At 38.3% G+C, this 288,358-nt stretch overlaps 5 protein-coding genes across 12 annotated transcripts in view; all 5 read right to left on the minus strand.

The window, feature by feature from the left end:
- Positions 1-13,118: 13,118 nt before the first annotated feature.
- On the minus strand, positions 13,119-37,724 carry STK17B (serine/threonine kinase 17b). 7 transcript variants are annotated; one of them, XM_017837405.1, is made up of 8 exons: positions 37,293-37,724; positions 26,010-26,168; positions 22,062-22,274; positions 17,991-18,135; positions 17,641-17,767; positions 16,691-16,739; positions 15,232-15,411; positions 13,119-14,752 (listed from the first exon to the last, which is right to left on the minus strand). In XM_017837405.1, the coding sequence occupies exons 2-8, from the start codon at positions 26,129-26,131 to the stop codon at positions 14,470-14,472; spliced, it is 1,119 nt and encodes a 372-aa protein (XP_017692894.1). In that variant the 5' UTR covers positions 26,132-26,168; positions 37,293-37,724; the 3' UTR covers positions 13,119-14,469. The 7 variants fall into 7 exon arrangements, with proteins under 7 accessions (XP_017692894.1, XP_017692857.1, XP_017692871.1 ...); XM_017837368.1 differs by lacking the exon at positions 37,293-37,724 and adding an exon at positions 28,272-28,374; XM_017837382.1 differs by lacking the exon at positions 37,293-37,724 and adding an exon at positions 28,272-28,322 and having other exon boundaries at positions 26,010-26,165.
- Positions 37,725-37,851: 127 nt separating this feature from the next.
- Positions 37,852-201,795, minus strand: HECW2 (HECT, C2 and WW domain containing E3 ubiquitin protein ligase 2). The gene is made up of 29 exons (XM_017837422.1): positions 201,762-201,795; positions 150,915-151,255; positions 122,663-122,770; positions 110,914-111,008; positions 106,907-106,982; positions 104,934-105,103; positions 102,584-102,726; positions 99,220-99,320; positions 96,599-97,936; positions 95,201-95,296; positions 91,252-91,402; positions 90,772-90,875; positions 87,462-87,586; positions 85,858-86,043; positions 81,204-81,338; positions 78,272-78,374; positions 77,173-77,269; positions 73,119-73,202; positions 71,111-71,220; positions 67,322-67,442; positions 58,150-58,263; positions 54,398-54,550; positions 52,277-52,375; positions 50,403-50,532; positions 49,664-49,810; positions 48,919-49,033; positions 48,076-48,161; positions 46,657-46,769; positions 37,852-41,140 (listed from the first exon to the last, which is right to left on the minus strand). Exons 2-29 carry the CDS (start codon positions 151,204-151,206, stop codon positions 41,029-41,031), a joined length of 4,704 nt encoding a protein of 1,567 aa, XP_017692911.1. The 5' UTR covers positions 151,207-151,255; positions 201,762-201,795; the 3' UTR covers positions 37,852-41,028.
- A 31,974-nt stretch (positions 201,796-233,769) lies between these two features.
- GTF3C3 (general transcription factor IIIC subunit 3) lies at positions 233,770-254,297 on the minus strand. Of its 2 annotated transcripts, XM_017839017.1 has the most exons (19): positions 254,120-254,295; positions 252,986-253,088; positions 250,442-250,632; positions 249,888-250,011; positions 249,186-249,377; positions 248,742-248,907; positions 247,684-247,831; positions 245,871-245,943; positions 244,691-244,777; positions 243,539-243,642; positions 242,758-242,929; positions 242,102-242,304; positions 241,397-241,498; positions 240,387-240,522; positions 239,540-239,777; positions 238,990-239,180; positions 238,201-238,325; positions 235,411-235,563; positions 233,770-234,515 (listed from the first exon to the last, which is right to left on the minus strand). In XM_017839017.1, the coding sequence occupies exons 1-19, from the start codon at positions 254,216-254,218 to the stop codon at positions 234,393-234,395; spliced, it is 2,730 nt and encodes a 909-aa protein (XP_017694506.1). In that variant the 5' UTR covers positions 254,219-254,295; the 3' UTR covers positions 233,770-234,392. The 2 variants fall into 2 exon arrangements, 1 of the variants encoding a protein (XP_017694506.1); XR_001878635.1 differs by lacking the exons at positions 233,770-234,515; positions 235,411-235,563; positions 238,201-238,325; positions 240,387-240,522 and having other exon boundaries at positions 238,996-239,180; positions 254,120-254,297.
- Positions 254,298-254,782: 485 nt separating this feature from the next.
- On the minus strand, positions 254,783-266,693 carry CUNH2orf66 (chromosome unknown C2orf66 homolog). The gene is made up of 5 exons (XM_017836640.1): positions 266,658-266,693; positions 258,181-259,664; positions 257,515-257,653; positions 256,400-256,600; positions 254,783-255,094 (listed from the first exon to the last, which is right to left on the minus strand). The coding sequence occupies exons 3-4, from the start codon at positions 257,635-257,637 to the stop codon at positions 256,418-256,420; spliced, it is 306 nt and encodes a 101-aa protein (XP_017692129.1). The 5' UTR covers positions 257,638-257,653; positions 258,181-259,664; positions 266,658-266,693; the 3' UTR covers positions 254,783-255,094; positions 256,400-256,417.
- Positions 260,323-288,358, minus strand: part of PGAP1 (post-GPI attachment to proteins 1) — a 36,836-nt gene continuing 8,800 nt past the window's right edge. The window contains 24 exon segments of the mRNA XM_017836628.1: positions 260,323-268,289; positions 269,140-269,244; positions 269,595-269,818; positions 270,532-270,582; positions 271,588-271,720; positions 273,107-273,304; positions 273,534-273,624; positions 274,280-274,320; positions 274,322-274,362; positions 275,429-275,467; positions 275,827-275,935; positions 276,599-276,665; positions 277,370-277,421; positions 277,503-277,576; positions 277,857-277,932; positions 278,872-278,949; positions 279,172-279,223; positions 280,766-280,815; positions 282,506-282,589; positions 282,677-282,732; positions 284,489-284,594; positions 286,018-286,084; positions 286,260-286,312; positions 287,804-287,964. Coding sequence (XP_017692117.1) covers positions 268,151-268,289; positions 269,140-269,244; positions 269,595-269,818; positions 270,532-270,582; positions 271,588-271,720; positions 273,107-273,304; positions 273,534-273,624; positions 274,280-274,320; positions 274,322-274,362; positions 275,429-275,467; positions 275,827-275,935; positions 276,599-276,665; positions 277,370-277,421; positions 277,503-277,576; positions 277,857-277,932; positions 278,872-278,949; positions 279,172-279,223; positions 280,766-280,815; positions 282,506-282,589; positions 282,677-282,732; positions 284,489-284,594; positions 286,018-286,084; positions 286,260-286,312; positions 287,804-287,964 — 2,147 coding nt within the window. The 3' untranslated portion in view covers positions 260,323-268,150.

Genomic DNA, 288,358 nt, shown 5'->3' on the forward strand with positions numbered 1-288,358 from the left:
CTCACTTTGCATATATACTTCCAGCCTACTGAAAAAAGCCAGAACTGTGTGCTTATCTAATTGATCTTCATGGGGGTGCACCTCCCTAATACAATAATCATAGTGTTCCTTTGCACATGAAATACATTCACCTTCTGTCGCTTGCCTCTTGCATCATACCAACCCACAACAAACTGCATATACTTTTCATCTATACACAGACAACTCAGCTGTCAGCATACAAACATGGTTCCTAATTGGTTTTATAAAACAGTTTTTAATGCACAAACAACCATTTAACTATATGTTGTCAAGAAAAAGGCGTTTTTGTTGCCTTTCCTAGTATATTTATCCTCAGCAAATAGAATGATTGCAACTGGGAAAGCAAATCAGAGCTGTGTTGCCAGTTTTATAAATGGGATTCTTCCTGCTTGTTTTTACTTTCATATGAGAAAAAGCCAGGAAAAAAATAATTTATGCTTCAACATAGATCTCCTATTTACATTTTTGCTAAGGCAGGATGAGAAAAAAGGAATGGCATCATTCTCAGTCATTCAAAACATCAGTATAACTTATTTTGTCAGTCACTCTGCCAGTGACAATTAGGGAGAAATATGTATCAAGAAAAGTGTATAAATCAAGAGTACAGAAATAGTTTGAGTACCCAATTAAAAGATCATCAACAATCCAGTTTCTAAATATAATTGTTAATATATTGCAGATTGGAGCCTGGGATTTTTTTTCCTTGAATCTTTTTTTCTTGCATTTTTTTCCCTGCTTTCTTCCCCAGAAAGAGAAAAAAGCTTCTGAACCTGAGATTTTTTTTAAAAGTTATGGGAAGTGGAAATTAAAGCACTGAGTACTTTAATTCTCATTAACATGCATTGCTTAAATTTAAAATGAAGAAATAATGTGTAATTATTAAAATTTGCAATGAAAAGCTAAGCAAATAAAGCAATTTTATAATGCAGTGGCATATAAATGCAAAAAGTAAGCACAGGCAGACTCAAGTTAGCTTTATGCTTTAAGAAACACCGTTCACATAGTCTGGGGAAGAGCATCCTTTTAAGCCATGAAACTCAAACATTGCATTTGTGGAAAGAGAGTGCCACCTTCTGGAAAATGCTGCCTACTTGTTTAGCCAAAATCAAAGTAAGATTGTTCAAGTTTTATTTTGGCATTTACACTTTCCTGGACAAAAGACAACTCTTTTTTCTGCCGGTGACAAGCCGTATCATATTCAAGAAAATAATTTGTATTTGATTAGCACAGAATATCTGAATTAGGTCATTTTATCAAAACAGATAATTCAGTAAACAATATTCAGAAAAATTCAGCAAAATTCTGAATTTCCTGCCCTTTTCAATTTTTACTGAATTTCTTCTCCAAAATGAATACTATTGATTTCACATTTCTGTGGAATAAATTCCCGATTTTCTTCTAAATCAGAAGAAGGAAGAACAAAGGGGAGGGATGGGAAGCATAAAGCAGAAGGAGTAAAAGAGAGGGAAGGATTTCTCCTTGGAGAGAAAGGCGAGGAACAAGAATAAAAAATAAATTTAAAAAAAAAAAAAAGGGAAGGGAAAGAGAAAGAAGGGGAGAGCAGGAGAGACAAGAAGAAAAGAAGAAAAGAAGAAAAGAAGAAGAAAAGAGGAAAAGAAGAAAAGAAGAAGAAAAGAAGAAGAAAAGAAGAAAAGAAGAAAAAAGAAAAGAAGAAAAGAAGAAAAGAAGAAAAGAAGAAAAGAAGAAAAGAAGAAAAGAAAAAAGAAGAAAAGAAGAAAAGAAGAAAAGAAGAAAAGAAGAAAAGAAGAAAAGATGATGATGATAATGAGAATGATGAAGATGAGGATGATGAAGACGATGATGATGACGATGAAGATGATGGTGATGATGAAGATGATGGTGATGAAGATGATGGAGATGAAGATGATGAAGATGATGAAGATGATGATGAAGATGATGAAGACGATGAAGACGAAGAAGACGAAGAAGACGAAGAAGACGAAGAAGACGAAGAAGACGAAGAAGACGATGAAGAAGACGAAGAAGATGAAGAAGACGAAGAAGAAGAAGATGAAGAAGATGAAGAAGACGAAGAAGATGAAGAAGACGAAGAAGAAGAAGATGAAGAAGAAGAAGAAGATGATGATGATGATGAAGATGAAGAAGAAGAAGAAGAAGAAGATGATGATGATGATGAAGAAGAAGATGATGATGATGATGAAGAAGAAGATGATGAAGAAGAAGGTATTTTAATCCCGGTGCCAGCGTCGATCTTTCCCAATGATGAGATGTTAATCCCATTTCCAGCGTCGATCTTTCCCAATGATGAGATGTTAATCCCATTTCCAGCGCTGATCCCGATGATGCAATGTTAATCCTGGTCCCAGTGTCGAGCTGGCACTCCTCTCTGGCCGATGGGATGTCCACTTGGCCTCCTCCTCAAGTCCAGCTATGAGTCCTGGAGAGATCCTGGGACCTGCTCCCTCCTGGGAGCGTCTGAGATGGGCTGAGCTCTGTGCTCCTTATATACCCCTGGGGCAGGGCGGGGGCTCCAATGTCACAAAGGTGTCTGGGCACCACCGTGTCCTGCATCACAAAGAGCCCTGGAAGGTGCCTGTGTCACAAAGGGCCACACCTGGCCCCCTCATGGATTTTGCAGGCCGGGATGGGCAGCGCAGGAGGAATTGGGAGTGGGCTCCATGGCCCAGGGGAGGCTGGGGACAAGGGCTGTCCCTCAGGGCTCTTCCTGAGCCCTGGGGCTCCTCAGGCTCTTTGTCAGCGACACACAGTGGCACCGAGTGCACCCTCAGCACAGTGGCAGGGGACAGGGGCATGATCCCCTGTCCCTGACACTGCTGGAATAACAAGAAGCATCATAAAATCTACTGGAAAAAACAATATATGGAATCAATGTCATTATCATTTAGGTTTTCTGGTTTGGTTTGGGTTTTTTGTTTGTTTTTTGTATTCTTCAAAAGAACTGAGTTGCTTCCTGTATTTTTGGAAGTCAGCAGCAAAACTGTCTCCCTCACTTGGGAGCAGCAGCGTTGGTAGTTTGGTTTGTGGCTGATGACAAAGACCTTGTCACCTACCATATCTGTGGTACCACCTCTAAGTGTTAACGCCAAAAGATGGTCCCATACAAAGTGAACTCACAGATACATTAAAAGTAGGTGTGAAAAGCAAGCAAAAAATTATTTACCATCAAGAACAGTATAAAAACACCTACTTCAAACTTCATTTTAAAATATATGCCGAAATAAAATAAATTTTTCAATCCATCAGATCATATACTATATGCTGTTCAAAATTTAGAGCTTGGAAGTTTTTAAAATATTGTCATTACAAACCTTAAGACCATCCTGATACTGATCTGTTTTTTCTTTAATTAGCTTTCTGTGCTCTTCAAATGTATCTGGCATTCATGCATACCACTGGAAAACATCACTGTCTGCTGGTGAAAAATTGACACTTTCTATCAGGAAAGCATCCACTAATTTCTGCTTCAATGCAAGCATGTCCCATGTTTCCACTTTCCATACAGCCTTGGGGAATAGAAATTAAAAAGGAAGATCTTTTTTATATAATTGAATGCAAAAATGATGCCTGAAGTAACTAATACCTTAACTTAAATGCTTTTTTTTTCCCCAAGAAAAACTAAATAAAATTAGAAATAATTACCTGAAAAGGTATTTATTTGGAATGGTGTGGCATTAGTCATTTTTACAGCATATAACTTGTTAAGAAAACTGCCTTACTGATTATTTTATTGAATAAAACTCAGAAGACTAAGTGAAGCTGTATGCTTAAAGATTGGGACAAATAGAAGCCAACGCAGACAGTCTTTCCCAGGTTTTTGAAAAAAGCGTGGTGCTACCAAGAAAAAAATTACTAAAATAACTACAAGAGAATCAAAGAATGGTTTGGGTTGAAAGATCATCCAGTTCCAACTCATGCCACAGGCAGGGACACCTTCCACTAGACCAGTTTGCTCAGGGCCCCATCCAACCTGGCCTTGAACACTTCCAGGGACTGGGGCTTCCACAGCTTCTCTGGTCAACCTGTTCCAGTGTCTCACTGCCCTCACAGTCAAGAATTTCTGGTCTTTTAATAGCACTTTCTATGCTTCAGAATATATTCATTGCAATGGATCTAGAGAATATTTGGCTATTTAAAGAACACCCCAAATAAAGACTGATCCATCTTTTCAGCAATGAGACAGGAGAGTGATTAGAAGCAGTTTAATGCTGGTATAATATTACATGCTACCCATCATTAAATGCAATTTTCTTATTCTCCAATACAAAATTATACCATAATATGTATGCATTTTAAAAGCACCATATTCTCAAAGAGCACTTATTTCAACTTGTAAACATTTTACTTTTTATTTGGAAAAATTCCTGCAATTATACCTGATATTAAACTTCACTGTAGCCAAAGTTCAAATCATTCAGACTCAAATTCAGCCAACCAGCTGTATTCCAAACATTTAATGTCAGGCACATACATCAGAACTTTACCGAACAGCAAGTGACTAAAGGCATGTTACATTTCAAGTGTGAATTAAGTGTTTTGCTGAACTGGAGCTTGAATATATCACAGAAAAAATAGGGGTTTGATTACAGAAGTGGTATTTGTAAGTAAGGAGATAGGATTCTACAGTACCGAAACTGCAAACTCTACATCTGCTAAATTCTAAATGATCATTCAACAAAAGTTGTAAAGGCAAAATTACTTCATACAACTTGCCAATGAGTGCTTTTTAAAGTTTTTCTTAATTAAATGTGTATTCAAGTTCTCTACATCTCGGGTTTCAACTCTTTGATTAGCTTAGGGTATTGGGAATGGATATTGAGTCTTCCCCATCTAATTCAACCGCCTGAATTTAATTCAGCAGAAACAAGAGATATTCACTGTTTGACTACACTATCTGTTCAGAAGCCTGAAGAACATGCAATTTAATTCTATTGGCATGTTGCCCACACTACAAAAATCACTTGTTATCTGCTTACACTACCTAGATGGGGACAGAAATACACCCATGAACTTGTTCCAAGCCATTATATACAAACATACTGTTTTCTGAATATCAGTTTAAAAATTTCCAGGTAATACCTACATTACTAGCCAAATACTGACACTACTCACAGGCTCAGCCAGGGTTCCAGCCACTATGCCACACTGCTTGCTGGCATACTCCCCTACAGCAGTGGTCTCCAAATTTTCTTACTTCTCAATAGGTAGTTTTTGAGCACACACCACCAAGATATGTACATTTATCTACAGATTGTACACACATACTACTGTACTAACATATTGTGCACATAATAAAGCATCCACAAAAACTCGACATTAAAAACAGAATAAATTAAGATTAAACTAACAATATTTAAAATAATTTTATTAATTTTATACAAACATCTTTGTTTTCACGAATAGTATTATTATTAATACTATTTTCAGTGAGAACAATGTGATTGAATATGCTTCATTAGTCTTCGTTCAATACTTTGAGATTCAGAGATTCAAAGGTCTTTAAGTTCAGTCTATTTCAATACTTTTTTTAATGGCTGTCATAGCTAAAAAAACCTCTCAAAGACAGAGATTCAAATGGAAGAATTGCATGATTGTCTGCACTTAAAAAATCGTGATTCCAACCACCAATTATGAAAAGATTTTTGTTTAAATTCAAATAGTAAATTTTCAGCTTCCCTGATGTCACTAGATTGTTCTTGCAAACTAATGGGAAGGTGTTGTATTTTTAAAATCACAGCAATTTTTTAAAAGAGATTGCACAGGGCCTTGGGATTTGAAGTTCTCTAAAGCCAAAAACTGGGCAAACTTCTCTCCTGCTTAATTATCTCACTGTGAAGACCATCATCCTTACGCCTGGTCAGAATTTCCCTCCCTGCTGAGAGAGCTGCCCCTCCTGCTGCTGCTGCTGCTGCACAGCACCAAGAGGAATCTGGCACCACTTTCTCTCTAGTTCAGGCATTGGAACACAGTAACTACCTCCCTCCACCACCTTCTCTTCCCCAACACACACAGTTCCCTCAGACTGTCTTCACACACCAAAAGCTCCAGCCCCATGAACATCCCAGTGGTGATTTGATGGACTCTGGCTTGTCAGCAGCTTTACAGCTGACAGGTAAAGTCACCTTAGAGGGCTCTGAACTTCGAGTATAGACACGCTCTTTGTTCTCCATGTCTTGCGTAATGGGACCAAAATATAAAGCTTAATGTTTCTCTGGTCCAGGTTCTAAAACAGATGGTGAATGCCATCTACTACCCTCTGAAGGGAATAGATGGGGAAAAAGATCTTTTCTATAGGAGAAAATGGGTTTGAATTCCTGAAAGAGTATTATCTATTTCTCTTGGTGACCAGGTCCACAGTCAGCTCTTAGATTACTCGTTAGGAAGAAATAACAGAAACCTGGGTATTTTTACTAATAGGGCTACAAAACTGACTTAAGACTATACTTTGTCTTCATATACAATGTACATAGATTTGTTTAGATTTTCATTTGTTGAAAAACAGAATTCAGCATCACAACTTATACCTCTGAGTTGCCAGTACTCATAAATTCAGTGTTGACTGAAGATGGTGCCAATATTTTAAAATAATACAGTGCAAACTTACTTCTGGCAATAAGATGTGCTAAAAAAGAGAGTCCTGGACAGTGAGGACTATCTCAGTTATGAGAAGACAACTCACACCTTCTCATATGCACCTCAAGCTGAATCACACATATGAAGAAAAACTGGTGAACTTTTGATTCACTGAAGAAAATTACTGAATGACTTCACTTGAAATCTCTCACACATTCCATTAGAAGAAAGCAAATCTGAATGAGGACATCAAAAGCAGAAGAGACTAAAGGAGCAGGATTGATTTATTAACAGGAGAACGACATGATTTAAGAAGGCAGACTCTTCCTTAACCAACTACAACCCAACCAGGCCACTAGAGAAATAATACAAATTAGTACCACTCAGTGCCCAGTGATTTAAAACCATATTCATAGCTTAAAGCTTCAGTTAACACTTGTTTTCAGCATTTCTCCTGTTATGAGGAGAAACTGTGGGAGCTGGGCCTGTTTAGTCTACGCAAGAGAAGACTGAGAGGTATTCTCATTAATGCATTTAAATATCTCAAAGGTGGGTGCCAAGAAGATGGCACCACACTCTTTTCAGCAGTGCCCAGCAACAGGACAATGAGCAATGGCCATAAACCAAAACACAAGAAGTTTCACCTAAACATGAGGAAGAACTTCTTTACACTGAGGGTGGCAGAGCAATGGAACAGGCTGTTTAGTGAGGGCACGGAGTCTCCCTCTCTGGAGACATTCAAAACCCACCTGGACACGTTCCTGAGTCACCTGTTCCAGGTGACCCTGCCTTGGCAGGGCAGTTGGACTAAATAATCTTTAAAGGTCACTTCCAACCCTAACTATTCTGTGATTTAAGCTTCCTCCAATTTTGGGAATAAACTGGATTATTTAAACATAAAGCATGAAGATATTTTAATTAACAAAGACCCCAAACAAAGTGGGAAAGGGCTTGTGACTGTCATGGTTTAACCCCAGCCAGCAACTAAGTATCACACAGCTATTCACTCACTCTCCCCTTCCCTCATGTGAGATGGGGAGGAGAATCAGAGAAGGGGAAAAAAAAAAAACCCCCCAAAAAAACTCATGGATTGAGATAAGAACAATTTAACAATTAAAACAACATAAAATATTATAATACCACTAAAATACAATAATAATAAAAATTGTAATGAAAGGAGAAAAGAAAAAAAAGAAACCAAAGGAAAAAAAACAAGGGAAACAAGTGACACCCAATCCAATTGTTCACCACCTGCTGCCCGATGCCCATCCCATCCCGGAGAAGTGGTCAGACCCTCCCAGCCAGCTCCCTCACAGTTTAAATAATAATTTAAATGGTATGGAATTCATACCAGGTGTATGAGTTCAGGTCAGCTGTGCTCCCTCCCAGCTTCTTGAGCACCTTCTCACAGGCAGAGCATGGGGAACAGAAATGTCTTTTACTTAGAGAAAGCACTACCTAGCAACAAGCAAAACATCAGTGTGTTATCAATGTTATTGTCATACAGAGTCCATTATGCCAGCTACTGAGAAGAAAACAAACTCTATTCCAGCCGAAACCAGGACAATGACGTAACATTTTGTAGTTTGTACCAAGTTAAACAATTTTTGTGGTTTCTAAAGGGGTGCCTGTAAGAGAGTGCTATTGTCTCTGAAAACAGAACAGGAACAGCAGCCCAAACCAAAAACGTCTGCTTAAATTTGCACCGCTAAATTTATTAAAGGAGATTGGGGCAGCTCCAAGGAGGACTGTGTTGCTTCTAAAAACCTGATTTGTGGAGTTCACGGCACAGACACCGCAGCTTGATCTTTCAGGAGGGTGTCAGTCGCAGCCCTCCTGCACCTCAGCGGGACAGGGCCCCGCAGCCTCCCTCTGCCCACACCACTGCCCCGCCAGGCCCCGCTTATGCAGCGCCAGCAATTGGTTCCCTGGGATAAAACCCATCCTTCAGTCAGAAGCTGAATTCAGGTGCTTGTCTTTAGCAAAGCAGTGGGACAGGTGCCCTATCAAAACATGGCGAAGAACTCAGCTGTGCTTCCAAAATCATTCTTAGTGAGCTAAAATGCTGGGCTGGGCTGTCTAAACTCCAACAGCAACCAAAGATGTTTCGGTTGCCACGTCACAGCATCAGCCCATCTTGTGCACAACGCCCTGGGATTTAAACAACCTGCCCCCCACCCCCCTAAGTCACAGAATACAAGAAAATATAAGTAAAAATCTCCTTTAAGTTCCACTGGTAGTCAATGCATGTTCCCTTAATCATGAATCAAATGGTTTGACCAATCTAAATAACTGGCATGGTTTGCATGACTTCTAACACTCTGTTGTGACCAGTTTGGGATTTCAATGGCATCTGAAAGAGCTGTTGCCATGTTGGCTAGTTCGTGAATTTTGAGAGGTTTTATTATGTTTTCACAGCAATACCTAAAACGTAGCACTACATGTTACAGAGTTACCCTGTTGGAAAATCCCTATAAATGAGCTCCATTTCAGGCCTGTAATCAATCTTGTGAACTGCACACAGAACATTTAAAGTGTTTAGATAGCAAGTTTTAAACATAAAAGCCCCTCCGTTAAAATACCACAAGCAAAGAACCAGTAGGGTATTTCTGCTTTGTCCAGCTGCAGAAGGCTCAACATCACTCGGAATTCCCAGTGCATTTTCTAAATTCAAGCCAGTACCAGAGTCTGGTTTTGATTTTGAAATGAGAAATACCCTCATACTCAACATATCATAGGGAGATTCAAACAAGCTCTACACTGTACTGGCTGTAACAGTCCAGTTGGAGACCATGCAAACAGAACTCCTCACTATTTCAACTATTAGAAACTATACCTACAGAAAGCAGGGGCACATTCAGCATGCATTGCCATCCACTGCCGGGCACTGTGATTCCTTTTGCTAGAATGTGACATTTTGGATTAGGAAACTGGAAATAGCACACCTGCCTGTACTCTTCAGAGGAGGAAAGACACAGATTGCTAATATTAGGAACATTATAAAAAAAATCCTTGTAAATACGGTATTTTTCATTATCAGAAAACAACTTTCTTCTTACAGAGAACTAATAACATCTATGTTGCTGTTTATTCATTACACTGGGCTAGCAGATAAGATTTTTTATGTCATAATCCATGTACCTGCTTTTAACTATTAAAAAATTTCCTTATACTCTCATACGCTGGAATGACTTGGCAATTCAGCTTTGTAATGTTACTAATAATTTGGTAGACGATCTACTCACTGACTCATTCTGTCTTGCTCACTTCTCCAATGCTGAGTGGGCCAAGCAGTATTTTCAATTCTGTCAGCTGCCAGGTTCTTAATGCACAGGATGAGTGGTTTCTGAAACAAACACACAGTAATTGTACCCTTGTATCTTGCCCCAGTTTTACAAAATATTTTTTCAAGCTGAACTTCCCTTACTTGGCAAGAGTAGAAGCACAGCTGTCCTGGTAAGAAGATGGTCAGTTATTAACATGGAATCATAGAATGGTTTGGGCTGCAAGGGACCTTAAAGATCATATATTTCCCAACCCCCTGCCATAGGTAGGGACATCTTCCACTAGAGCAGGTTGTTCAAAGCCCCATCCAACCCAGCCTTGGACACTTCCAGGCATTCACAACTCCCCTTGAACCTGTTCTAGTGCCTCACCACCCTTATTGTCAAGAATTTCTTCCTAACATCTAATATAAGCCTACTCTCTTCCAGTTTAAAGCCATTATAATGCATTTTTCTAACAAGTCTTCTTCCTTAGAAGGCCTTTTGAAAAGACAGAAATTTCACATTGTTTCAAATCACCATTAAACAGAATAGTTTGTTTTCTTGAGGTGCTAAAAAAATTAAAGAAAAAATAGGCAGCTTTCCTGATAAGAACCTACAGTACAGGAAACACAAATATTCAGATAATTTCTGAATTTAATGCTGCAACACCAAACCAAGCACATGAATACACTGTTTCTTTCACTAAAAAGAAAGCCCATTTGTGCATTTCAAACAATGAGAAAGCTTTGTCAATTAAATGTGCCTTTGGAGGAAACGCATTAACCAGGCAACAAGGGGTTACCACCTTTGAGTGCAATTCCCTTTCTAAAGGCAACTTGTTGGTTTTGTTTGGTTGTTTGTTTTTGTTTCAGCCCTCTACTTGACAATGAAACAAATGTACCATTACTGCCCTAGGAGGTTAATATGTGTAACAAACATTCCATTTAAGTTTCCTCACATGGTCATTCAGCAAGGCTATTAGAATTTAACATAAAAGGTATCACCTCAATAAATACTGCAAGATATAACTAGACCATTACATACAGGAACATCAACTTTTTATGTATAAAACCCAGACACATATAAAACAATTCCAAGAAGTTAGCTGCCAAGTTCATGAGTCATCAGTTAGTCAGCATGGATTCAGCAAGGGGAAGTCACAATGAGCAACCTGATAAACTTCTGCAGTGAAACGACTGGTCAGTAACTGAGGGGAGAGCAGCAGACATTGCCCACCTAGACCTCAGCAAGGCCTCTGACACTGTCCCCCAGATCCTCACAGGCAGTCCTGTTTAACATCCTGGTTAATGATGATGGGCAGAGCACACCCCCAGCAAGGCTGCAGGGGACACAAAACCAGGAGGAGCGGCTGATGTACCTGAGGGTCATGATGCCAACCAGAGGGACCTCTGCAGGCAGGAGAAATGGGCTGACAGGAACCTCATGGAGTTCAGCGCAGCCCAAAGCTCTCCACCTGTGCAGGACCAATCCCATACACTGACACATGCTGGAGCCATCCAGCTGGAAAACACCTTTGGGAAAAGGACCTGGTGGACACTGAGTGTAACGGGAGTCAGCGCTGTTGCACAAAGCAGGCAAGGGCATGGGCTGCACGGGGAAAAATGTCACCAGCAGGCTCTTGTCAGTGATGCCCAGGGCCAGGACAAGAGGGAATGGGCACAAACTAAAACACAGGAGGCTCCGTTTGAACACAAGAACATATTTTTACTGTGAGAATGACTGAGCACTGAACTGGTTTGCCCAGAGATGGAGTCTCGGAGAGCAAAAGCCATCTGGACATCGTTCTGGCCAACGAGGCCTAGATGGCACGGCTTGAGCAGGTTGGGGTTGGGCAACATGACTTCCAGAGGCCTCTTCCAACCTCAACCATTCTCTGATTCTGTGAAGGAATGAAAACACAGAAGTTTTGAAAAAAAAGGCAAAGTTTATTTGTTTATTTTTTTTTTTTATATAAAAAGGTCATGAACTGCATAGAAGTATGACTTCAGTCATCTGAAAATGTTACTCATCACTCATTAACACTTGGAAATTCCCAGTAATATGGCAGGAAGCAAGACAGTCTAACAGTTGCCTGCAATATATGTATTTACATTCAATTGAAGTTACGAATGCACAATAGTATTTTTAAATAATCAAATGCACTTATCCAAAGTAAATCTGATTCAAGGTATATTTTAAGTTTATATAAAGTACAAATAAAGTCTTCAAAACTTAAAATTCCTTGGAAAAGACCAATTTTCATTTATTTAAAGATAAGTTAGCTCTAAAGTTGTAAGAAATGTAAACATCAGATACTGTGATAAAAATCTTTAGTAATAACAACTATGTCATAAAGTGCTGGCATATGCTTTCAGATTTTTCAGATGAAAATAGTTTTAATTTCAATTCAGTAATATTTTTGCAGAATTTGAAAGTGTAACTTTTATAAACATTCTTTTTTACCTTTACAGATTTTTGACATTGTCTTCTTTACCTTAAGTGAACTTTAACTTCTGTGTAAATATGTAATAGTTTGTAGTTTTAATTTACCCAGTTCAAGAAAACTGGAATCCATGCTGGTGGAAAAAAAACCCCAAAAAGTTAAATAAGACTCCAACTGAGAAAAGCCAAGGACTTTGAAAACTAAGAGTATAAAGTACCTGAATGCAATCCAACAACCACCTCCTGCAAAGGAATTTTATAATCCTATACACTCTCAGTACCACTGAAAAAAGTTACATGAGAACTAATACATGGAGGAGGAGACTGAATGTGGTTCATTTAAACCTCGGCATCGGAGCTTTGTACGTGCTCAATATACTGTTACTTTATTTCACATGAAATTAAGTCTTGGAAAACTTTTACTTCTTCTGGCAAACAGAATCTGAAAGACAGTCTCACCTGCCTCACACTTCAGTCTGCTTTTCACTTGTTGACGTGAGTGTCACCCAAATCAAGAAAACAGTCCCAAATTCCACCATATACTATGGTGATACCTTATATTGAATCTATTTGCAAAAAACCTGTTCTTTCCTTGTGTGAAGGAAGATAAAATACAACCTTCTACCAACCATTATGTTCACCTCTCAATCATATATTTTTCCAAGACACCAATCTGCCTAACTATTGACAAATGCACAGGCACACTTGAAAAATATTATCAGATTGTGGTATTTTATTATACAAAACAAATCCAAATCAAAAACAATTAAACTTAAGCTCTCAGGAGTGGAAAATCCCAAAAATATTTTAAAGTGACACTTACTTTCAAAATATCTGTAAGAGTTTTAATACATTCCCTGCACAAAAAGACTTCCAGCCTCTGTTACTATTAGGCATTTATTTTGTCAGTATTAGTTTCAGGCTGTTTAAGACACCACTGGCAATTGCTCTAAGTCAAGACTCGCTACATAGGCATTTCCTAAGAGCCTAGAAACAGGAATTGGAAGGGACATAACTTAAAAAAATACCACTGAGCAAACCAAATTAAAAGCCTTAAAACAATTATCAGGTAGTTTGTCTTTAAATACTAACACACTGCAGTCCATTTCTCAGAGCAGGCATGAAGCTGAGTCATTAGGGGTAACAATAATTGACAAAGATGCACTGCACTTTTACATTACAAGGACATAAAGAAAAGTTGTTAATTCCAGCTTCACTGGCAAAAATGGCTATTTTCAGTTTATTCAGCTACTACTTTTAACTATAAAGAGGCTTTCTGTTTTTGGATTCCTTTGTGTGGTTTTGGTTGTTCTTTTGGAGGGGGGTATTTTGTGGTGTTTTGTGGTGTTCTGGTTGTTTTTTTTTAAGATAAGGAAAAGGTCAATACAGGTAGATGATAATATTTCAGAGGTTTTATAACAGGCAAACTAATAAGTTCATCAAATATTCACATCAGCATAGGAACCTCATCTTCTTCAAACAATTTACTGGTAAGAAGCCAAGGTCCACTAGCACAAGGACTGACAGTCTACCCGTTTTCTATTCAAGAGCTGCAGAGATCCAACACAGCAAAACCACAGAGTGTGCATTACAACCCCTAAGAGGACCAGGTCTATAAGGCAGAAACACTTCCATAACTACGAGTTGTCCCAGAGAGAAAACAGTTTTCCAAACAACCCCAACAGATTTATCAGTCCCAAAACATAACAACTTTAGCCTCTACTTAAAGTGATGAGAAGGGTCACAAGTAAGTTCAGTAAGACAGCTAGATTCAGTTTCCCTGCTCAGACCAATTTCTTATTAAGGCAAGTCATAAGAGCATGCATTTATTCAACCACGGTTTGGCAAAGGTTGAGTTTAAACAAACTCATTTTCAGGTTTCAGTTAGTTCACTCTAGCATCATTTTTTGACTAGAAATCGAAAAGTGCAAAAATATTTATTTATATCTTCTTAAAAAAAAAATAATTCATTTTATTGGCGCAACAACTCCAATTTCTCAGGAGTTAAATCCACTGCCAGCAATGGATAGAAAAGGAGGCATCAGCATAAAAGAATCAAAGTGCATTTCCAGAACGCCAATGCTACATGAATTGGCAAGCCATAATCTTATTTTCACCACTGGAATAGATTATGCTGAATTCATTTTATAAAAGTCTGCATTACACATTAACATAAGAAGTCTGTCGTGAAGTCTTGGGGATACTGCAATGAATCATCGAAACGGAAACGTTTGGAGACTGTGCTGCTGTCCTCTGGAATGTTTTCTTTGTCTTCCTTGTCGCTACAGGTACCATTACAACTGGATTTCACATTCCGCTCTTCTGAGCATTTTGTTGCGTGTCCTGACATCTGAGAAGAGCAACAGGTTTCTTCAGGGCCGCACAAGAGCGCGAACTCCCCTTGCTGCAACCACAAATGAGAAAGGCAGTCTGCTGCTGTGGGTCTTTCCCTTTGAAAAAGAAAAGGGAAAAGTTGCTTTAGTAAATTTCAGAAATACTAAAAACTTAATTAAAATAACTCTGACACACGTTAAGAAATCTTCAGCAAAACTGACACTAAAGCATCAGTATCACTGTTTTTCAGCACTACCTCAGCTGCTACAAAACACATAGTTAAGGTTAAGCAGTGGCAACACACATCTAAATGCAGCTGACAGTTTCCCCCAGAGCTGGTAAGCTTTTCATCAGAACAAGGAACATAGTTCCCTTGGAATGTTTTCAACATGGTATATATAAATGTGCACATGCTTATGCTTTTGAAGTCCTGTGTTTTATACTGCCCATTGTAAATAGGGTGATAATAAATGCTAGTGAATATTCAGCCATTAGGATTGCAAGGAATCATGGTATTAGGTATATAAATTAACATTCACTTTCTCTAGGTGCTCCACAAATTTAAGACTGTTGCCTGGAGGAGTTTGTTACTTACTCTGGATTTTTTATGAGAAGTTTCTGAATGAAGTCTTTGGCAGGCTGTGAAACTGATGCAAATGTTTCTTCTGAATAATCCACATTAACTTGAGATATATTAAGGTAAGTTTCTTGAATATCAGCTCCCACAAATGGAGATTCTTGTGTCAGCAGCATGTATGAAATGACACCAATGTTCCTGAGATAAGAACACAATGTACAATCCTACATGAACATCTGAACAATATATCCTGCATATTTACTGTGCTGCAGATCAAACTTCCTGATGTATCCCACACTTAGAGAATTAAAAGCATCATGTGACATCTCAGTTTTATGTGATTCAAGCAGGTATGCACAAACACACACAAGGAAAGCATCTCAAGTGGAGGCATTTTTGAAAATTTCTTACTTTCAATACACCCTTTTCTTTCCACTCAGATTGTTAGGAAAGCAAATGCATCACTTTTACACAGCCCTCTCTTGGACATACAATTCTGGATGAATTATCAAAGACTGAGATTTAGTCAACCTTTCTGCACATTCCACATCCGAGCTGGGCTACAATATCCTCTCGCTCAGATGTTTTTCCCTAAGAACATGACACATCATGCAATCTATTATAAATCTTAGATGGTTTCCTGATGCATAATAAAAATGTTTTTGTGATCAGACAGATCAGGTCTTAGTACCCATTACACTGTGGAAACTGCAGCTGCTGCTGTGTTTGTCATTCTGAGTAGAGCACCAACAATTTGTTTTTATGTCTTCCCACAAAAGCACGCAAATATTAAGTGGTTAAAAAAACATTCATGAACAGATTTAGTTACTATTATGAGTTGAGGATTTCAAAGGAGCAATTAGATCACAGCAACTTTTAAAACTGAATTTTAATTATTAAGATGCTCAAGAAGAGCATATGAATATTTTATGTTTCTAAGGAAACATTTCAAAGCCAGTCTTTAAACTAACAGAGTTCATAAAATTAGTAAGCCACAAATAAAGCTGTGGATCACTTTAAGATATTTGTCTCATTTTTTATGACTCATTCTGCAAGTATTTCTCTAAAGATAAAAAATAGAAACTTAAATACTTTTTATCATTTGTATAATAAATTTATTTAACAAAAGTGGGGAGGAAAGAGTGTCCAAGAGAAGCTCATACCTGAAGCTTGTCATCCCAGAGTAACTAATACCTAAAGTATGCTATCCAGCCACTGTTATTGTTCCCTTAGAACAAATACCTATACTCCAGGCTCAGAAGCCACTGGCATTCCCTTCTAAGTGTGCAACAGACCCATTTACAGTAATTCCTTGTAAGCCTTGAGTTATATCCTCCTATCCCTCCCTCTTTTAGTCAGTCCAGCAGCAGGGTATTCTTGGAAGCCAGAAAAAAACTGCATCAGTGTCCAGATCTGGCCCCTAAGTTGTTAAGTGGCCCCCCCACCTCAATAAAATGAATTAAGATATACAACCTACCACATGTCTGTAGCTGTGGTAATAGGATCGTAGTTTAGGATTTCTGGAGCTAAACAGATGGAGAGAAGAAAAATGCTTTAATAAATATATTACTCAAACAGCCTTGTATCATACACTACATTTCTGGCATTTTTTTGCTAACCATTATTATGAGACTAAACACGCAGTTTCAATAGTTAAGTTTATTATTTTCAAGCAACAAGAGCGCGAAAAAGTTATTTCTGTTTGACTAGACACACAGATGTTTAATTGAGTCACACTTAAACAGCACTACATGGCCTAAAGTCTATTCCTAGCCAAATCTCAAGATGTTTTCTAATCAGAAGTATCCACATAAAACATTCTTCTAAGAGGTTTTGAAGTATATAGCTTTTTTAGGGGAATGCATAAAGCCTTCAGCATGTTAACACTGCAAAAGCAGATGACCAAGCCAATTTTAGGATCAGTGGCCATTAGCCTATGCTAGATAGCAAGTTATTCACTGTAGTTTGAAGTGCTCTTAAAATTGAGTGTTGGCAAATCATGAAGGAAACCTGTGCCTCACAGAGGACCAAGTGTTAATGGCAATCTTCCCCTTTCCAAGGAATATTTTAATCTCATTAAACCATCACACTAAACAACATTCCCAACTCAAAGAACACTTCTTTGTGCATGCTAATGCTGTATTTCAATTCTAATCAAAAGAATTTAACAGCCAAAACTTTTTGTTAACAGCTGGCATCACAGCAAGTACTGCAGCATGAATTGAGAGCTGCACTTACTGACATAATTTGGGAATTTGTGGTGCAAATATTCATTGACCACTCTAAAAAAAGAACAGCTCAAAACACATTGCTTTGTCCTATAATGTTGTTTCTCCAGTAATGACTGGTAAGTTCATAAGCATATTACATGAACTGTTTGTTTTCTCCAAAGCACAAATCAGACATTGTGAAGCAGCTCTTCCATACCCAGATACTCTGTTGTTCCCATGATGTGCCGCAGTTCACTGGAATTCTCAAGCTTCCGGGAAATACCAAAATCTACAATTTTTACATCACCAAGAGGGTTGACACTGCTCAGCAAAATATTCTGAGGCTAGAATAGAAAAGATTTAAATCTCAATTAATCAAATGCAATCTGCAAAAAAGCCCAATGTACAAAATGACACTGCAGGTTCTATTATGCAATGCTTATTGCTAAATTTTATTTAAAAATATTTAATCTCTAACACACTCCTTTTTCTCTTCATCTTTGTTATGTATTTAACAAATTACTTTAATGTAATAATAAATTAAAGTACTAAAATAAAAAGTTTTACCTTTAAATCAAGATGAACAATATTGTTTTCATGCAAGCAGCAAAGTCCTTCAAGTATTTGTCTTATAAGTCTTACAATATCCCTTTCACCAATTCTGTAATCCAGATCTGGGACACACAAGTCAAACATTTCTCCTCCAGCAGCACTGAAACACATTCAAGAACACTTATGTATTAAGTTTAAATTTTGAATCTTAAGTGAGGAAAAATGCTATATATTGCAATATATATTTATCTAATGTATATTTATAATCTCAGAGAGACTGGAAATATTATTATTACTTTTTTTATATATATATATATTTATTTATTTATAAATATTTATTTATATATTTATATATATTTATGCCAAAACACATAATATAAGCACATAGAAAAGGAAAAAAAAAAAAAATCTGATGATGCTTTTTCTTTCCTAAAGAAAGTAGTGAGCAAAAGCAGTTGAGACACCAAAACAGAACTTTGGTTGAAAATGTCATAATACTCCGGTACCCTCAAGCATTCTTTCCTACAAGCAGGTGTGAAGATGCCTTCAAGAAAATGAGTTCTGTCATCATTCCTTAACCAAAGAAGCCTCTCTTTTCAAGTCAAATATAAATTTCTTCCATTAGACCAGTTCATAAATAATTCAAAGCAAGAAAGCCCAGCAGTATTCCTATTCTCAGATTTCAGGAGCAAAAATCATTATTTTTTACATGATGTGGCTGTGGTGTAAATGTAATAACAACAACTTATTAACAGCTAGACTGCTAAGGAATAATTCTGGAGTGAGGAAACTGCATACTTGCCTCCTGCCATTCTGATGGAAGACTCAGAAAGGTACCAGGAAGAAAATCTAGCATGCTACTGCTGATTAAATATACAGTTGCCTAGTCAGTTATTGAACAGTCCCTTCCAGAACTCTAGTAGACACAGAATATTGAGAAATACAGGGACTCAGTTCTGTCACTTTTAGTGTAAAAATGGCAGATTTCAAAAATAAGATTGACAAGGTTCATGTTTTACAGAGCATCTCAAGCTCATCTTCCTCAAAAAAGGCTTCCAGAAAACCCTATTAGTACAGTGTAAAGCAGCATGGAAATAACCATGTTGCACGTGGTTTATTAGTTACACTTCTACCCTTGGCCACAGCTTCAGCTGTTTCCTTTCAGGCTGGGTTTGAAATCATTACTCAGCCTACTCAAACTGCCTGAAGTTTCTCTCCCTTAAGAATAAAGAGCTACCTCAAAACTACAGATCAGTAAGCCTAATCTTCAATGCTAACAAAATGACAGAATCTATAAAAAAGTTAGATGATGGACAACACAAATAAGCACAGTCATAAACCCGCTCTGTGAGGTGTCCATAATGTCTCCTCTAGCTGGCTTTATGACAAAATGTAGATGAGGGAAGAGATGTGGATGTCATTTACTCCAACTTTAACAAGGTTTTGACACTGTCTCCCACAGTATTATTGTATCCAAGTTGCATTATGGTCTGGATGGGTGGACACTCAGATGGGTAAAGAGCTCAAAGCTCTGCAGGAAAGATTTGAGAGTCCTCAGAGACAGCGAGAGTTGAAGTGCAGGAAAGGTCAGCAGCACCTTGGGCTGTAATAGCAGGAGCACAGCCAGCAGATTGAGGGAAGTGACACTACCCAGCACACCAGACCACTGCTGGAATGCAGCATCCTGGTTTGGGCTTCCCAGTTCAAGGAAGACATGAACAAGCAAGTTCAGCACCAACACAGAAAGTGAGTAAAAGAGCATCAGATGACCTGTGGTGTATATAGATAAATAACCTAATGGAATCCCACACAATGACACACTGAACTAGCAGGGATAGCTCAGAAAATTTTGACTGAAAATCATTAAGAAATAATAGGACCAATGTGCAGAGCAGTCAAAACAAAAAACAACATACCTGGCTATCATCAGGGGGGCTACTGAGAACAAGCAACACAATGCTCAGTATAAAACCTTAGCATGTAGTTCTGCTTCTGTATCTTCATTTATGTAGGATTAATGAAGATACAAAGAACGGCAAGTAAGAGGACAGACAGTTGCTTTACAACAACAACAACAACAAAAAAAAAACAACCAAAGAGACACTGACTCTTCAGTTTGGATAGAAGACTGTGGAGAAGTGTACAAGTGATGCTTACAAAAACACTAAAGCTGGTTTAGAGACAAACAAAAACTGTTATTCACCAGATACTGCAATATAAGAACTAGGAGGCATCTGATGAAACTAGTTGATTAGTTTGAAAAAGATAAAAGAAAATATTTCTTCACACAGAAGATAATGAGCACCTGGAATTTATTACCACCAAAGTAGACAGTATCACCAGGTTCAAAAAAAGGACAAAACGCATTCACAGACTCGGACAGGTCCATAAACTAAAAGGAATAAGCAGAAAGGTATTCTCAGTACAATACCTCTGTTTGCTGCAACAGTGCAAAGAGAGTGAAGAGCAAAAAGTGGGCAGTTATATGCTCCTTACCTCTTCCTGAAGAGCACCTTCCTACAGCCACTGCTGGAAATGGCAGGTGAGACAGAGCTCTGATCTCACTCTGCAGAGCCTTTCTTAGTTCTTCAGTGCACAAACTAGATAGACCTGGAAATTATTACAGCTGCACAACGAGCTAGTAGAGCTGCCAGGTTTCTCTCTGAGTAACTGGATTCTTCCTTTGGCCCTCACATTAGAAGAGTAGCAACCTCCATGGTGGGGCTTTTGAAGAAGTATTCATATCTTTAGTGATTCCCTCTACAAAGATGGCCTTACTAAGAACTAGCATCCACTTCACCTTTATTTAGAAAATGTGCACTAACACAAACTGACTCTTACTCCTACATCTTCCAAACCCCAACAACACACAACAAGATCAAGGAACACGTGCAGGGGGAAAAAGTACAGCTGAAGACAAAATGCTTATAAACTATTTTATAAACTCATTTCTTGCAATTCTTTTCAAGTACTGCTTCAGAGTTCTGATAAAGAGAAATGAACACGAAAAGCTGTTTATTCTGCTACAGGGGAATATAATTTAAGTGTGTAATCCCCACAAAAGCAGGAACACTTTACTGCAAGACTTCAGAACACTACAAGGAAGTTACACCATGAACACCAATGTAGCATAAGGAAGATGTTTCATTACAGAGCTTTAATAAGCAAGAGAGAGCTAGCTTAGCTGAAACAGAAGCAGGAAAATCAGTATGGCTTTTATGTGAACTTGCACTTTCAGAAGTTCAAAACTTGCCATCTGGACTTTGTCTTGACTTCTACATTATTTATTATTTTAACCTTCACAGAACAACAAATAATATGTTAGGGATCATCTAGTTCCAGGAAAAAAAGCTTTTAAAGATAGAATCTAGCTACATTCTTTGGAAAATTTGAAGGGATTTATCATGGTGTATGCAGACCACCATTAACAGCACTTCAAATACTTTGTACATGAAAATTAAAGCCTAGAGAGATCCAACTTCCAAATCTGCCTTTTTGTTTCCCACATTCCAAACAAAAATGTACAGCAAATATGAGAGATAATTCAAATTCAATTCCCAAATTAGACTTTTTTTTTTTTTTCAGATCTAATGAAAAGCTTCAGGGACATCTGAAACAAATATGGGAATTTTTTACAAAACAGCTCCAAAAGCCAAACAGTTTCAAAACAACAAAACTACTAAATTTAGAAGCTCAGAACCCACAAAGCAACTACAAGTCTCCAGTCACCAAAAAGCATCAAGTGCTAACTGAAGTTCACAGAGCATAGATGGGCTCAGCTTCTTTGAAGTCTGTGTACTTGGTATCAGTACTGGGCTATTCTATTTTTTTTTTATAATTTAAGATGCATCAAAGCACTTTGGACTTTCGATGGGATTCAAGAACGTTATCTCCAGTCAGCTTGCCCGAAACACTCTTAAAGCAAAAAATATAAAGATGCTTAGAAAGTATATCCTAATGAAATATTAGCATAATATATTCAGTGTACCGTTGTAATTCTGGGCATTCAGGCAGCTCATGCAAGAAATTAGTATACTGAAAGATTTTTAACTACAAATGTGGAACATCTGATGAAGGCATACTTACTATTCCAACACCAAGATGATTTCATTTGCTGTTTCATAGACTTCATGAAGATTAACTATGCGAGGATTAGATTTCATTAATTCAAGTACGGCAATTTCATGATGAATTTCTGCTTTGCAGTCTTGACCTCTTCTTCTCTTCTTTAAAAATTTAGCTGCATACTCTTGGCCTGTGGATTTAGCTATACATTTTCTAACCACAGCAGATCTTCCTCTACAAAATAAAAGGGAAAACATTAAGACCCAAGAGATAAAAAGCACAGAAATTGCCACTAGAAATAAAAGGGCATGGCAAATAACTAGAAACAAACAAAAAAATGTACTGGGGAATGCCATGCTTGGCCTTTTCTTACATATTCCCTGAACATTCACTTGCAGCCACTGTAGAAGAAAGGATACTAAGCCAGATGAAGCTTTGGTCAGACCCAGTAAAATTCCCTTTATAAAGACCAGGTAAACACTAAATCAGATATGGGGTTACAGGAACATTCTCACTGTAGGGTCACAAAATAACTCATCTAGAAAGGACTTCTGGAGGTCTCTCAAAACCTCCTGCTTAAAGCAGGACCAGCCATGACATCTTACCAGGCTGCTCAGGGCTTTGTTCAGGTTGGCAATACTAAAAAACCCTCAACCTCATCATAACACCTACAGGACACCATAATGAACAAAGCAAACCCCCTGTGAAATGCAATCAACGAACACAGAAAATAAAGCATATTTATATGTACAGGGGGGCAGGGAGGTTTTCAGTGCAGAAAATTTTAGAAGTCATAAAGAGAATTTCCCTCCACAAATCATGTGGTACTGCTACAAAAATCTCAGGTATCTGCAAAACGTTTAAAAACATCTTAGCAGAAAAACACCCAATACTTAGCATTCTCTTCCTCAATTACAGTTAGACAAAGTGTGCTGCTTTATTTCCTAGCCAACTGTTTAGGTATGGAAAAAAAAATGTATTCTGGTAAAGAAATGTTTTTTTAAAAAAAACCACATACTGTCATTAAAACACCAAGCTGATCTTTTTAAAAAAAAATTAGGGGGAAAAAGTTGCAGTTTTTTAAGCCAAGTTATAAACTCCTGAAAAAAACAAAATTTTATAACCACTACTATTGCATTCCCAGAAATGCCTAGTTGCATTCTTGCAAAGTGTTTTCAAATGATACAAGAAACATTATTTATAAAAAAAGAAACAAACCTGAAAGGCTAAAATAAATTGTCTAAAGTTCTAAAAACAGTATAAAGCTATGCACAAAGATCTACACTTATGTAAAAAAAAAAAAAAAAAGCCTTTCCACCCATATTTTTGTTACCACACCATACTAAGAACAAACTTAATGGAACAGCTCGGCATGAGTTATTCGAGCTGTGGTTTTTTTAACTAAATTAGCTACTTTAATAGAAAATACTACGTTGCCCTGCTTTGCCTTTTTTCTGGTGTAAAAGCCCCAGTCCCTAAAAGGAATATTTCCTTAAAAAAAAAAAAAGGCATGTCTGAGCCTTTTTTGAAAAAAAATCTAGACTTCAGTATTTAATCAAAAAAGGTATGAGCATCTCACGAAAAAAAGTAAGATTTTCATACACAAATAACCAGATATTAAGTAGTCTGCACAAACCCGCATTATTAAACACGTAAAGTTTACCTCTAATCATACTACTATAAATTACTTAGAAAAAAATTCAACAAAACAGCTGCTGTCATCATTTATTTCTACATAAATTAGTTGTAGGATTTCTTTGGCCTTTTTTTTAAAGCACTAGATTTAGAAAGGCGAGGGTACAAAATTCAAAGGAAAAATTAATTTCAGTGGTGGAAGTTATTTACAGTCTGATACATGCACACTCTTCATTTTAGCAATATTTGTAAGCCTGCAATTGCCAGGTTCTTTCCCAATTGTTAAACCAGCTAATTACTGCAGAACATTTTAAGTTATTGAGATGAATTTCATTACATACCAAAGTTGAAAATACTCCCTGCCCCAGCTTACATTCTTGTTTTAACATCACATCACCCTGCCAACCACAAAAGTTTCTCTAAAATTACCAAAGGGGAACTGGTTGAGTTTCATGAGAACAGTAAGATCTTCCCTGATAGTTTTGGCCCATATTCCCCCTGGTTGCTGCGGGTTTAACAGCTTTGAAGGGTCAGTGGCATCTCCAGATTGATGATGTAAGAATTTCCACTTGTTTATACTCTATTTGCAGTGTGCCAATTAAGACAAAGTTAAGACAGAATAGTTCTTTTAGAGCAGTGGAAATTGCCCAAGAAATGCAAAGAAGTCAGGTCGGAAGTGCTGCACCGAAGCAAGCAGAGTAGTTCCCACTCCCTGCTGCCTGCAAAGCAGCTGCATAACCATCACTCCTCACAGCCCAGTTTTACAAGAAAAACTGATTTCAAGATGTTTTCATATCTCAAGTTATAAACCACAGAAATCTAACAGCTTCAGAAGAAGCCAAGCCATGCACACACCAGGGACAAAGCTACTAAACCCACTAAAGAGAACCCAACCTGCCAGCTTCGTGAGTCAGTGTCTTAAATACCAAAGGACCTAGCAGATAAGGGTGTGGGAGGAAGAAATGGGACTTGGGAAGCTTAAGCAGAGAACAAAAGAACTATTTACTACATAATCTGAAGAGGAAGAAGAAAATTGCAAGTGAAAAAAAAAAGCATATTGAATCTTTTAGACAGGCTACAAAGAAAGATGGATTTTACATCACTTACGAAGCATTTATACACTGAACACATTAAAAAAATACACACACAGGCTAGGAAAAATCAAAAGTATGTTTGGAAAACATAGTACTCTGCTTCTGTTTTCTCTGCATTTTGGCACTTGTTTTGTTATGCCTGGTTTTGCATGTAACAAAGTGTTAAAGAATCCAGTGTTCTGGAATCCACAGAAAAATCCATAGTTTTGTTTGGTTTAGATGTCATCTCACAAGTAACTACAACAAAATCCAACCTTTTAACAATACTGGAGTTCTAGAGGATGGTGCATATCAACTGCTTCTGCAGAGCCCAGATTTCAAAAGCAGAGTTGACAATAGTTAAGAAAAGAGGAAAGTTATGGGCTGCAATGTGCACTTCTGCAAAAGTCTACCAGATAAAGCACATGCTAGAAAAACAGAAAAAACCCAAGAGAACAATGAAGGCCAAAGAGCTTACAAAAACACATACAGAAGAACATCTCTGCTGACAAAACAAGCTGCAGGTGCAAAGGGTTGCTGTGTAGCCCAGCAAGGCACAACTGTGAGACTGACCCTTGTCACTTCTGTTCCAAGGAGCTTGGACACACAACCATGGCATTATGTTTGCATGGCTTTACACCCAATTCACCGAATATTTTCAAGGTGTGAACTAACACAGCGATTTCGAAAAACACATTCACTCGTATGTCTGAAACAGGATCACAAAGACCAAGAGCTTGGGGTTTTTTGTTATTTCCTATTGTACTGTTGCAAACATGAGTAAGGGAAGAAGGCTGCAAAACTACTCTGAAACAGTAGGTTGCTCGAAATTGCTTGAGGGTGGGGAGAGAAAAGGTTTTATGGACTTCAGAAAATTCATCCAAACAACTGGATCAACCAACTCAAAATCCCCATTCCTTGTCTATGTCATTCTACGTCATCTCCTCTTCAGTCCATGTACCTGAAATCTGATGTGTGACTAGACAGGGAAAACGCAAGAAAAGGAAGATAATCCCAAATCTACATGCCTATGAAAACATCTCTCTGATGTGGAAAAGGCTGGCAACTTATGTCTCAGTGTACCTTTTTTCCTGGTCCCCAGAGAACCCATTGGATGCTGCAAAGAAGAGGACTGGGAAGGATACTTCGTTCTCCATCTACTACTATAAAAGTTTGCCAGAAAAATTCTATCACTGTACAAAGAATTCTCCTGCAGCAGAAATTCCTCCTGCTAAAATAAAACACATAGGAACAATCTTACCTTCCTAGCTGTTTTGATTCAAGCGTATAAAAATTGTGGAAATTCTCTGTCTTGATTGCTGTGTGCAGAGGTGTGTCTAACAAGCCAGAAAGGCTTTTATTCTCCAACTTTCTTCTTGACATTGTCAAGAACAGGTCTCTCCCTTCTACCAGTCACCTGCTAAAGCAAAACAATTAAGAGTTTTAGAAATTCCATAACTGCAGCACAGGCAAGTATACAAATATTAGAGTTTAGGTCTATAAAACCAGAATATCTGTAACTTCGTTCCATAGTTACCTGAAAACAACACTTTTATTCACTGTAAAAATAAAACCCAAAAGGAATACTAATCAAGACATGCTATTTCAATAATTAAACATTTGAGATAAGTTGGGTTTTTTCCCCCCTGGAGCATATCTTTAAGACATTAGGGATAGGCTTCAATTCTAATAAAAATGCTAATAACTACTTAACTATTAATGATATGTACCTTCCTTTTAATCTTTCTGAAAATGAGCTTTAACACTTCTTTGGATTCTGGGTAAATTTCAGTACCTTTATACTTTTAACTGGTATTCTTCTGGGAATTAACCAAAACTCCTTCCTGTTTGTTGACTGCAACATAGCAGGAATGGGTAACAACAGAACAAAAGTGTTTTTTCCAGTGGGAAGATTCATGTTTCTTATTAGACTCATTCATAGCTCATCTAAGTTTTATTTTTAAGGCTAGGTCAATTGTCAGAAAGCAGCATGAATAGACAATGTTCTCTTTGCAAGTTCAGATCATTGAGAATCAAATGATGTAGTAATTCTGATTCAATTATCTTAATAAACCAGCAGAACAGCACATTATGAAGATACACCCACCCACATTAAGTCTACTACTGTTAAAAATAAAACCAAAGCCCATAAAAATACTAGATTTTGGCATTCACATTTATAGGCCTGAAGCATCTCTTCAGGCAAAATGCAAAAGCAAGGCAGAAAAAGGTTACTGAAGGATAACAGAAGTTGTAACTGATGGCTTTTTTTAAGTTAAAGAGCAGGTTTGCCTTTATTAGCAATGAAAAAAACCCAACAAACACAAGGCAAATTACAGTTTAGGGACAGTTAGCAAACTCACAAAAATACACTTTCACTTTTCAAATTACAGAAGTGCACTATGAGAAACTTCTGGGGGAGCACTTGAACTAGTTATGATTCAAATATAATCCAGTACCCATCCAGCACTGTTCACGTTCCCATTCTTGGAACATGGATGTTCACATTGGCACAATTTTGTGTTCGAATCATAATACAGGCTTTAGCAGGAAAAAGACCCAAACTACACAGTTTAAAAATATCTTCAAAGTATCATTTGATAAGCATCAATTAGCTTCTTTATAAATTATCAAGAGGCAACAACAGAAAAACACAAGTGTCTGAATCACTTTTTAACAAACATGCATTCCTTTTTCCCCAATTATATGACAGTTTATCACTTAAGAGGCCGATTCTGATGTCTGAAATTATACGTGACTCTCCCTAGTGCTGTACTCACTAGATAACTTTAACTGTTCAAGTGTATCTCCTTACTGCAGTACTTCAACACAAAAATATTTGTATTAGATAACTGACTGAATTGATTAAGAGCTTACCATTATGAGTTTATTACCATTATCAGCTATATTATGTAAACCTTAATTTTATATCCTCATTCTTACAGAGCAACTATTAAGGAGAACTTTTGCCTTCTGTTGCTCTGACTTTATTTCTCCGGTAAGACACCACATCTCTCCTTTTTTTAGCTCGGTGTCACAAAGAATAGAGAAAAACCTACATTCATAGCAGGCGGAAACCCACATGAGATCCAATTAACTATGGAAAAAAAAGAAGGCACAAATTCTAAAACATTAACTATTTCCAAAATTAAAGGTGATACCTGTATTATTACACATTGCACCAATGTGTAACAGACATCAGAAATCTGCAAGACTCTCATTAAAAAGAAAACTTCCCACTAAACTACGGAAGTTCAACCAGGCAAAAAAATCACCTCGTTTAACTATTCGCGAAGAAGTCAAGTCCCCGCTGCGGGCCGGGGAAGGCGTTTGGCAGCGAAGGACCACGGGCGGCCACCAAGGCGGGACCGGGCCGGTGCGCGCGGTACAGCCCCGACTGCCTTCACAGGCAGCCCCGCGGGGCGGGGAGGCGCGCACCGGCGGGACTCGGCACCGGGCTGGGGAGGCAGCGCCCAGCACCCATCGCCCAGCGGAGCAGCCCCCCGGTCAGACACACACTCACCGCTCCTCGCTCGCCGCTCCCGGCCGGCCCCGCTCCCGCCGCCCTCCCGCTCCTTCGCTCGCTCTCGGCGTTTGAAACGCGCAGCCCGCGGGGCGCGGCTGCCCCGGCCGCGCGCGCGCGCCCGGCCCCGCCCACCCCGCCCGCCGAGCGGCCAATCCGCGCCCGGCCGCGCGCGCCCGGCGGCCCCGCGATTGGCGGGAGCGGCCCCCGGGGACGGGGAGCGCCCCCTGCCGGCTGCCCCCGCCCCGCGCAGGCAGCGCGGCAGGTGCCGCGTGCCCGGCCCGCGGGCCCGTGAGGGCCGGGGCACCGCCCGGCTGCGCGGCGGGGCAGCGGCGGGGCAGCCGCTTTGTGCCCCCGCAGATCCCGGAGCCGCGGGACGTGGGGCCGCGTCTGCAGCGTTTCCGCTCCGCTGGGGTCCGGGGATGTGACAGAGCCCCGGCCGCGGTGGCACAGCCGTGTGCGCTCCCCGTGTGCGCTCCCCGGCCTGGCCGCTCGCGGTTGGGCTCATGACGCAGCCGGCGAGGTTTCGGGCGACCGCAGCGCTGTCTGAGCCCGGCTAAAAAACACCCTGGGAAACCACTGCTCACTGACTCTGCAGGGAGCAGAGCGCTTTTCAGTGCTTTTAGACAAGTACACGTCTCGCACGGAGCCTGCTTGACAATTTCATGCATAGAAGTGGGAACTGCGCCTTCAGAGCCTCGTGTTTCAAGGAGCCCAGAAGAAAAAAAAAAAAAAAGTTAAAAGACTTTAACTTGTAGTTTCAAAGACCCTTTCTGAGGATTCAAAATAGCCCAGAGCATGGTTTAGAAATAAGTTGAAGTTAGAAAGAGTTCTAAAATAGCTGCAATTTGTTTGTCAAATTGATTTTCTCTGAAGCAATCCAACCAGCTGCTCTAGAAATTTGCAAACATCCGTTTTATAATAGATTTGTCACGAAGGCAGTAATAGTAATGTAGCATAAGAGTTTAAGTTCTGTATTTAATTTCAGCAGTGCACCATTAGAAGTACTGGGTTAATTTTGTTTATGTCATGGCACTGCCAGTGAAATGGGTAATTGCTGTGTTAATGGTGAGTAAAGTACGTAAGTCACGTTGTCACAGCTTGCATTAAGATGAAAGTAGTATAAATGAAGATAAGATATGCACTTTGAGAAAGCAGAAAGTATTCTTGAAGAGTTCGGAATATGTTATACCATGTAGCTGACACAAATATACCTACTAAGAATAAGAGCTGCCTTCCAAGTGTAACTCCTGCTTCCATCTAGATTTTTTAGCACTTTGAGCTGTGGGTATTTTTGATAAAATCAGTCTAAAGTCTTTACTGTCTCCCACATAGTTCCACCACATGACTCGAAGTCTGCAGTTTGAGATCGTACCTTTTCTTCATTATAACACGATCTCAAATACATCTGTCAAATAAAAATACAACATGTGGACAAGATTGGTTTTGTTGAGGAGTGCTCTTTGTGCAGTATGAAAAGCAAGCAGCATTCCGAACATACCAAATGATCCACAGAGTAAAATTAAATGATGACCACAATTAAGATGTTTTAGGTTATTATAGCAGGTGGTGCCAAGACGTAAATGACAGTGCTTATGTTTGTCTCCTTAGCTGCTTGTGTGCCTTTACTGATTCTTTTCAAGATTTGCTCTGCTCTTCCTCGAAGTTTTGAAAACCAAGTAAATACTAAAAATGCTTTGTGATATGCATGTTATTGTAGTCTTGGTTATCTGTTTATGTAATGCCATAGAAACATGAATGGCACTTAGAGAAGGGTATAATTGACAGGACTCCACCCTGAGGACTTTGGAATTTTACTTAGATACACCACAACTGAGAATGACAAACAAGGGGTGGAGAAGGGGGAATGGTAGGCTGAAGGTCACAATAGTACAGGATCATGAACTATTATTATTCCTAATGTATACACCTGGTCTTTGGGATAATTAAAAAATAGTAATTAAAGGTGTTAGCTTCATAATTCCCATTCTTAGTTACTTCTTCTCTTGTTTACCTTGATTACCTACCCATTACAAAGCTGGCTTTTTAGAGTCTTTAGAGGCTTTCACGAGAATAACAATTTCTTCTTGATCAGTTATCCATCTGGCAAAGCTGTGATGTACAGCTCTCCCAGATCAGAGCCACAGGTGTTTTAGGGAGCTAGCCTTATGGAAAAAGCTCAGCTCCCTCAAAGAGTGCTGATTTCAACTCAAATCTGTCACAAGGTTGATGTAGTTTGGACTGAATAGATGGCAACCTACCCTTCCCAGCAGATAACTGTGTCATGGGGGTGTGGGGCAAGCACACAACTTTAACAGCCACATAGCTGGAAGCTGGGAATGTCTGATCAGCCTTCTCCAACTCGTTTGTGGTAACTTCTTTTGACAAGACAACACCCTGAACTGTAGCACCAAAAAAAGGCCTCAAAATACATGAGGCCAAAGACTAACTCCAGCAAGCTTTTAATCTTCTTTGCAGCACAGCCCTTCCACAGCGTGGTGTGTGCTTAAGTAACACAACACACAACAGCTTACCTGAGCATCTCCAGCATCCTGCAGTTAAAACTCATGGGGAAAAGATACACATCTTCTACATGTTGCCTCTACTACTGCAGCCTTCAAGAAGCTTGAGCAAATCTGCCTGAAAAGCGGGTGATGGTTATTCTGCAAAGTAGTCAGAGCCATTTGCTTGAGGAAAGAACATGGAGTTGGCAGGCCAAAACAGCACACAGAGTGTGGCAGGCCAGCTGAAATATGTGCTGACTCGGTGCATCTCAGATCATAGCATAAAGCAGCCTGTCTTAGGGGGGGCACTCCTGTGCTTACCAAACATTTCTCTCACTCCGTGGGGATAAAATAAGCAACACCACCCTATAGATCTTACCCATGCCTCAGATATCTGCCAGAGCACTGTTAGGTGAAGCAACCTCTCTGATACCAAACACTAACCTAAAACAGGAAATAAAGCACAGAATGGTTTTTTTACCACAGGACTCTCAGAATCAGCACAACACATCCTGCCATATTTGCAATAGCCAGTTCTGGACATGATCTAATCATTGAATACAGATACTACCCTTACCCAAAAAGAATTATCATGTTCTTATTTAATACAGGTCATTTTAAAAAAAAACAAACTGACTTTTCTTTTTTTTTTTTACCTGTGCCACAATCTCTGCACCACCTTCTCACAAAAGGCAAACCTCAATCCGGTGGGAAAAGTCTCTAGATTTCAGCATGAGCTCCATACCAACTCCAGTGTTTATTCCGAGGGGAAAGTGAGCAATTGTGCAATACATGGTGTCATTTATCGGTGACCTGGATGAAAATATGAGTCTAACATCGAGAATGACAACAGAGACCAGATTCTGAAAGGGCTCCAGTCTCAAAGCCTGACCTCTTCCCACAGCAGCTCTCCTTCAGTGATTTAAGTTAGCTTGCATCACAGCTCTGGTAGCAGCAAAAGAATGCAAAATTACCTTCTAGAAAAAGATTAAAATAATAGAAATATCAACTATCAAATTCTATAAAGAGTTTACATAACACAAAATAGAAGTGACAGCTTGCCATTTCACCATTCTCCTGTGTCTTGGTGGGGAGAACCCTTGCCTAAGGGCTGGTGAAAGACCAGTATCTCTTACTGGAACTATTATTATGCTAGAAAAGTAGAAGGAAATCTTGGGTGAGTGGAGGGGGAGCACTGACTTTCATTCAAGACAGAAAAATGCATTTTTCCCTGAAGATATTTCCCTGTGAAAATACTGTGCTTTCCTGTGTTACAGCCAGTCAAAAGCTCTGTGTTGCTCCAGTCAAAAGCAGAGCCTCTTACACAAAGCCTGGGCCTCTCCAATGTGTTACCTGTGATATCTGGTGCTTGGTTCATTTGTCATAGGTGGTTTTGTTCATATGTAGTTCTTATTCCAATTATGTTGCATATGGCTGCAGAATCCTTACTTTTTCCCCTTCCAAAACGATGATTTGTAATATGCCAGATGCCATAGGCCACCAGATAGGACTTAGAAAAGGTGTGTCACAAAGACTATCTTGTGGTTCTTCTAAACGTTTTGAAATGCTGCAAAGGGCATAGAATGATCTAGAGATAAAGGTACTCATTTAAAAAATGATGTTACAGTATATCCAGAGGCACAATAAAAGAAGTTATTTCCAAAGTGGATTTTGTAAGAAGATTTATTTTAATTAAGTGATTTCATGATGAAACATGGTCTTAAACAAAATAGAGATCAGTATGAAAATAAAATTATACACAGAAAAATCTTTTCCCCAAATGTTTTTGAGTAACAGGAAATACAACACAACAGTCCTGTATTCAAATTATGTAAATCTGTGAGCAGTCAAACATTATAGTACATTCCTTGAAGCCAGGCACAATGAAACACATTGTGTGCCCCTGTAACACACTCAACACATTTTCTAACTGTTCTCTCTGCCTCAAAGAAAAAAAGTGAAATGTAATGCAATGTAAGTGGAGAAAAGGACATAGACCATCTTAATGCTTGAAGCACATATTCCCCATTTAGTGTTACGTGAAAGACATATACCAAATTCAAATGAAACTTAAATTGGCTTGTAGAAAGATAGAAAAACTTGGTATTGTATTTGATATACAGTCTTGTGAACACTTAACTGAAAAGTATGGAAAGGATTAAAAAATACACCGTGTTCTACTTAAAGCTTAGAAATAAATACGCACTCTGTATTCTCAGTGCCTGAAATTCTTTAAAAACAAAGAACTTGTTATAAAATTATATCAAGTAATTGTCAAAAATGAGGGAGATGCACCTATATACCTGTTAGATTCCGGATGCCTGCATCCCCACTACAAAAGCTTGTAAAACTATCTGCGCTTTCAAACATGCAGAATAAACCAAACTGTAGCCTAGTCAGGGCAGGAATATCAGCTGACTTGGGGGTAGCAGTATTCCACACCACATCCCTCATTACCTTCTTGTTCTCTAAAGTTCTCCCTTTCCATACTGTACCAGCCCTTACAAGTACAAATGTTCAGTCACTTATACAAAAAGCAGCCTTTCTGATCAGGATTCACGGATGCCCTCAAGGCTATGTCATTCCAAGATTACAAAGAAAAAGCATCCTCCTAATATGATTTATGTACTTAATATTGTTAGAATTCTTCCTCTCCCTGCAATGCTGATAATAAACAGCAGTCTCCTGAGTGTTGCAGACTCATTGCAGAAAAATGTCCTGCTGTATGGAACTACTGAACCATTATGGTTCAACGTACTAGTTGTCTTCTCATTTAGGACTTCAAGTTTATATCAATTCTTACCATCTCAGTTACCGTGTTGAAGAAGAAAACTCGCAAGGAATTCTTCTTTTGACTCTATACTGATGCATCCAATAGTCTTGTCTTCTAGGTAAAGAGCCAGCTCAGCTTTTAGGTAGAGAACCCCATCCTGAAGTCTTCCTACAGTATTTTTTCTGATAATGTCATTAGAGTGTGAATGGAGTCAAGACTTGCATCAGCTTGGCTAAAGCTAACTAGGTCATTGAGAATATTTTAATTACCTTAAGTAAGCTTTAGAAATGGCATAACAGTCCCTGTCTTTGTGGAAATGCATGGTTCTTACACAACCGTAACACAAACCCCAAGCATCTAAGAAAAAAAATAAATAAAAATCTGCATTTCAACACATCTAAGTATTAGGGATTTGGCCCATCACATTTTAAAGGAATGTCATCATTGGTTGTATTGATTTAACTTCTTACCAGATGTTATTTCTCTTGCCAAATGCAGGTAGTAATAAACAGTCATTATTCGTACTAACAAGAGTAAAGAGGACTTCCAGACACCACCCTTACTTTATTTAAAGCCTTCATTTTCCTGAAAATAACCCAAATTAAAAGTAAAAAAAAAAAAAAAAAAAAAAAAAAACCACAACCCAGACCCAATACAACAAGAAAAAAAATTTACATAGAAGTAAATTTTCTGACTCTGTAGTTTAGATTTTCAAAACCTAATAATTAGGTAAAGCATGTCTTGCAGTTGCAGTAACACTAAAGTACTTCAGGATGAATAGTAATTTTTCCCTAGGTGCATTATCATAGCCTAATTTTCAAACAAAAGGTATCCCCTTGTGTATACCCAGTGATCTTTCACAGCTCACTGTCCTGCTCCCTATTTGCAAAGTGCAGTCCTATTTCTGTCCCTACTCCTCCAGACTTATCTTCACTCTACCACTGTTCCACGGCTGCATCTTGTATGCTTTCTGTGCTGCATGGAACTGCCCTATCTTATCATTACAGCACCTGCAATTACATTCCTTTAGAATTATTTGTGAGGCTTCGGAGATTTATTTGCTTATTCATACAGTAATCTACTTTAAAATTACTCAGTTCCAATGTCTGGCTGCAGCCAGCATGGCAATCAAATATGATGTCTCAGCAAAATCTTCTTTTATTGACCTTATAATGCTAGATGAGTATTTCTAATTATAAAAAATTTAATTCTCACTTAAAATGAAAAATGTTGAATAGTAAGTGGAGCATGTCGTGAGCTGCTAGTATTGCAATTAGCAGGCATCACTGATTGGAACAAGCTTTTGGAACAATCTCATTCAAAGGCTGAATGACAAAGTCTCCAGCTGTGGAAGGCACAGTCCTCACTAAGGTAATAAATCCCTGCTGCTGTGATTTCTGGATCAGCACTCACCTGCCTCACTGCACAAGCTGTGCACCCACCTAGCCAACAGCCTGAAGCAGCCCAGGGGGATCACAAATTCTGGCAGTATAAAATATTACAAGAAAAATCTGCTGCCTCATTAATTTTGCAAAACCAAAATCAAAGGACATTTTACCCTTGGATACATATTCAACTGTTTTCCAAAAATCTTTTATGACTAATTTTCTTAAACTACTTAATCTGGATGTCAGAGTAACATCGACTATAGTCGATAGTCGATCCTATCAACTCTGGACTGAAGGATGCTGCTTTGAAAAATAAACAAACCCACAGTCTTACTCTGATACTACAGCTTCAGTCAGCGTAGGTGGTCAGCAATTGTCTCTGGGTGATTGTAGGATTATAGGCAATCAAAAGGGAGAGGAAGGATGGCCTTTGGAAGGCAGCCCAGAATAAAGGAGACCAGAGTCCTGTGGAGTTCTGTAGGCCTATACATTTAAAAGCTAATTACATTGATGTCAGCACAAAAGTATGTTAAATTAGTTGAACAATATACCTCCTGAGTGCTTAACAAAAGCCCTCTAAGTAGACAAGGCTTATTCTAGAAGGGGCTGAATGAGAAGCCTCTGAAAGTTCTAAGAAAAGAAACAAAACAGAAAAGATGAGTTTCATTATTCAAAAGTTTTTTAATGGGAGAAAGGAGAGCAGCATACCTTAGCTACCTTTTGCACTCACCATAATTTTAGGAAATTTGTTAGAATACCTCTCTAGTTTAAATTTGATTGTAATTATTCTGCAATGTAATCTGAAAGGAAACAAATTCAAAATTTGAATTATTGATTTAGAAGGGGGTTAATCAATGAGTGTACCAATTATTTCATATACTTATTAGGTGGTATTTTTAGATACACTTTTAATACATACAGATACTCAATGGATTGTAACCATTCCACAAGTCTTTGACTGTCATCCTTTCACCTACAGTAAGGAGGAGTCTTTCTAAGAAGTAGTCAGAAAGTCATCGTGTAGTTATACAAAACAGAACTCTCAAATAATGATTTTACCTTAAAATACCTACAGCATAACATGGCTCTGAACGAAGACGATGAAGTAAAGCCCTAAAAGAAGTTTCAACCTGAAAAACATCTTTCTTTCCATAAAATTATTTTTTAAAATACTAGAAGCGTTTAAATAAAAAAACTTCATAGCAATTAACACCCTAAATAGTAGTAGTCTAGTGCCAAAATTAGTCAATCTAAAATTGAACAGAAGCACTCTGAAGCTTATTGCATATTTGAAAGAGATGCAAAATATAAACCATCTTTCATTGTGAAAATTCTGTGTTTAGATGGTCAGCTTTATAATTTTGCACACTGCTAACAAAAATGGGTTATACTGGCTTTACAATAAAGTTCTTTTCCTCTACTATTTACCTAACATATGTTTATCCTCCAGCAAACAAGTAATTTCAAATTCAACCTCCCAAATTCTTTTTTACTGTAAAATATTTAGGCAAAAAATTAGACTAGTCCAAGAGAGGCCTGAAGACCAAACTTCTGCTCAGTTCCTACTACTACTAACAGGAATAAATTGACCCTCCACATAAAAACAGTGGCAGGAAAAACAAAACCACTGTATAATTTAATGCAGATAAGTTTCATTTGCTGAAAAGAAGTAACTTGCTTTATGCTTTGGGAATTGAACTTATACTGGCTATTCAAACACAGCTGCTGCAGATTCCCCTTTTGTGAACAGGAATTCCCTCAGTCCAGAGACAGTGTGCTTCAAGTATCTCCATAAAATTCTGCAGCTACCACTGCAGAAAGTCAGTAAACATCTGCAATTAATACTGCTGAGATTACATTTAAAAACCAGATGATACCTTGTGAATGCTTCAGAAAGAATTTTTTTCCTTTCCCCCCCCCCTTTTTAAAGGATTAAAAATACATAAGCAACCACAAAACTCTTCTCTTTCCTATAATTTTAAACAGAGAAAACTACCATTCTGGTGCTCTGCCAGTTTAACTTATGCCAGAAACTTTGTCTGATGTCCTGCCAGCATGCTGCTGCCTAGATTTTCAGTTTCCCTGAAGATTACATATATTCCCTGTACCCTGTGTGACCCAAGGTTAGCTGTTGCAAAGTGGAGTTCATGTGGTGCCCAGCAGGCCTGTGTGCACACGTGGATTTCACCCCAGATACTCTCTAAGCCATATTAACAATTTTTATGGTAGGTTCAGTACAAGGATAATGAAAATTATGTTTGAAAGCAAAAAAGGCAATTATTTGATGAATACGAAGGTAAAACAGCAGGCAGGGGGTGGGGAACACAGTTTGGGTTGAAAGGCTTTCCCATCTTACCCTGCCAGGTGCTGCTGACGGTGCGACAGAGGTGGCAGATGGCTGTCTCCTGCTCTCCTGCCTGCTGCGGGCGAAAGCACCGCTGTCCTTGTCTGGCTCCCAACCTTGAATGGGTGACTGCTTGTTACAGTAGGTGCCAAACTGAGCAATTTCACTGATTACAAGCTTTTCTGGTGTATTTAGGAGTGTAATGGTTAAACTGACTGCTAGCAGTGCCAGGTGAGCAAAGTGCACCTCTGCTAGGCTGGGATTTTGGGACCTGGAAAGAGGTGGACCTGACCTTGCAGTGCTGGGGACAGAGGTCATGCTGCTGCGAGCCTGGCCGGGAGAGCTGCACTGACCTGTGAGCTGCCTTTTGGCTCCTGATGAGTGGCTCCACCTCCCTGCAGAGCAGGAAACATGGGCACCTCACCTAAATTCTTGCGGGGACCTCCCCCACCAGACTCTGTCTGATGGAGATGCTGAGGGTTAAGTTAGGACGAGCTGTCATCACTCTAGCTAAAGAGTCTACTTCAGGTTGACTGGCTTTTTTTCTACCTAAATGGAAAGCTCCTTTACACCTTCTGGAAAGGCTCTGAGGAGATGCAGAGCTTTCAGATAGGCTTCTCAAGCCTTTTTCTATCTGGACTCTTGTCCCTGCCACAGAGCATGTCATAACGAAAGCATCATGGTCACCTGTTGCAGTCAGCTGCAGGACATGCAAGTTGGCATTCACTTGGGACACATTTAATGGGAATGGCTTCCAACACCAAAGGGAGAATATTTCAAGCAGTTGCCAGGAGATGTGGGTGTTTGACAAAGCTCAGGCTTCCTTTCCAATACTCCCTCCTTGCTAATCTCTTCAGGGCAGCAGCATCGCTTATACCATCACAAAGAGCCAGCTAAGGGCTCGAGGCACCACAGGTAGCTGTATCCAGGCAAATAACACCTCAACTTTCAAACAGCATTTTTCTAGAGTCCCCCAGGTGATGCTGGCAGCAAAGGAGAAAGCAGCAGCTTCTCCTTAGTCTCTCTTGGGTTTAACGCTACCAAGATTCTGGATTTTTTTAAATTTATCTATTTTCTAACTGTCAGCTGCCCCACTGGTGACCCTGTCACATCTTTACATAATACCAGATCATAATGGCTGATTTAAATTATTTTTACATGCATAAACACAGAACAAATGGGTGCAGTAGATATATTTAAATAAAAATTGACAAGATGCATTTATTGTTTTAGTTTTGTACAAAAGCATAACTTAAAAGGCAAACTAGTATAAACTTACTTTGTGCCAAGTATTTAAACTTTTCATTCCAAAGAGTATCTGGTTCAAAACTTGTAGATACAGTTTCCACCTGGGAAATCTCTTTTTTAGACCACAGATAACACAGTATTGTAAAATGAAAATTCTGTAGTCCTTCCAACATTTTGCTTCGAGTGCCAGAGTTTTAGCTACTCAGTGAATGGATCATATGAAACATGAGCCATGCTGGAGTGACCTGATGAAAAGTCAGTTAGCCTACTGCTCATTCATGTTCTGAAAAAAGATGTGCATTAGGATCTGTGACATGCAATCTTAGCAAAGACTGATAAATATATGTGTAGAAAGAGAGTGACATGTTTGGATTTTTCTGTGCTACTTCATACCAGCCAGAAGTAGTGTAAGAAAAGCTATGTTACGTAAGAGAGTCCCAGATGTCATGCAGAAGCTCAATTATTCTTGAAATAAAAGAATGCTTTCACTCTGATTTTGCTTTTCCTTTGCACGCGTAACATATTTTCAGTAATTCTGAAGGGTTTTCTCGGTCTCTGCTGCCACCACCACAGCTGCACCTGCCTTCTGACTTGGAGGGTGGACTGGCAGTCCCTGCTGACGACATCTCCATAGATGTTCACATCCGTTGGAAAGAACCTCCCACAAGAACAAGGCAGGATACCTCCCTGAGATGCCCTTTCAAGAGTCTCCAAAGTGAGAACGTTACTTCGAAAGCTACTTTTCCCACAGAACGGGGCTTGCTGTGCTTCGGTGCTACCAAAAGGGCTAGCACAAAGCCAAGATTCATGTTCTTGTCATCCAGTATCCAAGTGCAACTTCTGGAATTTTAAAATGTGGTGGGGATGCACTGCGTGACAGCAGCTGTACAAGACATGGCGTGCAGCTGCACAAGTGTTCCACAAGACCATCTGGAGGAAAGTACCAAAAATAGATGCGAGCAAGCCTCATGTATTTCAGCGAAATTAAGCATAAAGAAATTGGTGTCCATGCAGTGTTTGATATGCCATAAAAACTGTTTCAAATAACATTTGATAAGAAAACTATTTATCAGTGAAAATGCAAGCTTGGACACTACGAACAGTTTACATCTTGTAGGTGTTCACTGATACAAGACAGTGGCATTATGACCAGTGGCTCACCTTAAAGTAGGTTACTCATGGTTTTCCGAATGAGCTAGTGTTTTATGGTGCTGTACAAATAAAAATTTGTGGGGAGAATATGAAATATCTGTATTAAACTCCACTGCATTAAGTTATCCAATGCATGAAAAATGACCCAGATGCATTTAAAATAAATGCATATTACAATATCACATATAGTATTATAAAATTATTACTTAAGTGCACAGTCCTGATATCTATAGACATGGCACTGTGAAGAAAGCCTGGTTCCTAAGCGTTTTTATAGATACTTGATAGTGATGCAGTTTGCTATCAGTCAGATCATAATGTCCCTTCAACTTTGGTACATTCAGTGCAAAAGATTTTCGGGAGTTTTTTTTACTCTTATAAAAATAAAAGGCATTTTTTCCCCTTGAGAGTGCTTAAAGAATAAACACTAGCAGAATGTCTGTTCAAGCATGGAAAGTGACAGAACAGAAATAGCGTTTTAGTTTGCTTGGTTCCTGTTTACACTCTAAGAAACATAATATAATGAACCTATAAAAATAAACAGAAGTCACTGTGTTAGGGGTTTTTTCCTGATATGATGTGATAAATTGCTAGTTTCTTCTTAAAATAGTTTCCATGCAGTATAAAGCACAAAATCAGTCTTATTAAGTTATTAAGTTCATTGTAACAGCTCATATTTTGTCATACACACCACTGGCAAACGCATTTCCACAAACCTCCTTAATGCAAGCTGTTGTTACGTCCTTTGTTGCTGACTTGCCTTCCAATTCACTTCTGCCCCAGGAACTTGAGCTCTATGGTGCACCCCATGCAGGCACTCGTAGTCTTAGGTAAGCAAGTGCTGGATATGATTTTACAAAATATGGCATAAAGTAATGTACCTTCATGAATTTAAAAAAAAAATAATTCATTTGTATGCTTTTTTTTTTATAATTTACTGGGTAGATAAGGGGCTGAATGATTTCACATTTTGACTTGAATTTTCTATTCAACAACTTTGATGAAATCCGGTGTTTGGGTACATGTCAGTTTTGCAGTAGCCAGATTGATCACAACCTGGCATCACGTTTCTTGTTTGCTCAGAACATAAATTAAAGAAGCGTGGAAAAACCATGGATTGCAAGACTTGGTTCTCCCTGCACATCAGGCACACTCTAGTTTCACTGTAGAGAATTCTGCCACTACCACAACGCTTTTTAATTGCTTCGTAAGCTCTTTCGGGGAACCTCATTATTTGAATTGCACCATGAAACAATTTTCCTCTAGGAAATCCAATACAAAAGTTCATTCATTCCTTGAGAAGACAGATCCACAAAAGTCCAATGAGCTGGGCACTGTGGTTTGTGTATCACTCCAGTCCAAAAGTACTTGTCTCTTCAACTGCTGTCAACAGTTTTTCATATAACATAGAGAATGATGGGTAAGGGGGGAGGTCCAGACGATTGAAACAAGTGTGAGCCCTGAGGGGAAAAAAAGAGAGGAGGTGAAGAAGTACATTATTTAAAAGGTTCAAAAGAGAACACACAGACTGGTATGTGCTTGCACAGAGATGGGCAGATAGTATTTCTTTCAGAAGACTGTGTTCTGTCAAATCATGTTTTCCAAATGAACAGGTAGTGAGGTTTCATCTACTTTCTTCTCATCACAATAAGCCAGTAAGAAGCATTTATGATGGTCTTTAGAAATACACTGACAGCCCAAGAGGCATGGGATAAATTTTATCCATTAAATGTGCATGAGAAAAAAAAAATTATACAGCATTCAATTCAAACAGTCTGGTCTGAAATCTTGGCTTTAAATGTGTCTTCTGAGACGCAACATTTCTTTTCTGTACTGATGACACTTGAATACTGTATTTATAATAATAAACAAGATATTTCCATACATCTCCAGATATATAGGAAACAACCTCACAGTAGTAAAGGACAGACAAATTAGATGCTCTTCCTTCTACAATTTCCTTGGCATTGTACTCTTGGGAAATCACTGCTTGTGCTGATTTTCCCTAGGTACATACCTGGCCTTACAAGCCGATGACTTTTGTAATTACACAAAACTATGCAGGATGACCCTGTGATTTATTTCTCAGTTTTTGAAGTCCATCTGCCTCAGTTTGTTGACACATTTGGAACTGTCTCTCAAAACCTCTTCCAGAGAATGGAAAGGGAGATAACAAAGGTTTCTCTTCGTAATAGAATAATGGATATCATTGCCTGACCTCAGGGCAGGCTAAGGATTGGACTTTCTAAAACACTGTAGTGAATGAGCCTGCTTTAATGAAATAGCTAACTATGAACATGATGCATTCTTGAAGATGAAATGATGCAAATAGAAGCTGGAGGAGGCATCTTTTCTGCTCTGAAGCTTTGTACCAAAGTCTCACTTGAGACTGATTTTAGGTATTTTTATATTTTGGCAGGTCTATATTTACAAATAATTCATTCTTCTGCAATAAAACACATCATAGAGTTATTTATATACAACCCAGCTGAAAACCAAAGTCTTCCTGCAGTGACTTGCCCTTCATCAGTATGATCTGTATTAAGTGTAAATATGTAGCATGTTAATGGAAGGACTGAACAAGCTCCCTCCTCATAGCAAATGTGACTCCTCATTTAACCTAACCAATCCAGAAATCCAAGTGTCTACCACAGACCTGTACAGACTTTATCTGAACCAGAAAGTGCTGCCTTCCATGTGAGCAAATTCACTCAATGCCATTTTAAGTGGCTCTCAGCTCCTGACTATGGGGATGGAACATGAAGTGAAGTGGGTTAATCTCGCTTGTTAAAAAAACCTAAGAGTCCATTACAAACCCTCACTGACGCTGAAACACTCAGTTAAAGCCTTGTAGTGTCATAAAAATATCAGGCTGAAGAAATGTGTACACAGTACACAAAGCCACACTATTATTATAAACACAGTCCAAACACCAAATATACAATTATATATTTGAATTAAGCACCCTCCCCAAATACAGTACTCTTAGAAGTACACTGTTGGCATTCCCCCACCTGGTATTCCAGGAGCCTGGTAAAATTTCTCCACCCAGCCACCTCTCTAAGGCACCTGGGGGAAACCTTGCATTTTACTCCTTCTTTGCCTTTCCGAAAACCTTACAAAATAGTATCTGTCATATAACTTAAATTATTGCATTTCTTCCTGCGTACTTAAAAAGAATTGAAAATATTATCTTTTGAAGAAAGAGGCTGATTTAAGCCCAGCAGCAAATGGAACTTGGTGATCTCTTGAATTCAGTGTAGATTGTGGAAGAGTCTTGGGCAATTAACAGTCTAACCACATGCTTCTGCTGCATGGGGCTGGCAGCCACTCATTAGAACTATGGATCATGCTGTGTGGGTTGTAAAACCACAAATTATAAAAGACATAGTGTATAATTAGCAAGATTTTGTTACTAAATGGTTTAATAATAAGCCAGCATGTTGTTTACATTTATTAAGAGAACTGAGTTTTATCTTAATTTTGAGGGCAATTTTGAAAATGCAGTCACTTACTTCAGAAAACCAAGTAATTAAAAAAGACAAAACCAAGACCTTTGTCTTCTGAGGTGATGCATGCTTTTCTAACCCCAGCAAACAACTTCAGAAGTTTGAGAAGAAAGGTTTGTCTCCCTTCTGGACAGTGTTTTCCCATTCCAGCATTTCAAACCACATGGGCACTAACTGTTCATCTTCCTGGGCTCACATTTTATGACAACATTTCAAACCATCTTGGCTTCTAAAGCCTAGATTCCTGATTAATCTCCCTTTCATTTTGATTACCATAGTAAAATAGAGTGACTTAGAGTTGAAATCAAGTAGTCAGACATAAAAACTATTTTCACGTGAATCATCACATGCATATGTATATATAATGTACAGCAATGAACCTGGAACTAATTTCTCAGCATGTGTGTGAAATGAAAGAGTAACAGTCCCTCCCCTGATTTAGTCTAATCTACAACACAGTATAAAAGAAGGAAGTAGAAGTGGCATTGAGGTAGCAATAGTTACGCTAGACCTGTAATAATGAAACTTTTCAGGCATTTTACATCCTGCCTTGTTAGTGTAAAAGACAGTGATACAAGCTAGGCAACCTGACGTGCCTCACAGAAATCTCACTGTTGTGATTCAGCAGAACTGATTACACAGCAGTCAGAACAGTGGGAATTAGGTAAACATCTAGTGAAAACTTTTATGTTTATATTCACAGCTGCTTTGACCACAATCACGTATCTAAGTAACTATACTAGTTGCCCTTTGGATCTCAAAATCATGGAGAACAGATGGGGATAGGTACACTTATGTGTTTACACCACTGCAGTAGTGTTTTTAGAAACAGAGGAAGAAACAAAGTCCTCTGACTTGTTGAGCTTTTGCCACCCTCACACCAAGCATTATCAAATTTCACAAGCACTCCTGCTAAAAGGGCAATTTGCAGAGTAGAACACTGCTAGGAGCCAGTGATGGTGCCTTAACATAAATGCTTTAGTTATCTGAGAATCAGTAAGAGCCACAGAGTCCTAGGGCAGCATTCTCAGCAGATACAGCAATGTGTTTACACATGCAGGGCTTGTTTGGAAACCTCTTGAAAGTTTGCTGCTCTGGGTCATTGCTAATGCTTTCTTACCTTCAAGCCAGTACTACCCACTGTGTGCACAGTGAGGCTTTGAAGCTGGTGAGACACAGGCTGAAGCTACCCTGCACACAGGAACTAGATAGGTAAAAATCTAAACAGTGCTTAGGGCTTAACCCATTTAAGTATAAACACGTAAGGAGTTTTACTTTTTACAAGATCAAGGTTCCCCATGTGCAAGCAATACCAGGAATTGCTTGCTCATGACGACTGTAGATGTTTGTCATGCACAGTTGGTTTTATTTTAGCAAAATAAGTGTGTTGTTGGTTTATTTTGACATTAACATTTGTGTGTTAAAAACTATCCACGGAGACAAAAATCAAATGTTTCCTAACCAAGGGAATCACAAGTGAAATTTCAAGGACATGCTACAGTCTCTCAAAAGTGAGGAGGTGGCATTTCCCCTACACTTGATGAACACCCTATGGTAGCAAAGATTCTCAACACATTTCTCTGTGTTGCACTACAGGAAGCAGTTTTATTCTGCAGTTTATTACAAGCAGGGCTCTGCATAACCTTTTCAGAGGAAATTCTGAACATCCTGTTCTGGCAGGTCCTGACCTTTTCCATTCTGTGAGCTCTGCTTGTTAGCACCAGGAATTCCAGTATTTGAGAATATATGGAAAAACTCAGGCAATCTCTTTTCTTACTTAAACTCACAAAAACAATCTTGAATTCTGAAGTCAGAAATTACTTAAAAAAAAAATCACAGCTTTTTCTTTTTTAAACAGAATCGAAGCTAGTTCATAGGTCGATCATAATCAAACTATAAACTAGACTTGCTGGGCTACAAGATACTACTAGGCCCCCAGAAGATATTAGAGTATTTGAGTTGTAATAGCAATTTCCAGAATTTGGTTTCTTTAATCCTCAGTCACCTGGCTCTCATTTGTACTGTGAACTGGAAAGATGGCTTCGTTTAAAGGCCACCTGCCGTGCCCGTAGATTTCACTGCATCCATGACTTTCTCCATGTGTTCAGATGGCAGCCCTGAGGCAGGAGCCAACCCAAGAGATGTCTCTGCCTTTGACCTTATGCTGGAGGAAAAAGCTATGGGTTGTTGGTCTGAGAAACTCTGTGTGTCTGAGCTGTGGTTTGAGAAACTCTGTGTGTCTGAGCTGTGAGAAACTCTTGCCAGTGTCTCAGATGAGACTTCGAATCCAGCTTATTCCTGAGGAATCTTGTTTATGAGGAGCTAGTTAAGATTAGGGTTGAGTTTCCTCCATGGATCAGCCTAATGCAAAGCTACCTCCACAGGCTGTACACAGCACATTAAAGCTGAGATCTGACTGAGTTAGCTTTCCGACACTGCACACACTAATCTGTGTATAACCACTCTTAACCCATTCTAGAGGCTACAGAATTATAGAACTGGATGAAAGGAAGTCTTCCAGAAACATATCAGTCTGATCTCAATATAGAAAAGGCAAGAACTCGTCATTTTTGTCAATGAAGAATCCATGCTAGAAGATGTTTTTTGCATCGTTCACAAGCTATTAATCTAGTCCTGGCATTGTTACCATGGACCTTTGAAAACAACCCAACTCTTTACAAAATGGAAAATTTAGAAAAGCAGTTTTAAAATCTTCTCATCCTACTCCTCCAAACCTGCTATTATCCAATTTAAAAGCTGCCTCTTGTCTGCAAGGGCTTGTACAACTCAACTCCTGCTTTCGTATCTTGGATTTTCATACTGTTCCTTTACCCTCTTCACATATTTCAATTGATCCTACTTGTTCTCTTTGAAATCCTCACCTTCTCTTGTCCCTCCTGCTGCCTCTCAAGTCAAATTAGTCCCTCCCCCCTCTTCTGCATTCACAACTCAACTCTTCAGTATTTGTTAACACTCGACATCAGGGCAAGCATAAAAATTACATCACTAAACTATACTATAAAGGCTCTGTCTGATGCAAAAAACATAACAGTAGCTTTCACTCAGACACAGTCACAAGTGCTATTTAATTTTAATTCATATTAATTTTTGCTCTTTAGTGATAAACTGCATGTTCATTAAGTAAGTACCTGCACATTTAGTCAAATCTGACAAAAAATTCAGTAGTTATCATTCTAATATAATTTTCTGTGAGAAAACCACTACAATATGGATGTCAGCCACATTTACACTGCCTTGTCCATCTTAGGAGAACAAAACTGAATTCAAACAAAAATGAATGCATCAGACACTGGATCAGACACAATGGGGAAGGAAATTTTCATGTCAAGGGAAAGTATATTTGCATATTCAGTTAAACCTTGTTAATGTTTCTCAAACAGCTCATCTGCTATCCTGGTCACAGGTACTCTGAGGTATCTCTCACATTGGTACACACACTGCAGTACCTTGGAAGAGCAGTGATCTTCCCCCACTTCTCCACGCAGAACCGTCTTGGACCATTGCTCCCCCGCAGAGAGGCAAATCCTTCATAAGGAATACTGGACGTGCCTGTCACAAACTGCCAGCACAAACAAAACATCACAGATTTTGGCTACACAGATGCTGTGGGTTAGAAACTTATTTAAATCAGCATATCCACTGAAGTCCAAATGCTTATGTAAAAGCATTTGCAAAATAAGGAAATTTTTGAGGGACACAATAAATGCTACTTTAAATGGAGGCTAAGGGAAAACAGACCATTTCCTGATAGGGCTTTAGAAGAGGCAACTTATCAGATTAATTTCCTCCAAAGGTTTCTCTTTGAAAGAGCAATTATGATACATAACTACTGTAGAATAACACACTATTAATATCAAGTTACTTAAACTTAAATCTAAGTGAGATTTTGCTACTGTCTTTATTCTGCATTAAAAGGAATTCATAAAAAAGTAATAATGTCTGATGGCTTCGTGCTATGCCTTTTTGGTTATGTGGATTTTATAAACTGCTATTAAATACTGTAAGAAAATATCTAAATTCTGAGGGTTAGGTAGAATGCCCACTGACATTTGCTGAAATCCTGTCTGTTGAGCAGATTTAGTTATAACCTGCCACGAACAGATCAAACTTAGTTTTTGACAGATCAGAGGCTACTGAATTTTTAATGATCTGAGTATTATAAAAACTTTTCACTAACAGATGTGATAGGAACATATAAGCAGACATTTCTGGCTCTCCATCAAATGAGATGTCCCACACTGCCTTTTATAGACCTTTTTTAAATACTTAAACAGACAAAAGGAGAAAATTCTTTGTAATCAGTGATCATATACAAATTCTGAATAGTTAAAACCAGTGAATTTCATCATAGATCCCCCTTGCAGTGGGGAGTTGTCTGTTTCTTTACAGATAACCTGAATTTAAAGAAAATTAACTCAATAGTAAGCCCACATATATAAATATTCCTCTGTTAAGACATTTTTGTCCTCCAGCAGCAGCATGACTGGATCCTGCAGGCTCACTTAGTGAAAATGGGATTGGATTGATTTTAAAGTTTTCATCATTATTTTCTAATTTGAGGCACTGGAACTTCCATCTAAGTTTTCTTCTTCCTAAGCTGTACACAGTTTTCCTTTTCTGTCTTTACGAGTCTTGATGTACTTTTAATCAAACAATAGTAAAAGATTATTGACATCAGACATCTTAAACATACTTTTAACTTAGAAATCTATAAAAATAGATTATCACATTTAGTCTCTGACTCAGGTTATTCCCAATAGCCAGCATCACCATAATTTCTGGATGACATAAACCTAGATGGGAGTAGTTTAGCATCTAATGTCAATGATGCACACTATTTCTACACAGATCAGCTCATTTCTTACCTGTAAAAGTCTTAGTCGTTGTTCATTATTGAACCTTTCCACAGCAGCCCAGAACCACCGAATTACAATGTGATTGTCATGATAACCTGTTAAGACAACAAGAGCCTTTATATGCTTAGGTGTTACTAAAGTGGTTGAGAGAATAGTTAGTTTTTCCTAGTTCAGCCCTAGTCACAGTAATGCCATATTTTTTATCCAATTGCATCAAAAGGCAGGAGGTATGTGAAGAATACTCATAAAATCCTTAAAAACCCTGAAGGCAGAGAATTAGTTTACTATGACAAAAAGAAGTGAAATGTTTTTTGTAAGCATTTCTTTCACTAGTCAATCACTAACAGGAATGCCAATTCTTCAAATATTCCAATACCATGTCATTTATCTATCTAAAGCTACAAATGATGCCAAAACCATCTCTCTCAAAGTAGTTCCCAAATCTTCCACTGTTCTCAAATTATCTCAACTGCCAGCCTGCAGTCACTAGGATTACTGTTGACTTTGAGCATGTAAAAAAAAAAAGGAATATCCAAGTAAGAATGGTTATCATTTCCATTTCTCTCCCATGTCTGGGTGGTACTGTACTGGTGTGCAGCTGAGCACAGTACTTTCTGTGGAGAAGACTGCTCTGTCACGCTGTCCAGACCAGAGCAGTAAAGGAGGAGCTGCATGGGGATGCAACAAAGCGAACTAAAATGGACAAATTACCTTCTCCTAACACTAGCTTAACCAGAGAAATTCAGAAGGTACTAAAAATATATCCCATGGGATGGTTCTTTACACTTTTGGAAATTGGGGAGTTCTAGGTCCCCCCAACACTCTCACTGAACAAGTCAAAATTAAAGTTACCTCCTCTGTACTCTGTATTATTTCTCCAATCACTCAAGTCAATTTCTGCTGTTCCAGCTATAACCAGTTCCAGTTCTCTGGCATCAAATACAGACACCAGCCTTGCATCAACCACCTGTGAAAGGAAATAAATAAATGAAGGAATGTTGCTATGCATTTTATTTTTGCCTTCCATAAAGTCTGCTACTAAGATATTTACCAGGGATCATTTCTGTCACAAATGAATAGAATTCAGTTTTTGTCTTTTTAAGGGCAAATAAGTGGACTTTTTCTTACAGTGCAGTTCCATTTAGTTGCATTAGAGGATCACGGTGACTGGGAGGAAATTTTATTGGCAAATAATATTGAATTATTTCAGGACAAATTAAGTTCACGACATTCACTTTAATTGTCTGGGTTAAAACAGGTAAGAGGGAAATACCTTGAAATACATTTTGCCAACTGTGTTATACTGAGTAGAGCATGCACACAAAACCCTCAGGGACCCAATGATGAAATGAGTCATTTAAGCAAGAATTGTCTGCTAATCATACCAATAGTGATCAGTAGTATTTTCCAGTGTAAAGAAGACACATAACCACAGTGTTTATGCCAATAACAATTTTTTTTTTAACCCCCTCCTCCCTTCCAGTATCTGTAAGGACACTTCTGATTATATTTGGGACTCTGAATTTTGGAAATGTATGTGAGGAGAAAAATATTTTGGAAGGAGAAAGAAAGTAAATTTCATATGGGAGCTTTTTACCTCATAGAAACCACGAACTAGACTTTCTGTTTGTTGTACAACTCCTCTCTCAATTCTCCATTTCACCATTCTTTCTATGTATTCTTTCTTGTTCTTTTCAGTGACTGGGATGTTGGCACCTCCTGGTTTTAGTTCCCGTTCTGTGATCTTAGGAAAAAAATGACCAAGTGACAACACAGTATTACGAAGACAAAAGAAGGAAGTGTAATATTTTAAAATTTTAAGTTGAAGTAATCCCTCAAAATCACTAACCAAACCTGACTTTAGCAAACTGGAATATGTGAAATAGGGGAACATAGCAAAAAATATTTTTAAAAATAATATTTTAAATCCTATTTGGTCTTAGCAACCTTCATAATTAATCTTAATAATAAGTTGAGAAAGAGAAACAATCTTTACAGTAACTAAAGTAGTGAAGTCTTCTAAATAATATCTTAACAAAGGTGTTGTAATACCTTTGAATGGCAACTTTGCTGCAATTAAGTTCAGGTAAACTACCTCTAGCAAAGCAATCCTAAAGTCTGATATTTCAGATACTCTCCAGAAAATCTCCTTAACCAGAAAAACACGTTTGACAGGTTACAAATAATAATTCCTCTTTAGACTTCAACATCGGTTTCACCAACTGGAATTTTATAAAAACAAGTTCAAAGCAGCATGGAGGGACAATCATTCTTCTATCCAAATAAATGTTTATCTAGCAGCAGAACACACCAAGGAAATCAATAATCTTGCACACCTGTCCAAAAACCTCTTCATTTACAGTAAATGTGAGATCTAGGATATCGTGTATATCATTGTCTTTCATCCACTGCAAACTCTGGTGAAACTCCTCGTCGAGATATTCCAGGTCACTCAGGTCACAGAGTCTAAGATGAAGAAAACACACAAATACAGATGATGGCAGTAGCATGTGTTCAGTAGCTAAACTCAAATAGGACAGTCCTGAAAAACAGACTGTGAATGGGAGCCAACAGAAAAGTCAATAAAGATGACAGTACTTCAAATCTCTGTTTATTTGCCTAGTAACAGCAGTTACTATATGACACAAAATGATTCTGTAAATATACAAAACTCTAGATTTTAATTTGAAGACACACTGCTTCTTAAGCTTACGGTGAGTCTGTCCCAGGTTTTCTATGAAGAATATTTAGGAATTATAAAAATACATAGATTGAAGAGACAAATAATTCAAATAATAAAAGAAATGGTAAGATTTTTTTAACAAGCAACTAGTATCCTTTTAGTTTATGTGGCTATACTGCCATATCTCTCAGCTCTTCGTCATGCAAAGAAGTCTGTTCAGATACCCTGCCTGCCACAGAAATATCTTTTTACCTTTTTCCCTTCCCTGGTCCTTCTTTTACAAATCCAATCTGTAAGCCAACTGCCCCTTGCTGTCTTTAACAGTTACTACTCCAAGCTTTGACCATGTCATCTGTTAGTAATATTTAATACTGTGGTGGCAATTTCTACCATCCTTCTTAACTCTTTAAATCCTGTTTTGTGAAACAGGACACTGGGGCTATTCATTAAGTAAGGAGCTTTTCAGCTGCAGGGTTATCTGCCTGCTTCTCTTCTTGGGTCAGTATGAAGCCAGAAATAAGCCCTGTACTTGTAGTTGGATGCTCAAGTGTAGTTTGAGTTACATCCTGCAGTAACAGCCACTACATCAAAGCTGATGGATTGGGCACCATGTCCCATCTGCACAGGTAGTCTGGATGGCTCATCAGTTCTGAGAAAAGCAACAGTGCAGGGCTTAGGTGGGAAAGTTGCATGAATTAGGCTGTGTACAGAGGTGGTTGCTCCTCATTTTTAATTTTACTGTTTAGAGAAACACCAAGTTAAACAAGTAATTTAATTTGGCAGTCACACAATACTAGTGCAAAGTCCACCTGGGGTAAGTCCTCATTCTTACTAAAATGCTGCTGTTAGCATTTAGCTATTTTTAAAATATATGTGCAACAGATGCATTAGTCCACACCAGTAGAATACGTGGTATTTCATAGAAAAAAATATGCTTCTAGACTTCTCAAAACCACCTTTCAAATGGAGGACAAAAGTGAAGCCACCTTAAGTTCATTAGATCTTAAATTCCAGACATGTTGAGCAAATGCAGCTCTCATTGTTTCAGCCAGAACAGGAGTAGTAGTTCTGAAAAACAAGTCTGAAGTATATCAAAGTACAGTTACTCAAAATGGAGACTGCCAACAATCAGTCCACCTCTGAGAATGGATTGTGTAGTCTAAGTTATGAAGTGATTCATATCCTATCCTGTGAGTCATTACACAAAAGAATAAGAACTTTATTAATACCTGGAATAAGCCCACAGCATTTCATTATATATCTGCAAATCTAAGATTTTGTAGAAGAAAGCTGACAACAGGGCTAAAACAAAACATGAGGTTCTCATAGTGATCAGAAACAACATTCTTGAGGTAGTGGAAACAAGTAAATTTTTCAAAAAAGTCCTGGATTGGAATAAAATTATTAAATTAGAAATAATGGCCCTCCTTCTTTGTCAATAAAACATGATAAATGATCCATACACAGAATGGCACCGCTCATGCGGAAGAAACCAAACAAAAGAGAAGACAATATAATTCTACTCACATTCGGAGGAGGGCTTTATAAAAAGGTCTTGTAAAAAAGGCATCCAGCAAATACTGATGTATCAGAGCAAGACCAAGAATCCGACCACTAAACCTGAACCTGGAAGAGAAAGAGTTATAATCGTTACATTGAAACTCTGTGGTTGGTACACTGCTCTGTCATCAAAACTTACATTATTTCCAAACAACCTTATTAAATCAGACAGCTATGTCTAAATTGTGGCATTTTTGTTTATTTCTTGTGTTTCTTTGACATTCTCGGTAAGGCACATAAAAAAAAAAAACAACCAACAAAAAACACAAGTCTGCAGGGTGTGGAAAATCCCTCAGATAGCTAAATTGCAACTGCTCAAAACTGTCGAATCCATATTAACCTAATCAAACCTCTGCCAGACTAGCCCTTTTATAAATGCATTATCTTCCAAAATGATAACCATGTTACTGGGAGGCCAAAGGTTTTTCTACCCTTCCCCCACCTGACAGTTCTCTCTGCCTGACAGAGTGGCTTCTTGCTCCCTCTTCTGACTGGTGGTTAAGGAATTCGATATATATTTTCACAAACAGTGTCTGAAAACTTTTTGATGTATCACAGTGCTCTCCAGCCTTATGTCAGTGGGATCTAAATCTCCTTCTCTTGCTTCTTGCTTTCTTCCCCTATTATCTTCATTTTGTTGGGTGTGTAAGGAGGAAGCTTGCCAGAGCTGAGATCAGATGGCAGTAACCTTGAAACAGTAGGGTCTTTGCAAATACTCCCATGAGAATCAAGATCCATTGTGAAAACTCCTCCACAACTCCGGAACTAGATTAAAGTCTAGTGTTTGTTTTCAAAGAAAATGTTTCCTGAACTTTCTGTTTATGCACCATTTACAACATTTTTCTTGGAAAAGCTAGGGCTTTATGATACCTGGTTGTACAATGTTTGCAAGATGAGGATGTGACATGCAGAGCCTTCTCCTTCCATGCATAACTGCTTGTCAGAGCTGCATTTTCTGAATTCCCCCTGAGGCTGTACAAGACCAGTGTTGTCACTGGCACAAGCACTCCCAGAAAGAGAGAGGGGTCATGCCTCCTCTACCCCCAAGGTCTCTGTTCCAGCACTGCAGAAGCCGGGAATGAGGACAAAAATTTGGCAGAAGCTGCATAGCACATAAGGGTTTTCTCTCACCTTTCTGCCAGGCTGTTCTGCCTTTCCAAAACAGCATATGCCATTTACTGTTGAAGTATTGGAGTTCAACAGGCAGGCTGCTTCAACTAATTGAACTGGAGGCTGCCAACCACTTAACTTTCTATTAATTTTTAAAATTAGCAATGAGATTCCCCTCTGATATTCATTCTTCATAACTGGCTTTCAATAAATAAGAACTCGGTACATATCCGTCCTACACAGATGAGGAGCTGTCATTTCACTATTACTGTAATCCAACTACTTACACAGCAGAATTCTCTGTTAATAGTCACAGCACAGCTTTACAGATTTATGGTGATGCCATGGCTTAAATCAACTGAGGGTGATTTAAACTGGCTTATAACTGTGAAAATGGGATTATGTCAAAATCCTTGATAACAATTTTAGAAGCATGTGTGTATGTACAGACTTGCTTAAAAGCTGCGTGATCAGCAGCTTCCCCCTGCCCCCAACTGAGATACCACCATAGATTTCCTTCCAATAGATATGTTGGGTTTTTTCCACTGAGGAGACCTCTGTACTCTTTAGGAAGATTCATAAAAACTACATACAGTAACACCTGATTGAAATCTCCCTTAATCTCCTTAGCTGACAAAAAGTCAATGTGTCATTATTTTTAATTTTTCTTTTAATGCCCGAGAGTTTAATATTGCTTTCATGAAATGACTGCTAATGTACAAGAAATGCAGAGTCGTGTTGTGAGACAATCCCTGGGTACATGTTCCAAATCAGAATTTTGCTGACTTTGTGAGAAATAAGATCATTTAAAACCACAAAAGAAACCAAATTCAGTGAAGTCTAAAGAAATGCAATTATTTTGCTGCTGGTTAAAAGGATCAGGTTCTGTGTTACACGTCTGAGCAGATTTGAGCAGCTGTCTACAAGTGGGAATAACAGAAAAGGTACCTGAAAAACAAAAAGACAAATAATTCTTACCACTCATGGTGATTGTCTACAAAAGCAGACATGGGACTTATTTGTACTGTATAGGTATCGTTGGCTGAATATTCAAACAAACCATAATACGGATTGAAGAGCTCTCTGGACACCAGGAAAAAAAACTCTCTTGATGGTCCACTGTAGTCCAACCTTTAAAGAGAAAACTGACATTACTACCAAGAAACATTTTTTTGAATCTACATTTCTTACACTATATTTTGATTAAAATTTCGTAAGATTTTGACCAGAACCCTTATCCTGCAGATTGCTTAATGCCAAAGTATGTGAAACTCTCGAGGGACTATTCTGAAATGGAATGGCTTGGAGGATTGGAATGAAGTGCTCCATGTGGGTTGCTCTCAGAAAAAATTTTGGCTCCAGCTGTAATGGCCTCTTTGCCACAGGAATATAACCAAATAACTGGGGGCAGCCAGGCATGGGGGAGGGAGGAAAAACATGAAAAGAGCCAACATTAGCCCTATCTGCATCTGACAAATTAAGAATGAAAATAAACAACAGTCATATTTTGTCTTTGCAGACTTGCAACAATAGGAAAATTTGGGGGATAATATTTCTGTTTTCCCTAGCAATATAATATGAGATCACTTGAGTGATTTATATTTCTTGGTCTAAATTTTCTTGTCTGTCCTCCAAACTTGAGTGAATTTAAATGTCTTCTGGAGAGTGCACTTCCTTTTTTTTGTTTTCTTTTTTTTTTCCTACTTCAAGATTCCAGTACTAATGAATCTAAATAACCCCTTCTTCCTGAATGATAAACAAACTCACTGCTGACAACGCACGGAGACTGAAATTTGACATTATGGTACATGTCACCAGTGACTTGGAAAACAGAAAACTAGGGATTTTCCAGTGGAGAACAGAGGTTATTATAATCCTAACAAACAGATATAAAGATATATCTTCTATAGATAGAAGATTTCATACTTGACTCTTAAGAAGGCTTTGCTTTAGTTCTAAGACAACCCACAGACAGAAGTATCACAGAGAAGGACAGTTTTCACATAGAACTTCTGCTACTAATGTTTTGGACTTCTACAGATGACAACCATAACTGAGAGTTGTTTTTGAGGATGAAGTCGTCAAGAAAGTAAAGGCCAGGTACCATTATCAAGCTGAGGACAAACCCTCAGCTGAATGAAAAACATTTTCCTTTCAGTTATTTGGAACCACTACACTTCTGTTAAGCTTCAGCAATGAAGTGCTGAAACAGATCCTTACCCTGGCAAGAAGGGTAGATTCCATCCTCAAATTACAGGAAAAAAAAACCCAACCAAAAGTGGTTTGATACCATGGACAACTGTTGAATCTTAATCTTGGCACAAATACCAGGATCAAGTAAAGGGTCATCTGGAAGACCCTTCCAAACTTCTGGGATAGTCAGACTCACTATGAAATCTTAAGATGGAAAGGAAACTGCATGCTTGACTACCAGCCATTTCACACAGCTCCCTTTGTATGCAGAGTTACTGTGAGTCATGTTAAATAAATCAATCAGGAGAGTCCTGCACTGCCAGTCAGATTTATCCTACAATTAAAGGCTTGGCACAAGGGTGAGAAAACTTCATAAAAGAGGTATGCAACCACACAACAGCTGCAACTGTGGGGCATTTGGATATTCAGGAGTAGAGCAATATGTTGTTGGCAACATGACTCATGTCTCCTAGGAAGCACCATAATACTTCAGATTTACCATTCTTAAATGCAAAGCAGCTTCTGCTAAAAGTTCATAGAACTTAGGGAAAACAACTTTAAGGAACCATATTCTTTCTATCAGAATTTTCTTAATGTATCCTCCCATGAAGCATGAGTGTATAAAACCCATTAAACTAACATCACAATTGCATGACTGTAGAAACTGAAGGTTCAAGGAAGATAACAAACATTATGAGACTTATGATAGAAATCACATGAACAGTAGTAACTATGTCTGAGCTGCCCCACTTACTAATTTATACATTAATAAATCAATGATTACTAAAATGTTGCAATTTGTGAGGATTTCGTTACCCATTACTTTACGACTTGCATCTCTTTACCGAGAGGAAAAGAAATGCAAAAGCAACCTCCTACTTAAAATCTTAAAAAAGGAGGAGCAAATAGGAAGCAATTAACTTTCAGTATTCCTCCTCTCCTCCACCCTGACCTGTCTTTCCACACCTACCCAAATGAATAGTTTGATGTGATACATATCCTTGCACCATCTCTGATGAAACAATACTCTTTGCACACATCCTTTCTTCATTCAAAACAGATTTGTAAATAGAGAACTGACATCATTTTAATTTGACTTTGCTCTTAATTAACTGATTCTTTTCCATTAAGACTAGAGTCTTGTGTAAAGCTGGATATAATGGGGACAGGATGTGTCACCCCCATTTTGAGGTCAATCTTCATGTTGCTGAGCGGTGAAATGCAAAAGCCTGACATCTGATGAAAGGAGACAGTCTGTTTGGATCAATCTCTATCTCATGTTTGATTTAAAAAATTTCCCCTTAATTTTTAAATGTGAATTGAGATTGTAGCTATGAAAGTGAAGGCTGGTAGGGGCTGTGTGAAACAGGCCTCGTTCCTGCATCTCCACCCTACTGGGTCAATACAGTGTAATCTCATTCTGCACCAGCCTTGTCATTCCAGTTCTGAGTTTTTCCTCAGACAGCATGGTGACATTATTTATATGAACAAGTCCACACTTGGCTCTCAGCTGTCAACATTCTTTATTTTAAGGCTTCACTGGGTCCTTATTAACACTAAGTGTTTCAGACTGAGCTTTAAACAAACAGGATTTAGGGGTTTTCAAAGACAGATTAATTTTATCTTATCTTGTAAGAGATATTTCTATTACGACTTAGAATTTTAAAGACTCACACATTGCATGGCAATAACACACATTCCAAGAGCTGTGCTGCAGTTTTTTAAATATCAAAGAATAAAATTTTGAATGTATTTACATATTCAGGAAATACATCAATAACAATACTTGTGCCAAAGGCAAGTAGGCTTTAAGATCTGACAAAGGGGGCACAAATCAAGAGACAAAACCAGCAAATGGTACTTTGTTTCAGTTTCACCTGCAAAGAAAAATCTAACCACATCTGGCTTTGCAATGCTCTTCGCTCAACCTGTAACACTTCAGACTTTCATTAGACACAGACTGAGCATTCTCTGAAGTGACTTTGAAACATCAGGAATATTTGTGTTTATCTGACAATTGGCAACAGCCCAGTTGCTTTTATTTGTGATGGTGGAGGCCCTGGCCCGGAGAGGCAGTGATCCACCTCTTGGAGCACGGAGGGCTTTCAGCTCCCAATGCCTCAGAGACAGGAGCTGAATTAAGGATTGAGCCTCAAGCCTCAAACCTGCTGGTGAAGCACTCTCCCTTCAACAAATGGCAGCTGTCTGTTAAGAAGCACTGGAGATACAACAGCACTGACAGAAAACACATAAAACAGGAAAGCTGTTTGTTTTTTTTTCTTTGCTTTCCCAGCAACATTCTGAAACACACACCAGGTATTGTGAAAATTCACATAAACACATGCATTACTTCTGCAAAGGCAGGATATGTTACATTTCAAAATGCTTCAAAAGTCATCTTGAACAGCTGTATATTCTAGGCTTATGTATGTGGCATTTCCTGACTGCAGCCCTTCCTCTTTTCACTCTAGACAAGTTTGGTGAAACAGCATTTGCAAGACACTGAGATCACATTTATACTTCCCTGTTCTACTCACCCTTCTTCCCCAACAAACGTGACATAGAGTTTATTTCTCTGCAGGTCTTTTCTTGAGTAGCCCATGATCTGGTTAAAGGCATCTTCTAACAAGTGATCTCTCCGGATGATTAATCTGAAGAGCAAAATTATTTTGAAATAGCAATTTGTCAACATGAACCACAGTTGGAAATATCTATTTACACTGCAAGCTAGTAACAGGAGAACTTTATAGAGATACACATTTTTGCTGGATAATTTTATCCAGATCTGAAGTTTCTGTCTGTTAGTCTATCTCCTTCAATGCTCTACTTTATATTTCTATAAAATATCTCTTGTACAAAGAAGTGTAGTTTTGTTTTGTCTAACCTGGTTCTGCCTTAAATTAAAGTCTTAAGGGGAAAGGTCCTGAAGCAGGCATTTTCATTAGGACTGAAATACTTTTGTAAAGTTGGGTCCCTAAGTCAGTTTTACTGTAAGCAGCAAGAATCTAATCTTTTATGTAAAAATCAATTTCTTAACAAGGAAAAATATAAAACCATGGAAAGTCACTGTGTGGTAACTCCACAACCACATCCCCCTATATTATCCTGTCTAGAAGAAATGGCAATTATTTGTACAAAACCACACTGAAACACCACGTGTGAAAACACAATGTACCTTCTAAAGGAAAAATCGTGAAAGTGAGGAACTGTCATAAGATCCAAAATAAAGAGGTGAGAGAATCTTCCTTGCTTAAACATTTTATCTTCTGCCAAGAGAATGTGTTTAATTAGTTTCCTGAAACTTAGCTTGCTTTATATTCAAATACTGCTCTGTCAGAGCCAAGCTGGGAGCTGCTGCTGCCTGCAGAAAGGCAGCTGAACCCACCACACAGCCTCCTGCACCCTTGCTGGCCTTGTGCAGAGGTCAATGACTGCACTGTGCCATCCTGCTGAGGACACAGATGTGGAGAGCCCAGGAATTGGCCAGGTATGTGAGCAACAGGAGGACCCAGGCAGCAAGCAAGTTGTGCTGGGGCCCTGGTTTGCCCAGGTCAGTGTGGTATGCCTGGGAAAGGAACCCAGGGAAAACTTCTGTTCAAAAATCAAGCTGTTGTTCTGCTTAAAAATCTACAGTGTGTTGGCAAATAGGTCAGGGGAAAAAAAAAGGACTGGAATAAGAGGTCCAAGAAATGTAACAGATGTTACAGGGAGCAAATGCCATCCTCTTCTACCAGTTATTTGCCCAAGCGTTCATGACAAAACTTTCACAGATAAGGGTTTAAGTGTTTATGATTTCATTATATTATAGGCAGACACTGTCTAACCCCTGCCTCTCAAGACTGTCTAAACAGTACCATTTTACTCCCAGTTCAGCTGTGGAAAACTTTTAACAAGCTTACATAATTGAAGTCTGAGCTTTGCTCAAATTTCTACAAAGTGTGAGAAGGGACTGTCTGGGGGAAAAAAAAAAACCCAAACCAAACAACAAAAACCCCAAAAGCCTACCCCCTTCTTATAATGGTTAAAGAAGAAATGGTTAAAAAAAAGTTCTAGTGCCTCATGGCTACTATGAGAGTATCCAACTATGAGAGTTTGCTAGCTGACACAAGACTTGGTAATACAGAAAATTATGAAAGTATCTTGTGAGGACAATCCTCAACATAACCATATGTAATCACATGATTACCAAATAAAAGGAGGAGGGAAGACCTCACTCCAAGCACTCTGGCATTCAGAGTGCTAAAATAAAAATATCAGCAGTTTTTTAAGGCAATCCTTAGAATTTACTAACATTTAACTGTATGAATCCTCTTTACTAAAGAGGATTTTGGTATCAATACAGGCAAGGGTGTACAAAATAGCCTGTCTAGGTTTTTCAGTGGAAAAATACATGAGAAAATATAACTGTTTGTATCATAGCAGTTGCTATAATGGAAGAATTCAGATGCCTCCTGTTCTGCATGCCTCTGCCCAAAGCTCTTTTTGGCACGGTATTGGTAATATTGTTTGTACAAAAATATAGTTGGAGGAAACACAGAAGTGCTCAGAACTTGCTGTATCCTCTGCTATGAATCACATGCTGGCATTAAGTCTTTTATTACAGGCTTCATATTTCCAGAAGTGCCTGGGTAACCAAAACATCTGCATTCCATCTAATGGGAAGAAGCTCGTAGATGTGCAGGGCAAAGCAAGCTGCCTGAGAAGCAAATCCAGTTTCATGAGATGCTTCAACATACTTCAGTTTCCCTGGACCTTGTCCATATCCTTTAGTCTCCAACTTCCTGTAAAAGTTCCTCAGCTTGGCTTCAAAATCTCTTTTGTACGGAGCTGGAGCTCGGGCATTGGCACGCTGGGTACCTGCATGAAGCAATAAGCAAAGAATGAGCAGTAGTGACATGGACTGATCAATGTCCCATCTGCTACTGAAAAGACTCCTTAATAGCAAAAGGCATAGTATGTGTTTGGTTTAGTCACCTTTATAAAGAGCAAAAGCTGCATATCTTCAAATCTGCTCTGCATCCAAGATTTTTTGGTTGCTCATTTCCAACAGTATCGTCTTTCACAAGTCAATCTTAAAAGAGCAAATCCAGGTCAATGCAAAAGATGGATTAAAAAACCAGCACGATCAACTAGAAAGACTTTACTTTTTGTTTTTCAAGTACACTTTATATCTAACCTTTATAATAGTTCATGCAATAAATGTTGTGCTCTGTTCTGATTTTAATATTATCAAGGAAACAACAACTTGTAAATGAAACATAAACAGACTGGACTCTGCTGTGCCCCTGTTGAGTACATCAAGATGAAGGAAAACATTTAGAAATTCCCTAGTATAAGGTTTTGCCTGGGGAAGTACAAAAAAGAAAAATATTGAAAGAAGGGAAAGACTACCAAATTTAAGTTTGTGAAACTTCTCACGTGTGGCTGCAGAAACATATATGATGGTCATATAAAGGAATTTAATTCTGAAAGACTGTTTTTTGAGGATCAGTTTCTTAAAAGTGGGGATAGCTGAGATCTCTATGCCAAAAAAATGGCATAGCCCAGAACTGCATGTACAAGTCTGGTATATACAAATTAGGTGTTTAGTCTGTTCTATCCTGAATATAACTATCATTAGACCTTCTACTGCCTCCCTGGATAAATTACTTCCACCGATTTGACTGCAAGACAGTGTGCCAAAGAGGCAGTTAAATTTCTTCCCTGTACAGATGTGTAGACATCCTCCACAAAAAAATTCAGAGGACACTTAAAATTTTTCATGCCCTACAGTATACAGAAGTTGCTAACTACTTATCTGCAACCAGTGGTCAGCTAACACACCCATAAAGCACTGAAAGTACAAATGAACAGCTTAGAAGCATTTATAGGTAGAGTTCTGTCTTTTAAATGGTTCAGTCAGTTCCTTATGTGAGTTGACTTTTGGCTCCTGGCATGAAACTAAGCCAAAGCAGAAACTTCTATTGCTACTATGGGTGAAGGCATGAGAGTGTAATGTTTCAGGTTATAAAAGAGAGAGAACATGTATGCGTTCAGCCTGTGGGCAGAGAGCAGCTCGCTCAGCCACAAAGCACACGGGTCTGACGGAAAAGGCAACAGCACATCCTGCGGAAGTGGCTGCTGGAAGAAGCTGTAGGGTCTGTCTCTGTGCAGAGATCAGAGAGAGAACAAGTGAGATCACTATTAACGCTGAATGCCATGTAACAGGTCTTTGAAAGACCTGTCTGACTAGAAAGACACTTAGCCCTTGTTCCAGCCTTCAGAGTGATGTGTGGGAGGAATAGAAAGTATCAGGGAGTCCACAAGGCTCCGACAGGAACAGGAAGGACCCCTCTGTAAAAACAAATCATGGTCATTAATTCACCTATAGTGGTTTTCCTCTTTTACTGATAGCACGAAGGGCTTCTAATGGTACACTCAGCTGAATTCTCCTGAAAACAGAAACTTGAAACTGTAAACAGCCTTTCCCCCTCCTTTGTTTATTTTCCTTTGGGTCAAAGCAGGTACAAAAATGTAGTCACAAAGAAAAAAAAAAGGCAACAATAATATACTTCAATCTAACCCCCTGAAGGAAGGTGTTTTTTGAAGGATACCACAAAAAATTAATCTGATAGCACATTACTTCATGGTTCAGAAATCAGCATCATAATATTCTGTCAGCACATGACAAGTCCTCACTGCAAATCAGATGCATATGCCAAGAAATTCCTGGGCAATTACAGTGATTACTTCCGCCTTGGGAACAAAAGATGTTAATGGAAGAGCTAAAAAACACCGGTGATGTGATAATCATATTTGATTTTCAAAGAGGTTATATTCTAAAGCAGATATAAAGAGTAGCTTCATGACTATTCATCTTTCCCAAAAGTACAAGTGATTGTGACTGATCTGAACAATGGATCCTTAACACGCAACCTCGTGCAGTGCAGCACAGCACAGCCAGTTTAGCTGACGAGAAAAAACAGAGCCTCTATAGAAAACAGGCTATTTACAATTTCTCATAAAAAAGTCATTTGTACGCCAACACAAACGTACATACTTGCAGACTGACAGGGAAATTCAATGGTCTCTCTATATTTTTCTATGAATGAGAATAGAGATTACAAATTTAAGGAGAATGAAACTAAAACCATCACTGTTCATCCTTTACTATCTGCTGCTGCTTTGAGTACATGAGAATAGCACATGTTAAAGACTGAATGTATTTTGAAATTACGTGGTTGGAATGAAGCCCTGCCCAACATGCTTTGGAGCATGTACCAGTAATGAAGAAATCATAACTCTGGAAGCCAAAATTGGTTTTACTCATAAAAGACTGCCAGGTTTGCAGTTGAAAATAAGATGCATACATGCAGATTTCATTATTCCTTTCTTCTCAGTAAAGAGAAACAGTTATATCTAAACCATATATGTACTGAAAATATCAGTACATGTGAATATTATATTTCACTGCTTTGCAGAATGCCGTAGGATCATTAAGGTCTTCGGATATTTTCTTCAAACAGATCTTACAAAGGTCCTACGTCCAGCAGCAGGAAAAGCTGCCACTCAGGACATGTTTATGAATGCATTTCATCTTGTTTCTTGAAAAGGCAAAGCTTTTTATTATTGTGGACTGGGAAATGCCCATAAAAGTCACAGTACTTTTTCTGATAAAAATTTCTTATTGTCTGGAACTATCCAGAGTTGCTTACATCCCAAATGTTCTCTATTTATCTATACTTCTGTTCTCAAATTTGTAGAAATCCCCTTAAGCAACTTTCGATTTTACTTGCCAATTATCGTCTTGAGAAAACTAAGAATAGCAACACCTATAAACTTGAAATTGCTCTTCTTAGCCTTCAAATGGAATTTGTCACATTTGCAATAATTTAATTCTGATCTGCAACTTAGTTAATATCTGAAATATTAATTTTATTCCATTCTCACGTGAATTTTCAGACAGCTGCAATATGCTATCTTTTGAGCTAATGTACTAATAACAGTCTGGCTTCACATAAAATTGTTACTCGTTGCCCCACAGCCCCACTAACACCACCATTTTAATGCAGTTATTAGATCCATGTTTTTAATTCTCCAGGCATCAGGATGCTGGCATGAGCAGTCACTTAGTTGTTTCGCATCAGTCAAAACCAAGTTTGCACGTTTTACAAGTCAGAACAAAATAACCACTGAAGTTGTAATACCCCCAGCAAATCGTCTTGTCAGCCCAAGGCAAAGGTTCAAGTTTGACAGTCAAATGCAATCATACTTGTTGACTTTGCTCAAAAATAAGACTAAATCTTTGTTGTTGCTGGAGCAACAGAACTTGGATCTTCAGAGAGGTGAAAGGCATTGCACAGGAATTTCAATTTGTAAAGGAAATAAAAAGTTATAGTAAAACAAATTTTCTATTGTTTTTGTTCTCCAACTTCTAGGAAAGCAGCAAGAGCATGCTACTGATTTTACTGAGCTGGAACTGGTCTTATTAAGGATGAGAAATGTGTTCACAGAGCCCCTGCAGAAGCCTTGCCTGAGCAACTCACCTGGAGAGTTCTGAGGCGAAGACACCGGCGAGCCTCTTGGGGACTGGCAATAACTAGGATGAAGTAAGGCATGTGGCGGCACATATGACATTATCTCCTCCTCAAACAAGCTGGTAAAAAGGAGCAAATAAGAAACAATATGTTCATTTGAATAAATGGTAGTTTTCACTTTTTAGGAATAAATCCCTAGTTAATAACCTGCTTTCTTTGGTAGTCACTCACCTATTTCCACCATGCACACTTAAGAGTGCTACAGAATATTTTATTGCCATTCCCTCAATCAGATCTTGAATGTACTGGAAAGCAGTAATTGCTACTTTTGTGGGACACTGTTACACATAATGGGGTGTTTGTTTTCAAGGTTAAAATATAGTTAATCAGCCTTTACAATTTGTGGGACCCCCTCTGTTGTTGTTGTTGTTGTTGTTGTGTTCTCATTACAAAGGGGTCAATAACCTTAGTTGCACTATCCTGGAAAAATATCCTCAATACTGCACAAAGAGCAGGAACAGAAACAAACATTCTAAGCCCCCAGGATTAAGAATCACATCTGAACTTGTTAAGCATATTGAATGGTAAACTTGTTAGCATAAGTTATTTCTTCATTTTATCTTAAATCTAACACTGTTGCTGAAACAGGTAGCACATCTAGCCTGCTCAAGTTGAGTTATTTCATACTTCACCTGTTATTGCTACGCAACTTTTCACAAGAAAAAAGATATACAATTTGCAGCCTAATCACTGCATCTGCGTACAGAGAGTCTTGTGTATTTATATTAAAATTTCAGTCTTTTCCCAAATTTGACACAAGCAAATCCAAAAAGGCACAGAATATCTAATATCAGAATGGATCTGGTATCAAGGGGTATATTGAATGTTATGCACAGCACAGATAAGAATAAACTGCTGAGATAATATGTAAAAAATGTTTTAAAAAATTGAGCTATAGAAGGAATTGCAAGCCAACCTTTTACTATCCAACTCAACTAATGAAAAAAATGTTCAAATAAAAGATGTTTCTTACTAAGTCTGTTCACCAAACAAATACCTAGAAATTTTTTTTGCATTAATTTTTTTCTTTTTTTTAATGGGTGTGTTCTAGCAGTTCTTTTTACATTCAAGACCATGTGTAGTTTTCCTCCAAGTTACATAAAAAATAAAAATCTTAAAGGTTTTTTGAGAAACAATAGTTGTGTTTTTAAAAAGCTCAAGCATGTTTTTAAAATGAGATTTTTTTATAGCTGTAATTAAATTGGAGATTTAGCTACCAGGAAGGATTGTCATTACGCAACCTGACCTCAAAATACAACTACTAATAACAATCCTATTTTACTAGATTCAATTTTAAAGGTACCTGTGAATTTCATGATGGAATGGATGAGAATACAACATCAACATATAAGGGTTTAGTTCTAGCAAAAAATCTGCCTGATTTTTTGAGTTAGTAGCTTAAATGAAAAATAGTAAAGAAGCAGCTTCCCATTTTGTGACATCTGTAACAGTATTTCCTTTATTAAAGGGGACAATTCTTGACAGCACAGTGAAGAGGCAAGCAAGATATTAAGTAATAAAAACACCTTTACAAATAGGGATTTCCCAAAACATAGAACTAAACAGATGCATTCTAAAAGTAGTAGAAAGCACATCCTTGAAAAGAGGTCTAAACTGTACCAGCTATCTAAGCAGAGCTGGATGCAACAGGACAATAAAAGGTAGTCTGGGCAAACCCATATAAATCACAAGCACAGTACTCTTGCACTTGCCTTTTCTCAGACAGGATATCACGTTCCATCACTCCTATGAAAAAGTGTGACCTCCAAATACCATCAAGAAACTGAATATGATGTAAATAAAATCTGACCCTTGAGCTGTAGCTCTCCCAGCTGCAACTCCAAGGACTGAAGGGGAAATGACTGGGTCACTACATCAGCACTCACTGCTCACTGAAAGGCTCCTCAGCAGCTGCCACGGCAAATTCCATACATGCATCATAAGCACCAGTGCCTACCTGAGTAACATGACAAGGTCTGCATCGCTGGATAAACGCACCAACCCAGGTGTTCCCTCTGTCCGGATGAACTGGATCTTCTCCCTGCGCGAGCAAAAAAAAAACCTTCCAAAATACCTTTTGCAAATAAGGCATCAGTGTATACCACAGCAACAAGAAAAAGTACAGAGTACATCAGAAACCTCTGGATTATGCTTTTCCCTATTTTTTTTTCCCTGCCACACGATGTCCATGTGAGCAGTAAAATATTACAGCCAAAAAGCTAACTTGTTCTGAGGAACAATTCTCCTGTTGCTCTCATCTCTTCAATGCTCATGCTGTTTCAGGTAGTACAGTCATCCGACCAGGAAAAAAAATAAAAATAAAAAAAAGAGAACTCAATCCTTCATGTTCACACTAGCCATGTCTCTGAACTCCACGTAGGAGGCAGAGCCCTGCAGGAGGACATTTCTATTGTGAAAGTGAACTGTTTAAAGAGGCAAGCCATACATTACAATGCATACTTGTGATTTAATTTAAAAGTGTGGGTTTCGTACCACACTGCATTTAAGATATCTTCCAAAAAAATCCTGTNAGTATCTTGTGAGGACAATCCTCAACATAACCATATGTAATCACATGATTACCAAATAAAAGGAGGAGGGAAGACCTCACTCCAAGCACTCTGGCATTCAGAGTGCTAAAATAAAAATATCAGCAGTTTTTTAAGGCAATCCTTAGAATTTACTAACATTTAACTGTATGAATCCTCTTTACTAAAGAGGATTTTGGTATCAATACAGGCAAGGGTGTACAAAATAGCCTGTCTAGGTTTTTCAGTGGAAAAATACATGAGAAAATATAACTGTTTGTATCATAGCAGTTGCTATAATGGAAGAATTCAGATGCCTCCTGTTCTGCATGCCTCTGCCCAAAGCTCTTTTTGGCACGGTATTGGTAATATTGTTTGTACAAAAATATAGTTGGAGGAAACACAGAAGTGCTCAGAACTTGCTGTATCCTCTGCTATGAATCACATGCTGGCATTAAGTCTTTTATTACAGGCTTCATATTTCCAGAAGTGCCTGGGTAACCAAAACATCTGCATTCCATCTAATGGGAAGAAGCTCGTAGATGTGCAGGGCAAAGCAAGCTGCCTGAGAAGCAAATCCAGTTTCATGAGATGCTTCAACGTACTTCAGTTTCCCTGGACCTTGTCCATATCCTTTAGTCTCCAACTTCCTGTAAAAGTTCCTCAGCTTGGCTTCAAAATCTCTTTTGTACGGAGCTGGAGCTCGGGCATTGGCACGCTGGGTACCTGCATGAAGCAATAAGCAAAGAATGAGCAGTAGTGACATGGACTGATCAATGTCCCATCTGCTACTGAAAAGACTCCTTAATAGCAAAAGGCATAGTATGTGTTTGGTTTAGTCACCTTTATAAAGAGCAAAAGCTGCATATCTTCAAATCTGCTCTGCATCCAAGATTTTTTGGTTGCTCATTTCCAACAGTATCGTCTTTCACAAGTCAATCTTAAAAGAGCAAATCCAGGTCAATGCAAAAGATGGATTAAAAAACCAGCACGATCAACTAGAAAGACTTTACTTTTTGTTTTTCAAGTACACTTTATATCTAACCTTTATAATAGTTCATGCAATAAATGTTGTGCTCTGTTCTGATTTTAATATTATCAAGGAAACAACAACTTGTAAATGAAACATAAACAGACTGGACTCTGCTGTGCCCCTGTTGAGTACATCAAGATGAAGGAAAACATTTAGAAATTCCCTAGTATAAGGTTTTGCCTGGGGAAGTACAAAAAAGAAAAATATTGAAAGAAGGGAAAGACTACCAAATTTAAGTTTGTGAAACTTCTCACGTGTGGCTGCAGAAACATATATGATGGTCATATAAAGGAATTTAATTCTGAAAGACTGTTTTTTGAGGATCAGTTTCTTAAAAGTGGGGATAGCTGAGATCTCTATGCCAAAAAAATGGCATAGCCCAGAACTGCATGTACAAGTCTGGTATATACAAATTAGGTGTTTAGTCTGTTCTATCCTGAATATAACTATCATTAGACCTTCTACTGCCTCCCTGGATAAATTACTTCCACCGATTTGACTGCAAGACAGTGTGCCAAAGAGGCAGTTAAATTTCTTCCCTGTACAGATGTGTAGACATCCTCCACAAAAAAATTCAGAGGACACTTAAAATTTTTCATGCCCTACAGTATACAGAAGTTGCTAACTACTTATCTGCAACCAGTGGTCAGCTAACACACCCATAAAGCACTGAAAGTACAAATGAACAGCTTAGAAGCATTTATAGGTAAAGTTCTGCCTTTTAAATGGTTCAGTCAGTTCCTTATGTGAGTTGACTTTTGGCTCCTGGCATGAAACTAAGCCAAAGCAGAAACTTCTATTGCTACTATGGGTGAAGGCATGAGAGTGTAATGTTTCAGGTTATAAAAGAGAGAGAACATGTATGTGTTCAGCCTGTGGGCAGAGAGCAGCTCGCTCAGCCACAAAGCACACGGGTCTGACGGAAAAGGCAACAGCACATCCTGCGGAAGTGGCTGCTGGAAGAAGCTGTAGGGTCTGTCTCTGTGCAGAGATCAGAGAGAGAACAAGTGAGATCACTATTAACACTGAATGCCATGTAACAGGTCTTTGAAAGACCTGTCTGACTAGAAAGACACTTAGCCCTTGTTCCAGCCTTCAGAGTGATGTGTGGGAGGAATAGAAAGTATCAGGGAGTCCACAAGGCTCCGACAGGAACAGGAAGGACCCCTCTGTAAAAACAAATCATGGTCATTAATTCACCTATAGTGGTTTTCCTCTTTTACTGATAGCACGAAGGGCTTCTAATGGTACACTCAGCTGAATTCTCCTGAAAACAGAAACTTGAAACTGTAAACAGCCTTTCCCCCTCCTTTGTTTATTTTCCTTTGGGTCAAAGCAGGTACAAAAATGTAGTCACAAAGAAAAAAAAAAGGCAACAATAATATACTTCAATCTAACCCCCTGAAGGAAGGTGTTTTTTGAAGGATACCACAAAAAATTAATCTGATAGCACATTACTTCATGGTTCAGAAATCAGCATCATAATATTCTGTCAGCACATGACAAGTCCTCACTGCAAATCAGATGCATATGCCAAGAAATTCCTGGGCAATTACAGTGATTACTTCCGCCTTGGGAACAAAAGATGTTAATGGAAGAGCTAAAAAACACCGGTGATGTGATAATCATATTTGATTTTCAAAGAGGTTATATTCTAAAGCAGATATAAAGAGTAGCTTCATGACTATTCATCTTTCCCAAAAGTACAAGTGATTGTGACTGATCTGAACAATGGATCCTTAACACGCAACCTCGTGCAGTGCAGCACAGCACAGCCAGTTTAGCTGACGAGAAAAAACAGAGCCTCTATAGAAAACAGGCTATTTACAATTTCTCATAAAAAAGTCATTTGTACGCCAACACAAACGTACATACTTGCAGACTGACAGGGAAATTCAATGGTCTCTCTATATTTTTCTATGAATGAGAATAGAGATTACAAATTTAAGGAGAATGAAACTAAAACCATCACTGTTCATCCTTTACTATCTGCTGCTGCTTTGAGTACATGAGAATAGCACATGTTAAAGACTGAATGTATTTTGAAATTACGTGGTTGGAATGAAGCCCTGCCCAACATGCTTTGGAGCATGTACCAGTAATGAAGAAATCATAACTCTGGAAGCCAAAATTGGTTTTACTCATAAAAGACTGCCAGGTTTGCAGTTGAAAATAAGATGCATACATGCAGATTTCATTATTCCTTTCTTCTCAGTAAAGAGAAACAGTTATATCTAAACCATATATGTACTGAAAATATCAGTACATGTGAATATTATATTTCACTGCTTTGCAGAATGCCGTAGGATCATTAAGGTCTTCGGATATTTTCTTCAAACAGATCTTACAAAGGTCCTACGTCCAGCAGCAGGAAAAGCTGCCACTCAGGACATGTTTATGAATGCATTTCATCTTGTTTCTTGAAAAGGCAAAGCTTTTTATTATTGTGGACTGGGAAATGCCCATAAAAGTCACAGTACTTTTTCTGATAAAAATTTCTTATTGTCTGGAACTATCCAGAGTTGCTTACATCCCAAATGTTCTCTATTTATCTATACTTCTGTTCTCAAATTTGTAGAAATCCCCTTAAGCAACTTTCGATTTTACTTGCCAATTATCGTCTTGAGAAAACTAAGAATAGCAACACCTATAAACTTGAAATTGCTCTTCTTAGCCTTCAAATGGAATTTGTCACATTTGCAATAATTTAATTCTGATCTGCAACTTAGTTAATATCTGAAATATTAATTTTATTCCATTCTCACGTGAATTTTCAGACAGCTGCAATATGCTATCTTTTGAGCTAATGTACTAATAACAGTCTGGCTTCACATAAAATTGTTACTCGTTGCCCCACAGCCCCACTAACACCACCATTTTAATGCAGTTATTAGATCCATGTTTTTAATTCTCCAGGCATCAGGATGCTGGCATGAGCAGTCACTTAGTTGTTTCGCATCAGTCAAAACCAAGTTTGCACGTTTTACAAGTCAGAACAAAATAACCACTGAAGTTGTAATACCCCCAGCAAATCGTCTTGTCAGCCCAAGGCAAAGGTTCAAGTTTGACAGTCAAATGCAATCATACTTGTTGACTTTGCTCAAAAATAAGACTAAATCTTTGTTGTTGCTGGAGCAACAGAACTTGGATCTTCAGAGAGGTGAAAGGCATTGCACAGGAATTTCAATTTGTAAAGGAAATAAAAAGTTATAGTAAAACAAATTTTCTATTGTTTTTGTTCTCCAACTTCTAGGAAAGCAGCAAGAGCATGCTACTGATTTTACTGAGCTGGAACTGGTCTTATTAAGGATGAGAAATGTGTTCACAGAGCCCCTGCAGAAGCCTTGCCTGAGCAACTCACCTGGAGAGTTCTGAGGCGAAGACACCGGCGAGCCTCTTGGGGACTGGCAATAACTAGGATGAAGTAAGGCATGTGGCGGCACATATGACATTATCTCCTCCTCAAACAAGCTGGTAAAAAGGAGCAAATAAGAAACAATATGTTCATTTGAATAAATGGTAGTTTTCACTTTTTAGGAATAAATCCCTAGTTAATAACCTGCTTTCTTTGGTAGTCACTCACCTATTTCCACCATGCACACTTAAGAGTGCTACAGAATATTTTATTGCCATTCCCTCAATCAGATCTTGAATGTACTGGAAAGCAGTAATTGCTACTTTTGTGGGACACTGTTACACATAATGGGGTGTTTGTTTTCAAGGTTAAAATATAGTTAATCAGCCTTTACAATTTGTGGGACCCCCTCTGTTGTTGTTGTTGTTGTTGTTGTGTTCTCATTACAAAGGGGTCAATAACCTTAGTTGCACTATCCTGGAAAAATATCCTCAATACTGCACAAAGAGCAGGAACAGAAACAAACATTCTAAGCCCCCAGGATTAAGAATCACATCTGAACTTGTTAAGCATATTGAATGGCAAGCTTGTTAGCATAAGTTATTTCTTCATTTTATCTTAAATCTAACACTGTTGCTGAAACAGGTAGCACATCTAGCCTGCTCAAGTTGAGTTATTTCATACTTCACCTGTTATTGCTACGCAACTTTTCACAAGAAAAAAGATATACAATTTGCAGCCTAATCACTGCATCTGCGTACAGAGAGTCTTGTGTATTTATATTAAAATTTCAGTCTTTTCCCAAATTTGACACAAGCAAATCCAAAAAGGCACAGAATATCTAATATCAGAATGGATCTGGTATCAAGGGGTATATTGAATGTTATGCACAGCACAGATAAGAATAAACTGCTGAGATAATATGTAAAAAATGTTTTAAAAAATTGAGCTATAGAAGGAATTGCAAGCCAACCTTTTACTATCCAACTCAACTAATGAAAAAAATGTTCAAATAAAAGATGTTTCTTACTAAGTCTGTTCACCAAACAAATACCTAGAAATTTTTTTTGCATTAATTTTTTTCTTTTTTTTAATGGGTGTGTTCTAGCAGTTCTTTTTACATTCAAGACCATGTGTAGTTTTCCTCCAAGTTACATAAAAAATAAAAATCTTAAAGGTTTTTTGAGAAACAATAGTTGTGTTTTTAAAAAGCTCAAGCATGTTTTTAAAATGAGATTTTTTTATAGCTGTAATTAAATTGGAGATTTAGCTACCAGGAAGGATTGTCATTACGCAACCTGACCTCAAAATACAACTACTAATAACAATCCTATTTTACTAGATTCAATTTTAAAGGTACCTGTGAATTTCATGATGGAATGGATGAGAATACAACATCAACATATAAGGGTTTAGTTCTAGCAAAAAATCTGCCTGATTTTTTGAGTTAGTAGCTTAAATGAAAAATAGTAAAGAAGCAGCTTCCCATTTTGTGACATCTGTAACAGTATTTCCTTTATTAAAGGGGACAATTCTTGACAGCACAGTGAAGAGGCAAGCAAGATATTAAGTAATAAAAACACCTTTACAAATAGGGATTTCCCAAAACATAGAACTAAACAGATGCATTCTAAAAGTAGTAGAAAGCACATCCTTGAAAAGAGGTCTAAACTGTACCAGCTATCTAAGCAGAGCTGGATGCAACAGGACAATAAAAGGTAGTCTGGGCAAACCCATATAAATCACAAGCACAGTACTCTTGCACTTGCCTTTTCTCAGACAGGATATCACGTTCCATCACTCCTATGAAAAAGTGTGACCTCCAAATACCATCAAGAAACTGAATATGATGTAAATAAAATCTGACCCTTGAGCTGTAGCTCTCCCAGCTGCAACTCCAAGGACTGAAGGGGAAATGACTGGGTCACTACATCAGCACTCACTGCTCACTGAAAGGCTCCTCAGCAGCTGCCACGGTAAATTCCATACATGCATCATAAGCACCAGTGCCTACCTGAGTAACATGACAAGGTCTGCATCGCTGGATAAACGCACCAACCCAGGTGTTCCCTCTGTCCGGATGAACTGGATCTTCTCCCTGCGCGAGCAAAAAAAAAACCTTCCAAAATACCTTTTGCAAATAAGGCATCAGTGTATACCACAGCAACAAGAAAAAGTACAGAGTACATCAGAAACCTCTGGATTATGCTTTTCCCTATTTTTTTTTCCCTGCCACACGATGTCCATGTGAGCAGTAAAATATTACAGCCAAAAAGCTAACTTGTTCTGAGGAACAATTCTCCTGTTGCTCTCATCTCTTCAATGCTCATGCTGTTTCAGGTAGTACAGTCATCCGACCAGGAAAAAAAATAAAAATAAAAAAAAGAGAACTCAATCCTTCATGTTCACACTAGCCATGTCTCTGAATTCCAAGTAGGAGGCAGAGCCCTGCGGGAGGACATTTCTATTGTGAAAGTGAACTTTGTACAAATGCAAGCCATACATTACAATGCATACTTGTGATTTAATTTAAAAGTGTGGGTTTCGTACCACACTGCGTTTAAGATATCTTCCAAAAAAATCCTGTATTTCTTCCCTCTCTCTGCCAAGTACACATCTTTCCTCCTAGACCCAGTGTGCTCACTGTTGTAGAATCCGTGCATCCTAAATTCTGAGTGCAGTAACACGGAGAATTTTAGGATCTGTATTTAATGTAACTCCTTGGTTGATTCCTGTTCTTTTTCTCTGCAGAGATTTTTCCTGCATTCTGAAATACAAGTACATCCCTCTTATTTTCTCTCATCAGTACAAGGCATATGATGGTACAGAAGACATAAATTCTAATTTGGTTTTACTCTTCTGGAGGAAAAGAAAACAAAAAGAAACCCATGTGGTAAAAACCTGTCCCAAATCCAAAGGAGAAAACCCCAAAACAAGAAGAAAAGTAAAGAACTCCCCATAAGAACAGCAGCACTGGCTCAGCTCAGAGGTTTGTCTATCCCACCATCCTATTACTAATGGTGACAAGAAGGTCCAAAACGCTCCATGCAATCAGCGTTGTAATACAGCTGCTGGCAGCTGCACACAGTTCAAGCTGCAATGTGAATTTCTGGAACACATCACTTCATGCACAGCACTTTCAAGAAAAGAATCAAACTGAATTTCTTGCCATCTCTCTCTAAAATCACAGTGCATAAAAATGTTCTTAAACACGCATTCCCTGGTAACTTGCACTACCATTTACAATATATTCAAGGGTGAAAAAGGGACACAGCCAGACTGAGCCCAGATTCCCTGGTCCCTGCTTGCCAGGGTGGCAGTTGTGTCTGGAGGAGGACCATGTAATTCAGTTTCTGTGTGAAAAGAGGTACTGAAAGCCAAGCACCTGCTTAGCCAGCCCTGTGGCTGCAGCCAGCCAAGACTCGAGCTCAGCCTGGAAGCCCCACAGGTCCCCGAGCACAGCGCTGAGCCAAAGCCAACACGCGCTGCCCACCTGCGAGCACGGCCCCAAAGTGCCCAGGGCAGGGATGTCTGGACACTTCCAGAACCTCCTCTAATTTTCATCAGTGCCCAAATGCCAAGGTTTGAGGAAATAAACAGTGGATTAAAAAAAAATATATGTTAGCATTTAGTTGGCAGCAACACCTGGAACCAGAAGGACGTTTTCTGGGTTAACTAATATATGCAGCCCTCCAAAGGAATGCAATCTGTGACTTCCTGGGGTTACCAGTAAGAGTTGAGATTTCAATGATATTTTAATATATGCCTTTTCCCTTCTTTTAACATATAATTTGTGTTTAGTGTATAACAGGTGCCTTTGCCTGAAGCCATTTACATTATTTAACAGCCTCTCAGTTTTACCTGCAGTGGCCTGCAAGATTTGATCCTGTACATGCCTAATAACAGTATGACAAGAATAATGTTCTCACTCCACCATAAAATCTCTGAACAACAATTTTCTACATGCAGTATACTTTTTAATAGACCTCAACTTCTTATCTCTTTATTCTCTTTAGAAATGAGAAATTAGTTTAGACAGAAAACATCAAAGATCTTTTCAAATTATCTCTGTCCTCTTCCACTGGCCAAATACTGATTTTCCTCCTCGCCTATGTAATAATTACAATAACATTAATAATAATATTTTATATAATTATCATTCCACTTCCATTGCACTGAGGTCCTCAAAGGAAGAGATTACTGACAGTTGTACTACTCACTATACTAAAAAAATTTATACAAAGAATTCATAATGTGGGATTTCACTTAGGTCTTAATTCATCAAATGTTACAGCAACGTTCATTTAGTTATTTAGTCTCACAATGTGTCAAACAGACATGGATTTCAATAACTTGCTAAATTGGGGTCTTAAAAGACTAACTAAGATCTTTATAAAAGGGTAAGAAATGTTACTGAAGCATCAGCTGTAGAAAAATATAGTAGAGGTATAATAGAAGAATACTGTACCTTAAGGAAATACACTAACTTCAAAGACTAAGACTAGAATGGAACCAGTCAGCTTAACAGTGGCTTCTCTGACCAATCCCATTTAATGTAAAATAAAACTATTTTCATTAAAATTCTCAATCATTCTGCCGAAGTAAGTCAGTTAAAACATATATCTTCAGTCTCCTCATAAAATAAGGATATATAATCTCAAGTAAATGTGGAAATACAGAAAAGAGTATCTTTTATCTTTTGATCTTCCATTTTTAATCTGAAACCCATTTTTCCATGAGAAGGGCCCATCTTGTGGGAAATTATGAATATGTAATCAGCAAGGTTCTACTAGAAGCAGAATTTGATAATACCAACGAGTCTTGTAAACCATCAGAATTCTAATTTATTAAAAAAACATAACACACATGAAGAAAATTACACAGATTGCTATCCAAGTAAGGGAAATCAAGCACCCTAGGGAAAGGAAAACAAAATAATAAACCCACTAATAATCCAAAATTGTTTGTATTCTATTTCCCAACAGATGAGTTTGCTCACATTTTAGACCAAGCCTGGTGAGACAAACTTGCCTGTAGTGATATGGGTACAACACAGGAACTGTTTTGAAATGCTGACAGCTGTAGATTTTTGATTTCCTTTTCTCTGTATTTTCTAGAGAACATGTATTCTGCTAGTATGTCATTTCAGATTTGTCAGCCAGGATTTCTTTAGAGGGTAAAACAAATCTTTAACAAAGAAGCCACATCACAAAACTTGTTACACAACACTTTAGGAAACTGCTTGTTGAATTTTGAGAACTTGCAGGACACGGAGAAAAAGGGATCAATAAGTAACACTGAAAATGGAAAAAAATGAAAATCAGTGCTGGCTGCCATGCCAGGCATCTGGAACACAGAGCACTGCACTGGCAGCTCTCTGCACAGGACAGATTGTCACCAGCAAACTAGCATTTTTTAGATTCAGGGTCCAAGGAAGAAGAGACACATTAATTTCAGCCCTGGTCACTAATATCCAAGTTGTCAGTGATTCCATTTCCAAGTCTGAGAACTCCAATGGAGTTATAACAACTATACAACAATCAATCAGCCTTCATCAGATATTCCTGGACTATGCAAAAACCTGCAGATGCCCATTTTGAAAATTTTGGATAGACACCAAAAATTTTGACTGATGTAAGATTACCACCAGCATCATTAGGTCAGGACAACCTTTCTATAAATGTGCTTTGAGAAGATAAGGACAAAACCAAATGCCATTCTGCCTCATGCTCCCAGCTGTACACATACCCAAATGAATGGGCACATTTGCCATGCCATCCAGCTGTCTTGGCACATTTTGAAGACATCAGCAAATCTCTTATGCCAGCTGTTCCAAACATTTTCTTGTAGGTACCTTTATTTGATAATAACACATTACCTCTGTTCTCCTAAACCTTATTACACAGTATTACACAGAAATATAGTAAATAACTTCTTCTCACAGCCTTATGATACGTTCAAGTAGTCTACAATCTGTTATGTTCCACTGTTAATCTCAATGAAAGTACCTAATTGTAATTAGCATTTCGTATTGAAATGGGAATAGCTAACTTCACTAATTTTCTTACCTGAGTGAATGATTCCTGGTAAGATCTGGTTGACGCTCTTGTAGAATTTCAAAGATATTGGGCTGCCGCAAAAATGCAACAATCTTGTCATTGTAAGCTGAAAACATCAACAGAAATATCATGCTGAAGCAAGGAGATACCAAAACAAAGGATGTAATCCCTTCTGAGTTCTGAACAATAATGACAGCAGACTTCACTTTCACAGTTTTAAGTTCATCAGTATTGTGTTTATACTTTTTATATAAGGCTACTAATTCTACTGTCATTTAAGAAACACACTTCTTGATTATGAACCAAATCTCATTGGGACATGTCCTTTCCACTGTTAACAGCTAGGACTCTGTTAGCAATTTCTATTATATTTTATCACTCATACTCTTAGCTAAGGTCAAACCAGAATATTTATTGCCAGAGTAAAATTGCAGGGACCTTGATTTTCACTGCACTGAAATCTGTGCTCAGACATTAACAGTCATTAGAAACACCCATATCAAATCCTCACTAACAGCTGAGCCTGCAGAGCATGCACACCATGGCTATGGCAAGGAGAAGGATTTAAATGGGCAGAGATTTTCAAGTAAACATGCCACAGTCCAAAGAGCCAGTTCCAGTCAATCGGATTAATTTATCTTGATTTAGCACAATGTGACAGCTGTTAGATTTAATAAGCTAAATTCTGTACGTGGTGGCACAAAAGTCAGTAATTTTGTGTGTGTGTAACTGAGAACAGAAGTTAAGCTAATGACTAATTCCAAGCTGATTAACACTTTCTGGAATCCTGCCAAAATAGATGCTCAGAAGCTAAAAAATAAAAATAAAAATAAAAAAAATATCACTGGGAATGCATGGAGTCCAATTAGGACCCCAGTTTGACTCACTGGTTTCAACTCATCCTGTCAGCACACAGAGTAAGCTGGGAAGGTAGAATACATCAGTTATATGGTTCTGCACACTTTCAGTCCTGAAGGTTGCAACTGAACAAGGGGGAAATGCTGATTGACAGAAGAATCATAACAAATGAAAACCCCAGCAGTGCACACTGATGTGACACCCTCAGTCACAGAGAACTTCTCTGAGAAGAGGCTGTATGGTGACGTACCCACTGGAACCACATCCTGGTACTGAGCTCTGCTGACTGTGTTAAACGTGCTAGACGGTCTCGGCAAAACTGGTGGTCCCGAATGACGGGAGTCCTCTCCGACCTGCAAATGTGCAAGTAACCACAGTGAGTGTCTCTGTGCCAGCATAAAAGTGAGAATTTATGTGGCTTAAAACCAAGCATGTAAGTAAAGGCTTTGTTTGATCACTACCCCCAGTAACCACAGCAGCAGGAGCAGCTGTGCTGTATGACAGTTATCAGTAAAACATTATTTAGTATACTGGGCCCGTTAGCAGGAAGAATCAAAACTGATGCAAAGTTTATTGCTATTTTTAAATAGTCCAATTCTGAAAAGAGACCAAAAAAATTAAAACTGAGATTCCTTCAGAGGGTCTTTTGTAATTCATGGACAACTTTATTCATACCAAATGCCCTGGAAATCAAATTCTGCTTCTTCATTAGCACCTCTATTACCTCAAATTCTACTCCTCCATTAGTATCTCTCTTACCTCTGTGCATGAATGGAGTTTCCCTAAATTTGAAGTGAAAACAAGTTTGTGGCTGAAGCAGGAGGATAAAGAAGTGAGTTCACATTCAGGCAAGGCAAACAAGTCCAAAACTGGTAAAAACACGGTTCCTAGAATCATTCAGTAAAACTATTCTGATGGTTTTTTGTATTCACATTCTGGGATTGAAAAATGTTGTATATGAACATTTTTTAGGGTAGAGCCACAAAATAAAATTGTTCTTAGTGGCATTTGTGATGTCAGGGCAACTGCTGCAGTTTACTGCATGATGAGGTTTCAGTCACTTCTACAGTGTCAGGATTTGGTAGTTTATCTATCTAAAACATTTGGTCAAGCTCTTTTTCATCCTGCTGGACTTTTATGTTTACTTCTCAGTTTATCTTCCTACATGTAACAGTTAGCATTTGAACTACACTTCCAAGTTTCAAAGATCTCTAAAACATCTAACTGCAAAAGATCAAATAATTATAAAGGTTGCTTTTAAATCCAGTCTCTTAAATCATGAAGAAGCAAATGTCCTGAGATATCTCCCAAAACCTTTGTGCTCTCTGATAATACTTTTTCAGAAAAATGAAAAATTATTTCCTGTTAGGCAATGTGCTGGAAAAGGAATGCCATTATTATTAGCTCTGGCTTCACACTGCAGTTGAGCTTTAGCTAAAAAGGCATTCCTTACACTGGTTCATGTTTGCTTTAGAGCATCTCCCTGTAAAAACTGGGTCAGTGGCTTCAAAACATCAAAGTTCATGACAAGACAAATCCAAAGAAAGCATTTTGATAATTTTTTTCATTAAGTATTCATCTTTTGCAATAATGTACAGTTCCTTTATGCAATAGTTTAAAAACAGAAAAAATATGCAAATATATACTTAAGTTGTAAGCACAGAGGAAAAACTGCTGTTCAGATTCATAAACATACATACAAAAAGAAATCATGGCATCATTAATCCCAGAATGGGAATACTGTATTGAATTGCTGTGTTTGACATTCCTATCCGGAATTATACCTCAATTCAAGTTACACCTGTAACAATGTCAAGGAAACACTTCTATAATTCCACACAGAAACGTGGTTCAAGGTATTTCATGTACCTAGACGGAGTGGGAAATTTTGACAGGTGATCAGCACTATGTATATGCAATATATATGATGATTTCCTGTAGGATAAACTACACTTATTTTGCAGCATTGACAACTTCAGCAGCACAGTTGGCACAAAGATCTGTTTTAAGTGCAGAGCTACTGAATGCTGCTGAAAGGAAGATAATTTCGGTACATATTGAGTAAAGTGAAGAAAAAAAATATTTCTGCTCTGTTACAAATCAATCAATCACAAGAAATACTTGCTTTACCCTACTGAAGATCTAAATAGCTATATGAAGACACTTCTAGCTTCCTTGCCTGCTACATGACATCACCAAATTGGTGAAAAAAGCTATTTAATACCTTTTAAAAAATATACTTGACACTGGGGGGGTGGTGTGGTGACTAAAGCCTGTTCACACAGGATATGACAAGATCTGCAGCCAGTGGTATGGCACTCACTGCAGCTCAGTGGAAGCCTTCTTAGAAAAGTGGCCAAGAAGATTCATGTCTGCTCTGAAACACACGTCTGGCAGAACCTCATCTGCCACAAGACTGAGCTATAAAAAGGATAAATCAGAGCACTTCTCTTGCTATTCTGAATTTTATTATCTTTAACTCCTGGCATGGAATAACCCTCCCCTGAATAGACAACTTACAGTTAACAGTACGGAGGTTAAATAAAGTACAACCGAAGTCCAAGTCATTGTACATATTCAAGGCCACAAGTAAAAAGAAGTGAAAACAAAACTATGGAGACTGCTGTTGAAAATGTTCCACAGTGACATATCAACAAAATAGTGGTTTCCTTTTATTTTTGATCAGAAAGTAGAGATGAAATACATATGCTAGTGCATACAACAGTCTGATAAGCCTGTATGTGGTAAGATGTTTTTATACTTATTTGGAAAGTTGCACAACTAGATGTATAGTCACATATGCATCTTTTCCCCTCTCTTATTTGCAGAGTTATATATCAATATAATTGGCAGACACCATGCTAGACAACAATACACATTTTGTCAGTGAAAGACAGGCTATAGGTACTGGTAATCTGTAATCAGATGCTCTCCTGTGGTTAAATGGGGTTACTGCGAATTAAAAGCAGGAGAAGCTCATGTTTGATATTTTTCCTCTGAATACATACATTTTAAAAGCAACAGTGGCTAGCAGATAAAATAATAGATCCTTATGGATGACTACTGTACACTTACAGAAGAATCATGCTCCTCACAAGATGGAATTGTGACTGGAACATCGTGAAAGAGGATGATCTTAAACAGCCGGTGGTTCCCAAAGAGAAGGCATGAGTGCAACTTACCTCACCAGCACTGTGGCTGCGTTGTCTGGTTAAGTGCTGCCGATGGACTAACGCACTAGTGGGCCTGCTACTCTGCAAGGGGAGCCGGGGGTCGATGAACGTCGTGGTGCGGGAATTGTGGTCAACAAAGAAAGCCTGGAGAAGGTGAAAGGAGAAAGAATTTATAGCCAGTACTTTTTTTTTGTTTTTTTAATTATGCCTGAAGTTAATGCCTGTGCGGGATCTATGTTTCATTCACTGACGTGAGGCTTTGGAACATCTTCCTCGTGTTACTGGGGTTTGCATTTCCCTTCAGCAGAAGGAGGATAACAGTTTTCCACCTCACTTGAAGGGATGAATTGTTTAATGCCTTACTTCATTCATGTCTATAAAGTCCTTTGAAATTCTCATCTGACAAGCATTAGAAGTGGGAAGCTTTATTGTGAGTGTCAAGAAGAGAAGATTTGAATGTTTAATAAAAGTAATCCTGGTGTATTCTCCTTTCATTTCCTTATAAGCATCTAAAAATATGTTATTAAGTGGCAAACCCATTCCCTTTTGTGGCGTATTTACCATATAATTACCAACACAATTGGGTGTATATATGTCAAGTGTATGCTTGCATCCTGTAATGAACCATGATTACAGGCCAACAAGCATTTTTGCCATCTTCCTGATATAATTATTCTAAGTTCATTAACCTTTTTTTTAAAAAAAAAGGAAAACAAAAAAAACCAACAAACCCCCAAAAAACCCTAAAGCGCCACCCGAAACAAAAGAAAAAGACCCCTCAAAACTAAAAAGAAAGTTCAATCAAGGACACAAGGATGATGGCAACAAAAATATTTACATCAGGCAATTGATGAGAACTACCACAGATTGGCCAGTCAACCACTTGCTGAAAACAAGGTCACAGAAACATGCATCCTGTAAAATGAAAACCTCTTACAATTCTGTCCAATTTGAACCCAGAAAGGTTTTTAAGCCCTGAAATTTAAACTTTTTGCAGTGTTAGTGTTGCACTTGGAAACCAGCACTGTTCTATTTCAACACACTTCATGTTTTCAGTCACAATGTGGGAAACGTGGAAGTGGCAAAAAAAGATCTTGGTTTTGAGCAGGACAATTACAGGAAAGTGACATCTGGTTTGAGGACTCAAAGAATCTGGCCCAGCAGAGAGGTGGTCAGGGACTGCGGGAGCCATTTCTGTGCTTGGCTACCAGTGAGGTACCTCAACCACAGTTTCACAAGCAATTTAGTCCTGTGCTGTCAGCAAAAACAAAGACTCTCATCTTTCCCCCTCCTGACCACTTGTTTCATCCCCTGTGTGCCCTTCCTGCCTTGTGCTGGCACAAGTGTTTGTGTGGCCATGCAGTGAACCCAGCTGGGGAGCTGGTCCAGGCTAAAGTTACTCTTTTTGTCCCTCTCCCTGCTGGCTCCTCTAACCTCGGTCAGCTCACCGAGGGGGTGAGAGCAGAGCAGAACCAGCTCTTCTGGCAGCAACACCAGCTTCTAGTATTCATGAAATCTTTGCTTCAGACTGCTTGGTGTAGCCAGATCAGAGAAAATGCAATTCTTCTGACTTCTATGAAGGTAGATAGACAAACCAGTGTGTCATGCTATACAGCAACTAAATGCCATTATGGATTGCAGTGAGAGAAAATGTTCATACTTCCATTTCCCAAGGAAGGAGAAGCATATGTAGGGACACAACAGTTTCAAAACCCTAAAAATGCTCCAGAAGAGAGCAGCAAGCCTCCTACATCCCTAATAGCAATCACCTGTACCTGTAATATGTGCCTAAAAGGAAGGAATCACATCACTTAAGCAGTAAGGAAGAACTCCATTCTGACCATCTGACTCAGTCAGAGACACGTAAGTAAAACCAACAGTTTCACAGTTCAAACACTCTAAAATATATTCAATAAATACAATTTTAATTGCAACATTTGAGCTTGATGCAGGACTTTTTTGCCTTGACAAACAATCAAGGCACCTGCAGTGCCAGTGCACAGATTAGAGATTATGAAACCAGTCTGAAAGCAGAATGAAAACCATCATGAAATTTAAGTTTGGGGCCTGGAAAATGACTGAGACTGCTAGAACATACCCAGTCTTTCTGAAATTTATCTCCTGATTGATAGTTTATTTACCTTCCTAGCAAGTAATTGGTATAGGGTTTGGGGTTTCTTTTTAATATCCTTCTAGCAACTATTTTACCTAGTCTGTCTGTGCACTTTTATAAGTGAAGCACTTTCATCAAAACAAAGGTTGATTTCATTAAGTCAACATCACACTGAAAAATGACTTATAAAAACAATACTGATTCGATATAGGAGGAGGTACCACCTAGAGTTGCACTACACAGTTCTTTGAGTTAATGCAGCACTCTAGTACTGCATGCAGTGTTCCTTTGCATTATATTTAAATAAACAACTCAGTTGAACATGAAGTTAAAGACTATCATGTCTTATTAAATATGAATGGTTGCAGGCCAGTTAGTAGTAGCCTATTTTAAAATAAAGCATAAATTACCACTTTGAAGCTTCAGTGAAGATAACCACTGGAGCTTCAAGGCTTCAGGCTATTCTGGACATTGGCACACAGCTCAAAATACAGTGTGGCTCAGTCTCCTTTCAAAAAAATTCCTCTCATAACTCCTGCCTAGCTATAATCCATAAATCTACAATGCTTGAAGTGACTGACATAAGATAGGTAGTGCCAAAACTATATTTAGCCCATTAAACATGGATAGTTGCCCTAGTTATCCTTACATTAAAGTCTATGAAGCTTGCTAAAAAAAGCTTTTCTTCCTACTGAAGACATCAGTAATCAATTACTACAGATTCTTTAACTGTAGAAAGAAAAAACAGAAACGCCCTCCAATAACTTCTCATGTATTTGTACATCTTACAGAGGTCTAACCAAAAAGTATATACACTTGCATCTATCTTTAAAATACAGATATGTGCTTACACATATTCCAGAAATGCACTGGGATGTGTATTTGAGCAATGCCTGTGTGTGTGCACATGGATGCAGCAAGGCAGAATTTTGAAGTTATCAGACTGAGTGCAGCTCAGGGACCTATTTAGCCTGTACGATGCCTCCTCCTGCCACTTTTTCCAACAGCCTTTTGCCTCCCTGTGGTCAGTGACTGATGAAGGTTCATCTGTAATGCCCGTCAGACACTACATGCTAGTCACACCAGACCTAATTTTAGGGAGAACTGCATGCCAAATGGATGCTATCTCCTGTAGAGGAGTCAAAGAGGAGCAGGCAACTGGGCTTTGCTGTGCAGCTCTGAAGGGATTTCAGAAGTGGGGAGTCCCCAGCTGACCTTGGAAGGCAGCCTGCAAAGAGGACAAGCAACCAGGACCACACTGACATTAGGAGTGAAAAAAACTCTACTACTCTGCACTGCACAATAGCCAGAGCCATCACTGTGCCTTGTGAGCAAGAGCATCAAGCCTCTTACTATGATACACTTGAACAAAAAAAGGAAAACTTCATCTCGGCAGGAACGAGCAGTCAGGGAAAGGAAATGTAACTATATATTATGGTATGGCTAATTGCTACTTGCTTCTCTTTAGGTTAATACTTTAATAAAGGCAAGTCCAGTTTCAGTTTGGTCTCACCAAGCAGTGGTCTCACCATGTATTGACCATCATCTCTCTCGAGTGCTGAATAGGCTTTTCTACTGGCCACAAGTGGTACTCATGACAAAGGCAATTCTACATAATGAAAATGAGCAATGATGAGCCTAATTCAAAGTGAAGAAATCCTAGTGGGAATTTGTTCAGTGCTTCCTCTTTTTGATTAATGTTGTGGTAGTACTGCTGTTACCAAATACCACACCAGAAATCCAAAGGTCTAAATCTCTCCATGGTGCTTATTAAAGTGAAAATTGCTATATTCTTCAGGAGAAAACTGGCCTCTGAAGAAGTGAACAGCACAAGAATGACTTAAATCAGAAAACAGTAAGGCAAAGAACAACTTTACTGTAATTGCTCATTTGCAATTGTGTGTCAAACAAAAAACCAAAATGCTATCCGAAGTTAAAAAAAAAAAAAAAAGAAAACAACCCTCAAGCACTTCTTCTACCCTTCAGTTAAAAATTTGTCTGTAATCTTTCCAAGCATCAAGACCATTAATTATATGGACCCTCAGAGCTAAGAGTACTAAGAGTGATAAACATAAAAACCAAGAAGTTTTATATACCAGTAGTCCTAATTGGGACTTCTCACATGAACTGATAAGCCTTATCACTTGCTCACATGCTAATCACAGTCTATTTTTAACCCTCCTAAAAAAATATAATATTCTACATACTGAGGATGCAGTAGCATAAAGTTACATTAAAATTATATTCTACTACATTCTACTACTGTTCTTTGATTTAGAAATATTTTTTTAGAAATTGAGAATTGATACCTGTTTAAAAAAAAAAGCAGTGAGACTGGCAACTATTTAAGATCCCTAATCCCTACTAACAAAACCTACTACATACCATGTCTTTCCAGTTAACCAATAGAGTTATCCAACATATATAACCAACATAACCAATAGAGTGATCACCCCCAGAGCTATCCCAGACCATCCATTTTATCTCAAGGGCACCCATTTTACCTCAGAAACTGATGGACACAAGACCCACTTGGCATCACACAGTTACCTTGCCCTGATGGTCATGTTTCATTTCCCAACCTCTGGGCAGCTCCAGCTGTTTGTTAGCAAACATGTTGAGGAATCCCACCAAGTCACGGTTATGCTGGTAGCGCTCGAAATGGTGGGTGTCCCGCCGGACTTTGGTGATCATGTGCTTCAAACACGTGTTATTTGTAAACATGCGGTAGGCACTCTGCAAAACAAACAACAATAGGAAATACTTGTAAAAGGTAAAACTTCCCTTACCACAAAAGACAGCCCTTGACAGTAAATTAACCATCTAATCAGCTATGAAACCTTAGCAAATTATCTCCAGCTAAGCCACAACGGTATGAAAAACAGTGGTTCTCTTTCTTAGGTTTTGGGATAAGTGTTTAAAGTTTGTTATTTCACTTGAGACACCCAAAATTACAAAACTGACTCACTTCCATGAAGTGTGAAATACATTGGAGATGGCATTTACCACACTTGTCCCTGGAGCTGTGAAGAATCCTGTAACATTAAAACTGCTTTAAAAGCAATTATTTACTCAGAAGTGTTTTCCAATTTCTGGAATAATGAGTCAAATATAGCCATAGAATACTGCAATAAAGCTGGTAAGGTTTTCAGCAGAACAGAGATACATAAGCTTGTGAAACTTATCACAAATCTACATAAATATTGTCTCCACCTATTGATTTTTCACAATAATACTCCTATCATTGCATGCACATGTATAATTTATGGAATAAAATTAAAATAGGGGAGTATAAGGAAAGCACTAAGGAATAGGGAAAACTTTAAATAAAAGAGGTAAAATAAACAGTTAACACCCTTCTCTCCCAAAACCCCAGCCAATGAGAAACCAAGCCTTTCTGCCGAGATCAGCAGTGGACAGAAGACACAGGCCCTCCTAAATCACACTGTACCCCTGTACCTCTATTCCCTGACCAAAGGTCTCCTCTACTTCTGTCCTACTTCATATATTCAAGAAAAAGCTATGCAAGCTAAGCAGGATCACTCATACACAGACAGGCATACATATAGATCAAAACCAAACTAATACTGACCAGTAATTTAAAAAACACTGAATTATTGACAAGTGTCCTTGCAGATAAGAAGTTATTAATTCCATTACTTCTGTTTACACTCTAAATGCTGTTACACAAAGAAACATTGGGGAACAAATGTATATAAAAAGAAGCAATGAAGAACAGTCAAAAAAAGGAAAAGGAAAATAGACATTAAGATGTTTTTTAGTTCAGTGTGACCTCTAATATATTTTGATATAAACCAAGCAATCTGGGGGAAACACACCATCTCATAAGCAGCAAGTTCATTCTCAGAATTGTGTCTCACCCTCTGCAAAGCACAGTAAGAATCTATTGCTTCAATAAACAAATTACTTTTGTATCATGAGAAAGATGAAGAATTGAGTGAAAAATAAAAACTGCTATAATGCAGAGCTAGGATGGCTCTGATAGCCCAACAGTTGCAAGTGAATTTATTCGACCTCCCCATGTACTAACAATATATTATCATCAAACACTAAGCAATATCTTTATACACAAAGCAACTGTATTTATAAGCATGTATTTATGGAAGCTTTTTAGCTTTAGCTACCATACTCACAGGGTTAGAATGCAGCACTGTAAAGAACTCTGGGCTGATGAGGAATTTCACAGGGGGAGACTGGAGCAATAAAGTAAGTCTGGATCTGGAGGTAGAGTGAGGCAGCACATTCTCTCTTCGAAAATCTAACAGCAAAGTAAATGACAAAGACATCCAGTAATTATTACCAAAGCATCACTGCAAACAACTATATTGATTTGAATCACACAGGCAAGAAAAGCACTAAGTACACAACTACTTCAGATTTACTGAGTATTCTCCCCCTAAGTGTACCTGAATTTCTTCTAACATAGCACTGAAGTTTCTGAAAATATTACAGATTTAGTTTAGCAACTTTTACTTGCTGCTTTTGGTGAACGATCATTTTTTTTAAAAATCACATCCAATTATTTGGGTTATCAAGCATGTACCTGTGTATAAGATGCAAGAAGGTCCCTGAGCCATGCCTGCATTGCTAGACTGTAGCTGTATGCAGGTAACTTATCTTTTAAATGCTAACTAATGGATATAAAAGTCATTGCACACTTAAAAATGTTTCATTCCTTCTTTAAAAAAAAAAAAAAAAGAAAAGAAAACAAACAATAAATCACTGCCATTAACACAGCCCCAATCCTGACACAGTATTTAAGCAGCTTATGTAAGTAAGAAGCAGGTTGCCAAGGAAGTACCTTTCAAGTTTCAACTTCCAGTAAACATTTGTGTCTTCTCCTAGCAACTGCAGAAGTGCACTGATTTTTATAAAGTACCAGGAACTGAAAATATATTATGAGTGGTGTTTGCTACAACATCAAAACTGTTCCCACCAATTACCTTCGAAAATGAACAGGATATTTGGATGCATATTTTCATATGCATTTTTAGGTTCAGACTGGGTCTGCAGTGATTTTACACTAAAATGTGTGCTGCCATCTACATTTCAGAGTTTCTTTCTTTTACACGTTGCAGTATTTGCACACTTTTCCCTCAAATGAACATTAATCATGTAGAATACAGCTATCATAAATAGAAAAGATCATAATCCACAAGCAGAGCAAACAATGAATGAGACTGTAAACTGAAGAAAAAGTAAGAAGAAATTACAAAAGAAGAGGAAAATAACAAAGACAGTGTAAAGTTCTAAATATGGATGGGTAAACATGGAAAAAAGGGAATAGGGAAAATAAAGGTGTTAATTCTAAGCATTAGATGAAGCCAGAAAGTGGAAGGGTAATAGGTTAAACAAATGAAAAAGAAGATTTTTAGAGACACTTCTCCGACAATAGACCTCAAGCTGTCCCACATGAGGCATGTCAGTGGTGAAAGCAGAACAGCACAAAGGCTCCTGAAGCTCTGCCTGAATACTTGGGCTGGGAGTGTCTTCCAGTCCTCACTGTGGTTACATGTCAACTCTGTACTGGTACAAAACTTGGCTGTACACCAGTCAACTCCCACAACCTGGAAGATGCTGTGACACGCTGCAGACAGGTCCTCTGTCGTAGTCTGGGTAATCTAGAAACCAGAATGGGTCGCCAGGTGACCCATTACTGCAGTTTAGGGGCTTGTGAATTTGGTTTATGAAAAGCTTATTCAGCCGAACTTGCTGCTTTGGCCTGAATTTACTGTAAACTGAATTGCTGTAAACTGTTGAGTTTACAGCACAACAAACCATCTGGCTGCACATGCACGTGCACAAAGATAGAAAAGGAAAAAGCTACGACAGAAGTAAAGAATACAAGTAATAAAAGGGAGCACTTGGCTAAATCTCAAGTTCAACAATGACTTGAAACTCAAGGAAGGGTGACACTGGTTGCGTATCAGACTAATTTAGGAGAGAGTATTATAAGAGAATAACCAGAGACAAAGCCAAAGCACATGACATCACGCAACTACACAAGAGACTGGATGGGTAACGAACTTTAAAATGGTATTAGTAGGAAGATGACTATGGAGAGAACTGCTGAGTGAAAGGAAAAACTAGTAATGATGCTTAGAAATCACTAAAAAACATTTTTCTTTCTATCTTTAATCAAAAGGTCTGGCCAGACAATCAGAAGAACACAAAAAAAAAGGGAAGTGAAAGAGAGCTTTCTTTTTAGACTAGAATAGATAAAAAGCAGGTTAAAGACAGTGGTGCAAACTGAGGGTTTTCAATCCCTTCTGCACTCTAACAGTCAGGACTCTACATGAAGCCATCGCCGAGACATTGGTGGCTCTTTTGGAGGTCGGAAGAAGTTCTCAGAAGGAAAGGGATAAATGTTGTAAGGGTACACTTAGTGATGTTTCACCAAAATCTGTCTGGGTCTGGTCCTATTTATTATTTCTACTAATGACTGCATAGGGTGGACAGAACTTGCTCCAATTAGAAGATGCTGCAGTACTTGGACAGCAGGATGGACAAAATTCAAAACTATAGCAGCACATTAGGAAAGGACAAAGACTTGTGTGCAGGTAGGGGGAATCAACTGCACAAACACCAGATGAAAAACAGGCATCTGTGCCAAAGTTCTGCACACAAGAATCTGGACCCAATTTTAGCAGAACAAGGACTGAACACTAGTGGTTAGTGTCAAACTATCAAAAAGAAAAGTAATGATTATGCAGGAATGTACAAGAAGTATTTTATGTAAGATGTGACATTTCCATAGCCTCTTCAGTAAGCAGAATCGTAGCTTTATTTGATTTTCTGAAATACTCCTCAGAAGCTGAGGACCAACTCAAGACAATCCTGAGTAGGTAAACAAAATAATTTGAGACCTAAAAACACAAGTCAGGAAAGACTAGAAATAACGGATTTAAGGATATGTTATAAGGGAAACAATATGAGTAGACTGTCTAAAAAAGTTAAAGAATGTCCATCAACTGGAGAACACGTTACAAGAACACGAGACAGCATTTGCCAGGTATAGCACATGTACAGCTCATTCTATCTATCTACAGCACAGAGATGAAGTCAATGACTGCTTAAAGTCCTTTCTAGTCCTATATTCTACTAATTGAAACTGCATTATCATATTCAGAATATTTTTAAGCCAGACCAAAGAATTTCATACTTTCTCACTGCAAAAATGCTGGGTTTTTAACCAGTCCAGTACTGACAGAAAGATGCTCTGAATCTCACATCCATCTCCTCAGCACATTGAACAGGCTGAGCCATAACCTTCAAAACTAGACAACAATGAAAACAAATGCCTTCATTTTCACCCAGACTTTCAGAGGCAGAAGTTAGGTTCTGCCTTATGTCACTTCCACTAAAAAATGAAAGATGCTTTATGTCATTTATGAGTGTTCCCTTCTTTAGAAAAGGGAAAAAAATATTTAGGGGTTTTTTAACCTGCATTAGAATGGTGAAAGTCAGCTTCCTCTGTAGCTCCATCCACAGCATTTGTATGCTCTTCAGGCCTTTCATTAGTCATTGTTCTTCGGATGCTCTGGTACCTAGGGTTGGAAAACTGGACTTTATATATAGTATATGGTAACTATGACCCAATTTTGGCTCCAAGGGAGCCTGTCCATCTTTTCTGCCACATAGGTCAATGTATAGACCTCTAACTTCTCCATTTCTAATGTCTCCTTTTGAATTTCTGCAAACCATTATCAGATGTGTTTTATTTAGCCACATAGCTTAAGACCACAGGTGGAATACAAAAGTCCTAGAAGCCCACATGCAAACTAAAAGCAACAGCCACATAAAAATAAACACGTAAGACCAGCTGCGGTAGCAGCTGTGCCCTTGTCTCCGTGCTCGGTGTTGCAATGGTGAGTGCGGCTCTGCAAGCACACAAAATTCACGAACCACAAGGGTAGTTCTTACCGGCGATTCAGCTGTTCCATCTGCTGTATGGAATTTGACCTCTGGAGAATCTGTGGGGCTGGGGGGGCTGTGGGTCGCTGCCATGTCGTTGTCCTGTTCACGTGGTCCACGTAAAAAATCCGTCCGTGGCTGTCAATTCGAGCCTCCCAGTCTAAGTAGCAATAAAATACTGTAAGCTATGGAGGGCTTGGAGTTTATTTAGTTCTTTATTTTAGCTCTGTCACTTTTGTAACCAAATCTATTGTTTCAAGTTTCTATTTCTTTTTTACAGGATGACTTCAACACTAAATCTTCTTACTGAATGTTTAAGAGAGATAGCTTTTCCCTATTTTATCCCATAAATTAAATTCCCCACTGTAGGTAAGGTTCTGTGGAATCCATATCTAAAAATTCTTATTCCTGTCTCTATTTTATTTCCCACTAACCAGTAACTGTCCAAGAATAAAGAACAAACAAAAACCAAACAACAAACACCAAAAAAACCAACAAAACATCTGGATACTCAGTAATTCTCCCGGACTGAAGTAACTCAGGATCCAATCTCTGAAGCTTATTCCAGTGCAAAAGGCCTATGGGTAAGTACAAAAACCTTGCAAAGCTTGACACCTGCCATTGTTTTTCCCCCAGGTAACAGTAACAGTAATAAAACAGATGCCAGTCCCCTTCCTGGGTTTAAATTTAAACATGTTAAAGGTAAGCAGACCTGGCAGAAAAGATGGACAATTATAAAACTCCTTCACATACGAAATGCATGTTCCAGAATTGCCAATTATGCAAACACCATAGAAAATTCATACTTCTTATGTAACTGTAATGCTGTCCACTGGTTTTGCAAAAGAAGCTGCAGACAGTGTTAGAAGTCTGCACCATGGTGACATCCTGGGAGAGCAGAGAGGAAGACACGGGGACCTTTCCCCAGCCACAGCAGAAACCAGATGTATCACCACACCCAGGCCCGAGTCTGTAGCCTTTTTGGGTCAGGAGCACTGTCTGCCTAATAACTGCTGATAAAATGAGCAAGAAACCAAGATACTGATCATAACAGGGGGCCATGTAACAATAATAATAAAAAAAAATATATAAAAAAATAAGTATCTATATGGAAATATACATGCCTGATTCTTGGATACCAGCAACTTCAGAAAACATGCAAACCATTTAGCACATCAGTTGAAAAACAGTCTTTGAGAACTCAGAAGGTTTCTAGATGAGACTTTCTATACTGCAAGTCTAGGTGAAAACATCAGTCACTGCAACAACGTTTTAAAAACCACTGACAAGCAACCAATCCTAAATGATTGCCACCCCGTGAGGAAAGAGGGTATAAAAATGTCTTGACAACAGAGAAGAAGTAAATTCTACTACATTATATTTAATACTGACAGCCTTAAAACCTCAGGCTTTGCTACTGCATGTGTGCTATGCCTTTTTTCAACTCTTGGAGGCAGATAAATGGCTGCACTGCCCTGTGGGGGCTGATCTGGCTCACAAGGAGGGAGGAGAGGGAGGTTTTCAGACAAGCTCATTGTGTCTCCTCTGCACAAGAGCTGTGTGATTTCACTGGCCACAGTGCAAATTACTCTGCTATCTTTATGACGCATAATCAAAACAGCATATTGGTGTTCACAGCATTTCCAGTGTGAACAGAGCTATGTATAAAAGGTATTTAACACATTCAAAAGCTATTTAAAAAATAATTTCATTTATATCTCAAAAAAGCAAACAAGCATTTCAACCTTTTCTGAAAAATGTTTTCATTTTTTTAAAAAGAGAAAAATTATTGAAACAGATGCTCCTGTGCAAAAGTCCCATAAAAAAAAAGTAGTATCTGCTGATACTTGAAATTTTTAACCAGAGTTTGTAAACAAAACAAAACATTGAAGTATTCCAGGAAGAACAGAATTGTCCACTGGGGAAAAAAACACACCAAAACAACCAAAAAAAAACCTCAAACAGTTTAAATTTGTGAATTCATTATCCTGCTTAAATGTCAAACCCTAAACCACTGTATAATAAGTTGAGATTTTTGTGGTGTTTATGTCCAATTCTTACACAGTCACCATTTCTGTAACATAGTCTTGCAGAAGAAAAACATTCTTGCCTGCATTCAGTTTTAAATACACAAGTTTAAACACTTGGGCAATGGTTTCCAAAGTAAAGCATCTGCATTAGTGTTATGATGGACAAGGATATCTTCTTTTAGTCAAATCACTATTAGTCACATGTGTTACAAATAACTTGTGGAACTGCAAAATTGTAATTGCTCAACATTTCGTGGTCAAGCTTTTTTAATTTTTCCCTAGGAATGAAGGAATTGGAGCATGTCATTGCATGTTATAGGCACAAATACAAGATAAATATTTTAATTCTTTCTCTTGTTATTTAGCTTAACCTACACTCAACTGGAAGAAATTCACCTATTTTCCTTTCTTATTTTCAAATTCTGGTGAAGCAAATAGAATGCAACTCAAATTACAAAGAAATTACAGTTTATAACCAAAACCGGATTCTCAATGTTTTCTCTAATTTTTCATTATTTAAATATTAAAACTGCGACATATCTGAAAGCAGAGCTTTGGAGAGAAAAACTCAATCTAGGCAACAATTAGTATTTAAGATTTTATTCATATTAGCAAACAAATAGTTTACATAGAGACTGCATTGGGCTTTGACTGTAAAGGGGCAATGGGTACATGCATGCCCATGTATGACTGTAAAATCCCAGCCAAACCTTTTCCATTAATATTCCAACAGTTTTTCCAAGTAGTTATTGTAGTGTGCAGTTTGTTTCCGAAACGCAAAAAGTTATCTTTGTATAAACCACGGAACTGTGTATTTCTCACTACACCGATCGCTGACTATTTATTTCCTGTAATGGTCTCTGTCTTTCTCAGTATGAAAAGTGATAAAAAGCGCAACTGAAATATACAGCTCCCAGATACACTTTTGTAAAAGGTAAGATTTGTGTACTGAGGTGGTAGTTAATTAACTACTAACACGCAGGACTAATTTGTTAGTCTGTCAGCACATCTGTTAGCACTGATTATAACAGAAGCAGCAGGGAGTACAACCTTATCATCATCCTGGCTTTCCACACACAGTTATATCTGTGTTCTGCTATTAAGCTCCTTCCAGTTACTCGCTCCAATTACAGAGCACAGTCCCATACCATACTGGGAAATAGGGATCTATTCATTTTTTCCTAAATATCTGAATTCATGACTCCTTTAAAGTAACAGAGCTTTGCCACAGATTTCAGTGGGTCTGAATTTAACTTTCTTTGGCTTTTTTTGCTTTGATGCAATGCTTTTCTATTAGCTGTGTAGCCTTTTGGGGGATCCTTTCTTTAAATACCTAATACTGAATAGATTTCCACTGTCCAAAGTTTAAGCAAGTGAATCAGTCCAATAATTGAGAGCACTGTATTTTTCATATGAATTAGAGAAATTACAACTTTTATGTTCATTTAGGCTCATCTAACTGTTGCTTAATATCTCGGTTTATTTTAATATAAGATCTTCACACTGGCTCAAAAAATGCATAATCTGCAGCAATTAAAGATGTTATATATTTCTTTGTAAATCATTACCATACAAGTATTCAGAGATTTCAGGGTGCTTGACACCTTCCTGTGCCTCATGAAGTGTATCACTTCACCTCCCTACCCTTGTGCACTGCATACCAAAAAGGCAGCACAGTGCCTTCCTACTTCTCCACAAGTGACACTTAGCAAGTCTGTATACAACATGTGGGATTATCACAACATATCCTGAGAGTTTGCAGACTGAGCACAATGCCTTTTAAAATAACAGTATTAGACTTAATCATTATCACTCCTCACTTCTGAGCTGCTCATTCTCAGTTGTCACATTTAAAAAAGAAATGCAAGGAGATCTCAGTAATGAGATCCAGGCACCTTATCCCCCAATTAAAGTATGAAGAACCTCACTTGGTGGTAGAGCCTCATCCACTCTCTGGTACCGGCTAACATCCTGACGTACCGAAGGCAGAGACCTCAAGGGCTGATGGCCATTGGCGGGAGAACCTGGAATCAGAAAACCCACAAATTATTTTTCGGTCAATGTCGGGAAGCCTCGGAGTTGCCTCTAAACTGAGCAAGACACATTAAAGCTTCTGCAGGACTATGATATTTTAGGGTGTATCTAAAAGTCATCTATTTGTGGGGTCAGAATAAGTTATGTTGACAGTTCTAGGAAAGTGATTTCTGTCGGATATGCTTCAGTTTTGGTCCTGAACGTGTCATCCCTGGGGATACGCCGCATCTACCTGTGAGCAGCAGAAACCAGGGCACAGAAACAGCATGTGCCCGAGCCACATCCCAGGACAAAGCTCCACCCAGCCCACTCAGAAACACTCCTTACGAGTGGGAGGTGAAACTGTCCATTGACCTCCCTTGCTGCAGCCACACTGATCTGCAAAACATGATGCAATCTGACAACTGATAAAGAGCATCCCAAATATCTGGAAAATGCAGTAAAATATTGACAGTATTTGAAATAAATACCAAAAATTTTATCTTCAAATCAATGAGCTGTTCATGAAGAGAAGGAATTAATAGATCCCAAAACTCTTGATATGTTATGAAAAAGAGGCATTCAGAAACCCACTTGATTAAATACACTTCAATCCCTGAAGAAACTGAACAGGTAATTGTTAAATGTGCTTGGAAACAATCCACTAGGGATACATTTCTACTTTCAGTGATTTTAGTGAGACAGAAAAATTTCAATTGTTAAAATAATTTTAAAATCAGTAAGAGTTTTACAACGTTAACTTGGGTAACACATTCCTCTCCTCTCAAGGTTCCAGTGTGCTAGGATGTCTACACAGAAAAGGAATTGGGAAAGGGAAGATAAACAGCCTGAAGTACGACCAAAAAGCAATTCTTTTTCTTTTCCACTTTCTTTTGATTACCCTCATGTTTTAATGCTAATATATGAACATTCAAAAGCTAAGAGCCAAATATAAATTCTAATTTGCATTTCACATTTTGGGAGTTTTGTCACTCCTCATTACCATTTGTATTAGTGAGGAGCATAATATTCTGGATTTCTTCCCTCCTCTTCATCCTGCTCACTACTCTCTTAAGAATTAAAATATATCCAATTTCAAAATAAACATGTTTTGGATATTTCAGGTTTGAATTTTTGTTACATCAAAAAACCCCAAGAGTCTCTTGAAGAAGGGAATAAATTCAAAGGAAAAATCTTGAAATATAATAAAAAATGAGAAATTAATGATCTTTATTCTCAGACACTAATTTCTGCAGTATTTTTTTACTGGCTGCAGAAAGGTCACTTCAGAAAGTGCCTCCTGAAGTCGTTACCTCCAGTAGCTCCTTCAAGCTGTGCTGTGGCACCCTCACAAGCTGCTGTGGCTCCTTCAGGTTCTTCCTCCTGAGACTGGCTGTGGGCAGCTGCTGCCTGCAGGCTTCTTCTTCTTTGCCAGATTTCTTCTGCTTCCTCTTGGTCTTGCAGTTCACCTGCCTCAGCCTCCTGTACTTCCTCCTGAGGTAACTGTACCGCAGGCAGAGAACCAGAAGTACTTGCAGAGTCCTGTGTTTCAGCACCTGGCTCAGCTCTAGCTGCATCAGTGGCACAAGCTCCCTCTTCCTCCTCCTGAGAAGAAAAGGCTGGAGTCTCAGGAAACCTGGCACTCTCACAGGAAGAACACCGCATTTCAACCGAGGAACGCCGCACAGTCGCGCTCTCATTGCAAGAGCTGTCTGCCCCTTCCACGTCACTCTCCCCTTCCGGCCGGGTACTGGCCTCGCTGACGCTTTCTGTGCGAGCAGGGTCACTCTGCTCAGTTTCTGATGACAGCTGGGAAGGTTCAGACCCTTGATCAGTGGACTCCGTTTCACTAACACCCCTTCTGCTCCCACCGGCGGCATCAGCAGCTCCCGTGTCCGCAGTGCTGGGAGGCTGCTCTGCCTCCTGAGCGGCACATGACTCGCTGCCAGCCTGGTCTGCTGGTGCTTCGGTTTGGGAATCTGGAAGGCTTTCAGGTCCTGCCGACTGTGACGGCAGAAGCTCTGGGAGAGTCTCTTGCTGGTCATCAGCTGATGGCAAAGGAGCATCAGAGGCTGAAACGCTTTCATTCTCTGCAGGCCCTTGCACTACCTGATCTGATGAGGAACTCACACCATTTCTTTCAACATTTCTTGTAGCACCATTAAGCATTACTAAACCACCATCGTCTTCCAAGGAAGACGGAAATCCCAGGTCTTGATGTAGCTCATGCTCCTCTTCATCTGAGTCGATGTGAAGCATAGCATTAAGTCTAGTGTCAGTAGGGAAACTACTCCTCAGTTTTGGGGAGGCTCCACGTGGTCGCTCACCACAGGCAGATGTCCCTGGTCTGGGATGGTTATTGTGTTCTATTGCATCCAGATAATCATTTAGTGAGTCCTGGCGACCTCTGGTAGGTGATGATCTTGAAGCACCAGAGGTCAGCTCGTCCTGGTCGTTTTCCAGAGTCCTACTAGTCCTTAAAGAGTGCCTTAGGATTGCATCTCCAGAAGATTCCTCAAACACTGGACCATTGGAACACACTGTGGATGTATCATGTCCTGCTGGCATGTCCTCATCATCAGAGGGGCTCCCCAAGTCTCCATTTACAGAGTTTGTTCCTAGCAAAGTGCCAACTGTTTCTGGTGAAGCATCTGCAGAGACAATAAAGACTGAATGTGAAACACAACGCAGCAACATACAGTTCATTCTCCTTTGTCTGCATCCCTGAAATCATTTAAAAATGCACATCTTTCAAGATGTTTGCTTATTTCAATTAGACAACTAAGGGAAGGAAATTCAATGAAAATATCAGAGGCATCTACAACATTGGAACAGCAATTTTCTCTGTTTAAGTCTGCACTATTTTGTAGGACATAGAAAGTGTGAAGTATGACTTTAAAGGACTCCCATTTGCTTTCTAAGACAAAGCACTGCCAAGCATCTTGCCAAACTGTCAGTAAAGCCAGTGTCATAAATATGGAATCAATTTTTCACAATGTATTTCTCATTTCCAAAAGTAGGATTTACATAAAGCTAGTCACTGACATCAGTTGTCATCACACCCTTAGCAGCATGCAAACCAGCATCTGAGATCACATGAGGAGTCTCAAATTGTGTACAGATACCAAATTTTATACACAGCATTTATTTTGATTTAGTTTACAGGACTTTCCACTGTAAAGAATGGGAATCTACTTGCATAATGTTCATGAGATATTAGGTATGCTATGGTAATAATAAAATAATAGTCATAATAATATGGTAATACATACCAAAGGGAAACAAAAATAAGCCACCTCACTTTAGAGACGAGATGGTGACAGCCCACATGGAAATCAGACGTGCATAGAGATGAACAACCCAGCTGTAAGTGTGCTTACAGCTAATTATTACAACTATTATTTTGCTAGTTTACTTCAGAACAGGACAAAAGGGAAATAAAGTAATTGCCAAATGAAAGCATTTATTCTCATAACCTAACAGATATTCTTGGCTCTAAGCAGGACAGAGCCCTGTGAAAGAGGAACAGGGCAAAGTGACCTGCATGTACACTAAAAGAGGAGCAGAGCACAGGTAGAACCTTACTTGCAACTGCTTATCTCAGCCCAGGCTGTTAAAGACTGAAGAGAAACAGTGACTTTGATTACCCAATCAATCCCATAAAATGAGAATCATAAGTAGATTAATTTAGAATCAATCTAACAAATCAAAAACAATATGCCAAGTGTTGGGTGTTTTGGTATTACCATCTCCAAAGCAGTACCTGACATATCTAAACACTGAATCCCAATAGAAAAAAGTCTATAATAGAGGCACTGTACACAATCGAAAAAGTATATTATCTCTGCAACAACAGAAAAGCCTAGACACAGAAATACATACAAACTCTCTCTATTCAACTATCTGGAGATCCAGATCGTTGACAAATTCTCACCTTCGTGAACAGAAGACGTGATTTCCACTTTGAATTGGAGATACCCACTAACGTGATCAGCTGGGAGCCTTCTGCCAAGATTATAGCTGAGAACCTGGTCTCTGCAAAACCAAAGATATTGGGACTTTTAAATTTTAACTGGTTTTATTTTTCCAGTATTTTGTATCAGACACTCTTATCAGTTAAGTGACAGTGTGATAGGAGGTGACTTCTATTACAGTCTTAAAATCAGCCACATACTCTGGTTTGTATGGAACACTAACAATGGTGTAAAATATCTTTTGTTAACAGATAAAACAGCCTAAAAAACTATTTTTTATCAATTCCAAATACACATTGTACCCCACCATTTCTTACACATCCCTAAATATCTTAAGTTCTAAAGAAACAAACCAGCAAAGGATCCCCCCTAACCTCCTCCTTCCCCCAAACCAAAATGTTTTATAATTAACAAAACCTTTCTGCCCCCTTGTGGTTTTTACTATATACAAAAGTCACAGATAGTCTCTTCATATTTCAGTTCTCACTCAATAATGCACTTCTGCATTCTGATTTTGAAAAGCTATTAATGCTTAGATTTAACTTCAGATACATTCTTAAGAGTTATTGAATTCAGTGGGACTCAGATTTGATTAGACATTTGTATCAGCTTGAGACTTAGGATCAGATCCTAGGCTATACATTCTTATTTAGGCACAGCCAGAATTCACAGCCTCAACCCCCCTCACCACATCTGGGGGAGCTGAAGGGAGAAGAGGGAGCTACTGAAGACCTTCTCAGGAAATTATTGTTATTTATGCATATAACTTTATACTGGTATAAACACCTCTCCTTTACTGGGAGCACTCCTAGTGCAAAATGAGCAACAGACTAAAACAAGTGCAGCTATTATTGAAATAAGCTGCAGCTGTTGGCTTAAACTTTGAGCAAAAGAAGCCCTGAGTGGACACAATAAGGCAAAGCAGCCTCCTCTGCCCATGCTGCTCTACAGCCCGCAGGACACTAAACTATTACAGTAGTGTCTCCAGGACCTGTCACAGATTCATCACTCTGTATGTGATGAATGTGATGATGTGATGGATGTGAACTCATCTACAATCCTTCAGCTAGACATCTGAGGTTTCCACAGCTTTTATACTACTCTAGGCCATTCAAGATTAGAGGAAGCCATGGCATGAATGATGCCTTCTCTGTATTCAGCTGAATCAATTCTAGGTGATTCTCATGGTCATTTATTGTGTTTTCCAGGAAATAAAAAGCCACTGGCCACTTCATTACACACACTTGTGAGCTATGATGACAGCTAAAAGTGGGGCAGAAATTCAGTTCAGTCTGTCTAAAAGTGGCTGGTTCTGCATTTCACGTTTTCATTCATATAACCAGAATGATGGTGTTATGCTTGCTTAACCAAAAACAAAGTGCAAGAGAATTAGCAGTTGCTTGTACATTTGGTACATTTCTACTTCATGTCTATATTAACCACTACTTTACTTTGCAAAACCTTCTGTGAAATACTGTCTATCTTTACATAGAAACTGTAAATGGACAAATATATTACTGAAGAAAAGGCAAAACCATTTTAATGTCAGTTCTAACAGCAGTATGGCAAACTAACCAAATACTTACCTATATTTATTATACTGTCTTTCCTTTCCTAAAATGATTTGATACATCACATATACAGAACAGAAGTATGGAGAAGAAATCAGGAAATGGCTTCCAGAATAATGGTTTGAAAAAACACAGACAAGAACTGATGAACACAGCAAATGAGTAATTTTCAAAAATCACAGCCCTAGGAATCCCAGAGCAGAGAAACATTTTGGTGTTTAGCAAAGGAATAAACACCCTGTGCTAGATTTTGAAACTAGCCTGTATCACAGTGCTATTTTTGAGTGTATAGCAGTGTGCAAATTTATTAGAAAAAGTTGCTTGCTCAACTAAACACAATTTGTTGAAACTCAAAGATGAAGCATTTCTTAGAAAAGTTAGATTGTATATACACCTGCACTGCTCTTGGATACTGCTACAAAAAAAATAGGCAGGCTTTTTTAAAAATATTTTTTAATAAAATCTATATCAGAAGGCACTATGAAAATTTTAAGCTACTCTTAAAATTTTATTCTTAGTTTACTTACCAGTGTAAACACTACTTTTAAACTTAAAGCTGAAAACTTTTCAAATTGAATTTGATTTTCTCCATTTATGCAACTTGTTACTTTGATGGGAATAACTGTGAAAAAGGAGGCCAGCTGATTATATTGTGATTTTTGTGCAAAAGTGTGATGATACTGCCATGCCCTTAAGCTTTCAGGGAAGAAGATATACATTTTATTTCACCATCGTTCCTCATTGGCCTCATCCAGCAGCTTTTTTAATTAAGGGAGACACATTAACTTTAGTAGACTTGGAGTCAGAGCCTATAGAAAATGCACTCAAATAATTCAGTTCCTCCCACTGTCTTTCAAGGAACTATTCTTTTCTAATTTGTCAAATAGAGCAAATATATGCAAACAGATGTTAACAAAATAATACCCTCTACACTTACTGCTGTCCTGAATGTAAATGACACTTCTGCACACATCTCCTGCAGACCTGGCTTCACACCTGCAATGCACCACAGTGCCTAATTACCAAGTCTCAAGCTCTTCTCAGTGCATATGGCCTCGTTGGGTCACCCACTTGGGGATGCTACAGTCCCCTCCAGTAACCATCATAAGGCATAAACCATCTTAAAAGTTTCTAGGCAACTTGCATCTTTATACCAGAACAGTTAGCTATCAAAACATGAACAGAATTTTTTTTAAATAGCACAACAGGTGAATTTTGAGTCCCATCAATGTGCTATTCATAGCAAAAGGCAATTTTAATTGCACAGTACCAAGAGCACTCTCAAAAATAAGGGGTCACAGCTTGCAGTGCTGGCCAATTAGCTGAAAGGATAGTAAATTTCTGATTATTGAACCAATCATTAAAAATATTTGAACTGCAAAAGAAGTCAGTCAATAAAATCTGCTCCTTCTAAAAAATTTGCACACAATCATGTAGTATTGTGATAATGCCTTGCTTCTGGACTACTTAGCCTGAGGGTAACACTTTTTGTGAGAATAACATTTTTTATGTAAAGAAATATAGACACACACAAACAGAAACATGTGTACATGCATTCAGGACAAGGTTAGAAATATTAACATTTTCCAGTCAGGCAATAAAGTTGTTAAATTACTACTAAATTTCTTACTACAGATGTAGTTAAAATTTGCTGGTCTGTGCCAGTAAGCCAGAAAGGCTGCTCTGTGCCAGCATCCCAGATGCTGAGTCTTCCTGATCAAAACAAGTTAGCATTAAGAATCTATTAATTTACCCAATTGCATGTCTCTCCAATAGTCTCTGAACTGGTATGGTTAACTTCCCAAGAAAGCGCTTGATGATCGGACGGCTCTTGGCAAATTTGTCTTTAACCTCAATTTCCAGGACATCCGTTAGAAGCGCAACAAAAGAATATTTCTGGAAGGAAAGAACATATTTGACATCGTATCAATACACCTTTATTCAGAAAGTATGTACCAAAGTACTAGCTACGTGCAGTGAACTCCAAAAGTAATGACTGATGACAGCAAAATAATATTGCAAAATAATGTCAACATCACTTATTAAGTGCTGCATTTTTTCATGTGTCACCAGCTTTTTACTGTTACCCATAACCTTTTACCTGTTTCTTGAAAAGAACTGCCCAGTAAGAAACTGCACCAGGTAAAAGCACTTTCAGGTCTAGGTCAGAAAGGAGAAAGCCATGTATCCTACTGCTTTCTTTCATTTGCATAGTAGGAAGCAAAAATAGAAGGAATCCTTGCTGTACTGTCAGGCTATAGAAGAGTAGCCAGGCCAATGAAGGAAGAAGAAAGTAAGCGTCTCACTCCAAGCTCTGCTTGGAAGAACTTCCCTTCCAACACCATTCTCTGCATTAAATTTTGCATGCACTGAGAGGAAGTCAAAAGGGCAGTGTGGATATACAGAATATATACAGATATATATTCAGATGTGGTGTAACTAAAGGAGAAGAATTTTCTATGGAGTTTTCCCCCAGCATTCACAAGTGTTCTCAGTAAGTTCCCACAGAAGCTTTTCCTGCACTTGCAGCCTTTAAACAACATGGTTCTAATTTACAGAAGACTTCTTGATGTCTGGTAATATCACAGTTACTCTCTTCTTTCTTCTACCTTTCTCTACAAGGGGAAAAGGTAGCCAAAAATGTATTGAATAAGAAACAAAAGGAGGAATTCTTCAGTTCAGCTGCAGACATCAGATAAAAATATTCAAAAAAAGCAATTAAACTGGGTCAGGAATAAAAACACTTCCTCACGCTGGCACAACTATCAGAGCTGGGTTCCTGTGATAAACAGAACTTAAAAAATTGTCATTCTCAGTTTGCTATAATATTGCAAATTATTTTGCAGAAAGTATTAGATGGAAAACAGGATCAATTCTGCACCACTAGGACAGCATATGTAATGGGATCATATCTGCTGTTGTCAGAGCATTGCTACAGGGAAGATACAGCAGCTAAAGCAAGCTGATACAGTGTGTGCACCACTGAATATTATCACTTTTCTAATAAGCTTCAAAACCAAGGAGAACTGGAGGAGAAAAAAGGGGATAAAATAAGAGTAAATTTTCTTTCTAACTACTGTATAGATGGATGGACAGAGACAAGGGTGAAGTATGAATTTAGAGATCAGAACTCTGATTTATTTTTTTTTTTTAAGATTTTAAGACTTTGGCACATCTACAGTCTGTCCCACAACCAAGCACCCCAGAGCAGAGCTAATGCTGGCCCTGCTCTGTTCTACTTTATTGCTTGTCTGGTTTGATCATGATTTGTGGGAACATTTTCCAAAGCCCGCTCAATTTTCATCTTCCTAAAGAACACATTAACATTCATCACAGTACAGGCATCATTAGAAAACAGTCGCAGATCAAGAAGGCTGCTTGCCAGTCCTGAAAGTGCTGTGTCAGTACTTTCACCTTGTTTCCCACATAAACATTTATCCTCAAAAGCACAGCCTGGCTCTTCTGCACTCAGTGACAATTGACTGAGTTCTTTCTCTGAGATCTGAACACTTCACCCAAAACAGACACATATAGAAAAGTGGCTTCTGCCAGACTGCCTTTTCCCCCCCCTCCTTGCTGAGTGGTGCTGTAATGCTTTCCTGGGTTTTCTGTCCTACAGCAGTGCAAGCAGGGGCTACACCAAAGAGCATCCCCTCTGCCTGACAGAATTGAAAGCCTGCCACCTGCTATGCATAATGAAAATATCATTTCCAAATGAACAGTTGTTGCAGTCACTGAACATAAATGCTCATATACCGTAACTTTCCTTAAAGGGTCTTCTCACAACATATAATCCATTTTAATTAATTTATTTTTGCATTTTCAAGAAATCTACAGGGCAGCTAAGCAAGTTCAGCCCTTTTTTAGCAGAGAAGGGAATGAAAACCTCTCAGCAGTGCAGCTTAAATACACAGCTTTAATACACAGATGATACCTCTCACCAACACGGTTCCTAAAATTACTGCAATTACTGTGTCAGTTTAAATAACTAGCTACAAAATAAGCTCACAGCTTTCAGAGGGTAAGGACTAATGCATGAAGAGAAAATGCAAGCCTGATACACTCCATCAGCTGGCAGACAGCTCTCAAAAGGGATGCATTACCTCTCTGTGCCAAACAGGATTAGTCGTGTTACTGATGATAGTCGACCTTCTCTCCTGGCCATGATGAGCAAAAGTAGGAAATGTACTTTTCTTGCCCGGCTGAATGGACATCTTTAGATAAGGATCAGGGTTGAAGAACATGCCTTTTTTAAGTCCAGCTGCTCTAATATCTATAAAGCAAAACAAGAAGGAAGGAATTGAGTAAATTAATGCCAGTTCACAAAGTTGCGTATTCCTAAAATATTACCCAGGAAATCAGTTCACTATAAATTACTAAATAAAGCAACTTGAAATTACTCATACATTAACTGAATCCACTGTACAGCAGGAAATCAAGTGTTTTCCCAAAAGAATATAAGGAAGAAAGGTATCAACATCCTCATTTACATTTTAGCCCACAGTTATTTGTAAAACGAAAAGCATAAACTTGTAGCTCACCCACAAATACTTTCCTCAGTAAGACATGTAAGGTATTTCCACTCAAAGAATGAAAAGAAAGAGAGAACTCCCCCAAAATAAATCATACAATACTTGTTTTGTTTCTGGGTAAGGAGAAGAGATAAAAAACTGTATCGGAGGTAATGTAGTGAATTCAAACTGTTTCTCAAAGTTCAGTCTTTGATAAATGTAAAATCAATGTAAATATCAAGTCTGCACTGGAATATGATGCCCACTTTCTCCCAACTCAGAAGAAGATCACCTATCTCAAATAAAAGGAGGCAAAGTTTTCTGAAAAAGCTGCTTTCTTCCTATGGAAACCTCAGAACTGCAGCCCTTGCAACTTGCAATAATAAACAGTAATTTCCTCAGAAGCATATTCTCATGAGTAAGGACTTCAATGATAGTGCAAGCTTCACCAATAAGAAAAATAAAGAGTGGGTTTTTTCCATAATAGTAGATTTTAAGCTTAACTGTAAAATATTTCTCTGTAGGTTTGCTAAAGCACAAGACTTGTGTGTTTTTCTCCATTAGGTACTGTGGCATGCAGTCTTCTTGACTAACACAACTGGCACATACAATTTATACATGCAGGCAAAATTCACTGCACTAAAATTGTCATGCCTGTGGATTCGGTAAAAAAAGAAATACTACCTAATATCCAGAATTAAGCCACACGGTAGAAACATGATGAAATAAAGAGTAATTTGCAAGTGAAGAACCAAAAGCCTTAGAGGAAACATGTCACAGATTGATCAGTCAATACACCTTTCAAAATAATTTTGTACGACTCCTCACAATGAGTCATAACCATCTATTAGAAAACAAGTTTTTCAGAATTCAAAAAACAATTATTTGTAAAATATTCCAAGTGAGTCTGTACGACTTATCAGCTCTATCTCAGCTAACTGCTGAAAGGCCATTTCAAAACGCAGTGGGTTTTTCTGCTCTACCTCTACTATCTCTAAATGTTTTCATTGTCAGCTCTTCAAGATTCAGAAGCAAATTTCATCTGTCTTTGCTCAAGTTGAACATGCTTTAGTCTCACACAAGACTTCCCTGGAATAAAGTGTTAATCAAAACAAGTGAAGCTGGTAGACTGCACCCCTACAGCTATTTCTCTGTAGTGACAGCTTAGCTCTGTTACAAGTAAAGATTTTTTTTTTCCTTTCTAAACCACCATTTGCAGCTATTGCTTTTTTTTAAAGTGATGGAACCAGCTTGCATTTTAGTTAAAGGTTATGTTTTCCACTCTTCAATCTGAGAGGAACTGTCCCATGTGCAAACTGGAAATGTCTCTAAATTTTTCATGCTGGGATCCATCAAATCCATTTCTTTCACTCCTGGAGATTCGTGATTCTGGCTGGTTTTCAACAAACAGAAGTTCTAAAGAAATGACACCTTTCAAGCCACTAGAGTGTGCTCCTACAGAGGCTAATGAAGAAAAGAGTTCCATCTTTGATGTTATTTAGAACAGCAATTTAGTTTCTTTTTTAACAGTAATTTGTAAAACACAGAGTAGTGTTGTTTCTTACCTGATAGGGTAAAGCTGACTAACTTCCTAGAGTGCTGGGCTCCAGAAGCACCTTCATCCGTGCCTTCTACTCCCATCTGAAGAGGAGAAAAAAAAAGTTTTCATCTGCTTTGTACATGCTTGAGGATGATAAGGCAGTTTTAGGTAGCATGCCAGGGAAGGATCTGACAAACTACTGCCTATTACCACAGACAGGCTCAGCATTTGTTTATAGCAAAATATCTATTATTTATGCCACACAGTGATAATACACCAGTAGCTCAAATCTTCCAAACAGGACACGTACGGGCTAATACACATGCAGACACTATTAATCAGAAAAAACCTGCACTTTTTTACAAGTTTCCCTTTTGTAAAATAAGAAAAACAGTATGGATTTTCAATACATACCAAAGCACTGAGCTGGCCAGTGACAGCATATGGAATTTTTGTCACTTTCCACAAATAGATAATTTAGTGTGCAACAAAAAAAAGCAAAGAGATCAAAGAGAGACTAACAAAAGCCTTCAGATCTGTGAACAAAAGCTCCTCTTAAAGAGAAAAGCGCATCAGATAGCTAAATATAAACATGGTCTAAAAGCTTATGCTTCACGGATTTTTAGGTTTGGTTTCTACTGAAATCCCTTGCTAGGTAAAGCACTACTTCAGAATAAAAAGTTCCTCATGTATTAATGTCTGTCTCTTTCAACTAGCAGAAGAATTTGTCTTTCAAGACAGAGGAGATGTGCATCCAGGTGAATAATCTATCATGGAGACATCAATGGAGCTATCTTTAAAGACAAATGGTTCCCCAGGCAGGCACTGCACTCATTCCCAGGCAGAAGAGGTGACACAGAAAAAGTTTCAGCCAAACACAGCACTGGGGATTAATACCAGCGATAGAACAGAACCATCTGATCCATAGAATGATTAAATAAAATAAGCTGAATAAAAATTCACACACCTATGTGCATAGATGGAGTATGTAAGGCAGCCCTGAGCAGCTGAACAGTGGTTTGAAATTACCAGATGGATAAATGATTCTTGAGCTGTGGAAGCCGCAGGGAAGCTGCTTTGCATTAACCGAACGTGTAATCATTCCTTTTTATATTGCTTTAAGCTATTTAATATTATTAGCTTTCAAATACTTCCCACTACGATCAGCAAGCACATTGGAATTTCACAGGAATTAGAAAATGTGCAGATTTCTCCCACTGAAAAAGTCAAATACTTCACACGTAACAAGCAGTCAAAGTGATGAAGGAACCACAATGACGTTGATGCCTGACATCCCCACGGGCCGCAGTGCTCTTGTGAGGGAACACACCGTGCCAGCAAGTGCTGCCACCCACCAACCAGCCCATTCCCTTTCCTTACTGGCTTCATCATGCACTTCTCCTTCCCAGGGCAAGACGTGTCTCGCCAGAGTGCTCAAAACTATCCCTTTCCCACCCAGCATGACATTATTCTGCCAATGATTTTATATGGATGCATAAGCAGTGACAGGTGGCAGTAAAATTATGAGGGCATCAAAAGCAATGGGTTAATTCCAGCTGGATCAGTGTCCCCTCATCTACAGACAGACACTCTGGAAGCAGCAAGGGGTGCATCCCACTGTGATAGTGATGCTGTCCACGTAAGGCCAGAGGAATTCCATGTATTCCAGTTTATTCTTTTGGGCTTATTTTAGCACACACTGTTTTCTTGTTAAAAACATTACCCATGAACAAAAAAGGCCTTCCTCATTCTATCCCTCTTTCTCTTTTTACACCTCTTTTCCAAGCTACGTCTTGGGCTCCATATAATTTACATCACTAATCATGACTTCCCTTTATAGAAAATACGATTTGTGCACAATTCAGCTATAATAAAATGAATGGTAACAGTGTTCCCTAGCACTTCCATGGTTTCCCTATATAACCTTTTCCTGTTTCATTACGATCTGAACAGCAATTTCAATTTTTTCTGCGCCAAGTAAAAATCTTCATCTCAGCATACATGCTCAGAATTTTGCACACAAAGGCTACCTTAGCTGGTGTAACACAGTGTTTCTGACCACTCAATCAGGCCTTCTATGTTTTCTGGTTCAAATGAACATAACAGAATGTTAGTTGCTTATCCAATAATATGATGGACTGAAATGCCTGGTGTGATGCACTATCAGTATGAGAAAATCCGGAAACATATCTCCCACTGAGCCATGTAAAGCAAAAACACAGAATGATCCAAGTAAGGAGGTAATTTATTGCAGCTTAAAAATGGGAGGGGGGAATGCCATGGCTCTCTTACCACTTCCACAAACAGCATTTCTGTAACAAGACACAACCAGTAACAGGAGAAACCAGTATTGTCTACTGCACAGCGCTTAAGCTCAACACCAAAACCACAAAAATTGTGTGAGGTATTAATATTCAACAATAGGTATGCTTATGTATATCTAACCCAATAAGCCATTTTTAGGAAGTATCATCTGAACTGTCATACAACGTTCTCATCAGGGAAACTAACAGCTCACTACTACTGGGAGTCTGTACTGTTAATGCAAACAAAAACATTTATGTTAAATTAGTCCTTCTAGCAGGTGTGTAAATTCTGCACAATAGCCAGGGTCCTGAGTTACTTTTCAAAGGAAAGAAATTTAAACAGCAACAGCTGGTAAAAGCCTTCAAGATTGACCAGTGACTCTGAAAGACATATCTTCACGCAGCTACCAAGTAAATAAGTGCATATTCAGGCGACAGAAGTTCAGATGTCCTTTTGTTCAATGAACTTCAAAACTACTGGGGGCTTGCATGATAAGATCAAGAAAATACACAAGTTCAAATGGTTTCTCCATTCAGTATACTCACCCTGTTTCTCAGTAATGATATAGTGCAGCATGCAGCCCATTTTGAGGGTTATTTTGAGATGCACTTTTTCCCTTGTTCAAAATAAGACTCCCTTACTGTCTTCAGTTTATAAATTGATATTAAAGACAGTAGCTGTCAAGCTCATTCACTATAGCACATTTTCTTCTGTAAAATAGCAAGAGTTCATATGCCTGCTGTGAAACTATATTATTCATAGTCAGATCTGAAAAAGATCTGACAATTAAATGATGCTATCACCTACGTTTGTAATTCTAAGAGAAAAAACACACACATTTGGTATATTGAGATATGAAGTCTAGTGTAGCACACATAGTATCACATAACCATAGCATGCACCTGCTGAAAAAGCATGAGTTCAGAATAAAAGTTATTCACTCTGAATAACTTGTGCGCTACTGTACCTTCAACACTGCAGTTGTCAGGACACCATCCTGACAGATATGACCTTAAATGTTTGGCAGCTAATATCAATGAATCAATTGCACTGTGAAACCTGATGTCATCTGAAGAGCTAACCTGTTAGATAAATCACTTCCATCAAAAGCACCGTGATACAAGTCTGGAAGGCTTTTCTTCCACTACTTATTTAAACAACTAAAAAAACTCCTCTAAAACTTTTAGTGCTTCAGAAGAACAAGTCTCATAATGAAAGCACAGTAAGACAATACTTCTTGATAATCAAGGAATTACTAAATTTCAGTGGTATATGAACACTCAAAAAATTCAGTGATTTTTACAAGAGCAGAGTTTTGTCCAGTTTCATTTACACTAACAATTGCTATCTCAGCAACTGTTTCATTATTAAAAATAAGGAGAAATGGAGACTTTGGATAAGGATTCAGTTTCAGTTATATGACCAGTGTGAAAAATTTCTATTATGGTGTTAAGTTACAGCAAGCTGTAAGCATCAAAACTGGAAGCATGTAAAATCAAATTCTTAGCATAAAAGAGCTCAGTTAAGCTCAGTGATATTTTACTGTTATTTTACCATAAGCAATACAAAACCATGAAAGGCATTTCCCAGGTTTTGTGAATTTTGTGACATTTTTTTGAAAAAAATTTGTCAGTGGTAACACTATGAGACTTATATTGATAGGTTTGTTTGACAGTTAACACTATCATCTTATACAAATAAAATGAGCAAATAGGCTAAACTTACCATCACAGCAGGGTTTTTCACAGTGATACATGGAGTAGTAGCTCGGAGGGCTCCACTAACACCATGGTAGTATTTAAAACAGATCTTTATTTCGGCTGGAAATAAAACAAAAGCCACATTAAACACTTCATAACCGATCCTAGGCAAAAGAACAACAATGAAAGGATCCATCATTCAGCGATCCATCTTCAGAAATACTTCAACAGGAAATCAAAAATAGAGCTGCTGGTTATCTCTTCTTTGTGTGTTGGGTCCTCCTGTTAATTAACAGACAAAAAGTGTAACTTAGGTAATTCTTCAACTTGTATTTCCACTACTATATCAATATCATCAGCCTCAGAAAAGGAGTACCAAGACATTTGCCACTAGGATGGTTTTGTAGGACTTTGGAAGAACATGATGTATATCTGAAGGAAGCTGGAAGCACTTTATATACTGGAACACAGGAAGGGTAAACCTTGTACCATGTTTCTGGTCCCACTGAAAAAAATTTTGTTTGCTAAACTGCATTTATGGCACACAAAAGAGTATTATGTTTAACTGAAGCCTGACCTCCCCTGTTGTTCCTCTGCATTCTTCCAGCCAAGCAGAACAGCTATAATTACAGCTGCCCTTGATCCTGTGGGATTTTCCCTATCTGGAACAATGTCTGTTTTCCTTCTCCATTGGGATAACTCTTCTGTGTGAGGCTGATGAGGTACAGAAATGGCCACAGGCAGACAGCAACGGCCACTGGCAGGCAGGAATTACAGCAGCCAGTTCAGACAGACCAGAGGACGTGTATGCAAGTCTTGGCAGTTCAGTTCCTCTGCTTGGTTTAACAATATGTTGGTAGCCCTGAAGTACAAAAGTGCAATATTTTGTATAAGGTTTTGAGGTACATATGGCATGATTCCTTGACGGTTGAGGTATTTCATCACTGCAAGATAAAATACTACTTATCCCTACTCAGAAGGATCAGAAACCCACCCTGCAAGCCTGTTCAGCCAAAAAGGATTATTTATTTTTAAATTTGCTGCAGTTACAGATCAACATTTATTTACTATCTTCCTCCCAGAACAAAGAGGAGACACCTCAGAACAACTCTTCAAAGGAGTCTGACAGTGCCTCCAGGGAATCAGGAGGTGGAGGAGCTGCTGATCCCGCTTCCTCCTCCTCACAGATGAGTTCACACAGACAGACAAAACATGCTCTATTTACCACAAGCTTCTTTACAGCAAAATTCAAAATGCAGACAGGATTTCTGATCACCTGTAAAGGTTTATCAAACCTAAAAGTTATGGGTCAGGACCTGCAGTTTCTTTCTAAACTGAGCAATTCTGTTGATCTACCAACAATGCTTATATCTAGACTGATACACAAGAACTTCTAGCTCGCATAAAACTGAAGTTTCAGCACTTGCAAAATTTGACAGGATTTATACCAAGTGTTGGACTCTCCACACTGTAAAATGCATATATTGAGTAACCAGAACTCAAGTCTGGAGCACCTCTTATTAACACTGAGAACATATTATGACTACATGAAAGCATAGTAAGATAATAAACTATTCCACCAAGACTTCCAATTTCCAGCTACCTTGCTTACTTTTATTGCAACCTAAGGTTTATTTTTCAGAGAGTTTCTGGAGCTGCTGTTTATCCAGTCTGTTGTCACTGACTATTTTCCTTCAATTCAGCACTTCTGAACAGAACCCAGCAATGGACAAGTTATCAGCTGCTGGTTCTATCCATAGACAGTCCGTAATGTGAGGGTGGACAGATATTCTCACTACACTGACAGGTACATTCATCTGAAGGCTGAAATGCAATGCTACAATTTTGCATCCTCATTTTTCTTTCCCTCAATGACTTCTACAAGCATACAGTACTTTTCAATAGCTGTATATGGCTGGTGATAGAAGAAAACAACATTTGAGTCAAGAAATAGATTTGACTATCCTTTCAGATATGCTAAATTAAAACCCAAACAAACACAAAGAAAACAAACCAAAACAAACCAACAAACAAAAACAATCAAACTTGAGGACTAATTGCTAGAAATATTTAGAAAGAGCAGAGCACTTAAAAACACAACATGGAGACTTTTTCCTCCCACTTCTCAACAGAAGCAGCACTGATTTAGTTTGGGCTTTATAAAGCACTACAAGAGGAACAGCAGATCTGCTGTTTGCATTGTGTCAATGGGATTAACACAGGAGAAGCCGGGCTTGAAATTCAGCACAAAACTGAAAAATAAGTTACCTGCCACATGCATGCAGATGTTGTCAAGGTGAACATGGGCTTTTTGAAGACTGGATCTTATACACAGCAATAATATAAACCCATCATAGGATAAGAGGCAGCTAAGTGATTCTTTTTCATGGCTATCAATGCTAGAAACTGCAGTCAATGTTACCAGAAGAAGAAATCTCAGAGGAGCCCTGTCAGTTCAAAGCAGCTGAGAATCTAGCTTTTTGACATGTCTTGTACTGTGTTATCAGAACAAAAAGTTGATTAGAAGAGGTTTTTCTTGATGACTGATGGATTCCTGAGCTCCAGATATATTGAAAATAGGTATCTTTGGCTGTTCCTGATAGCTATAAGTGGTAAACTGAGAGGTGTTCTAAGGCCCCATAAATATACAGACCTCTTCAAAAACAGTAAGTTCAGTTATCTGCAAACAGAACTTCAATGCTTTGAGAGTTGTGTTCAACACCACATTAATACACAGGCTTCCTCTGAACTGTCACATACTATAAATGCACGTTAGCATGTGAGTCACTGACAGTGTTTTTCCCAGTTTCCTTCATTTCTCCTGCCACCTTGCTTTCATGTGTTTCCTTAGGGCGAAAACTGGCACTTCTCTTTTTTTAACCTACTTTTTCCTCCTCAACAGGTTAATTAAATTCCTTTGTATGCGATCCTTAATGAAAAGTTAATAGTAAACCCAGCAAAAGAGAGACATCTGTACCTGACCACAGGACCTTTTGTTGTATCACTAAACTAAATATGACATTTCAGAACACAAAAATATTTTCATTCAGGTGGGTGGGTGGTGATGTGGAAATTACTCTATTCTTGATACTACACATGCCCTGTTGTAATTGACATTCCTCCAGACATCATACAGACCACAATAAATTCCTTCTTCATCTAAAAATAAGCCAAAAATGAAATTGGGGGATCTATAATTCTTTTAAAATTATCACACGGCCATATAAAAAGTGATATATATGATCATTAATCACAACACTCTGTACAACCATAATCCTTTTCTTTAAAAGCTAATAGCTGTTACCATCTTATAACCATAGTTTTATAGCTCAGGTCTATTACATAAAAATGTTGCAATCAGTAAAGGTTTCTGGGACTCCAACACTGACATTTGAATTTCAAAAGAACTTCTGCATGAAATTACAGCGCTGTTCCCTCCATGGACCATATACTCTTGCCTCTTCAATACTAAAGAGATCAGCTTACACTAAATAATAGCTTGCTTTTAAAACATCACTAATTCCCCAAAGTTCCCCACTTTAACTGCTTTTTTACTGCCGTTAATACTTTACCTTTGCCCATCAAAATAATGCTTTGTGAAACAAAGATACTAAGAATACATAAACACATGAACATAATCCTAGAAGAATGCATTCTTTCCAGAAGACTGATAATGCAGGAAAGCAAACGTGTTTGCTGTAAGAACAGTTTGCTCCAGACAGATCCTAGTCAAATGAAACGCCCATACTGGAAGTGGAATCACGCTGCATTGAGAAGGGATGGGCAGAGATACCTCCAAAAAAGTCAAATCCTAGTCAGGTTACAACAGTCTATGGAGGCCAACAGTGCTCCCAGTTAACTGTATGGAACCTGGCCAGCAGCTAATACTTCCTGGACATTGCAGCTGCCCAGATGCCAGAACCTACTTAGGCTGAACCTGTGGCTCTCTGCAGATAGAAACATATCTCCTCCAACATTCAGTGAGGAAAAAGCTGACAGCACATGAACTCATCAGAAAAATAAGAAAGCATGTTCTGCGAAACTTATTTAAGAAAACTTTGCCACTAGAACAAATTAAGTCACTCACATTCAGGCTTTACAAAGCTATAAAGGGAAATGTAATCCACGGAAAAGGGACAGTGTTAAATCCTATCTGTCTCCCATCTGAAATCCAACACCTCACAGACAACTGCAGGAATGTTGAAGTGCTCTGCATGTCCTGCCAATTGAATTTCTTTTCCTTAGCAACAGTGACAGTTCAGCAAACTCTACATTTTGTTTGGACATTAAGCATTCTCTTCTCTGCATCACTTTAAGCATGTACATTTTCAATTACTTCCTACTGGGCAGTAACAAACACACCAGCAGAATGCAAGGGCCAAAGCTGGCTGCCTCCAGGTACTTGCCATCTCTCTCAGCAGGTGTATCACAGAATTTGTTTTACAAAAGGAATGATAAGAAAACCACCTAAAAAGTGAGTTGAGCAGACTTGCAGAAAGCTTTTTAGATAAATTAGGATCAATAACAGAAAGTGCTTATGTCCCAGTGGTCTCTCCATCTAAACTGCTTCAAAGGAAACTACTTGGACAAATGGGAGGTAACAGAGTTTACCCATCCCTGCCAGCCCCACTCACTTTGCCATCACTCTGAGACATCCTTATTTACAGCCATGAGCACTGACTATTCTGCTCTAATTTGGCAAAGCATTTAATTATAGTCTAACCTTTAAAAAAAACACTGGGGGTATTATGTGCTTAAGGAAGTCAACAAGGCTTGCCACGAATGTAAAAAATACAAGACTTGATCCTGTTTCAGTTGTGATACTCAAAAATAGCTGTTAAGAGACAACAGATAAAAACAGCAGAAGAATAATAGAAGTATTTCTAACTCAGTGAATATGTTTATAAATAGAGTAGGGACAATAACCCTGAGTCCCCAGATAGAACACTGAAAGGGCACTGGTTGCAGGGCACTACACAGATGAATGTTCCAGGCACAGAACAATTCCATGTGAGAAAACCATGACCTTTACAGAATTTAATTTAAATGGTAAAAAACAAAGATTGGATAAAAGTAATGAATTACATTCATAGAACATTCACTGATATTGACCATTTTGGTCATAACCATTAATAAAACCTAAACACTGTTCATATCTCTAGTAACAACTCTGCTACAGCAGTCCTTAGAAGCTAAAAGTATATAAAGTTCAATTATTTGATATTTTTCCCTTCGATATCTATCAGCTTTTTACAAAAAACAGAGCTGTAAATCTGCTCTGCTAGCTACAACGTATTGCAATTCCAGTCATACACTATTTCTGCAAAAGTTACAATTTCATGGAAATAGGGACTGAATACTCCTCACAAAACCACATATTACCACATTTTCTGAATATATCTCATAGTCTACTCATGCAGGTCCAGAGGAGTCCACCAAGGTGATTAGAGGGATGGAGACCTCTCCTAACAATACAGGCTGAGAGAGTTGGGCTTGTTTAGCCTGGAGAAGAGGAGGCTCCGAGGAAGACTCATTGCAGCCTTTCAGTACTCAAAGGGAGCTTATTAAAAAGATGGGGACAAACTTTTTAGCAGGGCCTGTTGTGATAGGACAAGGGGCAATGGTTTTAAACAAAAGGAGGGTAGATTTAGACTACACGTAAGGAAGAAACTTTATATACTGAGAGTAGTGAAACACTGGCACAGTGGGGCAATAGGTGTTCCATCCCTGGAAACATTCAAGGTCAGGTTGGATGGGGCTCTGAGCAACCTGATGCAGTTGAAGATGTTCCTGCTCATTGCGGTGGCAAGTGGACCTTTAAGGGTCCCTTCCAACCCAAACTATTCTCTGATTCTATGCCACACACATGAGATTTTAAACACAAAACACACAGCATCTGTGCAGTCACTGCATCCAAGTATCACAGTGTGGCACCAGAAGTAATTTAACCACAAACATCCCAGGGGTGATTTGGAAATGATTGATGTGACAAGACTGGCAGTCTCTGGATAAATCCCAACAGCTGCCACTCTGGATTACTGCTCAAGACATAAAGCCATAGCATTGGTAGAGAAAATATATGCAAATCAATATATTTCTATTCTACTCACAGTAATGACTATGACATCAAAGGTTATAAATAACAACAAAGGGAAAGTAGGTGAAGGTGTTTCTTGTGGATACTGTAATTAACAAGGCCAACACAGTCTCAAAGCAGACCCTTGGCCTAAGCCCATATTAATAAACCAAGCAGGACCATGGCAGAGACTCAAGCATGAGCACACAACCATACATACTGTGGAGTGGTGACCCCTGACACAGGGGAAGGGGTGGCTGCATGGCTGCAAGTAACAATGGCACTTGCTCACAGCTGCAGAAAATAGCCCCTGGCCTGTTTTACCTACTAGAACACATGCAGCCTTTAACTTCTGGGCACAACACATATGGAAACGCATAACCAACAGTTACCTCTTGTGTGGCAGTGACTGTACTATACTGAATCTCCTCCCTCCCATGGCATCTCCAACACAACCTGTCCTTCCCCATATTGCAGAAAACTGACTTAGAAACTGCAGATTATGAATGAGCAGCAGCTGTTATCAACTAGTCCTAAGTAAAACTCGAGCTTCCTTTCATATATTTTTTCCTATCACCAGCCTTTTTACGGATCATTTCACTCCATCTTTCTGCTAGCTCTGTTCTCCATAAGGAATACCATCACCATATCTCTGTCTCCACTAAAATGTCCCAAGGGAGCCCTGACATCTCAAGGAAGGGAGACCTGAACAGCCTGATACCATGCTAAATACCAGATGATCATACCAAATGCAAAAGCATTAAACTGTGCACTTCCACACTATTGCCACCTGTTCAGAATAAAACTCCTTGAACCTGTTTCTTTTTGCAGGAGAAGGATGAAAACTCTACAGCTGTGTTTAGCAATCCTTATGTAGTTTACGGGGCAAAAAACTTGAGGGAGCCATCTAGCAAGTCACTGTTTTCCTTCCCTCACATTTTAGCAAGCCTCAGAGCAGGATGTTTGAAAGCCACCTCTACTATGTAAGGAAAGAGCATATAAAGCATATTGATTCTCAGATTCACCTTCCTGAATCTCTAAGATGACTGAGTTCCCTTTCATGCCTATATAGCACTTCTTCTCCTTCCCCAGGGGAAAAAAAAAAAAAAAAGAGGAGCACCTGCAGTTCAGAGCCACTCACTGTGTCTCGAGGTGACAGCTTAAGGACACCAGCTGTTCCTGATGGTGAACTGGACTTTGTATTTTGCAAGTGTTTTCCTTCTCTTCTCTATAATCTTCGCCCCCTCCCCTTCCTCAGCCGCTCCCCTCAGAGGCTGCTTGTTTTTCTGGAATACATTAAGTTCATTTCTCATTACGCCACTGTTGATTCCTTTGATTCTCCCTTCTCAGGGTAGATCCTACAGAATTTTTGTGTTGATTTTTGTCTAAAGGAAATAGAGTTTCCTTTGATCATCCTTGTTTTGCTAATTTTGGATGCTTTGAGGGGAATTAATGTCTGTTTTTAGCATGAAGATGAGACTCTCCCCCATCCTTTCTGCAGGTTGTTTGATGTGAATAGAGCAGATCGCAAACTATGCCTTTACACGTTACTTTCTTGAAAAAAAAACAGAAGATGCTGAATCCACGGGGAGGGATTTTAAGAGGAATAAATTAAATGACCTTAACATTGAGTTACAATACTGAGGACACACAGTAATACAAAATTCAGAAAAATGCTTATCCAAGGCCTATCTTTAAACATAAGCAAAAATTTGACAGACCTTGGTGAAACTATAAATAAATTTACAATTATGCTCACGGAAAAACAGCTTCCCAAATTAAGGCATAAGATGTTTTTCTTAAAAGATACAAATCTTTTTGCAGAAGGAATTTGCAGAAGGAATCTTAGGCCAAACCCAGCTGACTCCCACTGATTAACATTAACGCAATTAAAATGGAAATGCTCCTTCTGCATGAGATTTGTTTGCATATGGCTTGTTAGTGATGCTATAATCCTCTGCATTTCACCCTCCAGAGATGTGACTGGTGAAAGACAAGTAATGTCCCTAAGCTCTGACACTGCTGGGGGAAAACCACATCCAAAGTCTTCGGGATAAGTGCACGCTGTGCACGCTGACTGATCACAACTCATCGTTCAACATTAGTAACTTACGTTCCCATTCTTGCCAAAAAGATGCGACAACTTTAGGCCAATTTCGACCGTAAATCCTAAAGGATTATTGTGGTTACTTAGCAGTTGTTCAGCATAATTCTGTTAACAAGTATCATCAGTCCTTATTGCTGGCTCAATGCTTCTGAGGCTTGCAGTAAACATTCTTCCTCTCTCCTTGTGCAGAGGTAGAGCAGGGAAACTGCAATCATATAAGTATTGCAGTGTATAGGTGGTAGCAATTAAGTACTGTCCGTGCTCCAAACATAAAACAGCTGCAATCCAGAAAACCCTGTAGTGACGGGAGTCCAGCTCTATCTTTGTTCCATACTTAGCTTTCCATCAGCCTCCTGGAGCATCTCTATACCTAAGAGCATAAGCAATAGGTAGAGGACTGGTCAACAGCAATGTCACCAAGTTCAAGAGGCTTGCAAGTGTCTACACCAGGGGTGGAGCAATCCCAGGCATCGCCAGAGCCTCTGAACAGACTGGCAAAGCTGCAGCCCTGCTGAAAAGGAACTAGGCTCAGGATGACTACCAAGTTGAATACGAGCCAGCACGTGTTCTCACTGCAAATAAAACAAATCACTTCACAGGATAGATTAAAAGGTGTGTGACCAGTGGAGAAATGGAAGGTCATGTCCCCCTCTGCATTGGTACTGGTGAGGAATACTCTGTCTAGTTTTGGGTCCCTAGGTTCAAGAGCACAGAGAACATGGAGAGTGGTGAGCAAAGGGCTACAAAGATGGTTGGGATGGAGAAAACGTGACCTGCGAGAAGAGGCTAAAGGAACTGTCATTGTTTAGTCTGGTGAAGACTAGGTTGAGGCAAAGTAAATGTTACTATCTCAACTCCTTCCCATTCTATCAGAGATTTTAAAAGGGACAATGGCCCCAAATTTAAGCTATGGCCAGTCATATTGGATGCCAGAGAAATCTTTTTAACTGGGACAATAATGCAGCACTGAAAAAGGTTACTTACAGAATCTGCAAAATCTCTGTCCTTGAGGGTTTTCAGTAATGTGCTTCATAAACCACACTTGACCAGGCAGGTCAAGTGTTGGTCCCAGTTTGAGAGCAGGAGGTTGGATGCAACCAATATTACTATGCTGTGATTAGTCTCCAGATGATTTTAGATTGATTCATTTACATATTTTGTCCATGTCTCTTACTGGAGCTGCTGCTTCAAAAATTCAGGGACACTGCTAATGGTCTGCTGCATGTCATTACTGTGAGGAATAAATATGACAAACCCTATGTACCATGACCTGTATCTGACATATTCTGCCTCTCAGCAAAGATATTTCTAAACAAGAAATCTACAGTTCTAGAGTTCTTTCCCAAATTTGGAAAATAATGGCAGATTAAAGCAGAAATACCTTATACTCAATAATCTAGCACACATTTCCTGGGAACGTTAGCCTCTTCATTTGTTTCTCCCTCTTGCTATGACAGTAGCATCACATGCAGTGCTACACTGAGTGACAAATTATATCTGCACCGCAACAGAAGAAAGAGGCCAACAGGGGAGCTAAGTTTGTCTCTGTGGCTGGCACGGGCTGGGCAGTGACAGTGTCTGCAGAGCATGGTGAGCACCCTGACAGCACAGCTCTTCCCACGCCCGGCCTGGTGCTGCACCGCAGTAACACTGTGGCTGTACCTGAACTGTGTAGCCACCTGCTGCGTCTGCCTGAGCCGGGATTTAGTGATCTCAGAAATAAAAAAGAAAATTAAAAAAAAGAGCAGCTGCCTGTAGTTGCATCAGAGTTGCTTCACTACCTATAAGCTGCAAGAAAAAGCCTTGCAGTGCAAACACAGTCACATATCCGTGGAGCCCTCTAGTTTAAAAAGTGGAATTGGAAATGCAGATAATTTTTGGCCTCTCACTAGAAATAAATATGTCACCAGTGACACTTTTATCTTCCATACTATGTGCTATAGCAACATATGCTCATAAACATTCCTTTTTACAGTTCTCAGGTGCTGCATAATTGCTTGTCTCTTTTTCATTGTATGGCAGCAGAACTGCTCCTTAGTGAAGATAACCATGATCAAAGAACATACATCCTGCACTCCTTCTGTCAGCTGATTGTGAGGTGCAGTTGGTTGCAAAGTGCAAAGTCATTTGCAGCTGATTTTAAGTCCAAACTACTAGTCCTTGAAGCATTAGTTTGGGTTACTCATATGAACTGAAAATGTTGTTTGAGAGCCTCATCTCAATACATAATGGAGCAACGCATAACCAGCTAAAAGATACAAACATCTTTGAAGTCAAACTGCCCCATTGGCAACGATACTGATGGAGTATATGTACAAGAAAGATGAGGCAATGAATTTTACTAACAGACATTTTAATCTGCTTTAATATACCACTGTCTTTGGCACAGGACAGTTAATTATCTTTATTATTTTCTTGATCATTATCTTCAGTTCAATCATTTTTTCCTGTAATGAACTCCTGAAATGGAATTAAATTTTATCCTATTTAAGATTTTTTTTTATTATAAAGTGTGTTGTGTAACACATAGGGTACTTGGCAAGATGCAGTGATGAGTTCTAGAAACAGGAAGCTTTAATAATTATTTTTAGTACAACACCTCTTGAAATACATGTATTGCTGTCATATCAGTTAATTAGAATAAAAATTTCTGCCAAGACCTACAGTTAGCAGCACTGCAGTGTACAGTGAAGAGTGGGAGTATTTTTTTTCTTTTAACTTATGCAGGAAGATTCATTACTGTGAGGCTAAACAGGTGGTAGAGCAACTCACAGCTCTTTTGGGACTGATTGCCACTTTGATGCTTGGCACATCAGAGTTTCCAGCAAGCTCTGATACAACATCCTAGGATTTGAACCTCAGTTTCTTTAGGGGATCATGGACTTCAAATGGTAAGATACCTCTGTTTCATGAAAAACTAAAAAACAAAGAAAAAAAATAGCACAGAACAGAGTAGCTTAGCTTCCTATAAATCCTGGTTGTCTAAGGGAGTGGCATAGCTCTCTGATTTGAAGCTTGGCTACTGATAGTCCTTACAGAGTCCAACTGAAGACTTTTTATTTCAGTCATATAGAGACTCTCAGTATTTCCAAACTGCCCGGTGGATTTCCCAGCACGACAGATCTTCAGCTGAGAAATTCTGATGCAACTGAACATGAGGTTGGCACTTCCTAGAGACAAATCTACCCTTCATACTAACAAACATTAGCAAGCACTACTTCATCGTTACCTTCTCCTCCACATGCATTTACCATTAATACTTGTTCAGCTGAAACCTGAAGCTGCTTTGGGAAGAGACTTCAACTTTCACTGTGTATATAGTATATGACACTGCACAAGGCAATTTCTTCCTCCCTTAAACTGAAACATGCTAAGAACATCCCTAGAGTACAAATGTACATCTAAGATCAACTCCATTTTTACAATGTCCAGAAAAAACAGTGGAAAATGCTGCCCCTTAGGGCAACACAATCAATTCCCTTAGTTTATCAGAGGGACTGATGAAATGGATATCAAATGCCATGCCGTAGACTTACCTTGACACAAAGGCACTCTTGCCTTGGAATAAGCACTGGATAAATAAGTACTCACATTCCATAAAGTAGGGGCCAGGTTCAATGCGCCATACAATTTGTCCTTTCTGCGTGCCAGTCACTCCCCGATTCTTGGAATCCCAGAAATTGGCTGGAGAGTTCTCATCTGAAAAAGGGAAGGAAAAAAATAATTTCAGCAAGTAGTATTTATAATAGTAGCTTTCTTGGTTCTCCGTTTCAAGAGGCTCAGACACAAAAAACTACTTTTACTAAATAAATAAATCAAACTAACTGGCAAAAGATAAATGGCTTCTCTTTTACAGTTGCTAGATCAATTTATGCAGAGGGAGCAGACATACACACAGCCAAAGTAAATATATGGTTTCCTGTAAGAGGTGACCTGCCAAGATACAGTATTAAATTCCCAAACTTCCCTAACTCAACAGAGAGGCTGTTGGGAGTGTAGAGCTGACAGAAACCTCATCACAGAGTTACTGCACTGTTTTATACACCAGTCCTGCTCTGTGATGTGAAAATCTAGCATTCATTCCCTAGCTAGGAAGCGTGGACTTGTAAGTAATCAAGTTAGAGGCTCAAAGTGCAGAACTGTCACTTGGTAAACCAGAGCTAGAAATGAGAGATTCAGCAAAATACATTCAAAAGAGAACAGAAAAACAAGCAGTACCTGCAGAGAAGCTTAGCAACATCAGTATTTTCCCCTCTGAAATCAAGATTTTTGTCCTAACAGTAACAAACATGGTCCTTAGGGCCTTTTTTTATTTACCAGCCTGTATTCAGACACCCAGAAAGCCGTATTAATGAAAAAAATCAGAGTGAGAAGCTGCTTGAAAGGCACGAAGGTTAGTTATGATGACACAGACAAAGCTGACATAAATTCAACTGAATTCTTTTGTACAGGAAGTTCTTTGGAAGTATGCATTGTAACATTATACCAATGCCTTTTGGCAGCTGTTTCTTAACTAGACAATTTTACCTGTGACCTCAAATACAACATCCTAATTCTTTCCAGTGGTACTGGATATTCTTTACTCTTAAATCAAAAAAATATAAATTCCTGTTTTATTTTATACATTTGAATGCATTCTGCAATTTTAAAATTCTTCACTAATAACTGAGCCTACTGTGGTTTTGTGCATGAAGCTCCTATCCATTCAAGCACATTCCTTTGCCCTTTGGTAGGAAATCCCACAGAAGATTACAGAACTGTCACCTACATATCAGAAATCCATACGCTATTTATGGAGGAATAAGAAACAACGCAGCTTTCTTACTGTTATCTTAAAAATACAAACTTACACTAAAGCTTCTTTTTCCTTTTCACTCTGACTGCTCACCTCAGCGTATACATGGTGACTCCACTGAACCAGGGTTACAGCAATCTGTACATCACATCCCACCAAGCTGACACACACAGCATTACCAGACATATGCTGGGCTTTTGTGGTTGCTCAACAGTAACTTACACACTGCCCAAAACCTCAAAGAGCTCTGGAAAGTCAAGAAGCAGCCATGGAAAGCTACTGACATTTTTATGCCTCCAGGCATGGGTGACTTTGAGAATTTTTAGAAAGCTGTGGTCTGAACACCTTAACGTCCTGACAGGTCCAGAACAGTTTCATAATTATCTCAATGACAACAAGAAGGGACAGGAGGGTTCTCCTAACACCTGTGGTCCTCAAGCTTGTAATACCCCCAGGCCTAACTTTTCGTGTGGAGTCAACGTGATGGCACATAAACTGTACACACTATAAAGTCAGGCACACAGGCAGTAAAATCTTAAACCATGCATATTTATTCTCCATTACAGAAAAAACTTTTGGCATAAAAAAAGTTGCTTCTGGGTTTTTTTCAAAGCTATATAAAGAGGAACGCTGAACATACGGCCCGTATAACCACGCCACAGGCCTTAAGAAAAATCTCTATGTGGTTTGCAGTGACACTCTAACCAAAACAATACACTGTTGATGAATTTATTTTCTTTTTTTATTTTTTAATGTGCCTTCCTAACCCAAGGCCCTATTATCTTCCAGACAGAACCCTGGCAAACCATGAGATACCGTTTAACTTCCAGCAGCACTACACTAGTGACTGTTTTGGTCCACTATACAAACTTGGTTATCCAAAACATCTCAACCAAAAGCAAGCAGATTCTTTAAAAATTCCAGTTACCTGAAACACAGAGTTCTGAACTATTCAGCATTCTCATTTCACCTGTGTAAATGAAGATGTATTGATGACAATAAACACCTCACCTTACATGCTCTAGTCCTGCATTTCTCTATTTAATCAATTGGAGAAGAGTCTGTTCATAATTTTAAGAAGGGCAAATGTTAGATATATTATAACCATAAAAATTAATACTTTTTATTCTTATCTAGTTCAACAAATGAAGGAACTGTTAAGCAATGAAATATGCCTTTTAATGGTGAGATTTCCAACAATAAGGCACAAGCAGTTGTTCTTTGTTTTTTTAGTCAGTTACTAAGTAAAGTCAATGGTAATGTTTACAGGGACATTAGTGAGCTTCAGAAAAGGTCCTCCATGAACTGAGTCTTGAATTCTGAGCTGGTAGTTACAAGAATGCAGAAAACTTTCTTTCGCCTTATGTAATAAAATAAGTTTACAGAAGTCTCTGGATTTTCAGCCCTTACATTAAGAAACAGACCCCTTTGCAGCAGTGAAGGCTAAATCATTGATACACTGCCCACAGGCACACTGCCACTGCAACAGAAGGTGGTGGAGACAGAGGGATGGAAAACACTGACAGACCACTGCCTGTCAGCAATCAACTCAAATTACAGAATTTATTTTGGTCAGCTTTGATTTTTTTTCTGAAACAGATGGTTTTTTTCTACTTCTATGATGTTATTCACATAGGGGAAAAATTACATTACTAATACCTATGGAAAAATAACTGCAAACCTCAGTTCATGGGTTTTAAAAAGAGAAACTGAAAAGGAAAAAAATGCGTAGCATGAAAACATTAAAGTACACAATACTGACAAAAATACTGACAAAAAAAGAGAAGTGTTTGAGAGCACAAAAAGCAACATCAGAATTATCACTCCCTCATTTCTCCACCTCACCAAAACATATGTGTGTATGTATATACACATAAACACTATATATATACATTCCATAGGGAACTTCAATTCTACGCAGTTCTATTCCCTTTTTAGCACATTAATCATTCCTGTTTCTGAAACTGGCAGTTGTTCTAGAATCTGGGCCAAAGAGTAGATATAAATATCCCTTCCCAGAACATAAAATATGCAACAAAATACTGTCTTACTGCATCAGTATCTTGTCCAGTGAGTCTACACTTCTGAAAGAAATTAAACAATGCAAGATATCTTTCTATCTTCAGTAACTCTTGGACATAGAATATTACAGGGCATAACTTCTGAGAGATGCAACCCCTGTACAAATCAGCGCATTTGAGACAATGTTCTACAATGAAAAGTGGGTAGCAGTAAATGTATCACTGTGTGGAACTTGACACTGAGTAGTGCCCCTTGAAATGACTGTAAAGCAAACGCATTCTGAGTAATAATGTTTTCTTTATTTAACTGCTAAGCAATCAGCCAAACCTGGCATTAAGAGCTGTACTCATTTTTTCCCCATTTTCAGGCTTCACCACCATTACAACATCCTTGAAGTTAAGTTAGACACCAACAGCGCCCGCAATACCCACAGCTTGAGCCCTCCATGTCAACACTGTAGTTCTCCACCTGTGTCCACAGCTCTGCCCTCATGCAACAGTGAATCCAGCTACAGGATGCAACTCCCTCTGACATGTGTCAATGCCACACATCTATGTTATGTGAAAAGCAATAAAGAAGTCCTGGATAAATGAATGAACAGTGCAGTGGAAGAAGAAGGTATTGTTTTTATAGAATTAGTTTTTAACAGTAAAATTACGCCCATAAAAAGAGTAAGAGCCATAAGAAGCTCCAGTTATGCCCATGCTGCCCCTGTACTGGTAGCCCAGAACTGGGCACAGCACACAGATGTGTCTCATCAGTGCTGAGTAGAGGGGAAGCACCACCTCCCTCAACCTGCTGGCTCAGGCTCTTCCTAATGCAGCCCAGAATGCCAGTGGGTGACCAGGGCACACCGTTGGCTCTTGCTCAACTTCTTGTCCTCTAGAACTTCCAGGTCTCTTTCTGCAAAGATGATTTCTAGATGGCCAGCCCCATCCCAGTGTCAGGGGTTATTTCTGTTTGCCCATTTTCCAGCCTTGTGCTGAATGGCAGCAGAACCTTCTGTTCTATCAACTGCTACTCCCAGTTGTGCACGAGGATGTTACAGGAGCATTGAAAGCCATCCTCAGCCAGTATCTGACATCAAGGATGAGGAGGCTTCTGAGGAGATCACATTTTGTTCATTGTGTCCTATATCTTTCACTATTTCTGTCTTAGGAAAAATGATAAACTACCGGAAATCAATTACCTCACAGAGTTATTTTGCATAGTTTACAGCAACAAATAAATAAGATACAGTCTTTTATAAGACAGATAAAGAGGAACTGCCACAGATTAATTATGTGAAACAAGCCTTACAGTCCCAGCGCACAGACTAGTCATATCAAACCATCAGTCTTCTTCTGGTCCCAGTTTCAGTGGTCAGTAGTGTTAGGTTATGTAATAAAAGGCTTACTTCCATGAATACAAATGATATTTATTCTTCAAAAGACATTACAGAAGTCACAAATTCCTGGTGTGGAAACGTCACTTGCTTACTGCATAGGATAAAATTTAGAAGTTCCCTATAGCAATCTAAGAGGTTCAAACTTTTGCATACTGATCTCTTTTCCGTAATACATTTATAAAGATGTTCATGTGCAGAGCTCAGAGAGAATCAGATTCTGATTGTCAGTGAATGGCTTTAATGATACACAACTTTACAATTTTCATCTTTTACTACCATATATGGGTTTTCTAACTCACAGCACTTTAAAAATCCATGCAGTTTAGCTCAGGAAAGGTCAATCATGTTGGTAACATCATTGTATCCCTGCATAATTCTGTTATCCTTATTTGGGACTTACATGCCAATATCCGTTTTTTCATCCCTTTCAGGAAAACACTTTACACAAAATCTTTTGAGGTGTTTGTACTGTTAAAATTTTAAATTAAGTTCAGATTGTCAAAATGCTGACTTCTTTAGCATTTTAGTTTAATTTCATTAAATTCTTGAGCACTGAAGATGATGCAAGCAATGCATCCAGTTATTAAGGTGTGTGTGGGGGGGTTGTACTCAGCCCAGGGAAGCTTTCAAAGCATCAGTCTAATGTTATTTCTCTTGTCAGGTGTTCTCCTACAGTGTGTATCAGTGGAGCTGGGAGGCTGGTAGACAGTAAGGCTACATCTAGTTTCGTCTCAAGCTGAGATTCATGGATTTGCCACAAGTTTCCCTCAAACATGATATCAAGGATGGCCATCCTCCACCTATTTTACTCCACCATTTCACTTAGTCTTTAAGAAAGTAACAGGTTTTTGGTTAATCTGCATCAGAGGATATTTCTGAACTTAATTTTGAGCCAACCATCAGGAAATCTCTAGGGTGGCATTTCTGACGTAAAACAAAAAATTTACATGCATTTTACTGCATTACTTCCAAAACCTCAATCTCAATGCCAGTAACTGCCCTCTGCTTTTTGGTGTGAGCTTAGACTTCTAAGCAGTAGACTGTCATCAAAATGTGAGACTAGCAAGAACATTCCAAAACGTACTTGCTGTGGATTTTGAGCAACTGACTGAGAAAGTTTGTAACACAGCAACATTTTCGCTTTGTTAACCTCTGATAATTTTAATTCTAGAAATACTAAAAATAAAAATCTATGGGTAATCATTAAAGAAGTAGCACAGTGTTTACCAAAATAATGAACTAAATAAATTTCTTTCTTATACACAAAATATGCTTAAAATCAATTGAAAATTGAATCAGGACACGTTTTAAGGAGAAGAAAAATTTTATCACCTTTTCTAGAAAGCCAGCAAATAAATAAACAATTTCAAGACAGGGTTTCCACTGCAAGCAATTACTATAATAAATCACATTATGTCAACCCCTTTAAAATACTCTACATATCAGTTAGTACCATACAAACAAATGTCAACCCACTATACCAAAGCTTATGTTCTGTGATTTTCAGAATTCCCCATCTCAGTTTGTGAACAGTTCACAGGTTATCTGGTGGAGCCAGAATATTTCTCATGAAAGCCAGCACCCGTCTATGCCGTACATTGCTGAAATTAATGATCAACACTCAGTTGTACCTTCTAGCCTTACCTGGCCATTCCAAAGGATGCCTGTGGATCTTAAACTGCATTCCTCCATCAGAGCCCAATTAACAAACTGAAGAATAAAAAACAATAATGTTTTACAGCATGGATACTGAAAATGGCATCCTTGTTCCCAGTCACAAACAGTATCTTCTACAGAAGTTGCCTTCTGCACCCAGCTTGTGCAGCTCAAGTTTGGAGGCTTTAGCTCTGTATTAGCACTGTTGCATAATCTCAGCTCCACGAGGCACGTCTGTCCTCTCCCTTCCTCTTGTCATTTGAAGGAAAGGGTTTCAGAAGGATGTTCTCAAACTCTGCAGTAGTTTCCAGCAGTTACACACCATCATCTGCCTCTTCTCCTTTAATCAAGGGTTTATCTAGGTTCAAACAGCCCGTGTTAAAACACATAAGGTATTACGTCCTTCAAGCTCAGCTATTTGCAGCCACTCCCCTCCGAAGGGTACAGGATGCCGAAGCCCCATCCTCCCTCCACTTCCTTCCTTGCCTTGTCCATGGGAGGATTCCTAAGCACGGCCACAGCCCCGCAGCATGGGGCGGGCTGATGTAAACAGGAGGATGGTTAAATCCTAGAAATGACGGCAAGGCAGCCACAGCAACGAGCACAGCAGGAGCTCACTGGAAGTGCTGGCTTTTGTTTACACAGTACTTTGCTCTCCCGCATGACTTCCCCACAAATCCAGTTATTTCAGGGAAGACGAGACTGCTCCATGACATTTGGCTGGGACGGAGCTGCCTTTAACCCAGGATAACTCTGCACAGAGCACTCCTGAGCAGGAGGATAAGCAGGTGCCAGAGAGCTTCTATTACTACCTCTCCTCTTTCAAGTTGGTAAATGCCACCTCAGCACAGGCTTGGTTCTGCCAGATGCTCTGACTGTTCACAGGCCTCCTGGTGGATGCTACAACTACTCCAACTTTCCGCAAGAACCCAAATTGTGCCGAAGCAGCCCCAGTACTGCAAGAACAAAAACGGTACTTAAAGATATCTGGTCCGTGGTCTGTAGATCGAGTCTTTTGCAGCACGCATTTCATGAAATTGCACACTTGTACAGCACTAGGTTCAAGATCTCAAAGCAAATCTTGGTTTTCCAGCAATACTCAAATTACAGAAAAACAAAACAAAAAAAAACCCAAAAAACACCACAAAAAACCACCAACAAAACCCATCAGGGGGTGAGGGGAAAAGCCTCCACCTCTTATAGAAGTATCTGCTCTTACTTGGTTTGAAGATTTTCCAAAAAATGGTTCCAGTCAAAGAAATTAAGGCGGACTCTTTGCTAATGAAGAACTGAAAGCTACTGTATTGCTTACGTTTTCATGAGAACCTCTAGCATTGTATTTTCAAAGGACAGAGGGGGAAATAACACCAGAACTGGACTAATGTAAGAGAAATTTAACACACTGCTGTGTACTAAATGGCTGGAAACTCTTCTCCCTTGAATGCCAACAGAGCGACCCCAGAAAAAGTTGAGAACAAAATTCTAGAACAGTCTTAAAAGCTGCCTAAGCAGCTACTAGATCCTACTATATGCTATCACAGTTGTCTTTACTCTTCAGAACACGGAAAACTTGGAAGGTAACGAAAATATAAGACACAGATCTTCAGCTGAGAAAAGCAAGAGCAGAAAAGAGACAGAGAACGGTACAACAGATTCTCTTACAGCCTCACATAGGAGAGAAGCAGCTGTTGTGGCTCTTCCTGAAGGTAACTGTGCACTGCCAGAGGGTGCAGGACAACACTGAACTCCAATCTGAACACAAATCTTGGCCTTCTGGTTACACAGTCCTGCTATATTAGCAGTGAAGAATCATCATCATCTACCACAATTAATATCATGACCTACGGTCAAAAAAACAAAGAGGTGTTTGTTCCTCACTGCACAGCAGCAATTTTTTCTGTTGCACAACCAAATTTAAGGTTCACATACCTTCCCTTACTGCCCCTGAGCTGCAGGCAAGAAGCACCTCATGTGCCCCCCATGACCCACCACATACCACAAACATGCTGATGACTTCTATTGCACTCTATTACTTTACACAGCAAGAGAAATTATTAATTTTTCTACCTGTGAATGACAGGATGGTTGGGAATAACACTGACTTCTCTTAGCACTTTGCTCCTCCTTCAGCTGCAGAAACAGAGCATAAAAGCCATACCATACAACCCATCCAAATACTAAAGCATGAAACCTTTTTGCTACTGAAATTTAAATTAATAGGGTGGGGAAATTCTTGCTCTCTTTTTCATCCATAGCTTTAATTCACACACTAGCCATAAGATTGACTATTTCTTTTTTTTTTCCAAAAATTATACTACTACATTCTGTTTCCTTCTCTATGTACACTAACAGTTCAGCATGGGGATCAGAGCACCTCCATATGCCCTCACACAATGTGATATTTCAAGGCACATCAGCAGCTCAAAGGATTTGTCAACTAGAATGCAAGACACAAAGATATTGAAAAAAAAATACAAGTAATTTTTTCAGACATACGACACTACAGTAGCAGGAATAAAGTGGAATTCCACTTCTCTGTATTCAAAGTAAAGGCATCATTGAAATTCAAAGCATTCAAAGACAAAAATAAATCCTTTCACCCATCTCACTGGCAGAGATTCAAAAGCATAAGAAGAGGAAGGAAATGACCTCAAGCTTAACCTCTTTCCTGAAAATCTTATTAATCCTTCTCCATAAAATGATGTGCACTTCGTTCCCATCTATACTTCAGGTTTCACATATGTGCCAGCCCCACAGCACAAGCGCTCTGTGCATCATGAGTCACCTACCAGCTGACCCAGCTCACCTGGAAACCAGATCCTACACAACACACATGCAGAATGCTTGGCTGTTTTTGCAATGCATTACAAAAGAACGGCTACTACGAGAAAGGTATAATGTTAGAAAAAAAAATTAAGCTAGAGAACTACACTGACTAAGCTCTGACAGATGGTACTGCAATGCCCTAAGACATAAAGACTACTAGATACTTAATCATATTGCAGAAAACTCCCAATATCTTTGCAAAATGCTAATAAATCACCTACCATTTAGTTCAGTGAGGTCCAGCTGGCTGCACGTGGGGGTAAATATAACACAGGGGCACAGGGGGTGCTTGCAACTCCTCCTGAAGGAAGCAACAAGCAACTGAGGCAAAAGCTGCACTACCTCTCATGTCAACTCACAGTCCTCTCAGCTGCTGATGGTTTGGGGAAAGGGATGTCTGCAGAAGATGGGGACAGCCAAAAGCAATAGCCACCAGGCAGGGAACAGTTTGGAAATCAGATTTAGGCCACTAATGGGTACTGAAGCTGGACTATGCCTATAATGTAACATACTGCACCAACTCAGTAGGCTATTATATTATAAAGATTAGAGGACAGGAGGACAGCAAAGATGCAAGCAGTATACTAAGGAAAAGAGGAGTCTGCCTCTCTCCTGCAGCATCATATTTATTTTTTTTTAAGCACTTCACTGCATCTCACCTCTTGTTAAAACTCCGATACAAACCCATCTTCACAATCATAATTCCTCTTCAATACGCTCCTCCCTGTGATATCCAGTTCCCCACCATATCTCCAAACAGCTCCCAACACTTGCACAATTTTGTATCCTAAAGGTGATTATCTCTTGTTTTTAACAGTACTAAGTCCAAGAAAGAAAAAACAAAGCAAACAAAGAGAAACAAAAAAATAAACAAAAATAAACAAAAATAAACAAAAATAAACAAAAATAACCAAAAATAAACAAAATAAACAAAATAAACAAAATAAACAAACAAACAAAAACCCCACAAAACCAAACCTCTGTGCATCAATATCCTCAAGGCTATTATTCTGGGACAGGATTGTTTAGTATATCTATATACACAAGTCATTTTTTTCTAATTAACCGTAAAAACTTATTTTGGGGGTAAATACTGTCAGTTAAATTAAATAAGGAAAAAAATAATCTGTATCTAAGCTTTTCTGTGCCATATTTAATCTGCCAGTCTAAGTTTATTGTGGAATGTTTTTCATCATTTTCCTCCTCAACTACAGCCTTATATGGTGTCAGATAAGCACTTGTTTGCTGGCAGCACATGAGCTGCTGAGCTGGCTTTAGCTGCACGCAGAAGAGGATTGCAGCTTCCAAGGATAAAGGGCATGCACTTTTATCTGTGACCACATTCCCATCACAAGTCTTTGCCAGAAAAAACTAAAAAATACAACAAAGTATTCCTGCTGTGGAAGACATGACACCAGCAAAGCTGTGCTCTTGTCAACATAGCCTATCCTGCCCCTGGGGAAATTCTGTTGATAAATAAACATTACCAACAAAAGCACAATTTTGCTAGCACAGCTGCACTTACAGAGAGGGCTTTCTCTGGTGTGGCTGTCTTGATACAGATCATATGTAATCTCACAGCCAGCAGAAAAAGTGAGGGGTCATTTATTTTATGGCCTTCATGCTGGTTTTTTTATTAACCAGCAAGCATCTGGTCATGTATGCAGACACCCAATGCAGAAGGGTCCTAGAGAAAATGGGGGATTTGCCTGGTGTTTGGTTTTTTCTGGTCAAACATTTCTGAAGTGGAAACAGTGGAAATCACTTCAGGAAGTGCCAGATGGTTACAGCAGCCCTGTCAAGTCTACCATTATGGTCTGCATGGCCATCCCTCTTCCCTCCTTCACAACCTCGAAATGTACTTGGACCAATTCCTCCTCTGCCATAAGACCATTATTACAATTCAGTCTGCTGCTGCTCTCTAACAACAGTCACATTTTCATTTTCTGAGAGCAGGAATATTCAGGGAAGATGAAATTTGGACAACACTGAGTGGCCTGTAATAGACAGTAAATCAGACTGAATGATGTAATTATCTCTTCTGTGTTTAATTTCAGTAAAATGTAGGCTCATTTGAGAGCCATTACTAGCTCATAAACTAACCTTAAGTAGACTTTACTCCACATGTAGATCTTCTGTAACTGACTTGCCCCTCAGAAAGAGGTTTTTCTTGTGGAACTGTCAGCAAACACAATTGCCATAACTGAGAGGGCTTTAAATAGAGTCAAGATGACTGTATGCTATTTTTACTTTTTTTTTTTTTTTTTGCAAATCTAAAAATAAAACACGATTTTAAATCATTATGAAATGTACATCTGCCCTTTAAACACCATAGTCATCACTGCAATGCACATATATGAAAAGTACAACAGACTAGAAGAGATTTCTAAAACATATGCATGTTATTTTAAATCTGTAGTTTGAAACCACTGCAAGTGCATTTGTTCTGTCTATGAAAATTTAAAATCAGATACCAGCAAACAAGTACTTGGCAAGTGTCTATCAAAACTGACTGAAACATTAGACTTGAGTACTCACCTTTATCTCCACGTAACATTTTGCAATATGCCTCATGTTGGCTACCCATGAAGCAGAGTAAAATTTATTACGAGCATATTTGCTATCGCTGGTCTGTAGGTTTGCACAGACCATTGGCTAGTTTCCTGCTTTCCTTTTTCCTCCAGCTGCTCATACAGCAGAAGAAACTACCCTATTTTACACAGGATTTACAGTAGTAATGGTACACTACCAGCTGAAACCCAGTCAGCTGTAAGATGGGTACCCTAAGTAGCAGTTAAGGCAAATATCAAGCCTGTAACTACTTTATAATAAACTAAAAAACTTCTTGCCCTGATTAACAGGAGCCATTCCAGCTCTAATTATCAGCAGCCATCCTGTTTCCCTTGCCCTACAACTTAATAATGATAGGTTTATACTTTTATTTATAAGTACTTTTACTTTAAAGTATATAGTATAAGTATTATAAAGTACTATAAATTATTATAAAGTATTTTTACTTTATAAGAGTACTTTACAAATTCACATAAATTTGCAAACACTTTCTGACAAGGATTGTGCTTATTTCCCTTTTTCATCCTCTGGACTTAAAAGTGAGGTGATGACAAATAGTAAGAAACTGTAATTTATTAATATAGTTTTTAAGTTAATAAATTTATCAATTAAAAAAAACCCCTCACCTAAGAGATGATCCTGAAAACTGCTGAAAAGCCAGAACGGGTTACTGATCACAGAAATAATTTTAAAATCCTCATTCTAACTTATTCAAGTGACACAAATTCCTCAATTTCTGCAATTATCTGCTACAAAAACTGACCTGAATTCACTGGTGCATTACCCACTTGATGTGCTTTTTTCCCATTCATATTACTGACAGAAATATTTACATTTTACAGATTCTAGCAAATATTCACACAGCACAAAGGATGAGCTCAGTCACTTCAGATCAGTCACCTACTGTATGTCCAATATCTTGACCAACAAGACCTTCCAGACACTGGAGAGATACAAACACTGACCATAAGCAGCTACACCTGAAAAGTAACTTCACCATCTTTACCCAACAAAATAAAGGAAGCCATCAGCATAAGAGCAGAGTCATTCAGCAAGAGCTCATAATTCTAACTCTCAAATTATGTCACACTTTCAATGAAAGAGCCACAGGCCCAACTAGATTTGTTAGGTGTATATATAAATTCTGAATAAATTGTAGAAAAATCTTGAATTGTATATATGCAAACTGCAAGCAAACAAAAGGCTACGTTCAGTAAATACATTTCTTTTCTAGAACCGAACAAAAAAACCTGCAACTCAGAAGAAAACACAAGAGATTAAAGGTATGTATTTCTTCTTAAATCCCCATAAGGGCATGAAGTATCCTAATTAGCTGAAATCTCATTTGTGGGAAGCTCTCAGATGTGCAATGAGAAGGAGGAGTTCCCTTGCCAGATGGCACGTTCTGCTGATGGCCTTGAAGGAGAACAGTGTAACCACGAAAACAAATGAAGTGTTTTAACTGCCCACATGTGCCTTCCCTCCAGCAGTTATAACAAGTAGCTTTTTGTGCCAGCGAAAGTTTCAACCTGAAACACTGAAAGTTTTCCGTAAGATTTTTATTTAAAAAAAAAAAATTAATTCATCATTAGCAAAGGTGTTAAAACTCAGAGCACAAAACATTTTGAATCACAGAGCCAGCATCATCCAAAAAGCTGACCCAGCCTTTGCGCACAGTGATCCATCAGCTCCTTTTATGGCCAGCTAGTTGGGTGTTCTCATTTTGCTTTTCATAGTAAGTCCCACCTTCAGGCTTCCCAAAGCTCTATTTTCTTTCCTGGAATGAACCATCAAGGAGTAGAGTCTGTGCCAAACACACTCCCCAAGGGTCCTGTGGAGGTTCATTTAACCAGTCAATCACTTCTGCATTTTCAGCCCTTGTTTCACTTGTTAATTACCTAATTTCTTATAAAATGCTTTGCATGTGTTAAAGTGCTATTTACTGCTAAGGGTGAAGGGCTAAAACAAGAAGCCCCAGATGCAGAATACACACAGAACAGATCAGACACACAGAAAGAGCAGTTTGCCTATATAGAACAGCTGACATGTAGGAGGATATCCAGCTGACATCCTGGAGCCAGGAGGTTAGTTTGGCGTTTGCCTTCTCAAATGTTTGATGGTTTGAACTCTGGAACTATTGTGATGGCACAAATATCTCTGAATTTCCAGCAATGTGGCATCCTTCAACACTGGGGGAAGACAACTGATTGACCACTGAAAGGAGAGGAAAGACTGCCCCTGGATTCCTCAGCTTCACCTTTGATTGCACTTGATTATTGCTTGCAGTTTCTGACACTGTCTGATCAATATTCTCCTTAATCTGTTCCAGCCTTTTGACAGTCACAGTGTCAAAAACTCTCACTGTTCAAGTCCATTCCCATGTCAAACACAGAAACATTTCTAAAAATTTTTCTTTTTTTAGAAAAAAAGAAACATTTCCTTGCCTTTTAGAAATCCTTCCAGTTTCTGAAAGCTGTAAAAAAAATATGGCTCTGCAGCACACATCTCTTAAGGATCTTGTGGGATTTAATATTCCCTTAGCAGCTGTTGTTTTTAAGTTTATTTTCAATATTATGAGCAGTCTAAGCAGGAATGCAAACCAGTCTACTGTTGTCATTTGACATTAATAGGTTTTTTAGGGACTTTATTAGAAAGTCAGGGAGCTTCCTGGTTTGGAATATAGAAAAATATTTATATTTAAACAATATACTTTTTTTGTCATACTTCAATTTCTCAGTAATCTAACCCAAATGTAAAAACCCACTAACAAAGAGAGGAAAGGGCCCAAGAACACAGGTGCTAACCCAAGGCAGAAACAGTATTAATGCTTCCCTCTCATGCCTCTATCAAAGAGTGAAACCATTAACTGTCATTCTGTGAATACCTCTGCAAAAGCAATTTCTCCTTTCCCTTCTACAAACCACATAACCTCTAAGCTTAAGTAATCAGCAACATCCTCCTATTTTATTCATCTATTATATGTTTCCTAAGGCATCCAAATGGCTGATAAGTAATGCTGGGGAAAACCAACAGAGAAGAATAATAGGTTGGCATAAAGAGAGCACATCCATGTAGGTAAGCACTGTGCTAAGGAAGACTTTTCAAGGAATATGCTGAATCATGAGCCTTCATTACCTTTCTCACCATTAGCACTTAATTTTGCTGGCCAGCTACACTTTCTACTTCCCTTTTGTTGCCTCATGATGGCAAGATCTAATGGCACATTCCTCTCTTCCAGAGTTTCCGCTGCTGAAAACAGCTCTTCCCAGCTTTTTACAGTCTTTTCACCTGAAATGGGTTTATTCAAAACCTCTGTTCTGAACTGGCATAAAAACAGACCTGAGCATTACAATATGTTGAAAATTATTAATGAGGTCATTGCTATCACTTGCCTCCAAATGTCCTGACATGCCTTACTGTTGTGAGAAGCATTTCATACTCCTAGCTCTAACCAGATTCTTCCTTTTATCTTTTGATGTAAGGATTCAAGATTTACTTTAGATTTGATATGGCTATTGATAACTTGCAGAATTAATGTATTATATAAGATAATATGAAGCCCAGCAAAGATGTGCAAAGCAAACATCTTCTCTAGACATTTACTACTAAAGTTGCAGCTGAAATAAAATATTTTAAATGTTTCCAAATATATGTATTATTCCAGTGAGTGTAGCCAGCACTACTCAGGGTGATGGTGTGTATCAAGAAGCAGGCAAGCAAAATACAAAAACAACAAAAAAGAAACCTATGGCTTTTGAAAGTATATAAAAATGCAAACAAAAAATCCCGTTCAGATTGGTTGTATCACACCTAACTAGCCAAAAGTTTCTACAGTGAGCTCTGATCCTGAAAACTTCTTTGTTAATACAATTTGTGAATCAAGTCCCTGGGGCATAATTTTCAGCCAAGCTGTGTTTTCTGCATTTTTGCATGATTTTATATCATGTGTCATTGATTAATTGCAAACACAGACTGTCCCATTTGGGGATCTGGCACTAGCATACTGACATTGCAGAATTTAACAGCACAGTTAAGGAAATACTGTAGACACCAGGAGAAGGGTTTTTTTGGATGAGCACATGACTGAAGTCTGACCCAGTTCGCTTTACAGAAGCACATCATGTTTTTCTCAGTCCTTTCTACCGAACAATATAGTGTGCTTACACATTGTATTAATGCTCAGGCAAACAGGGGATAACCCAGAAATAGATCAGGAGCACATATACTTTCAAAGATGGTATTTTGCACGGTATACAGACAGAGGAAATATAATGTGTTCAGTTCTGTCTCAGTACCTGCCTTTTTGTACTGTCCCTGACCTGATTCAGGTTCTTTAGGACTGCAGCCTGGGACTTGTTTACTTGACAGAAATTCAGCAGTTTTTTACTGGTTCTTTGCCGAGACCACCAAACCCATTTTGTCACAATGTGCTGGCAGTTTGTCACGGTGGCTGTAGCCACCTACTTTTGCTGATTTTCTCTACCACACTCAGGATACCATCCCCTGTGGCTCAAGCAGGAGCTGCAAGCAGGTACATACGCCAACCTGCAAGTCAACCTTGTGTCAAGCATTGTTTTTATTTTTCCTTTCCTGCATTCCTGACAAATCAATCAGTAATTTCTTGAGATTCTTCAACAGGGGCACTTCTACTGATACAATGCTTTTGTTTGTTTTTTAGTAAACCACGATTCTGCCCTTTTTCTTGTCCTTGCTGAGAGAATACAGCACCCATTCCCTGTCCATGAGGTCGCAGAGATCCAACCTTGCCACCTCCACAAAACTGGGAATTATTAAATAAAAAATTAACTACAAAACAAAGTAGTTGGACTTTATATGATAAAAGCATGGAGGGTTGGAAAAATTTATAAGGAGCTGGAGAGAAACTATAACAGATATACCACATATACGTATCACGAAAATTGGAGGGGAAAAAAGCCATTGGTGTTCTAAATCCTCAATACAGCGAAGTGGGACTGCTTCAAAACTGCTCACAATCATAGCTGGTTTTTGGAGTTATTAGTTCGTTCTTTCCACTGCCCCCTTCAGAGTTCACTCTCTTCTCTTAGTTCCTCCCTAACTAGGAAATAGTTGTGCTCCTCCCTCAGAAAATATTTCAGCTGCACTAAATGCCAGGACAGAACCACTGTGGCACCTGCAGCTACAATTCCTCATCCACACTGCTACTTCACTCCTAAAGGTCATATTAAAACCTTACAGATCACAGTATCAAACCACCCTGGCCAACACTTATGCTCCAACAAGAGAAATCTAGCAAGTTAATCGTTTACAACTGCAAATCATGGGCAGACACTGCTGACAACCACAAAACCAAAGGCAGAGTCCTGTACCATCCTCTGACTCCCTCCACCACAGTTAGATTTTATTGTACCTGCATTTATCCAACTCTCAGTGTTTTGCAACACTTTACACACCAACAGGGTCAACTCCTTGCAGATGCTCGGCACCTTCTTCTCTCCATTGTGGTGTGCACGTATTCAGATTTCTCTGGAGCACCTAAACAGCTGACAGTGCACATCATCTGTTTGGAGATGTGGTATTTATTGCTTGCATCAGGGACTTTCTGTGTAATACATCAAAGCAGGGCAAGCTGCCTCATTACTTGCTGCCTCAGAGTTCAAAGTTCAGCTCCAGATCCAGATGTCGAACTTTTTAAACATTAAGGATCATCTGGTTTTACTTTTACTTTGGCTCATCTGAGAGAAAATCCCAAATCATGGTGTTTGGTGCTGGCTTTCTCATTTCTGTCCATGAGTTGCTGAGTAATCCTTGGGAAGCAAGGAGAATCCCAAAGCCTTGCCTACCTAATGTATAAGACACATATGTTACTAAAATGGTGTCCTCTTACTTATTTTTAAACTAACTATGTAGGACTGCAGTCAGTTGCCAGCGCAGTGACTCAGCACTGCCCTGTGCAAGGAAACTCCCTGCTGGGACTCTTCTCCAGGTCGTGGACCTTTCCTTACAGAACAAACACACCTGTTTTGGGCACCAGCAGCAAGGGCTCCTGAAATCAGGATGCAAATTGTTGCAAGTAATTAAATAAGAAGCAAAGTGCCTTGCCCATGCAGCCTTCAGATTTCACAATGCTATTTTATAAAAGCTTGGTAGTAGTCAACTCAGCATCTGTATATTACTTCTCTCTATTTACATTCAAGTTCAGCAAGGTCCTTAATTTTGCATTACAGTCTGCCTGTCACTTCTCAGTCTGCACCTCTCATGCGTATACCTCTGCGAGTCTAAAAGCATGGCCCACATTCCTAACAGCAAAGCTCAGATGCTCTTTTGGTATATTTGTCTTCCAAATCCTCTTGGAACATGGAGTATATATAATAGATTTTCAGAGACTATTTATTAATTAGCATCCACAGAACTATCAAGGGCGTCTGTGGCTTCAAACACAGTATCCTCTATTCAGTAAGCAATTTATTTCAGGAGGTTGACTCATTTCCTTAAAGCTTTTTCAGCTATCTGTTGTGACTGAAAAAAAAATTCAGAAAATTTAGAAGTACTCAAGGAAATGAGCCAACACATCCTGGAAGAAATTCATCCAGTATACACACACAATAAGATAAGTCAGTCTTAGATTTCTAAAGGAATGCGCAGGAAGGAGTTCTAAAAGAACCTGAAATATTTTCTGTGAAACACAATGTTTGTTTCCCATCATCTTAACTCTCCTTACACCCACTTTAAAAGCAACATACTATGGCTAATCAGGAAGTGTTTTTTCTAAGCTGTTTTTTTTCTCCCTGCAAAGAAAAAAAAACCTCCCCTGAAATAGTTCAGTGAATCTCCCCTATATTTAAAATAAAAACACTGCTGCCAGTGTGCCTCATGAGAACTTTCAGATCCCTGGTACCTATCCCTAGAGGCACAGAGTCCATGGTCTCTATACACCCGAGACAAAGCCTCCTCACTGAGATGCATAATGCACCACTGAACTACCTCAGCACACACACATTACCTTCACGGGTTTCCAAGAACCTATCAATGTATCAAGACACTAGTAAACATTCTTGGTTATCCAATAAGCCACCTCAAAGTAACTAGTAGAGTTCATGCTCTAGCTAAACAGAAGATAGCTTTTATGCTTTATTAGTTTTGTGGATGTAGATTAGTTAGGTGGATGACTTCTTCAGGGTTAAGATTTACCTCTGAAACAAAAAGGATACCAATATAGTTATTTCTAATCTCAAATCTTAAAGCTGATGTCATGAAGATGAGAGAAACAAAGTCAAACACTGCTTATGATGGGTACTAAATAGCTCTGAAGATTAAACTGGACAAGATCAAAGCTAAAAGAAACACAAAGGTCATGTTGCAATTCTTTAGAAGCAGTATAATTTTACCAGTGCCAAAAAATCAAAGGCAATTATATTAAAATCATCACTAGAAGTCAAAAAGAAGAGATAACTATTTTAATTATTTAACTTCTTAGCATGAAATCTCAAAAGTAAAAAGCTTTCTCTCTCTCATGGTGTTAAGAGGCAACAGTAAAAAAGGATAAAAAACTATGTAGACTACTGAAGGCAAAGAGGTTTTATTAATTTGTGTGAATGTCTTGAAATCACCTAGAGATAACATTTCCATTATTATTTCTTTTACATTCCTAGCAGAATATTTTTAAAGAGCATTAATTCCCTGGGACTGTGCAGGCAAAGAACAGACCCTGGAATTGAATGGAACTAGAAACAAAGGCTCACCAACTCAGCTACTCCCAGCAATACAAGTAAACACAGGCCATAAATAAGTAACTGCAAAAGGTGCAATCAGACTTGCACTCCTATTACAGCAGTCTACAAATCCTATTCCATCCCACCCTCTCTGCTGGGATCCCTTCTGCACATTGCATCTGAGCAGGTCCAGTGGCAAATTACGGACAAAGAGCCTCCCTCTCATTCCTGCTTACACACTCCTGCAGGTACCCCTGCTGCTGTCCCTCAGCACCTTTGAGATGCTAAATCGGCACAGAGCTGCTTGTATTGGGAGAGTAAATGCTCTGCCATGTTAGTGCTGCAGCAAATAGCAGCACAGATGACAGTAATTCACATGAATCTAAAATACAGTCATTTTCGTTTAACTACTTGAGCAGGAGAGGAGAGTACTCAATTTAACGTCCTGTAATTAGGTCTGCTTTCCAAAACCAAAATCTTACCTGCCAATGACTCAGAACATCCAGCAGAATGGACAACAAAAGCCAAAGCATCACTTGGGGCAACAGCACTGATGTCAGGTGGGATGTCTGGGATTTTACGTGCTGAACACGCAGCATGGGTGTGTTTGGGGCACTGGACTTTTCACCCTACTTCTCAAATAATTTACAAGTTAAAGAACACATCAAAGAAAGTGTTGTTGCTTCGAATTAAATACTACCTCATCGATAACTCTTAAAAAATCTTATTCATTGTTGACTTTGGTAGCCTGTTCCACCCTTATTCAGTATCTGGAAAGCAACTGCCTACCTGTCTCTACTAAAATTCAGAGATGCACCTATGTTGAAAAATTTGTCAAACTGAATTTTCTCCCACCCTGCAGGCTACCGTCTGCTGAACTATGTCATGCATGAAATTCTATATAAGAATTAAACTACAGTGAACACAGAAATATATTTTTTTTTCAGTTTTTTTATGAGGTCATTACAGGAAATTTATCTCAGTGACAAGAGAATGTGCCTGTTATTGCACCATAATGTTTTTCTATGCATATTTCATTTTATGAAGTCAAATCTGTTCAGGCATAACTGGCTTCATATGCAAGAAACTGCTTCCACATTTGATGGCAAAGATAAAACATTGATTAAGTTCCTGATCTTGCAAGGCATGGAACGTATTCAGTTATTAGTCCTCTTCACAGATGACACCTATTAGATCCCAGCTTTCAGTTTTCATCTGTTGAAAATTATCTTCAAGTATGATTCCACTCACATGAACTAGATTTTCTACCATCAGATAAAGCTTAAATTCTCAAGGAAGGGAGCATTTAATGGAGCGTGAGAGTTCATACCATATCTGAATACAAATCTATCTTTTCCTCTTTGCCTTACTACAGTACATGCAAAATGACTGTGTTATATTTATGGAAATTGTAGGTTCATTTTCTCCCAGGTCCCTGGGAGATAAGGGATTAATTTATTCCCAAGGTTAGGGCAGGAATGACAAGGGCAATGAACCTACTAATTTTTATGCACTTTCAAGGACTACTGACACATTAGCAACGGAATGAGTGGTCAGTGACTTGAAACACAACGGAAGACTAAACAGTTTGACATTAACTCTGAATGACTGTTAGACAAAGGAGGCTGATCTCATGAAGAGAGTTTGACCAGACCTTGAAAAAAAGCTCAGAAGCACAGAATTTGCTTGCCTGAAAACTGGCTGCCCACCAGAGTGAGAGCAATGGAGTCCTGGATGCTGCTGGGCACAGAGTCAAGAAACACTGCCAATGCAGGGTCTGTAAGCTTTGTTGTTCCCAAAGAGGAGTGCCAGCTAAGCACAGTCAGTTTAACTGCACTCTTGTAGCATCTTCACCCCAGATCAGTACCTCTCTTATGGCAAACTGGCAAATTGTACAAGGGCTGGGTACCATTCAGGCCCAGCTGAAAATTCTTCCACACCAGAGGAGTTCTCAGATTGTCAGGTCTGGCCATTCACTGGATCTTTTCTGTTCCTCAAAGAGCATAAATTGCAAGATACATCTTAATGAGCTTTGGTAGGAAAGGAGGCCTATCAAGAGCAATACTGGCACCTTCAGTAACCTTCTTCAGTTATAATTTAGGAACCTGTGCATCCAATACCAGCAAAAAGATTGTTTTAAACATACCCACCAATAAAGTGTTAGTTTCGGAGTCCTACTGTGCTTGTGTCTCATCTTTTCATGTGCCACTGGTTTTAACTACACCAGTCATATCCTTAACATACCCTATTTAACACTCAGCTTATAACACTTCTCCATTAATTCAGATTCCTACACTCATTGATAAATCCATGCAGATTCAGGAGCCAAGAACTTCATAAAAAATTTACAGGAGGAATTCTAACACTATGTATAATGCAGAACTAAGCCATAATCTATTTCTCACATAAAAAACCCCAAAACAATAGATGAATTAATGCAACTCCTTTTTCAATCCAGTTGTCAGTGATCTGGAATAACTGTTTTTCCCAAATGATTTTGAAAATACTATGGGGCATGTTGATTTGATGATGGAAAACAGCACAGAAAATGTCTTTTAAAAACAAAATTAAAACCAATCTCTTTCAAATTAATTCAAATGTAAGCTTAACAGAAGGCAGTTTTATGGTAAAAAGCGAATATTATGAATTCAGAAGTCTACATTGTTTTCCATTACCCATCTTCCCACCTGCTAGAACAGTCACTTCAAAAAGGCAGAGTGGGGAGAACACCACTTTCTATCCAAAGGATTATAAACGTTGTCATGCCAAAACCTCTTGCAGTGAAAAGATACTGACAACGCAGCTGAAAGAGTCCTCCCTGCAGCTATGTTTGTCTAGTTTTCAGGTCAGGGGTATCTCACAAACTTAAAAAACACAATTAACTGAAAAGTTTGGATGTTCTGGCAAGACTTTCTCTGTCACAGTTTAAACCTCTTCCAGACATAGGTATCATCCTATGAGATTCTAGTTTTTAGTTTTGGGGTTTTTTTCAGCAGGGAAAAAAATAATTTCTTCTTCAAACTAATAAAAGGTATGTACTTTAATGGAGCGAGTGTATCTTTTACAGTATCTGCTGCAAGCAATGAAAATACACAGAGGAAACACTTTCTATTCATATCTTCTAATTCTGTATTGGTAAAAAAGTAGCTTTGCATGTGGTCAGGATCTAGGAAGAATTGAAAGAATAAGACTGGAACGCAGTACCTGAAGCAAAAGCTTCTGAAGACCTTTCATTTGTTACAGATTGGTTTTTTAAACCACTGAAGCCTCACCATGTATGATTTTAGGATACAATTCCTGTATTAGACTGCCTTCGCTTTTCATTATCCTACTCTAGAGGTGGCCTTTCCTTAAATACTAATGAGTCACCAGCAAATGAAATATTTCAAGGTGGCTTTTTCCACACACTGTAGTTGATGACAAACAGCTCAACACCAGCCTCCCGGAAGCTGAAGCCAGACATTGCCATGGAGCCAGCTGGGTAAAGACTGACTCTTCAACACAAAAACTCAAGTCCATGGTTTGCAGATTTCGGCAGCAGCCAGAATGAGGAGTGATCACAAATTAATAACGTTATGCCTAGCAACTAGCCAACAGACATTAACAATACTGCTTGGATTTTAAAGTACAGAAAAGGAAAGGAAAGAACAGAACAGGAAGGGGGGGGAATCAAGGGAATAATCAGACTTTTCTGGAAGATAATAAAGATATTACTTTGTATGTTTTCTATAATGGAAACCAGACAAACCTCCTGGGAATAAAGTATCTTAACATTTTATAATCTCTCTGTCTAATGTGAGCCACTATTTTAAGTGTATTAAAGGCAGTTTGTGCAAAAGCTTTTTTCTTTTTAATCTTGTCTGACCTCAAAAGAAGAGATGCCAAACTCCATTATCCTAGGAGGCTTAGTATAAATCTAGATCCTATCTAAATTGCCCTATATAACTTCACATCAGGGTGGGTTTTTTTGTTTCTTTTGGGGTTTGTTTTATTTTTTTAATGCTGTTTTGGATCCATGATGTAGGTATAACAAGAAGCCAAACGGCCTGTGTAAAGCAGCTGATGGAAACAAACATAATGACCTTTGATAGCCAGCATTTTAAATGTGCTAAGGATGTCTAGAATGAGGGCATGCATCTCATAAATAGGACTCCGTAAATTAGGACAAAAATAGACCAATCTAGGTAATTTGGCCATGGGAGATAATCTATTTAAAACAGAATTAGGGTTTGCTTCTCTCTCCTGACTTTATATTCTTTATTTTGTACTTCCTGTTTTCTTTAAATATAAAACTTCATGACAACCCATAAAACTCATCAAGATTCAACTTCCCTCAGCATCCCACAAGCAGTGCAGAGTCCACCTGCTCGTCTTCTTGAGCACTTCTCACTTTCCAAGGAAGTCTTGGAACTCTGTTGCCATAATAACACAGTAGCAAGAAAACTGGGAGGTCTCATAAACCCTTCAAACTGAACATCCATTTCTCTTCTTTGATTCCAACTGGGTCCAATATTTTGCACAGCCTCACTCACTATAAGACTCCCACTCTTGCCATAGCAAAATGTAGATTCCTCTTAAATAGAATGGGAAAAAAACCCCAACCTCCAATAGATTAAATACCACTTGTAACAATTTTTAAAACAGGCATATACAAAACAAAAGCTGAGTCAGTACTGAACAAGAAAACCTCATGGGTCTAACAGGATGTTAGTTAAATTCTGTAGTCTTCTACAACTTCAAAAGATGAAGATTTTCACTCTAAATCCTAGTTTAAAAATAAAAAAAAAAGAGAGAGAAAATGGACCTCTTCCTTCCTTTTCATCAAGACAGGAAGACTGAAAATTTACCTCTATTTCTCAAAGTAAGCACAAGTACGATACCTCTACTAAAAGCCCACTCTTCAAACTTCATCCCACCTTGTTGTCACTTCCAAGTGACAATGCTCGTAACTGGTCCCGAAGAAGAAGTGAAAAGTCCATTCTAGGCAAAGTTTAAAGCTCAATTCAAAATGTATTTGAGATTTGACAATTTCACATTTCATGCAACAGTGCCTGATTTACCTAAAGAGAGAAAATAACATTTCTGCCCTGCATGTAGTCTCAGTGGGACACCTCTCTGTGCTTTTATAGATGTGTTATCTACATTCTCCACACATCTCGCCTCTGGAGGTGGAAAGCTGCTTTAACAAAACTTGATGGATGGGACTGTTCAAGAAGTGCTACTGACACTTTCAAGAGTTCAGCCAGTACAAAACCAGAAATATCCAGGAAAAAGGATGTTTGCCTTCATAGAATACACTGTGTCCCTCACATACACTTTTCTTCTGATAATCCTCAGGAATACACTGGAAAGGAAAAAGAACGTCTGTACAAAGCAATCCCTCAGCAAGAAAACAGACCATGTTTTAACCATACACAATGATGAAACAGAGGAAGATACAAGTATGGTACAAGTGAGCAAACTCACACATATATCTAAAAACATCCCTTAAAATAAAAAATTGCAGAAAAACTGAGCATGGATTTAGTTATGTAGAGCTTTGTTGAATTTTTCAGTTAGGTTCAACTTTTTCCATTTAAAATGAAAGACTGAAAGTTACTGCAGAGCAGTATCCTGTGATTTAATGTCTCATAAAATACACAGCCTTTTCTACAAAGTATTTGTTCATTTATGACTTCCTTCCCTTTTTCTAAAAAAATAGCCAGAAGTCCAGAAAAAAATCCACATGCACTTAAAAAATAAAGAATCAGTTCTTCAGAATGATTGTGTTTCTCCCCTGAGGCTTTTCTCATTTTAAAAAGGTAACATCTATTTTCATAAGCATTTAGGAGGCCAAACATTTCACTGAAGTTGTGCTGTACTAGAAAAAGCTCCATCCACTATTCCCTAGTGTAAGCAAATCAATCACCTGCAAATCAATCACAGTCTTGTGACCAACTGCAACATCCACTGCCTGGGTGAACGTGTAAAGTGATTTCTGATCAGTCTCTTACAAAGAAAGGGATTAAGGAATTTTGGTGGGATTCCTAGTGAGCCACCAGATAGTGGCAATGAAACCACACTCAAAAGCACAGAATCGTCTTCTCATTACAGAAAACTAATGAGAGTAAATTTGAGTAAATTTACTCAAACAAATTGAGTAAATTAATGAATGAAGAGGCAAGTTTCCAGAGTGCCATTTTCAATACCATTTGAAATGGATGTAATCCTATGTAACTTGAGGTGAAAATGTACCTGGATTGCTTCAGACATTTGCCAGATCTCTCTGTACAAATGCCTGAGGTCTGAATGATGCTTATTTTAGGATGCTTATTTTCTCTTCACAGAATCAACAACCACATTTTTCCCCCTCAAAACATTGATTCAGCTTTCGTGACAACTAATTACACAACCAACATTAAAAAAAAAAAAAGCCACAGGACTATGCTTTTGGTCATGCAATGTGGTTTTGGTTTTTTTTAATAAGAGCAAAATATTTTCCTTTTTCTGATCCTAGCTCCTTGAAAAAATGGTGCTTTACTAGAAGACATGGGGGAATACTGGAGGTACAGCCACAAGCTGGAACATCCCCAGTGCAGTCTTGTGTTAGTGACCACACACAACTTCCACTGCCTTTGGGAGGCTGCACCAGAGGAGAGACTTTGTAAGTTAAATGATTCTCTTTTTAAACAGAGACCAGGATGGATAACCTCAAGCAATTACATTAAATGTTAATAATGTGTTTGAGAGCTTTTATTCTTCAAAATATTCACCAACTAACATCCCTCTCCTGAGAAAATACGAAGTGTCTTCAACTTCCAAAGGAGTAAGTGGAAACCGGGGGTACTTCACAGCAATTATTACAAAGGACTGAAAATCCTGGATTATACCTGTGCAATTTAACTTACCTTAATTGTGTTTATAAAAGTTATGGAACTTAAAAGTTTTTTAGGTCACACCCTTACGATTATTTTTTTTAATATTCTTTTGTTTTTAAAATACTTGAAAGTGTTTATAAAAAAAATTAAATCAAAGATACAGGCATGCCTATCGGGCTGAATACACCCTTACATCTCTGTTGTTAAAAAAACGTACAATTCCATCATTTAGAATGATGAAACCACGTCTTAAAAGAAAGACTGCTCAGATCTATTTTAAATCAGTAACAAAACTCTCACCACTGCTCATGGATTTCAAGTGGCAGTAGAAACAAATTTAACAAGAAAACATTCACACACTCTGGTATTACACAGTAGCATGATGGGGGGGTTAGGCCCAAAAAGGCATAAATTTGGCTGTTCCCTTTAGGATTCTTACTATGTGGTAACAACATTGTTTTGTACGTTAGGGACTCAACACACTGAAATTGGAAATATTTTTAACCCCGAAAGTAAAATAAAAATCACTTGTAGCCTACAACCAGACCCAACCAGAATTTTACAGAGCTGTGGCACTTTAGCATATTCAATACCAATCCTGAAGTGCTCTGAACCATCAAAAAACAACAGGAAGGGGTCAAGCCTTTATGCAGATGAAGCTCTCAAGGTATTTAAATTAGAATGCTTAAGCTCCATTTAGCAGTCTGTGCATTTTGCAGGACAGATCACACTTCAGTTGCTAATGCTGTTGGGAAGATCCATTTCTGTTTATTATGGGGACACTTCATTTAGGTGATTTAAATGTTAGTGTATATCCACAGTTCATTCCAGGAGAGACTGCAGTTCATGGAGCAACTGCAATAGAGCTTTTATAACCAGGTAAGCACTGAATCAACACAAGTCAATATAATTTGTGGAGCTGCAGTAATGCTGGAAAGTAATATCCAACCAAAAAAAAAAAAAAAGAGAACTAGAAACAGCATCTCCACAGCATGTAACGTTAAGGGGTGCAGAGAGGGAACATCTTGGAAAAAGGTAGCACAGCAAGTATCTCTCCAAAATCCTACTGAGGCTAATTTCATTGCACTACACTTAGTCCCAGCACAGCCAAAATTCCAGTGGTCAGAACTGTTTCCATCAGTTTCTGCTATACCTGATTCGAGTAGCTTGAATTGACAGCTCCTTTCTACACGAGTAATGAGGTTCAGAGAAGCAGCACAATTTTGAAACAAATCAACACATCAGTCCCACTTCCTGAGCAGAGAGTAATTTTAGTGCACGTGAACTGATTCCTTGAGAAGGCAACTAAACCCCATGTGCCACTTCAGTTCCCAGGTGCTACCTGTGCTCCAGCTCCTAGTGGGGACAAAGACTGTACCTTGGACAGGTCCAAAACACACATGCAGCAGAGATGTTTGCATCTAGGGACCTGATTAAATATAACACAGTGGAAAAATCACAATCCAAATATGTAACTGATGCCAGGCTCTGAGCTCCAACTGCTTTGACCTACTGATCCATTCCTTGTGAGACACATTATTTGCTAATGCACACACAGCCCACAGGCCCTTCCATGCCAGCCCAGAGCTCTTTCCAGCTCCCTCCTATGAAATATCCTGAACAGCACAACAAAAAGCACATAAAAGAATCTCTGTAGAGGATTTTCTTCTACAAGAATTCCTCATAAACAAAAATTCTCACTCCTTCAGAATTTACTCTGAATTTTCCAGTCTGTAAGCCAGCCACCAGCAAAGGTGAAAACAGGAAATGGTATGCACAGTTATTATTTGAGAATAACACATTTCATCCTCTAGCAGGTCACTGTAGAACCAGATCTACATTAATTAAAATCATGTTTTTGCATAGTTCACTGCACAAGAAAAGCAAAGAGGAATCCAGGGTAATTCTCTGCAATCTTACCTCAACTTGATTTTTAGAGTAATTATGTAGTATGCCACAACACGTATCAGAACAGAAAATATGAAGAGGCAAAAGAGCAAGAAACACACCAAAATATTACAACACGGTTCTGACTTACCTATGTGATAAAGTCCTATCCAGTCAGTTGGGTCTACTTCTTCCTTAATATCCCAGAAAATGATGAGGTTCTGAGATTGTCCCAAGGTGTATTCGTACATACTGGCTGTCAGACTAGACCTGCTATCCGAGGTCACTAAATCAGTGTCACTGTTGGCACGCTGCAAGTTCATGTTCTCAGCCATGGTGCCCTGAGAGGCCAAGCTCTGCAGATTCTCTGGGCTCAGAGTATACCGGAGCTGTGGGTTGCGACGTCGCACAAAAAGCAGGTGTTCTCGGGCTGAACTGGCCATCTCTTCTCCACTTCTGTTAATTCACGTAAAAAAGTTGTTGTTCAGAGACCTATCAAAAAGAAGAAAGAAAGTTTAAAGTGAGACAGGAGGTTACTCAGTCAATTATTAAATGGATAAGCATTAGTGCAAAAATGCTCCCACACAAGCCTAAAATGGACTGAGTACAAACCTTTTCTTCGTTACTCTACCGCTGCAAACACCTCAGTGTCTGTACATTAAAAAAGAAAGCATGATTCACTTGCAATAAAATTCAGAGCCAGCCACACACCATGAAATAACATTTGCAGGCCAAAAAATTGCAGAAAGCAAATCACCCAAGACAATCTGTGAAGCAAGAACAGCCACAGTAACAAAGCTAATTTAAGTCTGGCCTTAAGAGTGAAGTAGCCTTAAGACTGAAGACACAATGAACTCATCTTCCACCATAAAAATCACAGTGGTACATGATGTATATGGTAGTTTCAACAACACTCTCTACGTACTGTTTGTTCAGCATGAGCAAAATGCTGAAGATATTAAAAAGATTGGACACATTTCAGCAGAAATATGGTATTCCAGATTTATGCTACTATAAAATCATTTTGTAAGGATTTTATTTTATAAGATGCAAAGCATAGCTTCTGAGATCCTGTATACCATAGAAAAACACTTCAAACCATTGACTGGGGTAGTTTAGACTATGGATATATATTCAATTAGCCCATGTCAGTTCATATATGCAGTCAGATTTTGTTGTCCTTTTCCATACAGCAGAAAACAGAGGCCTTATAAATTCAATAGTTTTCCTCTAGCCCTGAGGAGACACTTCCCTGAAGTGTCTTCTGTAAAACAGTCATGCCAATATCACACAACATACATTGAGAAGCAGAACTTGCATCTCATTATCCACAGCTACTAAAAGTCCTGTCATTTGAAAATAAGCCCTCACATTACTCACAACTTGAGATAAATCATCAGAAAGGAAAGAATAAAAAAATATTAAAATAGAGGGAACAGTTTATAGGAGGGCAGAATCAGATGATCCTTTTGCCATTGAAGGAATACAAACATTTCCTTATCTTAGTTACAGGACTTGGACCAAAGCTGTTCGCCTTTTCCAAAAGCTGTAGTTTGTATTAACTCATTGTTTCTTTATTTTACAGAGGAAATAAAACAGTTCTCATCTGGCAGAACCACTTGCTTTCAGAAGAAACTGAGTCTTCTGGTAATCTGTTTTTCAGTCAAAACTGTGAAAATTATCTTCTATATTATATTCAGATAGAATAGGAGCCAGGTGAATATTTCCTCCAAAGCTGAACCAAACCAAAGCAGTCCTCCTGCCCAGCAGTAACCTCAGAGCTTACAGGGAAGAAATTGTGTCCTGGGCTCCTTACACTCTTCACAAAACTTGAAACCAGTTTTTCAACATTTCTGAATAGTTTGTAGCTAAACCAGTGATGTCAACTATTACACTATAGTGTCTTCTGTGGAGGATGTATACTGAAGGAAAGATATTCTTATATACATACATAAATAACCACATAGAAGAAAAATGGGTGGGTAACAATACACAGATACCTGTGTATTATTTCATGGTTTTCTTCTGGGTGTCAGAGCCTTCTGCTGTCATATAGTGATACATTTGTTCTCTTAAAATAACCCAAGCATTGTCTGACAGTCCTGTGTGTCACCTGTTCCTGGTTTCAAGCAAGAAAAACTGTAATGCAGAATTAAGTAGAACCGAGAAGTAAATGAATTGGCTGGCCACTTCCATGGTATTATCATTTTAATTAGACCTACAGTACACTACTGCTATCAATCAAATGTCTGACAATTAGAGATAAATATCAAAAGATATTAATTATTAAAACCAAAAAACAACACTTGCAGATCCCAAGACTGTGATTAAGAAAAAAGAATTGGGTCTTTTGAGGTGTCTTTTTTAAAGTGTTTTTTAAAAGAAAAGGGGATTTTATATTTTAAGGGTTTTCCTATTCTTTCCTCCTTCCCCACATCATGCATCTTCAAAACCTGTCTCTTCATTTCCATTTCCTGTCACTCATCTGCAATTTTCTTTTCAAAAATATTTCAAAGTATGGACTACCTAAAAAAATTCCTCTGGTATTTTTCAGCTTTTCTTAAATGGGAGATGTTTTGAAACATTAAGAACTAACAAAGGGGAAGAACAAAGTTCAACTCATCCAGCTATATGCAGTTCATCACATACTGTACATGGTTCAGCACCAAATAATGCAGAAAAGAAAGGAAATAAAAAGTCAGTTCAATACTTTTACCTATACAGTAGTGACATGGAGATGACCATATTTACTTCACAAAGTACAGGACAAAGTCTTTCCTGACATGAGCAATATTTTGGCTGCACATACAAAGCCCACTATTTCTGGTGTTGGACATCAGCAGAGTTCACTAAGTCTTCTCTGTCATGTTCCTGTGCTCTCTAACACCAGTGCCAGTGATGAAAAGGAAACTTTGTTATAAAAGGCTTTTTTAAATAAGAGTCAGGGAAGTTAGAATCTTGTTTCTCTATGAGAAGTATTACCCACTAGATTTGAAAATCCTGGATTGCTTTGAGATCAGAAGGGCAAATAAGAAATAGCCACCAACTTCCCTAGAAGCCAGTGAAACACACACCGGGATCAGCCAGTCCCTGTGATTCGTCCTCTTTTTTGTCCTTCTTTTTTTTACTTTGTGATCCGAGTAACAACACAAGCTACATTTAAGTGTTAAATGTCACAGTGAAAGAGTTGTACCACCAAGTCAGGACGTCCCAATTTGCACCTGAGCCTGCCAACCACAGCAAGCAGCATGAGCACCTGCCCGGGTACCACCACGCTCCACGCCAGGAGATCAGGCAAGATTAATGAACAGACTGACAGCGTGCTATTCACTTTGTTTTCCTCTGTCCCACAACCACAGATTTGTGTAATTTTGAACTACTGTATGCAGTGGTTTTATGGCAGTAAAATCACTGCAAAATAAATGTCATGCAGGAGGACTACAAGTTAAAGGCAAAGTTTTAACAGGAGGGATGGAGAAATTTCCTTCAGCTGCAGAGCCGTATGCTGTACCCAGGGCAGCACTGGCATTTGTTGGAACATATTGAAAATTTATATGTGGCAGATGGACAAACTCATCCACGGTTAAGGACACATGAGAACTAACTTGTACTAGCCAGGACTATACCACAGTTTGAGAGATGAGAACAACCTGAGAAAAATGTTAACTCCTTTGCAACAGCTCATTTTCTTAAGTCCCAATGGTTATCACTCTGCTGAATCACAGACATCATTACAGTTTCTGAAAGGAAAGAAAACCACAAATCTAAATTCTGGGTAACTTGTCTGATCCTACTCATAATACCAAGTGTCTTGAAGTCATGATTTAAACAATGATCCCAATAAATCATATAACAAAGCAATTGAAATCAGTTTGCAACCAACAAGTTAAACTCACGTGTAAATTAGCTCCTATTATGGAAAAAAGTACCTGCAAAAATTCAGGATTTGTAAGCTTTTAGAGTATTTTCTAAATTCAGTAAGTAGGTTGTAAAGGGGCCTTGGTGACAAATAGTACTCTGCTATGTAGTATCTCACAGTAAGCTGGGAGGTTAATTAAGGATATTTGTAAAGAGAGATATAAGACACTCGTATTGTCACAGGGGAAAAGATAATAGCCATAAAACCCAAGCCATAAGAAGTGATAGAAGGGGAAAAAAGAACCACTACTTTAATTATTTGCAGTCTGGAAACAGGATGAAAACCTTACACAATGTCTTCCTGCCTACAAAAGAAATTATGCATCTGACATTGCATTAACAATTCCCAATGTCTGTCACTAACAACATAACCAAGAGAACACTAACACATACATCCTACCAGAGACGGAAAATAAGAATTATCCTCCCACCTTCAATTCGTGCTAAGCACCACTGGAACAGCATTTGCATCCAGACTGTACTGTAAGGACAATACTCAGGATTAGCTCTTTGCACCTGCCCTGCCATGAAGGTTTGGCTTATCAGGCTGAATCTAATCACAGAAGCAATTTCCCTAAGTATCAGACCAAGCTGGCAAGGCTCATTGTTTTGTGATGGCAAGCTGAAATGTGGAAACTGAAATCAAAAAGCACGGGGAAAAAACAGGCATGCAAGAAATCAGCAGATACTAACTCTAGCCAACTATTTCAGATGAAAAGTGAAACCTGCACCAAAGCTGTTTATCCGTATCACAGCTTTTTCTTCAGTACTTCACAAGAAGCTTAAGAGAGAAATAGGACTGAATTCCTCTTAATCTCTAAGTGGCACAAGTTCAGGTTTATTTCTACCTAAATACACTCCTCAATTACTAATCACAGAAGGACCAGAACTGGGAAATAGTTCCGCTTAATATACAACATACAGATAGGAAAAATCCCCTTGCCCAACTTTCTTCAGTAAAGGACATTGAAAAGAAACATCAGACCTTTTCATACAGTTAAATATTCAATAGCCTAAAAAAAAAATACATGAATGGAAGTCAGAGTGCCAGCACAGGAATAACTAAAAAAAAAATCCCACCCCACCACGTACAACAAACCAGCGTTCCCATGCTGCCTTGTTTATCTTACTCATAACAGTGATTCATTTCTTGTTTATGTAATGATCTTTGATGTGGCTTACGGGTCTCGCTAACAGCCTCTTCCCACAGCGTTTACTGTAAAACAATTCCATAGGGCTGGCCCTGAGAGCATGACCAGTCACCCCGGACAAGATTTGTGCTTTAAGCGGGGTGGCTGAGGGTGTTGCTGGGGAAGTGGTGATTAACCCATTTCACTGGGGGACTGGCTTCATGTCACTGCACTGCAACATCACATCACCCACAAGAGGAGCAAGGCGAGGAGCTGGGCACTGCAGAAGCCCACAGGCCAAGGTTCAGCAGGGAGAACCCTTGGGGAGTGCTCTGCACCAGTGTCTCTGTTGCTGTATGTCAGTTGGGCAGCAAGAACTGTCCTGCCCAACTGACCCCCAAACTTCCCCCATCCATAGAATCACTGAGGTGGAAAAAGACCTTCAAGATCATCCAGCCCAACCATTAACCGAACACTCACAGGTTCACCACTAAACCATATCCCTAAGTCCCATATCTACACATCTTTTAAATAACTCCATGGATGCAGAACCATTTTCCTGGGCAGAGGGTTTCAATATCTGACAACTCTTTTGGTAAAGAAATTTTTCCTAAGATCCAGTATAAACCTCCCCTGGGGCAGCTTGAGGCTGTTTCCACTGGGCCTTTTGTTTGTTACCTGGGAGAGGAGACTGACACCCAACTAGCTACAACCTCCTTTCAGACAGTTGTAGAGAGCAATGAAATATCCCCTGAGCCTCCTCCCTGTAAGACTTTGCTCTAGCCCCTTCACTAGCTCCGTTGTTCTCCTTAGGACACGTTCTTGGTGTTCTCTCTCAAAGCCGCTCCCACACTGAGGTAAGCAATCCACGTAATTATACAGAAGAACACACTAAGAACACAAAGAACAGAAAACATGCTGGTTTTCCAATTATACACTGTGTGACACGGCTTTGTTCAGTACAAAGATCAAACTGACCATCTCTCTCTGAGGTCTACATGGCTGAGAAAAGAATACGCTTCTTGAATAAATTAAGAATTTTTTGAATTTTTCTCCACACAGAACTCAAAAATAGTGTATTTTCTGGGATAAGGTAGGACTCCAGTACATACACTGTCTTCAACTGGCAAAAGCAGAATAGTCAGAATTTACTGGCAGCTGCAAAACCTGCTTATGAAGCTGGGTGATGGTTAACCATATGGTTCACTCATATGCTTAACCTCCCTGCACTTATCCTGCTTTCAGTACTAAAGAGCTTTCAGTCTCCTTTAAAGCTGCTGTGTACCCTCTGCCAGCTGGACAGATGGGCCCCTCCCAGTAAAATGCAACAGCTACTTACTCAGCAAGATCATCAGTAACTGATTTTGTCTGAGACAAAGAGATTAACTCGATAGCTCTTTAACTCAATAGCTTCCTTCCAGGCCTGTATTCTAATATTTCAATGACTATTTGGAAACACAGATTTGGTCTATGAAAAACAAAAAATAAAAAAGCCCCAACAAAATAATAAAATCAGATAAAGCTGACATGGAGCATCCTTTTCTATACAGACAGAAATAAGAGAAAAGCTTCATCTTTCTGCCTAGATGTCCTTTTCTTGTTATTCTTCCTGGAATATTTCCAAGAATTTCTATTCATCAAGTTTCCTGCAATCCACATAATAGAATTTCTCTCAGAAGGTATTTCACTCTCTGATCAGTTGGATTTTTCTCTGTTAGCTAACATTCTGTCAGATTCAAGTCAAGCTAATACATTTGGATGCTCCCTACTCAGTCACATAGATAAAGATGAACATCAAAGCAGCCACAGTACTGAAGAGTCAAGAAAAATCAGCTCTTTGGGATCTCTGTTTTTCTCCACTGATAAGCAACTAGAGGGTAATAAGGGCCTTTTCACTTACATGACCATGGCTATATCCTAAGCCTATAGGATGATTTAGTACATTAATTAATAATCTCGTATCTGTAGTGGAAATTTAATTTTATTCCAGTAGATCATGAAGTTCAATATTTCAAAAATATAATTACCATTGTATTACATAACTGTACAGTTCTGAGCATCAGCACCAGGCAGAAAACTGATGAGATCCTTCAGCTAAAATATAATCATAACTGTTCAATATTGCTACCCAGAATGTCTGAGTGTTCATTAAGTCTGCGTGTTTTAAATAACTACTTAAACAGGTAGATGATACAAATAAGTCCAGTGATGGTTATCCTGGAGGAAAAAAAGTGATCATTCCAAACCTAGAGAATTTGTGATTGAATGAAAACCAAAAGACAGATGTCATAAACTTCAAAAATCAAATCATTACACTTCTGACACCATTTTTCTTTTAATTACAAGGATACTCAGGATATATCAGATTAAAAGGGAAAGATGTCTCTCTTTTTTCACCCCAGTTCTTCTAATCTGAACATTTGACAGTAAATTTGTATTCACTGTTTTTCCTTGAACAACCAGTTCTGGATATTATTTTTATTTGGGGAGCTCTTGAAAGATATTAAAAATTATGGAAAACTACTATCATAACTGACAAAGGACTTAGACACAGCTGAAGCACTTAAATGTTCTTTAATTTCTTTCCTTTTAAATGGAAGAAAATTAGAAGTTACTTTAATTCAACTTTAGCTAATCGGTTACTAACTGTCTTGAAATATAAATTGTTCTTTCCAGAAGCACAAAGAGACAAGTTAAATTCAGAAACACTTTTTTTTCTGCTGATCTGCTTACTTTCTCCTTTAACAAAGCCCCCCGGACTTTCATAATAGGACAATCACAGGATACTCTTAGAAGCTGCTTAGCCTGAAGCAATGACGACGAAAGAACTTAATAAACTTGCCAGTTTCCAGAAACGAACCTATAATGAGCACGATCTTTTAACCAGGTTTCCTTTTTAACCCAGAAAATTGCCAAGAAGGTCATCTGACGCATCTTGAAAGGCACAGCACTTTGTAGATCTTCTTTGAAGAGAAATGCTTTGACTTCTCCATTCAAACCATCTCCAAAGGAGTGCCAGAATAAATTACGTGTCTGACACTGGGCAGGCTGTCCTAGGTAGCTGGCCTCCTAGGAGAAGAGTCAGAGGCTCCAAAAAGTAATTCAGGGTATTAAAATCACTCTTTCTCTCTCATCTGTGGAGTAACTCAAGACTGAGCAAAAGAGGACAGAATTTCATCTAGATGTCCTTTTCCTTTGTTGCCCTGCTCTGAGCCATGCAGAAAGAAGAAACTGATACTTCAGTCTGCTACCTCATCCTCTGAACTCACTGTTGGGAAATCACAACTAGCAACTTCTGGAAACTGTATTCAGAAGTTTTAAGGTAAAGCTAAAAATTACTGTGCTGAAATTTGACATGGGATGTTGCCATACAGGAGAGGGAGAAGGAAAGAAAGTGCTCATGCATTCCTAGTCTGCTTTGGACTCAAACCTGGTGACTCAGCTCAGATGTTAAACATCAGCTCAGATTACAAAACCACCATATAATCTAGACTGGCTGAAAATCTACCCTAAGGGAAAAATCATATAGTTCACCATAAATATATATTTGAGAAAACAGTCTATGCAACACATTTGGCCAGAGAATAGCTCAGTTAATTCAAAGTGTAACAGAATACCTATTTTAGACCCTTTCAAGTGATTTTCATACAGTTCACTTGTAAAGTGAGTCCTATACAATTTTGTATCTACCTGGAAACAAATGCCACTCTCATATTACCCTAACTGTTTGAGTAAGGCTTCCTTCTTCCATCCCACCGACTGCAACTTCCTCACATCAAGCAGAAGTTACTGCTCAACCCTGTTATGAAGGCCATGAGTCTGAGGGGTTTGTGTGTATTTCTGACAGGTCTACACATCCTCCCCAGTAGCCCATCAGGCACTGCCAGGCATTCAGTTTTCACAATTTATTGTAGTAATTCTCCAGCAAAAGCTTCAGCATGGAGCCAGCTGGTACACAGCAGATCTGGCCGCTGGTCACAAGAGCAAAAGGTCATAAATATGCACCCATAGACTAGCGTACACATACATATACATATGTATAGCTTGGCATGCCTACAGCTATACCAGTTTTAGAGGGTACTTAATGACATACTGTGTGTTGTCAATGTAGACAAATGTCCCACATCCCTGCATGGGGGACGTCTCCGCAGCCAAGATGGAATCAGCAAGCCCTAAAACATTTCAAGCTAACTCAGCCAGGTGAAATATGGTGTTCAACACTGAGGCCTTGGATAACCTGTCTGAAACTGTATTGAAGAGATTATGGAGGGTTCATGTAATCCTTTCTGCTGCAGCTGCCAGGCTGTGAAATCTGTCTGGCCTGCAGATGCACCTTAGTATTGCTCTGCAGACATACAAGAGATGTCCATTGCCTAAAACTCATCCATGTCTTTCACGAGAAGTAGCAATATAAGAACTGCACATAAATTTAAGTTAAACACACCAGATAAGCTCCTATCCTCCAAACTATTCACATAAGAAACAAAACTTGACTGGAGATTTTAGAGCAGTTTCACAGACAAAAGGCTATGCTCCGTATGTATTATACACCCCCCCCTTTAACCTCCTCCTGGAGTAGCAACTACTTAAACCAAGTTCATTTATTTCAGTAATCTTACCTGTAGCACCACCACTCAAAGAGTGGAGTTTACAAATGAGGCAGAAACTGAAGGTACAGCCATATAGTCATTAAACTCCGCATATCGTGAACTATGGCCTTGGATAATTGAGGATACAGTGTTACTCTGCATAAACTTTAAAACCAAAATCCCCACTGTCAGGGTTTGATCTTCAGTGTTCATGACACAGATGTGCTCCTAGCTGCTGTCCATTGGTTGTCCTCAAGAAATTCCCTTGAAGTATTGATGCAGCTGCCCTCAGTTCAGACTTTTGATGCCAGGTCACACAATCCATCTAAAATACAGCTCCCTTCAAATGTCTATACCAGAGAGACAGAATATAATCACTACGAGAAGCTATTTTGTCACAGAATGAAAAAATGTGAACTAAATTATTCTGTGAATAAACTGTAATATATGCTCATTTCACACATGTGAAAGCCTGCAGGAACACATTAATGACAGGATAATGGGTAGCCCATTTAACTCTCTTGAAACCCTTCCTTCTTTAGGACTTGCAGAACATCGGCAGCACCAGCCCAGAGTTCTCCAATTATATGTTTTCTCCCAAGGCTTTTTCACGAGAGACAGTAAAGACTGAAACAGAGAACTTCTACAGAAAAGAACAATTTAGCATTTGTCTGTCCAGGAAAGGAAATAAACACGTAACCAGGAGAAAGAGTACAAAGAAAGCTTGACAAACAGCAAAGAAAAGATCTGTTCCCTCGAAAAAAGAAAGGAAATCTGCCAGGCCAAAAAAGCTACCATTCAAAAAGCCATTTATAAAATAATGCACTTGACAGAAGAAGTAGTACAATTATTTACTGCTTACTATGAGAGTAGTTCTGCAGTTTCATTCCAAGTCCCTGCAATCTGTACCACAGCCCATACTATTCAATGAGTGTCACATCCATGAATGACAGCTGTATTTTAGTGATACTTAACAGAGCCTGATAGATGCATTTATTTGGCAATTATTAAGAGCTGGTGTGTCTGTATATATATATATATATGAAATGTAATAAGAATCTATATAAATTTATTTTAATTCAATTTTAAACTGGAAATCCATTCTATGCTGATGGAAATTCTTGGAATGTACAATCAGTATGAATCAACATCCATTGTTTCACCCATTGAAGTCCAAATCCAATACAATCATTCCCATTTTCAAGCCTGTACAAGTTCAATTTTATACCACATAAAATTGATTTCAGCCACTGAAACGGCACCAAACCACCACAGAACTGGAACATCTCTCATGCTGAGAGATTCCCATGTTATCAGGAAACACAGGAACACTGTTTCTCTCAAAGGAGCACACCCCTTCAATTCATTATGGTATTTATTAATTTTTGTCACAAAGGAGATATTATCACCTTGAAAAAAGGCATTTTTTTGTGTAAAACATATATCCCCTGACTTCAAATTCAAGAATTCCGTAACTGAAACATGCTCTAGACTAAAAATAGAATAAAAAACAGTGCCCACCAGTCCATAGCTAAGTAATTTTCCTGATTCCCCACCTTCTAAAGTTCCAGCCTGGTAAAACTGGGGGTGGAAGATGTTTAAAAAAGACTCAGTTGATCTCCTTAAAGAACAAAGTAAAATTAAAAACAAAACCAACCCAAAGCTTTGTGTACCTAAGTTTTATAAATAAACTATAGATACAATCAGTAGATCGGGAAAACAGGAAACAATTATTTTTAAGAACTGACAGATTTTGCTGGAGTGAGTTTAACTGCCCATCAGTGTACACGCAAATTTCCATCCTCCTGCCCCTTTTACCCTTTTGCTATTTCAGTTGGGAACATTTTGCCAGTTATCATCTCCCCATCACCACAAAAAAAGCCTACTTTTCCACAAAGATTTGAGGAGACTCTTTGGCTGAAATATCAGAACATTTCTGCTTGCCTACAGTTTAGTGGAGCTTTTTGACTGATAATATACTAGGCAAACAACAACTACAGACATCCCCCAAACTAGGAGGAGAACTTTTGGTCAGCCCAGCTCAAAGGCAATGCCTTTTGCTTGCTGACTGTACAAGGTATGTCATTAAGGAGGAGGTGCCACTAGCAAAAGCATTCCAATACTATAATATTTTGCATAACAGTATTTCTAGATTCACTAGGAATTTCTTTTAATCCTCTTTTCCTTAGTTCCCTGTTTTCATAACACTTCAAAACACATGAGAACTTGTAGCTAACAGATAAAAATTAAGCCCCAGACTCATATACAGGTTTTTTGAGTCCAACTTATGGTGTTCAGTGTATTAAGTTAGAAATATTTCAGAGAATCGACCACCTATGAATACAATCTTTGCAGAAACGACAGAGACTGAAAGCCCTAAAGATTTCCTCCTCCAGAAAACTTATCTGCCCTACATTCTTTAAATCACTTCCCTATAACCCACAAAAAGAGTCTAGAATAAGAAAAAAAAAAACCACCAAGCTGTTTGTCTGTATTAAAAACATATGCTGATCTTCAGCCTAAATAAATCCAAACAGTAGGGCTTATACGAAGGTGTTGATGATACTGCCCTCTCTACTTACAGGATACACCACTTTTAATACTCGACACCCTCACACTCTAAAGCAAACCATTTCTGATGCTTGTCTTTTACAAACCAGAAAATAGCAACACAAACACATTTCCAAGTCAAATGATTTGTTTTAAAGAAATATAAATTGCAATCTTTTGTCCTAATTCAAGTTTTTCCCAGAAATACATTTTAGCTCAGAATTTCATGCTTGAACACGGTAATGGAATTCTTACTCACCAACTGCTTTACTATTTTTTTGAAAACACTATTTAAATAATTTTAAGCAAGCATTTTAACTGGATAATCCAAGAAACTAAGTATTTAATTTCAGTAAAAAGAAGTCAGATTAGTATCTAGTTACACTCTTCTGGACAAATTCTCTTTCACAACTGTGCGAGTCAGACGAATTAATTTATACCAAAAGGTTATTAACAGAAGATGCCTGCATTTGTTATGGTGCAGCAAGATATCAGTAGGTCACTTAGACATATTCTACACCACACAAATTTCTCTGCCTAATGCTGAACAGCTGCAGGGCAATCGCTGAAGCTGTCAGAGGTGAGGACCACAGCTCAGGAAAACACAGTCCACTTCAGGGAACAGCCTCGATGGACAGAGACACACACTAAATTTCAACTAGAAGGGAAGAGGGAAACGGATAGAAAAAGCTTCCCCTATTTAAACTGATTTACAGTTTACAATTCCTAATCACACTCAATAGAAGAGAAAAACACTTAAGAGTCCTAAGGAGCACCACTATGACAGCAGTGATACTGCTGGGGTGATTCCCATGCGCCACCATCGCCTGCGAGTGCATCCCAGTGCACGCTCCTCTGTGTCTGGTCTGTGCTCTCGAGATGAGAAAATTGTTTGAGCTACAATGCAGACCACTAAGGAGTTAGAGATATCAAAGCTATCACCACCCATGCTTCCTTGCCTTGTGAGTACACATGACAATTAATTATTTAGTTCAGTGATCATATGCTGTAATTTTTTCTCCTTGCAGGATTATTGCTGCATTTGCTGCTTTCCTCGGTTTCTGCAGTAAATGAAGCAGAAACCCTTCAGAATCTAAATGAACAATTAATGAAAAGACAACAATACAAAGTGGACTATATAAAGATGAGGCTTATTATGAATTAATACTTTTACTATTAAATATGCATGAGTTTTTAATAAGTAGAGCTAAAAATAGAGGCATGTATCACAGGATTTCTCCGGGCTGTACAATTTTCATTCATCTTCATCCTGCAAAGAAATGGACCACTGCTGAAAGGACTCGCATTTTTCCACTGCTGTCATTGGCCCTAATTCATCAAGGCATAAAAAAACCCCAGCATCTGGGATCCTGGCATAAAGGATTCTGAAGACCTCTACCCTCTGCCGTAAGGTTTGAAGGAACGTGCAGCAATCTCACCCATCTCCCAACGGGCACACAGCAGCCCAGTCCCCATCTACAATTTCTGTGTTTAGAAAGAATCTCTTTGTAAGAAGACTCCAGCATGAGGTAACAAACAGCAAACAGCAGCAGATGTACCCATCAGACAATATAAAAACCTGAAGTAACTACTTAAATCTTTACCTTTTAATCTTAGCATTTAATTTTTAACAATAAATGTATTCTCCTCATTCCCTCAGCCCCCCACCAAGGAAGGAAATCTAAAATTAAGCCAAGTGCAACAAATTTTCTGTTTGGATTTTAACATTAATTTCTAACATCACATCATGTTACAGATACAAATGAACAAAGGATTTTAATAGACTGCACTAGTTCTGGCTGAGGGTGCATGCATTCAGGAACACAGCACAATTCTATATAAATCCACCCCAGGGCGTAGGTGCTGCAGCACCAGGAAACGGAAGAAGATTGAAATCAGTGTTTATAAATACAGCCAAGAAATCCTAGCACACAAACCACCAAATATATAAACAGAAGTTAAGATAATCTCATCTGGAGGCCTAAATTTCCTACACTTATTTATGTTGGGGAATTTTTAATTTTTTTTTTTAAGACGTTTTGTGTGCTCACATTTTTAAACGACCTTGGGGTATTTGAATCAAAGGAATTGCTTTGATTGAGTAAGGAGTTGCTAATGCCATGTGACAAAAGGAAACAAAAACAAAGAAATCACAGCATACTGCATGCTAGCATGATCTTAAATTATTCTGAAATCTGTGTTTTAAAAATAATTCTGGTTTGATTTTTAATTTTCTCTATTTCTCAATGTGCAATAACAAAATGTAATTTAATCCACATCAGATATACAATTAAAAAGCAAAACCAAAACACATTACAGCACAGGTAACTTTCACCTTTTTATGGATAAATAGAGAGTTTTAAATCACATACCTATTACCATTTTAATCTTTTTTTTTTGGCGCACAGTAGGAAAGGTGCAATAACACAAGAGTGATTTTCACTGGAATGTCCTTGGTTTACTCTTTGTGAAGACAATTTAGAATTTGAGCTTTGCATAGATGTACAGCTACTTACAACTAATAATTTGGTGTAAAACTCACATGACTTACTGGAAACCCAGAATATTATAGGCAAAGCTTATTTCTCCCCCCTCCCCAGACTCAGCCTTGTAAACACTCCTTTGCTTTTCCTGTGACACATTACAGTCATAATGATCAGAGACACCAATTTTTTCAGATTTTTCGGAAACAATTAGTCTTTTACCACAGCTGCAGAAACACACAGAACTAGGAAAAAAAACCTGACACATTTTGTTATTTTTGGTGCCCTTGCTATTCTCAATTGCATTTTGGGCTTCAAACACAATGCTTCACCCCAGCCACCCAGGACCCAGTTTGTTCGATATTGCTTGTGTAAATCCTCTGCCCCAATGTCCAAAGAATAATACAAAATCCTTTGGTTTGTAGAAAAACAAAAAAAAAAAGTCTGAAAATCGCTATATACAACTTGATCAAACCCCAATGACAAACAAAAAAAAAAAAAGGAAGAAAACAGAGTGGGGGGAGGAGGGAATAAAAAATAAACTATACTGGTTGGTTGGGGTTTTTTTCCCATTAATGGAAGTGTCCCTGCATTGTTCTGCATTTGGAAGTTGACTTCATAGGGTGACCTTCCCAAAAAGTAAGATGCAATGCAGTTTTCTGGTTAGATAATATCACTGCCTCTGTGTCAGGCCTCTATTTGTGCCAAATTACCACCGCCAACCTCTGTTGTAGGTTATTACTAAGCAGAATTAAAGAGAAAACACTAGAAACAAATACCCACACACAGACTGGACTTGATAGTTTGCCAAAACTGCAATGTCATTATTTGAAAAGATATGAATGAAGTCTCCTATCAACAGTACTGGCTAGCTGGTGGTTTTCAATGCAGTTTGAGACTGCTTTGATTCTTTAAAATCATTTGTCTAATAAATTATATGACTATATGATTACAGACAAATTACTGTTTATTACCACTAAATTGTTTTCTCCCTATGACGCAAGTACAGTAGCTCAATAATAAAAATCAGCAGGTTAAGGTAACCACCCTTCATCAGGTTCCAGAACAGCACATTTAAGCTGTTTCCTAAACTGCAGTAACAGCCCACTCTAGCAGAGGATGTTGTACTTCACTAACAATCCTACACCACACTGTAATGCATACACAAACCTCAGATTAACACACAAACAAATCTTACAGCTGACAACATCAAAAACTCGTGGAGGATGCTGGAACTGCAAAGGAATAACAGTTTTTAGAGAGAGCAGTGATATAATAGAAAAAAATACTTTAAAATAATGCTGAACCCTTCAGAAAAATCAAACTCCATTAGAAGCAGCAATTAGCTATTCTTGCTAATTGGTCACAACCAATGTCTTGTGACAACACAGGTCTTCTGTTGAAGTGCAGTAGCTTTATAGACACTCAGGAAGCAGAGCACTCATTCATTCCAAAAGCTTCACTGGAAGCCTTTCATATCACCCTGCAAGACACCCCAATACACATCAGTGATGCCAACTGCAGCTGGAAAAGCAGCAACTGCTGAAAACAGCTCAGGCAGGCCTCAAGTACTAATGTAACACAAACTGTACCAGTTAACTTCAAATTAATATCCCTACTGGACATGGCAAAAGCTTTTAATCCAAGTGTCATAAGACTGAGTCAGTAACTTGTGATCAACAGAAGAAATTCACTGGAAGTTCAGTCTTCCACTAGTACTGACTGTAGGAAACAAAGCAGAGTATTTTTGAAGTCCTCAACACAAATACGATTACTTTAAATCCATTTCTCCTTGGTCAGAGAGGAACACATATACCAGCACTGCTGACATCCCATCAGATGCTGTATCTTGGCTAAAACAAAAATAGAGCTTCAATTACAGAACATGCTATCCTCAAATTTACTTTCTAATATTTCTTATGAGTAAAGAAAAAATTGTTTTACTATTGTATCCAACTTAACACAATGGTAAAAGTAGTTTCCACCACAGCTGACCAGAAGTCATGACCAACTCTGATCACATATACACAACATACACTCATGCCAACAGCTTTCCATGAAAATAACTTTCTTAAACCTCTTACTTCACTTGGTATTTTCTAGAAAATTAGCACCAAAAGTGCTGGGTTATAAAAACCCATCTGTACTGTGGATTGGCAGTGTAAATTTGGATCATCGATGTAATTGTGTATCTTCCTTAATACCTTACCTAAGAGCTGCAGATCCTGAAGCAAATGGTAATAAAAGACCTAGCAAATGTACAAAGGTACACAGAGTGGCAGAGCACACTTGAGGCATTTAAATGTTAAGATATGCAAACTGATACTTCTGATGCAAGGGAAAAACCCTAGGAAAACACACCAAACTTCAGAGCAAACTGGCAAATACTTCTTTTAGAATAAAGGGAAAGGATTGGCACACATAACGATAAGCAGTTTCAAAACTGAAGTACTGCACAATTGCACAAGATTAAGTGTTAAAATGTGCTTTCTCTGCTATGAATTTCAGTGATGGAGCTAACTTCCCAGGTCCTGAACTACGTCCAGCAGCAGCCAGAGGCTGCACATGCCTGTGTGTCAAGATGAGATGTACTCAGCCTGGAATCACGCTCATCTCTCGCAAAGCACTGGACATCAAGGCAAGGGGAAGCTGGTGATGATCTGCCAGAGTTCAGCTCTGACCAGCAGATGCACACGGAGCAGAGGTTACACAAAAGCAAATAGAGAGGCTGTTAAAAAGTGTCAATAGCACACTTAGTGGTTGGACAGACAATTCTGGAGGGAGACACGTGTTAATTAAAAGGTCAGAAAATACTGCCGCAGATCCAGCAGTGAAGTTTCAGGCAGGTCAGAAAATTAAACTGTTCCCATTATATGTCGTGACATCAGCCTTTTAGAGTTAATCAGAAATTCTCTCACTTCACTCTTCTAACAGTCCGACTTGCTCTCTTGTGTCCACAGGGAATGCAGAGGGTCTCCGGGCCCCTGAGGCAGAAATGCAGCTCTAATAATATGCTTGGAAAAGCTTGCAAAGGCTCAGAGTATGCCATGGGCACCACATCCAAAACAGCAACCAGTTATGATGCATACACTAAGAAATGTATGATGGAGCTTTTTGTTGGTTTGTTTGCATTTCTTTTTATTTTTTAATCAGGCAGGGCTACTGGAAATTTAAACCACCACAACACCTACTGCTACCTACAGGCTACTGGCAGGATTTAATCAAGGATGCCTGATGTAATAGGCACTGAAATTCCTGGAGATTACAGAATGCTGCAAAGGGTGTCAAAAGGTGTCATAAGGCCAGGCAACAGAAATAAAGTGATCTAAGCATATGAGACCAGAAAAGCAATCCATGAAAAATACATGACTCCTTAGTGCTAAAAAGTATAATTTTGGATACAGTCTACATTTAGTGAGCAATAACCAAACAGAGCCAAATATAACATGAGCTTTTATAGCTGTCTTACAATCTACATCCAGACTGAGGAACCTTTTCTGTGTTGAGGCACAAATATGTCTCCCAGTTATATTTGGTGGAGCACACAGTAAAATGCAATTTAACATTATCCAGAAACAGTGTGGCCAGTGAAACATCATTCCTAAAGTTCCAACTGCAGCCAGAGGATATTCCCTCCCAACATTTAGTGGGTCAACTCAAGCAGGCACATAAACCTGTGCTGACCAGGTAAAGGCCAGCTCACTGACTGCTGGAATTAACAGGATCCTCTCTGCCACGTCAGAGGGCTTGCGACCAGGACCAGACTGAAAGGCTGATTCACCACTAGGGTAGAGCCTGAAAAGCAATGTGCCTTAGGTCTTTCAAATAAAATAACATTCTCATGACAAAAAGCTCTACCAAAATTGAGACCTCACTTCATCTATTCATAAAATAAAACAAGCTCAGAAGTACATTTAATGTAGCAAATAGGATTTTGCTCACTTCAAATTTTCAATGTGAAGATGTCATGTCCTGCAAGCACCACTAAGCCTAACTTCGTAACAGAGGTTATGAAATCCAGGGCTAAGGTGTATTTCTTCTCACCTAGAATTCATAATCATTCCATTATTAATCCACATTCACAGTTCAGATATGACTGAACTCTTCTATTATTAACAGATTGACAGTGGAATATTCAGCTTCACACAGTCAACTCTCTCAGAGGCATTAAACAGTTGCTCTGTGGGTGGGGGTTTTTTTGTGGTTTGGTTGGTGGGGTTTTTTTAAGCATTATGATTTCCAATTAGTCAAAACAAAGATGTAGACACCCTGCATTTCAGAACATGCCATGCCTTTTGTTAAAGATGGAGATAGAAGTAGGTGAGATACTGGAAATACAAGATCTATTTTATGTCTAACATCAACCTCACATAATCCTAGCTATGTTTTTCTAAGAGAACTTAAGTTCATACAGGGCAGGTTTTACTAGGGAGTAAGAAGAGGGTGGTAAAGAGGCATGAACTGCTCAGAGGCAATCTGAATGCACATAACAAAGTTCCCTAAATAAGGAGAGTCCCAGGACTAAATCTCCGGTCTTAATGTTATTCTGTAAACCACAGTAATGACTGTTACTTTTAAAGCACATTTTTCGTTACTTTCTGGATTTGAGGCTCTTCCTCCTCCCATTTGCTTCAAGATTCCTTATCAGAATGTGTCACCATCATCTTAACCATCCCTGAAACCCCCTTCAAAGCATGATGCACTAAAAGAAGTGTTTAAACCCTCCCAACACATTCAATTGAGAGTTGCTACGAGTTCTCCTCACTTCTCCTTCACAGCGTCCATGACAGCTTCTCTAGTTAATACCTGAGAGATGTTAGCACTGTACTGCCACTATGTAAGTATTTTAAATTACTTTCAAAATATTTGTGAAAAAAGACCAAAGAATACTGTCAGAATTCATATTGTTGTTCTTGTTTCCAATTACTTATTCTTAATACATACCACTAGGAACTAAGATTTAAAAACTAAATGATAAAACACTATGCACAAGCCATGCTGCCAAGAACAGTTATCCAGAGCCATGTTTTATTTGAGAGAAAAACCATCACCCTCCAATAAACAGGATTTTATTAGCAAGCTGTTTGTTAATCCATGCAATTTGTATGTAGCCAATGAATCAAACAGATAAAATTACCTTGAAATGCATAATTAGATATTTAGAGAAGCAGAGAACTCCTAATGATTTACTGAATACAGTACATTTACAAAAGTAGGCTTTGAAATTAAAAATTAATAAGCTATTAATAGGATAAGACAGCTTGTGACTCACTGTCTAACAAAGGAAACATGTCAGGGAACAAAAAAAAAAAAGGAAAAAAGAAAAAAATCAGTAGACTCCAAGTATGACTCTTTAAAGTTATATGCACAAGCAAATTATTTTAATTATTAAACACAACAGGGTGGCATGTTCTCCAAGGGGATAAAAAAGTCAACAAAAAGAAGCAAATATGCCAACCTGAAAAACATGGCCAACATTCAGTAAAAACCAGCTGTGTCAGAAGATAAGTCATGTCATAAAAACCAAAGAGGGCGAAGCTCTCTTGCACATCATAACTAAAGAGATCTCTTCATTAAAACTTTTTCATTAGGCTTTTTACTACCACTTTTTCTGTTTTCTTGAAGTTTTTATCCTCAGAAATCTTTGTAGATTTTATTTGATCTAATCCCACATCTGCAAACCAGGAACAGTAACAGAGGAAAATGTGCATGCTTTGACTGTCAGAGAGTAATTTGAAAAAAGCACAAATCTTGCTGCCTGCCCTACCATTCTCTTTTCCCTCACGGAAAAAATTAGTCTGTGCCTCGCAGGATGTAGAAGCACAATAGTTTGAAACTAGGCATTTGAATAGAGAGACTGGAGTTTATTTCAGCAATGACTCTCTAAGATAACAAAGTTGCCACAGTTCTCTTTAAATTGACACTGAAACTGCACTTCTCTCAAATATTGCCATATTTTTAATAAAACTCTATATATTTTTTAGGAGAAATCCACTCTTTTTACAACAGTTTCTTATCAACTAATCACTTTTCTTCTCCAACTCTTCTTGTGAGAGAAGCTTAAACTAAAAGAGGCTGACATTGCCTCTGTTAGACAAGGAGTTAATTCTAGCCTGACCACATCAGTATTTTACCCAAACTCCTATTCTCACACTGCATCTATGAATTTTATAGTTTACAGCTGCAGTCACTAAACACACTTATAACTTGGCATGCTTTTGGCATTCTCTTTATTTCCTTCTTCTCCTGAAGATAACAGTCTCAACTGGTTTTATTCACTTTTTTGGAATGGTATTTTTCCATGCCTCTAATTACTCAAAGTTATTGCAGTGATCAAATGCATGTTCCTAAAGTGCTTAGATATGTTATAAAGGGAATGTGTAAGTTTGAGGCTAATCACACAACTCTTCCAGCACTCAAAGATATCATCTGAGCACAATGAAATAACTAAAAGATTTATCATACATCCGTCTTTTACATATACCATCTTTTCCTATACAAAGAAAAGTGTAGCATCTTGTTTCACAAAAAAAATCCTTTTCAGAAAATTGTGATGTTTCTGATAGACCAGTACAGTGCCAGCAAAGTTGGCCAAAAATAATGGAAAACTAGTCCAAATTGCCTAATTTGGAAAGACTGCCAAACTCTCCACAGTAAGTGGCTGACATTCTCTATTTTTGTGTCAAAATATTTATAAGGTTTTCTCAACAATAACTACACTGACTTTATTAACATGGTAGTGAATATTTGTAGCACAGTGTATTTTTTCATATGAAATGTATCTTTCTTTCTGAGTTTTTTGAATAACAGAAATTTAAAAAGTTAGTATAACACATGTCAAAAAGCAAGCCCTATGGGCAGACTCAGCCCTCTCTGTCCCTTCCACACAGACATGGGATGGAGAATCCTTCTCTGCACTACTTTCTCAGTGCCCTGGCAGCAGCTTTCAGCCAGCTCCCCAGAGGAGGGCTGAAGCATCCTTCTGCTCTTTCCTTTATCCCCTCCATCAAACCCACCAGATGCACTGCCATCTCCCTGCCACCTTTCTAAGAAAGGGATCCAAAAACCCACAAAGGACCTCAGTGCTGCTGCCTCACAGCTGATCACTGCTTTCAGAGAACTACTCTGCTCTTTCACACCTGAAATGTAACAGGCTTACAGTCCAACTAAACGTGCTAAATGGCAGATTAAAATAACACTTTCCTACCAGGGTGAAACAGCTTTAAATAGCAGAACTGTTTTAAATGAAACTTCACATCTTTATGCTATAATTTTATATGTTTGCACCTTTTCTTCTTATTACAGCCTGTCTCTACTATCACTCTGAGTTACTTCAGCAGCCTGCTAACACAACCCAACTTGGTCAACTAACACTATAAATAAGCAAAGCAAAACTGGTAGCTCTACAAGCAATCATTAAAAGAAACCAGTCCAATACAAGCCAGTGCTCAGTACAAATATAATTCCTTGAAATATTACTAATGAAGAGAGCTCTGAATTTCTAAGATTTTATGTTTATGAAAGAATTTTAAAAAGCCAATTTATATTCTTTCAAGACAGTTTTGGGGTAATATGAAGAAACAGAACCTACAGTATGAATTGTAACTACACATAATGAATGCACTTTATCACATCTCATCTCCATCACTGGGAAAATAAAATCTTTGCTACTTTCTTCCACGTTGACACTGCAATTGCAAAGAAAAGATTGTGGTTAAATGTATACAGCCAGCTCCAATGACTCCTACTGGTGTTTTTTATTGGTGGCAAAACAATTTCCCAGCATTTTTCTTCCCTTCTGAATTAAAACCACAACGCTTAGTCAGGCAGTATTCCTCCTCCCAAAAATCTCCAGTAACAATTTATACTTTGTGTTCTCTCAGTGACATGGGAAAGCGGTGCAAGGTATCTCCATAAAGGGAGAGAGCAAGAGCTTCCTGACTAGAACATAAGTACATTTTCTCCTATTAAAAACACAGAATCATAGAGTTGGAAGGGAGTCACCAGGATCACCAAAGTCCAGCTCATGGCCCTGCACAGGGCAGCCCCAAGAATCACACCACGGTGCCTGAGAGTGTCGTCCAACATTTATCAAACTGGCAATTCCAACACTGTGAAGGTGAGCATATAGCAGTCTTTTCATCTATAAGACTATCTGGAGGCCACCAGTTACTCCCACTTCTCTCTTTTCTCACTCAAGAATACCTATTCTGTTCTAGCTTTCTGCAAATAAGAAAAATAAACAACTAAACTTTCACATGGCTTCAGGGTCATAAGTACCAGATCTGTAACTACAGATAAAACGAGAAAGAAAAAAAAAAGATAAATCTACTTTCCAATTAATGCAAGGAAAAAAACTTGAATTCTAATGTTGTTCTCCACTTTTCTCAGAAGGACTGGTGGGAGACCATGTCAGGCTACCTGCTCCAAGGAGAAAGAAAACACACTCTGTAAAGTCACCATCAGAAAGAGTGCCCTGCTCCTGCTCTATTTGAAGTTGCTCAGCTACCCAGAACCCAATCCTACAGCACAGAGCCAGGGGTCTGCAATTAGATTTAATATCAGACTTAAGAGCATAACTCTGCTGTGAATCCACTGCCACGGGAAAGGACCCTTTGGTTGTTTCTCTCAGCAGCAACAAGACCCAACTCACTGCCACTGCAAGTAGGAGCTGGACAAGGAACTGTCTCCACTGACTCAGTCTCTGAAGAAAATAAAAAGGAGAAAAATAGGATTATTCAGGAATTTAAAAGAAAGCAAGATGAAAAGAAGTCTGCCTAGGGGTTTGGAGTAGCTTTTTTTCCTTCTTAAACTAAAAATTTCAGAACACAGAGGAGATACAAGTAAGCATTCTTTGGAGGAAATAGTTTTGGAATCTTCATTTTGACATCCTACTAAATATTAGCCACATATCAATTTAATTGCAATGGACTCCAAGTAAAGCACAAAACCACAGGTAATACAAAAGATCGAACTAACACTTCTATTTGTTAGCAGAAGACTGCAGAATTTGGTCTCATGATAAACACTACTTGACAAAAATAATGGTTTAAATAATAATAAAAAAAAACCACACACACACAACCAAAACCAAAAGAACCAAAACCAACCAAAATAAAAACTACCTTAGCCACTTTTACTATTCAACTCACTGTACCTGTGTGAGTATCCTTCAGAAAGATTCTTACATAACTTTATTAGTGAAATTACTGTAACACTTCTTTCCCTTTTAAAAAAGACTAAAAATTATGGAGACACAGTATTGTCAAGAAGTAAATTAGTTGATTTTATCTCAGATAAACTACTACTTAGAAGGAAATAATTAAAAATATTAATTGTAAATTGGCACAGAACTTTTAGATGTAATTAAAATCCTGCTATATTGTAGCTGGGATTTAAGAGGACTCCTTTCTACTTTTGGTAAATTCATAACGTAATGAACTTGACCTCTGTAATATAACAGAAGAACTGAACCTAATCAGCAAAAAATCAACAATAATTTAATTTTATCATGCATCAAGGCATCTATGGGTGGTAGGTGAGAGAAGCACTATGTATAGCAGTCATTTGCCTCTTATCTCAAGTGATTTTTTTTGTCTTAGTCCTTTCTCAGTAATGAATCTGACTATCGAAATATTAGTTTCCTAAGTGTATTTAGAAAGGGCAGAGGAAAGAGAAAGGCATTAAGACACTTAACAATTCATTAATTCATCACTGATTGGAATTGGAAATCAGTACTCCCATCAAGTGTTATCAAGTTATTTTTTCTTTAGGTCACTTACAGCATCATCCATTATTGGGTTAGTACGTACATTTACTGCTTTTGCACAGAACACAAACATGGGTGTATCATGTGAATAGTCATACCATATGATTACATAAATGCTACAATGAAAGCAGTTTTGTTATTACCTGTGCTGTTCCTCTGGACATTCTCAGTGTGTATTAGATGTTTTCCAAAAATCAAATACAGTCAGAGAACTTTTTCATAAAGATTTTTACTCTGAAGGGACTATGATCCATTGGTGGACTGTGAAAAACCTCATGAGAGTTTCTGGTAGCTGCAGATACTTTCCAGAGCCTCCTGACACCAGCGAAGCTCACCAGAACTCTGTCAAAATTATGTTGGTGCTACTGGAGGAATCTACCTGCAACAGGACATGAAGGTTCTTGACCAGCAAAATGGTGTAAAAAAGCATTACCCAAAACCTCCTATCCTTCAGCAGCACTGGAATATTGAAGGCTACAGGCTTGTAAAACCTGGGAATCAAGCAGGCAATACAGATAAGACAGCTCATAAATCACAATGTAATAGGCTACAAGCCTGGGTTTTCACAGCATATTGGTGAGAATCCCACCAGGCATCTCTTTTCCAGCACTTGAAGTGTCTAGCAGTTGTTAAATATATTTAAGGAAACTATAGCAATACTAAAGTGATATTAAGGACTTAAGCAAAACATAAAAAGCTTTGGGTTTTCACTGGTTTTCACCGCAGAAATAAATTTCTGATTCTTCATTTCCTATTGTGACCAACTACTATGGTAACACCTTTATAAAACATTTTCTGATAAACATTTTGAATAAGGATTACAGTACCTTATTTAATGCACACCATGTTGCTTGCATCTATATGTATTACTGAAACAGCAAGCTGCCTGAAAACCCACCCTCAAAAGAGTTAAACTCAACTGCTATCTTCTTTTACATCATTTTAAAGTTAAGACCCAAATGTTGCACAGGCTGTCAAATCTAGACTAAAACACCATTTCTAAAGTCCAATAAATGCTGTTTATGCTCACACCAGCAGTCAAATCATGGTAGGTTGCAATGGATGGAGGCTCTCTGTGATCAGAATGAATTCCACACAGGAATGTTTCTCGGGTCACATGAAGATACCGAGATAATACTAAGTATACCATGAAATTTGTATTTACAACATGTTAGTAAAATAAATGATAAAATGAAGTTGTACAATGCGTTTTGAAAAATTAATACAATCTTCCAGCACAAGGATATCAGTAAGTCACAAGCAGAGTAGTAAAACAGCAAAAAGTAAAAGATTGAAGCTGCTTTCACAAAGCTGCAGATTTCAGGAGGTTTCAGATAGGATGTGGCACAGAGAGTAAATTCCAGGTGTGTTTAAACTCCATAAAAATGCTATATTCCCATTTCCTTCCAAAAAGCTTTCCTTGTAAGATGTTTTGCTAATTCCTTTCACTGTATTAGCTAATTATTAACAATACTTCACTGTATTAGCCCTTCTCTCACTTCTCTCTCCTGCTGCACCCTGGGCCCTGGGGGTTGCCAGAGGGTTTCCCTTCCCCTAACCTTGGCTGCTGAACTGCGCAGCATTAGGCACATTCCAGAGGGAATGCTCAGCTCTGCCATCCTTCACTCTCTCTTCTTTATATTCACACTTCTAAAAGGCATTTCCTGAGCACAGGAAAAAAAACCAGCGTGACACTAAAATTGTTTTACGCGTGGCTGTGCAGTGCAACGAGCAGAAAGCCATCCTCACTCAACACTGCTCTTAAATTACGCCCCTTTTGCTGCTGCGGAAGAGTAAATCATTCACAAGTTTAGCATCAGGGATCTGGCAATGAATTATTAGCTACAGTGTGCTCTGATACATCGTAACTAAGTGTGAGCCAAACTGTTAGGAAAATATTCATACATTTTACTATTTAAATACTATACATTGATTCAATAGTCCAGAAAAGACTTTGCCCCTGTAACCAAGGCAACGGGAGCTGCCGTGCAGCTCGATCCTACTAGGAGTTCTGGATTTTCAGTTTCTGTTGTAAAATGGAATGGATGCCCATGTTGTGTAGGCACATACACACAGGCTTACATTTCATATATAATTATAAAGAACGTGTGTGTATACACATACATGTATTTATACAGACACAAACACGAATGCAAATTACCAGGGCTGAAGTTACCATTTCTTTTAAAATATCAAACTCAAAACCTCAACTAAATAAAAATTAGGATGTTTTATACTTGCAGTAGAGGCCCTCACTCTAGCAAAGCTCATCTACCAAAATTACATGGATCTATGTTCACTAATGTATTTATGATGTTTCATTATACAATCCTTATGAAGCACTTAAGAAACTCATGCCAAGTGTTCAAATTCAGTTGGACACGGGTACAGATTCCTAGATACTATAAATAAATTAAAATCACTAATGCCTGGATGAAGGAAGGAACTCATAACAAAAATCTGTTAAGAGTTAAGCCTCCAAAAATATTTAATAGTGTTCAGCAGAATCGTTCATATGAATTTATGTCATTAGTCCCACAGAAAGATTATTTTTTAGGTTCCTTCACAATTGTGAAGAACAAAGTGTTTCTTCCTTTTGAAGAGGGATTTGCCTTCACACTAAATTACCTGTACGTTCATCACACTAAATTACCTGTACATTCATCAAATTTGATATATCTACTTTTTCCAGGATGAAATAGAAAACCATTTTCAGTGAGTGACTGATACATAAATACTTTCGATAGCTGCTACTTAACTCTTCTAATGTTATTTTTTAGGAAGTTTTACTGGTGTAGCAGAAATGATATTAAAACACTCGTTTTAATTTTCTACTCATTTCTGTAGAACACACGCACTTCAACTTTTGCCACATGCTAATAATTACTTTGTGGAAGACCTCCAAAAGAAGACATTGCAACATCTATCTGATCTATTTATGAAGCCTGCAGTGCTGCAATATTCCAGAGACACCCAAAGATTAAACATTTACCACCAGTGAGTCATCGCAGTATCTGCATTCACTGGTATTTATAACAATGGCAATGCACAAGAACCCCACATGAAAACAGATGCTCAGAATTACAGACGTCCCTCATCCGTGTATTGCTGGAGAAAAATATGATATGGTAAAACAATCTGTTTCCATGCAATANGCATTCACTGGTATTTATAACAATGGCAATGCACCACCATTATGGAAGAAAAAAGATCCTCAGAATTACAGACGTCCCTCATCCGTGTATTGCTGGAGAAAAATATGATACGGTAGAACAACAATCTGTTTCCATGCAATACACTTAAATGAGGGATGTCTGAGTAAAATTAATTTAATTCAAAATGTTCAAAATCAAAAAGTGAAACTGAGGAACTCTGTTGGCATGCAAGAAAAACTGGTAACAACAGTACAGGCTAATACCACTGCAATATAGTAACAATCCTTTGCTTTACATAGTATTATTTTATTTAATATGCCACAATGTATAGTTCATCTTCCCCTACATTTTCTGTAATATTTTCTCCTTGTGTTTCTACTACTGGTACTTTAGTAAGCCGTCTAACAACACAAAATAATACTACTATGATACTATGATTATCAGATTTTTGTTTCCCTTCATATATTAAAAACCCAAACCTATAAAGACAAAATATTACACTCACCAACATCTCAATAACAATCCAATAAGATTCATAATTTAAAATTAGATGCATAATATTGTAAAATCTGGATTTAGACAAGCCCTTTACATCCAAAACCAAAGCATATATACCCTGAAAGCAAATTAAAAGGTGTTACTTGAGTGACATTCACAATTACTAATGAACTATCAATGGAGAAAACTGGAATCTTTAAGAGTGAACTAACTAGATTAAGTATAGATAATACACAGTAACTTCCCATTCACCTTGAAAAGTATTTTTATATAAATATTTTGTAAGTACACTTCTTAACCACATTCTAAGGATATTCAGGCTGGCATAAACCACGGTTGGCTTCACTGATTTTTCCAAGAAGCTATGCCAGTTACTACATAATAAGGACCTGGTACTTTACCTTTTACCTCTGTGAGAATGGCCTGTTTTCTAGTGCCTGGGCACTACTGCACTGGTTTACTGCACATCAGAGTTCATAACTAGAGCTGCTCAGCATGAAGCCCACAAACAATGGGGGTCACAAAGAAGCTGTCAGGTTTTGTTTGAGAAATGACCCCTGCTCTTCACTGACATTCTTTCCACAATATACCTGCACACTCAAACCACTGACGTGGAAACCTCACTTGTGAAATCCTAAACTGTGTTGACTAGAAGGGGAAAAAAATGTAGATGGTACACACATGCTACACAAGTGGATTAGACTTCTTCAGCACGGGTTAAATTTATCAGTCTTTCAGATGTGCAGAGTGGGGGTTCTTTTATGGGATAATCTCTTTATTTTTCCATGTTTGCAAAGGGAAACTTTCTTGTTTACATGGAACTGTGATGGTGGACTTTGCTCTTTGTGTGTCTCAAGCTTCATTTGCTGTAGCCATGTTAAAAAATATAGGAAAGAATCCAACCCTCAAGTTTTAATTTCTATTCTGATGTCAAAAGCTATCCCAAAATTTCACAGAATCATAGAATATGCTGAGTTGAAAGGGAGCCATGAGGATCATTGAGTTCAACTCCTGGCCCTGCACATGACAGTCTCCAGAATCACACCATGTGCCTGAGAGCACTGTCCAAACACTTCTTGAACTCGGACAGGCTCGGTGCTATGACCACTTCCCTTGGAGGATCTGCTATCCTACAGATATTCTGCAAGTAGCACAAACATCACAGAACTGTGGGGTTGCACACAAGCAAGATTCCTTACTTTGACATTCCTTATAGTGACAGAGGTATGATGGCAGCAGTTTGGGCCGTGGATGTCAACTCTAAGAAAAAAATATAATAAGAATTTTTAAATTTAAAAAAGTCCAACCATCTTGTCTAACAGGTAGAAGTGAAAACCTGGATGCCCCAGATGTTTTGTATCCTTGGGAAGAGACTGTCTGTACTACAAAGAAATCTCTATCAAACAAAATCATTATTGATTGGAAACATACATAAGGATCCTTTGAGAACCTTCCTACTTGGATTTCCTCCTGTAATTTACATTGGTCTATTCAACTTTAATGGACTTGGGGAAAAAAAAATACCCCCTTGCCCAGAGAGTATTCACGTGTTAAGATACTTAGCAACAACCCCAAGCAGGGATCAAGCAAAGTGCTCAATCCAGACACTGTGAAAAACAATTCCTGCCCTAAAGAATGTAAACAAAAGAGAATTAAAGAGAGAAAATGTATACCAAAAAGAGAAGCAGCTGGCAGGGCAACAGCACAGCAAAATCTCAAAACAATGTCCACCTTGCTAGAGCCTGCACTTCAGAAAGCACTGGGCTCTCAACAAGTCAGTGGGAACTTAGTTCTATTGATCCAAGATAGAACTTGACATCTTTTCTCTGCAGGTCTGCCAGAGCAGAGCACTATGTATGACTGAAATATCCTGCTCTCAGCTGACAGTGTTCAGCTAAAAATGCAGATAAAAAGGCCAACTTTGCATTCTTACCACTGTGGAAACTCTACCACTGTAGGAAGTCTCTTTAAGCCTTGAACTGCTTAGCAGCTCCCTAGTGTTCAGTAAAGTTTACAAAAGGCCAAGAGCATCTTAGAAGCTGAGAAAATATGTTTATTTTTATAAAAACCTTAGAAGTTATGACTTGTAGAATCCATTCATATGCTCTTTCTCCCTGCTGCCTTCTATCCTTCTATTTCTCCAGACTGAGGACCTATCCTCTTATTTTCTTCTCCCTTCTCCCTTTAACAAAACAATATTACACACGAGAGCCTGAAATACTGTTTCCTTATTTAATACATCAGCCATGCAATACTGAATGCCAGTTGTGCAGCCCACTTTTACATAAAAGAGGAGGTGTGAAGAGTCACAAATAAAGCCACCCTGAAGACAAGAAGTGCTAGGCTTGTCACACATGTTGTATAAACCAGCTTCTGTTGCCTTTTCTAAATTTTATTTGTGGAAAGCTTATTTTTCTGCATCCTTAATAGAATCACAGCACAATCCATTAGGAAGGACTCAAGGAGTTAATTCTCACAGTTAGGCAGGATGAAACTGATTCCCAAGAAGGAGACAGGCACACATTTTAAAATTTTTAATTCTTCAGCTTCTTCTTTGTATAAGGATTAATAATCACTCTTAGAAGCTTATCCAGTATTGCAGGGGAATACAGTCTTTCACCCAGAAGTGTGCATGCTACTATAAGCATTATACAAACAGTAGTCCACAAAAGAAATACCTCTTACACTAGCAAACAATGAAACTGGAATTATTTATGGACGTGGCAAGGGTGTCCCACAAACTGCAATGGGGCAGCACAGTGAAGGGTTTACACCAGCAGTGAAGGAATAAAAGCATGCACAGACTTCCAGAACAGAAAGTTTGGACTTGAAATTTCACTGCTTGGAAGAGAGAACAAAACTTTAACTGGAAATGATACAGGACACATCCACTTATAGAAGGGAAAGGAGGTTGGCCAGCGAGCAGTGGGTACCCAAATTACGATGTATATCATTAAAGCTAAAATTCGGACTGGAAAGAAAGTTGAAAATTGCAGACAACAGTCAGCCAGAATATTGAGATTCATACAGAGTATTCTCAGCTCCACAAACAAGTATGAAGACAGGCTGAGAGAGTTGGGGCTGTTCAGTCTGGAGAAGAGAAGACTCCAGGGAGACCTTCCAGTACTTAAAGGCAGCCCACAAGAGAGCAGGAGAGGGACTTTTCACAGGGGTGTGTAGTGACCAGACAAGAGGAATGGCATTAAATGAAGAAGGATAGATTTAGATTAGATACTAGGAAGAAATTCCTTCCTGTGAGGGTGGTGAAACACTGGAACAGGGAGTTTGTGGACTCCCCACCCCTGGATATATTCAAGGCCAGGTAGGATGCAGCTCTGAGCAACTTGGTCTAATGCAAAGTGTTCCTGCTCTTGGCAACAGGGTTGGAAGCAGATAATCCTTATGGTCCCTTCCAATCCAAACATTCTATGATTCTATGATTTTAAGTCCTTTCCTCAGAACAAAGGGTTCTGTTCTAGGTCAAGCTGTAATTCATTCTATGTTGCATAGGATCTGAAGAGGTAATTGTAAAGCTACCATTATCTATTAGCCTCAACAAATGCAATGTAAAAAGCTGATAAATCAGAGCAATGCCACAGAATTTCAGACACCTACAAAATCAAAACCCAATATCAAATAAAAATTAACATAACATGCAGCGAGGGTTAACAGAAGCTTTCATTCAATGAAAGGAAGCACACAAAGTGGAGACATCCTGACAGAAACAATTATCTGGTGTCCCAGTGAAAAAGAAGCAGAATTCATCTTTTCTGATGGATTAGAAGCCACACCACTGGCAGCTGCAAAAGCCAAACTCAATACAAGAACATCTTTGATTAATTCACTATCTGGTCTTGTTACTGTGAAACTCTCATGAATTTACTACGGACTACAATCAGGAGCATAGAGTTAAACAGGATTCCTCACCTGGGGGAAAAAGAAACCAAAACCAAAACCAAACAAAAAACCACACAGGTCTTGCCTTCAGTTTTCAGGTCCAAAAATATCCCAGTATTTAGTTAGACTATGCCAATAATCAATAATCCCAGATTCAGAATCCTCCATTGGGACCAACTGTGCAGCAAAACCAGTTTTAGTGGGAATTTTAAAAGGTATGGGTCACCTTCCCTCACTTCATGCAGGAGTATTTTTTTACACAAAAGTTCAAAGCTCATCATGGTTTTAGTTTATCTTTACAATGATATTGAATATATCCATTAGTCTGTTATCTCCCAACATTGTAATTTCAAGAAAAAATAAAGTCAATTGCCAAATCCTGCAGCACATTTTTATCGAACTAATGAATTATCCAAAACTTCTTTTAAACCTTAGACACTGGTTCTGAATTTGTCAGAACAAAAAAATGAAACCTGACAAACTAGGAGTAAGGCCAGAAGAAAGTAAAGGAAACTTTGTTGCATTGTTTAAATAGCTCATTACTCTCTAAAGCTATACATATTTCACTTAACCTTTAAAATCACTCAATTCTTAAGCTTAGTTGAATGTAACTATGAGTTAAAGCTCACATTCACCTGCATTTCCCTGTATTGCTTACATAAAGTTTGGTTCAGAATTCCTTCTAGACAAAAGCTTTAAGTTTATTTAATGATCCATATTCATAGTCTTTATTATATATATCCTATTTGCAATGTATCTACAGTATTATCATCAATCTGAAAGCCAGTTTGCATTTCACTGAAGACAAAGCAGTAAGAGACAAAGGTGACTTTCTCTGAGCTGATTCAGCTGCTCCAGTACTTTGAAGCATGTCCATTTTCCCTACTGACATAAAAGTAAAAAAAATAGGAAGTCTACAAGACTTAGAAACACTGAACACGATTCCCATTCAAGAAAACCCACAGCTTTTGGTTAAAAAAGCTTCCTTGAGCTACACGTACATCAAATTTGCTAATACCTCTGGGATTTCCTAAAAACATGGAGCCTCTTATTTTGCACAGTGTATATAAACATCGGTATAAAATACAAAGTTCATGCTATTAACAGTGTTTTCTTGTAGTGCTCCACTACTGTCTCTGAGGCAAATATACCCATGAGACAGCTTGCCTTCACCCTGTGATGCAGTGTGTCTTGGAGCAAGGGAGAAGCTTGGCACTTCCACAGCCTGTCTTCCCAACACACCAAACATATGCATACTTGGGGGCTTGAACTAAAATGAGCTTGGGGCATATTTAACTAATTAGCAAGTAACTCCTAACTTCAGCAGTGCTGCACTGCTGTACTATTTACACAACAAAATCACGCAGAAAAAAAAATTGAAAGACCTTTTCTTCCCTTCAGTGTTGAGCAATTTTTGTTTTCTTAGGGTGACACAGCATGAGCACGAGAAACCTTATGTGACAGCAGTGAAGACAGCATAAATTACTTTAAACACTCAGCATTGATGAGGCCACACCTCAAATCCTGTGTTCAGTTTTGGGCCACTCACTACAAGAAAGACACTGAGAGGCCAGAAAGAGTCCAGAGAAGGGCAAAGTAGCTGAGGAAGGGGCTGGAGCACAAGTCTAATGAGAAGCAGCTGAGGGAGCTGGGGGTATTTATCCTGGAGAAAAGGAGGCTCAGGGGAGACCTTATCCCTCTCTATAACTACCTGAAAGGAGGCTGAAGCGTGATGGGGGTCAGTCACTTCTCCCAAGTAACAAGCAATAGGTCAAGAGGAAATGGTCTCAAACTGCCCCAGGGTAGGTTTAGATTGGATATTAAGAAAAATTTCTTCACCAAAACAGTTGTCAGACATTGAAACCCTTTTCCTAGAGAAATGCTTGAGTCACCATACCTGAAGGTATTTGAAAGATGTGTAGATCTGATGCATAGGGACATGGTTTAATGGTAGGCTTCACAGTGCTAGGTTAATGGTTGGACTTAATGATCTTAGAGGTTTTTTCCAACATTTTCCAACTAACTCCACGATTCTAAAGGAAACGGCATCAACTGCTGTGTCATTAATCACACAGGCCAAGGAAAAACAGTATCTGAGGGGTTTGTGGTTACGTGCACATCACCACCAATATCACCTTACAGTCAAAATCCAGCTTCCATTCAAAAGGAAAAAAAAAAAAGAAAAATTCGAACTGATGAGATCCAAGTCAGGCATTTCATTTCCAAATGAGGAAACTTGGGCAGATTTTGTTTCCAGTCATTCTTCAGCCTTTCCTGGCTTGCTTCCAGCTATCTTCAGCCGAGTTGCAGTTTTTTCAAATGAAAAAAATGTTACGCCAATAGGATCAGAGCTAATAATTGCTGGAAAAAGCTAAAAGGACACAAAAGGAAAGCTAGTAGAAGGAAAGACAAGGAAAACAGATGAAAGCAGTATATGACACCTGAAAATGTACAAAGTCCGTGCACGATCACGATCCCGAAAGATGCAACAACTACCACAGAATTACCTTTTGAGGACAGAATTCAATATAACTATCCTGCCTCCCAAGTGACACAGGATGGAGGATGCATCCATCAAGTACTGCATTTCACCTCCCCAGAAGATACGTATTACCTCATCCAACAAAACTAGAAAAAGTTTTGATCTGTACTCAGGAGGAGAATACAGTACATCCAGTCTTCCTGACCAGGCAAAACACCTGAGATACTTCCAGTTTCAAAGGCAGATCAAATCCTCAGTTTCTTCTCTTTGAACTTCTTTACGTGCAGCGAAGTCTGTACATACACAATTACTGAGTTACATGCCCTACCCTCCAACACTTCTGAAAAGGATATTTTGCCAGAGATCATATGCACATGCACACCTCCTGATTTGCTCTGAAATTGAGCCAAAAAATAGGGAACAGGCCACAACTGCCCATATCATTCATCCAGCATGTTTTCTGGCACAGCTGCAGAGCACAAAGAGAGTGGGCTGCAGGCTGGATGAATGGTTCTGGTAGTAGCAATCTTCAATCACCAGTTTTCTAGAGCTATTCTTAGCCCTTCCTCTGCTACCTTACAAGTCCTTAAATTCAGAGGATTACAACACACTGCATCTCTTTTTGTGCAAGCAGACTTTGCATCCATATTGCATGTAATGGAAATTTGCACAAAAGTAAGTGTTCCCAAAATTAGGTCTTAAATCAACACTGGATACAGATGTATATGGGAAGTCAATAATGTTGGAGGGGGAAAAGTGTTTTAAACATTTTTATATACCCGATATTTCTTCTGTTTTTCTTAAGGAAACATGTGGATTAATATCCTAAATACTAATTCTGAGAAGCATCATTCCCAGCACCTCAACCAAGCTGGAAGTTTATCCTAACACCTTCCTGTTTAATGGTCATTGCTTTAAAGGCAGTCATTGAAAATTGCAATGCAGTGCTTGGCCAAGATCCACACTGGCACCACCATCTATACCAGGCACTGTTTCACATGCTGTGAAGGACTTTAAGGGCCTGGGAAAGGACCTAAAGGTCTACTTATATTTTCTCAATGTTTCTGTCTCTGAAGTGGGAGACGGTTCATAAATGTCATCTTATTTCCTTTACATCCTACACTCTTACCCTCATCTGCCATTTATTTTCCTCTCCCATCCACTTTTTCTTAGCGAGCCTTGTCCATGTCAGCTAAACGAAGAGGTCATTTGATTACCAGAAATAAGCACTTATCCTCTGAGAAGGAGATCTGGTGGCAAGACCTTTCCAAACTTGCTGATAGTAATGCAATAGGATCCAGCAGCTAACAATTAGAGCTAGATCAATTCAACCTTGAAACGGTCTGCAATTTCCTAGCAGTGACTGCAGCAGAACCTTGGAACGGTTTACTGGGGAAGACAGAGGGTGAATCTTTGTCACATGATGTGTTTATAAAGTGAAGGCTTTAATTTATCTCTGGAAGAATTTAAATACAGGTTGTGAAGTGAAAAGCATTTATTTCTGGGGTCTCCATCTCTTGATCTACAAATGTATTTCTTAACTTGATGTCCATGAGCCACAGGGAGAAGGTGGTACTTTAATACCCAAACCATGTTCTTTAGATAAAAGTTCCCAGACGACCTGCAGAACACTTTAAACACAGATCTGGTGTAGGAACAGATTATTTCATCCAGTTACACTGTTAAATCTTTTGCTTGAATTTTAGCATGTGTTTTGGCCAGGGAGTTGGGAGTTGGAATAAAGGATTATTTTGGGTTTTTTCTGTTCCATGGATTGTCTGAGCCTAACAGCCAGGCCCTGAGCTTTACTGACCACGCTGTTCCATCTGGTTTCTAACCACAAAACTGTTCAGTTCACCAATACTGTGGTCAAGGTTGTACCTGCCTGAAACCAAACTGACACTGATTTACTGACTTGCACAAGATCAAGCTAAAGCCCCAGGAATCCCATTAAACCCCAAATACTACAAAAATCACAAAAAAGAACATTCATCTCCATTTCACATAAGCATGATTCTACCAAAAATTGCATGTCATGTTAATTTGGACAAAATATTAGCATTTTAATATATAGGCTTCTACAGCAATCAACAAGAAAATAACAGAAGAATATTCTGAGTAATAACACACAAACTTATCTGCATTTGTTTTCAAAAGTAATTTCCAAGATGGGAAGCTCTAATATTCATTTCATCCATACTCATATTTTTTCCATATCAATAGGAAATTCTCCATCTGTTTGTTTTATTATTTAAAACCTTTTCTCTAGGGGGGGAGAAATCCTTATAAGAACCTGCTTTTAAAAGATAATCTAGGGATGCTAGCTGATTTGGAAAAGAGGAAGGAGTCTGACTTAAATTTCTCCAACATCTGCAACTGCAGATCTGATTAAGCATCTATGGAAATTAAGTAGGCACTTCAGCATTCTGCCAAACTGGACTGAAAAGTATGCTACAATGCTTGGATGATTTGGGATTTCACCTTCAAAACAGGTCTTAAATGCATTCCACTATAAAACACAGATTTATTGCTCAGTGTTCAAATTTGGCCCATAATTCTTTGGCAACTTTTTTCAGGACAAGGACAATACCTTCTTTCCTTCAGGCCAGAGTTTGCCATAACATCCCTAATTTTTAGACCCACAGAAGTAGGTACCTTTCAAAGGATGATAAACTACATGAAACATTTTCTAATAAAAAATATTACGCAGAACCCCAGACCTGCACTAAGCCTCTGCCTGCAAGGTCCACATGAAAATGAGGAAAAAAGTCTGAGAGACAGAGTTCAAAATTAAGTTTGCAATACCTTCTCAGTGTCTGACCTGAAATTAAACTTTTGATTTGCAGTTCCTTTCACATGCCCAAAGATCAATTTTAACAGAAATATATTTTAAAACCGTTTAAGACTGCTTTCATTTTATGAACCAAAGTTCAACTACATATGTACTTGAATTAATACCAGTTCTTTCCTGAAAAGTACATCAGAGCCAGAGTCTGAATGCTTGTGGTGTTTATTAAACCATTTCTTTTTCCCTTCTTAAAGAAAAATTTTTACATAAATTCCCCTGTACAATTTCTTGTTCTGAAAAGTACTATTAACATAAATTCTTTATAAATACAATAACTACAAACACATCTCTGATAGTGAGCTACCTACACACCTAATTTCACATACACATTTCACTAAACAACTACTCACATGCAAACATGTAAACATGAGTACAGCTACAACGTCACCACAAGTTCTTATGATTACAAAGTGTTCTTACACACTCACCGTGTTCCCTAAAAAAAAAAAAAAGACAACCACAGCCATCCTGACCTGGAGCCAATGATATTACTTTAGCCTGGGCTCTGCAGCAGACAATCCTGAAAAGTTAAAACAAGAAACTATTTTTTCAAAAATAAACATGGTTTATCCTGTGCACACTATGGAAGCAACACAAAAATATGCCTGTTATAGTCACATTCTACATGAATTCCAACATTCTTTCTTATCCTTACTTATTTTTCCTTCCAAGGATAGTAGCTGCTTATTTTCTGCTCTCAGCCAGTTAAACAATTCCTTCCCCCTCTTCCCAGTTTTTCCTCACACATTTATTTTCCTTATTCTGAAACACCTCATAAAAAAATCACAGTAAGTTATATAAGGTATTCTAAAGACCTCTCTTAAAGAATCCAGAACCATTTTAACAAGCTTGGCATTTCGGTCAAAAAAAGTACAACATTTGTTATTGAATCACAACTGAGTGTATTTAATTGTCTAGAAAACATTGTGGAAAAAAACAAATGTACATCTTAGTTTAACTAAAACTCAGCATAGCACAGGTCTACCTATATCTTAACCCTCCTATAAGGTCATGATGAGTCACAGTTTTCTGGAATAGCAGCCAGAGTAGCACCACCAACTTGCCAATGGGCTGAAAGGTGATTAAGTTACCCAAAGCTTTGCTCTATCAGGAAAGTCTTCTCTTACACAGAATTACTGCATGAAAGCACTGACATAAAACAGTTTTTCCAAAGCAAGTATCATTTCACCTCCACACTGAAAACAGAGCATAGACAGAATAAAAGGTTTTTTACCACAACAGCAGTCAATTTGCTTTTCTGTTTTTAAGGGTAGCTTTGGGGAACCAACAGTTACACTGACTTCCAGTCAAATTCTGCCTCTTCCTTTCCTCCAGTTCTTTCTTTCACTTTTGCAATAAGGCCTGGCCTTGAACACAGCCATTAGGAAAAGTTTAACACATTCCTGTAGACCCTAATCACAGGGGCTGCTGGGTGCTAACAGGAAAAACGTCATGGGTATCTACTACATGTGAACTGTTACTCATTCTTCCTTGAATTTTTTCCAAAACATCAGGGTATTGAATTATCCCCACAAAACTGCACAAAAAACACAATAACAGTCATGCAACTGGAGATACAATAATTACAAAATATTACATAATATTTCCTGTACCCTTTAATGTTTTGACTTTAAGAGTTTCAGGATATTTATCTCAGGGGCTCTTTCTGAACCACAGAAGTTGACAAACCTTCCATCCACTTAGAAAAATAATTGCAGTTGCCACTTCCTAAGAAGTTAAACAATAAGTTAGCTTACACTCCAAGATCCTAATGAAAACAAATGAAAACATACAAATTCGTTATGACTCACAACAAACTTAATCTTCCTTAAATTGCTACCCTTTACGATAAGCCTGTGCTATTCTTTATCCAATCCATTTTGCTGAAGGACACTTTCAAAATTTTCTTCTTACCATTCCTTCTGCTTTTCTATTTCCCAGTGAAAACTACCTGCTATTTGGCAACCAAGTATAACTGTAGAGCAACACAGTGCTAAGCACCAAGCTATACCGAGTACTTACAATGAAACTGTGACTAGTGACTTAGATTTTGCAGAAGTGGTTCATCTCCCATGAAACTGCTTGTTTGCCTCCTCAGATTTCCAAAAGAAAGGGTATTCTAATTTTACTAACTGATCTTCTTGTTATGAATTATGTACCTGGTGTGCTAATTTGCAAGGCAAAATAGTTGCTGCCCTGTAAGCATTACCCAATGCTAAATTCCCATCAAGTAAAACAGCGAGTCAAGAGCACGGCCTACAATTTTGTGCCTTGGAAGAGACAACCAGAATTCAAGTGCAACATATGGATTCAGGCAGACTAAAAGAACAGAGAACACTGATACAAGTTAATGACTGGAAATCTTTATACAGCTGCTTTTTAAATTCTTTGCTGTGAGCAACTGACTCCAACAAGACCATTAGATAGGAAAACCAAAAGGATCAAAATGCAGAATTTCAGACGCAAACACATTTCAGTAGGATCAGTTATGACAGCAAAAGTTAGCCTATTTAGAGTTTCCAAGTGCTGATGCTAATCATAATATTCAAAGCTAAAAAAGCAAAAGAGAATACAAAAGGTTTCTGGACATCAAAAGTGCCAGACAAATTATTTTGCCCAGTAATTCAAACAAATATAATTGCCTATGCCAAAGAGTTCCAAGGACAGATGCAATTAAAATATCACTGTCCTAAAAGAAACAGGAAAAGGTTTTCATTATTCAGGTGCCTCAGTTGCTGCATGTTAGTGCTGCTTCTACTTCTGCAACGCTTATGTCTGCCTAAGTACATATAAGTCACTTACATTTGCTTATTACTCACGCTCCTGGCTTCTGATAAAATTACTTTTCAAAACCTAATAAAGCATCGCCGATCACTTGAGACTGATACTTAAAATCACCATATGCAGAAAGCATTTTTAAAATTTTACAAATGTGTTCTCAGCTCAGAAATGGCTCTAACAATTTCATGATTTTACTAAAAAAATCTTACCTAAATTTAGCAGTCTGTGTGTAGGCATACCACTATATTTATAACTTTTTGAAGACACTAAAAAAAATTCTATGTACTAAACTTGATCTTTTATGGTCAAATTCTATGGAAAAAAAAAAACAGTAAAACTCATTCCAACTGATTAAAAAAAACCCATAAGCATACCTGCAGCAAATGAGTTTGCAGATTGAACCCAAACACTCCTTGTTCCATTTGCCTTGTTTTGGAAAGCAACATCCCACTCTTACATTAAGGAAGAGAGGAAAAAAAATCTCAAGTGTTCCTTCTTATTGTTGATGCACAGGAGCTGTTGGAGGTGAAAGCAAAAACTCATATGTGCCACCTTTTCCTGACACATGGGAGAAAATCTGACATCAAGGACTTTCAGTCTCTCAGATACAGTGTCTTAGAAAAAATGTTACAGCACTGGCAGAGTTCAGCAGCTGATAAACAAAGGTGACCCAAGGCACCTGCTACAGACCAGGAAGGAGGGAGATGGAGCTGAATTCTAATCACATCCTCTATTTTATGAGTACAATCCTCCTTCCAGTTCACATTTTGACAGTCCTATGGTTGGCCAACGTGGCATCTCCAGAGCTGCCCTCAACAAATAGAGTATTTCCTTTTAATGAAGATTTTTTTCCATTACCCTATGCAAAGGTAATCAAAACTTTCCTTCACTCTCCAGGCTCCCATCCTTACTACACCAAAAAAAGACAAGAAAAGGATGACCAATGCCACCAGAATATGCATGCAGACAACTGCAGAAATCCTAAATCACTGGAGTTCTGAGGAGGGATGAGAATGACAAGATAATTGCAGAAATGCCTGAAGACAAAACAGAGAGAAAGAGAGATTGGCAAAGGAAGGAAATCACTTTGGGACATACAGGATGATAAGATAGGAAAACTTCAAAGAAAGTAATCAAAAGAATAATTTAAAGATAATGGATACGTGACATTTCAGAATATATATTCTTAAAACACTAACTGTTCCTGTTCTGTGGTTAAATTGATTAAAGTTCTGTGGTTTTGCAATTAAAAAGCCACATTAAACACACACATATGATAATTAGGGGGAAAAGAATCTCACAATCTAATATTACGTAAAACCACTTGGACTCTTACAATAAGCAAGTTTAATTTAAAATAATCAGATCCATAGTGTTTGAACTATCACTCAAGAACTGGATGGTAAGTCAAGCATAACTCTTTATAAAACACTATTTCTAGGAAGGTGTGATACTTATAAAGCTTGAAAGCTTAATTGTGTTTTGGGGATCCATTACTTTCCCATGCTAAATTTCAAAAGCAAACAGGAGGATGCATGCTGGGTTTGGGGTTTATGCCACCACCAAGATCAACACTACAGTAATTGTAAAACAAAAGCAGTAGTGAATTCCTTAACAGATTCAAAGGAGGTTGCCACATTTAAGGAACAAAAGCACTGTTTATTTTACTACATGCTTTTGAAAGTGACAATAATTTGGGAGTTGGGACTAGATGATCTTCAAGGTCCATTCCAACCCCTTAACATTCTGTGATAAGGGTGGCAAGAGGAAGCTTTTCACATTGAGACATCACTCGTCAGGGAAGGGCTTTCTCAGAAGTCTGGAAGCACTTAGAGGAGTTCAGATTTCCCTGATCTGATTTAGAAGACTGTTCCATAGCTGAATCCTTACAACCAAGAGCATTTTATCCCCAGTTCCTCAAGCGTTAATCCTGGGCTTTGCAAACTGCATTGTGCCAGATCCACACACCTATGGGGTAGTTCACAGCTCAACTCATTCTTTCCACTATAAAAGCCTATACAAAATATTTTCCTGCATGGTCCAAGAGGAACCGTGCTATAAACACTTTTAGTTCTTTATTCCTTGGGACCTTTCCATGAGCAAACAACGGATCAAAACTTAAATCAGTTCAGAACTCAAAATTCAGTTTCTGCTAAATGTAAAATAGGTGATATTATGTTCACCTCAGATTTCTAGATGTGCCATTTATTACAAACTACAGATAAGTGAAATATCATCTGCAGATAAAAACATGGCTATAGCACCTAACTAACACTTGGAATATTCATGCTCTAAGAGATTGCACATGAATGATTTTTAATTTCAGGTAAGTAACAACAACAAGAACTGAACTTTTAAGTAAAGACCTACAAAACTATGATTACCTACAATAGCATTTTAGTGAGATAAAATGTCTTCACTCAAGTCTATTTAAGGTTTTACAAAATCACAGAGCATGTGCAGTAACAGATATCCAGTGAGTAACTTGAAGTAGAATATTTATAGGAGAAAACCTTTTTCCCCATATAAAGGAAATGGGAATGTATCATGCCATACTTCTGCTGGTTTTCTGTAGCAAACTACATTTCACCAAATTGTTAAACTAGTTTGTAAGTGCATTGCACAGACTGGAGGAAAACTGATCAGATACACCAACAGGAACAGATTACATTCTGTTAATCCATTTAACAATTTAAGCTGTACTTGGCCTGATCTAAGAAGTGCAAATCACAGTAGCCCAATTAAGCATTATGCCCATCTACATTAGCTGGAATCAGGCATACAAGCATCTCCTTTTTGAGTAAACTTACACTAAGTCTGAAAGCAATAAGAAAAATAATAATAGCATTATACAAGACCACTTTCCCGTATTCAAATCATTAAACACAGAACTCATTTTTTCTCCCCAGAATGCAAAACTTCCCTTAATTTCTCCTCCCTTAGAAGACACGACCTCTAGCCTTCAACAATCCACACTGGACTTAGCTTATCAATGTGACAGTAAAAGATTTCACGACTGGTTTCCCAGGAGGTAACAAATGAGATTTACGCTCAAAGTATATTTTGGATAGAGAAGGAGCAAAAGGACAAGTTACCCAGGACAGCAAGAAGACAGGGAATCAGAATCCGCTGTGACACTGTATGTCCTGGCTGTCAGACTGCAGGACAGGGAGACTTCCCAACCCGTTCTGTACTAACAAGGAATGACTCCAATATTGATTTTTCATGGGGCTACTCACATGAGTAAACGTTAATCAACTTATGTTAGGGTTGCAAATTAAGATCAAAATAATTATTTGACAGATAAGGCTTGCTTGCAGCTTACAGCCACAAGTCACAAAACCTATTCCATAGAAAGCTAAATCTTTTACGCTTTCAATCCTGCTTTTTGTTTTCCAAATGACACATAACCAGCTAAGACACTAAGTCAACACACGACGTTTCACACGTGGGTAATCAATGCATATTTCAGTTAACAAAATCTTTAAGATAGCCAAAACTGTCTTAGGTATTAATAAAGGGATGTCATTGATTTAAAAATCACATTAATCTGTCAGAAATGTCCATGTATTAGTGCCAAAACCCCTCTACAATTACAGAGAAGAAAGATTTAATAGAAATTATTTCTATTTTTCCAGACTGAGTACTTGAGAGTTTGTCAATGCTTGTGTTTTGTTCCCTCATAGCAGTCTCCCACTGGTTTGGGTGGATTTTTATCAAAGCACTGGAAAGTAAAGCACCTCTGTGTTGACAACAGCAGCACAAACCTTGGAGGAGACAGTGTAATGTGCACAAGACCTGAGGTTTACATTTTCTTCTATGAACAGATTCAAAATGGACTACATCATTTAAAAAAAAAAAAGGCAGTAGTGTAAGAATGACCAACTTAGAGTAAGAAAATAAAAAGCTGTAAGATTAAAACAAAAGCTTCTTTCAAGTCAACACATGGCAGTTCTTTCATTAAAAGAAAAATTAAATATATGCATCAGTCCTCTTTATATTGACTTTATTTAGCCCACCCACTCATAAACAAGAAATGTAACAGAAATAAATGTGTCTACAGAAGAAACAAAAATTGTTAGCTTTTTTTCCTTAATAAAGGTCTGTCTTCATAGAGCTGACAACTAATGAAGCTTATGCCAAGAGGTGTTGAACATATTTCTTTTGTCTACAGAACCTCAAACCCTCTACAAACCGATAAGCACAAGCAAGCTTTAAAAGAGGCTGGAGTAAGCAAGCTTTAAAAACCTCCCAACTTCATGTTCCTAAAGCCTTGGCAGTTAATTGTTCCAGTCAGTGATCTGCCCTATCAAGATGAGGCAAGTGTATCTTAAGCTCAATGCAAATCAAAACCAGACCTCTTTGTAGTGTATCTATATAGGTAAAAATAGCCTTTTACCTATTAACTTACCTTAGCACTTAAGTCCATGCCTTTGCACACAGTCAGTATCATTATCAGAATTAAGAGGAAACAAAACAACTTAATATAAAAGTAAAGATTTCTTTCAAAACAGTGAGTCAGTTTTTAAGTCACAGCATTTCACTGGAAATGAGTGTCTCAAAACTACAGGGCAAAATTAAACACAACACCCAACACACTAAACAAACAAAAAACCACCCAACCAAATTCAATCAAGAAAAATAAGGATAACATTTTAAACCAGCGATCAGCCCACCTCACAGCATCAAGATTGACAACTGGACTTTAACTATTTATAATAAAGATATCCATACATCAACTCTACAAGAAGCAGCCTTCTATAATTTGCAATCAGTATGTTTCGCAGAATGCCTAAGGAGGGGAAAAACAAACCTCTCTTTTCAGGAATGAAAAAGCCTATATTCTGTAGTATCAGGAACGAAAACCATACGTACAACTAAATATGTGACACTGAAACTAAGGCAAGAAGTGGGAATTATCAAAGTTCTGTGGAACATTAAGGAGCCTGACAACCTATAGCTGCTGCATAGCAGCACCACAGTGTTTTCAGAGGCTCTCTACACTAACCTGTAGCTTCATAATGAAAAATATCAACCTGTCACGCTTCACAGCCCAACACAGGACATATCATCCAGGTTCAGAGCAAATTAACAACACACACTTACTCAGGTTAATAGGACTTGTTTATAAAAGTTGAGCTATGTCAAAGTTATATTTTGCTGAAAGTTATTTCCTTCCAAGGAAGTCAAAACACCTTTGGAAAATGAACCAGAGAACTGGTGTCATATCTACACACTCAGAGATTATTTGGTGAACATTTGAGACAAAAACACCATGCAAGACAACCAAGAACTCTGATATTCATTCTAGTTATGATACTTTGCTACATATGCTTACAAGATCTTAATGGCATCTTGGGAAGGTCTGGATATGGCATTATTCAAATGGCATTATTCAAAACATAAGAAGGTAGTTGTTACCTAAAAAAAGTGTGTGTGCAAATGTTTGGGTTTTTTTTTATACAGACACACAAATATGAAACAACAACGTGCACTAAACTTCCATAAGTGTTGCTTTCTCATAAGTGACAGTGGGTTCTTGTTTTTCTCTGGACAAACAGCATTCAGTTGGAGCTTGTTCTTATCCAGAAATGTGTAGCAGCATCTCTATGGCTACATCTGCACCTGTATGCAGAACAAGCCAGGAAAAGGATGTTGAAGCCATGCAGTAGAGCACACATGCTAAATGTTCTTCTCCCACAAAACAGGGCTGTCATCCCTAGTCCATTTTGGGATAGTCCCCATCCCATGGCTTTCCCTGAGCACTGCCCCGTTTGGGCTGTGACACTGGCCCAAAGCAGGCCAAGGAGCCCATTAACACCTGAACGGTGCCACAACCCTGTGAGAATGCTCCAGTTCAGGTTCTGAGCCCATTCAGATATAGTTACAGCCATACTGATCCCAAAGCAAGGTCTGCAAGTCTCAGAGAGCACATCACAGTTACATTCGGAATTTTCCTATTTTCCTTCACAATACAAGTATTTGGGAAGTTATTTCCCTGACAACAGTATTCATGTTCATGGAGACAATGTAGACATTTTTATGAGAGCAATGACCCAAAAAGTATAAATTATGGTTTTTATGCAGCTGCATTTTAAAGAGATGATACATTTACGATCTCTACTCCTTCTTAGTTCTAGTACGAGAAATCTCTTATCAAACTACCAGCTCAGAACAGACTCAAATCAGTAATCATGCAGTAGAGTAACAAGATTAACCAAGCAGATTAGCCTTTTTAAAATGCATCTTAAATAAAGAAAACACACCGTTCAACAAGTACACCTTTTGAAGCTAGAATGCACTAGGAAGCTCACATGCTCTTGAGAGAGTTAAGGAATCACTCCAAGATGGACATAAGCCTTTTATGACAATCAGGATCCAAAGGGAGTTGCTGGTTTTGTAATTTTTTTAATTGCTATTTTGCCAGTACTCAGCATCTATAATATCCAATGCCCTTGATATGAGGCACCCAGGGAATTGTAACTTTTGAGCCCTTTTTCAGCAGGATCCTTACAGACCTCACTGCTTCCCACCAGGCTGTGGCTGATCCACTCCACTCATCATCAGGTGATGCAGTTTCAGCTGTCACATTTATTCCTGGAAAACTCTTTGTTCATACTGTGGCTACTCTATCTGACAAGGATCAGTTAATGCTTTCCTTTTTTAAAGATGCTGCTGGTCATTCCTGGAAGAAAATGAAATTTACTGTTGCATGCTTTGGGCTCATCTGATTACAACACTAGCCTTCAGGGAATTATTAAACTAATGACATTGGATTTGTCAAGCACAAAAACTTTTAATCTGATTTTTCAAGTGGATCCTAGCCAATGGATACCGGCCACCACAGCACTTAACAAAACACATTTGACTGGTTTTCATGCAATATTTAGGTGGGCTTCTTACAGAAATGTTAATTTTTGTTACCTAATGTCTTTCTCCAGTGGTCAATACACAGCATATAAGGATATTGACAATGTTATTAAAGTGTTTATGACTAAAAGTCCACGAGTCAAATTATATGTGTGTATATACAGCTTCACGAATGAATGGAGGCACACACTTCGAGAAATCTGAACCAAAACACTGTATGAACAACTCCCCAGTTTGTCTGCTGATCTCATAATGCAGCATCGACAAACACTAGCTCAACAGTAGAGTTATTTTTTATTTCAACATCCTAGTCTTTATTTTCAACATTGTGCTCATACAAGGAAAAAAAACCCCAAAGTACTAATTATGTCACAATGACTCCTTAATCCCCGCAAAAGCAAACAGCTCACATGATCCATCAATCATCCACTTTTGGGTGCTTCCTTAGTTCTAAAGGACAAATACTGCACTATTTCAGCCATTATGTTTGGTTTGACTGTACTAACTGGGTATTTTGGTCAAAAAATGATGGACTCACACTTGAATTCCAAATTCATTTCAATTATTACTGCTTTGCACGCACAGGCTGCAATTGTGCCGTGTAGAAAGTTTGATAACTACACTTCAAAGAAAAGATCTTCTTTCAAACATAGTTATTGTATATTTTTTTCAAAACTGGATACTTCAGGGCAAATTTACTAAACGACTTAGGAAATACAAGTATCATTCTTCATCAAGCAACTGGTATCAGCATACTAGTCCTGCCCAATCATACAAAAATACAGCTGTAACACAAAACTGTGCAAATGCAACAAAACACAAAATAGTTGCACAATCAAATGGCTAAATCCAAACCCGATTTAGCCCCAGCCACTTGTCATTTTCTCCCCAGTACTACCAGGTATCATGAGAAGAAGGATCAGCTCTCCACAGGTAACAGAGAGAGATGTGACTAGCCCATTGCTTCGAAGGCTAAATTCATAAATTCTGTCAGTAGAACTTGGAAACCCAACACCAACATTATCAAAACAAATAATAGGATTCCAAGGTGTTGGAAGGGATGACTGAAACATGTACACTTGTAACATGAGTGATTACACCTCCAACAGTCCAGGGCTTGCACTTCCAAGGAGAATTCACAATCTTACTGCAGTCTTTTAACACAACTACCCCAAAGTTGTATCGAAATACTCAGTAGAGAGCATGCAACTACTGTGCTACTTTCTCCAAGTATGCGACCAACTTTAGGAAAATACACAGATTTCAAGCACTGATGTCTATGTTTCTGTAAAAAGCATGAAAAAACATTAAAAAGCTTTACTTAAGCTCTTCTACAAGTACTACAGTACTTCAGCATCACATCCTACTTGCCATCTCACCCCACGAAGACATGCCCTTGTAACACATATACGTGCTACACAAAGCTTTGTCATCATTTTCTATCTTATTACCAGTGAAACGGGTATTTTTCAACCTTTACATCAATATCACAGATATTCCAACTGATTTCAAACAAGCTGCCAGGGAAAAACATCACAGGGGCTCTGTATCATTGTCAATATAAACCATGCAGTTTACTTCAATTTTAACGAAAATGACATGGAACTTCTCTTAGATACTAAACTCAAATAAAAAAAAAATATTCTCATTCTCATCTTGAAAAGGGCCCAGATATGATTAGAGAAACACCTCATATACCGCCAATTAGCTTCAAAGGACCAAAACAGGCTCACAAGGTTCCAAGGGTACCTCTCCTTTAGGTTAGAGAACTTCTACATAAAAGGTTCAATTCGGTTCCATCTGCTGGGCAATGAAATTAATACCCTTCCTACTGGTAACTTCACTCCAGCCTCTCCCCCTCTGTAAACACAACCAAAGATCAGCAACAGATGATAGGAAGACAAATGCTATGACCATACCATGCATGATGACAGCAGGATCAAACAAAATCAGGTTCAGCTACTAAGAGCATTCCATACTATGAAAGGCAGCACTGTTGGATACAGCCTCAAATAAGGGGTTTTGAACACGCTACTAAATTTTAACATAGTTATATCTCATTTTCAATGATTCAGTAACATTACCCAAACAGGTGTTTCAGTAGCCAATGGAGTAAATGCAATATCCTAAGCATCCTGCTTAATTCGATTTCTTCTCAGGAAATCTGACAAAACAGTATATTGTTCCTGGCTGGCAGCCACTGTACTATCACAAAGGTTCTTAAAGATGTAGCACTGTGAATTCTACCAGGTTTGAAAAAGCACTGGAAGTGTAAAACAAATAGAAATGCACATTAGATAAAGTGACTCTAAAAACAAATAGCAAGGTCTTTAAGGAAGGCAGAGGGTCCTTGCAGAGCCTGGCAAATGCTTCAAGACAAACCAATTCCACAGTACTAACAAACCACAAGTCTGCACTGGCATCACCAGAAGGCTGTTTATAAAGACAGATGAATGGAAGGGAAGCTTTTCAACTTCAATTCTGTCAAGCTAAACTACTACCAAGCATAACTTTAAAAGCGGTCTCCAGTCAACCATATGAGCTCCATGGAGCCCATGAGCTCAGAGCCCAGTTTAAGGTGATGTAAGTAAGGACAGAAAGACAGACACACACATGTGGACTGGCATCTAACATCCACTGGGGTAGCTCCAGCTGACAGGAAAGCAACCACCACATTTTTTGAAATTTGGAGCCTGAACAGCAGCGCTGATTGAAAGGCACCATTAGGCTTGTTCCTTACATATGCTAATAATGACAATCATGCCTTATGGCCCCGATGCTGCAACCATACACTATCATCTTATAAGGAAGTTTTTTCCAAAGAAGTTCAAGAACTGAGCAAAGAGCTCACCTACATATAGGAAGAGGGGTTTTAATCCATCCATGACATAGATTTCTTTCTGTACCTTAGTGCTGTGAATAACTACTACTGAAATAATTCTAATGCTTTGACTTATTTTCTTACTTTTTAAAGAAAAGTAATAAATCGTTGGGGGCAGAAGAAAAAAAAAAATCTAGAAAAGAAGTTTTTGAGCACAGAGGAGGCAGCCCTTGACACTGACAAAGCAAAGCAAGGTAAGGCCCCGATGGGATTTTGGGTACAGAAGTGATTCAGGGCTGAATCTCTTGCAAACATTCCAATGCAATGTAGTCTAGTGCAAAGATTCCTTCACACAGCATCCCAGAAAAGGGAAAAAAAAAAAAAGAAAGATGTTATAAATATTCCCTCCATGCTCCTGATACATATCCAGGAACAAGATATGCGAGAATAAATTATGTAACTATTACCATCTACATATACCATACTCTTTTTATTTTGGCATCATACAGGCCAAAAGGGAATTTTATTTTACTTAAATACCCTGGTTTGTAGCGCCATGCACTGAAAAGGTTAAAAGAAAAAACCCAAATGTACTAAGAAAAAATGAGATCTCCACATCAACAAACAATCCACAGAAGGGTGAGAATATGAATGTAAACCTATTTTTCCCTCAACCCACACTGTCATTGTGCTATTATTTTGTGCGCACAGGAATAGAAACACACATTAAGCCCCACTGTTTTGAAAACAACACGCTTGAAATCTGCAGTGATCTTTCTTCCCCACCACGGACAGTGCTACACAGAATGTAGAGGACAGCCTTACGCATAAATAAATAAATACACGAAACGGCGAGGGGGGGGAAGCGTGGAGGAAACAAGCGCGGCACACAAAGTGCCGAAAGCCTTCTCCGGGCAGGAAACCGGTTATAATTAAACGGCCCAAAAGCGATTTAAATTTAGCCAAGGGGAACCCTGCGGGTCTCCGCGGCAGCGCAGCGCCCGAGCCTCCCGCATGACGGGGCGGGCGCCGGGGATGGAGCGGAGCCGCGGGTCACCGCGCCCGGGGCCGCACCTGCCGCTCGCAGAGAGCCCCGCGCCGGCCCCGCCGGGCCCGGTGCCCGCAGGATGAGCCGTCCCGGGACATCCCCCCCCCGGGCTCTGCCACGTCCCCCATCCCCGCGGGCGGCTCCTGCCGGCCCACTCACCTGGCCGAGCGCGCACTGCGGCTCCGCGCCCGCGGCGGCCCCGGGCGAGGGCGGCTCCCGCGCTGTGGCTGTGCCGGTGCCGGTGCCGGTGCCGGGGCCGGTGCGGGGCCGGGCGGCGGCCGCAGTCACCCCGTCCTTGCGGCTCCCGCCGGTGCCGGTGCCGGCGGCCCCTCCGCGCCCACGGCGGGGCGAGCGCCTCCCGCGCAGGGGCGCCCGCGCCGCCCTCCGCCCCCGCGCCGTCTCAGCGGCGGGGCCGCGCCCCCCGCGCCTCCAACAGCGCCCGCCCCCGCATCGCCCCCGCGGGCACGGGCCGTGGGTCGGGGGGACTGTGGGGGCGGCCGGGCCGGGCCCGAGGCCGCAGCCCCGCGGGCCTGGGCGGCGCCGGGGGCGGGCAGAGGTAACAAAGCCGCCCGCAAGGCTGGGGACGCGGCCGCCCCGCCGGCGGAGGGTGCGGGGATTCCGCCCAGGCCGCGGCTCCGCGGGCCCCGCTGCGGGGGATCCCGGCCCGCACCCAGAGCCGCACCCCCGGCGTGGGTGAATCCGGACCGCGGGGAATGGTCCTGCGCCTGCTACATCGTAGCCGCGATTGTCGAGGCAGCGCCGCTGAAGCGGTGCTTTGAAGCGCCGGTTCCTTTTTGTAAGTCACACACAGTTATCTGCATTGACGGCTATCGGTGTCATCAGCGTGAGCATGAGCCAGCCTCCGCCGTCTCCGCGGTGTCAATTACCCGTCTACTTCAAAGCAGTGAGGTGCCAGCACTCCGCATTTCCTACTTTTTCGGCAGTTTTACTAGTGCTTTGTCCACCACAGTGATTTCAAGGAATGTTTTCATAGGAAAATGTGGTTATAAAAAAAATTAAATTAAATGAAAACTTAAAAAACTGTAATTATCAGAGGACCAGAGATGTGAAACACTGCAGAATCACAGTCCAACAAAAACACAATGCCAACGATTTGACAGAAAATATGGACACATTAGACTTCACAGAACCACAGAATATGCTGAGTTGGAAGGGACCCACAAGGATCATCAAGTCCAACTCTTAGCCCTGCACAGGACCATCCCCAAGAGTCACACCATGTACCTGAGAGTATCATCCAAACACTTCTTGAACTCTGTCAGGCTTGGTGCTGTGACCACTTCCCTGGAGAGCCTGTTCCAGTACCCAACCTTATTCTTTCATGATCTAGGTCCTGGTTATTATAATGAGACAACACCACATGCTTTGTTTTCTGAGTCACATAAAGACCAAATCTTCTCACAAGAAAGGAACACATCAGTCCTAACTACTTTGTATTTTACATCTGTTTTCTAAAGTATAGATACCTACCGATATATGGGCAGCTCTGGGTTTCTGTAGACAGTGTTTCTTCAGAATAACCAGATGGCAATTATATTAAATTAATGTATATTAAAATACAAAGTAAATATAGGATGTTCTTAAAGCCCTGGGCTTGAAATCCTTTTTGTACTGAAGCCCATGGCACTTTAGTCTTGGGCTTCAATAGAAGGAAGGGATTTGCTCTTCTGTACAATACTTGATAAACTGCTCCAGATACGAGTGTATGCGGCTCTATTCCAAAGTAGGTCAAGATATAAAAGTCATTAACACTCTTCCACCTACCTGAAGCTTTAAAACTTTGGTTTGTTTCTTTTCTGGGAATTGCACACAAATTGGCACGTTGGTGCTTAGGTTAAATATGCTTATGATCAGTGCAAATGATCAGTGTGCAACTGATTAGTCTTATACAAAGTTTCCCTGATTCCTTATACTCAAGAGTGTATTCTGATGTGAGATTGCAATAATTATTTGGATTTACATTAAAGGCTCAGATGTGGATGATCATATATAGGTTAGTGGTGATTTGGGCATTCTTAGACACATCTCTTTTCAGCAGTACCTTGACTTGGCATTGTTAATATAATTCCTATTTTACTTTCTGAAACAAGATGAAAAGAGGAAAAAAAAAAGATGTGCAATGCCAAGAGTTTCATAACATTTATAAATATTTGTGCTTTATTTTTGGTTATCATGACATTTTTTTGATGATAAGATGAGAAACAGAGATGAAAACCATTAGCTAATGAATTATTCTCTGGATTTGCAAGCTGTAAAAGACTTTGGATTGTGTGACATGAGTGCAGACTTTAAGACTTCTCATCTGTCAAATTAAAAAAATACATAAATCCAATGCATTGGATTTTCATGTTTCTCTGCCTCAAAATAGGGATTGAGAACGTTCTTGTGCCCATGCTAGAAAAATCCTATTTCTACTAAGCAAAAATGTTAATTCATATGGATACTCTTGACTTCCCCCAACGATAAATGGCAGCAATCACAGTAGTAAAATCTAAAGTATTTGTAGAAATTCAGAAAGCGCTGTTTCCAGTAGTTACAAACCTGTCTATTTCTATGCATGCATTTCTGATATATTCACTTTATATGTGATGCTACATGCATAGTCCTTTATTAACAGTTCCTGTGTCTTTGGTACGATTTAGGATTCTTTTCTATTTCCCCCAGATGTAACTCTGCTGTACCTGAACAGAGCTGAGTGCACACTAGAAAACAAAGACATTTCATAGAGGAATTGCTACTTCTGTCTTTGTGGGTGCTCACACGTGAGCAGACACTATGCTAGTAAGCAAGAGGCCAACTTTTCAGAGCCATGCGCTGAGGCAATGGGTAGTTTGAGATGGACTTCAAATTGAGAAAGCCAGCCTGCTTTTCTGGAGCAAACAGATGCCTTTTCTCCTCTTTCCAGCTCTATTGTTCTCCCCACCCTCCTTTCCCCTGCCTCGCCCCATCCAGCTCATCTCTCCTTTGCCAAAATATGAATATGAAAGAAACAGAAACTCATCCATCATACAGTCAATCCAATCATCATCCAATTGGCTTTGCCTGGTTGGGTGTTCCTGTTGCCTCCCCTAATGCCCTATAACAGAGATGTGCAGTGCACAACACATGGCAATACCTTTCCAGACTGACAAATTTCTTTTCCAAGTTAAGATACAATGTATTTGGGGCAAAGCTATTAATGGGTGAAAGTTGGAAAAATTATATTACTCTCACTTGCAGATGAGGATCTAAAAATAGTTGAAATAGTACTAGAATACAAAAACTTCCAAAGAAGTGTTATGTTCTTGGTTTATAAAGCACAAATGTTTCACTGGAGAAAAAAAAAATCAGTCATCCTCAGATATTATTTAGTAAAAAATCTGCAAAATGCTATGAACTGTAGAAATCTTATATCATAAACATAAATTAGACATCCAAAATTTCTAATTAATGCTCTCGAAATTCTGTATATGACAAGAAGCTATGACATAGTGACATAAGGATGTACCCTCTATAAAAGGGATTTTCAGCTGCTTTAACTTTGGACATTGATAGCTTAACAAAAGAGGACATATACTCAATATAATTCATTAGAGATTAGTATTAAAAATGAATACATATTTTGCCTGGCAGTCTTAATTATTTCACACACAAATACTTAAGACACAAGTACAAAACATATTTTTTTTGCAAACCATAAAGAAAATATATCTCCTTTCTCTTTCATTTCATTATCATTTAGAGCAAACAAAGAAGGACCTGATGAATTGTTACTGAAGGTCATCATTTAGCACTGTGGAATCAGCAGCAGAGTAAGAAGAACAGTGCCCTTGGAGGGGGTAAATTCCCTATACCACAGGTAGAGGTGTTAAAAGACAAGGAGCACTATCCTATACTATATGAAGATTTCTTATTTTCCCAGCAAATCAGTTCTTTGCAAAACAATGGGCCAAGCTGAATACTCAAAAGAGGAGTTTCTTTGCTATGACCATTAAAAAGCCAAACATAAAAAGCCTAAAATCATGTGAGATGGCAACATAATCTTTCATAAGACTTCTGGACAGATTACTGTGCAGCAGGTGAAAGTATTAATTGAAAGAACCACCGTAGGTGCCAAAATCTGCAGGCTATATTCTCTGACCTGTCCCACCTCTTTTGTGCTGCACAAAAGACTTAATGAGAGTGAAAACCATCTGCAGCTCCCCAGCTGGGGTTTTTTTTGTGATATAAAAGAGTTCCTGAGTGACTGTGGAGTTGTCCACCCCATGAGAGGCCACACAACCCTGCAGTCTGAGAAGAGAGAGGAGAGAGCACAGTGAGGGAAAGCATTCCTGGGGTTTGCTGCTCCAGCCGCCTGCAGCTGGTCTGTGGGCCCTCGGGAGCTGTTGCCATCTGGTACTATCGGTGCCAGGGCAGGCATTTATCCAGCCAGAGATTCAAGGGGCTTCACAGCAGCTCTCCACTCTTTTGGAACACAGAGAAGAAACCCACCGCACCAGGCCATCTGGGCTAATCTGGTTAGAGCTCAAATCTGCAGCCCCCAGTCTGGCAAAACTTCCAAGGATATCTCTGAGCACTTACCTGAGTTGGCCTTCTGGTCTTGGACTTAGAGGAATATTAATATATAAAACTCACACGGCTGAGTTTTGATTTAGAAACATTTAAACCCTTAATGAGAAGTCTATCAATTGTCAATACTAAAGCAATCTCCTACCAATAACAATTTATGAAATTATTGAAATAGGTTCTTGAGTACAGAAATGAAATCTGGTACAGTTCCTAATGCTTCTAGACAGTTACTGAAATGTGCATAAAGGTCACTGAATTGTAGTTGAAGCTATGATGATAAAAGTAATTGTGAGTTTCTGTTGGTGTTTGCACAGATTGAATTTTAGAACTGTATCCTTAGGCAAGTAATATAGGATTAGACCCATACGCACTGCATCCAAAATCATGCTGAAAAGTCATTTGTAAAACATACTTTCAGTCTTGCTATTTGACTTACAAATGTGTCAGTCTGATCTGCAGAGAAAGCCTGCACTAGGATCATGGATCATGCTCCCATAAAATCAGGAAGCTTCCATAACTGAAGAAAATGAATGCATTGTTCTTTTGAAATATTCTTGCTGGCAAGTAAATGGAAAACGGGGGGAAACAGTCCAACATCATGAGACAAATGACATAAAGATGGCATCAAGGCATTAGTAAGGCTGAAAGGAGGATCCCAAATCTGTATCAGAACCCTGGAGAATTTAAAGATGTGTACTGAAAGTAGTGTAGCACTTCTTGGTTTTACCCAGTGAAAGGACAGCTGAACAGGCTCAAGCAGGTAGCACAGAACTGCCACAGCACTAATATCACTAGGATTCAAATCTCGGAAAATTTGTCTGGCACCCCCCTCATGTTAGTTTACACATGTCTAGACAATGCCAGTGGTTATTTGAATTACACATTTAGTCAATAATTTGACTCAAATCTTCAAATTATCTCTTTAGGAATCTTATTACTTACCACAACAGCAACAATTACCATGTAAATGCATTTAGTAAGCAAATGGAGCAGATAGTGAGCAAGCTATACTACCAATGAATTTTCTTTAAATGATTTGAATTCACTTCAAATGATTTGAAGAAAGCAGTAACTTCTCTGGCAACTAGGCAGCAGGTTACCCTAGTGACATCAATTCCTTCTGCATCTCACGTAGGACTGAATATGGAATTAGCAGAGCTTGAAAATGCCCCTGCAGCTCAGGCAGAAATAATTTACTTCTCACTGTAAATGGAGGCTTCTCTTCAGGAGACACTTGTGCTTCACTGGTCTTTATCAAACAGGTTAACATGAATATACATTTCATGAACAGCCATGATCAGCAATGCAAACTCAACTTATCATGAACTGAGAGAGAACTGTCAAACACTTGAGCCACATTTATCCTGCACAGGACAAATAAACATTAATGTCAGGAAAATAAAGCCACTTGGAAAGCCTGGAGAATCAACAAAGAGGCTTTTTGCCTTTGCCTAATCCAGCTAAACCTTCTTAAAGTCCCATTCAAAATAAATACTTGACATGATTTCTATTCCCAATAGGTTTCTTACACATTTTATCCTCTTCCATTTGTGAAAGGACTGTAAGTTTATATTTAAGAATCCACAGAGTCATCTAAAGTACAGATGCTGAGACTATTATTTTGGCTAAGAATTCAATTCAGAATGGTGAAAATTAATAGGGCTTTATCTTCCCAAACCCTTTTTCCAATTCTATAGAGAGAAGATATTCATTCAGCGAGTGCATAATATACACATAATATACACAAGTGATGTGACCTTGTGGTAAATCACTAGTTTGTGATAATGGCAACATTCATTCCACAAGAATATAAATCTAATCTATTGTATTTATTTAATAAAGTGTAAGCTGACCACCTCGAAATATTGCAGTGTATCCATTCCTAATGAATATTCATTCAACAGTAGCTCAGGGGGCAGCTCTACTGCAAGAGACATTACTTTTGTCCATCGATCAAACATTCAAAAACAACCTGAGGAGTAGAAAGAGACCTGTAGGTGCATCTTTTTCTTAGAAAGTTTACAAAAAATATTATACAAATAACTTTTTTTTTTAACATGTTCTTCTGCCTTATAATACAAAATTTTTACAAAACTCAAAATTCTTACTCAGATTTCCAATATCTGTTGCACATATTAAAAAAAAATTAAGGAAAGAAAAAATTAGATTTTTGAGGTTTATAGATTCTGAATACCCAGCCTTGGTGATGTGGTGGTGTAGCAACCAGTATGACTGAGAATGGGGACCTCAGCTGAACAACACATGAAAATAAGGGCTCCAAACTAAAGCCACAATGAGGCATATTAACATGCCATAAAATCTGAGCAACCTGGTCAGTGGAGGGTGTCCCTGTGCATGGCAGAGGGGTTGGAACTAGATGATCTTTAAGGTCCATTCCAACCCAGGCCATCCTATGATTCTATGAAAGTGCTTGTACATTAAGCGTGCACTTAAATTCAAATACAAACTTAACTGCTTAGCTGAAGAAGGACAAATTTAAACACGCACCTCAAGCCAAACATCAACAAGGAAAACCATCACATGAAATCACACTCAAAATTTACAAGTGACTCAGGAGAAGAGTGCTATGACACATAGAAAAGAATTGAAATTAACAAAGAACATTAGAGGAAGTAACAATATTTGATATCGTCACACTGTCAAAGAGCAACAAAAAAATATTTGTGTTCACAAAGTAAATAAAAACACAGTAGTGAGTTTAGGAAGTAAGGCCCAAATAAGAACTACTGAGTGATGAATAGTACAGTTAACTGCTGGGCCTTGTACCCAGACCACTGTCTGCCTGTGTTACCAGCAGAAAAGAGGAGTGGTGGTGTACACTGCTTAATATGCAGTAACTTTTGGTAATGCAATATGCGTACTGGAAACTAAACTTGAAGCCCTGCAGGTGCTTTGGAAGAGCAAAGCCAGGGACAGGAATTCTCAAGAGGAACATTAAAAACTCAATGATACAAAAAATTAGGTAGAATAAGGGCAGTGCAGAGTATGGCTGCACAAACTCTCTAAAAACTAAAGCATGGAGAAAACAGAATCTCTGCAAGCATTTACAGTTTTAGATATTTTGATAAGCAGATGGCACACTGCAAGGATATCTGGAATGCAGTTGGAACTGATCAGTCACCCTTATCCTGGCATAGTTGGATCAGGAATACCTGTCAGGTTTCAGCTAAGGTCACATCATTGTATTAGGCACCATTTAAATCCCATGCATGATTTTGGGCTGGTATGTGATTTCAGAGCAGGAATCCAAACTACCACATGGCAATTATGCCAGGAGAACGGAAACCACGTGCAAGTGTTTCTCTCACTGACGAATGTGGGTTTGTTTTTATAGCAACATTACTAAGCTGAGGTGGGCAGCACACTCTTCTACATTTGTGACTTTGCCTACCTTGCTTTATACAAAAACTGAAATGTCTTCTGTCTTCCTTATTCTATAGTACAGTTCACAGGACACAGAATTTTTGCCATGTCAACACCACTCTTGTGTTTGATAGGTGCAAGTCTTAGTTTTGTGGTTTACTACACCACTTCTCTTACACTCTATTTTCCAAACTTTTTTTATAATAGAGACCCACTTTCTAATCCCTGAAGCAAAGTACCAAACAGTTTATTATGAAACTTGGATTTACATGTTGACAGGCTGAAAGTATGGACATAATAACACCACCCCCCAGGTACTACACAGAAAGATATCCAGATTTCCATAGTGAGGTTTTGCCTGTTGATGGACTGACAGCATCATGCACTTGCAACCTGTAGGAGCTATTCTCCACTGTCTAGTATCTTGTATGAAACATCACCTCCCATTTTTAATGAAGCCTGAATGTGTTGTACAGATCATAATACAGATTTTTAAAGCATGATTCCAGAGAGCGCTTTCATTATCCTACGAAGAATAATCCTGCAGTGAGAGAGTGCAGTCTACACGTGCAAAAATGTATCTCACTCTAAGGACTCTAGTTCAGGGGACAACGATGCCATTACTTTAAAACAGAGACTGGAAACTTTAGATCATGTCAGTTAGGCTGTGTAAGGGATCTGGTTATTATGTGACCAGATTACTGCAAGGTGAGTATACTGCAAGGTGGATATTTGTACCTGGATTTTACCAGGGAATGGGAAAAGGACTTTAAATTCTGAAAAGTCCACTCTAATCAGATTTGAAAAGCACACTTAATCCTAAATTAATGCATCTCGGTGAAAATGAGTGGAATTAATTTCCTAGTAAAAAGCTGAATGTAGCACAAAAAAAAAAAAAGAATAAATGTTACTTAGCTTAGCCTTGATGGCTAATTGGGGTACTTTAACACACTATTATCAAAGGTGCCTAAATAACTTCAGTAGAGTACTAAAATATATTACTTCAGAAAACATCATTTCCACATAATATTCTTATGAATAATGAATGCTATTTAGGCATCAAGCTACTGCTTTCACGTGAAATTGTAACATTGCTTCCACAAAGGTATGACATTCTGAGAAAAACAAAATATTCCAGGTAATATAACTATTTTAAAATCATTATGATTACAACTTGGTGTATTTTGGAGGGTATTATTACTGTATATTTGTTAAACCTCATAATTTACCTCAAAGTGCACATGATTTGGAGAAGCCTGCTGCTATTTTTTTAATGTATTAGGACTATTTTTTTCTGAGAAATTCAAGGTTGACACATGAACAGAAAGTGGCAGGAAAAGAAATACTGTTCCTCCCATAGCAAGCACACTACTGTAAAGCTTAAAAATTAAGCAGCTGCAGCACATTTTTGCTTAGACCTTTGAACTGCACCATATGGTTGACGTTCAATTAAGCAAAGATTTATCAGTCCCTGATTGGAATATGTCCAGAACTTGCTATTTTCTTAAATCTTTGAACCAGAGGACTAGAACCAAACATACAGTTTTATTGACTCACACAAAATACTCCACACGTTCAAATCTTTGAATGAAATGAGGAAAATGTAATATATATTTTCTTGGGTATGCATTTTTAGATTTCAGAATTAAAACATACCAATGCTATAAAAGCTACAAGACAGCAGTTTGATGTTACAACTTCAGCCAAGTTAAGATCTCACCACCATCAAAAAGGTGAGGTCCAAACCCCTACCAGTTCTCCTCAAGCCATCCCATCACTTACTTTACATCTGCTTTAGCAGCCACCAGACTGCACAGCAAAGAATATTATATTCACTAAAACGACAGAATACCTACCCAGCAAAAGTGTGTGTTTTCTTGTGAAGTCAGCAAACTGAATGGGTTCACCATGCAATCCAAGTGGCACAAGATATTACAGGTGATTCCATGACTGGGAAGAGACGGCAACGGAGAAGGGAATGAGATAACTTCTCTTTGAAAACACAACGTTGATATTTTGACTTCTAATTGAAACACTGACTGTTTTCTACTCCCCAGACACTTTGCTTCTTCTTTTAGCTGTATGCCTTGCAAGTACATTCTCATCACACTCAAGTGCAGCACTAAATTCTTGTACAACAGACAAGTCCATGACTTCAAGTCTAAAAGTGATAAGAGTGGATTAAGAAAAAAGAACTGCTGAATGAATTGAGTTGGAATTTTATCCAAGTGAATGTTGCAGTAAGATATCAAGATCCAGAACAAAAAATGTTGTGGCTGCATAGGAAAAGATGTCACTTTTTGATTCAAGACTGTAAATTTCATTTATTTGACAATAGAGTGAAACACGGATACAATATTAGACAAAAGTAGGTCATGAATTTTTTACCATCAGATTATTCGAGACAATAGAAATGTCACAAGAAAGTTGTTTACAGTGAAAATCCTAACCCAAAATTTGGCAATAATTAAGTAAGTCAAACATAAAGCTTTTATGATAAGTTGTAAAAGCTTGATTTTAAATTCCATGTAAGACTCTATGGTTAAATTCTGCTTTTGTAGACAGATGGTAACATTTTTTTTTTTGCTTGTTTATTATAATATACTTGAGTGCATCTATTCAGTTCACTGGAAAAAATCCTGAAAACATAATTTGCAGTATTCTAATCCACAAGGCTTAACTCCTTTGCAATTGTCATTTCAATGTAGCAGTAGATTTCACTGTCACTATTGCTACAAAGGGATTAACCTCTCCCTGTTCATTTTTTATACTGGGGGAAAATTTTAATTGAAAGGTTCAATTAGTTTTGAAGGGCTTTATTTATTTGTCTTTCCTTGTCATAAATGTGACCTCATCATTGCAATTTTTCATAAATGTGGGAATATTCTTCTACTATAATAACACTAGAAAACATTTCTGTAGTCCTGCTTTTCATAGAATGGTTTGGGTTGGAAGGGATTTGAAGATTATCTAGTTCCAACCCCCCCTTCCATGGGCAGGAACACCTTCCACTAGACCAAGTTTCTCAAAACCCCGTCCAACCTGGCCTTGGACACCTCCTGGGATGGGGCATCCACAGCTTCCCCAGGCAACCTGTGCCAGGGCCTCACTGCCCTTACAGTAAGGATTTTTTTCCTAATACCCTTAAACCTACCCTCTTTCAGTCTGAAGCCATTCTTCCTTGTCCTGTCACTACACACTCTTGTAAAAAGTGTCTCTCCATCTTTCCTGGAAGTTCCCTTCAGGAACTGGAAGGCTGCAATTACTCACACCTGAAACTTCATGGAATAGTAAATAGCCTCTAACATAGCAAATGTAATATGGGAATGAAGAATACTGCTTAAAACCAACTTCAACTGTAAATTTACTAGCAGCACTATACAAAAAAAAGTGTATTTACTGGTTTTCACATAGATTACAGAATAATACTGGGGCATTACAAATTGGGGCTGCTCTACTTTCATGACTTTTCCTATGTGCTCCACCAAACTCTTTGATCAGGGAAGATGCTCTTTCTTCATTTGATGGATTAATGCAAACTTTATTACCTTAACAGAGGGGCTCAAAAAATACTTGCCTGCTGCTCTGGCATTAAGTATTTTTATCATTATTATTTTACAGATATAGTTCAACAAAGAAGTTTCAGTTACTTTGGCAAAACATAGCCTTGCTACACTGATAAGACACTGTAGGAGACGGCTGGATTCTTAGCTATGTGTGTATCAAGGGACAAATGAAGATATTAAGTGATTTAGCTGGAGTTACTCACTAAACAGCACCTTAGCTGGAACCAAATAAGTCTGATATCAGATTCACAGCCAGAACACTGCATTCTTTCTACAGTCTGGTTGCACTGTGTATGTTCAGATCTTTCTTTTTTTTTCCTTTGAAAAGTACTGGAAGGAATAGGGAGTTCATCTACCACACTGCTTCCAAACCCTTCTTAATATCCAAGGACCAGATAAGTACTTCAGGAAAAGAAATCTATGGAAAATGCCGTATTCTTTTTTTTGGCGGGAAGGCATGGGATAAATATTTGCATTTAGACAACAGAAGCTGTACTAATTAAAATGTTACCATATATATCATCTTCATTTCAAATATTATTATTATTAATAATAATAATGGCTAATTCCTGACTTAGCCAGTCAGAAGTCAATGACACAAAGCTGCTAACTCACACAAAAACGTATCTGTATGAGACTTATTTTGCTTTTTTTACCTGCAATTCTTTACACTTGATGAGGCCACCACCTTCTGTTTAGGATATTATCAGGATCTATGGACTATGAATTTACTTGTTTAGGTCTAGTCCATCCTTCTGTCATAAAGTAGAATGAATTATGACAGAACAATCTGTGAGATATTTTACTCAGGACATCAGAGCAAATGGTCAGAATACTGCCTTTGGCCACGAATTCTATAAAGAACAGTGATTACCTTGAAAAGGCACAGTGAGATTACAACATATACACTTCTAGTATACGTAGTTATGAATTCTGATTATAAAATATGATGGACAAAAAAATCTGTCCTTGTAAACTCAGCAAGAAAGTGCTACAGACTTCTGTAAAAGCCAGCACTCCATTCAACTTAATTTTTCTATGATCCAGTAATTTTGACCATACAGGTAAGGATCTGTGCCCATTGCATCCTGCTGGATTCCTACTGGAATATATTCTAGCTCTGGGATATGTTTTAAATGGTCTGACACTGCTGTGTTGAATGCAATTGTGCATTCCTCCTGTAATCACACAAACCTTTGTAAGCATCGGGAAAAGCTCCTTACAAAGTCTCCAGTGCTACAGTACATATCTATCTTTTTTTAAAAAAAACAGGAGAAAAACCTTGAATTCCATATGATGTAAGCAGGCTGACAAAGGCAAATGTTAGCAGAAGGATTTTAATGTTCTCTTTAAATAAGTACTATTTATTCATCAATACCTTATTTCATGAGTTGGAACCAGGATGTTATCTGCAGTTTGATGCAGAAAGTTAAGAACACAAAATCTGACAGAATTTAAGGAAACAAGGTCTGAAGGGAGAAACAGTATTTTACAAAGCAGTATTTAGGACAATTGCATTTTAACATAATTAAATATTGCCCCATTGGAAGTAAAGAGAACCCTGCACTGCTTATAAATGCAGTAAAGCCTTTTAATCAGAACATCACCTTTTCACAAGTACATCAACGAAAATGAAAGCCAGTAGATAAAAATAAAACAATCAATAGTAGAATATTGCTTAGATAGATTAATTAACTTCAGGATGTTCAAAACAATAAGAAGAGTGATGTATTTTGCTGAAGATATTAAGTTTTGAATATAAATTAAACTCTGCTACTCAGCATAACTAAATGTGTTAGCTGTTAGTGTATCTGTCAGCGATGCAAGTTGTTCAAAGAGATAACAGACCAGATTCTCTGGTGTGGAACTGGTATTTTGCACCTCACTCTACTGAGCTCCATTAGACCCACAAGGACCCCAGCGTAAAATGGATGCTTACAATGGTGGTTAATGCTCCTCCTCTTTTTTCCTACTGCTGTCATAAATCAAGGCTCAAATCCCCCAGTCTTGTGGTTCAGTTCCCACAAGCCCACCATAAATTTGAAGCAGATAAATGACACTTTCCCTCCCACTGACAAATGAATTCTGTACAAAGTGGACACAAGAATTTGAGGTGAAAAAAGGCAATCTATACTCTCCTTCTGTGAATGCATGTGGTAATTTACAGCACATGTCAGTCTGCAACTCCCAGGATTTGGGCCACGCTCCCCAAAGCTATGCAGCAGTCTCTGGTTATTCATATAAAACTAGGACACCACTTCAAAGAGTGCAGAATGCAGGTTTAGTATATAATAAGGTAAACCCCCCCCAGAAATACACGCCAAATTCCGATTATATTCAAAAATAAACTGTTCCTCTTAAGGAATGCATAAACAATTCCTGAACTCAAACATAAAATGTTAATTAAAATTTAATGTATCCCGTGTGATGCCTTCGCTTGCTGTGCATGTCTGGTTTAAATCTGAGGTTAGTTATCTTAATGACTGATGGGGCTCTCCTGCTTTGCCGTTCACTTGTTCTGAAGGAGAAGTCATTCTTCCAGCAAACACAATAGTCATTTACCTCTTCTATCACGTCAGTGTCTTACCCTTAGAGACTCTTCAAAAATAGGCCAGCAGATACATTAAGCTTATGTGTCACTGGTGTTAAGGCAAGAGGCAAACCCTTACTCAGAATTTAATTCTGTTTTATAAAAAGCACTTCAATAGGATTTACAGCTTTCAATTTTTTAATTTAAAAATAGGAAAAAATATTACTAAGAGCATTGCTATTGGTTTAAAAACTGGAACTTGTGTTATTACTTACTCCGACTGCAGATTTTTAGCCAGAACATATAGAAAGTCATAATATGGAAAAGCTATTATAAAAGCTATTATAAAGCTATTATAATAAAAGCTATTATAAATCCTTTTGCATTCTTGCAATGTTTTTCATAGATTAAAAATCAGTGTATCCACCGCCAGCTCCTAAAATATGAGAAAAGACAGAACTCTATAAAGAAGAGATTTTTCCTTTCATTTTCACAAAATGTATGCAATTGTTTCACACTGTTGAATTACACAAAGGAGGAATGTTACTGTTTGTAGGAGTACTAATGACAATCTGTTTAAAATGGATTCAAACACCTAGCAGAATCCACTATAATCTGCTTACATGAAATATTGTCTCTCAGCAGGAGTGCAGGTCACTGTTCTATAATCTAAGTGCACCAAATGTTCCGGTATAATTTTGTTTGATTTCAGTGAAAGAGCCGCAAATACTGACAACTGAAATAATGACACACATTTCTGTCACTGCAGGACTATTGTGTTTGACTCCTTTAGATTTCATTTAGACTTGTCATGTGTCTTTAAATCTCTTGAAATTTATGCATGAACTTATCATGTACAATGGCACTTTGATTACACTTTAATTCTGTATTCTTTTAGTTCAGTGCCTGAGAAGGGGGTACTTGTCTTTGAAAGGTAAAAAGGAAAGAATGTCTAGTGCCACATTAGGTTTTTAAAGCCAAACCCCTGAAGATATGAAGCTGGTCTGATAAGCTGACATGAACTAATTAAGGTAGAAGCTGATTCCGCTCCCTTATCTCGGAGTGAAAAGTGTTGCCATTATTTCTTGTGCTTCTGCTTTCCTATTAATGTACACAGAAACTAAAAATGGTAAATCATTGCACTTGCTGAAGTAAACCTGAATGCCATAGAAACATTTTCATTTAAAGCAACAGGACTTCTATATACTCCTAAAGGAGCAGATGCCATCTCATATTTTGCAGACTTCTCAGAGAAGAGTTGGACAGCAAATTGACACAATTTCCAGATATTGATTGTCCCTTGGTCTAGTGCTTTATAGTCTGTTTCCTGATTTCCAAAAGTGAGCGTTCTGATTCAGAATCAATATAACACTTGAATTGTAATCCTACTGGACCCTTCTTCAAGTGAATTAATAGAATCCAGATAAAATGCCAGTTTTTGTGTATGTGTTCCACACTTCTCATATATGCATTTACACACCAGAAATATTCGCATTAGCTATTGGAATGTGCATTACGATGAAGTCTGAGAAGAATGTTATTTATTCTGTTCACAAAATTGTGCAGAAAAGACTGACATCCTCTGTTTTTTAGAGAATATGAACGTTCAGAGCCAGAACATTGTACATGATGCATACAGCATGTTAATTGTTTAATTACTGAAATTGTAAGACATTGAAAGGAAAACAAAAGCGGGAGAAACATGAGTCTCATTTTTGCAACATTTTAACCAGGGCCCTCCTATGTCCTTACAAAGTAAAGACAGAACTTGCATTTATATTTCAAATGTGTCTGACAGTGTTCTGAGCTACAGTTACTAGTGTTTACTGTGAAGATAAACTACATCTGAGAATCAATGAGATCTGTATTTATACATATCCAAAGTTCAAGACTTCTTTTGTTTAAAGCTTTCGGTCTTGGCTCAGCAGCACACAGAAAAAGGGTCTTCTAGGAGAAGGCAGTAAGCCAGAAAAGTACCTAGTAATTCAATAAGTGTGAAGATTTAGTTAAGTAATAACTTAGATACAAATTCATTACTATATTTTCTGCATATATATGTGTACACACATATGCAGACATAATCATCTCCTTGCATGATTCTTATTAAAGACATTAGCCTTCATACAAAATCTGATGGGTTTAGTTTATTTGGTCCTAGTTCTTAAACTCGTAATTCTCAGCATGACATCATTATTTGTCATCCTAAAGATCCCTCCCTGTACAAGACAAAGCTCTCAAACTGAAGAACTATTGTATTAGCTCACTACAAAAAATGGGGAGGAGGGGAAAAGGATGGCAGGTCAGAGGCAGGTAAGCATAGAGAGATAAAAACAAAACATTTTCTCTTTCTCTTGTATAAAAGAATAAGGATTATATAAATATTACTGTAAGCATAAGGAGGAAAAATATATTACAAAGAATACTTACAATGCTATATTATTATGTAAAATATCTAATATACTTACTTAAAATTCTACAGCAGCTAATAACCCTAAGCCAGGGATGATCTTTTCACGACACTTCACTCAAAAGCTGGTCTCCAGCTTTCCTAAAGATCTAACATCTTGCTACAAAGAACAGGCAGATGCAAACAAACCGGGTAGCACAAAATGCAGACTTATGCCAAAAAGCCATCACAGTGGCAGAAATACTGATAACCTGAATTCTCACTAAGTTTTGGAGACATAACAGTGTAGGAGAGTTTTAAGGATGGATCAAACAACAGTGCTTTCAGCATATACATGTTGATACCCTTCTCAGTGCAAGTGATGACAGTAAATTAAAAACCCACATATGTGCTTGTAGAAGTATGTTGAAGTCAGGCAACATGGGCCTAACAAAGAAGTCAATTAATTATAAAAAGAGCAGACAGGATAAAGAAAAAGCACAAAGGGTTCTGACGGGGAAATTTCCAGCTTAAATTTCTACAACTTGTATCTGATGCAATAAAAAAGGGCAATTTAGAAAAACAGGATAAATTAACTGAAGCAACGTTCAGGGAAAGCAGAGTTACAGCAGTAACAGAATAGAGCTGAGGCTCCACTCCTACTACCTTCCTTTGCAGAGTGCCAACATGGACGGACAAACTGATCCAATTTAGCAGATTTGATTTATCCCACCTCTCAATTCAAGCTTGCAAGTTCCACCTACTGCTGCAGCATTCTTTCATACTATCCAAGGAATCCAAAATATTTGTGCTAGTGTTTGCTCTCTGATTTACCCTCATACCAAAACATTCTGTGTAAGCAAGTAATTGACTGAGATGAAAAGAATTCTAAAGACAAGCACTGCAGAAGTGCTGGCAGCTCAGACTACACCTTGAACAAAGACTTCAGTTCTACCTCAAAACAGAAGGAATTCAAGAAAGATCAATGAAACTGAGGCAAAGTATTTTACATGGGCTGGAATAAAACTTTGTTAACTAATAACAGTCGTAGCACTTAATTATCTACAAATAGATGGCAAATCTAAGTAGAAATTAAAAGAAATTATCAGAACAGTAAAAAGGCTATAAGTAAAAAAACCATCATTACAAGAAAGGAAAATGAAGAAGCACTTCAAGCAGTGAGCTCCACTGGAATATGGAAAAACTTCCCAAGGAAAAGCCCATTCTCTGAAAAATTTTAAATCAGACTAAAAATGTAATTAGAGACAATACAAAAAAAAACCCTGGAGCCATAACATTGCTGAAACAATAAAAACAGTACATGAATTATCTGATTTTTATATATAAAATATATATAATTTACATGAAAGCTTTACTAAGATATGTGGGCTGCTGTACACGTCACACAAAGCACAGGTGCTTTAGTAAGAAACAAAAGTACAGCTGTGTTCTTAACTACAAACCAAAGTATTCTTCTATCCCAGTTTAGCTTGCAAATCTGTACAGCAATGATAATTCCATCACATATATATGTAGGTGGCAAAGCTTAGAGGAAATGATATTGATTTGAAGAAAAAAGTAGGTGAGCTGTCATCATAATGCACCTGCCTGCCCCATCTCCTATTGCCATATAAATGACATTAAAATAATACTATTTTAACTTTTCTTGAAGACTCCTGTGAAACTCCTGAGGAGAATATTTGGAGCAGAAAAGAACATCTCATTGTTTAACTTCAACTTTCAACGCTCATTTCTTTGATCACCATCATCTTAAAAGTTTCCCATGGAAAATATGCTACAGACAGTTTGATGAATGTTTTACTCCTATTTTTTTTTAATATGGAGTCACTCTTACCAAACTATACACCAGCTTCTAAAAGTAAAATAAAGAATGTGAACAAAAAGCCCAGATCAAGCAGTTTTCTTAATGCAAACTAAATTAAGAATAGCATTTGATCTGTTTGTTTCAAAATTTATAAGGTGCCTTCAGAATTAGTTATCTTTCTGTCAAATACCATCACCCTACCTTAGCTCATGAAAGGATTCGTTTTCATTTGACCTACATATCAGTTGCTCTTTTATGTTCTCATCTCCTATACATACTGCATATATCCTACTGCATAAACCAGGCATCCCTACATTGTTGTTTGACTATCCTCTGATTAAAGAACAGCCTCAGTACAACACCAGTAGTTATCAAGGAACTATACAATAAAAAACAATTATATTTTTAATATTCAGTGTTATTTATGCATCCCTTCCTTAGGTGAGAAACTTAAGAGTTACTTAATTTATCATTTTAATCTCTTTCCCAAGTGATCTTTATATTCCCTCACATCCTACGTTTCTTCACAAGCCTCCTAGCAACATCCCCCAGGAAAAGGCTTCCTGGAGCAAATTCTCAAGTGGAGCAATGACATCCTTACACCAGCTGAGGATCTTTTTATTACATACACTGATCAAATGCAGTGTTGCCCTGTCTGCAGTGTCACACTCTTTGCTGAGAGGAGCTCCCAACCCTTCCTCCAGAATAAAACAGTCATGCCAAAAGATCCTTAAATCGAAATAATTATATTCATCAGTAAAATGCAAAAAAATCAGCATTAATGGAGAGTCACCAGCTGCAGTTGCACAAATTATAAAATGCACAGTCACCATATTTAGAAGTTCCAATAAATATCATTCCTCTCTGCTGCCATCTACAGAGAGATTTCAAATTTTGCAAAAAATCTACTTTTCACTTCTAGATATGTATTTAATAATAGCCTGTCAACATGCCCTACAAAGCAGTTCACTCCAAACTCATATTATATGAACAGTATTACCTCAACATATTAGAAGCTTCAGGAAAAGCTGAGCCCAAGAGACGAGTTGTTAAAAGGTACTTTGATGTTGTCACACTGCATGACAGTGATGCCTGATCTTGGGCAAACCCCTCAGCCGGGAATTAGTTGCTCATGGTCCCTGTCCAACGCCTGGGAAGAGCTGAGTCATACATAGAGGTCCCTCAGAAGACAGAGATGAGCTGCAAAGGAGATTCTATCTCTAGTATGGACATCTTAAACACATTTGTTTGAGTGTCCAGAATATCTAATGCCTAATGTTGTAGCATCATTATTTGCTGCCTGCTTCAGACTGCGTTTCCAGGCTCATGGCTGGATGTTCTAACCAGGATAGGACAGAGCCAGTTTCCTCCTCTGCATAAAAATGAAACTAAGTAACCAAACAGGTACATTTTTAAAAGACCAACCCCTGGGACGGTGGAGACAGTGTAACTCAGTAAGATTGCTGATCTACGTTAAATCACTGCAAGCCCCTTACATATAAAATACCACACTTGCTTAAGGCCCAAAGTGAACATATCATAGAACCATAGAATGGTTTGGGTTGGAAGGGACATCAAAGATTATCTATTTCCAATCCCCCTGCTATGGGAAGGAACACCTTCCACTAGACCAGGTTGTTCAGAGCTCCATTCAGCCTGGCCTTGAACACTTCCAGGGATGGGGCATCCACAGCTTCTCTGGTAACCTATGCCAGGGCCTCACCACCTTCACAGTGAAATTTTCTTTCTAATATTCAATCCAAAACTACTCTCTTTCAGTTTGAAGTCATCCCCCCTTCTCCCCCCTGCCCCCTTGCGTATCATTTGATATGCAACAAATTCATCACCTGTGAAAACAAGCATTAGCCTGCAGGTTAGCACAGTCCTGGAGCGCGGCCTCCTTATGGAGGTTTGAGCCTCTACACCCTGCAAGGCAGCGTTACAGCCCTTCAAACACTCTGATCTTCGGGGTTTTGTTGTGGGTAGAAGAAAGCGACACCTCATTCACGCCCCACTGAAGGGCTCCAGGGACACCTGCAGAGCTGCCACCAAGCAGCTGCCCCCGGGGGCGGGGAGGGGGTATCTCAGCCATGGCCCTCATGGTGTGGCAAAATGTGGAATATGTAAAAATTTTCTTAAGAAAGAACGTTCTTTGATGTTTGATCTTTGTATACTCTCAAGTCTAATGAACAAGAGGGGAGGTTTAATCTGTGAAACAGATAACAGGCAGCAAGCGAGATCCAAGTGATGTCCAGGTGTCAGACAAATTACTTGTGGGTAGAATTGCCTTGTTAAGGTTTAGGGCTCAACGTGTTTCAATGATCTCAGATCTAGCATGAGGTTAAAGCTTGGGAAGAAGGATATACCAATGATAGTGGACATAAAGAATGCAGAATTTACAAGCCACAAGGACCTTTGTCAGAACCCCCAAAATAAGGAAGAAACTGATAAAGCCACCTCAGCAACTGTGCTGAATCAGCTCTGACAGGGTAATGGGTAATTCTGGCAGGGGGAGATGGTGACCACCAACTCACGGACCACCGACCTAAACGAAGAGAAACACTGAGTATGAGGACTAATTAGCATGAGAAGCAAGAGAATCATTAACCAATAGAAGACAGAACACTAATTAATAAGAGAACTAGGTAACTTGTAGCCAATGAACACTGATGCTTTTGTTTGCTAAAATGTATAAACAGTGAAAAGTTTTGGTAGTTGTCATACTGGCTATGTGGATTTGCCACCCAGCACCCCTTTCTGCCCAGAACTGTAAATAAATCAAATACCTCAACTCTGTGTGTGGATTTGCCACTTGCACACTGCGTAACATAACCTATTCTGGGACAAGAATGGAGCTCCAGGTGAGGATGAGGGTGGTAGAACAGGAAACCAGCACGTTGCTGCAAGACCTAGAGGCATTATTGGGCAGAGGTAGGGAGAAGCCGGGGTAAGCTTTTTCTATTTGGAGAGCTCACATTTTTCTTGATCTTCCTCATCTTTTTCCTCTTTGCATCCATATGCCATGCTTTGCTTTTCTCTCCAGGTGGGAGCTGTACTGGCAGTCAGCAAGAACAGTCTACAGCAACCTGGAGTCACAAGGAACTTTCCAGCTCTATGAAATGTAACTTCTATTTAACTGCATCTGTAATGCATACGTGCAGTGTCAGGTAGGTCTGTATGCACAGAGTAGGTCACCCTTTTCTCCTTTTCAGCCTCAACCATTTCACAGAATTGTTAGGGTTGGAAGGGAACTCTGGAGATCATTTAGTCCAACTCCCTCCCACCCAGACCAAGGCAACTTCACCTAGAACAAGTTAAACAGGATTTCCACTCAGAGACCTCAGAAACACTTGCTAGTTAACCATCCATTATCCCTGTGGAGGCCAAGGTAGCATTTGTGGGAGAAAATGCACTGTGAACAAACTGTAAAACACTGGTGAACCAAACACGCCAGTTAGAGAGTGTTGTACAGACACTGAAATTTAACATCTTCCAGCTGCAGACAGAAAAAAGCCTGAATCCAAAGAATGCAGGTAGTTAAAAAAAGTTTTTTACCACTTTGCTCTTCACTGTCCCTCCATAGACTTTTTCTGTCAAAGTTTTATGCCTTTTCTTTTTGGTAGCCTGCTCAGAACAGTGCCTGAATGCAATCCACAAGGAGCATTTGCAAGAATTGAAGGTTGTACAGCAAGAAGCAGTGAAGTTGCACTGACACGAAAGTGATATAAAGAGGCTGAAGAAAAGGCAAAAGAAGTTCAGAGACTGAGTACTGCTCTGGAGATTTCAACTGCATCCAAGGTACAAAAAATTATAATCTTAACATAGTTTCAAGTATTAACATACTTGTTTTTAAGTGTGTTCATCTCTGACATAGTTAAACAGAAAGTATACTCAGCTGGAAAGAGGAATTTGTGATACATTGTTGTCAGTAAGAGCAAACACTTTTAATAATCAGAATCTGTGCTTCCATCCATTGAACAAAAAATTACTTAGGAAATCAAGAATAAAAATATTTGAGATTTGTAATTCTCTTACCTTCATTACTTAAGTACATCCTAGCTTTCCTATGTAGAGTTCTCGATGCCTTTTCAGTGTTTCAGGAATTTAAGTCTTTCTGGTATTTCACTGTTGCAGAAGAGCTCTCTGAAATAGGAGAGACTTATACTTCATCCCTATGTAGTGCTGAGGTTTTGTGCTGTCCATGTATTGTGACTATGGAAATCTTGAAGCATTACAATTAAAGCTGGATTTTCTTGTTTGTATCTAGAAATGGTTTTAATGGAATTCACTTTGCAAACACTAGTGGAAGAGAACAAGAGGCTATTGCACTGCTTGGATGCATTTGTACATGAGCATGAAGCAGATAACTGATGACCTGGCTGCTGACTAACTGTAGCAGGAATCAAGGTGCTTTTTGAAGGAGCTGTCTTTCATGGAAAATGACTGGTCAAAGCAAGGAAAAAAACCCCAAAGAATTAGATATCGCAAATGCTACTCCATCTGTTTAGATGTCTCTGTGGGATGAGCTTAGAGGACTATAGAGAACTTGAGGTACTAGACATTTACGTATGTCATTATGATCCCATGACTCCATTCCATTTTCTAGTACAGGGACACAGCTTGTATATCTGTACATATATATACAGCTTACGTACATAAGGTATTAACAACAGTTTTATGCCTTTTCTAGACAAAATTGCACTTGGGACCTCATTCCCAATTTTAACTTTTTCCCAGTCCGTTATTTCTCACTAGTCTCAGTCACTTGGATCAGGATACTTGACTGGTTTCAGAAAAGTTGAGTAAAAGCTTATTAATACTGTGCTACCAGTGCTTTGACCTTATTATTTATTTTTTTTTTCAGTTTTGGATGTAGTGACCAGTTTTATACATTGGAGATCCTAAGAAACACTTAGCTGCTGATAAGGTCCTAACATGATGCTAAAGAAGAATTAACTGAAACACCTTTTGAATGTGTTATTCAATAATCAAAGTTATATTTCTGCAGTAGTCAGGCTGTAACATACCAAAACCTTTTTTTCTGTTTGACACAGAACTCCTCTGTCATATTCCTTCAGCTATATTAAGCAACAGAGCATTCAGAACATTAAAGAATTCATATTCTTTACTGTCTAAGTTATTTTAATTCTCTCCATGCCTTCTTATTCTTCTAGTTATTTTTTGCTTCTCTGTTCCCTGTTGTCAAAGGTTTCTTTCAGCTCTCTATTTCTTCTGGCCGTGCTTTTAGGACAGTGTCCTTCTTATGGCCATTGTACTAATTTGAGCACCTGCTCCTAGAAATTAACTGTCTTGGAGGAATTTATGCCATTTGGATATTTTGGTTTTTTTAATCTGTTTTGTTTTTTCACCTAATTGAAAATTTATACCTGAAGCAACAGAAGAAAGTTAAAATACTCAGGTAGAAAGAGGACACTGAAAAACTTTCTTGTTGCCTTTTTTTTTCTTAGGGGGTGGTGACATCTGCTCCTTTTTCCTCAGTGTGTCCAGCAGCAGGTGCAACAGGTGATGGCAGAGATGACTGACTGCAAGAATACGCTGATCTGTGGCCAAGGAAAACCCCAGGTATCTCTCTGCAGCTCAAAAAGGAAACTTGTTTTTTTACGTTCATCTAAGGTAAGGTTGTTTAACCAGAGCTCTTCAGGAGCTCTTTGGAGGGAAGTGCTTATTTATCTACTCTACTTTATATGTGTAGTGTTAAGTACATATAGTAAGAGAGTTGTGTATCAAAATCATCTTCGATTCTGCTCATACTGCCATTAGGTTCATGCTGTTGATGCAGCACCTCTACGGTTCAGGATAGTTAAGCTGCTTAGTGTGTGAGAAGAGTAGAATGGTTAAGAGCCACCAGGGGGCATTAAAACAAAAGAGATGGGTAGAAATGGCTTGGAACATTAGAAACTTGAAAAACTTTATAAAAAGATCAGATTAATAAGGACGGAGGCAAACTGGGGTGGTAATGAAAAATAAGCTGAAAGTAAAGCTCTACTTCATTGTGACTTGTGTCATAGAATTTGGGACAGCGGTGGAAAGATTCCCAGCTTTCTTTTAAAAACAGCACAGAATGTTAGTGTGACTATTAGAGAGCAAGAAAACTAAATTTATGCAACAGTCCTAAGTCTGATGTAGTGACAGAAGAAAGTGACCAAGACATCATACCTAGATTAAAACTAAGAGAATTGCAATCTTGGAATTATTTCTATGGAAGGATAAATTAGAAGTCATTCCTTTGCTGCTTCTCCCACTATGAGACTCAGAGAAAAGAAAACAGTTGCCCTGGGCAAAGAGGCATTGTCAGTCTGCTTCTGTGTTCCACTTACAGTAATGCTTCGCTGTTTCTGCACTATAAGAATGCTGAGCTATTTTGTCATATCTCTTTTCTCTAAGACTGAAGTGCAAAAGCTGGAGAAAGAGCTGTGGATGCATGTGTAGATAATACTGAGCTTGGCAAGTGCATCATATAGAGACCAAAAACACTTGGGTGAAAGAGAATTTCAACTTCATACCACTTAGACGTACTAATGCATTTTCCTAAAGAACAGAGCATATGTTTAATGTTATCTGTAGCATTCTAGTCTGTAGCTGAAAACAGAACCCGTTTTCAGCAAATCCAACGTGAAAACTATGGAAGCTCAGCTGAACACAGCTGGTTTTCATTCAAACTGATTGCATATATTCAGGCTAGAAAACACACACTTTACACGACTATAAAGACAGCCCCAGGATTTACTATTATTACGTCCCAGTAGAGAATAATTGCAGATAATATTTATCTAGCTATATTGCTGGGAGGCAGATAGTTATTCTGTTTCAGTCTGTTCACTCAGTCTTACTAGACAGAGAAAGGATGTGTTATTATGGGCAGGGAAACCAAGCTTGTAGGTGTGAGACTGAAGTGGACTCTGCTCTGTCATGACTTTGCTATTCAAAGCTGTAAGTTCAAGTAACTGCATTGAGACTTCTGTTTACAAGCAAGAATGAATTCGTAACAGTAAATACTCTTTAGAGATTCCCCTTGCTTCTCAGATACCAAAGCAACCTTGAAATTCTTTTGAGTAAGCTGATTCAGACTCAATATGGGCTGAAAAGAAACTGAGCATCAACAGCTGATGGTCTGCAGGTAAGACAGATCCGTGACATGATGGTTGAGGAGAAACATGCCTTTGCACTAACATCAGAGCTTTATGGCTTTACTTGCCTATCTTTACTTTTGACTGTATGCTGAGCAGCATGATAGATTTGTGCAGAGGTATGGAACTGGGCTCTTCCACTCATTCCCATAATAACTCTTCCACCTACTCTGCTGTAGCGAGGAACTGTGTAAAGTAAGATATGCAGGTATCCCCAGAAATGGCAAGACAGGGGAAAGAACTGAAAAAGTTGATTTAGAAGGCCAGAACACAAGAAACTTACAAAATACCAAACTGAGGGGTTTATACACCAGGCCATGGAGAAAAAGGCAAGTTCTGGCCCTCTCAGGGCCTCTTTATCCTGTTTCTCCCCTGCCTTCCCAAGGCCTCTGTACATGTCTGTTAGGGCTATTTCTCTCTGGCATAGGAGAGAGAGAGTAATATAGCTCTCTCTGCAGCCCCCTCTGGACTGCAGAAGGGGAAAAAAACATGTAACCCCCTTGAGAAGGCACTTTGCAGGCTACCTAAGCGAAACCAAGGATTTCTAACTTTCCCACTACAAATTCTTCTGAAAGCAAACTACCCCTACAAACTGCTTACCCAGGGTCATTACAGTACTGTTACAAACAGCTTTTTCATGAGGATAGCAAATACCACTTCTACTGTGAAGTGGCCTGCAGCAGCTAGAGCAAGGAGACACAGGATAGTTGTTTAAATTCTCCACCCAAAACTGAACACTAGAAAGTAAAACCTCAAACTTAAGTGTAGGTGCGGTCTGAATCTCCTGCCTAAGCAGGCTTAGCTATTTAATTTCCTGAAGGAAACTAAGTGATTGTTGTCTCGAAGTGATTTTTCCAAAATGTAACTATTTTGAACTGCCTTTTAAATAAATGGAATATGAAATATTAGAAAACACATTCCAATCTTTAAACAGTAGTGAGGCAGAGAGTATATCCAAGACAAAAGTATTTAAAATAGAATTATCTTTCATATTCTTGTGCTTAAAAAATAAAGCATGTTGAACAGAAATGTAACTGAATTTGGTTCCTCTCTTTAAAGGGAACAGTTAATGGAAAAAGCAAGAGTGAGGAAAAGGTATATTCTGAACACTTAAAGAGTCTTTGAAGAAGCAGATTCAAACTGATCAAGAGGCTTCCAGGAAAGCTGCCTGTCAAGAATCTGCTGTGGTGAGAAGGGATATAATTAAAAGATTTCAGTGAGCAATTTCCAAAGAGGTCTGCTTTACACTTTTCCAACAGAACAAGAGCAGCTCATGACAAATATTTGTTTTCTGTTCATCATGGAGTTGTCCATCACTTATATATAACAAACAGAACTTTGTCATGTGGTGGACAGACCTTTTAGTGGCCGGGAATACTGATATTTGTGCTCTCTTCACTTTTCCAAGTACCACTCTGTATTCCCCAACACTATAGACCTCCTTGTAGCTAAGATTTAGGCATTGATATCAGTCCTTCCAGTGACTTCAAAAGGATAATCAGATTGTACAGCAGTCTCCAGGGATAAAAACCTAGTTTGAAAGTCTGTTTTGTTTCTTGGGGACTGGATCATAAAGCTCAGCATAACCTTAGTATTACTCAGATCTCAGCATTCACTTTTCTACCTTTGTTAGAAGGGGATTAAAGAAAAGTCTAAACACCAGGTGCTGTAGCCTACTTCAGATACATCAGATCAGCTGCGTGTACTGCTTATTACTTGCTGTATAGGATGAACTAATTCTTACAGTTAATGTGAACTCAGTTTTCCCCCTGGGTAAAGAAATCCCTTGAAGAATCCTCCTCCGAACTGGCTGAAGTTTCTTTTGCTAACAGGGTGCTGCAGCAGAAAGTAGAAGAGCTGCACAAGTCTTTGATCAGTTACAAAGAAAAGCTGAAAAGCCAAAGAGCTCAAGTCAGACAATGCCTGGCCTATAAAGCTAATGCAGAGAGGGTAAAGGTACTCACATTTTTCAATAAAGACAGATATCCTACTTAGGAACTCCTTGCTGAAATTCTCAACAGGAGCTGAATAGGTGGACAGTAATTGTGTGGCTTCCCCTGTTGTCCCTCCCTCCCGTTATTCTACACTCCATGTGCAGTCATCTGTAGTTCCCGTGTAACAGCCAGTGAGCCTGAAAAATTCCAGTTTTGTTTCTCTCAAGAATTTCCAGGAGACAAAATCTGAACTGAGGAAGATGGAGGCAATAAAAGACTATCAGAAGGGCAGTTATGAACAAGTGAGTTTTCTTGACCATTTTCCTAGAGATTGATCTGTTAAAATGTTACTGGAATTTCATTCCTGTATTGTCTTCAGTCACCAGATATACAGAAACTTGTGTCAGAGCTGAAAAGTGTGCAGAACAAGATGCAATGTGAGGTGCAAGTGCATAACAGGCAGCTAGAGACCCAGCTGGAAATGGAGAGAAGGCAAAGGCAGCAGCTGGAAAATGAATCCCAGGCAAAGCAAGCACAGCATGAAAAGGTGGTGAGATACCCATGGAAGTGTTTTTGGCAAAACCTGTGGTGTTGTAGAGAGGTAGCAAAAAGACTTTATGAACTCAGTCAAAACACATTCCTATAAATCTTAATGTGTCTGCTCCAGAAAGCCTGAGTGACAACTTAACATAAATTCACCATATATATCTGATTTTACAGAGAGACAGGATTTTTTTATAAAGGAGAGAATTCTAAGCTATTTACAATAAAGATGGAAGAGTCTTTCTGTTATATTGAAATTTTTCATTTGTGTTATGAAAAAATTGTAAAGAAATTGTTTTTCCCAGTTTCTAGGTAGAGAAAGTCAAACTAGAAACTAGAGGAAGCCAGCACAGAGTCAGAACAGGTGAGACTGATGAGACTAATGCTAATGGTTAGCATTAACACAGTAATTCATTGGAAGTCACAAGATATAAATTCAGCATATGCACCAAGTAATCCTTTCAATCCCAGCTATAACCCTCTGGTGAACAGTCAGGTGCATACGTGACCTTTTCAACTAATCGGCATTTATTATACTTTAAAAAAGGTTTCATCTTTTCTGTAAATCACTTCAATTTAGTGGGGTTGGTAAAAAGAGCTTTTGTCCCCCACAGCCTATTGTTTTATCAGGCTCAGGACATCTGTGTTAACCAAACAAACAAAAGTGTTGTGGCCAAGTAAACTGCCCACCTGAGCTGCTCTTGTGTCATTGTATGTGACATCATGCAAAACCACCCACCCCACCCCTCTCCCTGAGAATCATTTGTCTTTGCATCACCTCATTCTTGCACTACTGTTCCACAATATCCAAACTATTATAGTGTGTGTGTATTACTGTAGTAGTTTGGTGTGAAAATCTAGGGGTTTCAGTGTTTATAAGGTATTAACCAGCATAAAGTAAATGAAACAAAAAAGTAATAAAGGTTCCCCAGCCTCAGGTCTTACATATTCCCAGTCCAAGTATTGTTCTATGATTAGAAAGAGACCCTAAATAGCAAGAGAGTATTTCTACAGCATTCATCAGGCAAAATTAGTCTTCCCTCACCTTTCTCAGGAGTTTGTGGTGCTCAGCACCCATATTTATCCACCTTCTTCCCAATGCCTCTGTATTTTATCCTGTGTTAGAGACCCATGTTGACTTCGCTATCCCTGTAAGAGAGGGGCAACTCCTCTTCACAGCAATGCAGGAGGGCATCACAGAGAGCTCCTACCCCTGTGTACAGGAGAAAGATGTGAAGGGTCTGCTGTTCTCACCCCTTTTGCACAGAACTCAAACACTGGAACACAGTGTGCAATCACTGTTGTCTCTGCAGTTCTAATTACACTGCCCTGTCTAGATCACAACTGGCCTAGAAGCAGCAAGTCACCAGTGGGTCACATCTCAGTTTGACAGCCTGCAGCTACAAGTTGTGAAAAACCCCCAGCAAAAGAGCCCTGAGGAGAGCAGCTCCAAAAAAGGAGGTAAAGAAAGTAAAAACATTCATTTCAAATGGGGAAGCGAAGAAAATACAGCAGGGAGGTACTCAGTAGCTTATCAGTCAGGATTTCAGTTTTCTAGACTTTCTTTTGTAGTTCCTTATACAGGGAGGGAGAACAGACTCCCTCTTCTGGTTTAGTTTGTTTCTGCCTCTTGCCAAAAGACATACTGAAGCAGTACAGAGTACTACAGGTACAAGATAGCTTCAAGGCACTGTTTCTGTTCTTAGAAAAAGTGTATTGTACATAGTTCATGCCTAGTTGCTGTTCATTAACCAAATACTCATCTGAAAGCCAACAGCTAGCCTATTTTCCTCTGTATTTACTCCCCTTTCAGTGGTTTACCTTCCCCTTGTCCATGCTCTTTAGAGATACCCTTCCAAAAGCCGTGCTTACCTTCTTTGTGTAGGTTCGTCAGCCTTCTCCATAATTAGTTCTTGTACAGCCATGTAATTAGCTCTTTAGAGATGTCGGTATTAAACTGCCAAAACTTCAATCTCTTCTTTAGTAATGGCAAAGATTCCCCAAAGAGTCATCAGTTTCATGGAACGCTGCATCTTCTCCCAGGAGAAAAAGCAAGAGGAGCTTCCCAGTCACATCTCCCTGGATACACAGGGCAAAGACCAGGCCTACAGCTCACCACTGGAGAGGCTCACGTGAGCTGTGCAGGAAATGAGCTCATTTCACTGGTGATTCCCAGCCCAGGGAGAGCATCACCTACTGTCAGGAGACTCCCTGCTAGCACCCAGGTGCAAGAAGAATCTGGAACTTTACCTGATCTGACAATTAGATAGGTGTGAATTGCTGAGGCCACCTGCAGATAAAAGGTGCTCACAGGGCACCTAAGAATACTTGTTTGAATCCTAACCTCTCACTTGAATTACCTCACCTCTCATCTTGTCTTTTTAACTCGGGTTCTTTGCATTGTGAGGCTGATAATAAAGCTACTATTTATAACAAAACAATTATTATTTTTTATAAACTATACTATAAACTGTATAGTGTTGATATGCTACATGTTTGCTTTTATCACTTTTCTTTTACCAGCTTTAGACTAAGGCCTGGCAGGTGCTATCAAAACAAAGACTGGCTTGCAGAGGGTTCAGGTGAATTACTGAATACCAAGTCATGTGCCTGTGGCTGGATGCTGACGTGAGGGGCAGGGAGGAACTGGCAGGACTGGCTGCTTATTATGGTAGATGATATCTGGGTCATGAGAGAACATAGGCCTTGGGCTACTTTAGGAGCATAGAAGGAATTCATTAGGTGTGATGTTACACCACACATTACCTTACCTTCAACAAGAATTAGTGGAATTTGTTCAACGTATCCTACTGGGGAAACAGTAGTCAGAGCAGAAGACTATGTCATAATATGCTGAAGATGACTATAATAGGGACAAGTTTTCAACATCAAAGATCAGCTCACCTTCATCATGGCCTACTCTTCCATGTGGTGCCAACACAACCTGGCTGCAGGACATGTGGTGTTGCCCTCCATCTGCTTCAACAGAGCTGTTCACCACCTCCTCTGTGATCCATGGCACTACTGTTTCTGTGGGACTTATACATCTTATTTACAATTATGTTTAGTTTAGTAGAGAGAAAAGGCTTGCATACCTCTGGTACCTAGCCCAAGAACACACTGGAAGTAATTCATTCTGCTCCTCCAGAAATTTGGCCCTAAACCTTAACTTATATGGTAGGACTCCAGATGAATTCATGGTGACAAGAGCCTCACACCCCTTGAAGCAAATGGCTGTTCCAAGGAACAAGGGGTGGCTGAGCACACTAGTAAACCTGAACACACCTGAGCTTAATAAATTGTGCTGCTTAAAAGTAGATCTGTGCCATATGGCCTTAGGTGTGTCCCAGTTAAGCTGGTTCTGTCAGAAATCAATTGGCATCTATGCTCTGTAAAGCTGATTCAGTTTTTAAGACAAACACCAGTTTGAAACTGTTACTAATTATTTTAGTGGGGCTTGAGGAAGATTTCCAACATGATGACAGGTGAGGTTGGCAATGATTTAAGTAGTCTCTTGTTCTTAGTGATTTACAAAAGCTTCCCAAAATTGTAATGGCTGTATTTCAAGCTTTTCCTGCTTTGCTATTTGTTCCCACACACTCAAGTTCAGGCTGTACTGGGCTCTGAGCAACCTCACCTAATTGAAGATGTCCCTGCTCATTGCAGTGGGTTTGGGATAAAGACCTTTAAAGGTCCCTTCCAAGATAAACTATTCTGTGATCTGCTTTTCCTTAAGCAGGTCAGTTCACGTGGGCTGTGCCCATTTAAAATGCTCTTTATTGTCCAAGCATCTATTTTGTCCCTTGCTTTTTCTGAAGTCTTGTCTAGTCTAATCTGTCACTGCTGCACCATTAATACAGGCAATTCCACAAGACTTGTTTCTTAATCATTGATTGCAGTTGTGTGAAATGATTACAGAACACAAGTAGGTGTAAAAGTGGGCTGAAAGCAAACAGCAGGTAGCTGTGATACTTTAAGTAACAAGAGTGCCTGGCAGGCAATAGCACAGTTTGTTTTCTACTCAGCAAACTACCAAGCTGAGAAATATTTTTCAGCCTTATTTTGCTGTAGGGCAAAACATATATCCATTTCTGCATATACATATAACTATATACTCCTTTAATTTATGATAAAGCACTGCATCTGGCTTCTATGCTACTGTTCAACTGTCAGAAAGAATGAAAACCCCAGATCATTTGCAATGTACGTGAAATAACAAGCTGTATGTTTTGCTATATGCTACTCAGTAGGATATATGTTTGCTGAGAATAAGTAAACATCATTAACATCAGAATTTTTATTAACAAGTTCAGAAGAAGAACAAAGGTCATGTTGATTTCAGTAAAACAAAAATCAATCCCTTTCAAACAGAACAACTGCTAGGAATATGAACTCCTAGAAAATTTTGAATAATTTAAAGATCTTGAAACACTGAGTTCTTCATCCTCTAGGGATTAGTATGAGCCCATTGCTCCTATATTATAGTAATTTAATGCTGCACATTAAAAAACCTTCATCACCAGTGAATGTGGCTTCTTCAACAACCTCACTGGTAATTAGTTGTAATACTGCATATTGTACATCTTCCTCCCCAAAAAAACCCAGCAACTGGGCCTCAGTTTTCATTGTTTGATTCTATATACAAGACTCAATGTCAAATTAGAGAGCAGTGCACCAAAGGAGAAGACACACGTGAGCATGTCAGCGCTGTGCTCAGAACGGACAGTTCCCATCCACACATGATATACAGTTCACATGTCAGAAGCAGAAGAAGTCCACAAGGCCATACATAGCACGAGCCAGGGTTCTGACCATCTACAGGAAAAGCTGTACATAAAACCAGTTTCCCCAGCACTGCATAATTATCAATACAAAGGGTATCAGTTCTACCTGCCACAAACCTCGTCACACAACCACATAGGTGTACAACATTTTCCGAGCCATTCTGGTATTGCCACTGCTCTGGTAAATAAGTGACAAGTTAAGGGCAGTGTCTCTTCTCAAGTCTGTCTGATCAGTCTCTATTCCCTGCAAAAATAATGATTAAAAAAAAGTTATCCATATACAAAGATAGTATACTTGAAATATGAGCAGCAATTACAGTGGAATCAAATTACATATTTGTGGTTACTATAGGCTTTCAGCTGTATGGAAACAAAAGAAGTATTCCTTGTGCTCTCCCTCTTTAACAAGTTTCCACATCATGTTGTTGATCACCAAAGAGTTATAAAATTACACACTCAAAACATTAGCTGTAAGTTAGATATCCAGCTCATAAACCAGGAAAGTACTATCTTAATTTCTCTTTGTATGCAAAGTATTTGTTTCTCCAACCCGAATGTGAACACTGCCTGTACCTTTCACCTGGTCACAAGACTGCTGCTTTGAAGTCCCAGGGCTGACTAACAGCCACAGGTCTTACTTTACCAACTCTGCCCGTTTTCTAAATACACTTGTAATGTTTCTACCTACCCATGCCACAGCTAGGCAAAAACTCTCTCTCAGACTAGACTTGTAAATGTATGACATGTCACTTAGGATCTAATACGGATCAATCAGAGCTAAACCATGGCTCAGATGCACTTAGGCATTGTTAATACTGGTTCATCTTGCTCCACTGTGCTGTTCTATAGCATGACATTATATAGAACTTCCTGGTCAGCTACTTCAAGTAAAGTTGTTTAGCAACCCTTTTTGCTGCTACTTTAGCTTATGAGAAAATCCTTCAAAATTCAATAACCTTTGAAGTTAAAACATGCTTAAATATATTACAGGGTGACAATCAGATTTGGGCTTCCAGTGGCAAGGAATCACAATACAAATTGAAGGAAACCCAACTACACAGACTTCATGTATGTATTTTAACTATTCTTGACATTTACCTGACTTTATTCTCTGTACATAGCTTACAAAGTTACAGTACCTCTAAGGTGAGAGGAGGAAGTTCAAGTGCTCTTTGGTAGTAGTGGATTGCCAGGTGCAGCAATCCCAGCTGGTGAAGGCCACGGCCAAGGTTGTAGAAAGACTCTTGACACGGACCACGCAGGTCCAAGTAGCGGTGAAGGAAGGAGAATCCCTGTACACATAATATGCACATTTGTGAATGTTCCATTTAAGAAGATGGCAATAAAATATGGTGGGGAACAGGTGTTTAAATGTATCCATTTAAACTTTTGGTCTTCGCTTCCCCAGAAAACCACATGCAAGTTGAAGGCAAAAGATGAGTCACATTTGATGGATGATACCACAAAACCTGTGCTCTGTCAGTCTCACTGACACTGATAACAATGAGTAGATCTTTTTTAATAAATTAAACACACAGTTATTTAGCATAGTGACTTATGGAACTAGCTCGCTAAATATCTGTGTGTATGTGTTTATATAATATATACACAAGACTGGTTCGTGACTGGAAGAGCTGATCACCTTAAAAAACAAGCAGGCAAAGGACAGGCTACAGCAAGACCTTATTTTTCTTTAAAAAAAAAAAGATTTTGAAAGATAATCCTTCCTCTCTTTTTTTAATGGAGAAAAATACTCCAAACCTTCCTTCACTCTACGCCTTGGACAGCATCCAGAAATGGTTTAATTCTACAACTTTTCAGAATTTCCCAAAATTCTAGAGTCCACGAAAATTATTATCAAAGTATGATTTCAGCAATGCAAGCATATTCTTTTCCTGATCTTGTCCTCCATGTAAATGTTTACTCCAATACCAGTTACCAGGGAAATTAGCAGTATCTATAAAGCGACCAAAAATAAACATCACTGAATAAGGGCATGAAAAATCAATATATCCTAAGCAATAGGTGAGAGTTCATGTCCTCTCTCAAAGCCAGCAGATGTTTTACTGCCAACTTTCCAGCAGAATTTGAAAGGAAACTCATACCCAGCAATTTCAGTGCTATGCTTTAGAATATTTAAAGTCAAAGTACTCTGCAAGTGTTTCTTATTTCTTTCTTATTTTGCTTTTAGTTTAAAATTAAAATATATCCTTATATATTTAAGGTATATGAGTAGCAGATCTCAGGAGTGCATAATTTTGTTGCCAACCTTACTCTGAACACCCACTCCTCCTACACTGTGGTTCAGAGGAGCAGGACCCAAGAGTTTCTCTGTGCCTATTCTGGTGCTCATGTCCCAGAAGATGTAAAACAGGGCAATGCATAAAAGGACAGTGACCAGGCACCGGTTGAACAATTACTCCCATTTACACACTGACATGCTGTGAAGTGAGAGAAGCAGTTTGTTTCTCATCTGTAGGATGTCACTGCCTACATTCGTTTGTGTGTAATGACAATCCTAACTCGGGGTTGGTAAGATGCCATAAAGATGAGTGGCATTAGACCAGAGCCACCTCTCAAACACAACAGAGAGGCAAACAGCATTATTTTACATTAAAAAGCAGTGCTTCCTTTGACATTGAAGGAGCCCTGGGGGAAACTTCGAAGGGACAAGTAGATGAGGTGAATTCAGAACCTCACAACTTTTTCATCCTCTCCCATGCATTTTGTTTTGTTACCACTCTGGACCGTGCTGATTCTGTTGTAAATAGAGGACCTTCTTTCTAGGGACTGTGTTGGTAATCAGAGAAGTTACCTCCTTCAACATACGGAATTAGTTCAGACACAAGCAGCTAATGATCATAATTTAGGTCACCACTGGGTCACTGTGGTTGAATTATTAACTACAATAGCAACAAGAAATGATGTAAAAATACCGAGTATAGTAAGCAAGACATGAGAAGAGAGAGAGAGCAGGGAACTGTATTGCCTGGAGGTAACATAAATAGGACATCGTTCGAGTATATTATAAAATAAGAACAGAACAGCCCATCTAAGAAAGGCAGGCTGATTACAGGAAAAAAGTGAATAAAAATATTAAAATTAGGCCAAAGTTTGTAAGTTTGAAATGTCTTAAGTTGGCCACTGTCATAACTGGTTTAGTATTAAAGTAATTGAGGACCTGTAGGTTTTGTCAAAATCAAACAGTTTTCAGGAATTTCAGAAGTCACAAGAGCTCGGGATCCTCATCATATATTGTGCTGACTCTGAGCTCAGCAGCCACAGGAATTAAAAGGCATTTCAAGTTAATGAAGACGGTGGAAAGTAGAGGAAATTACTTCCAAAATTCTGTTTGGGAATATTCAGTCTGTGGTTTGTAACTGGTTCTGGCAGATGAAAGAAAAATGTGTATAAGGAAGCTGAAAAATTGAGGGTAGCCTAAACTGAAGCTCACATGATCTTTACAAAGAGAGCTATAAGAGGCACCTAAAAGGGGAAAGGAAAACGAAGATTAAGGAAAAAAACATTTTCTAAGTCTGCAAAATTTGCTCCAACAATGCAGTTTATGAGACGTGCCTACAAAGAGCAGGTGGCATAGATTCAATTCTACAGAACTTCTTCAGAGCAAGGCAGGGCAAGAAAAATTTCAAAGAAAATCCATATTACAGCCATCAAGAAATTAGCAGTATTTTCACAAACAGCTGGCAGCTCCCAACATAGATGTGAGTCTCCTATAAGGAGAGGAGATTCAGATGGGTGCAACTATAGTTCAAAAGCATATTCATCTGCGTTCATGTTTTGCCACTTCTCTCTTTTGAAATGCCACATTAATCATGAAAAGTTATTTAAAAAGAGTATGTTGCAGCCATACTTGTCTGCAAGATACAAAGCAGGACACACCACGTTTAAAAATAATCACACTAACTCACCTGTACTATAAGAGCATGTCTCTTCAGGACGTATTTCTGAGAGGCCATGTGGATGAAGGTCAAGCCAATACAAAGACTGTACAGAGGTTCATCTGGGTTTGAACGAAAGGCTTGCACATACTGTCCTAAAAGCAAATAACTGAATCAAGATGTTTGCTGTGAAGAATATTCCTTAAGAATTTAAGGGCAAAAAAGAAAATCTTTGAATTAGAAGTGTGAACTAAGGAAAGAAATGGTTTAATATACCTACATCAAAATACACAGGAAAAAACAGGAAAGAAAATTGTATATTTTCAGCACTCCTTGCATTCTGAAGAAAAATGCAGATTGTGATGTAGAAACAGAAGCAGAAATCAATCAGACACAGAAGACAAACATGGTCCTTGCTGGAATTTATATTCTGGAGGCCACACATCTTAAATGTGACATTTGGAGGGCTTGACTGAAAGCAGCAGGTTTACTTCAAAGGCCTGCTTAAAATGTGCAACCAGCTGTATTTGCTGTTTAAATTGGGCTGGTTCTATCCTTCTTATAATTATCATTAGCCTTCAATTATCTTTGCAAGTTAGTTATATTTGCAATGTGTGCTAAACTTGAAACGTGCCAGACTAATTTTTATGAGCAAAACTCTTTAGCAATGCGCTGATTTGGGCACAAAATAATTAAAGCACCAGACTAACACTGTAAACCTGTAATTTTCCGATGAAAAGAAATAATTTGATAAATCTTTCTCCTGTTATAAACCTTTGCTTGTTATTTTTGTTGACATCAGAACATGAAAGATATTACCAAGAGCATGCTTGAAACTGCCACACACAAAGGCATTATGGCCGTTGAGGACACACAGCGCGTGGTTATCGGGATTTTTCAGCATCAAGCGGAGACAAAAGCGATGGTGACGGACATCCTGAGACTGCATAGTAACTTGATTGAAGATGTTCCACAGCTGAGGTTTATTGACATTTTCCATTACCATGATTCTACAGAACGAAAAGTATTCAAGAAACCAGTAAATGCTATATAGTAAATGCTGTCTCTGGAGTAAAACCTCAGCAGTTTAGGGAAGATAACAAAGAGACCCTCAAAGAGCAGGTCGGTGACCAAGGCAACAATGAAAGACAGAACCAATGGTTCTGCCCAAATCAACCAAACTACTGCATTGTGCACTCTTTGGAATCAGAGGCTATTGAAAAGCTCCTTTAGTTTCTATAGCCTTATCTGTTTTAGCAAAGGCTGAAGAGCATCAGCCTGCCTCCCTCAGCAGTACTGTCAGCAGTATGACTACAGCCTCAGCAGAGGCAACCACAAAAGAGACTGCTCGATCTTCTCAGTAGCTCACCTGATATAGTTGTAAGCTTTTCTGAAGTTCTTGTCCAGAATTGCAGCAGAGAGCCCAAAGTATTCCAGCTCCTTGCGCTTTTGTCTATCATCATAAAATGAGTAATATTCCAACGAGGAATCCACCAGTAGTTCTGCCTCCTTGTACCGGGAGAGGTCACACAGGGAATATATAGCCTTCAGGAGGAGGTTCCACCAGTCATCTTTTGTCAGAACACTTGTGAGAACAGCAAAAATTGCTAAAAATATTGGAGCCAGAAAGTTGAGAAAAATTAGAACAAGAAAGATAAACTCTTACATCAAACTGATCTTTGCAAAGACATTGTAGCATTACAGCCTATATAAAGTATTTACTTTTTCTCAGTTTAAGCACAGTTTGTAAAACACCAGCAAAAAAAGCCAAAACGTGGGAACAAATAGCAAACAATACACACAGTTCAAACTGTAAATATACTACAAGAATTCAATAAAGTTACTCTTCCTAATTTACCAAACAGCGCTTAAGAATGTGCCAGTCAAAAATAATCACAGCACTTTTAAAATTTATTTCTAGTACGTTCTCCATTTGTGTGTATTATATTTGCACTGAGGAGAATGCTGGCCCATATGATCTCTAGAGGCCCTTCTCAATCTGAATTATTCTGTAATCTCACTATTTTTGTCTGAATGGGGATTGTTCCCTTAAGATATATTATCTTCATTTTTGCTGCCTTCTTTGCCCTAGAAACAAAGCAATGTTAACATTGGCTGCTAGGATTTAGCATGCAAAACAGTAACATTTGTATCACTTTTCAGAGTGCCGTTCACCTTGTCACTTTGCTTTTAATAAACAATCTGTGAGTTGTTACCTTTTGCATCGCAATTTGCTGTCTCTTGGTCATCATTGTCAGAAATTTTATCCCTCGACACCTTAATAAGATAGAGGTGTCTCTCTCCAGATTTGGAACTAGATATCAAACACACCTGAGCTCTGCTCATTGCTACCTAGAAACAAATTTAAGGGCAGCATTTCAGATGACATTATAACATCCTGTGACAAAGGCAGCTTTATGGCCAATCCATTTTGCTCATGCCAAAACAGTCTGCAACTTAGAAACACCACAATACAGCAAGAACATGAGAGAGAACATTCCCAAGAGGAATATTATCTCTGCACTGTCTCCTGCTCCTTTGCCAACTGGGCTATGCAAGAGAAAGATACAAACTCTTTAAATTATTTAAGAAGATTTCTCCTGGGATTGGAGCATCCCTGTATATACTGAAATCAAAACTATTTGCACAGAGGTCTAACAAGAACACTGCCTTTCTGTCAGCTATTGAACCATACAGTGTCATACAACAGTAATGGCACTGACCAGATGGATAAAACGGAGGTCTAAATATTTCCCTCCTTCACTCCCTATTTAAAAATAAACAAAACAACAATTAACACAAACCACCACTGTATTTACTGGCTAAACAATTTTATTTTGTCATTTGTCACAAGAAAAAAAAAAAAGGGAAATTAGGAAGAACATTGTTTAAATAGAAGTGGTATCAACACTTCAAGAAAGCTCTATGCTGTCTGCCAAAAAGGTAAGAAACAGCGTTAGCATTCAGTGTGTTGTATGTACACTGAGAACAGGGAGTTGAAATCACTGTATCAATAATTATACACACAAACAATCCTCTGTTCTGAACGCTACAGGTAGGAACACCAGTATTGCAGGATCCCTACAAGATTATTATATAACAAAATTATGAAACCCTTTGTGTATAAAAAAACTACTAACTTTCCTCCTGAGTTCATTTGTTGCTTGTCTTGACCCAACTAACAGCTGCCTAATTTCTTACAGTGTAGCTGGAAAGACTGGCTTACCTTCAACAGCATCGACAGCATTGTGAGTAACGTGTCTATGTAACCATACATTTTGCCTTGGGAATACAGCAGTGTTGAACGATGGAGGAGTAGTTTTAATTCCTAGACAATATTAAACATTATTATTCAACCTCTTGCACAGAGAGTGAGTTTATAAAACAAACAATTTTGACTGAATACAGTATTAACAGTATTGTGAAAGCCTCCAGAAGGCTGTAAGAATCTGCTGCGGCAGGTAAGCTCTCCCTGAACAACCTTGCAGTAGCTACTCTGAAATTCTTCCATTTCAGAGAAATTTGGCATGACTCTTACCTATGGTGGAGGTGCTGCTGGTGAGGGCATACAGAACCCCTGCTTACAATCAACAGAGGCCAAACCATGCAGCTCATATGTAGCAACTGCTGATCAACTTGATGCAAAGTGACTGGTGTCACAACAGGGTCTTGGTGGCCAAGAACTTGTGCATCACACAGAAGTAATCAAGTGGGACAGGACAAATATTGATAAAATGGTCAGGGAGAAAGAGCCATGAGGATGAGTCCCTGACACTGTAACGAATCCCTCACTGTGCTCTGAAGGGTCTGAAGGCTCACCATGGTGATATAAGTCTCAGTCCCTGGTCCTATGCAGTTGACATCTCTGACCACTACCACAGTTTGGCAGAGTAATACATTCTCAACTGAAAGCACAGAACACTTCACCCACCTGCTGAGCAGCATTAGCATCCTGAGCCAGTGTATCTGGATCATACATCGGTTCCAGAGCCTCTAGAGCTTTCTCAGGTCGGCCCAGCTGCTGCTGAAGTGTTGAAAGTGAGATTCTTGCATCCAGATGCAATGGAGCAAGATCAACAACTTTGGCATAACTCTCTGCGGCACGCTCCATGTGTCCCAAAGCCTTCAAGCACTCTAGAAATACCATAAACAACACAAAACACTTAAGTGGCAGAAAAAAAAGACTTCAAAGTTTGCAAAATAGTTAACATACTTTTCAAATACCTTTTTAGTAAAACCATCCAAAACATGTATTATTAAGTGAAAATATTCTGAAATATGTACTGGTGCATGCACAGTTTTACTTAAAACATCATCGGATGACACAGGATGGAATGCAAAAGAGGTGCTGCTTCACTTACATGAAGTATTTTTAGCTGAGGTAAATTTCAGTGTATGTGAAGAACAAGAAAATGCTTCCTGACAGAATTGTCATAATAAACTTCACCTACAGTTCTGCAAATACCAATTATCATTCAACCAGTGAATCTAAAATTCCTGTGATCTTAGATAAAGGTCCCTGGAAATGCTCAGCATTGTGTTATCATCTCTCAGTACCACGTGCTCAGCAATCCTGCTTTTCCTCACCTGCATGCCGAAGCCAGACAACAGCCAAGTTGTATCGTTCCGAACAGACAAGAGAGCTCAAGAGAGGCAGTGCTGAGTTGTATTCTCCAACATCCAGAAATGCCTCTGCCACATCCAAATACAGGTCACCCATTTCTTCTGGATTTTGTTCCACCAGTGTGGTCAAAAGAGGCTTTAAAAAAAAAAAACCCACAAAACACTAACAGCACAAATAACCAATGAGAACATTTCTTTAAGATATGGTTATTGGAAGCTTACATTTTCATGCTATGATTTTTATTCTATTTCCATTCTGAACTACACTTCCTTTATTTAAATATTTTTTTAAAGTGAAAAATGAAAGATCTGCATTTTGGAATTCCTGAAAAGCCCACATTTTTCTATTCCAGACATTTCACATATTCAATGGGTTAAAGTGTTCATCAGTGAGGAGTGTTCTTTACAAAAGAAGAGTCTTCAGATTTAGTACTGCTGTGAAACAAAGTGAAAAAGTGTTCAACAACTTTGCAGTGTGGTCCTGGGCCATTCACAGCAAACAGACTGTGACTTAACTGTGCTTTAGTAATACTTCTACTGGAGGCACAATTTCTAAGGACAATTTCTAAGGACAGCAGTATTTCTGCTATTATGAGTCTGTCAGGTTTCTCTCTGGGAGTGGGAGAGAAGCAAAAAGAATCTCTGCAGCTCTCTCAACAACCTCCGTCATATGAGAACAGGAACAATTACTTGCTTTGGTAATTTCTTAGAACATTCCCCATCTTCTGAGTTGGTTTCTACTTACACTAAGTGGCTCCAGGATGTTCAAGTGAACCAAGCACACCATCAGCTTGACTGTGATGTCTATGGGAACACCCTCAGGTATGCAGCAGCTGACCTTCTCCACAGCTGTGACAAGACAAAGAATTTCTTTCTGAACCCATAGGCTTTAACAAGCACTTCACAAGCTTCACATCCCCTCCAGGTCACATTCAGTTCCACTGAAGAAAATACTCTTATAAACTCTTGCAAATGTTTGTGTAGGCCTGGCCTCTCCCCTTCTTTTATATCTTTCCCCAAAGTCGGAACAACTTCTCCCTACTGTCTGTGATACCAATAATTCCATGTGAAGTATCAAGTGCTGTTGATTTCAAGAGCGGGATTCCATGGAATGTGTTTAGAACCTTTGCCTACTTAAGGTGTACTTGCTTAATAAAGTTTTCCTTTAGCAATTTACACACCTGTACCCGCTTCTCCTTGTTTTTTGAAGGAAATACCCTGCATTAAGGTATTTGTTCTTACTAAGTTAAGTCCTGTGTCCCAAGGATCAGGCTGAACACATTCTTAAACACTGCTAACTAAAGCACTTCATACAACATGTAGAGGGAAAACAATCTGATGAGAATGCAAACACGAGGCAAGGTAGTTATCCATGACAACGCTGGCAAATTAAAGGTCACACACTAAAACTCCATGATCTTATGTCCTTCACATGCAGTCATGACACCTTCTCAACTAGCCTGTTTAAGTTCTCTTTCACCACAATCCTTCACCAGAGTGATTGCTGTAATCTGAGAAAACTGTGATTTCCAACATAAGGTTTCCCTGTTACCTCCTACATCCACATCCCATTACTGCAAATCACAACAAGCAGATTAGTTCATCATTCTCTGAACATCGTAATACCCAGCACAAGAATAACTATTCACCTACTGGTAAATTCTTACAAAATGAAACATTTTCTTCTCTAAGCAAGCAAGCCCTGGAATGCTTTTGGCTTTGGTGGCTGACTAGGTTAGAAGGCAGTTCTGAATAAAGAAGACAGCGCAAAAGAAACCTTTTCTGGGTGAAGCCCTATTTCTGTGCTGTTAGAAATCTCCTAATAGACTGCAAGCTGGTTCCTGAGCATATCATCAGTTCACAGACTTGTACAAAATTAAAAAAATGAATTACTTACCTGGAGCACTGGATTCAGCATCTGGATGACTCTGGTCATCAGTCACTGCCTCTTGGCCTTCCTGAGTTTCTACCATCACACCTGGATCTTTTTTAAAAGATTAGCAGATTAACCAGTAGCATCAGCTAAGACAAAAGTTACTTGCTTGTGAATCCATAATCAATTGATAGCTTACTCTGAAAAGTGGACTGGGTTTTTTGATTTAGTTTGTTGTGGTTTTTTGTTTGGTTGGTTTGGTTTTTTTTTCCTGGGTTGGTTTTGGGGGGTTTTTTAAGGACAGCAGAACAGGAAGCAATCAAAAAAGTTAAAGAAGTTCCAAAGCAACAGAAGGTGGAGAACCAAGCTCTTGGGTAGCTTAGAAGCTTTGTCTTAAGCAATTGTTACACACACCAGGTAACTTGGAAACACTGTGATCTAATTCCAAGACTCATAATAGTTTTGTTTCTTATGAATTATCTGTTAAAAGTCTCCATCAGGACAGTTGTTCATAAATCAAGTGTACTTTTACCTGGTCCATCAAAGCAAAAAGCCATATGAAGGATTCCAAACCTCTGGTTCGTTTGGACCTGACTGCTAAAACAACCAAAGAGTTTAATCATAGAAAATGACTGCATGTCTGCTTATGGAGTTGGTATGCTGTGTTCATTCTACAGCCCAAACATTTTCACAATAAAGCAATGACTTGCATAAAGCAGGTTTCTCAAAGACAACCTACTTTATTGAATTACAAGCTCATATCCCTAGTTTTCCATACACTGAAACATTTAAATGTTTAATAACAGAAGCAGAGTTTATGGAGAATATTAATCTCAGGTCAAAGGTTGATATTCTTGAGTATAGATGCCACTAAGTTTATCTTTTTTCTTTTTATAGAAGCTATTTAGATGGCAGTAATAACTGGTCTGATGTAAACACTCAAAGGAACGTTTAGAACTTCAAGAGGCTTCCAGTTGCCTGGAGAGCAGTCCTTGTCTTTAATGAGTTGCAGGGCTAATTAGACACCAGAGTAAGTTCTTACAGAAAGCTGAGGTCATGCCATGTAATTCATTAAGAGCACTGACAAATTTCAAAAGAGAAAAGCCTATCAACACGCATCAAAATATACCCATGAGTTGAAAAGGTATGGAAAGATGTCATATTAGGACAGCAGGGTCATACCAACCACTTGTTAGCTACTTACCCTTCTTCTCCTCAGCTGGACCTTTTTCTAGTACCTTTTTTTCGAGTACAATTCCTGCAAAATCTGTAATAACCTAAAACAGATAAATAACTTGGATAATTTTAAAGATTTAAAGGACAAATGCAGTAACCAGCCTACATGGCAGCTGTTTTAGACATCAAAAAAGTTATCAGAAGAAAAGCTGCATTCATTTCACATGGGGTTAGTTGACTAGAATTGAGTTTGGTCTCCTTATGTCTTTGTTCACTGTTTTTGAACTACATGGATGATCCAATCAGCAGCTCTTTAGCAAACACAACAGATACAGTTTATCACAACTAGAAAAGTGTTTAACCTTTACAGACTTTTTTAATGCCTTTTGGAAGATTGAAAAAGAAAGCTCAGCTCCAGGTAAACAGCTAAGCTCTCCACAGATCTTTCCAAAGTGCTCCAAGGATTCCTCAGCTTAATACATTGCAAGGAAACCATGTGGTTTTGTTTCAGTTAAAATAAATAATGACATAAAATTTACAGCTGCATACAGGTATTTTACAACAGCCCTGGTCATGCACATAAATAAAACTCAATAAAACTAGTGTAATTCAACAGAACAACTAATTAGAAAAAATAGAAACCAAAGACAGACAATTCAAGACATTCACTTGACAATGGGGTAAGTGCAGAAGTGTAAAAGACCACTGGTCTAAGTCTCAGTGCAGTTTGGTATTTTGTTCATGAATTGAAAAATAAGTATTTAAGTCATTACTGTAAGCACAAGAGTGACAGTTTATACAACCTTCAGAGGAACATACCAGATGACTGTATTGAGATGGTTATTTCTAAAGGCTCAGTTTACCAGCTCAAATACAGGTCCAGCTATACTTGAACAAGAAGCACCATCACAGCAACAGAATCAAGAAAAACCTTCAAGAAGAAACAGGGAACAGTTTCTGCAGAACTGCAACTACAGTTCTGCTGTATTAATAACTCTGGTAGCTAAATAGTGTGTACATGAAATGGACTGATTGATTTTTAAAAAGGGAAGAAGTACAAAGAACGGTCAGAGGAATTGTTTGCAGGCTCATAGTGCTTTTCACTGAGAAAGAGTAAGCTACACGAAATGTTAAGGAGGAAAAAAACACGAGGTAATTTAATATAAGAATTATAAGAACAAATAAGAATGTTCACTAGAAAAAAGTCCCAAATAATAGAGTCTCCTCATTCTACCTTGGAATGTCAGATACTACAGTCTTTCCTCCCAAAGCCAGACCAAATCAAGTTGGAAATATGCCTCAAATGTGAGGATTAAAAACCACTAGAACAAATTTGGAATAGATAAGCAATCTTCTCCAATTCCTGATGCCTTAGAGTCAGGATGTACTGTCTTTCTGGAATGTATGTTTGGTGCTTAATGCATAAATTATTAGTTGTAACACAAGTATGCCAGATAAAGCACAACAGTCTGCCTTTGAATCATCAAACCACCCTTTTAATCTTCCACTTAAGAGAATGACCTTCACTGGTATTACACACAAAACTAGCTTGAAGATCTTCTCTGGCTACTAAGATTGTGGCCACTACAGAGAAGCAGAGGAAGGATCCCAAAATTTTAAACCTCGAGCAACATACAAATCTATCAGCCTCAGGCTTATTAAATCAAGCCATTAGCTTAAATGCTAATTACTACAGAACTAATAGCAAGCAATCTGTATCCAATCAGCCCTACCATTATAGAAGCAAGACCATATTTAAGCTTCTACAGGAACATAAACTGACTGTTCTGACTGGCAAGAGGTGCTGAACATGACACAGGAATGCATTTAGCTCTCCGTACCGCCAAAGCTTTGTCGTACTGCTTGGAAGAAATGTACAGTTCGGCTGCAATGTTGACATCTTCCATGGAGACAAGGCTGTGGTGTTTAGCAAAGGCCTCTTCTACTATCTCAATAGCAGAGGTCACATCATTGGCTTCATAATAACTCCTATAAAACACAGAGATGAGATACTAAGTATTTGAGATAACTGACAATACGCACTTTGAACAGTAGCAAAAGGATTTTCATACCTCTTTAATTTTTGCCTATTAGGCAATATTTTCATTAGCAAGAATAAGTTAAATAAAACAGTGAGAAAGCGGCTGTTTTTCCTTTCCTTACAAGTGTTGACAATTTTTACATATTTCAAATAATTACCGTTTTTTTCTCCTGTATATATTATGACATTACAGGACTTTTCATCACAATCTCTCCCACCTCGAGCCAGGCACCAATAATGTACCACATTAACCTGGTTTCAGAAAAAACCTTCAATAATATTGTTATAACACACATCCTTGCATTTTTTGGTGCATTTCACAACCATGAAGATCAAAAGCCCTAAACTGTTCTGAAATAGGCCAATAATAGCTTTCTACATGTTATGCATGAGGAAGCTGAGATACAAAGCAGAATATAACTTAGTAAAAGTTACTGTAAGAGAGCTACACACTTTAACCACAAGCTTTCTCTGCCTTAGGCAAGCTTCTATGACTTGCTCAGCTCTCAGAAAAAGGGAGTAGACATATTTCTACTTGCACCAGAAACAAATCACGAACGACATATAAACCATATTCTGTTGCAGATGGTTTGTACTTCAGACTGAACACTTTGCTTCATTCAAATTTGCTGGCAATAAGTTTCCAGGTCTCTAGTGTTTTTATACGAATTCAAATGTACTGCATTTGTATGTAATTGTATGCTATTGGCATTTATCTGGTAATCAGTATTTGCATTTTATTCTCTTCCTCTAAGAGAATGCAACACTTCGAAGCTTGAATCAGCTGTGGAGCTTATAAATAACAGCTTTTGAGAAACTCTGGACAACCAGATCACGGTATTTCTTAATCCAACTCACTTTGCCATGTCTCTAGCCAACTGCATGAATCGTTCCCCATCAGAGGGAGACAGGAGGTTCAGAATGCGCCGGTAGCCGTCCATGGCCATCTTGTGCTCCCCCAGCTGTTCGTACAGGCTGGATCTCTCCCACAGGTAACGCACATTGGTGGGGTCATATTTCAGAGCTACAGGAAGAAGAAGCAGCAGCATAACAGTAGCCTAGTTTAGGAGAAGGCAACAGTGGATTTCACATTCATTTCCCTGATGAATGTCAACGGACACGCACAGGGTTTTTGTAAAAAAAGGACATCCTATATTACAGATTCACTAATCTTTTACCAAAGTCGGACAGAGGCACCAGAATCTTAGCACGTAAACTAAACTAGAAAGCAGAAGAAAACAAAATTACTGCCATTAGCATCTAGCATTAATTTTAAAACTATTAAAATTGTTGCCACAATACCTTTTGTGTAGCAAAAAACAGCCTGTTTAATATTGTCCTGTTCCAGCGACATTTCTGCCAGTCTAACCCACTCCTCGGTATCACTAGGATTTAAGTGAGCTGCAATCAGTTCAAACTGTAGTGACCTCTCCATATCACCTTGGTCTTCATAGATCATGGCAAGAGTGGAAAATGGCTCATGAGCAAGAGGAGCTGTGAAAAGACAAAGAATAACTAAGATCTGTTGTTTTAAAACCATCTTGGAAAAAAAATAACTTGTCTTTCTGCAAACAACAGATATCATAATTACATGAAACATCCACAATGGTCTGTTTAAATTCAGGAAACACTTGCAGACAAATTTCTGATTCTTTCCTGTAAATTATTAAATAGTCTGACTGAATCTAACAACAACCATTTACAGAATTATTCTACACTAAGTCATGCTGATGTTTATCCCTTGCATCTACAAAGACAATAAAAGCAAAGTGTAAAGCTAATCAAAGGCCCAGGCCTCTGCAGAACTGGGGTGCTAGTTTCTTTTCATAAGCAAAACAACAAAGGAAATGCACCACATATTCTTAATTCCATACTACTTATACACTTACTTTCCTTATAGTGATTATTTTCATCTTCAGAGAAGCCCCACTGAATTCCCTCATGCACATGGAGATTTCAGCCCACCCTTAAAGCCCAACAGTTTTTTTTCCCAGTGTGACACACCTTGCCGAATGATTTCCATGCACATCAGAATGGCCTCCTCGCGCTCTCCTCGAGCAAACCTGATGTTGGCCTCTCCCATCAGACCCCTCAAGGCACGAGGAAGTTTGCTGCGAGGTCTTTTCTCCTAAATGGAAAAGGGATATTACTTCTGCTGAAGTTTAAGCTGTGCCCAAATTCAGGAGACATCAGTCACACTTGTGCTTAAGAAAACCTAATAACAGGTTATTTAAGTACTAGTGATATTAAGTGACTGACCAAAAGATTTTCAAATTTTCATAGCTGACAGAGTAAGTCTGATACCTAATATAAACACTGGAATCCGGACACTGGAAAAACTGGTTTCATGATTTTTGAAAGTTTTCAAACAGTAACCTACAGTAATTTTTTTTTAAAAAACAAAGACAGCATAACAAAAACCAGCATAAGCAGAGGTATCCTATGTGGCACTACTTCCAAACAAATTTCTTAGCAAGTAGCTAAAATCACACAAAACTGTCATTTATGCAGCATGGTCAGGAGATACAGGGAAGTTACATTAAAGTTTAAATACTTGCTTTCATCATTTTCTTGGTCTCTCGATTAAGTACCATCTCCAAAACAAAAACATCTCCAGCCGTTGGCTGCTCAGTAGTTTGTTCCTCTTCTTCTTCTTCTTCTTCCTCCTCTTCCTCCTCCTCTTCATTTTCCCCAATCATGGATGCGAAGACCCGATGAACAGATTTACTGACACCATCCGATGTTTCTCCTGGTTGAGAAAGAAGCAAAAAAGGTCTATGATATAATCAAGAGTACAAGCTGCTTATCAGGACAAGTGCAGAGAAAACAACAGCCCACTTGAAGCAGCTATTCTGTAAGAATGCTGCCTGCAGAAATGCAGGAAAACTATTAAGAGCCTCTGTGGTTTTAAAATTCTGCATTATTCATTACCAATGCTCAGTATACCCCAGTCTCTAACATTTTTTGGATTTTTGAAATGAAAGCACAGAGGAACACAAAGAATGAAGCAACAGTTTATTCAACATTTTTCTCAATCCATCCAAGAGAAGCATATTAATTTTCAAGCACCAAGCTGGCTGGCTGGAATAAAGCTTTTCAGCTGAAGAGGCTATAAATGAACAGATAATTCTACTACACAAAAATGCAGCAACCAATTTTTAGAAGTGATTTAAAACAAGATCTTGTGACTATTCCATCCATGACAATAAGTACCTTTTAACATGTGTTAATGCAAAATCCAGATTATTCACATTTCTCTAGAAAAATAACAGAATTCTTAAAATAAGGAAGAAAATTATGCAATATAACCCAAATAAATATGCTTAAAGCATACAATTTTTAAAATTTTCACATTTTTTATTTACAATTTCTCATTACTAAGTTAGCCCAGGGTTATAACTGACCACAGATCTACATGCAAAACATCCAAATAGGTAGGGTTCAAACGTTTCAACTGGGGGACTGGGCACCTAAAGATTTGATGAAAGAATAATCACAGTATCAAGTTGAGACTGAAAAACAAATCTATCATGTATTGCCTATACAGAGGAGGGAACTGGGGACTACACCTGAGTTTATGGTTGGTTTTTTCTTCTTTTCTTTTTTTTTCTGACTTGGATATGTTCAATTATTTTTATTCTGACTTGGATATCAAGCATCTAAAAATCAAGATTTTCCTCCCTCCTCCCTCCACCTGAAAAAAAGCCTCAATTATTAATTTAATTTCCCTTTTATTTCAGTATCCTTGGCTGCAGGAATCATCTGAAGATTGCAGCAGATTACATCTGAAGATCTGGGTGTCAAAAGTGACCTTAACAATGACCTTACCTAATATTTTTTTATCTAACATTTTTTATTCTTCTGAATATCTTAGGTCTGATTCTAATACCAACTCTTTAAATAGCAATAACTATTATCAATGTTTCCTTGATTCTATCTGCTCTTGACACTTCCGTGTTCTCTGTAGTAAGAGCAGAAGTAACACTATCACACAAACCTATGAGGATACCTTTTTCTTAGATAAAGATGATGTGCATTAAAAAAACATGGGAATACAGAGGTGGAATACAGAGCAAAACAGAGCAGCTTGGAAATATTTCAGAGACATGAGCAAAAGGAAGGGGTCAATAAGGAACCACAGATATCTGGCTCCGACCACACTTCAGTGTTCCTTTTATGTGCTTCTAGGATCAGGTCTGGCCATACTTTCAAAACTGAGGTACCACTGACACACCTTTTAGGTGGGACAATTTAAGGTCCATTTTCTAAATTTAAGAAAAGAAAAAAATCCAACAAAACAAACAAACAGAACGATGAGAATTTGCAGTGAAAATAGCAAGAGGAAGCTAAGAACCAACACAAAGGGATCCAAATTGCACTCTGCCATCTCACAGCCTTGGCAATCCTACAAGACTATGCCCCAACCAGAGCACAGCTTCTGAAGAGAAGGTGTCTGAAACAGACTGCAGCACTCTGGATCCCAAGCTCAAATCCAGAACCTGAGGCATGGGATCGACAAGCACTGATGCAAACTGCAGTGAGAAGTGCTGCACCTACACTTCCTGCAAGTCCTTTCACTGTGTAAGAACCCCAGAAAGTTAAGCTTATTCTGCTAAAGACACTCAGAAGATATTTCAGTAAACCACACAAAGAAAGCCAGCAAGGGAATCTGTAGCTAGGAATAGCCAGCAGAAGATAAGAAGATAAATAATCATTGGCACTCCAAAGCATAACTGAGCAGAAGAAAAGAACCCCCAAAAAAGAGAAATAAATAAACTCCTCCTTACAGCTATTTTATTTCACTTTGGTTGACAATGGAAGAAGGCAACACTCACATAGAATACTATGGAAAAAGTCAAATCTCAGCAGAAGACTAGCAAAGATATGAACACAAAAAAAAGTCAACACAAACCAGAAAAGACTTCCTGAGATCAGCTAAAAAGTTCAATTTATTTGTAACTTTGGAGAGAGTAAATAATTGAGACCATACAGTTAAGAAGTCAGAAGGGGAAAAGTGGAGCCAGGTTTTATAAAAAGTCAGTTACTGAAGAGCAAATGCTTTCAAAGACTTTTAAAATAAGAATTATTATGTTAACATATACCATCAGCTTCATCCTGACTTTGGGATTTCGCAGATGCTTTTTTGGATGAAGATGGAGCCTCCACATCTTCGTCATTTTCCTCAGCAGACGCATTTCCACCATCCTACACACACCAACAATATTAGTTATCAGCTTTACCATATGACCTATTCTTATTTCCCCTAATATTTACAATTATCATTTAGACCATGGGTTTCCATGCACTACTAGTGAAACAGGTGGAATAAGTGCTGTATTTTTAAGTGAACAAAATCCAGCACTACTCGCTTTCAAGATATTTATATTCTTATCAATGTTAAATGAATCAGTAATCACATTACTTTTGACTGAAGAGACTAGTCCACTGTTTATCTGGCATTAGGTAAGATGACATGGTTGACTATATTAAAAAAAAAAAAGTTAGAAGTGTATGACAAATCCTTCCAAAAGCCTGCCTTTTTAAACACAAAATGAAATATATCAAAATAGCACCTGCTAACCCAGTAAGAATGTTACCCTAGGATAACTTGTCCTTCCCTAGGATAACACAGGCGAGTTCTCCTGAATTTGCTCTTGAAATACAGAAATTTAGTTACATTTGGACATAAACATGGAGAACTTAAAGTAAATTGCAACAGTCACATAAATTATACAGATTTTCTCTTAATACCACCGTCTGCTTACTTTTAGACACAAAAAAGTGTGCCTCCCTGCTTTTACTGCTGCCAAGAAGCTAAACAATAAACACGAGGTGCCAAACTGCATCTCTGCCTTAGACTTCCCACAGAAGATGGTGGGGGAGCCGTAGCAGTGTACACTGGATCATTTTATATCCCAACCTGCTTCTGCTCAGTGCTCCGACCCGCAGCACCGATTAACCGCGGGGCCGGACGGTGCTGCCCAAGCTCTGCCAGGGCCGGCGCTCCGACCCACCCCGGCAGGACCCGCAGGGCTGCGCTACCAGCACCTGAGCAATCAGTGCCTGGTACTTTGTGCACAGGAGTTCACAGCTCCGTAGCCACTGTCCCCGCCTGAGCTCGGCAGCAGTTCGCTCCAGCCCCCCATGCACACACAGAGCAGCGGTCCGTGCCCTGCCAGGTGCTGCCATGGACGGGGCGGCCCGGGCCGTGGGGCGGCCAGGCGGGGCAGACTAACCTTCTCGCGGCTCTTGCGCTCCTCCCGGCGCTGCTCGAACTCCTCGAAGGAGATCTTCCCCTCTAAGTACTCGATCAGCTCCGGGCTGAAGCCCGACATGGCCCCGTCTCGACCCGCTCCGGGGAAACGCTGCGCAGGCGGCACCGCGTCCCGCCCGCTATGGCGCCCGCTGCAGCCCGCGCCCTCACACTGGAGTTCCGGCCGGCGCCAGTGCCGGGGGAGGCTGAAGGGGCTCCCGATCTCGAGGGGCTCCCGATCCCGAGGGGATCCCAATCCCGGGGGGGCTCTGGGAGCCGCGGGGGCTCCCGCCCGGGAGGCTCCGGACGGTGCCGCTGCTGCGGTCGCTGCCTCGGAGGGGCTGGGCCCTGAGGTCAGGGGGGTGAGGGCAAGTCCTCTGTCACCGACCTCAGTGCAGGTGTGAGGTTATTTCCTCAGAAATGGGGGACCATACTACAGGAGAAGGGGTTTTGTAACTCCATCTACAGATACAGTGATGGTGCAGGTGACTTATTGACTGGGGCAGGGTCAGAAACGGGTGCGCGGGGCTGGGGGTGAGGCACAAGCAGCCACTGGCCAGTGTTCACCTCAGCCACCTGAGAAATGAAAGGGCTTTCAGCGAAAATGAAAAATTGCCACAAAACACCTTAGGACACCTAGTTCTAATAAATTGAAAGCTAACATTTATGTCCCAGTTTTGCATAAAGGCACTTAGCAGTAATTGCAAGCACTCTGTTGCACTCCTCGTTTATTCACACTCAAACACAATTCTGCTCAGCCGACTCAACCCACAGCTGAGTAGCAGCCAAACAGCCAAACATTTGTCAAGAGACCGAATATATGCTAATTACAGCATGATATTTCCATAGGTAGGAACTGTGACAGTGAAGAACATTTTAAACTGTCAGGTAACAATTAAAAAGTCAAAGCAGTAAAATTTTGCTGTGAAGGTTATCACTTCGTGTGAAGTTCTACAGCCTGTAAAAGACAAAAAAAAAAAAAAAGTTACACAAATACAGAAATGTCTATATGCAACCAAGGTCTGATCCAAACCAAGACCAGGTAACACTGGCTGAAACAGCCCAACTGAGCACAGCAGACCTCAGCTTCCAGAAAACAGTTCAGAACACTGAAAAGAACTGCCGTGACCATCCTGAATTATGCAGGACAAATTACTTCCTCCAGTCACTTTCTCATTGCTGCTGTGACTTATAGTAGAGCTACAGCATCCTTTCTAAAGTCCCTTTTCATTTATTTTTCATGCACAATATTCAATCTGTGGTGCCTTTTTTTTTCCCCTGGTATAAAAGCCCAGCAAAAAGAGAACCTAGTATTAAAATCTGAGTGCAGTCTTCATTCTGATTCATGATAGTAAGAGTAGTGGAACTTCACTTTTGATTACAAAGAGCAGTGTGGTTAAGCAGGCAGAGAGCAGGACAGAGATGGAAATCCTGGGCTGAGTATTGATGACAAATTAAGCTCTTTAAGATACTGAGTAAATCACCAAAGTGCTTAGATTCAAATCTTACTGAAATCCTCAACTATTTGTAAAACAGAAGAAAACAATTGTTTACCTTTCCTCAGAATTGCCAATATTCACTTTCAGAAGGAGATACAAAAAAGGATTTATTTGTTACAGAGTATGGTTATTCATACATAAAATAGCTGAGAAGTACCTCCTATAAATTGAGTCTGGATTTATTAATAATACAAGTTTAACCCACTTCAATTTTGTTTTACATTTAAGGACAGATGTGGATAAGGTGCAATCCTTCTATCAACCTTCAATTTTAGTCGTAGAAATAAGGAAAATAGCAGCAATGGACAAAGATGTAGAAGATAATGTATGCTCGGGTAGTACAACATCTTTTGTCTAAATTAATTTTCTTAATACACATATAGCACAAGAAACCATTAGTCTCAACTTATAATTTTACTGGTATCAATTACTTAAATAAAATCTGCATTCCCTATTACCTGTACATTTTCAGAATCCTTCGCCACATGAAAGAGGGGAGGAAAAAAAGAGAAAATAAAAAAAGCACAGTCTATATAGGTCTGCACAAGAACCATGTGTTATTTTATTTAAGTAGTAAATACCTCATAAATCTCTAACTCAAGAAGTTAAAAACCATTTCAGTCAAGAGTTAAGGTACTACATTTTTAGTTCCTTCTAAAAAAGTAGTTGTTTTTACACTTCAGTCAGACGCAAGAATCACTTGAATCCAAATCTTTCTCTTGGTTACCTGTAACAACATCAGAGGACGAGGCCTCCTCTTTCACCTCGGTCAACAGCATCTTTCAGCCTTTGAAATGATTTGGAAAAGAATTTTTCCTTTCTTCGTAATCTGCAAATGCAGAAGCAATTGGATCTGCGTAGAACATGAGAGGCCTTGGTCCTTCATTGTTCACAGTGACAGTAGCTGGGAACTTCCTGAGATCAAGCCCCCTGCCCGAAAAATAAGCCTGGAGCGTTCTGAAAAACTGAGCATATGGCATGTGTGAAAATAAGTAGAGCATCACCAACGGAGAGTAATCATTTCTACTGACACAGATTAGATGTAATATTTGTTCCTCTGTGGAATGAAATCCTCTACATTTTGATCATAAATTGATACAGTATAGGCAACATAATTCAGACATGCCCACTCCATCCATGGCTTGTACGTGAAGTCAAAAGACCACAAACTATTTACTGCTCTTTTATGCTCCCACTGAATCACTGGGGATTCAAACTGTATCCTGTCATAAAACAGGCACAGCCAAACCCTTGCTGAGAGGAAACAGGACAGTTCTGTTAAACATTTCTCTAGGAGTCAGCAACAGTAGGCAGCTGACTGTACCCTTATAAACAGTTAAAAGTAGAAACTGATGCTTCTTAAAACAGTGAGGAAGAACTATGGGAAACAGTTTTTTTTTCCTTCAAAAATTCTTTTTAAGATTGTGTCAATGTTCTCATAATGGTATTTTCTTAGCTATAATTCACTTTCAGATCTTTAGTCACTGTTCATGACATGTTGGATGCAAATGGATTTGCACTTCCACTTAATGAAACAACATGAAATCAGAGTACATATCTGAAAGAAACATAGTAATCATTCCTCTTCTGTTTCATGAAACAAGTAGTTGTATAATCAAAATACATTTTTAAAAACTAAAACTGCTGGAAGGAGATATAAGGAAGCTTTATGCACTACTGCACACTGAGAATGTCTCATCAGTTAAGGGTACACCTTGACTGAAAAATGGTTATTGACTATACAAAGTGCACAGTTGCTAACATTTCATCTAATGGACTCCTATTATCTTTAAATTTAGAAGATAAAAAGTCTCTTGATGGAAAACAAGTAAAAAACCCACATAATACTTTATCTCTCTTTCTTGAAGCATTTCCTTACCAGGTCTCTGTTTCTTGGGTTATCTAGAGGTTTCCATTTTTCTTCTGGTTGGAAAGGAGCACCCTTTGCCAATCCTCTCAGAGCCAACACTATGTATAGACCCAGGAGCACCACTTTCCACATGTTGGAGATGAGCAGTCTGTAAGAAGGACAAACATACACACTCCTTAAGTCCTATAGAGCTGTCACTAGTAACACATAAACCAACCATGCTAATCCAAGGAAAATCTGCCTATTGCAGATTACGTCCATGTAAAAAAGTTACCAGCTTTTTTTTTTTGTTTTTCTAGTACTAAGGGACTAGGAAGAACAAATTATTCTCAGGAAGTGTTTCCCATACCAAAGCTACTTTTAGACACTGAGGGACTAGTAGAACATTTAACAGAAAATACTACATTTGTGAATTTGCATTTGTCATTAGACCCATTTTCAGTGGCTGATTAGCTACAGCATCAGAACTCTGAGTGCTCCAAGAAGAACACAAAAATATGGTTTGAGATCCAGATAGTTCAATTTTTAAAATCGCATTAAATGAAGTTGTACTACAAATATTAATAAGTGCAATAACAACACAGCCTGGTACAATATACTAGGGACACAGTTCACAACTTGACCCAAGGGGAGAAAAAAAATTCACCCTTTCACGTTTTTTAAAATAAAGCTTACCAGTGAATTTGGCTCTGGCTTGCCCCTTCTTGGTTAGTCTGCCCGTAATCTGTGAACAAACTGATCTCTGCTCTTATATTTCTAGTGGACTGTAGGTGGGTGTCAATGACGTTAGCAGGAGTTCAAAAATACAGTAATGATTCCATTTCCATCCATGACATAAAGACCCTTGAGAATTTCATCCTTGATACTCTTCAGACATGTTGCTATCGAACAAATTCCTCCTAAGCCGTATTGCAGAAAATTGGTGGTAAGAACATAATAAGTTTAAAACAATTCCAGCAGAGATAGCAGAGCTGTATCAAAATATTATTTTTAATTAAAAGTAATTAGCCATATCTCTAGAATGGTGACTAATGGTTCTCAAGCAAATGAGATATGGATCATTTTCTTGATGTTGGAAAAAAAGAGAGAGAAAAGTAAGGTCTGTTTCAATATCCAAAATTATAACTTTTTAATGGAAGCATTGGTTTCCTACTCTGATTTTATCAGCAGTTAATATCCTCCTCGCAGACTAGAAACTAAGACAAGGAGGACTATGCTAATTTACCCAGGCCTTATTTCATAGAATTCTTCATACCCGAGCTGCTCATATTTTTTTGTTTATAATTTCACTACACTGTTTCCTCCACTATATAGATGATACTTGATTAGGTATCACATAAAATATATCTCTAAATAGACATGTTAAAACTGAAGATTTTTGATCATTATCTTAATCCAGATTATAGATGTTTATTTCTGACTAGAAGCTTTACATTTTTGTTTTAAATTTTAAAAGCAAAACAAAAACCTACCATCACCCTTCCAGAAGACAAAGTTTTGGACATCCAAACATCATTAGCAAAACAGCAAACAAAATGCCAGCAGTATTATTTTCATGTCTGCAGCAGCATATAAAAATTCAAGAGAATTTATCCAGCTTGTGTATTATTCTGCAGATATGGATTAAAAAAAAAAATTCATGCCCTCAAAAAGACAATCCATCAAACCTCCATCCATTACTTTTTATAACAGCCAACTTCCAGATAGTGGACTCATCAAGAACACAGCAGTAGCAACTGAATAACTTCTAAATAGGCAGGACCCAATGTAAGGGAACTTCCTTTATTGATTTTCTAGGTAGATACTTATTTCAGCCAGAAGTAGAAATACGCTCCTCTAAAGAAAATGACAGAAAGTGGAAAAGGCATGGTTTACAGTTTGGGATTAGATTTTATTTCCTTATTTAGCTTCGGGAAGAGGGTAGGGGAAAAAAAAAGCCAGAACAGCCCCTTTTTTCCCCCTCAATTAATTTATTCCTTTGATTTCTTTATAAAGAACAAGTTGGGGAATACACAGTATATCCAGTTAGTAAAACATACCAAAGTCATCTGTAAATTTGAAACAAGCTTTATTACTGCAGGAATTCAGGCAGTCTGGGTGACTGATGAAGTATGCAGATATGCAAGAGATTCAGTTGGCATATATCTTCTGTGAGCTGTCTTTAAAAAAAACCCAAAAAAATCCTTACACACTTGTATTGTTGCTTCCTCAGCTAAAAAATCTGAGAAACTATTGGAGCTAAAAGTCTGTTTAGACTTATGGTTCATTTTACTGTGCAGGGTTTGGTTGTTTTTTTTAAATTTCAGTTCTTTCCTTCAGAGAAAGTCAAAAATAAGCAGAACACATTCATATTAAAATACTATTAGTATACTTACACTGATTGAACAAAATTGCATCCTCCTTTGAGAACAGTAGCTAAGTTTAACAAATGCTTTCAAAGCCAGATGTCAGTGTGTTGCCTTTCAAATGCACCCCACTTTAAGCATTAGGTTTTCTTGACACGTATCTTCAGTAAATCAAATCTTTTCAGAGTGTCTATACTAATTATATTACCCTTATGGCACAGTAAGTAATATTCATGTACGTTTGAATTAAATTGCCCTGAAGCTGAAAATGCTCATAGCATTGCTGGTTCAGTTCCATGCAATTTACCTCAAAAAGGTAGAAATTTAAAATGCATTAGTTTAGGTGAGAAGAAGTTTTACATATATGATGCTCTATGTAAACTGTATTATTCACCAAACATTTTGAATTTTATTGCATTTCCCATTCATGACAGCAAGCCTAAGGTATTCAAGTTAAGATACTGAGACAGGCTTCATCCAGTATGATCTTTATTGTATTCCACTTGACATGTGAAAAAAACATCTGTTAAAGCACTGCTCCAACCACAAGGCTTTTGTTTGCTATTTTTATTTTCTGCTTAGAATTCCAAGTATTACAAGTTAGAAGGAAAAGCACCAGACTGCTCCACGTGAGTACCTGAGCAAAGACTAAGGCAAACGTTCATCACAACACTCGTTAGCGTGTTTGTACAACAGAAGTACAGGTCACACAACACTCTACAGACTATGACTGGTACGTGGCACTTTTTTGTGAATTGCAACTATTTGTACTAATGCAACCACGTTAGGACACCATACAAAAATGTTCACTTAGCAGGGGATGTGCTATACAATGTACTCTAAGTCATGCACACTTAGGTAAAAAAAAAGACAAATAAAAAAAATTTGAAGTACACATTGCATACTGGGAAAACATCAAACAAAATATGAATATCCCAGAGTAGTTCCCAATCAAGTTGCCCTCAACTACAACAAAAGAGTAGCAGTATCTAAAAGCACAGTTTTTAAAGACTATGAGATTTCAGTTTTCTGCAATTTCAACATCAGCTGAAAATACCTCTTCTCCAAGGTTTTCTGAGCATCTCACAAGACAAGGGCTTTGCCAAAGCTTATGATGCATGGTACGACCTGTAACAACTTGGTTCTAAACATTTTAATAAGCACAATAATTTACTATAGCATCATTCAAACATTTACAGATAAGACCCTGTCAGCATCTCTAGAAACCTGTAATTATTAAGAGTTAGTTCCATGTACAACACAACACCAGGTTGACAGTAGCTATGTAAGAACTGAAAACAGTGGAAGGCTTAAAAACATGTAAGACAGGTTGCTTCTGATAGATTTTTCCAAAAATGATGTATGTGTTCTTCCAAGTTTTAAGTCCTCTTAAACCCAAACAAACAACTCCACTCTAATTACCCAAACCAGATATTTTTGCCAACATCTTTCTGTCTTTGTGCCTGGAAAAACAATTAAAAGGTAGATGGGGAATCAAGTTACAGAGTTTTTCTCGAGTTATCATCGTATATAAAGGCCACGAAGGTAGTTCTCCCCTCTCAATAAATTTTAATACTAGAACATTCCTGTAGCTAGGAAATCACCAATGAGCAGGATTACTGAAACATCATCACAACAGAAAATCTTAGGTGACCAGAATGAGTTTTAAGAGTCCTAAATGAACACACAGAAGGAAGTAGCAGAGAAGACACAAAAATTGCATGTTATCTGGTGTGCCACAGCATCAGCAGCATTGTGGCACCCAGAGTCAAGGTAGTTGTCCATAAAGGAAGGTTAATAACTTTGATTTGTATTGCTTCAAACAACTAGTGTGATCTGCTGACATGCAGTCATTGTGTGTGCATATCTAAATACCCACAGTACAACAATAAGCTTTGAGGTGGCATCATTTTCCAAGATCCCATGTTACATGGTACGAACACAGGAAGGTGAAGAAATCACAATTTGTGGGTGTTTGTTCAAAACATACAAAGAATCCTCTAGAGACATATAAGGAAAGACAGCAGTGGCTTTTCCTTAGCTCTTCATATCAAAAAAATATATGTAAGAAATCTTCTACTGTATTAAAACAACATTTTAAGATCTTGACTATTTCTGGTTTTCTTTAATGAATTAGGAAGAACAATGTATAAATTTTTTCCCAAAAAAAAGGGGATTTTATATATGAATTTTCAGGGACTTACATGTGAATATTTTTCCTAAAAAGTGAATTTATTATCCAAAACTTCTGGAGCCTTAACACAAACAATTAATCTCACCCCTTTCTAGTTTTCTTCTCACACCAGCATAGATTTTTGATATTCAATGGTTTAATACAGTATTTTGCTTAAACTACAATTAAAGGGGTTTTTCTAATTTTGAAGAAAATAAAGAACAAAATGTTTCCAAAAAATTTGACACATAGACTTCAAAGTTGAGAAAAATATCTGAGACTACTTTTCCTTATTTTTGTTTTCTACATAACAAAAAGATTTGAGAAATTAAGGTTAGCTAAAGCTTTCTAACTTTGGTTGGTGTGATTCCAAACCAAAAATATATTGTACTTGTCATAAATCTTCACTTCTCTAAGTGTAAAATGGGGTCAAAATAATTAAGTATTTTCCCCAAATCAAGTTTCAGTATGATCCACACAAACATTTTTGGTCAGCTTCAAAAATTGAATATAAGGCTACAGAAGTCCACAGGCTACAGTTAAAAGTGTATTCATTTACTGGTTTAAGGCACAGTATTTTTTTTCTGGTTTTTTTTATCTCTAGAAAGCTACAAGTTTAAAGTCACAGTGAGGAATTTCACAATTCATTTTGGTCTGGCACTCTAATTATATGTGTCCTGTCTACTACCTGTAGCCTTCTGTAAAATACTTCAGCTGTCAGGTGCTGCAGTCTCAAATGCTGTTCACACTCAAAGTGATGTGGGTGGAAAATACTGAAGCCTGAATTGATGCCAAAATAGTGCACTCAGCCTTTTGTAAAACTAAACATCAACACACTTGCACATTTGATGCTTAATATATATACTCTGAAATTAAAGTTGAAGGGAAAAAAGAGTCTTGGCTGGTATTTCAACAAACAGGCAAAGCTTCACTAGAACAACAGCCTACAGGGCAACTGCTGTGTCTTCACCAGGCCAGCCATGGTGCCTCATGTTCTGTGAACAGGGGAAGGACACTGCAAACCACAGATAACTGCATATGGAAGGAGAAACTGGAATGATGTGCCACAAAAGAACAAGTTTCTGTGTGCCATTCCTGGTTTTCATAGACGCAAAATTAGCTCTGATACCACACAAATTCCTACAGAATCCAGACCACAACCTGCCAACAACTGTAGAGAGGCCATGCTTACAAGGCTTGTTTATGATAGCATGAGTAGCAAAATCTGTCTATTTTTAAGAATGCAGAATGAAACCCTAAATCTTAAGCAAAATTAAAGTCAAAACATCCCACCTCAGGTTTTTTATGCTTCAAGGCAACAAGCACATATTAGAGGCGGTTACGTGCTTAGACCTGAAAATGGAGGTGCTGGGCAGATTTGCTTAAGTAAGAGCTATGGAATTTTCTCCTTTAATGCTTAACATTAATTTTTAAAAGCATTAATGTTTATTAATAAGACAAAATGTATAGTTTTTATTTAAGTCTGAGGGTAGATGAGCTGATTAAAAGCATTGAACACCTTCTTCCATAAATAACAATATAAATCAGAAAGTATAATCTTTGCAAAAGGTTTTCAAATAAATTTTTTAAGATTTTACGGATTCTAGTATTCTAGCCTAAAGTTCTGGTTCTAAAAAAAAAAGGCAGAAAAACTATTTTACTTTAACATAAAAAAGGAATTAGTTTTGAATTGTCGTTCATTGGCACACATTTCCTAGAGGGTATACAACAGCAGCAGGGAGCTTTGGTGACAAAAGTAGGTCTCCCCTAAAGGAACAGTGAGGAAAATTTTATATTTCACAGTACCAAGCTAAGTGCTTATAAAAGCTAGCTTGATTATCTCCCAGAAGAAAAGATATGCAAAATGTCAAAGCTGTAAATTAAGTGAGAAACATTCACCATTAAATGAAAAATAAGCATTAAGAATTTAGTCTGTTTTACAACAACAATTTTCTAGTAGCTGAATGACTTAAAACAGCAATACAATTCTGTACACCATAACAGCTTCTAAAAACATTTTCATAACTCAGAGTATTGAAGGTCAGCAAATTTTTCTCAGTGCAAATAAAGTCTAAACATACTCGTACTGTATTGAAATAAACTTGATTCGAACGAAAGTTTCTCAAATGTTAACATTTATTGACAGGCACATAATTGACTTTATTCTGTCCTGTCAAAGCTTAGACACAAATGTATCAGATTTCAGAAAAAAGCCAAGTAACAAGGTCATCACCTTGTAACTTGCAAACACATGGAAAATTAGCTGTCCTATCAAATACCAAAATATGCAATGCTTTGGGTTTTATTAAGTATCAATAAATTTGATTTTATTAATCGCTGACTTTAAAGATAGTCCAATTAGGCTAATGAAAAATTCCCTTAGACATGCAGGCAGTCTCTATGACTCCTGCAATATATTACTACTGCACTGTTTAGGGTTTTGTCGTTATTCATCTGTTTCTTTTAAAACTTAGCAAATTTATATTCAGTAATGAATTGCTACGTGAATTAGCTCACTCAAAACTAAACTCTTAGGTCAGAACTCTAAATACTGGAAATAATATTAACTTAAATTCCATTTATCGCAAGTTTTTTGGAAATAAAACATGCCAAAAAAAACCCCTCCCACCAAAACTCAAAAAAACCCAACCTCCTTTTAACAGGATGCTGAAATGTGACACACTGCAACCAACCTTTAAATCAAAACTAAAAGTATCACCTTTGGACAACATTCATTCATTCGGTTTCAAGGTACATTTGGTAATTCCAGTTAAGAGGTGAGTCCTCCCTTACCAGACTCATGGAGACCTCCTATGAACTGTTTGCTACACCTGCAGGTACTGTGACTGAGCATGGTAAGACTATGAGGAACCACGTTTGATGACATCAACCAGAAAAGATTATAGACTTCATGAGTAATTTCAGGGTATGAAGATATCACTAAAAGCTTCTCATGAAATCTACCCCTGCCAAAGAAAGATTCTGCTGTACATATATGCTGTACCAAAGTACTTTAAGTTCTTACCCTGTTTTCTCATTCTGCTTCTGATAGCTTATAAAAAAATACTACAATAAAGCCACATAAATAGTTCTTATTTTGAATGCATCCCGAGGTATAAACCTTTACAAGTTAATTTGTGTCTTGATCTTCTCCCACACAGTCTACATAGTCTAAAATTTGAAGAATAAACTGGAATTTTAATTTAGCTAAAGGTAATAAGAGGTATTATAATGCATTTGCCAAAAGCTGTTTATAAACGCACCCTACTCATAATAAAGGTTATTTCAGTAATACTTACACCTCCTCATATATGCAATTAAAAGTATTTATATTGGATTAGTCTACATTTCTGAGAAAATGGTAATTGTGATCAGTGGCAGAACTACAGATTTGCCTAACAGAAGCTCCTTGTCCAAAAGTAACAATCAATCATTGTATTTTACCTGAAAAATAATTTTAGACTGCTATAAAATCTAGTCCCTTCCAGAATGGCAAGCAGGATAATTCATCCTCTTAGAACGGGATAGGTTTTTCTCTGGACTTGTTCTAATCCTATTACCATCCACTGATTATATAGAAGATCTAATTGGGATTAGACTCCTAATCTGCCAAACAGCTGAAGGTGTCCAGACCATGATCACTGCAAAATCCAGATGCACATCTCTGACAACAATTTTAATCTATCAGATGGCACACAATGCATATGAATCCAAAGTAGGAGTAAGATTTCCCCTCCTTTCCCCATCAAAAGTAAACTATCTCTAAGAAAAGGTAGCGTTGAGGGAGATGTGATAAACCCTTGCCCTCTGGGATCTCAGACTCAGTATTATATCTATTCCTACCTCCAACCTGAAAATCAAGCAGGAATATATACAAGATTCTGGAACTTTATGAAGAGTGCTAATAACTATCAATAGAATTCCATCTTAAAAAAAAAAAAAAGTTAAATTAAAACAATTGGTGTTATTCTATGCTGCTTTAATTCAGTAGGTTTCACATCGTGGTGTATTTTGGAAGCTATGAAAGCTACTACATGCAGAGACTTTGCTTTCCCCATTCTGATCATTACTTTTCACCAACAGTTCCAGCAAATGGATTAATGCATAAAGAGACCATTAAGATGGCAATATAAAATCAGAAGTAAAATACAGTAGTAAGTCAAAAGGACCATGAAGGTCAAGGAAAATTATCTTCCACAGAAATCAGGTCCTGCACATTTCACAGACAGCCCTAATGCAGTTCTGCCACCATCTTTCATTCACAGCCATTTGCAAGTAGAAAAGCTACTCTATTCTTCTATGATTGAACAGCAATTTTTAGTTAAACCAAGAGTTGGATTTAACTACAAGTATATTTAGCCACAGAAATTCTTATATACATATACTGTAGCATACATTTGATTAGAAAATATCAAGATATTATCAATTCAAATAACTTTTCTGATTTACAACACTATGTATAATCTAACCTTTTTTTAAAAAGGTCAAGACTAGAATACCAGCACACAGATTACTGATAACAGTGACAGTGGTTTGGCTGACTACAATAGCCTTACTCAGTTACAGCAGTTTTAATGACTTACTAATAACTTGAACTGCTGATTTGGATATAAGCAAACAAAACACATCCTTACTTCACATTTGTCCTTCATTCTGGAAAGTCCCTGGGTGAGTTGAGTCATTCCAGCCAGCTCAGATGAATGGACCCTAAAAACACGTTAGAACTAACTGAGGCACTTTAGGCAAGATTAATGAGATACAATTAAATTAAAGGGTCAGGCTGGCTGTACTACTATATCAAGAATATACTTGATTGACTGTGAGCAGTAGACTTCTTCTCTTTATTCCTATAAGATGATTGAGCTGGTCTGGTATTTCCATGTGAAGGTAACAGGTATCTCAGACATAGCAGAGATAGCTAACACAGAAGCAAGGAGTAGGCTCATCTCTACACAGAATCAATACAGCATTTAAACCTAACGGCTAATGAGATCTCTTCTGTTGGCAAAACACATGCCCAGGGGACAGAATTCCTTACACATAGCTATTTTAGGCTTTATTATAAATGGCAGTCACTGTAGCATCTAGGCACTAAGATAATAGTTCATACAGAGCTAATAATTATGGTCAGTATTTCCCACTATTACTAAGAGTTTGTCCACATGCAGAAGTTAGCACTGTATGGCAGGGCAGGAGTTTACAATATTGTAACTATTCCATATTCATTTCATGTATGGGCATTTATTAGGAGATGGTTTAGACTCTGTTTACAATAGCAAAAAAGCTTACCTTTTCTACTTGGAAACAGTGCAGTGCAGCAACTGCACCCTTAACTCACACCACACCTCAAGGTTTGCTAGCTTCTACATATGGACAAAGTCCAAGGATTAGTTTCAAAGTGCCAGAGAAAACTGAATGTTTTAAAACAACATCACAGCAAATTGTTTATGAATCTGCTGGTATCCTTCCTGAATAGAAAGCTACATAGAATACTGTTGTTTTCTCACTCTCACAAAAAGTAAAAAGTGTAAGACTTTTAATAATCTCACAAATGTTCAAATCACACTGATTGAACAAATGATTTGATAGAAATAACAGTTCTATATAAGCAGTACATTCTAGTTTGTCTAGACATAACTGTGGCAGCTTTTAAATGTACATAAAATAATTAAAAGTATACTTGGCTGTGTAGTTTTTGTGATAGTCACAGTGTGCTTGAAATGTATTGAGTTTTAACCAGCATACTTTAGACCTGCAAGAGATGCAAGTTCAGAGCATACACACTGTATGGCACAGTGAGTAAAAAAAGTCTGTTTCAACAAAGCAATAAAGTGAAATATCAAAGTGTCTACAAGGCAGAATACTGAGATGTTGCACTGATATGATTTATGTGCTTACACACAGTTAAATCACTTGATTTTAAGAGTCAGGAATAAAGACTGTGAAAAGCTTTCTATGCAACATGAACAGAACCATGAACTTTTCATAAAGGATTCACAGTTCTGTTCTCTTTCCCACATAACGTAAACAAGTGATGATATTAATTTAGGCATTTCTTTGCTGAAATTTGCCCTATCTCCAGTGTCAAGTTTCTTGAGTGCACTGTCCTTCCTGTGTAGAACGAACATTACACGACACAGCACAGCACATGTAGGAGAAGGGAAAAGGTTACAAAGTGTGGCACTCGGTATAAATGCAGTCGTCCGAAGGCCAGCATCGCAACAGACAAAGGGAGTGGAACTTTGGCTGCAATCTTCAAGAGTTTACTGTAAGAGTACAAAGACAAAAATTACCACTTTTGTAGCCCATCCACACAGAAGGTACACAAATACCATATTTCACTTTCCTTTGCAAAACAATTTATATTTCAAGGCTTTTTTAATTTTTAAAACTGAACAACTAGGTCTAATGGGCAATAACAACTGATGCATAAGCAAGAGCAATTACTCAAAAGGGGTAGTAAAATGTCATTAAAATATTCCTATATTAATTTAGAAATAAGTTCTCTAACAAAGGAAGATTTAATGGTTTAGACTGCTTGAGGTAACAGGTACTGATCAAGAGGTTAAATGACATTCGTTACTATTCACTGTCATTCCTGAGGCACTCACTAATTTCATATCTGGACAAGAAATGCTCTATCTCTCAGCAAAACCAAGTGCTCAAAACTTCTCAATCCAGTAGAAAACACATGACATTTCCACAAGTGTTCCCATATGGGGAGTTACAAAAACATTACTATAATGCTTTAGAATTCACTTTTCTTTGTAACTTTGACAATAATTGCTACATGTATTAGTATTCTGTAACATTTGAAAGGATTCAATGAATCATGAATTAAAAAGTCAGAGTAAGAAGTAGTTATGCAATCAACTGCTTAGACAGCACATGACTAATTTATTTCTATGTGGTAAATACAAAGGCTTTTCTCCACTTAGCTGAACTAGAGGTAATTTGCATATATTTTACCTGGTCTTTTGGATTTACCACATGAGTTCCTGAATCTCTACATGGGCTGAACAATTACAGGTCTGTACAGCATAAGTTAAGTTTTACCACACAAATGGTAAGTAACAAAGAAGCAGGAAAACAAAACTAAAGATTAGGCTATAGTACCTTGATTTCACTTCAGAAGTACTTGAATTCATTAGAATTTCTAAAATGCATACGATGATAATAGCTGTAGATCTACATGGATCAGGCTCAAGTCTAACATTGTACCTGCAAAGAAATGGTTTAAAAAGCTTGTTACTTCCAAATTAGGCTACCAAATAATATCTACATTTGGAACAAGCTTGTGCTGATAGCAAATATACATGAAATCCATACAGCATCAGAGCCTGATTTTAAATCATTTCTGAACCACTACTTTCTTCAACATATCACTGATTCCCTTAACATCTACTTCCACCACAGCACAAACCAGATTGCAGAGAGAAGACAATAACAATTAACAGAAATATTTGAAACTATAAGGTAGCTAATAATGTAAAGAGAAACATTTCCAATTTTTATACTCCTCAAAGGTTCATACTCCTTTCTTTCACCTTAGTCACAATTTAAGAATTTACCTAAGATTTTTTAGCCAATAAATTAAAGATGGCAAGTTGAGCAGCACAATCCACGTGAATAAATTGAGGATTGTAACATGCATCTTAAGACTGTTAACAGCTTCAGCAATTGTTGTACTGTTGGCAAGAGGTTGGCTTGCTTCTGGAACACTGTCCATCGAACTCTGGGGTTTGACTGTGTTTATACTGGAGTTCTGTGAAGGTTCTTTTGAGTGGTCTGAATCCTGAAAATAAAAGACAGAAAGTCACAAAAATGTGCACAGGCTTGTAAGAACCCATGCTGGGGAAAGAGGACAGGAAAAAAAAAATCCTAACAGTATCACACCAGCTCTGATTAGGAAGAAAATTTGCAATTTAAGCCTCAAAAAGCCATCAAAAGTGAAATTCGATAGTTCAATTTTAAAGCATCTAAATTTAACCAGAAATTTCTCATACACTATGAGTTTAGATGTTGTGGAAGAAAAGAATGGAGCATGAAGATGCCCTGACACCAATGCAGTGATAAGAAATGGAGTTCCTGGAAGGGGGAAGAACAGAATAAAAGGAGTAATAAAGCATGTGGGTGAAAAATCACAGATGATCATTCACAGAAGAGATATAGGAGGTAATGTAACTGGGAGTAAAATATTAGCTGTGGGAATAAATAGCAAAGATGAACTAATGAGTTGGCAGATACTAACTTCCAATGACAGAACTACCCCCCCCCAAATGAAACAAAACAAAATTATATGAAAATGAAAGGAGAGGATTGAAAAAGAAACACACAAAAAATCCACTCAAAGAAACCCAAGGAAAACTTTCAACAACTTTTTCTGGCTTTTTTAACAGTGTTTCATCCAGTCATCACAGCACAACCTATTACTACCAATTCATAATGCATAAGTTTGCCAAACAATTTTTGGTGTTAGTTTGGAACAGAAGAAGGAAACAGACTTACCCTGTTGAGCTTGTTTTGTTCTGCTCTTACACTCACATGCAGTTTTATAACCTGCAAGATAAAGGGTTCAGTTTTTAGTAATGTTTCTTCACAAAAAAGCTGTAGTATAGAAAAAAAAAATGAGGACGTTATTTTTACTTCTTTTTTTATAGCTAGATGATTTTAGGGCCCCAAGAGAGCTGCAGTGCAAGAATTCCCTCTGTCTTTATCAGCAGCATCCAAAGTGCTCTGTTAAGGAGGAATTTCCAAGCACAGAGAGAAAATAGGCTGCTCTGCTTTCTCCCTTTCTACTGTGCTTGACAGAGTGGGAAACCTGCACATTCATCACCTCCTGCTAATTTATTTCTACTTTACTTTCTGCAGAAACCTAAACAGGTCATATAGGAGAAGTTCCATGACAGAAATGTACTGCAGAAGGGGGAGTTATGTCAGCATGGGAACAGTCTTCACAGAACCTTACGTCACATGGAGTTCAATTTGAGTCAGTGCAGTTCCTCAGGCTGTGCTCTCAGCTGCCACTTGCCTGCTCCAGACCACCAAAGCTGCTCTGCTTTGTGCCCCTACTCCCAGATCCATGCTCCCCTGCTTCCCTAGGAGCCAAGTACAGCAGCTGATTTAACAGCTATATGACTATAGGGTGAATCAGAGGAGTTAGAGGCTCTGATGCAAGGAAGACCATGGAAACTCAATGACAGAGACTAAATATGGGTCTTTGTAGCACTATCCAAGGGAGCAGATTAGACATACAAGAAGACTACCCTTAATTCTTCAATATATCCACCCTCCTTCCTTTTACTCCATAAAGATTTATGAAAAGTATAAAATATTCTACAGATCATTTCAAGTCCTCCCTTTGTTAAAGTTTCTCTTCAAAGGACTTATTAGTTTTTGTTTACACTCCACTAAATTAAAAAAAAACCTTTTTCAAGTATGAGAATAAGAACATTAATGTATGAAAAATGGTAATTTGGATTTTTGATTTTAACATGGGGTTCATTCAAAGCATACAAAATTTTCAATTCAGTTACAAATTGAGAATGTTTAGCCTTTCAGTACCTTAAACAAGTATTGAAGATAAATAAGGAATACAGCAAATGCACCACAAGTTGTCCAGCTAACCAAAGCAAGAGATAACACCCCACAGAGTCTTCGAGGTGTAATCAACTTATCTTTTTGCAGAACAGTAGGTCTAAAAAAAAAAAAAAAGAAATAAAATTACTGTTATATTTTTGTAACGACATCAGACCTAAAAAGATGAAAGAATAATTCTGGTTTTTGAATGACTGAAAAGAAAAAAATGTTCCTGAATATTGATTTAACACTGGAAAAATAAAGTTAGGCAAATTTAAACATATCTAACAACCGCTACATAAACTACTTTGCAAGAAAAGTCTTCTTATCAAATGAACACTAAGAAAAACTCAAGTGAATGCTATCTACTTCAGAGAGATTTATAGAAAATAATTTTTGAGGTTTTTAGCAAGGAATTCAGGAGTAGATCAAAACCCATGTTAGGTACTAGAACTGTGTCAGGCACTAGAATTTAAAAATGAACCAGCTGACTTACAAGTAGTCACACAAAATCTTATTTTCCTGCCTCTGCCCAAGGCATTCTCAGGGTCGAGAAATCAAAAGCTTTAATGAAAAGAGTAGGAATGGAGGTAAAATCCTTAAAAATGTAATAGGAATAACTTCAAACTCAGAAATTCATTAATTTGTCACTTAAAACTAATACTGAAACATCCACTGTAATTTATAAACAAAATGGCAGAGAAAAAATAGCCAAACTTACATCTATTATTTGGTCAAGTAAGACCAGAAGTGCTAGTGATTAAAAGAAGAAAGAGATCATTTAGTGGGTATTTACTTAAAGAGCATCCCAACCAGCCTTCTGGAGACAATTTGGCTCAAATGGAAATGAGGACTGTTATCTGTGTCAGAACACGCAAGCCACGAAAACTATAACCTCAGAGAAGCATGTTATCCAATTTACTAACTTACTCTTTCAAAATCTCTTTATTTTCCTTTCATTTTTAAAACCACTTTCATATCTGAATACTCTTCTGTACAACCAAAAGCATTCCGGTGTTCTTAGACATACTTACATAATTAAACAGTCTTGTAGAGTAAAATGAATGTTCAAGAAGTTTTTGTTTTAGAAACCTGCTTGTATTATTTAATGCAGTTGATCCAATATCACTAATGAGGAATGGATTCTAAGACTATAGTCCCTTTTCTAAATATATACCTTTTTTTCCTTGAGTTGCTGAAAAGGGAATAGTTCATTTGCTTTCTCTTCTCCTATAAGTTATCCTCAAAACCAAACTGAAAACCTTTATAACAGCTGGTGAAGATAACAAGAAATCCATTTATGTTCTCTTTTGGAGATGGGGAATAAGGAATAGGAGGAAATCATCATATTCCTTTAGTTCTTAATACTTACAAACCCAGATGTCTAAAGTCACATATTAACTACATTGCAGAGTTCAATCTGCCCAGACATTCACACAGAAGGAAACAGAGGTGGTTAAAGTCATCTAAAAGAACATAATTATATGACATCATGCTGCTTTACCTGATCAGAGTTAACCATAATGAAGAGAAGAGTCTCAGAGACGTAGAGAAAAATACTGCACTCCAGTAGGCAATGCCTGTCCCAAAAAGAAATAGAATCAGGGACACAAGGGGGAACCATGCATCCTGACTACTCAGTACAGCAGCATCCACCTCTGGTAGTGACAGTGATTCCCATATCTCTCTAAACCAGTTAAACCTGCCAAAAACATGAAAGCAGTATTATTTATCACTTCCAACTGTGTTACAGTAAGATACCTATCAACTATTCCTCCTACTACAGCCTTTCAAACAAAATCACAGTCAGGTGTTCACAACGACTAGAGATAAAATAATATTCCTCCCCAGCAATAGTTTTACTGAAACTTCTGGTTTTGAAACTGTTTTAAATAAATAAATAAATAGATAAATAAATGATGCAGACTCACCCCTGCAGAAACACAACAATGCTTATAAGAGGTTCTACTTTGTAGGGCTTAGCTGTCCTAACTAGTTCAAGGGAAAAGTCTGAACACTGGCCTAGAATCAAGAACAGAGAGTATCTGTGGTTACTACTATGTCACGAACTTTAACAAACATCATTCACAACAAAAATAAATTCAGACAACGGCTTGAAAGTTTACTTGAAAAGATAACCATGTCTTGTAACAAGTGATGAATATCTGCATACTTCATCACCAAGGCCCTTATTCGCTGCATCACTCACATTAGGTAATAAGTCACAAGAGCTTCTAGAGACATGATGGAATTTGTTACAAACACCACCTGAATTTTAATAAAAATGCATTTTGTCTGAAGACATGGTTCGAAGTTATTCTGCAAATCTCCATGCAAGAAATAAAGTGGTTTCTGCATACTAACAGTATCTTTTAAACGTTTTATGTATTTTTAAGTAGACTTCTGTTAATGCAAAAATACTTTGCAACACAAATAATTCATGAAGAAGGGATTGCAGAATAAAATGATAAGGAAATATTCTGCTACAACACAACCTTGGAGACCTACCAGCAAACAAAACCCAAAACTGAAGAGCATAGATCCAAGTTATTTGCATAAGTTGAATGACACTTAGCTTAAAAAATTCACAACTAGCTGATCTTCCATTGGTAAATTGATTAAGTAATTGCTCTAAAAACACCTGTGACAGAAAAAAAATAAATTTCTAGAAAGCTACCTGTTGATCTCAATGTGCTCAATTGTCCTCCATAAGTAAGAGACAATATAGACAGGAAAAGCACCAGCATGGAACCTCACTATCTGAAAGACAAGGATATAAGGATAACTATTTACAAAAATATATTAAAAAACACACACATAAATATTATCATGAAGTCAAGATGATAATGCAATTAGAAAATATTTCTTAAAAGATTCAAACAGTTTCTCCTTTTTATGCATAAGTATTTTATAAACTCCATTAGCAATTAAGATTACATATGGAAAATACTAGAATCTCTTATAAACGGCTTAATCAAACATGTTTTGATAAATGACCAAATCATAAACAACTTTTTCCCAGTCAAGACAAATATTAAAAAAATATAGTATCATACATTTCAGTAAAATAAGTTTCAAAAAATTAAAAGGCCACATTCCAAGCAAAATCTGCATATAGTTAGATATGTTTTTAGGCAAAGAATTTTTAGAAGCAATTACATGTCTGTATTAATTGGCTTCCAGTCTCCTGAGTCATGATTAATATACAAATAGCACATAAATTCTTCTAAAACAACAACAACATTACAAGTCGTTCATATAAATGCATACATTCAAAGAGAGAACCTTGGCAGTAATATTCCAGCACTACACTTAGGTGCTTGCAAATTAATTACTTTTTAGACCCAGGAAACTGCAGATGGCTAGTCTATTTTTACTGATACCCATGCTGAAATGTATTCTTCATTGATAACCGAAGAAAATTTGTTGAAAAGGAGCATATGGATCTACTTAGACTTTCTCCCCTGACTTTTAATTGATGCCAAATGTATTTTAAAGTTTTAACACTACTGACTCATCAGACAAGAAAGTTAAAGTGACCTACAGTGTCATCCCTTTAGAGATATTGAGCTAACCACAAAGCGAAATGCTCCACATTTACAGCAGCTCTTTAGAGCTAGAGTGCTTTTCTAATCCTCTGAAAACTGAGGCCTGACATTTTTCCAGATGGGGTGCCCTGCCAAGTGACAAGGTTGCGAAATGATCGTTGAGTAGTTAGTGTTCCTCTTGGCATCACGAAGGAATCTGAAGTACCACAGCAGAGAGGGGAAGAAGTAAACATTTCTATAGATGCTACTGACATAAAAAACAATTTAGGCTTTCTTACTTGCCCAAGAACCTGTGGAAGTGACGTCTTCAGAATTACCTTGATAAAAAAAAACAAATATTTTATACAATGGTAAGCATAAGTACAAAATACTTCAATTTTTAAGAAGCTAACTCAAGTATTAGAATACAGCAATCCCACAAACTAAAATGTACACCACCTTACTACTGACTTTTTAAAAACAAATGCTTTAAAGTTTTGCTTAGAGTCCAACTTTCAATACTACTCCGCAGTTGCAAAATACTTGTAACAATACATTTACAAAAAGGTCAAATAGCCCATCTTTAGATTTGCTTATTATTTATTTTGATTAATTAGCTACACGTTTTAAAAAACTACATTAGGCATAAATTATACAGCACTGCAAACTAGCTATAAAATAACACTGTATTACTCACTTCATACTGACAGTCTGAGGAAGAGAAGATATTTAACTCTGGAGCCCTGCTGTCATTTTGAGGCTGAGCAATGTGCAGCTTTGCAGAAATCTCAGTAAGAGACGGGATTCTGAAACAGCAATTTAAATGGTAATTGTTGCCCTTATAACCAAAAAAAAGCCAAACATGCCTTAGTTTTCAACAAGTGCAAAGCAGATCTAGTACATCAAGTGTCACCACAAGCTATGAGCAAAATGGTATAAGGAACTTGTGAATCTTATTACAAAGAACTCCACAACATTCTCAATCCTCAATGCACTCTCCTCTGAACTATCAAGGGCATAGCACTAAGGAAAGCACACAAGTTCAGGGAACACACTGCCTCATAGAACAGGTAAATATGCTGAGTGACAAGAATGGGAAGGACAGATTCTCAAGAATGCAATTCAGTTTCCTGTGTTATGCTGTTCGAAAATACGGGGGGGGGAGGGCTAAATTGGGAGGTATCCTTAAGGCTTCTAAAATAAACAAGGAAGACAGTTTTCCAGCCATCTAATACACAGTCAGGTGGTTCAACTTTTTTGAGAAAATCAGTGAGAACCATTACACAGTTACTAGGTATTCTTATTCTGAGAAAAAGTCAAAACAACTTTGTCAACAAGATCAGAAAGGTAAAGATGCAGAAGCCATACAGTTAAGACTGGAGAAACTGTCTCATATCAGAAAATTACAACAGGATGTAAATATTCTCAAAAAAACCCAAGAATTAAGTTATAATTGTTAAATTTCTTACTTTGCTACAACTATTGAATCTTCATGTGACCAGGGTATATGAAGTCTGTAAACACTAGGTTTTCTTTCTGAAATAAAAGAGAATTAAAAAATATAAAATTAATTACAAACAAGATGTGGCAACTGTCTCTAAAAACTACAATGCCAGTAAAACAAAGGTGGCATACCAAATCACTGGGCTTGCAGTTACATTGCAATTGATATTGCAATGCAGATCAGTGCAGTTAGCAGGAAACAAAAATGACGTTTTTTAACTCAGGCTGTTACAGGACAAGACAGTGAGAGACACTGATGTTCAAAGGACTGACAGTTATGAGAAAACTTCTGCATTTCAATATGAAACTGAAACCCTAATCTAATGAAATCCATCTTTTTTTTTTTTAAACAGAGTCCTTTAGCAACCCATCCTGTTTAAGCTTATGTAGCTCAGCATTCAAATTCGAGTTTCATAATTAGCAAATAAAAATCGTCACCAAATGCGCTTTTCTTGAGGAACACTTTCAACACAATGCAGAGTCCTGCTAAAAGTTCAACTTCCCTTTGCTGAGAAGTAAGAAAAACAAACATCAGAGGACTAATTTTTCAATTTTTTGAACTATCCTTCTTAATAAAAAGTGGGAAGTGAGAGATATTAGCAGAGACATTTGAGCAGATCATAACACTACTGCCTAAACCTCACTGCATGAGACGACTTCAGTTTCTACCAGCTTCAGTCTTGAAACTTTCCAAGAATTTGTTTTATAAATTTATACTTTAGAAGACGTATATTTACCTTTGACTGACTGGCAGTGGCTCTCTATATAAATTTTGAAAGCTTGATATATCTAGACAATAAAAAAAAATAAGTTAGTCACATTCTCCCGAGAGTGGTTACATGAGCTCTAAAAATTAAGGAGCATTCTTACTTGGTTGAAGTGCTGGAGCTGTACATTGTAAAGTAAGCCAGTTGAATTTAATAGAATTTTGCTTGAAGAAAGCCCTGTAAAGGATGTAATATTTTCACTTATTAGATAAAATTATCTGAGAACTCATTACATCTTCAGACTTTTTTTTTCCAGGAGACCTATGTGCTTTTACATCTGTTAGTCAAAACCCCCATATTTCTTATTTCTTTGTCTGTTACTAACAAAAGCAGTATTAACTTTAGTGAAAAACAAACCCCCAAAAACCTCCAACATGAAATTTTTAGGTAAATTTATTATCCAAAGGTTAGTAATATTAGTTTTCCATTTCTTCCAAAAATAATATCCTATACTTACCAAATGAAAAAAGATGTGTCACAGGAAGCTGTACCGTTCTGGAATCCTCTTTGAAGAATTCACAGCCCAAAGTATACTGCAATTCAGGATATTGAAAACAGATCTAAACCAACCACAAGACTATAACATCTTTGCACTTGCCAATTACATTTCACAAGTGATCTCTCTTCTATCTTTGCTTACCCCCAACATTGTGTATTACCAATTCAACTTCAAGATGTCCCTGTCACAACCACCTGAAGATACACTCACAGATGAACATTAAACTCACTTTAGCTGTGAATAATTATTTCTTGGGTCACAGATTATAAACCACAGACGCAGAGACTGTATTTGTGTCACAGAAAGGAATGTCAGATCTACTTAGCCTAGAAATTCTTCAAGTGCAGTGTTCTGCCATTTTTAGGACCAAGGCCTGCCAGACCCAGCTGGGTAATACCCAAAGTCTGTTTAGATTCACTAAAAACGTTCCTCTTGCTGAGATTCTGGGAGCCCTTGATGCAAAGATATTCAACTCATTTGTGAAACTCAGAACTATTAAACTGTGCACACCTCAGTCTACCACATTATTTGTGGTCTCAGAGCTTGCAGAGGTATCTGACCTATGCTCCCCAGAATCCACATGTGATGTCTTCAATTATATATATATATTCTCTGCTACCCTGGATAAGAGAAATGACTGTTCAAAGGCATAAATATTCAGGAATGTGAACAGTATATTAAGAAAAACAAACCATTAGAATTTACAACAAGAAGTCCTTAAAAACTGATTTGAGAACTGTTGCTTTGTATGTTTCAAGTGCTATCCATGCCTTGTGTTTGGTATTTTATCAAATGAAGCGTTTCTGAGCTTTCAGAAGATAACAAAAGCTACCTTCAAACCACAGTGGAGTGTAGGTCTATGGTTTCTCAAAGTAGCTTAGCATAAATTTAATATACTTCCTTTTCTTTCTGTCATAGCACCTGAGTTATGAACACACTAAGCAAGCAATTTCTGCATGCCATATTTTTTTACCTTATTGCCAGCTGCAGCTGGTACCTGAATGACAATATGGGACAAGGAAGGATAGTCCTGAAGTTTCAGCATTACAACCTCAAAAAGGAAAGGGAAAAAGAAACAGAAGGAAAGAAAAAAAAAGCCATTACTGAACATACCCCTTTAGCTTTGCCCCTTGCCAGTTTTCTACCTGTTGTACCCCTTCCTCTGGAATACAACTGCATGTTCCAATGCTGTAAACAGAACAGATCTTCCCCTCTGAGTTGCAACTACCCCCCAAAGCACCTCTCCCTCCTACAAATTATGTACAATGCTTACCTTGGTGGTTGGAAGTAACTCAGCTCTCCAGGACAGATCAGTAGCTTCCAGGCTGTAAAAATCCATGCACATTAAAGGATGAGCATATTCATTATGCAGGCCCTACATTATGGGAAGGGATTAACATTCAAGCTTCTTTCTCTCTCTCTCTCTCTCTCTCTCTCTCTGGATTCACATTTCAAATTGAGAACAAGTTTGGGTGTACTGCAGTTAGCTATCATAGTAATTTATCAAACTATATAATTTCAGATAATGCAAATCTTGTTTAGTAAAAACAAGTTCAACAAAGCTCCAACTCTGTCATACACAAAACACGTAGCTGTTATCAGCCATGCAACTTCAGACACAAAATGAAAACTCTTCATGAGCTAAAACAGCACTGGCATTAAATTAACATGCAGTTTTATTATCACCTTTGAAACATCAGAAGTACCAATTCTTCCTATGGGAACATCTAAAATATACCACATAAATCAAAAATTCTGTTAGCTGCTGAAGAGCTTGCAGCAGTTCTAACATGGTGTGTATGTAAGTACATTGAGTTCCCCTCCAGCTCTTTTGTAGGCCCCCTTTAGGTACTGGAAGGCTGCTCTAAGGTCTCCCTGAAGTCTTCTTTTCTCCAGGCTGAACATACCAACTCTCTCAGCCTGTCTTCATAGGAGAGGTGGTCCAGCCCAGCCCTCTGAACAGTTTAGTGGCCCTCCTATGGACTCATTCCAACAGGTCACCATTTTTCATGTGTTTGGGGACCCAGAGCTGGATACAGCACTCCAGATGGGGTCACACAACAGCAGAGTAGAAGGAAAGAATCACCTCCCTGCTGGCCACACTGCTTTTGATGCAGCCCAGGACATGGGTGGCCTTCTGGGCTGCAAACACACATTGCAGAGTAATCTTGAACTTCCTGTCCATGAACACCCCCAAGTCTTTCCCGCAAGGTTTGTCTCGATCCATTCGCCATCCAGTCTGTACTTTTGTTGGGATTTCCCTGACCCAGGTGCAGGACCTTGCACTTGGCCTTTTGAACTCCATGATGTTTGCATGGGTCCACCCCTCAAGCCTGTCCAAGTCCCTCTGGATGGCATCCCATGCCTCCAGCATGTTGACCATGCCACACAGCTTGGTGGCATTGGTAGATTTGCTGAGTGTGCACTTGATCCCACTGTCCATGTTGCCCATAAAGATGTTAAAAGGTGCTGGTTCCAATATGGATCACTCATCACTGTCCTCTACTTGGACGTGGAGCCATTGACTGCAGCTCCTGGAGTGTAACCATGCAGCCAGCTACCAGAACCATCCAGATGCTAGAAGCCCCACAATTTTGGAATCCAGCACAGCATGTAGTGTCAGAGCAACAAGAACGACTTCTCACTGCTATGAAGGTCAAAAATACAACTTAATGAAGAAAAAGATCACTTATTTTGAGAAAACCTATCTTTCCTGTTCTCTTGGTGAAAAGAAAGCATGAATTCTTTATGATTACAATTTTACTTCCCAATCTCTTCCTTCCTACAAAGGATATTTATATGCCTTAAATTCAAACACAATCTCACAAGATCTATTTGAATAAAGAACAGGAACTGTTTATACTCACCACATCGATGAATTACTGTTCATGCAGCCATAAATCCAACTACTTGTGTCCTGTAAAGTCAATACCATAAAATAGTACATTACCTATATGTGACTGCATTTATAAATATATTGAAAATACCAATTCTTTACTCCAAACAATGCAGGAATTAAAGCTGCTGATAATCTCCAAAATTTCTACATGCTAAATATTTCAGTATACTAGATATCAGCAACTGTCTCTGGCAGCAGAACCTTGGTGCAATTAACTTACTAAAAAGAGAACAAACTTTCACCTTTGTCTCACTCCTTTTCTATTTAGTGTATCTGCAGCAGCTATCACTACAGTGACCAAACTCTCATAAGGATGTTAAATGCTGAAGCATAACAGTGAAGAGGATTATAAAAACAGTCTCTCTCTCAGATTTCCTCAGTTATTTAGAATGAAAGATATTCACCTATCTTTTTTCCATTTCACAATGAAGTCAGACTTCTGTGTTAACACCAAGTGATATCCTCCATTAAAAGTCTGATATCATGATCTTGCAACTACAATTACAACGATGGAAAGGTGAAGCATAAGACTGAGTGGTGGGGTTTCTAGGAACCATTTTGAATAACTTCAATTGGCCACCATTTCTAGTTATGAATAAATACAAAGTTAAGCAAACAAGCTTTCAGAATTTCTCTTCAAAAAATACCCATCTTACATATCATGGTTTATCTCTTCTAACTTTAAGAAACCTCTCAAGGTTTTTTTAAGTAGTAGAGGAATACTTTAGATATTTAATGTTCTACTGCTCCCTCCCTTGAGAATTTTTACTGTTCTGAAGCAATAGCACCATGATGCAAGGATCTCAGATATTGTTTTGTACCTCCCTCCTCCTCCTCAAGTTGTACTAACCCTGTCTTCAAGACATTGTATCCAAAGTTATCTTATTAAAGTACAACTAAGATCACAACATACAGGTAAACACTGAAGTGCCACTGAGAAGGACCATTAGAAAAGCACCAAGGACAGACAATCATTTTTCACAGTGGTGGTATTTGCTAAGGGGAGGAGTGGCAACAGGGACAGGCAGGATGGAACAGGGAAGTCTATCAGTATTCTTGCCACTAATCTAAAATATGTAAATTCTGAAAAGAATATTTATCCACCTTCAGTTTGCCAAGAGATTAAATTAATTCTTGTAAAAGAATTTTAAAAAATTTTGGCTGAATGCCTGTGTCTTGAACTAAAAATATAAGAGCTGCACATTATGGTGTCTCCTCTCAATAGGAGACAACGGAGATGGTGCTGTTTCCTCATCTGTCTTCCAATCACTTCCACTGCTTAGTGAAAGACATTTGTAGCCTTGCAGACTCACTTTAATTGTATTGTGGGAAAGCAAACCTATAAATAACTTTCCCAAATTAGAAGTATGGCAAAAACATGGCAGCACTGAAAAATAGCATCTTCATTCAAAACCATCAATATAGAACTGCACTAAAGTAAAGGACCAAGTAATCTAGAGCTAACCATAAGAGTCAAAAATAAAACATTTGAGGTTCAGGTGGCATTGAAAGTTTCAGATCTTGAACACCAAGTGTGACATGCTACAACAGGTAGTACATCTTACACAATGCATTAAGCTGTGAATGTAAATGGATGTCAGCATTTCAACAACTGTCCGTTAAACTGTCTTAAAACTGCAGCAAATATAAATTAAAAAAACCACAGCTTTATAAACAAACTCCAGACATGAAAGAAGTATTTTCTCACCAACATACTATTTTCACAGTAAACATGACTGTATGATTTTCTGTGGCTTGCAAGAGGAAATGTGAAATATTTTCCATCAGAATCCTTAAAAGAAAAAAAAAGCTCATTAGTTAAAAAAAAAAAAACAACAAAATAAATATAAAAACACAATGAGGAAAAAACAGTACTTACATTGTAAACTGAATAAGTCCATTTTGAGGCTTTGACTGTAATCCATATGAAAATTCCTACAAAAAACCCATGTTTTTATATGCCACACTGCAGGAACTATTATCCTTTTATCCAAAATCTTATATTTTACTTATTACCAAGGTCTTATCTCTTATCCGTAAATGGACATAAACTTTATAAGTTCTAACCAACATTGAGGATTGCTACTGCTTAGAATGACATGCAACAGTTATCACCAATTTCACAGGAAACAGCAAAATCCTAAGATCTTGTTATTAAATACAAATTGTAAAATAAAACCCCTACAGATCTTGAAACAAAGATTGAAAGGCAACAAAACAAACTGAATGTTACTAATGTAATTACAGGGTGACTGATTAAAGCTGAGTCAACTACAGACACAGCCCCAGTCTTTGTTCCTGTCAGCCCTTTTAAAACTGATACAGGTTGTGAAGAAGCACATCAGCAATGAAGTGAATAACACGTACAGAAAACTGTAGCAGTTTAAAGACATGTCTGGGGAAAAAGAGTAAGACAGAATAATGAAGAGATCAGAGATACAAACAATGTCAATTGTCATGCAAGAAGGCTAATACCTTTCTTCCATGTAACCAGAGTAACAAGTCCATCACAGAAATTCCACTAAGTGTCAAGAGCTCAGCACAAATAAGGAAGATGCCAACATGAAATCCAATTTAAACTTATTCCTCCTTATTGCTAAAAACTGACCCCAAAAAAGGTGAACAAACAAACAAAATCAGTTTCACAATCTCTCTGGGCACCTCTCCGTTTGACCACCTTCCTGGGTAAAGTACTTTTTCCTAACATCCAATTGGAATGTCTCTTGTTACAACAGGATTCTACTGCCTATTGTATTATCACTGTTCACCTCCAAGGAAAATCTTACTTCATCTTCTCTCCAGTCTTTCATTTAGGTAGTTGAAGACAGCAACAGATTCCTCTCAGCATTTTCTTTAGGGTGAAAACCTGCAGTTAACTCAGCCTCTTTCCCCTGCTTCCTATGCCCCAGGACTAACCATTTTGGTGGTCTTCCACTCCACACTCACTTCAGTATATGCCAGTGCCTAAATCCCTTCTTATAAAAGGTGGCCAAATCTGGATGCCAAAGTACAAGTTACTTTAGTATTTCTGCCGTATCTTACATTGAGAAAATCCCTGAAATAAAATCGTTTTCATAAAATGGTTCAGCCCAGGTCAGCAAAACTAGGAATAAAGCTGAGCCCTACTAAAGTTGTGTTTAGTTCCCAAGACTCCACACAGTCAAAATTTCTCACTTTTAGCTACCATTCTTAGGAAGGCAATTTACAAGGAAACCCTTGGTGTGCAGTCCATCTTACCCTGCCAGGTCATGGCAAAAAGGAAGTGACTGATGAGGCAGATCTGAATATTCAGGATTGCCATGAGTAGCACAAAACTAACATAACAGCTCTATAACATCCCTACTATCCCTCTTCCAAGAACGGGATGTAAGAGTAGATTCGACTGTATTTTTGACATCCAGCTATTCCCAGTCCCTGAGATTTTTTTATTGGACATCCTGGAGTAAATATGACTCCTGTGCATCCTCCGGAATTCAAGCTATATAAAAGTGACAGATTTTTGCTCCTACCCCTTTTAAATTCTTTAGTACTAAGACCAAAGAAAACTGATTGTTTAGGTCTGTATCCTGTATATCATTTTAGCAAATGTCTAAAGAAGGACAAAGTGTATTCCAAAACTTTGTTAGTGAGAAGATTAACTAATAACAAAGGAGCATCACTGAATCCTATTCAAAAGAAAACTGCTGCACACCTGGGAGTTCTGTAAAAACCTCAGGATTTTCCTCAAATATCTTTGCAGGGTGTCTTACAAAGTGGTGATTCAGTACAGACATTCTCTTCTTTGGATCCTCAGTTATCTAAAAAAAGAGTACATTATCAAATTTTTACCAATGTGTATGATTTAAGATCATCACATGATCACAGCTAACAAAAACAATATAGTTTTGTGGATGAAAGGCTGAAGAGACTGTGAGAAGACAGTACCTTTTCTATTTTAAATTCAATAACCTGAACAGAAAAGTGCCATCAATAGTCAATCAGTGCAATACAGAAAGTCTACACATCATAAAAAAAAGTCTACACGTTTATAGCTAAAACATTCAGAAGTTTTATATCCTCACCTACTCTTAACAAAAGGAAACCATTCTATTGAACTTTCTCTACAGACACACATGCATTCTTCCTGAAATAACACACTTGTGCCAGAGCTTAGGAAAAATTCTCACACTTACATTTACTAATCTCAGTTCACAAATCCAGCTTGCTCTACATCTCTTCTGACTATTTCAAGCATCCAAACAGCTGTAAAGCTACAACAGGATTTGCATTTGTTTGGGGATGCGATTTTTTTGTTTGTTTTTTTTTGTTTCATTGGTTTGGTTTTGTTTTTCCCAAAACAAACTTTCCTGGACTAATTTTTGTTTCAAAAATTGTGGCCATTAGTACTGATTTCTGAAAATTTTTACCCTCCAGCACAGTCAGTAAACTAGAGAACAACTGTACCCCCTTTTTGACTCTCTAAATTACACATGAAAATGAGTACACATGAGAAACTAGAGAAGTCTGCCCCAAACAACCTCAAAAAGAGTCCTTCCTCTTCTATGACTGAGGCTCTGGTCTAATGTATTTTCAACCCTTTAGGCCTTAATTCCAATTCATGATAATTACTGCATAATATTGTAGAAAGAAAATTGTACAATATTAGATTCTCCAAGAGTTTTCAAAAACTAAGATGTAGGATATTCATTTAGAAAAGCAATAAATAACGGTAGCTGGAGGTGTACAAATATGTAAGTACTTTACTTGCATTCTATTTTTGTAAGTGGCTTTTCAAAAAAAAAAAAACCACCTCAGATGTATGCTGGTCACTATGATCACCACACATGCTTTTTCATCCTTTGTATACTGGTCAGAGGAGGTGACTTGAACACACACTGAGAGGTCACATTCACAGCTACACAGCTAAAAAAATTTGCTTATCCTGGTGCAAGGTCAACTGAACCTGCTGCATTAAAAGAAATGTTTGGCCCATACCCCAGCAGCTATAAAGCATCAAGAAGTCAATAATGAAAACTGAGTAAACCTCTAATTATTTCTGACACATTGGTCAAACAACAAAGTCACAGAATTTTTCAGTGACTGGGACAAAATGACAACAATTTTCTCAGCATGACTTAGAATAATCAAAAACGAGTTTTCTGTATAATAGGAAGGTATTTCTCCTGACTAAACATTCTGGGATGAAAGAAGAAAGTGTGATGGGTAAATGCATATACAGACCTGCCTTGTATTTTCATCTATGAGATCAAATAAAGCTCTGATGGTAGCCAGGATCAGTTCTTTGCACCTAGAAGAAAGAAGAAGTAAAATTAAATCTAGAAAGGAAATATCCAGGGTAATAAAAGTGGTCAGAAGAGACATCACCATAATATTATGCTGAAGTTAAAATATGGTATAAAGTGATAACAGTAGAGAACAGAGGTATGCACAGGCAGTCAATTAACCTCTGTTCCATTACTTACCACACTATGGAGAGATGGTCAGTTGAGGCCCAAGCTCTAGGCACAGCTGAGCTCTGTTTGGGGAAAGAAAAAAGTTAATCTTTTGTTAGTATTCAACATTTTCAAACTATAAGCAAGTCTTTCCCCTCCTTATTTAAATACTTGTGCAATTATTAAAAAGAACAATGTTTATATTAAGAGTTTCAGGGCCTAGGGTACCACAGAATGACTTCTTCAGTCAAAGATCTTACAAGCGATGAAGCACTCATAAAGTGGAAATTACAAAACAACCAAATTATCTATGTTAGATAGCAGAGACTAATGATGAAAGGGCAAATTATGGTGTGGAGAAAACTTACCAAAAATTTCTTCAAAGACTGCTTCTATGACTAATCTTACTATTTTAATAATTGATCCTGGCACACAGGAATAGAAGCATGCCAATAAAAGCTGCTGTAGAAAAACCAAGGGCATTCTCAATAAAAAGAAGCATCAGAACACCATGCAGAAAGAATTGGACAGTCTGAAGCTATTCATTTGTGTAAGTGTATTGCAAATATCGCATTTTAGGGACTAACAATATCAAAAAACCCTCCCACAAATGCAGCTCATCACCTATCTGCACAACTTGAAGCTATGAACCATTAATGGGATGAAAAAAAACCCCAAACTGAACAACCACAACACAGCCCCCAAAACAAAACAAAGAACTGGTACCACTACTCATGGAATCTCATGCAACATTCTGGTCACCAACACTCAAGAGAAATGAAAGTAGAGCAGATGCAGAGAATGGTTACTAGGACAAAGGGAATGCAGAGTTAATCTTCTTAGCCTAGGAGGATCTGAGCTGAGACTATTTATAGACAGCTTTCTGCACAACAGACAGGGAGGTAAACACCAAGGGAATGACAACTATTTCAGATAACATTTCAAGATGATGCCAGAACAAATGTGTTAAAAGACTGGCTTGTGCATAAATGGAAGTTAGAAATTACAAATTTTCTCCCTATGCTGAGGGAGAACAGGTAGGGAACAGGTTGATGGAGAGGGGATGGAATGACAAACCTGAATACTTTCTGATGTCTCTTGATTAATTTTGAAAGGATAGATGCCTGCAAAAGCAGAAGACTAGACTTGATGATCCTCTACATCCTTTCTATTCCTAAATTCTTTGAAAAATAATAAATACAAAAAGAAAGCTCCAAGCCAGAGCTCTCTTTCTATAATCAAACAAGAAGTCAACTTCTGTGCTGCACATCTGCCAGTCTCTACACACACATCTCTTGCAAAAATGCAGGGAAATAAAACCTGAGTTCTGAAGCTGAAACAGTGCAAGAAGGTCGTAAGAAGAAATGGTACCAAGTGGTAGATTTATACTACATCAACTATTTATGATCCTATAACCACACACTATCTACTTTGTGTTTTCACGTGTAGTATTTTCATATTTATTTACACTATGCTGCACATAGAGACTGTAATTAGACACCAAAACATGCATTACACAAATGGCTATCTAACATAGCTCCATGCAAAACCAAAAAAATAGTTTGCTTTTTTACCACAACAGATAAGGCACTGTCATGTTGACTCAATCTCGGTAGAAAAGCCAGTCCTGAACGAACTTGGTAATCTCTGAATCCTCCCGCCACAGAAAGGGTAGTTAAATTTCTTAAATCTTGGGCCTTTAGCATCCAATGATTGTTTACGGCTGTATAAAAATCTATAAAATATATTAAAATCAATCACAATTTTCCAATAAGCCTATTTCATACACAAAAAGCGATATAAACATTCAACTAAAAGTTTCCGAACCCTAGAGGATTCTGAGCTCTGATTAGCACTTTTGATTCATATAAGAGAGGAAAATTATTGGTTTAGCCCCAAGGAGGGAGCAGTTAGGAAAGACAGATACACTTTCTATACCAGCTGAACACATACATTGTTAAAGTAGCAAACCACAGATTTATTTGAAGGACAGCCACGGTCCAGAAACACTCAGCAAGGAAGCAGCATTGCATTGAAATCAGTTGTAGGAGGGAGAATTAATACAAGCACAATAAATCAAATCCAGCAGCTAAAGATAATCCATTCCTCTTGGGTGTCACAGACAATAA

The sequence above is a fragment of the Lepidothrix coronata genome, unplaced genomic scaffold, assembly GCF_001604755.1.
Source record: "Lepidothrix coronata isolate B3197 unplaced genomic scaffold, Lepidothrix_coronata-1.0 Scaffold7, whole genome shotgun sequence".
Taxonomy (NCBI): Eukaryota; Metazoa; Chordata; class Aves; order Passeriformes; family Pipridae; genus Lepidothrix; species Lepidothrix coronata.

Coding starts and splice junctions, on each gene's coding strand:
- STK17B (XM_017837405.1), bottom strand. CDS start 26,131: ATGTCAAGAAGAAAGTTGGAGAATAAAAGCCTTTCTGGCTTGTTAGAC. Junction 17,768..17,990: donor TTGTTCATCTTGATTTAAAG/GTAAAACTTTTT, acceptor TTTCTATTCTAG/CCTCAGAATATTTTGCTGAG. Junction 16,740..17,640: donor GGGAACAACAGAGTATCTGG/GTATGGAAGAGC, acceptor CCATCTGTTTAG/CTCCAGAAATCCTAAACTAC.
- HECW2 (XM_017837422.1), bottom strand. CDS start 151,206: ATGGCCAGTTCAGCCCGAGAACACCTGCTTTTTGTGCGACGTCGCAAC. Junction 95,297..96,598: donor GCTTGAAGGAGCTACTGGAG/GTAACGACTTCA, acceptor TTCTGATTCCAG/GTTCTCCCGCCAATGGCCAT. Junction 54,551..58,149: donor ACGTTTGTTGGGGAAGAAGG/GTGAGTAGAACA, acceptor TTCTCTTTAAAG/GTTGGACTACAGTGGACCAT.
- GTF3C3 (XM_017839017.1), bottom strand. CDS start 254,218: ATGTCGGGCTTCAGCCCGGAGCTGATCGAGTACTTAGAGGGGAAGATC. Junction 243,643..244,690: donor TGCTGAATCCAGTGCTCCAG/GTAAGTAATTCA, acceptor GTCTTGTCACAG/CTGTGGAGAAGGTCAGCTGC. Junction 240,523..241,396: donor TGCTGTCGATGCTGTTGAAG/GTAAGCCAGTCT, acceptor ATTTGTTTCTAG/GTAGCAATGAGCAGAGCTCA.
- CUNH2orf66 (XM_017836640.1), bottom strand. CDS start 257,637: ATGTGGAAAGTGGTGCTCCTGGGTCTATACATAGTGTTGGCTCTGAGA. Junction 256,601..257,514: donor ACCCAAGAAACAGAGACCTG/GTAAGGAAATGC, acceptor CCATATGCTCAG/TTTTTCAGAACGCTCCAGGC.